The 248,749-nt window shown below is 42.1% G+C and overlaps 1 protein-coding gene and 1 long non-coding RNA gene across 5 annotated transcripts; one reads left to right on the forward strand and one right to left on the reverse strand.

The window, feature by feature from the left end:
* Window positions 1–23,246: 23,246 nt before the first annotated feature.
* On the reverse strand, window positions 23,247–28,815 carry LOC115339067. Of its 3 annotated transcripts, none has more exons than XR_003922627.1 (3): window positions 28,574–28,815; window positions 27,049–27,215; window positions 23,247–23,701 (listed from the first exon to the last, which is right to left on the reverse strand). It is a non-coding gene; the product is annotated as an uncharacterized LOC115339067 (long non-coding RNA). The 3 variants fall into 3 exon arrangements; XR_003922628.1 differs by having other exon boundaries at window positions 23,247–23,715; window positions 28,574–28,688; XR_003922626.1 differs by lacking the exon at window positions 27,049–27,215 and having other exon boundaries at window positions 28,574–28,808.
* Window positions 28,816–28,817: 2 nt separating this feature from the next.
* On the forward strand, window positions 28,818–194,877 carry RAPGEF5 (Rap guanine nucleotide exchange factor 5). 2 transcript variants are annotated; one of them, XM_030008401.2, is made up of 26 exons: window positions 28,818–29,117; window positions 58,499–58,549; window positions 59,693–59,799; window positions 60,805–60,926; window positions 62,283–62,451; window positions 68,066–68,132; window positions 76,195–76,243; window positions 92,496–92,572; window positions 98,085–98,210; window positions 126,788–126,897; window positions 127,252–127,340; window positions 156,821–156,899; window positions 158,960–159,104; window positions 161,049–161,146; window positions 161,961–161,991; window positions 162,938–163,016; window positions 166,047–166,196; window positions 168,902–168,999; window positions 170,773–170,895; window positions 172,106–172,284; window positions 175,611–175,701; window positions 178,367–178,417; window positions 179,526–179,613; window positions 182,994–183,058; window positions 187,652–187,706; window positions 191,106–194,877. In XM_030008401.2, exons 1-26 carry the CDS (start codon window positions 28,920–28,922, stop codon window positions 191,222–191,224), a joined length of 2,616 nt encoding a protein of 871 aa, XP_029864261.1. In that variant the 5' UTR covers window positions 28,818–28,919; the 3' UTR covers window positions 191,225–194,877. The 2 variants fall into 2 exon arrangements, with proteins under 2 accessions (XP_029864261.1, XP_029864262.1); XM_030008402.2 differs by lacking the exons at window positions 28,818–29,117; window positions 58,499–58,549; window positions 59,693–59,799; ... (4 more) ...; window positions 92,496–92,572; window positions 98,085–98,210 and adding an exon at window positions 109,269–109,273.
* The last annotated feature ends 53,872 nt before the right edge of the window (window positions 194,878–248,749 follow it).

Below are 248,749 nucleotides of genomic sequence, written 5' to 3' on the forward strand. Positions count from 1 at the left end.
AGGAGGAGGCAGCAGATAGTAAAAGCAGCTTTTTTAATGTTTAAAGGCCAAATTCTGTCCTGATCTTGTACCCTGTCTTCAGATCTCATGGTTGAAGCCAAAGGGGATTGTACTGGCACAGTCAAATACAGAATATGCCCCACTACCCCTGCAATAAATAACAGCTGACACTGATAAACACAATACCGTATTTCTTCAAAGGGCTTACCAGACATTAACTAATTAATCCGATAGTGCTTTTATTTAATGAGGTCTGAGTACCAGCATGCTCACGGAAGAAGCCTATTCTCTAAGCACTGCTTTCTGAAGAATACCACCTTTTGTTTTAAGCGGCACACGCAATAGTATTTTATTGATTACTGTTTTTCTCCTACAGTGCCGCAGGGTTTTCGCGTAGCAACATGCTGGAGAACCAGCTTTACCTTGCATTGTGTTAGGTGCCGTGACGCGGTTTGCTAGTACTTGACATTTCCATTTAAATCGTGTTTAAAACTCCACGAATTCTCACAGAAATAGAGAAAAGAAAGAAGTAACTAAGAAAACCATCAGTCTTAGGAAAAGGTATCCTGTCTCTTGTCTCAGGGTGGCTCAGTTTGCTGCAGTGTGTTGAGTATTTTAGCATAGTAGCTTGGACGCTTGAAATACAGCTAGATTTAGCTGAGCTTTGGCTCCAGGCTGAATCTTTTGTCCTTCCTGGGCGCTGCCTAGGCCTGCGAGGTTTGCTCTCTCCCTGGCACACAGCCCTTGCCTGACACCGAAAGCAACCCCCCGAGGCTGCCTGCAGCCCTTTGGGGCTCAGCAACCTCGTCACCCCGCCGACTGCCGCCGTCTGAACAATCCTCGGCCCTGGTGAGAGCGATGCAGCTGCCTGGGGTGGGAAACGGCCACGGCCCATGGTGGGGTGCCAGCCGGCGTCTGTCCGACCGCGGGGCCGGCTTCACATCCTGCTCCAGGCGATGGTTTCGCAGCCGGGCGAGGGGCGGACGCGCTGCACGCAGCAGGAAAGGCGGCTCGGTAAGCATCCGTTTTTACAGATCGCTCAGAGTCACGTTTTTATCTGTGCACGCAGAGCTGCGGTTATCGGCCGTCGCCTCCAAATAACTTGGGAACAAGACAGATTGGAGGCTTTCACCAGACGAGTTAAATCACGCGTCAGATCTGTTGGGATTCTGCTCATTTAACAGCCAAGGTTTGGTTTATGGGGTTGCAGTGCCACTGACACACCTCGTGATTTATAGTTACAAAAGACCACTGAACTGCTAAGCTTTTTAAAAGCTTTGTAAATGTGTAATATGGGGAAGATTGATTAAGAATATGGTTTTGGATGCAAGCGGCATCACATACTCTGATTGTATATTAGCCAATTACAGGTTATCCTTATTTCTCCTAGCCCCTCATATCATGAATTCTCTAGCAGGCTTCTTTCTGGTATGTCAAATGTGTTGTCAGGTCTTGTTTTGGCTTGAGCAGTTATATTTTCATATGATGGTTTTAGTGTTTGTCCCAAGTGCCTTAGCAGGATGCAACAGGTCCTACTTCTTCTCCCTAATCCCTACTCCTTTTTGCTTCCTTTACACTGAATTTGTACTGACTAAAGGTGGCTGGTTAACAGTCACATATACCAGAAATTTCTGTTTACCTATATCATACTTACTGCCCCTGAACTGCACCACTGTCAGGTTCCCCAAACTGCCCTTTATATGTTCTCAAGGCCATAACTCAAAGCAAAGACAAGGAGAGAAAGGGATTTCTGTCCATTTTCCTCTTTTCTGAATTGTCCAGTTTGGCGTGTGTGTGATAGGAGTGGACCCATGGATCGCAGGTGTCAGTGCTGGGGCCCCTGCACCTCCACTGTATGAAATTTGCCCCTTTACTCCAAAGCAGGGTTAGTCTGGTTCTTCAGATGAATGCCCCCAGTCATTGATTTGGGCTTTTGCATTCCCAGCAAGGCTTGAAGTACATTTTCCTCTCTGTGCACCTGGATCACAGCACCTGGTTAAGTTTCCTCTGAAAGCAAATTATTCCATGCCCAACAAAGCCCCCACCCCCTGCCAACCACCACTGAAATGTGCCCCGCAAGGATGAATGTGGGGCCGTGCAGCTGCTCTGTGCTACAACCACAGCCCGAAACACAGACATGCAGATCCAGCCAAGGGAGCCTAAACAATATTGGGTTTATGCTAAATACAAGCAGCAGATTTTGTCAGGCTGAGGATAAAGCTGGCCTGAAATCACCAACCTATTTCTGCTGGACTAACCTCCACATCTCACAGCTAGCCAGGCTGCCATTTCCCTTCTCGTAAAGGCTTCCTTATTAAGTGTGAAGCACATGTGTTAGGAATATGGGATTTCCAAGTGAATATTTGAAGAGAAACCAAGGGAACTAGAGCAAACACCGAGCTGCCTTCTTGCATGTACTGGAGAGCTGTGTCTCCTGCTTCTTCAAGCCATGGGGACAGCCCCTGACCACAGGGCAGTGTTTCCCTTGTGAACACGCCTTTCCCCTTTCCTCTTTTGCAGGATGGTGTTTTGGGCGCAAAAATTGCCTAAGCTGCTTAGCAGAAGCGCAGCAGCTCCTCCGCCACCGGGGACTGCAGGTCCTTCATCATCTCTGTGTTGGTGGCCTTGAAAAGTCTTAAGACAGCCCCAGTCTTGCACTCCGTGACAGAGACCTGACCTGCCTTGGGAAGGAAATAATCACAAGGTCTGCTCTGCCCTTGTCCGGTTTGGAGCCAAAGATGTCACTTCACCACAAAAGCGGAGAGGAAGAGGAAGGGGGAATGACCTCACCCAGCCGCAGCAGAGAGCACAAAGGGGATGAAACTGTGGGGACAAGCTCAGCTGCTCTGGGAACTTCCCTTCCCCGGCCTTTCTGAAGGCGTCATTGCTATCTCCAACCAACCAAGCAATCTTCTGTCTGACGCCTCCTGTCCGTGTCCGGTCACCCGCCCAGTCTGGCCCAGTCCCCGCTCTGCCGGCGCAGCCTTCCCTCGGCAGAGGGACACCTGGACCTGTGCAATGTACCTCCCTGGCTCCCTCCCAACCGCTCCTCTTCCATGTCCTGGCACCGGCCGCCTTCCCTGGCACGTGCCAGCCTTTGCTGCACCTGCCAATGTTCTGCCCGGGTACAGTTCAGGGGCTCTCCTTGGGTAGCAGTCTTGGATATGACTGAGTCTTGGGCTAGTCGTGAGTCCGTCCACCTGTTTTTCACTGGAAGGTGGAAGATATCTTGGGGAAGGGCTGGTATAACACAGTCTGTATCACACATACGTTACTGGAGGTAAGACAACTCCCAAAGAATCCAGATGTTCTGTGCCTTTTTAAAATTGACTGCTACGTAATGAATGAAAACTAGGCTTATTCAGTTTTTACAAACTTCCAATTTCCTTTGATGTAGGCAAAAAAAAAAAAAAGTAAAGGCTTGGTATTGGCAAAACTAATATCAGAATAATGCATTCTACATCCAAAGGAATTAGAAACAGCTAATAGGTGAGCTACAGACACATGCACGTGCTTTAGTTGTGAAGGAGACCATCCCTTTGGATATTTGCTGCCTATTTTATGCCCGTGGATTTCCTTGTTTCCTTGATTCTGTTAACCTCCCAAGGTGTGTGAATGTTGGCAGCTATCAGGTGTGTAAATACCAGGAGATGAGATCAGTTTTAACTCGGGAAACTAGGAGTGGGAAGTGAAATTACTTCCCTCCCTCAATAGTGAAAAGGTTTGGGTCTTATTTTTACTGGAACTAATTAGCTTAGCTAATTAGAGACTGGTTTTGGTTTGTCTTGCTTGTGCATTAGTCATCTAATGGGAATAAGAGCAGAGAGCCCAGGGAGCAGAAAGACTTATCAAATTCTTTTATAATATCTCAATTGGCTTGTCTTTAACACACGGTGTGCAAAAAGGTATGACAGCAAAAGTATGATGAAGTATGATCAGTGATCTAAGACTCAGCAGTCATTTGCAAATTGCAGTTACTAAATCTTTGGTAGTAGAGGGTTTGGCTTTGGTAAATACTAAGATAAATTCAGGTACAGTTTCCAAGGTATTTTCATACTGTGAGGTCAGCTACCATAACTTGCAATGTTACAACTGTTTTTTTTCTCTTCCTCCATCCCTTCCCTACTGCAGAGGAAAATTCTTTTTGAAGTCTTAGGACAGAGCGCTTCAAAGCAAAATTATAACTTTAAACGTAAAGTTCCTGCAACCTGAATATCCCTGTGTCTTCTGAAGGTGAAGAATTCTAATGCTATCATCACTAAGAAGATGATAAAAAATAATAATGAGGGTGTCAGTCTCATTAGCTTTTTTAGAAGACTGATGAGAGAAATTGCAGAGTGAAGCAGTTAAAAGTTGGAATAAAAATACATTTATTACCTTTTTGAAATCAATGCATGTTCCAGAAATGTTCAGCAATAGGCAGCGTGCTTTGAACAGAGCACTCTGCTGATAGATTTCTAAACCTACTGAACTGGAATTTAAATGTGAATATGCATGTGTCAAGCTCCAATAGGTGCCTCTAATAGCTAGAAAGGAATTGATAAAGTTCATCCTCAAACATCACAAAAACCCCTAATCTGTATTTTCCCAAACACTGATCCGGACCCTCTGTGTAGTTTGATCCAGCATCAGGTGAGGTTTCATCCTCTCCTAAGAGGCAGTGGAGGAAGTTGAAACAAGTATTGTAATGTATTCATTCATCAGCAAAGTGCCTACAAAAATATTTGGAGCATAAGAATCCTTTTCTAAGCTAAGCCTATTGCTATCAATAAGTGCTTTGAGGCTGCCGTTTCACTCTTGCTTTCCATTCCAGCTTCTCCATTTAGATTGTGTCAAAAGATAAAATTTTATGTGGCCTTTCTCCTGGCCACTTCTATCTCTCCTTCACCTCACCTAACCTTCATGTAAGAATAGATATATTAGATACTAGAAAACTCGTATTTTGCTTCCAATTTCATTTAATCCTATGCTTAATGATGTTGAAAATTCACAGAACCTCTAGAGATCTCTTGGGTTCCAGGCTCTACGTTTACAGTTTGCATGAAGGTAAAATCACATGGGAAATACTCAGGAAAATGGGGTATTTTCTCTGCCATAGAAAACACCTTCCTCTGATAGCTGCAGAATCCTTGATTAGTCTTTGTCTCTCACATCCTCTTTTAGGGATGTTATCTGTGTCTGGGTGGTGTATTTGCAGCAGGCTCCAGCCAGTGATTTATTTCTTACTGACTGTCAAAGAGGAAGGATTATATCAAGATGCTGATTGCTGAACTGTCCTGATTGCTTCATTACTGGCATTTTGGAGAGAGCTGGGAGAGGAAGCCTGGGTACTGGTAGTCTCAGGATTGACACTCTCTAAACACGCTGAAAAAGATAGAGGGGAGAGAGAGGGATTTTCCTGCAGTGCAATAGGAATTTGGCAGTTCCTCTGGCAACAAACTGCTGTTGAAGGGGTTTGCATCATCTGAAGGATCTGTGTCCTTGAGACCGGGAGGCCAGAAGTCGCTCCCAGCTCTGTCCTCAGTCCAAGCTGTGCGATGCTAGTGAAAGGCTTGGAGGGCATGCAAAGCAGAAAGCCTCCTCACAAGTTCTGCTCTTTCCAGCCAAGTGCATCCATACCTATTTTTTGCCAGCCGGGTGACTGTGGGCATGGTATTCTAACTCAGGAGACCACAGTTCAGGTTGCAGGTTCAGGTTGCAATTGCCTCCCTGGAGGTGTTTAGCGCTACTGAGCCTTTGGGTGCTGCAAAATATCTCTAGAGGTCTAAGTGTCCCTGTTACCCAGAAAAAGGCTGTCACCTGTGTAAAAGGCATGGCTAGACCCCCGCTGCAACACTGCAGGTGCGGAGAGGGAATGGTTTTGTGGGGCCTCAGGACTGTGGCAACACAAGTTGTGCCCACTGAAGGATGAGGAGAGCTTCCCTGTTTATCGCCATCAGATGAGTGCATGGGGTTTTTCACCTGCCATCTGCTGAATGTGGGAATCTTCATGCCATCAGCTCTGTGCTCACATGCTGGTGGCTTAAAATCTGCTTCCCCATGTAGGGCCGAGTTTCTCCTCAGCATGCACGCCTAGAAATAAAAAAACAGCCATATAGCAATTTTATTCTATACTTCTATGCAAATTAATGACACGATTTATCAGACACTCTCCAGGGCTAAATTCTCCAGCTAAACCCAGCCAGTTTGGGGGACCAGGGAATGTGTGGGCAGGACTAAGAATGGGTTCAGAAGGTAAGGTCTCCTTCTCAGGCCTGGGAAGGTGGGAGAAGAGCTGTCGAACAAGTGTAATGATGGTGGAACTGTTCCCACGATGTGGGCAGCAGTGGAAGGAAGAGGAGCCTGCTGGGCTTTTGACATCTATTTTTGGAACTGGCTGTAATTTTAACTGCCTTCAGCACAGCTCAGGCTCCTGTCTTGAACGATCTGTTCCTTCACAACAGGAGGAAAGGATTGCTCTGCCCACTATAACATATCTAGTGCAAAATTTTTTGGAGGTAGCGTTTTGATTAGAGACAACCACAATGGATGAATTATTTCTCCCTTTTCTTTGATGTGAAGATATTTAAATGTACATCTTGTCCAACTAGAACTGACCTGGGGTCATTCAGATGAGGGTTACTAATGTAATGCCGTCACTTTTAAGTCTAGCAATACCCGTAGTGACACAGCCATGGCTCAGCATCAGCATTCCCTCTCTAAACACGCCTGTTTTCAAGTATTTATGTAACTGCTGCTGGAATTTCCTCCTAACTGGTTGACACTTGTCAGATCTATTGAAACCATTTCAGCAAATCAGGAGAAAAAAAAATTTCTGTTGCCTAGAATGGAAAAATCTTTTTTTAAGGTTTTGGTTTTGTTTTTGTTTTTTAAGAGAAAACTGAAAATGGTTATGGCTGAAGAGGTTGCCCAGAGAAGCTGGGGACCCAACTGGGCAAAGCCATAAGAAACCTCTGCAGGAGGCTGTGTAGGTGCCTCCCAAGGTCCCTTTCAGCCTCAGTGGTTCTGTGATTGTACGAACTCTGAATGTTGGCAATGTGATGGTTATGTGCTCTCGAAAAATTGTTTTAGATATACAGCACTGGGGATAACGATGCCTGCTCAAGATTGGCAGTATGTCAAATGCTTGAGGTGAGACAGGATATTTATTTGCAACCTCCACACCATGCTGGAAGGAGCTAGTTTTTGATGGTAGTGCTGTACATCTGTCAAATCCTACCACGTTGTTTACTGTGAGTATGTAGTGCATGTGTACATTGCAGTACACGTCTACAATATATATTCATAAAGTATGCAGCATGCTCTTAATAGAGTAATGTTCCTGTAGGCATTATCTGAACTCATACGGATGTGACAAGCTGCTCATGATGCTGTGGATCTCCCTCTCCCCATCCCTCCAGCAGAGCCTGCAGGGTGCCACAGAAATGGCCAGGAAATATTGTCAGTGGACAAAGTTCTACTTTTTCAGAGGAATTGTGCCCATGTTTGCCAGGATTCAGTTTGTCAAAAGGTGTAGTAAACACTAAATATCATGGTGGCTATTTACTAGGTAGTATGCAGAGGGAGATAGTAAAAGCCATGCACACCAAGTGAGAAGGCTGTTGTGCAAGCCAGTAAACAGCAGCATATATACCAAGCATTGATGCTAGGTTAGTGGTTTGGCTCGGTGGACCTTCAGATTTGAGCTACCTCATCTCCCTCTCAAACACCTTCCTCCTGGAGTGATGTTTGACTGTCCACTTGGAATGAGTTGTATGGAGGAAAAGCCTGTGTTTCTCTATGCTCATGCTCCCATTGCAAGGTATCCCATTGGCTTCTTGGCTCCAGCTTCTTTGGAAAGGTGTCATCTTTCTAGTGGTGGCTGCTACTTGCTAGTGATTGCTGCTGGAACAGCTGCTCTCCAAGCACCCCTGCAACCACCATTTCGTTTTCATGCATGTTCCTGCCATGTCTGCCTAAAATGAATGCTGAGCAGCCAGTTAGAGCATCAGCAAAAGTCTGTGAATGTCAGTGCTGCAATATTCAGTTGCCTGCATGAAATGAAACAATAATTTTGAATACGTGAACCTTCTTCTGTGGTTTACTTGACACAGCATCAGTATTGGCTCGGTTCTGCTGTTGTTGCCTTCTAACGTGATTCTGTGCCGTGTGAAATTATGAAGTCAGGTCCACAGAGTATAACCTCAGCAGCAATTTGCAAGACCGGGTCCCAACTAAACCATAAAAATTCCCTTCCATTTCTTCGCTTCCTCTTTCACATGCCTTTCCAACCACAACTTCTTCTCGTGTGTACCTTCACTAAGACAGGCAATGTGCTGTTCTAATAATTCTTTATTCTAGTCTGGTTCTTATGCTGCCCACATCAGTATGGTGTCTAACTATCACATACAGATTTGAGGGGAGAAGACTGAAAAAAATGAGAAAAACAGCCCTGCTAATTAACATTCCTCTAGTGATGGAAGGGAGAGAAATTGTTCTGTTGGCATTTAATTTTTTAAAAGCACTCAGTGTAAAGGTTTTGGGAGGAACTTTCTAAATACTTTGCTTAATAAAGCAGCAATTATGTTAAAATGAGAATAGACAATGATTGTGGAGACAATGGAGTGTGATTTCTGGAAAAAAAATAAAAACACTGTGCAAACTCAAGTCTGCTAATGTCAAAGAGAGAATGGCATCGATGCAGGATTGATAAACTACACTCAAGGAAAGTAAAATGCCAGGTAATGGCCATCTGCCAGTCACTGTAGATTAAAAGATACTGTTTTCTTGTCTTTTGAAGTTGGAACAGAATGAAAGATGTTTTACTGAGCAAGATTATAGGAAAGGACATTCCAGATAGCGAGCCCTTAATCTGGTAGATACGGAAATCAAAAGGGGGGGGGGGGGGGTATCCATCTATCTGCCTGTATGTATGGTAGTCATTCCTCAGCTGTGCAGTCCAAATTTGGGGTGAATTAGCATGAGAAGATGAGAATGGAGGATGACTGTGGGAAGTAGCTATGGCATGTAGCTTCCCAACACTGTGGTGGTTCTTTGTTGTTAATTTTCAGAGAAGGAAATGAGATTTCAGTGATTGGGCAGAAACTATGTAGACAAGATTAAAACAAATTGTGATTCAACATATTCAGTGCTATTTTTAACAGCTTTTCTTGTGTCTTATTGTAATATTCCAAATAAACACAAACCGAGAAAGAGAGAGAAAACATCTTTTCTCTTATTACAAACTTCTACAATTACCAGTAGCAAAACAAAGACTTCATTTCAGTAGCACCTAGAAATCATGAATGAACTTTGATCCTAGCTCTGTTCTTCAGTACAAGCCTTCACAGGAACATCCAGTACTGATACACGTTACCAATTTCTTCTGAACACAGAGAAACAGGCTGAAATAAAATAGGATACAGAATGTACAAAGACAGCACAGGAAGAAGTGTAGCATACTGCAACATGATGTTGGAAATATTTTTATCATAGCTGTACATCTAGTTCTCAAAAAAAAAAAAACCTCTAGTGCATTTTTCCCTTAAATTTGTATTTAAAAACCTGATTAGATTCAATGACTTCTGGTTCAGACAAAAGAACTGGAAGAGAAAAACCAGCATACATAAGAGAATATGGGGTATTACCTTTTCAGTTTTAATAAAGTCACTGGCAGCTTCAAGAAGCAATGATAAAAAATTATTCTAAGCACAATTTAAATCTCATATCTGATGCCAGGTAAAAACAAAGCAACAACGGAGACACTAAAATATGCTAGGTTAAAGTATAAGGAAATGAGGGCTTTTCCCTGCTCTACCCATGAGTCTATAATTGGAGTTTATACCTAAATAATACAATGAAGGGTGCTTAGAGGTAGCATTGGTATTTATAAAACTCAAAAATGTGTAGGGAAGGATTCCACACTGGAAGAGTATAGGACAGCAAGATCTGACTGAACAGAGCCAGGCTTGCCTGCACAGAGATAAAAACAAATATTTGGACGATGGTACTGCAGCTTTTGTATTATTAAACATACCTACCATTTAGAAAAAAACCCTCTCTTCCATGTTGGAGGAGTCTGTTCTTCCTAGGGAATCCAGCTGAGTTTACTTCAATGTCTTCCCTGAATCTTGTCAGGGCAGATTTTTCTGTTACTATTGTTTGCAGCGAGCATGGGACGTTATGTTGTGGAGGGGGTAGACGTATCCTTTGAAGCCTCCTTTTTTGTTGTTTTTGGGCTTGAGGGGGTTGCTTTGAAGGCTGGTGCTAATATGTCTGTGAGCACGCACCCTTGTGAGCTGCATTGATCTGAGTTAGTCTTGCTTGGGCTATATGAATATCAACAACTTAAGAAAAGAATGAAGCAATTCTTTCAACCCTCAGATGTCTGCATGAGGGTGAGGAACTGCAGAGATGCCTCCTATGGTGTAGGGGATACTGTGCAAGAGGGAGGATTTGGGGAAACAAGGTAGTACTCGTATATCCTCTGCCTAGCGGTTAGTGGGGGGGACTTGTGCAGGTGACAAAATGGCTGGAGAGAAGCAAGAGAGCCGAGTAAGAAAGGAGCATGACTGACACCAGAGAATCCACTTCTCCGTGGCTGGGCAAACTGGTGCATGTCCATGAACCATCTCATGTCAAAGTCCCTGTGTGTCCTCAAGCCATGAGACGAGTACGCTGAAGGGCTGAAGGAACACCAGGAGGCATTCATCTGAGGAAGGCGGTCGTACCTTCCCAGGGGTACTTCCATGTGCTGCCTGTGAGAGAGTGCTGGCATGCAGCTGTGTCCCTGGGCGACACAGCAATGTTGACCTTGGCCACCCTGGCTGGCTTGCTTCCCACCTTGGCTTGAGATTTGGGTTGCTTAACTATCCCCATGCTACCACCTGCCTGCTGCAGGACGGGTGATGTTGCAGAGCAGACAATGTAGTGTGGGCATAAGAGCTGTGCAGGGGCTATGTATAGAGGCCTTAGTGATCTCAAGAGCTACGTGTTTTCTACCCTTACAGGACTGTAGGGACCTTCATGTCTTGTGGTCCACTAGGAGACAGCATAAAGGCACCAACATCAATTCTCTTTCCCTTCTGTAGTTCGTCTGCACCATATCCAGCCCAAATACCAGGTGCAGCAAGGAGCACTGTGCCCTAACTGCAGAATTATTTCCTTCTGCCATTAAAAGAAATTTTAATGCATAGCAAGTTCCATTGAAGTGCAAGTGAAGGGCCTGTTTCATAAAAGATTTAGGCACCGTCTCGGTGCATACTTTTGATTTGTACAGCAGGGAGCTTGCACTTGGGAAGAAAAAGGGGTGGGGGGAGGACTTTGCTGTAAATGACAGCCTTTTTTTCTTATTCATTTTGCATTCAAAAGCCCAAATATATTTTCGCTCTCTCTAGCCTTGATTTATGACCTTATAAAAATGAGATAGAATCAGCCCAGAAAGAAACAAAGGTTAGGTCTTCCCAGAGCCTCAAGCCTTTGTGTAAGTCCCTGAAGAACAGCTGTGCAAATTACATTTGTGGCTCTTAGATAAAGTGGAGACAGAAAGCAGTTTTTTCTAGCAGGATCTGGACAAGATTCCATTTTATTTTGTCATTTTGAATGCAGCTTTGATATTGTTTGCTGGTAATCACAGCCTTTAATGTTACCTTGCTAAAAATGGCTATTGCAGAACTCGCATCAATATGATATCAGTACAGGCAGAAAGAGAAACATCCTGTTTATGTGAATGTCCCTAACAAAAGAGTCAAGATCTAAACAGATAGAAGAGAATGCCAGTAACCATGAAACAAACTATGTGCCAGATGTTAGTCATGTTGCTTAGAGCACTACAAGAAGTTGATCAGATATTATGCTGATGAGCACCGCTTACGAACCTGTAGAGAAGGGAAGCAATCGTTGTCATTTGCATGATTAAAGGTTTGTGTAGTACTTCTACATCAAATCGTAAATAATTTCATTTCACCTGATTGTATGAATTAAAAGGTTATATTTTAAGGCATTCACTTTCCTTTCTTTACAAATTCATATAAAGCATTTTAAAGTAGAAATTAGTTTTATTTTATAGATGAAAAGAGTCACAGAATCACAAAAAAATTTACGTTGAAAGGGATTTGTGAAGGTCATCTGGTCTGAGGCCCTGCTCAGAGCAGGACCAGGTTCAAAGTTCCATCAGGTTGCTCAGAGCCTTGTCTAGTTAATTTTGAATGTATCTATGGAGATCAGACATTTTTTCTGGACAACCTCTTCCGTTGCTTAACCACGCTCACAGTGAGATTGTTTTCCTTCCATCCTGTCAGAATTTCCCTTGATGAAACTTGTGTCTGTTTCCTCTCATCCCTTCACTGTGCACCTCTGAAAAGAGTCTGGCCCCATCTTCTCTGCAATCCCCCAGAGGCCGTGCCAGGCTGCTGTCATCTCCCTTCCAGGCTGAGCAAGCCCAGTTCCCTCAACCTTGCCTCACTGGGCAAGTGCTCCAGCCCCAACCATCTCAGTGGCCCTCCACTGACCTCAATCCAGTTTTTTGATCTCATTTCTGTTCTGGGGGATGTAAAACTGGACACAGTGGCTTCACAAACACCAAGGAGAAAAACTGTTTCCTTCCACATGCTGACTGTACTGGTTTGATCTGTGCGTTTGCTGGGCGTGCACTCCATCCCACCATGTGGGCTGCTGATGAAGATGTTTAACAGTGGCAGCATTGGTATCGCCATTCATAACCAGATGCTAATTATACTGACTGTTGAACGCTGCCTTTTGAACCCAGTAGTCCAGCTTCTCATCAATCTTGTATAAGTTATTTCTGAACTATGCATAAATTCTGCTACTGCTTCTCTCTCCTGTGATGGAGATAACTTGGAGCAGAATATTCAGGGCCTGCAGAATTTAACCAGCTGTCTGAATAAAATAAAATTCTGACTATTCAGCCTACTTTCCATTTTGAGACTTTTTTTAGAAAGTAGCTGTGTTTTCTCAAAGACTAATAGGAGTTTATTTTTCTTGTTTAAATCTCCTTTGGGTTTCCAGGAATCTTTGAGGAAGCAGAGTGTGGGAAAGACTAAGGCCTAAAGTGAAGGGGCTGAAGCCAAGACCAGAAAAGTATGGACTTGTACAGGGGTAAGAGCTGTATTGTCACAAATGTATTTGTAGCTAGGAGACACTATGAGCACTCTTGCTACTCACTTTATACAGTTTCACTGTTTGACTAAGGAAGGAAACATTTCCCCTGCAGCAGTACATCCTTTTATTCAAATCAGAAATTTACGCAGAAGCCTTTGGATTTTGCCAAAACTTTTGATCAGGTTGAAAAGAATCACCTGACTTTGCTTGTTTTATCAATATTAGGCAGATTTTTCAATAGTATCAAATAACCTGCCTCACTAAATGAGTAAGTAAGCATTGTTTTGGATTGTATTAAAGGATGCTAGGAACAGTAGCAGCATTATTGTAATATAAAATCACAGCATATCTGTTTGATAAACAGGTTGCGTAGTCAAAATGAAATGGTTTTGTACTGCGAACCCAAAATTAAAAAAAACAGCATTTCATGGGAGCTTTTGAAATGTCAGCTTTCTGTTGCAGGTAGCTTCATAACTTTCTGAAACTGCGGAGAGCTGAGGTGGACCACATGCTTCCAAGATTCACAGTTCATGACATGGTGAGATTTCACTGGTTTGACCAGCCCAAGTTGGTGGAGATGTCTTATGCCTCATTGCTCAAAGAGGCATTGGTGGGTAGTTCTTGATCCCTGGTTTTTTCTGTACTGTAATCTGATAATAATGAATGACTCTTCTGGCTCTTTATTGCCTGGCATGTAACAGTGGAAGCTTCCAAGTTATGCCAAGGTCACAGTTAAGCCTGTTCTAAGATGTGGTGCAGACTGTAAGTTGTAATAGCCACATTGCATCCTATTGACTGTTTGAGGGTGCGGGCACCTTCATGGTGGTTTAAACTAATACATTTTGCTTTGCAATTGGGGCATGCTAAGAACATGCACATGGTCAATTATTGTGATTCCACTGACGGACTGCCTGTGCCACGGGTACTCAGCTGTTTTTAACCTAGTGCCTCTGTTCACACCATTTTTTATATAAAGCTTTGCACTGGACAGCCTTTAAAAAAAATGCTTATAATGGAGCTTAATTGATGGCAATGACATAATCCAGGTTGATGCATATATAAAAGGCAGGGTTTTTATGTATTCTGTAGACAGTTTATAGGGGCAGTAATGGGTAGACTGCTCAATGATTTAGAGATACAACTACAAAAGATACTTTCTCAATACCATTGCAAACATGTATAGAGATGCACATAGGGAGTTTACATAAAGGGACATGCCAAAAAAAGCCAAGTAAGAGTAAATGCAATTTAACACACTTTCAAGGTGCTTATGTTGTGTGAGTACATCTGTGTATTATCAGTATGTTCATTGCACATTTTTCTCAGAAAATTCAGCCTCAAGAGCAAAGGTGACATTGTAGTATGACACGCTTTTCTAAATGCCTGTCAATGGGGAGTCAGATTTTAACTCTTCTCCTTATTGAGACTCTCTTGAATACCAAACAGTTTCTGGCTGGGCTGTTTAAAAGATGTATAAGGAGAGTCAGATTCCTGTTGGTGATTCATTTGTAAAACTTCAGGTGAGGGCAACAACAACCCGTAAAGAATTTCCAGCAGGGAAGTGTATGTGAAGGGGTTAGAAAAATATTTCCTATATTGACCAAAGCTGCCTGCATGGGTGAGTGTAAAAACTGCAGCAGTCACCCTGCACTGACTCCCATGCTGGCATTTTACTACTGCCCCTATATTCGTTAGAGCAAGCAAATGCAGAACACTGTGAACTGTGTTTTTGAAAGCCAGGATGTAGAATTCAATCTTTCAGAAAGCAAAACACCATCAACAAATGACAGTGATTGTGCTTTATGCCACCTGGGAGCAGAGACAGAACACATGCTCAATCATTCAGAAAGCCAAGCCAGCCCCACATTGTTCTGATCCTGATTTTGCTGGTGAGATGTGAAACTGAAACAGTTGTGTTGTCCTTGATACAGAGGAAAAGTAAGTAGTCTACACGTGATGACCTTGAGGGTCTGCTCTGCTCCTGAGATAATTCTGTCCAGCCTGTTTCTTCTCCTGAGCCTCATGCTGGGATAAAACAGGAGAATGACGAGGGTGGGGGATGAGTGGACACAGCCATTGCCAGAAGTGTGGGAATCTCAGCAGCTTTTGAACACCTCCTGGCCCCCTGCCTACACCAGCACAAGCCAGTGTTGCGCTGCTGTGAGAAGAGAGCAGCACTGCAATCTGGAGACCAGCCTGTAGAGTTGCCCCAGAGTTGTACAGCACTGAATATGCTGGAAAATGGCTACTAAGAACACAGACCAAGTTTTATGACTGAAGGAGTAGCCACTGAAGTCAGAAGATGGTGAACATGAGGCAAATCTTTTGTAACACTAAGTTTTGCCATCGGACACTAGACAAGAAATGAAGCATAGGTGGGGGTTGTTTGTTTTTATTCAGCGTGCCTGGTTATTTGTTTACACCTTTTCAGAAATAAAAGAGAAAATCCTGTAAAAGCAAACCAAATGAAGCCACTTGAACCCTTTGCCCAGGAGGACAGGTTGGCAGAGAAATGGGGAAGACAGTTGTGGTGCTTCCAAATGTTCCAGGAAACAAGCAATACTCAGGAAATCGGAGAAGCTGGAATCCCTCACACGGATGTGTGCCAGAGACAAAAGCATTGATTGTTATAACAGCTGAAATCTGTTTCTACAGGCCCCATTGAGCAGGGCATAAGTACGTACTTAAGCCTATCCCAAGCCAGCAAGGCGCAGAAGTGTGGGCTGAAGTTCCAGCTGTGCTGCTGATTGCATGTTGCAGTAGTATGATTCTCACTACATCCACAAACACATTTTCTCTGCTTCAATGTTTCTTTGCTATATCAAAAGTAATTATGTGAAGGTGGCAAACCTGAACTGGAACATGGCTTTAGGTTATTTTAAACTAACGAAGGCAAAGATAGATATTTACACTGTCTGATTCTATGCATCTATTTAGGTGCTCTGAGTCATGTGCTAGTATCCATATTTTTCCCTTTGGACATGCAGGGAAGTTGGACTCTCAGGCTTACGTGTTCTGAATCACATTTTAATTGGATGACTAAAATGCTTGTTATAAATATCTTTCTGAAAAGCAAAGCTTTAACTGTGAGCATAATTAAGTGTTGGAATCAATTTCAAAAGTAATTTCAATTTGTCATCACTTGCAGTCTTTCAGCTGAGCGTGGATATATATGTTCATAAATATCTATGTTCTCCCCTGCTTGTGCAGGGTCTTAACGCTGCAACTCTGTTGCAAGTTCTGGCAATGTGCTGAGGAAATTGAGTCAAGTCCACGGTGTGCTTCACCATGTGTTCCTCCTGCAGGAAGAACTGTGTACAACAGGATGGCTTCTTGTGGTAGCAAAGTTTGACATGCTTGTGATAGCCTGCGTTTCTGTGAAGATACCTGGCAGTATTTTACAGTACTTGCAGTTTCCTGCCAACATGTAGTGCATGCTATAGTCAGTTGATGGGTGATCAAAACATGACTTACTAAAACCAGATTATAATCTACCAGGCACAAGTTTCCTAGCCAGCCAGGAATGACTGTTAGATGATACTATGCAAGGTTGTGATTTCAGAAGGTGATACAAGTGACTTTCCAGGTGACAATTTGGAACATAAGTCCTGGTTTTCCAACTGCTGTATCTAGTGATTGCTTGTAGATGTTGAAGAAGAGCTGTGTGAAAGTTTGTGATAAAGCTGCAGTTTTCTCTCATTACTTTTTGAGTGCTCTGCTGCAGAAAGAGCTCAGACCATTTCAGACTGTTACCCTGGACCTTGCCCTTTTTTCTCAGGAAAAGGAACTGAGTCTCTGAGGCAGCATCAAATGCTTCAGGCAGTTCCAGGAGTGTGAGAAAGGATGTTTACTGTCTAGCCACTGATTAGAGGAGATTTTGCATCTACTAAAATGGTTTCACATCCAAGTCCTGGATCTGAATATAGACATTAAGCTTCAGTTATACAAGGCTATGCTTAATCTTTGGTTATTCTATTTGTGAGCTTGCTTAGGAATAGAGTGGAGAAGTGCTGACCATAGTCAGTAGCAGCTGTTACCCATGCACCCGGGACACTTTGTATGCCAAATTTTGTCTCTGAAGAAGAGAGCCTTCTCCTGCGGGATCCATGTCAGCTGTTTTTGTCAAGCGGCACCTGCTTACCATGATGGGGGAAATGCAACTGTTCTATTCAAAGTTCTTGGTTCTTGCCCTCTTCTCAGCATGTAAAACTTTGTGCTGGTTGAAGGTAATGGGCACTGGGAGCCTTGATGGACTGCTGGGTATGGTGGTGTTATTTATGGTCCCTTGCATTTCTGATGCTTGTTTGATCACAAGATCTATCTGTTCAGAACCAATTAAATAATCTGTGAATCACAGGAAGGCTTGGGGTGAGATTTGGCAGCATCAGTGGAGGGAGGTGGGCAGGAAGGTTTTGTGGGAGTGTGGGACAGCCTCAGCTTTTATTCTCTGCCACTTGGCACTCAAGTTTCATGCCTCTGAAAGGGGAGCACATGCGGTGCCAGAAAGCTAGGAAGGAGTATGTAGATGGTAAGAAGACAGAGCCATATGGTAGTCAGTGTGCCGATTGTCAGTAGTGTCGGTGGTAATGCCCCACAAGCTCCTCTCGTTTTCCTCCGGGGAAGAAGACATTTGCATTTTAGCAAACCTCAGTGGTTGTTGAAGTCTTTGTGGCCAAGTCAGAGGCTCTGGACTTACGGCTGGTGTCGTAATGAAATGATGGTTGTGATGTCGATAATCTTGATAGCTAGGCTGGCGAGCAGTATCTGACTAGCTACTTGGACAGAGATTATTGTGACAGTCCTAAAGAAGAAAGAGGGAAGAATTTGGTGGTTTTACTCAAGCAGTCTCACCACAGTGTTGTTGAAACTGGATGAACTGTCTGAATTATTTCACTACCTTCAAAATATCAATGACTTCTTTTAGGCATGCTGGAGTCTGTGGCAGTGTGCAAACATGTGATTTTACTCCCCCATCCTTCGCTGCTCCTCTCCTCCCTTGTGCCTACCAGCTGGAAAACGCAGTGAGTCTGCATGGTGTCCTCAGACTAAATGCTGTTTATTCATCTGTAGCAACACAGACTCCAGAGAACAGGTTAAACAACAAATGGCCTGTTTATATATGGCTTACCTTAAAGTCAGTGTTTTCCCTAAAACTTAGGTAGGACAAAGGTTTCAGACATGGAGTCTGTCTTGTGGATCCTACCAAAGAGTTTTACGGGCATGATTTTCTTGTGATGTAACAAAAGATAAACCCTGTTTATTTAACTAAGGCATGTAGTTGATATCCAAGACAGTGAACATGTAGGGCATGTATGGTATACATTTACCTGAGAGGTTTGTTAACATTGGCTGAATTTATTCAAACACTTTTTTTTTTTTGGCATAAACAAGCTGACAACTGATATACTGATAAACTGCCAGTCATAGGTACCGTAAATATATATGAAATCAATACAACCGTTGTTAGACATAACAAAATTATTCATGTATGGATTTGTATTATGGAGCACTCAGTGACAGGCAATTAGTGGCAGGGGATTTTGGACTTTGCAAAGAAAAAAATATAAATAAATCAGTAATATAGCTGGGTTTTGCTCTTAACAAAAATCTGTGCAGCTTTTGGCAAGAATTGAAGGACTGTGTAGCAGGTCTACAAAGTCCACTTTTAAAACTCCTAGTACTGCGTGTGATCAATCTGCATTGCCAAGGATAATGTAAATGTTCTCTCTTGGCTTAGTTATATTTTACAGAAGTGTGAATGAAAGCCCAGTGCAAAATTTAGGTGTCTGCAGTGCTGCTGCCTAGATTTGAGCTGCTTGCCTTAATTCACTTTATAGTCAGTGGAGATAAAATGTCGTTTGTAAGAAATGCTTCATCCAAAACACAGTGGCTGAATCCAAACCTACAAACTCCTGTTTCTCTCCATTGACAGGAAAGGGGGCCTGATTGATGGGTTCACGTGTAGATACACTGTAAATAAAAAAAAAACCAAAGGTGAAGAATCAATATGAAGTACTACTTCCATTCCATTTTTCTCCATTTTGAAATGCATTTATTTGGTCTTTAATGAGATCTGATGTGCTTTGAAGTTCTCAAACAGAATAAGAATTTCTCAGCCATTCTCCAAGTTGGCTCAGTTTTGTCAGTGGAGCTCACAGGACAAATTTTTTGATTTTACATGACCCATTTAGTTTTAATAACTTCCCATTCAGACAGCATTCTTGCTTGCCAAAATGGAATTTTTCATGAATTACTTAATCAGTAATCAGTACTTACTAACTGGCAGCTTCAGTGAAGGCTGATAGGAAGACGTTCTTCGTTTGTAATACAGGCCTAACATAAGCTTGGAGGGACTCACTATATTTCATCCTATTTTTATCAGCCTTCTCCAGCCACTTACATTCCTTTTTTCCCAGGTGCCTTTTATTAGCTTGTTGAAAAACTGTGGGAAGTGAGACACTTGAACCTTTGAAAGATTCACAACAGGTATTTGCTCTCTCCTTTTCTAACAAGTCAGAAGAACCAAACAATACTAGAAAATGAGTCACTGCAAGCCAGTAAGAGTAGTTTACTAGTCCATTAGTTTATTGCTACCAGAAAGCTACCTAGGTCTTAATTAAACAGCAAGTCAGCCTCCGTGAGACAAACGCAGTTTGGCAAGAATTGGGAAGCAGAAACTCAAACATATAATTAAATATTTTTCTGTTTCCTTCTTTAATGTCTGTTAGGGTATTTTAGAATCACTGCTGAGGACAATGTTTAGAAATAAGTGTCTAGCTGTAAACATCTGACTGTTGAGGCAGTCACATAAAAGGTTGGGGCAATAATGTATGTCTTCATTATTATCTTAAAGGTTTGACTGTTAATTGCGATGTGGGATGCTGGGCTGGCTTTCAAGTTATAGTCTTCACAAATTGTGTTTCAAATGAATAAAAATACTGGAAGAAAAGGGAAGAATTGCTATTGTCTAACCACAACAGTCTAGGCAGGCTGCCATGAGAGTATTATTGAAGCTCTAATTCAAAAATTAGTCTCAGCTACAAATGTATTAGTTTAGCCAAGTCCTCTAGTTGGCAGAATGTCTTAAATTTCCTTTGATACATGCTGTTGTTTGGGCTGTTAGCTTAATACATCATTAGATAGTTTAGAAATTGCTTGTCCGTAAGTTAGTATGTTCAATATCAACTTGTTAATTAGATTAATTTGGTTTGGTATTTTGTTAGAAATAGCTTAACCTTTATATGACTTTATAATTTTATGTCATTACAGTTACAGATATAACATTGTTTACAATGGTAGTGTATCCAAGTCTCAGAAAACACTGTAAATGTCTTGCAAGCAAAGTCCAAAAAAGGTCTTTTTCCAGGGCTTCAGTGAGTGGGAACAGTTTTTTTCTGATGGGCAAGGAAAATTCATCTTACATCTTTCTCAAGCATAGGTCCAGAAAAATGCTGTGCGTTTACTGTGACTTTCCTCCGGCAGGTTTTACATGGCCGCTGATGTGGCTTGTCAGGGGACTGGACCATAGGTGCCTTGTTTTACAGTTCTGGGTGCTCCGAGGTAATCTAAAAATTTCAGACAGCTAAATGCATGCACAGCCCAGAGCTAGTACTGTTCTCGCGTAGAAGTACACCTAGCAAGATCAAAAATCATAAACATTTTCAGCCTCTGTAGCTGAGGTTCTCACTGAAACCCACCCTTCTTTACAAGTCAACATCCATAATCTTCCATGGATGGTCTTAACTGGACCTACCAGTTTACGTCCTAGGGCAAACTGGTTTGCTCTCCCAATTTCTTTAATGCCCCAACTCCTGTTGCCTTTCAGAAGTCTCCAGAGGTGTCTGTAAGCAGTTAGAGGAGGCTGAAGGGGGAAGACGCTGGGGTAGGTAGGACACGGCCAATTTCTTCTTTTCTCCAGGTGTGCTGGATATCTCAGCACAGGGAGAGCTGTTCTCGTCAGCCACCTCTCCTTTCCCGCCCCTGCCCCTGCTGTCTACTACTTTCTTGAATAGGTCATTACAAAAATAATGACAAGGTTGCTTTGATCATGTTTTCCCACAGTTCCCTTTGAACAGTTGTCCCACAGGACAACTGAACAGTCAGGAGTCCCACAAGGGCTGTTGGAGCGAGACTTGAGGGCTCATCAAGCCATAACTCTGGACACAGAGTTGAAAATGCCCTCGTGTATGTCCATTTAAAAGCCATTTACTAGACCATAGGCACATGCTTGCTGCAAGAGCGCTTGGCCTTCCTGCACTGGCAGGTCTGGAAGACAATATCTCTCCCTGGCCTTTGGCTTATCCCAGCAGACTTGCTGGAGTGAGCCCTCCCTGCCCTACTACTGCCCAAATGGGAAGGACAAAGCCACCTGGATTTGCCCGCAGCTTTATTATATTACCTCTGCTGGTGCTAGTCTGGCTGTACTTGACTGCCTCTACCAGGAGGAAATGTTACCCTTAACAAAACCAGAGAAACCTATCTAGTCATTGAGCAAACCTACACCATCCCTTGTACAGTGGGGACTCTCTTCTGAACCCCTGATGGGACACAATTTTCTCTTCCAGTCGGCTGCCTCGCTGTTTCTGTTCAACAGCTGTGGTGCTCTTATTCAGCGGGAAAAATCAGGCACATTTAAAACAAAACAAAAACCAGAACACAACACAAACAAACCAAATTAAAGAAAATGTTTTAAAGCATTTCGTTACTCACAAGATGTTGTGAGATGTTTCATGTTTAAAATGGTAATATTATTTCTGGCAATCGATCTCATGCTATTCTTTTGTTGATTTTTCCAACCTCTCAAGAAATTGGAATGAAAATATTTTACTGATGTTACTATCCCTGGGAAAAGCTCATCGACATGGATCCAGGTTTACGCTGAAAACTCAAAATATTTGGCATGTGGTTTTGTATTTTCCCTTCGTCAAAGAGATTATGCAGGGCTAAGTGTTCACGTGGAGGCAGTGAGAGACACTGACACTGTACTTAAAACAAAAGGCGACCTTGCATATATGTGTGCACATACATGCAAATATCTCTTTTTGCAAATGATAATATAATCATACGAGAAAGTCATTACTGTTACATTATCGTAGTTCACTCATATGAAAGCTGAGTGGACACTGTAGGGATGTGTACACTATAGAAACATGTATGTATCTCTCTCACACTTCTGTAGTGGTTCTGTGAGCAGGGGGATCAATAAAGCCTGATTTTCTATGGATTTGTGTCTTGAGGTTGAGACCCTATCTGGATTTTCTAAGGTCTCATATGAAACGCTGCACTTTTTACCTCAGTGAAGCATTAACTGCAGCTCTTAACTGGCTGCCTATTTTCAGAATACTTTTAAGGACTTAATAGTTTTTGGATTTCAATACCTCTGTCAAATGTGCTTGACGAGCTTAAGCGTTTGAAGATTCAGAGAGAGGTCTCAGATGTACAATGAGGCAGCACAGTGTCTGAAACCCAGTTTCCACAAAATCAGGCTAAAACATCCTCACGCTTATACATATGGAGAAGAAACATAAAATATGAATTTAAGCAGAAAACATGAATTTAAACATAAATACAGAATTTAACAGCTAAGGAAGAAAAGATAAATATGTAGATTAACCACCAATCACACAGGGGAGATTTTCCATTGACTTTCAGTGAGCATTTAGCACCTAATTGCAATTTGTCTCTTTCAATATCTCCTAGACAATATTTTCTGTAAATGTATGTATAGCTTCTCACACTGGACATTAAAAAAAAAAAAAAAAGGAACTTGAATTTTGGTTGCATCTGTCAGAAAAACTTCCTGATTCCAGGGGTCCATTTATGTGTTTCTTTTTAAATTTTTAATTAAAAGATATTGATTTGTCATTTTGAGATGTTTGTTTAGTTAAAAAAAACCAAACAACTGAACAAACTCCATTGAGGATCTTACTGGTTTTTGAGTTTAATTTTGGCCTGTAAGAGAAACAGCAATAGCTCAATGACAATATTGCTTTGACAGAAAAGGCCAGACATGAGAGCTTTAAGAGTTTTAATTTCTCTGAGGGGTCATAAGGTCCTCTGCTTCCAAGCATGTTAAAAAGACAAATCAAACTGAAGAGTTGAGTCAGGTTCATTAGCTCTGGCAAATCACAATTACCACAGCGAAGCCATTCTTCTTTGGGTTTTTATTAAAGCAAAAGTTTTGCAACGCACCAAACAATGCTTTTGGCTGTATTTACATTAGTTTTGCTCTTGTCATCATGGCTCACTGATTCTTAAATGGGACCAAAGGACTAAAAGAAATGCAAAAAGAGTTCCATTTAGGGTTACAAACGCCACCCTGCACACCCCCTTCCACCCGTCCTCTGACCAGTGTCATAATTCTTGTTCAAACAACAGCAGCAAAAAACCCAGCAGCTCAGGATGCTCCTGAGCTCTCTCATCTTTGAGTGATGAAGAGTCAATAGCAGGCACCCTGTCTCGATTCCCCGGGTGAATCATGGACAGGACACGGGCTGCGCAGCCATTTGAAGATGCCTCGAGTTTTGAAGCCTTGAAGAGGTGCTGGGGGCAGGGGGGCAGGCGGGCGAAATGGGTCAGACGCTGAAGTGTAGAGCTTCACAGGCTGTCAAGAGAAAACTGGGAGTTGAATTAATAGAGGCAGCTTCAGCCTTTCCAGCTATGAGTCACACAAATCATGAAACTACTTGAAATATTTCACCTACTCATAAATCTCCTTTATCTTTCACCTCTTCCCTCTTTTTTGTAGTTATTTTCCTGTTCTGCTGTCTTTCAAGTCACACCCTGCGCTGATCTCCTGCTTCATCGTCCCCTATTCCCATTTTGGTATCCTTCCGTCGCTGAGCATACCTTACATTTTGCAGGCCTTTCACATCTTGGAAATGCTGCAAGCAGTGCTTCTGAGCTTAAGTCACTGAATATATGGTCTATGTGATGACACGGTACTAAACCAGCTGGAAATTTTTCTTTAAAAAAAAAAAAACAGGTTTGAGAAACTAAATCAATGATTTAAAAGTATGCATGACCCACATACATGCCCCTGATGTACATGGCTCTGATAATCGATTTATGCTATTTATATCCACAGTAAGTTGGCGATATCCAACATTTAAAATGCAACTGAGATCCCACTCTTTGATCAGGTGGAAGGGAGCTAACAACTCAAAAGCCTGAAACAACTGATTCAGCCAAAAAGCGGATCCTTAGCAGCTTATAGGGTGAGCAGGTTGGTTTTGTTTTGAAGTTGGATGAACCAATGAAGAATTGCCAAAGCAGAAGGTGAAAGGTGCCCAAACTTCTGCAGTGTATCTCTAGCCTGCACTGTGGTGCCTGAATGGTCACCTGCCACACTTGCGCTGTGGGTGAAGTGATGAGGGGCACACATGCCCCTTCTTGGGACTGGGAAATGCACCCTGAAACTCGTGTGAGGTACTGAAGTGGCAGGATGGTGTAAAGCCTTCTTCAGCCCTTCTCTTTTACAGGGTCATTGCACACAGTGTGTTTAAAGCCAGAAATAAAAGTCTGCCAGGCCAGGCTACCCCACGTCAGGAGCCTGAGAGCCGGCAGGGTCTCAGAGCATGACAGAGGCAGTCTGTGATTCACATGCATTGGGCCTGGAGTAACATTGGCAAATTAAAGTTTGTAGGATACAATTCTCGTGAGAGCACAGGATGAGTCCCACAGAAGGGGACTCATCCGGATGTGGTACAGGGAGGTGGGCAGCGCACAGCTCACCTCCTCCTGCATGGGAGAAGAGGTGTTACGACGAAAAACCTACTTGCTTGCTTCTGAAGAGATGGGAAGGAGAAAATCGACTCCATTTCTGAAAGGGTAGAAAAGCATCACCCCTCCTCGTCCCCACTCCAGCAGGACCGCCTGGGAAAGGGGAAGTGATGTTTGGCTGGTTGTACAGCGGGTGTTGTTGCTTTGGAAAAAACTTGCTTTCTTTTGAACGCCTCCTGCCAGGTCAGGGAGAGCAAATATTGAAAAGGGACTGCTGCAAACAGCTGGCTTGGGATTGCTGCCTGTTGATGGCTTCCTCATACCTGGTTCCTGCACCCCCTGTACTCCGCAGTTATCCCTGCACTACCTGTCTTCACTTCATGCAGGGAAACCAAAGTGGCATCTATCGATTATTCCGACAGAGTCAAGAACTCCTAATACTTTAAGTCCAAAATGAGAGTTTATTATGCTCTGTCAGGAAATGTCTGATGCCAGATAATTCTTTTTTTTGCAATGATCTACTTAAAAACTGATATGAAAAGCATACAGGCATGAAACAACTTGTATTGTTTTTACTGCATCTCTTTTGATTGTGCTACACCATGAAAGAAAAACAAACGCATTCAAAAAAAGCAGACACTCCCAGGCCCCACATCTGTAAAGTTGCAGTAGAGTTGCTTAGGTCTCCAGACTCCATCCTGTATCCATTTAAACATAAATGTTCCTATATTTATATGAAGTCTCTTGCAAGTGAGAGAACAAAACCTTGTCCAGACTCTACTCTGGGAGGTATATTTAAACCTAGATTTCTTGCTAGAAGCACTGGAGAGAGTGTCTCCTTGATTTTGCTTTATATCCAACCAAATTAAAAGTGTTTTATCTGGAGAACTGGAAGTTCCCCAGTGCCTGCATGCGGTCCGTGGATCTGATATCTTTTTGTTACTGCCGGTGCCTGCGAGGGGCAGGAAATCCGCAGTCAGTCAGGGGCCAAACCTGCTGAGAATAGGGAGCCTGTTCCTGCAGAGCCCTGCACTCCCTTCAGTGACAGTTCACTGAAAGTAAGATGCTCTGAACACAACATTTTGGGTGCCACACACAGTTGGTTTTTGTTTTTTTTTTTTTTTTTTATAATTAAACTGTTTTGCCAAATTCTTCCTGACCAGACCTAGTTTTTCTCCCCCCGCCCTCTTCTGTGAGGAAAAAGAACAGGTATCAGACTCCCTCACCAAGCTAACCTTTCTGCGACTTAACAAAAAAAAGCAATGTAAGACGTAATTTTAAACAATTCCTATCATGATCTTCCCCAAAACTGGAATGATCCAAACTAGAAAGACCTAACTACTATCTAATCTGCTTTCCTGGCAATTGATAGTCCAAATTATGTTATCTGGCAGCTGATTATTTTTAAACGCACTGCAGAGCATATTTATTTCTCTTTTGACACCGTTCACAAGTTATACTTATCTTGCTTAGTTAAAAAACAAACAAGAAATTCTGATTTCTGGCATAATTTTACCCTTTCTTAACATAATCAAATTACTTCTGGTTATACCCCAGTCTGTCACATTAAGTCACACTTTATTGAGTTGTCTTACTGCTGTTTGTATTGTAGCAGCGCCTAAAGACCCAGACAAAGAACATGGTCCTTTTGTGAAGCCTGTACACTAAGGATCCATTATTCTTTTGGGTGCAGATACACCTCTCCTCATAATTACATCCTGAGCTGTGACAAAGTGGCTGCCAGGCAACACAGCTGTCAAAACCACATTGCAGGGCAGTTGGAGAGCACAAATCAAGTGAAATAATAGAAATGTTTGGGACACGAGGCATTGCACAGAACAGCCAGGGCCCTTCATGTTTCTCATGCCTGATTATGCAGCGTGGCCTTGGCTAAAGCATCTTTGTGGCATAATCCCACTGGCCCTTGCAAAAGGGCTGGTGTTGATGTTGCCAGTTGGGGCTCACAGGTCTCCCTGGTGTTTTGGGATTGAGGGGCCTGCAGCACACTTTTCATCTAAGTTAGGGCTGTCACATTCCTGTCCCTTTTCTGTCTTTTGTGTCAGCAATAGGCATCATAACGGGCTGTATCACTCCACTAAAATAGCTCATTTTTTTTTACACTTAACCTTTCAGATTTGGCTCATAGAATGGGCAATGATTGTTGGTACCAGCAGGAAGGAGGTGGTGGCAGAATGTGGCTGGAGCAAACCCTGTCCTTTTCATGAGTACCTGGGTTGGCCTGGTTTGCGTGGTTCATGAAGTCATGCGCACAGGATGCAGTTAAGCTGATTTAATGACAGACAGCTGCTGAAAGGAGCAGTTCTGCTTTCCCTCACTTCCAGGTTTCTGCCTTCCTTGATCCTGTGGCTGTGTGGTCACAAGGTGGATCAATTCAGCTGTCTGGCCAATGGAAAATTTATTATTTTCTGAGGTGTTATTTTTCCACCAGACCAATCAGCTGACTAGAGTCAGACGGTTACCGGATCCCACGTAAGGGATGTGAAGGGAGTACACATCCGTGGGTTGCAGGCAGGATCACCTTTTCACAGCAGTCTGCTGTCAGGTCAGCGCAGCCAAAAGGCCAGGCTACTGCTGCTGCATTCAGGTGACAGATCACCCAATGCCACACTGATGCTGGAAGGGGCCATTCTGTGTCTTGGCACCCTGACACAGGCTGGGCACATCTGCCATCTTCTTTCCCCTATGGGTACCTGTGTGATCCCAGTGGAGCTGGTTTAAGGAGCACATCAGTGAGGAAAAAAACTATTCCTTTTTCTGCAAGCTTAGTTTCATGGTTAAGCCAGTTCCCTGTGGGGCTGGATGAGTACTAGGGTCAGTCCCTGAAACCAATGGGACCTCATGGCTGGGACAGGGTGACAGCTTTCTGTAACATGTCTGTGAGATTGGCTTGACTACAACATCATTTACCAGGACATTTAGGCACTGGTGAATTCAACCTGGAAGAGCAGGTCAGCCCTATTTGTAGCTCTGAAGCAGAAGATATATGTAAGGGGAGCCCCACCTTACTTTCAGTTCTCCGATCTGAATCGACGAGAATAGAGTCTGGCAGAAAGGAAGCAACACCTGCATCACTGAGGTAGAAAAGGCGGACTCCAGAGATTAAATAAAGCCCCTATAATTCAAGGTATTGAATTCTAGACAAGTGCCTTGAATTTATCTTTCTTCCTTATAGAATGAAAAAAGGAATTGGTTTCTGGCATCGAGGATTCCCTTCCAGGGATTACCGGAATGACTGGAAGCAAGTCATTCACCTGGGACGAACTGCTCAGTTTCTGCAGCATCAGTGCTGGCTGACATGGAGGACAAGACACCACACTGAGTCAAGAATCCCCTGGGAAGGGAGCAGGGAAGACCTTCAGCCTTTGCAGCTACAAATAAGCCCCGGGGACCATAGGGAGACTCGGGCAGGTGGGGACCCTGGGAGGTCTCCAGCCCAGGCAGGCTCTGCTCCGGCTCAACTCGGGGCTTCCTCCAGCCCGGCCTCGACAGCCCCCGGCAGCGCCCAGCCCCTGGAGGAGCCCGGACTCCCCTCGCCTCAGCTCGGGCCCGCCGCCTCTGAGCGGGCTGGCCACTCTCCCCCGCGTCCGCCCCGTGGGTACGGGGTCAGTGCTGGCCGCAGGCCACCGGGAGGGCGAGCTGGGGACGCGGGCCCGGGCGGCGGTGCCCGAGCGCAAAGGAGTTAACAGGACTTTCTGCCTCCTCCCGCCCGCGCCTCCTCCACCCTCCTCGTTACCTGCACTTTATCACTGCCGGAGCCGCGGGGCGGGAGCGGTGGAGGGGCCGGCAGGGCTTCCTGCGCCGCCCGGGGCTGCCCGCGGCGGCGGGGCCCTTCCTGCCCGCCCGGCGGGGCCGCGGCGTGCGGGGGCCGCGCTCGGCGCGGCCGGGGGAAGGTGTGCGAGCGCTGCGCGGTGCGCGCGAGTGCCTGCCTGCCTGCCTCCTGCCTGCCTCCTGCCCGCCTGCCTGCCTCCTGCCCGCCCGCCCGCCTGCCTGCCTGTGGGTGGGAGCGGGGCTGGGGCCACGCGAGGGGAAGGCGGGCGGGCAGAGCGGGTCTGCGCGCCGCAGCCCGGCAGGGATGCGGCATGGCCGTGGGCTCCGTGAAGATGCCGTCGCCGTGTGAGGGCGCGGAGCTGGCCCGCAGCTGGAGCCCCGGCGGCGGAGCCCACGAGCCGCCGCCGCCGCCGCCGGTGCAGCTGCGGCAGAAGCTGCGGGAGCTGCCGGCGCTGCTGCGGAGCGGGCTGACGCTGCGGAGGAAGAGCGCCGTCGCCGCCGCCGGCCGGGTGAGTGAGTGAGCGAGCGAGCGAGCGAGCGATCCAGCGGGCGGCCCGGGGCAGCGCCCCCGCCGGGGACGCCCCCCCGCCCTGCCCGCCGGGCGGCGGTGCCCGGGGCGGCGCCCGCAGCGCCCCCGGCCGGGCCGCCGCGGTGGGGGGCGGGCCGCGGGCTCCCGGCGCTGGCCCCCCGCGGGGGGCGGCGGGGAGGGCGATCGGGCGGCTCCGCGGCAGCCCCCGGGTGGGGGTGCCCGCGGGCCAGCCCCGGGCTCGGCCCCCACCTCGGCCAGCTCCGGCGAAAAACGCAACGTGGGTGAGGGTGAGTGCGCGCCCCCGTCCCCACCGCCGGGATCCTCCCGTGGCTCGGCTCTTCCCTCCTTTTTCCCCAACATGTGGCAGAACTTGCGTGGGCCGGTGCAGGCTCTCGTCTGGCAGGAGGTGCTGCGCAGGTGTGCTCGGACACTTGCGCAAACGCGCGTTAATGCAGCGGGCATCAACGTGCCCTGGAGCTTTTGAAGCGGGAATGCCCTTCTGGGGACACTCGGCCCCCAGCCTCGCGTGCCTCCAGAGGCTGAGGCCGTGGGGTCAGGTGGGCATGGCGGAAATCCCTAGCCAAGTTTCGCTCAAGTTCACTCGTTTTTAAAAAGGCTGATGGTACGTCTTTACAGGGCAGGCAGTGCCCCGGTGAAGCGCAGCGCGGCACCGCCGCAGCTGGGAACCGGGTGGTGACCCGCTGCTCATGCCTGTGAAATCTCCCAGTTGTGACTGGAGCCGTATCACAGGCGTGGGATTGCCATCGGGTCACAGCAAACCTTCCTTGCGTGCCAAAGCTGGACTGAGACCCGCCATCTGAGTAGTCGAAATGAAGAGGTTGGGTTTACCTGCGTGGGGTTGAGTTTCTCATGTGGGGCTTCAAGCGAACTGCTGTGTGGTTTTGGTGCGCTGATAAATGCCTGTGCAGAGAGTTAGTGGGGAGAAGTCAGCATGGTGTATATTTGTACCCTCATCAACTTTGCAGTGCTTTACCCATGTAAACAAATGCTTTCTCTGCATGGGGAAGTTGTTGTGAAATATAGTCGGGTGTGAATTTAAAACCAAACTTCCTGGGTGAATGCTTTGTTCTAACTTAGAAGATATGCACGCAAGGAAGATAAATCGGATTAAGGTAGTATACAAATTTACAGCAGAATAGCTATTTCTGAGGAAGATTTTGATTCAAATTCCTGTTCTAGATTAATTTCTTTCCTCGGGTGAGTTTAACAAGCTAGTAAAGACTAGTCTGTATGGAGATGCCTAATGATTTTTATTGTTCGGGTGAAATGGTAATCCACTTGACAAGTATCCATACGAACACAGAGCTAAGGGGATTCAGTTAATTTTAAATAGCCAAGTCTTGCTCTGCCCTAACAGGATGTATATGACAGATATCTTTCTTCCAACGAAGATGAGACCTTTTCTGAATTGAGTTTAAGTTGTTCCACTTTAAAAGTGTACTACCAGAGAAGTGGAGTAAGTGTCCAGTGAGGAGGTAAGAAGCAGTGCAGAACCACTGCTCATAACTGTGTTCATTTGCAGGCGGGTCTGAAATACTGTTTTAGCACAACAAACTCACGACTCTATGGGGAGATGCCATGCAGAGCAGGCTCAGGTTTATCCTCATGGTTATTCCTCACTGCTGCTGAAAGAATTTAACAAGCGAGTGGTACAGCAGTTACTCTGTAAATATTTGGAGTGGGTGAGTTAACACCCCGGTGAGAAGCTTGGGTAGCTCCTGGGTTGTGCAGCTCCTCAGATGTGCTTGCTGAAGCCTTGGTCCCATCTTGCTTTACACAGTCGCGGCTGAGGCTCTGCCTGTCTTTGCTGACGTACTGTGTTACAGACCAGCAAACACAGAGTGACAGATTTAGTGGTGGTGTCATCTGTGCCTTCATCTCCCAGCACCCTGTGGGTCATCTTGCAAACTTTTTCTTGAACCGTTTACCCTGGTAGGAAGAAGGCTGGAGGGAGGATGGTGAGTTTGTAAGGCAGACTGGAGTCAGCTCAGCAGATCTTGGATCAGTGGGTGATGCTGTGTGGAGATGCCATATGGCTCCAGCAGGACCTTCTGGCCGGTGTCTTGGTCCTGTGTGGAGAATGGGACTGCTGTGCTCTGCTGTCTCTGGGTTTGCAGGGCTTCTCCTGCAGCTGGAATTATTCAGCAATGCAGGTGCCTAGTGGAGTGTTCTGAGGCGCAGGTAGTGCTAGGGGTCCAGTAGTGATGTTGATGTCACTTGTTCCCTTTGGAAACAAAGTGGACATCTGGGGTGCATGAGGGTCTCTCCCACACGTGCGATTCTCCAGGGAGCAGTCTGGCTCTGCTGGTAGTGCCCTGTGTTGATTCCTGTCCACTCCATGCGTGTGTTTCCCCCCTGCGCCCCCCGAAATGGAATTTTAGGGGCACGACACTTTTCACATATTTCTATTTAATGTGGAGAATAACTTCAACCCTGAAAATGACAGTATTTGGGAGCGGGAAGGGATATGTTAGAATAATAAAATGCAGCATTTTTTAATACTTCCCCTTTTAAACATGACTCTTAAATTAAAAAAGTCTTTAAAAAGTTGGAGAAAGGTTGAGTAACACAAATATGAAACAAAGATTCCTTTTTTTTCACCTCAACAAAATATTTCAAGTTAATCCAATGTTAATTTTTGGAGGGTTTTGTTTGCTCATGAAATCTCTATTCCCCCTATCCCTTTGAAAAAAAAAAAAAAAAATTTAGTCTGATCTTCCTCTCCAGTGACTTTTTCTTTGTGCTTTTTTGTTTGTTCAAATGCCAAGCTGAGAGTCTTATTTGTCCAGCTGGTTTCATCAGGAATGTTGCTCACTTAGGTGAGCTGTTTTCAAGTAAATGCTGACCAGCTCAAATTCTGGCTTGTTTAATTTCCTAGAAAAAATATTATGACCCCCTGAGCAGGGGGTCTGCCTCTGATGCTGTCTTGCTGAGGGACCGCCTGCAGTGCAGTTTGCTTCCTCATCTATAAAGCAGGGATAATCTGCATATGTGCATGCTTGGGGAATATGGATAATAAAATATAATGGAAGTGTTAAGGGTGCTATAATTGTTTTAAGAATGTACTTCACTGCATGCTGTTCAAACTCTTCCTGTGGTGCTCGGAGTGTGTGTGGGGGGGCGGGAAGGGAGGAGGAGGAAAGCATTGCATAGTAGAGGATAGTGTATATATATATATATATATATATAAATTGAATACATTTTGCAAAAATCTGTTTGGGCCTCTCAGTCCTTGGCCCGTGGCACTAGACTATCTGAAAATTGTGATCAGAGATGGGGATAATTGAAAATGTAGTGTAACAAAATAAGCATTTCCCTCTCAGTTCGGTGAACCCAAAAACTGGAGTACAAGTGCATTTTTTTGGCTTTCTGTGTCGGGATATGTCCAATTTTAATACATGTGAAGAACTTAGAGGTGAAAAAACACCTTGTAGAAAAGCTGCAGTAACTGTCCTGCTTGCATGTTTGTGTGCTGTGGAGCCAGGTGAATACCAATACACTCTACTGCTTCAGTCATTTAGATAAAACTAACCTCCAGTTCCTTGGCTAGGGAAGCCCAATGTTTTTTTTTAAAGCTCCTGAACTTTGAACTGGATGTTGGCCTTGTCCCTGATGGTGTTTTTTCTTAAATTCAGTCTGAGGGCAGGTGCAGCACAGATGTCCGAGACGGCACTGGGGGTTAGGCTGCAGTTGCACAGTGAGCTGCAAGGTGAGGGTTTTACTTCTCATCCTCTGCTTGGTGCTTCTTTGTTTCTGCTGGATAAACCAGCAGAAAATAACCTAATCTTTGACTGTGGTAGTTGTGTCTGTGTCTGTGTGTGTGTGTCAGAGCTTGTGCAGAGGCAGAGGAAGGATCTGTTGCGGTAGGTCACTGTGCCCTGTGGAACCGTTCCCCTCTGCCATGTGCTTTCTAAAAGTCTTTGGAAAGTAGGACCCTTCTGTTTCCCAGTTTGCCTCCTTGAGGTATGTGTTAAGCGTACAGGTAGTAAGCAGGAGTATTTTGGTCATGAACTGTCTTTGCTGTTCTTCCTGGTGTTTGCTAAAGATGTCTTCCTTTCCTCACCTTTTTCTTGTAATAAGTGATGAAATACAGGTCCCTGCCCCCGGAAACACCAGGAATGCCAGCGGCGAGGTCCTGCAGGCAGATCAGTGCAGCAGTCACTCCATCATGACCAAAATCCTTTTCATCACACTCAGTTGCACTCTTAAGGGAGCTAAGGCTGCTCCTGAGTGCCTCCTGAGAGAGCAGGGAAGTGCTCAGAAGTTGGAGCACACACACACACAGACACACACACACATTTTTAATGACCTCTTCAGCTTTCTGGGATCACATTTACACACAAGCAAAATACTGTTGTTATATGTGAGCATGGATGTTGCTCTTTGTCACAGTAGTGGAGCTGGAAATCCTTTTGGATGTCATGGTGTCAAACCCCATTACTCTGATATTGTGCAAGATCTTGCTGGCCTGTACAAAGCTTCACCATGGGACATGCCTTTTGGCTTGCTGGAAGTTGAAGAGATACCGTGACTGTTTTCCCTTCTGAGACCCTGTAATGACTTTTGTGAGGTTCCTATAGGTCTTCGGCCAGGCAAATATTCTCAGACTGTCTTGACCTTGGCTCTGTTTTGAGTGACAACTTTGCTGTATGTGTACGTCAGGATGTAAACTGACTGTAGGGTTACAGGTTGAAAATAAACCACAGGAGTTAGGGTAAGGATGCTAAAAGTTTACATGGGTTCTGGGTGAGACTGGAGAAGTTCATGGAGGGGAAATGTACTGAACATACATAATCCTCATCAGGCACAGAAGGTTCCTGAGCTGAAAATAGCTGGAGGGTTGGAGCGTATTAGAGATATCTATCATATATTCTGGCACTGGCAGTTGTCATGCTGTTGGAGACAACTCTTCTTTGGCAGGGTAAAAAAATCAAATTATATGCAATCTGTTATAATTAAATGAAGTATCCGAACCTCTCAACCTACATTTTGCTAAACTTTTATTCATCTCTTGTAAGAAGCTTTCAGTTGCTTATGTCATTCAGCTTACTTTCCTCTAATCAATTCATCCTGCGATTGGGGAAACCATAGTGTTGTAGATGAGGTTTTGCCAGGACATTAGAAATTTCCTGCTGGAAATACTCAGAATTTCCAGTCCTCCTTTCCATGGCTACATTATGATGGTAGTTGACAGTTACATTTTGATTGAGCCAAGCATATAGATCTGCCTTGTACTCAGGTAATCTTCCCACCAACAACTGACATTTATACCAGGCCATGTCCTTGTTGGCAGCTCCTCATCTTAGTAGTGCCTGAGTGACCACGTATTTCATGCTGCTGAATTACGCTCTTTTCCTAATATTCCAGTTCTCAAAGTCACCTAATCTTCCTGTACGCCATTCTGTTTACATTTGTTTTGACAATGCCTCCACTTTTATGCCATCAACATATTTCGTTAACACCTTTATGCTTGTTTGACCAGTGTTGTTAATGAGAAGAGGAGAAAAAAAAAATGGGGAGAATGATTGCCCTGGTACCCACGTTTATGTATACTATAGAGGCTTTAATTTTGGAGTTTCTCCTGCATTAAAAAGATGCGGTGTTGTGGTGTGTAGATGCTGTACTGGCTGAAATCAGCTTACAAAAATACTGGATTGGTTCAGTGAATCAAAAGTTTTACTGTCAGGAGTATTATCAAAGTAGTTTGATTGATATTAGTGACATTTTGCTTTAAAGCCTGCCATAGAGGTTCTACTCAGTAACTTAATACCCCCATCACTCTGGCAGTTATTATGTGACTAAAAATAGTCGTGGTAAGTAGTCTTGAATTTTTCCTATTGTAATCAGGCTTATTATGTATTCCTGCTAAACGTATTTGATTAAGACAATCGTCTTTCACGGTATCCTTTAACTTGTCAGGTCTGTGACTGGTGACACATGAAGAGTTGAGGAATGAGTAAAATAGCTTAGCGACAGTGACCACAGTAGCTGATGGGGAATTTCAGTGTCTCTTGTGTTTATTTGCATAATAATTCGTTTCATAGTCAGTGTTCAGTGAATTACTAAATTGAGAACACTTCTTAATTAGCCCATGTGTTATGACATCTGAGAAATTGTGCCTGGGTTTGATTAACTACAGGCAAATGAAATGGAAGGCAAACCCACTCTAATGGCCTAGTATGTAACCTAGTAAGTTTTGCAGAATGCAAAGTTATTTTTCTCCCTGAGGCTGGGGATTAGTCTGTTTGACAGAATGATGCCCGCTGCCTGTGGCCTTACACTGGCACTGGGTGTGAGGCTGGCAGCGCACTGATATCTCGGCTGCTTTCTAGCATCTCTGGGAAGGTCCAGGTGCAGCACTAGCAGGTGCCGCTGCCAGCGCATGGGGAAGAGGTGCCATCATGTGGCTCATGCTCATGGAAGGTGCGTAAGATTGACATCGACACCTTGACACAGAAAAAATGCAGCAGCTTGCTCTAAGCTATGGCACAGGTTCTGTTCCCTTTCTCTGTTTTGGCCAGAGCATATCCTGGTAAGTCCCTCTTTGACCTGCAGTCAGCCGCTATACAACACAGTCTTGGCTTTAACCCCTTGCCCACACTGCAAACTGTGCTCAGGCTGAAAATACCTTGAGTTAATTTTGCCCATGCTCAGTCTTTAAGTGCTGCTTCTCTTGTTAGTAATAACGCCTTCAGTTAGGGGCTCCGAAAGAAAATATCGATCAGCCCCGCATGTTTTTGTAATTCTGGTTGAACAAGGATCTCGCTGCTTTCACTTTTGGTTTTGCTCCTGTTTCTAAGGGATGTAGCCTGCAGATCCTCAGACGTAGTGCTGCCATGTGTGGCTGGGAAACCTATCAAGGAAATCTGTGTAGGAAATAATATCAACTCTATTGGAATTAAAAGGAATGTATTTGAGTATTTGCAAAATTTCTGCTAGTGTTACTTCTTGATGAAAGGCTTGATTTAAATGTGAGCTGATTGTCCCCTTAGTTATAGATTTAAAGGGAAATAAATAAAATTCACTTTGTGGCATTATATACTTTAATTTGGTTCGTTGCAAAACTGCATTATTGGTTAATTCATGCTAGATTTCCCAGCCGCCAGGATGAATGAACAACGCCGCACTGTACAATTATGACAAACTCTGTTAAGGTTTGTATTCAGCTGTTGTTACTCGTACGGCCCCAGTGGTTTGAATTCCATTTGCGCCGTGAGGAAATTGCAAAGCAAGCTGTGCATTTTTATGCTGATGAAAATGCTGAAAATAGGTGGCAATAGCTCTTAAAAGGGGAAAAGAAAAAAAAAAAGAGGAAAGCAGAATATGCTGTCTTTTCAACCTAACTCCCAGAAAGCGATTGTAATGAAACAGATTTGTCCTTAATATATAATAATTAATGTTTTGCATATGGGAAAGGAAGGTGCTTGTTCTTTATACATATACTATGTAACTTTACACTTATACTATATAACTTTATAGTATAACTATGTAACTTGCTTATCCAGGTATAGCTGAAATGCTCCTGTCCACGGATGGTTTCTGACCTTGCCCCAGGAGGGTGCTGGGTGTAGCAGCCAGTGTATGAAGAGATCGGGTTCAGTATGCAGAATTTTGGTCTGGCTCTGCTGAATTACTCAAGACCCTAGATGGCTCTTACCGCATTTCTGTGCCTGATCACAACCAGGCGCCCAGATGCTGTAGGTCTGGTCACACAGCCATCTCCTTGGGATGTGAGCCACCTTCTATTAGGAGTTCATATTAATGCTTACAAAAAGAGCCTTAGTGTTGGTTGGCGCTCAGTATGGTGCTGTAGGACTGAAAACAAAATGGGACACCTTGTAACTCTGGGCAAAGAGAGAATGCCCTGTTCTGCTGTAGTCCCTCAGGGCTGGCTTAGCTGGGCCATCCATACAGTGCTCTGCTCTTTGTGCACAAATTCCTAAACCTCTTTTACCCCAAATCAGGCTACCTTGCAGATCCCATAGGGTTCATATGCGTGAATCCATTTCAGTGGAATATTTTAGGTTGTATTTTAGTATCTTCTGTATAAACTTTATCCATGACACCTTTTGATTTAAACATTTTTCGTTGTATCTGTGCTTTTGGCAAAAGTTTAAGGGTAAAAATGAAGTCATTTGGGCTCTGAAGTTAAAAGCCATGGAAGCAGGATCTGAATATTTTCAAGTTCCAGGTGTAAAAGGCAGTAGCTATTCATAATTGTCACTATGTCTTTTATCTCAGTTAACTTATTGTTTGGCTTGGGTTAATCTGACCTTGTAAAATGATCTACTTATGATTGTTGTCTTAAGCTAGGGTCAATTATTAATATTTAAATCCTACAATATACAGTTTTCTCTGATGAATTCCTTTTTCACAAGATATTTGCCTGGAGAGCACACAGCAGGCTAACTGATTAAAAGTCATTATACTTATTATAGTGCAAAAAGAAAATATTCTGCTGATCCAGGTGGAAAAAACTCTTCAGTCTATATAAATACCAGTAGAGCTGTATTCATAGCATCAGTAAGGATTTTTTGCCTTCAGTTTTAGAACTGAATTAACCCATTTAAGCTTAAAATGCTGGATGATTTCTAGTTTGCCTTTTTAAAAAGATTGATTTTGAGGAATGCAACTTTCTTTTTTTCCCCTTGATTTAGGGGAGCTGCCTTTCTTTCCTTGCTTCCTGAACCTCATACCTAAGTCTTTATATGACTGAGACACATGTGGGCTACCTGAGTTAGAGCAGTAAGGAAAGAAATTGTTCAGAGCCTCTCCAGCAGTCTTGTTGCTTAATTATGGAGTGGGTTTTAGATGGGTGTGCTTTATTGTGATCTACTGGTAGCTTCTCCTGCAGTGGCCCTTCTGAGCATCTCTGGAGGTCGTGTGGTGTGTCAGCAGCATCACTGGGACTGCGAAACATGCAGCACTAAGCGAGGGGCAGTGGCTGCTTGCAATGATACCACTGACAAAAGAAATATATATCAAACCACACCCTTTGTGATGCAGTAGATGGTATGCTGTCTGCAGGTCAGTTTTGAGGAGCAGTGAACCAGAGGAAGTACAGCATTTGGGATTAAAAAAAACCTTAAAAACCCCAATAAAAAAATCCCCAACAGAAAATTGAGGTCCAGAGAACTCGTGAGCATCAAGAATTTACGATGTGGCTTGGGGGAGGGAGAGGGAGGGAGAGCAGGTGTTTGGGTTTTGTTTATTTTTTTTTTTTTTAAGATCATATGCATTTAATTGTGGTTTTCTGGCCAAGTTCTGGCTGAGACAGTTAGACCCATTGATCCTAAAACACTTTGTAATTTCAGATGGATGTGGTAATCATTTGCTGTCATAGACTGCTACTGCACACTGTTAAGCAGATGCTCCATTTCATCCCATAGGTGAATGCACTGCAGTGATGCATAAATTGATTTTTAAAATATGGAAAGAAGGGGAGAAAAACAATGCACACGCATGGTTAGCTCTGAAAGTCACAAAGCTGTTGTTTACTGGATGGCTGAAGGAATGAGCTAAAAGAATCCCTTAGATCTGGTCTGGGTCCCAGCTCGTGTACAATCCAGTGCTTTGTTGCAGTTTGCCATTTCTGCAGTGCCTGAAGCCTCTTGGCAGTGAAAGCAAATCTGGGGGTGTGGGCTGTGAGTCTGCTGCTGAATCTGTGTTGCAGGACGAACCGAGATTTGTGGTGTTTGTTAAGGAAGGCCAAACTCATGGGAGATGCAAGTCCTAAAGGAACAAAAGCAGAATCTAGTAGATAGCTGCCAAAGAAGAAAGGTGAGGACGCAGTGTATCCCAAGCTTAAGTGTGTTTCGGCTTAAGAAGGATCAATGGTAACATCTGTCCATGCTAGCACTGATTTGTGCATAGGAATTCTTTGAAGTAGTCTTCCTCAGCTTCTTGCTGGAAAAAAATTAGTTAAGAAACGAAATATAATAATCCTGCTAGATTTGTTATAAACATTTCTGAAAACTTAACCAGAATTTAACTTCTGTTCACAAAGAATGGCATAATCATGTCCAAAAATGGAACTTTGATACTCTAAAAACTTATGCCATGTATACCATCTTAAGGCTATACTCTGTCAGCTCAAAGAGTGTTTAGAAATGATTAAAAGACCTGTTCTCTTTATTCCTCAGTATCCACATGTATGAAAGAGATTGATAAAACTGGTCAGCCTGTTAGAGCATAGTCATTCATAAATAGTGTCTTTGTGGTTGTCTTTGACAGCAATTGCTGGAACAAAATTCATAATATGCAAAAAATAATAATGGTAGTAAAATGAATACCTCTTTATTTATATTTTTATTATTGTGTTGAAGGATACAAAGAGGAACATTCAGCAGATATTTAATTTCTTGTTTTATCTCATTAAACAGACAGTCCCAAAACAAATGAGTTTCAGATTAGTTTTACCAAAGCTATTTATCTAATTATGGCTTTCACTGCACTTGAATGAATGGCTGCAAATCAATAGGTCTCTTAGGTTGCCAGGACATGCATTAAAACTGGTGAGTCTCCAGGCTGAATAGCAGGAGTGATGTCTCTTGTTTTTTTCCATTGAGATGTCTGTCCTCAGTTCATACGGTGTATGCATAAACTGAGGATTTATCTGAAGACCTGCTTAAAAAGTCCCATTTTTTAGTTGATCATTTGCAATTCAATGTGGCAATAAATATTTATATTATACTGGTAGAGGTTTTATTAAAAAAAACCAACCAATTAAACAATGATTTCAGAGGAAGTTAGCGTAGATAAAAAACATGTTGTAGTGGGTCAAGATGATGGTTCATCTAGTCCTATATCCATAAGTTTTAAGGTTAATCTAACAGGTAACAGTTTTAGCCACAAATGCAAAGTTTCTTGTGCTTTCAAGAGTGTGTGGGCAAATGTTGTATAGTCTGCTTTCCACTTTGGTTTTTTTTCTGGTTTCAAATAGCCAGAGATACCTTATACTCTGATGCTTGGGGGTTGTTAACATTAATCATTCTAGGTACAGCTTTTCATGTAACGCATATACAAATCCAGCCTTTTAATGAATCTGGGTAGTATTTTGGCTTCAGACTCATCTTGCAACTCGCGTTTACAGAGCTTGTGTGTGGGGATTGGTGATAATGACTTTACAGGGGAAGGAAGAATAAGTTTTGTTTTATACTGTTGTTAAGGAAAGCATTTCTTTTTGATCAGTTTTGAATATCCCACCTTTAATTTCAGTGACCCTTCTGTTGTTCCTGTGAGGCAGGGAACTTCCAACTTCTGTACAGTTAGTTTTTATATATTCTTTTTTACAGCTGTTTTTTTAAAGCAAGCAATCCCAGTCTCTCTAGATGACTCTTCCCATGCTGTAATCATTTTTGTTACCTTGTTTTGAACTCTATCTGGTTCTGCAATGTCCCTTTGAACTTGTGATGGCTTGTGCTGAATGTAATAGTCAAGATGAGACTGCACCACTGATTTATATAAATCATGCAATTTCCTCCCTCTCTCCATCATGTAGGCTTTTCATCCTAACAATTTGCTATCTTTTTAGAGTTCCTGGTGGCACAGATTAGTTCTTCACTGAAATGTCTTCACAGCCATTCAGGTTGCTTTCTCTAAGCTGATATAGTTAACTTAAAACCATGTAAGTTGTCAACATTTTTTTCCTTCTATGGGCATTACTTTGCATTTAATGTGGATAAACATAATTTAACATGGAGTTGTCCACTCACCTACCTTGGCTAGGTCCATCTGAAGTTGTTCATAGACTTCTGATTGTAACTAACCAAAATCCTATAGGTAAAATTTGCTTGATGCTGACATCACAAATATGTTTTATTAAGCAGCGTTCAGCCTAGGATGTAACTTTGGGGCATCTTTGCATTTTCTTTTTCTTAATGAAAACAGCCTGTTTAATTCTGTTCTTGTCCTTCATTACTTGGCTATTGCTTGATCAACTACAATATTTTCTCTCTCCAGGAAAGACTGCTTGAAGTTGGAGGTACAACTGTAGAGTATGACTGTGTAGATGGTCTCTGAACATACAAGAAAATCAGCTAATATCACGTCAGTCCTGACCTTGTTACATCATGCTGTGTCAAAGGCTTTCCTGTTCTTTTAAGGAATGTAAGAATATTCATGACTGGTGAAGGTCCTGCTTAGTGCGTGGACAACTGTTTGGAAGGCTCTACGCAGACTAGAAACCAACAACTTTGTCAAATAATCTCTGAGCAGGGCTCTGCAAGAGTATCTCTTGGCTCTGCTACTATCAGTATTTTCTTTAAAAACTGCAGTGGTGGAGTAGAGAATATGCTCTTAAGAAGTAGCTACCTCTCCAATATGTCAAAGCAGAAAGAGCAGAGAGGGGAAGAGTGTGGTTTTTTGTTGGGTTTTGTTTTTTTGTTGTTGTGGGTTTGTTTTTTTTTTTAATTTTTTAAATTTTTCTGCTTAGGCAACTTTATGGCAAAACTGCTACTAGGAAGAAGACTACCTAACAGTAAATTTTGGTAAATCACCAAAGATTTTTGAAGAATGTCACATTACAGACATCTGCTCTCGAATCTTGTAAAGCTCTTCATTAAAAATAGAGACACAAAATGTCTTAGTAGTGGACTTCTGCATTTAAGCACAAAGTGTAGCTGACAGAGCAACACTGCTATTAAATCAAAGTTGTGGTCTTATTAAAAACAATGCAAACTTATGCTCTTTGAGAATCCATTTATTACGGCTGTAGAAAAGGGCCTACTTCAGTTGCTTATTAATAGCAAAACATGTTACAGGAAAGTTTATGGCAGGATGGTGGGAGTGGATAAGGAACCATGGCATTCTTCCATTCTGTAAATAAAAATAATTCCAAAGAAGCTATCCAGAGACAATAATAATTTCTTTTTATAAACTTGAGTTAAAAACTGTCCCTTGTCACTGAAGAGCTAATGGTAAATTTTGTGAGACTTCCAAAACTGGAAACCTGATTTTTTTCTTTTTCTTTTTTTTTTTTTTTTTTGTTTTATTTGAGTTAAGCAAGAAAACACACTGAATCTTCATTCCTTGCTTTAGCAGTTCTTGGTGTTATCTGACTTTTAGAAACAAAGCTAAATACTGTGCGTCTGTGAGTCATCTTCTTTTCTGCCTGAGCCAACTCCAGCTTCAGTATGTGTATACTTGTTTCTTTATACCGTGACTTTTTCCCTCCTAAGTTAGTCATTGTTATCTCTTGGCACAAGTGGAGAAGTTAAAAACGTCAACAAGCATGAGGCACGCTAAAAACATGCAAACAAACCTCCCGTGTAATCTTCCAAGCCCCAAAGCGTTCCAGTTCCCATTACTTTGTTGTTCATGAACCCATCTGATCTTTTGATCATATCCTGGTGGAGGGAGCAGGGAGGTGAATTCCAAGGCAAGGGTTTACCGATCAGGAATGGTATGTATCCTAGAGGCCCTCTCCAGTTAAATTCTGCTGGTGTGTCCAGTGCCCACAAAAGATGTTATGGCATTGCATAGAGAAAAGGCAGCAAATGGATTAGAGGTGAAAAAACTTTTTTTAGTCTTTTTGCAAGCTTTGTTTTCTGAAGAAGTCTCTGTGCATGTGTCTATGTACCAAGAAGGTGCTGAAACTCTGTTTAATTTTGCTTCAGTTATTTTTGGCACTTGAGAGGTGACCAAATTGATATGTTACCCCATAGGCTCAGGCTGGCTTAGGTGAAATTGGTGAAGCCCATATGGTTTGTGGTGGTGGTTCCACTGAGACAAGGACTGGTTTGAAGTCATCTCAGAAAAGCTGGTATGGGAAAGGATAGAGCAGTGAGCAAGTTGATCGGGGCTCTTCATGATTCTTGAAGACAGTGTATGTCAAAATGAAGGTCTCTTACAGTAAATGGTGATTTGCCATCCATCTGCTCTAGTGCCAGAGTTTAACCAATGGCTTGGGTGTCCTTGCTGCAGAATGAGCTATCGAGCTGGATGGCCTTTTGAGATTGTCATGGCAGAAGGGCTGGAAGAGTCTGAACAAGTATTACCTACTTTGGTAGGGCATCCAGGCTGGCCCAGGCTTCCTTGGTGAATTGATGAGGGCAGACTGTTAGGATGTCACTGACATCTTGCTTTTTATTAGTGTTTATAGAAACACAGGTAGAGCATCTCTGCTAGTCTCTGACAGATCAGTCACTGCGGTGGGGAATACTGCAGTATGTTAATATTTTGGATCATTTTGCTTCCCTGATTTCAGTCTAAATTCTCTAGCAAATTAGTATCTTCCATGGACATATTGCTTGAACCAATTTTTAAAGACAGCAGTGCCCCATCTCTCCCCGCTCTCCTCTCTCTCTCTCCCGCCTCCTGCTTCGCATAGGTCAGAAAACATTTTCTGACTTAAAATGATATTTATTGCTGACTTTTAAATCTGGGTGGGCTGGTAACCAGGATACAGTGGGCAAGTGGAAGGAGGATAACAGCATATTGAAGGGATCAATGTTGCACGCATTGGCTATGATGCAGAATATTAAAGAGGTAGAAAGTTAGTTCTCTTTGCCCCTAGACCTGAAAAAATGTGGTCAATCTTTGCCTCTGGTGCATTTATTTTCATGGGACAATGCACCCTTTCAAGGACTTGGGGTGAACACTCAATCTGTTGAAGCAGAAGAAGGTGGCCCAGTTCTGTGTTGCTGCTTTATATAGATATGTAAAGGAGGATCCTGGAAGAGCCCTGGACAGTGGTGTGTGTGGTAGGGCAAGGAGGACGCAGCTCCAAGTAGCACAGGGAATGCGTGAGCTGCTACTTAGTCTGGTGATCAGAAGCCCCTCAAATGCACTTCTTAGCACTGGCTGCCAGGCCTGACTGTCCTCAGGTGGTGGAAATGTGACGCCATAGAAAGGCAGCGATGTGAGTCCTTTCCTCTGATTGTACTATGGCATCAGCAGACTGTTCTGCTGGCTCTTTGAGGTTGCTTTGTTCAGGATATGCTCAGCTATACTTTGGCTGTGAGTAATGCAGAGGCTATTCTCCTTTTCTTTTATATGCCCTGGTTCACACAACTGATAAGCATGCTTATGTTCACATTGTGTCCTTCTGCTTCTCTCTTACGTGTTCTAATGAGTCTTTCTTTAAAAATAGTTATAGTGCTACCACTTCTGTCTTCAGTGAGGGATGAGGTACTCTTCTGGGTTGTTACTTCAGATTCTGCAGGTGCAGGCTGTGCTTACTGCCTCATGTACGTTTTGAAACAGCCTTAAAAAGGTCATCCACAGCTTTCAAGCCAAAGGACTTATGTTTTAAAACAAAAACTTATAAGCAGTTGAGTAGGAACGCTGCTTAATATAGTTTCACTGGACTGTGCCAACTACAGTTAAACCCTTAGCATGATCTTCTGATACATATTTTCTGGACTATCCCCTTATCTGGTGGATGTCTGGCCTGTTCCATGGTGAGATAAGTAACCCCCCAACAGTTCCTCTGGAGGAGTAATCTTCCTTATAGCACCTAATGTACAGAGATCTTGTTGAAATCATAGAGAATTCAATCTCTTTGTCAAGAGGCACATCTTAGACAGGCACAGATGTTCAACTTCATAACATACAATTCACCTTAGATCCCTGCACTACTGTAGTATTATGGACTTCTCTTCTTTTTTCCACTGCACACATGTTTTTCATGCTAATTTAGACTCCAGCAGTCTTTTTTTTTTTTTTTTTTTTTTTTTTTTGCACATGCCTTTGAATATGGGAATAAGATTGACTAGGATATAGACATCATATGGTGGGACTTCTGTTGGGATGCAAAACTAGATAATAGTTGCAAATGCAATTAAAGGTTAATTAATTCAGATAATTTAATCAAATGTAAAAATAGAAAAATCTTCTAATCCTTTGACTCTTAGATTGTGAAGGTTTTTTTTCTGTTTAAGGATTTGTACTGTCTTGTAAAGGAAAAAAATAAAAACTGTACCTTTTAAATTGTTTAAAGGCCTCCTAGTGCATATAAGTAATGAAACAAAGGGATAGGAACTTCATGCTTTAAACACCACGTCTAGTTTTGCTGGAGGTTTTTTTTCTGAGGGCTGGAAAATTACCAGTATTAATGACCTCATGTGGGACAAAAGACTGATGCAGGACAAATTGAAGAAAGATTTATTTATTTGTTAGTTAGTTAGTTAGGCTCCCTTAAATAGTTTTTATATACACTTTCCCCACAAAAAGTTTAGTGCAACACAGTTTAATACTTCTTTTTTCTATAAATTTCAATGGGGTATTATCACAGAGGGCATTAATCTCACAAGAGTAGCTTGTCAAATTCTGTGGCTTTTTCCTTAAACTGAGTTTGGTTGAATATCTGTATTCTAAGCCTGAGGAGAGGTGCTGGGATCACCTGTGCAGGCCTTGTCTTATCTTGCCCATGCTGTCTTAAAAATAAATGATGAATGCAGAGAACCCTTATAAGGACCAGTTCTATTCATGACACTTTCAAATGTTGGAGCAAGGTCCTACCCTTTGAAACTGTAGATCAAAATAAGAAAGCTCCTTGACACCGGCTGGAAAATCTCAAGAGATAAAGAAACCCCCAGCCCTCACACAGAGGGATCAAACTTCCACAGCAGTAGGAAGAAGAACTTGTAGACTTAATTGAGTTTAGAGTGATTAATTTTACAGCGTGTAAATTCAGAATAATGCAGCATAGACATGATGTGACATATCCATGTGCTTTAGTAATACCAAATGTGTGCAAACAATTGTTATATGAATAAAGAATTAAAATAAAGATATATATCAGAAGAAGGGCAGGTAATTAAAATTAAGGATAAAGAATATCAGTAAGGAAATCTGCCTCTTTAGGGTGGAAGTCTTGTCTAACTTCAAAGACTGTGTTCTTCTTTTCTTGAACCTATGTTCATGAAGGAGGTTCCTACCTAAAGATGCCTGAACTGTTTCTGTGACTTGTGGGGGTGCTGAGTACATCTTTTACTTTCTTAATAGCTTAGTCTGCATAAGATATGTCATTTATATGATTTGGTTGTGATCTTATCATACTAAGTAAAACTTGTATCTGTTAGATACTTGGCACTTGAGCTGTTTTTCCATGTCCAAAAATTTACAAGACTCATCTGTGTCTTGCATCTGTGATATATTCTGATTCTATAACTTCTCAGTCTAGTGAAAGCTAAATTTACCTAAGCTGCTTTTAGTGGTTGTTTGTATATGCTAAACTCCTGTTCATGTTCTAATCCTATTCCATATCTAATGGTTATTGCACACTACTTCCCGCGTTACATTATGTGTTAAGTAATCAGGATTGAATGATAGGTGTGCAGTGGTTTCTGACACACTGGCAGAGACTTTTGAACTGCGTTGTTTTTCAAGTCCCTCCCCATCTCAGAGGTAACAAACCTCCCTTTGGAGATGGAGTGCACTTGAGTTTTCATTTGTTCCTGCTTCAACAGCCAGACCAAAGGTTTTCAAGCACAAAAAAGATGCTAGCAGGGTTAGTGTGATCCCATTCTGCAGACTGCTTGAAGGTGCTGGTAGTGCAGCTTCAAGTAATGCTGAGGCTCTGCCAAGAGCAGGTGAGGAGTTCCTGGATCTACTTTGCCAAGGAATTGCTTGTGTGATCCAAGGGAACAATTTTTTTCTTTCCTTGCATATTGAGTGCTTTTTAAGCTCTTCATACAGTGAGGCCTTGACTGCTTCATGAAACTAAAATAGTTAAACTTTAATAGTTTTTCTACAAAAAAGTAAATTACAACTGTTCTTCTGGAAGTGGTTAAGAACTCCTACTATCCAGTCCATAGCAGGTTGGCACCGGCATGTGCCAAGAGCTACTGTCAGTGAAATTAATATTGTTCCCAAGAGGTCGCATAATGGAGTGCTGCCAATACAAACAATGGTGCTGCAGATTCTCAAACTGTTAAGGCTGTAATACAAGCTTCTTTAACCAGAGCTTGTTCACCCAGCTTGGAGGCCACTCCTGCTCTCTGAAAACCTCAGAAGCAAGAAAAGGAAGAGTCAGCAGTTTTATTCATGATTTGTTGTGTTTTAAATGTCCCGTAGGTATTTGAACTTAGAGTGGGGCTACCCTGGCTACATGGCAGAGAGCTTGGGTGCTTCTAGCCCTTAGCTGATAGCTGATCTTTACCAGTAGGTCTCAAAGTGCTTTGCAGAGCAGAGCGACCATGGTGGTTCCCATTGCAGGGGAAGGGAAATGACTTGCTGGAGGTTGCGACCACACGAGGTTCAGGAATAAAACTGAGGTATGCTGAACAGTCAGGTGCTTTGTCCAGTAAGTCAGTTGGTCTCTGCAAAATCAGAAAATCATTTTCTTGGAAACAAAGAGTAAAAAATTTCGATGTCTTGTACCTGAAAGGAATAACTGCTCTACTTCTAGGAATAAGGTTTGGGAAATTACAGAGTGACCTACCTTTTGTACAAGCAGTTGTAAAAGTGGAGCTCTCTGAGACCAGGGACATTAAACAAAAGGGGCATTAAAAACATACCTTTGCACACTTGTAAAGCAATTCATGGACTATTTGTGTGCAGCTCGTGCAAAAAAAAAACCCCAAACCAATGTTGCCAGAAATATAGGCATTTTTCAAATAGTAAACTAAACTGATGCAATTTACTGTGAGGTATTTACATAAATCATAATCAAAGCACTGAATTTTAACTTTGTCTTTTTGTACTTGAAACATTAAATATACTGTAGTTATTGAAATCTGTAAAACTGGTTCTTTATTTGCAAATTGCTTCCGAATAAATTAAGATTTTAATATACTTTGTATTGACATTTTTAGCTATTTATTGTCAGCATCGTTCACCGCTGATTTGCTGAATATTTGCTAATATTTGAAGTTTTGTTCCTGCATCTGTGTTCACTGAAATAGCTGCAGCAATATTGGTTATTTTTTCCCTTCTGCTGCTTGCTACAGTTCTTGCTTCAGAGGTGAACATCCTTGCAGCAGGGTCGTGGGGGCAGTTCACAAGAAGGCTCCTCAGCCTGTGCTGGGGAAAATCAAGTACCTAACCATGCTGATTTTGCCTGATACCAGAGAGTGGGCATTTGAACTTACATCTACGTGATGGGTGGCTGGTAGCGACGGGTGAGATGAATCACTTGCTTAATTGATTGCCTGCTTTAAAATTTTTATTATATTTAATCTCTGATAAATGTGGGCTGCTGAAGGCCAAGTTCTGGCACCAGTATTATCTGCAATAATGTTCACAGCAGAGGTACGTTGGCTTCTTGGCAGCTAAGACCTGGCACGTTGGGTAATGTGATGGGGAGAAGTTTTGGTAAAAGGCTATCATGAAAATATGTGATTTTAAGAGCCTTTTTTAAACACAAGGTGCATCTAGAAAAGTGTTACTGGTTGCTCTGTGGCTCCACAGACTTTCTCTCCCATGCCTGATGCAACTGGTTGGAGAAGCAGAATTAAGTTGTGTCTGGGATTGATGGAGCAGGATAGAATTACAGAATAATTTGGGTTTGAAGGGACGTCCTGGAGGTTGTCTGCTCCAGCCCCTGGTCCGAGCAGGGCTAACTTGAAAGCTAGAGTAGTTGTGCAGGGCCTTGTCTGGTCAGGTTATGAAAACTCCAGGAAGGAGATTGCACAGCCTGGGCATTAGTTCTTGTGTTTGACACACAATTTTCCCGTGAAATTTCTTTTTACTAATGCATGCTTGTGAGTCAGGCTGCCTGGCTTGCAGCATGTCTTTGCCATGTTGATGTGCTATCCTGCTTTCTTTTTTTTATTTGGAAATGTGTTGTGAGAAGGTATTTTGCTGGCAACACAAGAAATGTGCCAACAGAGGTACTTTGAAAAGCTTTTAAGTATGCAGACAATCCACATTTTCCTACTCCTGATCTCTCTTTTCACTGTTTTGTTGATGTCTTCATTTAGATCTATCTGAAAAGATATGGTAACCTGTCACTGGGAATATCTTTTTAATCATAGCATTATATAGCATATCATGGCGCATTCTTTTGAAAGCTCCAAATAATGTATTATTAAATTATAACTTGCATCAATAGAAATATTAATTGTTGCATAAAATTTTAATAATCACTAAAAAACTCCACCCACCTGCCTTTGTGTGCTACCCTCCAGATCAAAACCAAACCAGATGCTGAAGGCTAGAAGCATGATGGCAGATTACAAAGACTATCTACTGTGTTTATTAGGTGCTGAGTTTTAAAGAGAAATAAATGCAGCAATATTGCTAAATTTTTACAGTGACAGTCTGTACAGTGCCTATTTTGTACTGAAAAAAAGGGAGGATGCTGCTTTCCTGTGAAATGTTGCTGACAGCCAGGAAGAGTGAAATGCACTGGGAAGCTTTTAAGGTAGCATTAGGAAAGGTATGGCTGAAATGGCAAACTAGAACACAAATGCTGTAATAAAGTTAGGTTAATGAAGGAACACAAATAGTCAATTAAGTGTACTCTGCATATTTTAATGTTATATAAAGCATGGTAAAAACCAGTAAAATTCTGATTCTTTCTTTATTTCATATTTAATGAACTCTCACTGCAAACATTGTATTAGCATATGACTTGAAAATGTCCATAAGGTTTTTATGAGAAAGAGAAGAGAAAACTTGTTTAAACTCTGTTTCTATATTGTAAACTACGGCTGTAGCCCATGCAGTCTACAACTGATCTATGGAATGAAATGAAATGGGATTTCTGTTTTACTTAAACTGACGCACTTCTGTGAACATGGAGGTGGGAGGTGAAGTTCCCCATTACTGGCACCTTTGAACTTTGTCTTGTCTTTTTTGTGGGTATAGTTAACTTACTTTTTATGTTGACAGAGCAGAGACACTGGGGATTTATTAGGCGTGTTTTATGCCATCATTCCTTGGATAGTTTTAATTCAGCATAAACAAGTGCTTCCTCTGAGCACAGCTGTCCCTTCCTGCCTCCCTCCGCGTCCCGCTGCTTTCGCCTGTGCCCCTGCCACCCGCCTTGCTAGTGATCGTGTTTGTATGGCTCCCCAGTGACCTGGCAGGGGGAAATAATCTGGGTTAAAATGAATCGTTATTTAATGAGCCGGTTCGAAGCTATCGGTCCTTCAGCTTTGTTCAGGACATGGCTTCACAGATGTCAGTAGAAGCACGAAGCAGAAGAGCGGTGGGGATGGGAAGGTGAAGCAGGAGGTGAAAGGAGGACACAACCTGCTTGTCAGCAGCCTCGTTTTATGGTACTTTAATCTGGTCATGGAAATGCATCATTAGCAGGCGAGTGGCCATCTCCTTTTTTTAAGGAATGTAAAGTTTCTCTAACCCAGACATTCCCCTCTGCCAGTTCACCACTCCTCCCTTCCTCTCAAACTGAGTTGGCTTCCACGTCAGGATGCCACAGCTTTACTTGAGGCACAGGATAATGGACAGAGGAGGTTTGGCCTGTGTTCGTGCCTTCCTGAAGCTGGATTTATCCAGGGTTTTTCTCCCATGGTAGGACTGGGGAAGAGGGAGGAGAGCAACCAGCCAGTCCTGCTGTATTGTCTTCTGTGATATTCTTTTCTATTCTTAACTTCTTTTGGGTAAAGAAAAGGGCATTGCAAACAAAATTTGCTCTTGCGTGCTAAATTACACTCCTTGCTAGGCTGTGGAGACTTTAAAAGTGGCTGCCTTATGCCAGATTAACTAAAAAAGAGTTTTGTTTGAAGCATAAACCCATTTATCTGTATTTAGTTTGGTACATACTGGAAAATACAGAAATGCTTCTAAATGCATTGCTTTCCTGACTGTCGTCATCTCAGAAATAAGTCTTTAAACCTAAAAAGCACTGCTTGCCTTTATAAAGAGCAGCCATTTTCTTTGCAGATCCCTTTCCGTTTTGTGGGACGTGAGAATGAACCATGAGTTGTGGATTTCCCTTTTGTGAAATAACTTATTTAGATTCATTGCAGGTTCTTTTTATACAGAAAACAGGTGAGAATACACTCTTTGGTTTCCTTTCACTAATGACCCACTTGGGTTTCTCCAGAGAGCTTTGCAGTCTCACCTGGGAATCCTGCATTGCAAGCTCTGCTGAATACAGATTTATCTTTTTACAGCTTTTTGACCTTTTTATGCTACACCTAAGAATATTAAGTTTAAGATGATCAGGGGAAGATCTTTTCTTTATATAGAAGATCCTTTATAAAGAGTTTTATATTTAATCTTAAATAAATATTAATGGAGAGAACTGTTCCATTGGTTATTCTTCGTTATCGATGAATTCTGACAGGGGGTTTCAAGAGGAGCAGTGAGGGAAGGTTGTTTGTGACAAATATTATTTGGCAGAAAGTCAGGCATATTCAATGGGTTCATACGAAACATATCTGCTGAAAGTCAGCTAGCTTCCTAACCAACTCTGCTTGCTGTGCCTTAGCAACCACGAGGAAAAATCTGCTGCCACATGGAAACGGATTGGGATTCATGACAACACTCCCTATATCCAGCTACCCTCAAACAACGGTAGCACTTCATCTGCGAAACACAGCACCCATGTCTTACTTCTGCTTAAAACCCCTATAATTTAGGCAGTAGCAAGTGATGTCAAATGCAAAAATTTGAAGGTGGCAAAGTGATAAGCCAAATTGTTCAGTAATTTGCTCTCCCTTCCCCCACTCCTTGCCTGGCATGAGTAAGCACTGGGAATAAATGAGCATTTACTCCTGCAGAAATTGCTGCCTTCTTGTGTTGCAGATTGAGGAGGGTGTGTCGGGCAGGTACAGCCCAGCTTTGTTCCAGGATTCGTGTTCAGATCAGGGCTGGAGTGGAAACTCTCTAATTATTATAGCTGCTTGCTTTTAGCAACTCCAGCAAATCTTTTTGAAGAAAAAAAGCCCACAGGGTTCCATCAGTTCTAACAGTTGCAGTAGTTTCTATCGCTGTTATGGCACTATCATTGTCATGGTTCGTAATGAGAGAAAGAAATCTGTCTAGGAAAAAAATAATTACTTTTTGATTTGTGCATGGAGTGGGAGAGAAGCCTGAGGGAAATTAAGTAAATACCTCTGGTGGATTTTTTTTAATTTTTCCTGAGCCACTGTATTCTTAGAGTTGAATGGTTAGTAAAGAGAGAAAAGCACAAACAGATGATTGTTTCTGGGAATGAATTTGGATTCAGATTTATTTGTGATCCTTTTCCGTACGCTGTCTCTCACGTTTGGAACGTGAGAAGTTTCCAGCATGAATACTTGTGAAAGTGTATTTTAGGCTTGGATGCTTAAATGCTTGTTGGAAATCTGTCTGAGTATATAATTTCCTTTGTGGTCACATTAGCCAATTTAGGATTCAGGTGTTGAGTAGTTGCAGAAAACCCCCTGTCAGGGAATAGAAATGATCTCATTACCAGGTAGTCTATGCTACACCATGTGCATTTCAAAATGAGATGATTTTTTTTCAGGCTATTTATATTTAGGGAACAAGCCCTGATGGAGCACAACACTGAAGCATTTGCTTAATTTTAAGTATATTGAGTAATCCAATTTGGAACGCACAAGTGCTATACTGAATTCTTCAGGGACATAGTGATAGTGCCCTGAAACTATGAACAATTGTTTTCTTATATATGTACACAAAAATATTCCTAGAACTGCTCAGCAATGTGGAGTTGATCATGGGCATGTTTGCAGATTAAGCCCTGATCAAACAGACAAAAATTGATGAGTGTGTTGTAAACTGACAACAGGTAAAGTTTGATTATGCATTGCAAACTCTTAATGTGGCATTATGCTCAATTTTTGGTAATGCAACCAGGTAAAAATCTAGTTATTTGAAAAACTTGCAGTGGAAGCTTGAACAATTTTTCTGGGGGGAAGAGCCCTAATTCTACCTTTTTTCATTTCTTTTAGTTTTAATATAAATCCCACTGTAAAAGATTTAGAAAAAGGTATAATCTTGATTAATAAAAAAATTTTCTTACTTCCTTTTTTTTGCCAAAGATTTTTTTTCTTGCTAACTGCACAGGAATATCAGAAGCTCTTAGAAGAAAGGCAAAACATTTGTGTCCCATATTTGAAATTATTAGTTTCCTACAATTTCTATGGCCTCTTCTGTAGTTAGTTACAGCATGAATTCTAGTGTAGACAGGTTGCTGGCTGCTACCACTGTACTAAATCCCAGCTGAGGAAAGCACTTGAACTGGAGCTCCAAACACTCTTGCTTTGTTTCTTTCTGAGCATGATGGTGGTTAAATTGCTAGCAGATGTATGGAGCATTGCTGATGCTACCGCGATTGCAGTGCTGGCAATGGCAGAAATATCAGCAGTTGCTGGAACAGCTTGGGCAGGAGGCAAAGCACAAGCAACTTGTAGGCAAGTCATCCTCTGAAGTTGAGATGAGGCCAAAGCAAAATCCCAGACCTAAAAAACAAGGAGAAAATTCAAATGTATCCCCAAAAGCTATGACTGAAAACATGCTCTATAGTATCTTTAGTCCTTGATTAGAGCATTAACCGGGTTGTAGTAAATGCATAGGGAGTTGCTATAGTGGAGTATAGGAAAGAACTGAATAAAAAACGAAGTCAGCACCTCATGATAAGATATAGCTTGATCTTTCCAATGGAGAGCAAAATGTGCCTTCATTAGTACACTTTGCTTGTTGTGTAGTATGTCATGGGGGAATTTCTTTCCAAAAGTTTCAAAAAATCAGTTTGAGCTCGTATATTAAAAATATTATCAATATCTTTGCATGCTTAGCTTTAAATAATGGCAGAGATTCTCAACTTGTTTAAAAATAGTTGTCCAGTTGAAGCAATACTAATTTAAACCCAGATACAGACCTTGCATAGTAGTATTAGTCATTGAATTAGCTACTGCTTTTAAAAATCCAGCTGGAGTATTTGATTCTTTGGCCAATAATTCCATGAGCTGGTCATATGGATTGTAAAGAAGTATTTCCTTCTGGTTGTTTAAATTACTTGCTGGTCACTTTATTCTAATCCTCCCATTCTTTTGACACCATTGCTCTACTCCCTGCATTTCTAGTGGTTTTAAATACCACAGTAAACACCCTTATAATTTTTCCCAATTTCAGACTAAATTATCTGTGGTGTATTCAGATTTGGATCCTAGCAGTCCTATTCCAAAACTTTCTCCTGGGCCACCTGTCCCAACTGTCCTCTCCTGTCACATGCAAGTTGTGTCCCCAAGCTAGAATGCCATCCCTGTGCCACGTTCGTACTTCATGCTCCTGATCGCCCAGCCCAAGGCATCAGCTCCCTGCCTCTTTATTCCTGCATGCCCACCAGGGAAGCTGAAGCCATCTATGCACACCTATTCATGTACGATGGGAGAGTCCTCCTGGAGGACGCCCAGTGCTCTGGATCTGCTCCACATACGGTGTCCCATCCCAGGACCATACATGCTGCCATGTCCCCATCTCCTCCCTAACATGTGGTTTGGCAAAGCTTCTCCTCAACCTGGTGAAAAGGCACAGAGGGATGCCAGGGTGGTAGTGCCTGGAAAGCAGCACTTAGTGTGGGTATAGCTGTTCCAAGGTAGTTTTCATGAGAGATGAGTTGTTTGCTTGATGGCTAAGGAATTTGCCTTAAAAGCACGTTTTGGCTCATTCTAAGAGTTATTTGCAAATGTAATTTGAATTGGGGTGTGTGTGTCAAAATCATTTGGGAGGAGCAGCCTATATTTACCAAATACCTTCAAGGAGGAGTGGTGTTTCCCCCACAAAGCAGCCTGAAGGTTGAGGTTTTCAACAAAGCCTGGACCCCCGATCCGCTCCCTCTTCTTCCTCTCTCTGGAAGGGGACTGCCCAGTTTGTACCTAACAGCCAAAGTAGAGTCTGCTGAACAGAGCTGTGCTCACCAATGCAAAACGAAGGGTTTGTGTGCTAGCTAAATATTTATTGAGGCAGGTTTTTTAAAAAAAAAACAAAAACAAAACAACAAAGGAAAAGAAAAGAAAAGGGGATCTAGCTTAGTAGCTAGGACATAAACTCCTAAAATTTGACATGAATTTCAGTCTAACTGCAGTGAGTGTGTCAACATTACACAGGCTACACTAGCATCAACAGCAAAGATAAATTCTTCTATTCCAGAATGCCACTTCTACTTTTGTTTTATTTTCTCCTATGCAATTTCCATTTTCTTACATTTGTAGAAATTATATGTGTATAGATTCCTGCACGGCAGGCTAAATGTACTCTCCTGGGCTCTCCAATGTTTCATGCTTGCTCCAAGCTGGTATGGGTTCAGGCTGCCACTGACAGAAACTGTTGACCTGTCTTCCCTTCTCCCATTTTAGGGCTGCAAATTCTTTCTCTACCTGCTGCACCAGAGCTAGCACTGTGTGCTTTGAAGGATAAACTGGATTTTTATATTTTTTTATCTACTAGTTTGCAGCCTCAGTCACCTTTTGCAGACTCCCTGGAATTTCTTCCTCATATCTAATCAAAACCTACCCTCTTTCAGTTTAAAACCATTACCCCTTGTCCTACCACTACACTCCCTGATAAAGAGTCCCCCATCCTTCCTGTAGGCCCCCTTTAAGTACTGGAAGGCTGCTATAAGGTCTGCCTGGAGCCGCCTTTTCTCCAGGCTAAACAAACCCCAACTCTCTTAGCATGTCCTCATAAGGGAGGAGCTCCAGCCCTCTGATCATCTTTGTGGCCCTCCTCAGGACCCACTCGAGCAGGTCCATGTTTTTCTTATGCTGGGGCCCACAGAGCTGGACTCAGTACTCCAGGTTGGATCTCACGAGAGTGGAGTAGAGAGGGAGAAACACCTCCCTCGACCTGCTGGTCACACTTCTTTCGATGCAGCCCAGGCTTTCTGGGCTGTGAGCGCACATTGCTGGCTCATATTCAGGTTTTCATCCACCAATACCCTCAAGTCCTTCTCTGCAGGACTGCTCTCAATCCACTTATTGATCAGCCTGTATTTGTACTTGGGATTGCCCCGACCCATGTGCAGGACCTTGCACTTGGCCTAGTTGAACTTCATGAGGTTCCCATAGGCCTATCTCTCAAGCCTCTCAAGGTCCCTCTGGATGCCATCCCTTCCCTCTAGGGTATCAATCACACCGCACAGCTTGGTGTCGTCAGTAAACTTGCTGAGGGTGCGCTCAATCCCACTGTCCATGTCGCCAACAAAGGTGTTAAAATAATACTGGTCCTCGACCCCTGAGGGACACCACTTATCACTGGTCTCCACCCAGACATCAAGCCATTGACTGCAATTCTTTGAGTGCGACCATCCAGCCAATTCCTTATCCACTGAGCGGTTCGCTTGCCAAATCCTTGTCTCTCCAGACAAGGTTGTGTGTGGGACAGTGTGAAATGCTTTGCACAAGTCCAGGTAGATGATGTCAGTCGCTCTTCCCTTATCCACCAATGCTGTAACACCATTGTAGAAGGCCACAAAATTTGGCCTTTTTGCTGAGTTTGGTCTTATGCTGTTGTGTAACTGCACCCTGCAGTAGCAGCATTTTGCCTGGCTGAGGCTCAGCTGTCTTCTGAATGCCGCAGACCAGGCCAGTCCAATGCTAGGGGCTGTAGTTCCCACCGGCATTGCTGGAATTAGCTTGCTGATGATAACGTTGTTAGCACCAGCCTGGGAATGGAGCGGGGAGGGAGGAAATCGATGTGTAAGCTTCGACCACGCTGCTGCAGTGAGTGAGGCTTGCTGAATGGAAGACTTGGACAGAAACCAAGTGAAGTGGTGGTATGTAGGGCTGCTGCAGAACCAAGGTGTTAATGATGTGCCGGCTAGGAACAGTAAGTGGGATCCGAGGCAATGTTGCACTCTTACTGCATCTTTGTTGGGCATGGGAGAGGGGGATTAAGCTTTTATGTTACAGTATTTCCATATAGAGCTACTGTTACACATGGAACTACACTAACATTTGTGATGAGCGTGGAAGAGTAAATGGCGTTAGATGCTTCTGTGGGTTCCTTGTCACTTCCCTTCCCTTTCTAAAAATACAGTAACAAGAACATAGGGGGAAAAAAAGCAGGTGGCATTACTGAAATATGGATTCTGTAATTCTTACAGGGTGTGAAGGACAATTTTTTTTAATGATTACAATATACCAAGTGTGAATTGGATCCTTCTCAAAGCGAGGAATTAATTATGCTGCCTACAAGTAGGAATAATGTGAGAGAGCACCACACAGTCCTCCCATTGTGCTGCCTGTGCACCTGCACAACATCTTCTATTCCACTTCCAGACTCCTTTTAGGCAATGTTTATTTGTGTCTTGTGTGGCTTGTAGTAAGATAGAAGTTGCCAGTAAGCATCTGAGTAGACAATATCTTGTCTTTTAACACTGACAAGATATGGAAGTATCATGGTGAGTAACAGTGGGGTAACCTGTCTCTCATGGAGATGTTTATCCTGTCTCTGCTTTCCAGAGTTCTGGTTCACTGTTAATTTTGTAACTTTAAATCCCCAATCTTTATTGATCAGTGGTAAGGTTTTGGTATTTGCATTTCCCTGCTGTGAAGAGTTATGTATCATTTTCCTTTCTATCTCCTCAAATATGAATCCTCTCTAATTTCATTGAGTGATCGGTTATTCTCATGTTGCATGAAACAGAGTACAGAAAGTCTGTCTTTTTGCTGTGCCATTTAATTATTTTATATAATTGCATTATGTCTCCTGTAATCTCTCCTCTGTAAGGTAAATAGTCACAATCTTTCCTGCCTCTTCTCATATTAAAATTTACCCAAATCCTTTATTATTCCTACTGCTATTATTGTCTGAATCCCTTCTAACAGTGGAGTGTCCGTATTTTGAGATGCTGTTACCAGTGCAGCGTGTGTCACAGCAGAGATAATGCTGATCTACACTAGAGCAATGTTACCTCCCTGCTGGTCACCATTTTATTCATCATTTTTCCTAATATATATATTTTTTCTAACTATAGTTAAGAATTTCATTTAGAAGAGTGGTCTTCTGTGACCCTGAGGTGTCTTTACTGAATTTATAAAGTTTGCTTTAAGAAGTATTAGAGCACGTGTAATTACATTTTCTCCCTCTAGTACATGCTGCTTTTAATGTTGAGCTCATCATGACACTGTCTTTTCACCTAGCTTTTTTTTTAGGTTTGTCTTGAAATTCCTCACTGTCATTTCTGGTCTTTCCTGACCCAAATAATTCTGTGTTGTCTACAGACTTTGCGCTCTCATTGCTCATCTTTTTTTCCAGATTAAGAATAACTGTAGTAAACAACACAGAATTGAGTTTACCAAACCTTTTTCCTGGTGTGAAAAAAAAAAAAAATTATTTGGAGATTTTGGTTAGACTACTCAGATGATTTGATAAATTCTTTTTATTTAGGTTTCAATAGGGAAAAGACCTAGATTGCTGCTACTTTTTTTCCATACAAAAATGAGAACAAAACTAAAGCTCTACCAAATTGCCTTACAGACCCTGTCCAGAAGAATTTCAAATCCCTATTTGGAAACTCCTTCAAACAAGGTACTTTTAAATTCCATTTCTTCAAACAACTTATTAGGAATCTTTTTTGCGTTGGTTCAACCTTTTAATCATAGCTTTGAAGAAACTTGTGAATGGGGCCTGCAGTTCAATCCAGTTAACAAGTTAGAATTTGTGTGTGTTAGAAACTGTCTACTTCTATTACTGAATTTGCAAACTAATTGTTGTGAATTCTGATGTACACTCACTTCACAGCCATTTAAATGTTTGCCACCCTTGTTTGGCTTACTTTTGCAATATTTGAGAGCTCTGTTCTTGCATCTCACAAGACTTTACTGTCTCAGGGTTATTTTATATTCCTTGAAAGATTCCTAAACATAGGAAACAAACAAACAAAAGAAAAAAGGTGAAACTGCAAAATTGTTTTTTCTTTCAAGTTAGTAATTTGTGTTACTGATGTGTTTTGCTGGGATGGTGAGAAAACATCACAACAGAAGCATGAGTTAAATTCATCAGTAAGGAGTAGTATACAGAGTCCAGTTGGAACATGGTTTTATGGAAGATGGAGTTGGGTCCTGTTTTGATAGACACATCTGCAGCCTTGAGGTAGTAAGGTAGAAATCAGGTGTAAGGGAAGTCAGAGGTGTGTCCATTCTGAAAGACCACATCCTGCTGGCAAGGTACAGATGAAATGCCCTGTAGCTATCATAGGATACCTCCAAAGTTTCTGAACAAAAAGAAAAAACTGTGAAAAGGTGTTACACTGTGTATTAGGCTTGTATTAAAATATTTAACTCAAATACATATGGAATAATGCTTAATTTTAACTGTATTTTTGTGGTTTTGCAATGGTTAATATAGTCTTTTCGCTTTGCTAGAATAACACTTTTTTTCATTTGAACTTGTCTGTTGTTCAAAGGTAGAGCTGACAGATAGTAAAACCTCTGCTTTTCTGAAGCAGCAAATGTAAAAGTAGTCTAGCTCGTGGGGGCATCTGCAACCCGTGATACAACTGGGTATGACAGAAGCTGGGGTGCATTTCCTATGAGGCTTTGACTGCTTGCTTGTCATTTAGCTGGGGAGAAGGCAATGCTGAGAGGGAGGGAGCGGACAGTGGCAAGGCAATTTACCACAGCAGGAATAAATCCCTGTTTGTCATAGTTTTCAATTTCTCTTTTCATTCAGATTTATGGAGAAAGTTCTTCCTGTGCTGGGAGAGCTCTCAGGAATATTTTTACTCTACAAGCGTCTGACCTGATTAAAGACAGGGTGTACCTTACTGGCATTTGCAGGTAACCTGAGATCATTCATTTTAAGCAACTGGATGGGTTTTATTTGCATTTGTCTATGCCCTGATTTGACAAGAGAGTAAATTCTGAGAGTGAAATGTTGTGTGTGTTACTAAGAATTGAAAATATTTTCTAAAAAATTCTTTAAAATCTCATGTGTTTTAATATCTTTTCTAATGTTACTTTGTTAATTGTCAGAAAGCAGCAGTGGCCCAATTGTATGTCCATTAATTTAATTGCTTATGATTTCATATACATTTGTGTTTGTCTGTTATTTTGTTGAAAAGAAAAAGTATTAAATTCAACCCTGGTCTGGAGTTAGAAAAGAGATTAATTGGATTCCTGAGATTTAGTTACACGTGATTTTTGCACATAATTTATAGAAAATTTCTGTAATTAAGTGATTTTCCACTTATGTTGCATTACAGCATAAAAGCTTCCTCCTATTTTCGGTTATGCCAAATGCAGGTCTCTATTATAGCACCATTCATTCATATCTGTATTTAAGAAAAAGCCACAACTTGTGATTTAAAAAAAATAAGTTTACCAATAATTTGAAAGATGAAGTACATCCTAGAGCAATACGCAAGGTCTTAAACATATATTGCGTAGCTGTATTGCTTATGCCTATCCTCAGAAAGGAAATAGAATCCTGAGGCTAAAAGCTGGATTTTATTTAGCTCTTATACATCTTTGGATGACTGTCTGTATGCAGCACAAATTGATAAAAATATTATGTATTGTAAAGTGTGCCACATGAATTAGGTACGTAAGGGAACTTATATAACATGAGTTCCCTCATTGTAACTAGGGGCATCCCCTGAGACTTGCCAGAATAATTTCTTCCCTTGAAATGAATAGGATTACAAAAATTAGTAATTGAGGCAAAGGGTTTGTCCTGCTGAACAAAAGGATTCACTTTTAATAGCTTTAAAAAATAGCTCTTTATTATATAAGAACATTTTAACATTACTGTAGTGTAAGAAGTTATGTTTTGCTTACTTTCAGGAGAAGCTGTATTGGATCGGAACTGGTAGACTGGCTTTTGGAGCAGTGCCCTTTTGTTAAGTGCAGATCTACAGCAGCTGGAGTGTGGCAGCTCCTCCTGGATATGGGCATTATATTATCAGGTCAGTCTTGATAGTACTTATAGCGTGAAGAAGGCTGTCAGGTTTTCCTGCATAGGATAAGACTCACATTTTTGATGGGAGAGGAAGGAGGGAAAGAAAAAAATTGCAGATTGATCCATTTTTCTTGACAGTTGTTTATTTTACTCTTTGGTAGGCTCACCTCTGTGACCTTTCATTTCATAAATACCAAAGATGAATCTCTTTTTTTAGGCAATTTTCTTCCTTTTCCTTTTGCAAATGTAATTACGTGTTACCAAGTTGCAGACAGCATGTGTGTATTTTCCAGCCTATTTTTTTTACCTCCTCAAGCTCTTTTAGGTTTTTCATAAGACAGCAGCTGTTTAGCCACTGCAGATCATGGCTTTGCCAAATGACTTCTCTGGCTATTAGTGATTTTCCCTTCCTCTCTCTGTTTTTCATAGTTTTAGATATGGATTGAGAGAGGATTCAGCTCCTTGAGATGGTGGTGATGCCAGGTTCTACCCATCTGTCCCCACCTTCCCCACCAAATTTAGGGGTTTGGTCCAGCTAATATGGTTGGCAATAATTACACTGGTGACTAACCTCCGGAAATCTGATGGACTTTACTTTGTAGCTGGGACTACTTAGGTAGCTCAACTGAGAGCATACCCTGCCCTGGGGTACCTGTCCTAGACACTTAACTTTCCTCCTCATGAAAAGGTGAGGTGTTATGGAAGATTTCTGCTTATGTACACTGACAGTATACTTAAAGGTTTTCTTCTGCTCCAACTACACTGACAGTATGCCTGACTATGCAGCCGCCACAACAAGGGCTGCTGTCCCAGCAGGAGCTTGTGCTTGTGGCCTCGAACCCCATCCTTTGAACCCAGTTTAATCCCAGTTATGCCAGGGAAGATGACAGTTGTACTAGCGCATCATCTTACCCAGGTCTAGTCTACAAATCCAGTAGCCTTGAATTTGAGGAGAAGCTGGGATAATGATGGGCTGCATCCCCATTATTGAACTTTGTTTACTAGTGCATGGCCATTAGTGAGAACAGATTAGATGCCAATGGCAACTGAGGCTCAGAAATCTGACAAGTGGAAGGTTCTTAGCTCCTAATTCTGAACTGATTCCAAAATTGATTAAATACTCAGCAGTCTTAACGCCTGAATTTCAGGAGCCTGGAGATATTCAAATTGAGGTTTTGGCATTGTCCTGTTTGGATGCACTGAGTTTATACGAGAGGGTGGGATCGCTTCTATGCTGAGTTTGCGATCCTTTTGCCCTGTGTGGTGGTGCATTAAATTCAAGTGTAATACAGAATGTGGTGGGGACACAGAACCTTTACATGGTAAAGGTTTAAAGGCTATCTAATGTTATTTTTTCTAACAGTGGACAGACAACTCTATTTTCAAGACACTCATGCTTTCTACCAGTTCTCAGCGGATGAATGTACCTACCTTTTCTGTGAATTTGAGAAAGAGGAAGAATGGAAGAATGGAGTAAAGCTCCTACTTCAACTACTGCCGTTGTCTCCTCCCAGGATTGACATGTGTAATCTGTAAGTGTGTGTATACAACTGTTTGCAACTTTTGCTGACTGTTTTGTAAGTGGCTGGTTTATAATGACACTGTTTACCCCCAAACCACTGTGCAGAGGAGCCAGCTTTCTTTTCAGGGTTGACAGGCTTTGTAGAGATGGGCTTTCCTGTGATCTGCATTAGGATTAGCATCTAAGAAAGTCAGTGTGACTAGATAAATGAGGACACTCGACTTGGGGTTCTTGGCATATTGGTGTTCTTATACAATAGCTTGCTGACTCTAGCTTGCTTTATTACCTGGGCAAGTGGCTTTATTTTTTTTTGGTCCATTATTACATTTGGAGGTTTGGCACAAATTTGGCAGTAGGCATGCTGTGGAGCTGATTGACTAGCAGATCAGATGCCCTTGTCCTGGGTTAGGATCAGCTATCAAATGGATAGAGAGGATGGGTAGGAGTGGGGTAGCTTCAGTCGTCTGATTTTAGTTTGCTACTGCATGTTCGTCTGCATGTACAGAGCTCTCTACTCTCCCATTATTATTCCTTTTCCAGAATATGCCATTTAAGAGTTTTGCTTCCTATACATCTCCTCTTCCACCTATCTATTGGATGTTAACACACCCTCTGTGCTGATACAGCTGCACTCTGAATGTTGTCTATGTAGAGCAGCTAGAAGGAAACCGTAGTTATCTGTGCCACAGTGAGAGGCTGAAATATAGGAAAAAGGTGTCAGTGAGAGGTCTGGAGGCTCGTAACCCCTCATGCCTTGGTAAATCTGCAGGAGCTGGCCTGGATAGACAAGTTGGGTTAAATTCTTTCATTGTCCCTAGCATGAGGAAGCCTCAAACTTGATACTTATAATGTGGAGAACTATTACTCTGGCAGTAGTTGGATTTATTCTCTTTGATGTCAAAGACAAAACTTTATTCTGTAAGTACTTTGCTTCTCTACATATTAGATTTTAAAAACGCATTCTCTCAGATAAATGTCCAATGGAAATATTTTAAAGGAGCACAAAGCCCAAAGTCCCTGTAAGTTGTTGCAAGCCCAATTTCTTAAATTCATGTGTTCAGTCTGATTCTTAAATGTGTTGAGCTGGTAGAAAGAATCTCAGTAATTTCTATGCCTGGCTTGAGGCAGAAACTTGTTTCCCTCCCCTGCTACTGACTGCCCTCACCAACCAGAAATTGGCAGTTCTGGAGTGGAGATTCCCTTGAAAACACAATTATTTGGTCAGCTTGAGTGAGTGTAGCCACGTGAAGAGGACCCCAAATGGGCTAAAGCAGGGGACAATGTGATCTTCTCAGCAGATGTCTCATATGGGAGAAAACCTTTGAATATTTTTGCAAATAGAAATTGTCTTCCAGCCTACTCTGGTGCTAAGCAGTTTGCCTGTCCCTTAAATATCAGGGTGATTTCATCTTGATTTTGGTGGGAATTGGGATTTTCCTCATTATCACTGCAAATCAGGCCACTTTTCATGGTTCGTGACTACTCTTACAAAGGCTTTGAATCAAAAAGACAGAACAGATAGGTCATATTGATGTGTTACGTGAAGGATGCTGGGTAGGAAAATGGATTGAAGACTTTTTAGGTTTGAGTTGAAAATATGTCCTGCATGCTGATCTTGGCTGGAGAGTACCACTATTTTACAGTCTGCTTTGCTGTTTTATCGTTCCAGTGCAACTGTCATTTCTAGTGGAGGATGATCCCTGTCATATGAATTGAACAATTATTCATTAACGTACATTTCCAGCTACTTCCTGCTCACATTATTCAAATTTTAGTTGAAGTTGGATTCCTTTTGGGAACATTGTCACTGAAGAATTATTTTCTGGAGGTTTTGCCTGTCAGACTGTGAGGGTGCTTTTTAAAACAATATATATTGAAGGAATCGAATTTTACATAATGGTATACTCTCGAGGGAGTGTGATATAAAAGGGAAAGGAGGCTTTTCCAGGTTCAAAATTCTCCATGCTTGATGCAAATAATACACTGCTAAAACACAATCTGAAAGGGAATAGATGTGATGAGGTGTTTGTTAAAGTTATCTGACCAGGTTAAATAAACCCATATACTCTTTTTCATGAAGAAAGAGGGCAATTCTAAAAACTCTTCCTTGCAGTGAGTGTTTGTCTTTTCTCAAATATACAAGCTGTTTTGCATACCATTAGAAGCATAGTCCTTTTTGTAATTTAATATTTTTGTATTAATTTTTCTTAGTTTTTTCTCATAGTCTGTATTGACAGCGTTAATTAGTTTTTTCTCATAGTCTGTATTGACAGCGTTAATACTGTTATGTAGATAGAGATAAAGAAATTCTTACCTTATTAATTAGATTCCCTGCTTTTGATGAAATCAAAAGTGACTGCCTGCTTGTGCACCAGAAGGCAATGTCAGACATCTCCTGGTGGTCCCGGGAGCCAGACAAACTCTGTCTCCTCCGCAGCTGCTGGGCAGCAGCCTTGCACTTGCCTGGACTGCTGGGTGAATCAGTGGGTCTCTGTGGAGCACTATGGATCTGCTCTCCCAGAAGGAGTCTGCAGACCTGACTAGGCAGTAGCAGCTCTGGGGGAACCCTATTAAATAAACGTGGCCTGGTCTCAACTTGCTGTACAGATTTTTGATGGATTTGTATTTGTTTCTGGTCAGTATTAGCAGCGTTACCAAATAATACTATAGTAACTTCTACAATGAAAATAACGTTCTGAAGCCTGAGACTTGCTTACGGTTCCTGAATAAGCGCTCCCTGTTGTGTTTTGACCTTGGCAAATTCCCTACATTAAACTTAACATTGGTGGGAATCTACTGTGAAAAACAAGACTGGACATAGCAGATTTTTAGCAGCTCACATTAAACTGAAGGCTAATGTTGTTACGTGTATTCTACAGAACTGAGCCCCTATTAATGTCAAATGAGATGGGACTGATGAAGAGGCCTCTTGGGGTCGTTAAACACCCTATGTTAATCACAGCCAATTCTACTTGAATAGAAAAGAAGTGAATGTTGCAATAGTCTGGGAACAAAAGATCTGTATTAAAAGCTGTGCCGTGGACTTCCTTACCACCTTGAGCAATTGCTTAGGCTCTCATCCAATGCCTCCTGACTTATTTTCCAGTGACTGCAATGGCTTTGTATCAGGTGTTTAATCTTTGTGTACTTCTATTTCCTTCTTTGTAAATGGGGGTGTTTATAACAACACCTAATTCCCAGAACAACTGGTAGACTTAATGAAGATTTCAAGAATGCATTGGGTACCTCAGACTATTGTAATGTATCCCATAATATTTTTTAAAAATGATTTGAAGAGAAGTTAACAGGGGAATTTTTCTTTATCTTATATTGCTTGTTATTTTCTTTTCAGAAGTGTTACACTATATTCTGTGTCTTCTGTCCTGAAATAATTTACATTTTATTAATTTCAGAAAAGTAACCATTCTAAGTAATTTGTTTTTAATGCAAGTAGCTAGGATGGGATATTCTTTTAGTTACTGCCTTATGGAGTTCCTGGAAAGATTTTGCTGAACACAAACAGCTTTCAGGTATCCATGGATCTTTTATTGGCATTGTAGGTGGATTGTAAAGCCAGCGTAGAGGCATATGTAGTGGCTCTGCATTAGACAATTGAGGTCCAGGCCCAGGACCATGGGTGTATCCATATTGCTTCCTCCATCAGCTGGTTGGGAAGCACTGTAGTTGCTTTCACATGGTGTACAGTAATAATTGTGCTGGACCTGACTTGTCTGCATGCAAATCTAGGGCAAGCATCCCTGCATCTCGCTCTGCTTAACACACTACCGAGCCCAAGGACCACTGAGTTGTGTAAGCATCAGGCTTGTTTGCCTGGGCTTTGTAGCTCCTGTTTGGTACCAGCCCTACTAGGTCTTAGCTGGCCCCTTTTGAAAAAAATAGTGGTATCTGTCCTGATTCTTTTCCTTAGTATCCATCCCGTCTTACTTTTTTCCATTAGCCTGGGTATCATAATACAGTCTTCCTCTCTGATTCTGGAAAGCTGACTATAATTTTTAGTATATTAATGGTTTCAGCAGTATTTGATGCTTATATGCAGATGAATACTGGGAGTATTTTTAAATAGAAGATGAAGTGATAAAGGCCCAAGACAGAAATAGCTATGCTATATGCTGTTCTGGGTTTATGGACTGCATCTGTGGCTGTGTCTACTGAGCTGCTATCTTTTGCCTCCAATTTAGAAGAATCAGGTCCTAGCCTGGTTCTGAGAGATCAGAAGAGACCAGATGTGTAGGGAAACATAGGCATCTAAAGAGGTCAGTTATTTTAATCTCATTCCAAGTTATAAAGAGAAAGACTGAATAAATCAGTCTTTGTAAATGAAACTGCATTCATTTATTTCTTTTGGGCTGTCTATAACAGTTAAAATATTAAATCACATTTTTCTTTGAATAGGAAAGGCAGGTGTGAAAATAATTGTGATTTCTAATCTGAATTACCATTTTGGTCTGAATATCCTTGCCCCAAAATGAATGCATGTGTCATTCTTGTGCTTTCTGACCTTAATTTTTTAATCAGGGAAAGAAATTTTTGGACATGGGATGTAAGAACCACAATATACCAGCAACATATGACACGTTGTCAGCTCTGTCCCTAAACATATCAAGGCATATGAGCAATTAAATAATTTAGTCAAAGATAGAAGCTTCTGCTAATACCTGGGATTTATGTTTATTACAGCAGCTGCAGTTTTGCATATCTGCTCAGTTTGCTGGCATGCCACACTTCTTGAATACCACGAAAAGTAAAGATCTCAAGGGCATTTTCTTTTTCTTCTTCCCATAGTAATAACCCTATCATATTGGTATCTTTCTTCTGATGGTCGTCAATAAACCTTCCAGAAGGCTTGCAGATGTTTTAGTGATGGAAATGAGACTGTTTTAAAGAAAAACACAGTCCTAACCTGTGCTGTCCACAGCAGCTTTTGTGAGGCTTTTTCCGTGTGGGCCAGACTTCTGTGACAGTTTCTAGAAGGGTTCTTCCTGCACAGCCCCACTTTTGCAAAGTGTCTCTGTCTTGTGAGTAACTGTCAAGACAATCTAATAGTGGTCTTAGCCGTTGCTTTAGTTTGCTAATTTAGGCTTCTTACATGTATTCTTTTCATTTTCACATGTTTTTTTTAAAATATCAAACTTCATGTGTCACATAATGATTTTGGTCTTGTCTGCTTTTATCTATGTGAGCTTGCATTCCATAAGTGTTGCTCCACACCTTAGCAAAGCTGGATGGTGGACAGATGGAGAACTCTTTGCTCTGTTGATGGAGTATGCTTTTAGCAGAGCAAAATATGTATTCAAATAAGAAACTCTGAGCTAAGGGTGTCCTGCATTCTTCAGTTCTTCATCATATTTTTATAACTGAAGAATACTCTTACTGTTTTACGTGAGTCCAATCAAAAGAGTTCTTGACAGCAAGGGACAAAGGGTATACTCTGTCGTTACTGACACAATTAATTATTGTCATGTTGCAGTCATCATTTTGATGTGGAATCTCAAAAGCCCTTTTACATTAGTGCCTGTGGCTACACAGTTCCTTGCTTTCCAGGAATCAAAAGATGTTGAAACAGAATGAAAGAAATAATGAAATCTTATTTTTATTTTTTTAAGGCCTGATCAAAAAATAGAGGATACGGCAGAAACCAATGCTGAAATTCTTGCTCGTCTCACTTCTGCGGTAAGGTCACTGCATCAAATGTTGTACTGATAATGTTTGAAATATTGTTGTGTTTTGGATCATTTCAAATGAAAGACTTAGTCTTAGCAAGCAGGTGTTTGTAATGCAAACTACTTTTTTGTACTGAGGTCTTAGCGTGCAATTCCAAAGCTATTAAAACCAGTCCAAGCAAGGACTGCTGCAGCCTGCTCTCTTGTAATCCATGCTATTCATGGCCCAAGAGGTAGCAATCTGGAGGATCATGGTGACTTTTCTGCCAGGTAGCTTACATTCAGATCCTCTTGGTCAAATGGACATCAATGTGAAGACAATGATGATGTGGGGGACAAAGGGAGAGAAAGGGCCTCAGCAGCCCTGGTGTAGATTATCATAAGCTTTTGAGGAGACCCACCTGGGAATCCTGGGTATCTGGCTTCCCAACTATATTTAGCCTCAGTAAACTCCATCATAATAAACAACAGCTTATCCTGTCTGTGCTAGAATTTGGTGCATCTTATTTATCTTGTTGTAAGATCATTGTTCTAAGAAGCAGACAGACAGGACTTCAGAAGGTTAAGCTAGATTCACTCAATCTAATGTAATCTGTACAGTGGTGCAGAGTGCACCTTCGGCAAGTTTGCAGGTGATGCAAAACTGGGAGGAAAGGTTGATACACCAGATGGGTGTGCTGCCATTCAGAGGGACCTTGACAGGCTGGAGAGATGGGCCAACAGGAATCTCATGAAGTTCAACAAAGGGCAATGCGATGCCCTGCATCTGGGAGAAATAACCTCATGCTCCTGTACAGGCTGGGAGCTGACTGTCTGAAAAGCAGCTTTGCAGAAAAGGACCTGGGGCTACTGGTGGATAGCAGGTTGAACATGAGCCAGAAATGTGCCTGTGGGGCAAAGCAAGCCACCTGCCTCCTGGGCTGCATTAGTAAGAGCGTTACCCTCAGGCTAAGGGAGGTGATCATTCCTCTCTACTCAGCACTGGTGTGACACATCTGGAGTGTTGGGTCCAGTTCTGAACTGCCAGTACAAGAGATATGTGGACATACTGCAGTGTATGCAAATGACCATGAAGATGATCAGGGGAGCAGAGTAACTGACTTACAAGAAGAGGCTGAGAGAACTGAGAGTTGAGCTTGGAGAACAGAAGGCTATGGGAGGATCTTACCAATGTGTATAAATAGCTGATGGAAGGGAATAAAGAAGATAGAGCCAGGCTCTTCTTGGTGACATCTTGTGACAGGACAATAAGCAGTGGTACAAACTGAAATTCAAGAAATTCTACTTAAATATAAGAAAAAAACTATTTACTGTGATGGTGATCAAACAGGAGAACAGGTTACCCAGAGAGGTAGTGGAGACTGCATCCTTGGAGATGTTCAGAACTTAACTGGACATGGTCCTGAGCAACCTGCTCTAGCTGACCCTGCTTTTGAGCAGGGGTTTGGATCAGATGACCTCCAGAGGTGCCTTCCTACCTCAACCACTGTGTGATTGCATGGTTCTGCGAACGTCACACCTAAATCATGGTATCAGCAAAACATGGAATTACTGCTAGTTCTCTTTTGGGTACGTGAGAAAGTATAGACATGAAAGTGAACCAAGCAGTGTGAAGTTGTCATGAAAAAGGCATGAGGATAAGAGCTATTTTAAGTAAAACAAATAAAGTACTATCTTGAAATTACTGAAAAATGGAAAGGAAGGAGAATTTGTGCTATATTTTGTAAAGATAAATGTCTTTACAAAAGACATTTTGTAATGTGTTTGGAAAGCCAGTGGCTCTGTATGCTTAACCTTATGCAACAATAATTTAAAATGTATGACATTAGAAAATCTTGTGGTTTTTTTTTTTTTTATTTTTTATTTTCTCTATATTCAAATTCCTTGTTTTCTCTACCTTTTTTTCCTAACCAAAAAGGAAAGAACTCAGAAACTCAAAATCCTCCATTTTTAGTTCCACAGAGAGAAAAAATAGAAAAACATAAAATATCTTTTGCAAAGTTATATCTTTTTAAAAACCCACAAAACTACCAAGTCTATAAAACATAGCCAGTATCCCTCAAAAGCTTCACCTCTCAAAAATAGAAGAATAATAGTTTTTCATCAGTTAAAAAAAGGAAAGCACTCAACAAAACAAAGTGACTTTCTGAGTTTAAGAACAGGATCTAACTGTTGCTGGATACACTTGAGTAAAATGCATATCCTTAAACACGTGAGTAATTGACAGTGAGTTCAGAGTGCTTCACATCTAGCTTGCAAGGTCAAACCTTTGAGCTACGTCCTGAATGATTCCAGCAGCAGGGCACATAGACAGTTTTTTTTTAAAATGAACCATTTTATTGCTGTAGCTAACTAGCTAAAGAAAAATTAGGCAGTTGTGTCTCCAGATGGCCTGAGACTGATCTATTGCCACGGTGGTGTCAAAAAGACTGATCTTCTGCATTTTCTGATTTTCCACAAAACTGTGCAAGCTGTCTATAATGATTTTCTAGTCTAACCCTGGAGAAAAGACATAAGACCAGAGCAGAATCCTCCAAATATTAACAACTGTATATGAACTTCTCCCTCTTATCCTTTCAAAATATTGCTTTTCCTCCATACAGTAGACTGGGATCTAAAGTACTCAGTGCGAGTTTATGGAGAGCCTTCATGTATTCCACAGGAATTTGAACCCTCAGCTTGCACCAGTCAGCAGAGGGCTGGACTCACCAGGATACGGGTTCTCAATTTTTTTTTTTTGCTGCCAGCTCCAGAATTTGTATGGCAAAAAAGAGTCCTGTGAGCTGGAGCTGGAAACCAAAATTGAAGGTATTAGCTGTGACTGGAAATGTGTTCACTCTGTCTTGCTTTTTGGCTCACTGAACGTTTACATATTTTGTACAGAATCAAACCAGTCTTCCTTGAAGAATTCGTAATTCAGAATCCTGTTCACAATACTCTTCAGACCAGCATTTCAGAAGTGAAAAAAACAACCCCCAAACCTTACTTCCAGCCCAGCACTAAAGCAGTTAGAGATCAGAGTTGACTTTTTTGTACATTTCTAGGTTTGGAGATTCAAATCCTGTTGGTGTTGATAGTACCACCATCTCTTCTGCTTTTCCTTTTCATTTTCTTGTAATAAAACATTCTGTGTGAGGTCAGAAGGATGCTTCTGTGTCAGCTTTTCTTTTGGGGGGATTAAATTCCCAGATTTTCAAACCTAAACTGATTGTGAAGATCCAGCCCAAGCAACATTGGAGGAATCTGTGTGCTTAAAATACAAATCACTGTTTTAGCACCTGAAAGTGCAGGAAAAACTGTAAGCATGCATGCACATAAGGTCTAATTATATATTTCTGTAACTCTATAAAAGCTATTGCTGTTGCAGAGGGTGGAACTCACCTCACCTAAATATAAGTGGCCATATGGCAGGCATCTACCTCTGAGCTAGCTTCCCCACGTACTCCTTACAGCCAGGGATCAGAAATAGACACTTTTAGGATGCTGAATGTATGATTCATTTTGAAAGTCTACTTAATGGAAAAAACATTCATACCTTAGGCTCTGCTGGTAAGGTATGCACTCTCTGTGAAGGGGTTATAGAGTGACTAGCACAGACATAGGCATCTGTACAAGTTTGGTGAATTCCTCTCTCCACCTCTTTTTCTTTGCTGTAGCCTGACTTTCTTTGTTGGCCTTTCTCTTATTACTTGTTCCCTACTGCTTTTAGTTACCAGGTGTTGTTTCTTTTGTAGAGTTCCACTTTTCCCATTCACTGCATGATTTGTGATTTTTTAAAATTTTTTTTATTTGATGATTCAGCCAGTCTAGAACTGATTAGTTAGGGAAATGCACTCTTGGTTTTAAACAATGGTTATGGAGATTGTAGAAGATAATAGCAATAGCTGCAGTGAATGAAGCCAAGAGAGAAGGGCAGCTGGGAAAAAACTGCAGAGGTTTCTTTATCATCTTAATCTGTGCATAATGTATGGAATACACCTCTTTTAAGAGCAGAGTCAGATACAAAAGATAAGAAACTAACTTGTTGGGGGTCTTACTTTTTCTTTACGCTTTATCTACGATGGAAGAAGCAGAGTCAGTCAGGATTAACTGAATGGAGCCTATCGAATTATATGCTCATATCATATGTTCCATTACAATGAGGCACTGACAACACCATCAAACTTAAATTGTAAAGGCAGCTGACATGCAAGCAGTGCAACGTGCCATTTGAGATATATTTGCATTGGGTAATCTTTTTGGTCATGAATTTTTAGGAAAATGCAATGATTACTCCTAGGTTTAAAGAAGCATTCCAGAGCTGTCATGCATCCCATGTCATGTCCCGATGAGCAGCTTCATGTTCAATATCTTGCCTGCTAAAACCAGAGCACAGCAGGATGACTATGAGTGTTTCCACTGCAAAGTTCTTACCTTACCTTGTGATGGAACAGAAGAGAATATCAGGATGTTAATGCAGTGTATCTGGGAAATACAGTTTTCTGGTACTTTAAGATGTCAGCCAATACTACTTTTATTCAGAGTCCATCAAACTGTCATTACTTGAGATGCAAAAATGTGAACTAGGCTCTTCTCTTTTTCAAAACCCTGCTGTTTAGAGCTTTCTGTTGCAGGATTTCGTTTTCTGTAAGGATTTGTCTCTAGATCTGAGGTCCTATTTGGCACATTGACACCCAGAATACTGTTTCACAAAGGGCTATTATAGGCAGAAAAAAGAGAAGGGTAAAAAAGTAGAGGTGGTATGCACTGTCTACTAGATGCCCAACTATGTCTTCTATGATAAAATTACCAGATTCATGGATAAGAGAAGAACAGTAGTTGTCATTTACTTTTGAAAAATCTCTACAGCTGTCCTTTGAAGATGATAAGATTCAGCATATAAATATGCCATTTGTATTTAATCAAGCAGAAGTATACGTGGGTACCGCTCTGTATGCACGCTCTTGCTCTTTCATATCACAAAACCAAAACTGACTAAGATGTGGTAACATGCCAACAACACACTCAAAAGGTTCTCTTTCAGACTTTAATAATATTTCCGTAAATACTGTGTGGTAAGCTGGCCTTTAAACTGAATCAGTTTTGACATCTGCAATGCTACTCAAAATGGGATACTATTTAGCTAGTGTTAGCTTTGTAATGACAAGCTATGTGTATAAACCAATTTTTTGTATTTAATATCTCAATATGGTAGGCATAGCTCTTGTTTGAATGTGTATTTTACTTTGAGTCCACATTATTATCTTCAATGTGATGTGCAACTATCAATTTTGTCAAACAGGCAGTAACTGAAATCCTTTTAGGAAGAAGTATGATAATGTGTACCATATGTGCAGTGAGGAATGAATGTTGTACACAGATTTCCATCGGTGTAATGATGCATAGGAATTGCATGTCCAGCAGAGATGTCAAGTGCATTTACACTAAAATACACAAAAGCTTATAGATTATGAAATCTAGGGACACCAGGCAAATCCAGAAGGATGCTCAGCATTACCAATTCTTTGTGATGTGAGTGAGTCCTATGAGAAGGAGCTCAGACCGTCAGGATGAAACGTTTGATAAAGGAAAGTTTGCTTAATATTAAGACTAGAGGAACATTTTTTTCTCCTGCTTTAACTGAAGGGTTTTGCTCAGATTAAGTAATATGCCAGCTGCATTCCTGTCACACAGCAAACAATGAGATATTTTGCATAACACAGACAAAATAGAGAAAAACAGCCTTTTTATTGCCTGTGATGTCAGCACTGTATTTCAAACTTGAAAAGTGCCACCTTATAAGCAAAAGTAATACTGCAAATATAACTGCACGATGCCACAATGCTGCTGCTTCTTCTGAGAAGATGGGTTTTTCTTTACACTCATGGAGAGATTTGCATTTTTCAATTGTTTGATTGGGTTAATTGGTATGTTTACAACTGTTCCAGATTGTAGTGTCTCCTAACGCTAATCTTGAGATGTCTTTTAGCATTTAATAAATATGTTAAAGATGAGACATCAGTGCACTCTTTCTTACTGTCAGTAACCTGCAAGAATAGACCAGGATCAGGGCATTGACATTGGTACCTCCTTCTGAGTTTGATGAAGGGAGAGGGTCTGAGCAGTTTAGCCAGGAAAAGCTGTGGAGTTGTTCTTCAGAAACAACTTGGGCTTTTATTGAAAATCCCAATCTAACTCTGGATAGCTTCTATGTATTCTTACTAGTGTATATTAATTGCTGCAAGCAAGCAAGCACACAAGTTGTTTTTCCACAGAACTGTTCTTTCCCATCTTACTTGCAGTTTACGCTTACATTAACCATGCTTAACAGTTCTCTAGACATGGGAATGAGTGTACAGGAAGGAAGGAAAGGAAGGTAATACTGCCAGCTTGCACAATTGTGCTGGAAACAGGACAACATTTAAGAAAATTGTGGCACTGCCCTCATATTTTCCTGCTTGGAGTGGCAGAAAACTCTGTCCCTTTTAGTGGGGCAGCATCAAGGAGTTGAAGAGATCCTTGTACCTTGCAAGAACAGCAAAAAAAGCTCCCTGGTCCATTGCCACAAGGGAAGGAAGGATGCAAGCAGAGGAGGGATGTGGCCTCTAGTATGACTGCCTTCTGCCACATGTAGAGTGTACTGCTGGGTGGCTGCTGAGTATCTCATCAGTGGATGCTGCAGTTACCATTGTACTGAGATGTCCTGGGTAATTTTGTCTGTCTTTCTGCTCAGACCAACATAATGTTAACTATTCTTGTTTCACATTTTCTTCAGAGTCATGAGAGTGGGATGTTGACAGTTGTTAGTCATTGTATTACTTTGGGGATCCTTCATGGTCTTTGTGCTTATGTATTACTTCGGGGATCCTTCATGGTCTTTGTGCTTATTCTGATCATACCACATGTCTGGTGAAGGATGTTTTAAATTTCACATGCTTTCAGAAACTGGGTGTCAAAACTCCCACTGCAGAATAGCCTTGAGCTTTGCATGGGTTTGTTAGACAAGTTGGCCAGTATGCACCGCAGGATACTTTGTATAGGGAGGTGAGACAATCCCTAGAAAAATAGTTGGAATGTCCCTTAATTTTTTCAATACTAAAGGCAGGCTGTCTTGGGAAAATGAGGGAAATTGGAAGAAGCTGGGAGGTGTACAGAAGAGTCTGAGAGTGTGGATGGGGCAGAGGAAGGGAAGAACTCTGGTGTATGCAGGAGAGAGTGTCTGGGGTGCTGTAGGTGAAGTGCAGGGCACTTGAAGCAGCTGCAATGGGACAGACGATGGCAGTGAGGAAGTATGAAGCATAAAAATAATGCATAATACAGAAATTTGCTGATAGAAAAAGGAACAGACCTATTGAGAGAAGTGGATGTAGAGCTGAGCTGGCTAAAAGGACAGTAGCTGGTCGTGTAGAGATTATAGGGAAAATATGAAGAATGCAGAGACAAGAGGCTGAGGAAGGGAGCTGGCTAGCATGGTAGGGCTGTTTCATCACAGGCTGGTGAGATAGCCTGTAAATCTGGAAATCAGATAGCTATAACTTCTGCCTGTTCATCTCAAGCTAAATTTTGGTCCTGAAATGCTCAGCCATACTATTAGGAGAGGTTGTTTCCTCCTGAAAGCTCCAAAAAGCAAATGTCAATTATATATGTGAACGTCAGCCAAACCTCAGCGTGGAGAACTCGCTTATCCTGGAGTCACACAATAAATCCAGCATTACAGTGTGCTCAGCAGAGGCAAAACAAACATTTAACAAGGAAAGGAAGAAGCTTCAAGTGTGTGCTTGTGAAAGAGATATGCTGTGCAAATAAATTGTGTGTCGGGCTACTGAATTGCCCACTCCCTAAGGAATGTGCAGTACTTACAGGAAATTAAAGTAAAAAAAAAAAAAAAAAAAAAAGTTGTCACAGAATTCCCAGCTGAAAAGGAAATAGATTTGCTAGGAAAAGTGACTGTAGTTTCAAAACCAATACCTGCATAATTTTACATGCAGTTGACTGCTCCAAAGGATTGATAGCCAGTATCTTACCAGTGTTGCATTTTGTTTTGTTTGACTGGCTAGTAACTATAACCGTCCTTTCCTTTCCTGATATTTTAGGTACAGAGAGAATTGGCTGCTGTCATTGCCTTGAAAGCACGGAAATCAGGTAAGTCAGGCTGGACTTTAGAAGAGTTTTGTAACGCTGTTCCTTTTTGTCATTTATTGAAGTATTTGAATTGTCATTGCTGTTTTATTAACATGGGGAAGCAAAGATAGTGGACCTCATTCCTCTCTCGTTGGAGAATCCTTGTATATAGCACAATGCAATTACTGTCAAGCTTCGCTTCTCCTAGCTCGTCACATCTAATGACCTAGCTGATAAAACCGGAGTGTTACAGTTGAATGTGAACTTGGGTCACTTTCTGGCCAAAATCACTATTTTCTCTGGGCTTGCACTTTATAAAAGAAGCTTATGTCTTTGTTTGACTTGCATTTAAGACAAATAAGTTGATAATTTTCCTATGTTTTCTTCTGTGGCCCAGTATCTCATGCCATCTTTGTTGTGTTTTACCTGCCCTGTCAGGTGTATTTCTTTATGCTAAAGCAAAAGGACAACTTCATGCATGAAAGCATTCTTTCCTGAAGACTTGTCTATATATCTGTATGGCTGTAGAGGCAAGTCTGTTATCAGGGCAGTAGAAGGGGAAAGGCAAGTGGATAATTGAAAGTCTGTGACAGTATGAGCATTTACAGCAAATGCTGGTGATACAGTGCAAAGGCACTGAAATATGTGGTCATCTCAGCTCTGTCAGGGTTTGGTAGCACAGCCACTTTCAGAAGGTATCTGCATCGTTGAGCTGGAGTGGAAACAAGGGAGCTGTGTTTTCCGGCACTGCACGGGAACTAACAAAACCTACTTGGCCAGACCTGACCCTATACAGGGTTAACTCTCTGGTGTCTTCATGTATAGTGCAGTTAATCTGCAGCAAGGGCAAACTGCATATGGTGAAGTGAGAATTGAATGTATTTCTAGGGTAAAACAGAGGTTGACTTGCCTTAAATTATTGGCGTGTTCCCAAAACTATTGAGGTCTTTGGGAGCATTTTCACAAGCAGCTCTTGTGATCTTCAGTGATTTTGCTAGAAATTGAGATCATGGATCTTGCACTTTTTGAGCTATTTTCTGACTTGTTAATAATATTGCATCATAATATCTGTATCTGTCTATCTGTGGCTTACAAGTACAGCACAAAAGTTATTACACACAGCACATGCACTACATGCAACATGGTATCTTAAACTGGAGGCACCAAGAAGATGTAGCTGGCATATCTGCAAATATTTCCTTGTGAAAATGTAAGTATTATAAAAATATTCTAGCCACAGTTTGATGCATTTTTGTCTGGAAATAGAAGTACTCATAGGTTACATCCATAGTCATGTGTAAATGTAAATCTGCAGAATGTTAACAGAAATCTAAGTGTGAATTCAGACCTAAACTGCTTCTGTGCAATAGCTTTGCTTCTGAAACTGCTGTAGTCGTTTATGATGTTAACACCCCCCAGCTCCTTGCCCTTACCTGGTGTCACCCCAGTCCCACATGAATTATAATGGCTGAACATGGAAATGCTTCTGCTCTGGTTCAGTACAGAGAAAAACAGGCTATTTTAAGGAAGGGCTCAAGGTAACCTTTTGTTTTGCTGTAAAGTGGGCTAAGAGTATGGTGCCATGTACTTAGTGCTTATATAGTTCTAAGAAATCTCCCTGCTTCTCGGCGGTTGTGTTGGAAAATATTACTGCTGCTACTGGCAATAAATAAAAACTCCGTTCCCCAAAAGAGTTGATTTTAGCCTGAATTAGCCTCTCATTTCCTTTCAGTGGATGGCTACATAAACGGTTGTGTCAGTAAAAATGGGATGGGGGTTGGATTAGGAATGAGCTGCAGGAGATGAAAATGGGAAAGGAGGATAGCTCTTGGAGTCCCCTCTGTACTAGTGTAATTGCAACCCACATTGAGCGGGTAGAAATATTTCAATTAAAAATCACAGCCTTAAATAAACAAAGCTCCCTATAAAGCTTTAAAGTGCTGACCAGCCTTTCCTAATACATTAATGTAAACACTTAAAATATCAGTTTAGATCTGTGCAAAAGATACCTGTTTAGTCAGTTTAACTAGTGCATGCTTGTTGTTGAAATTTGCATTTCTTTATGCCTCATCTTGGACGACCGTAAAAAATGGCTACATGATCAGGCATAACTGTAAGGTCTAATTTAAGTTAATGCCTTTACTACAGTAGGAGCAGAGTAAATTAGGGTGGTTGATTATGCTTTTTTATGTTATTGCTGATGGTTAAATTCACAGCATAGCAGTTACTGTTAGCAATCAAGCTATGGTATGCTGTGCCTGGTGAAGTGGAGCATATTTCAGAGAAAGTACTTCTGGACCTAAAAGCCACAGTATCTTTCAAAGATACTGTTCTTCTAACCCTCTCCAAGACTCCATATAATTCCAGGAAATAAACTAAGAAAGATCAGACAAAAGGGTTTATTTTGGCATGAAAAGAGTGGAACATGGCTATTGGGCCAGCTGCCCTGGGTGGCTTCCAGGCTGGTGTGAACGGCGTGGGTACCTGACTCACCCGCCCTGGGATTCATGAGTGAGGAGCACAGGGGATGGGCACGGTGGTAACTTGCTGTCTGGAACCTGCCTGCAGTGGGTAATAATCGGTTCATTAACCGAAAGCTTTCCTAGAGATCAGAAGCCCAAAACCCAAAGCTGTTGTGCAGAAGTTCCTGTACTGTTTTTGATGGTTTGGTGGTTTTTAAATTACAGTGTTTCAAAATATTTCCTCTAGATAGCTGGTTAGCGCTACCAGTAAGAGCAAAAAAAGAATATTTTTACTTAACACAAGGACTGTGTAATTTGTTCCTGAATTACTTTAATTTCTGGATATACCTCTGCCCTTAGAGAGGTACTTCACAGTGATTTAATTGTACTAGAAAAACTGGCTGATTAAAGCTTTCATATTACTTGTCTAGGACTGTTGTAGTAATCACTGGGTTACACTGCATGGAAAGTACTTAGAAGCACACAAACACCACAGCTCCCTCTACAAGAGGTGAAGAGGGTCCAACTAGGAAGGCTTGCTATGCTTGGAGGGGGGGAAACATTGCCTTTGGTTTCCCCAGTGAAACGGTTTATTTTTGTTTAAATAAAGCTTGGGTTTGCTACCTAGTGTATGTATATGAGAAGTAGTAATTGCAACTATTTTAGTTCTTTGGCCGGAATGGCTGTTTCAGAGATTTACACACTGTATCTTCAGACAAAATGCTTTGAAACCCAAGGTAGAGACCTGAGTCTGCTGTGGGGTAGGGCAGAGAATCAAATTCTTGCTAGTACAGGATCTGACTTGATAGAGAATGTCGGCTACCAGAAAATAAAAAGCCAGTATGGTGTGGGGGAAAATGCCTTCCCCCAAGAGGTGTTCTTCTGTTTTTTATTGTGGGGTGGAAGAATAGGAGAAACACATAAAACTGACAGATGGCTGAAGGAAAAATGCAGAACCTGAAAAATGAAAAACTTCTGCGCTGTGGAAAAAAGCTCAGTTTTCATATTTCAGCTGTGTACTGCAAGTATACCACTCCGATAGCAAGGCACAAGCCAATAGAGAGGTACTTGAGAGTCCTCATGCCAAGGGAGCTCAGCATTTTTAGCTTCTTTGCAAATAAAACTAAAAAAAGTGTAAAACTAATGTGTGTAACCCTGAAGCTTTGCTGGACCTCAGTAACACTGTTGACTAGAAAGCACATTCATATTTCATTAGAATAAAGCTCTCATGATAAAGGTGGCCTAAGAGGGGGAAATGAGCTTGTGCACTTCTCTGTGGGTTATAAAAATGCATTAAAATTGTTCTGGCTTAACCTTAGAAATAAATAGATTAAATGCTGTCTTCCTTGGTTTGGTAAAAGGTCTTGGGGAAGCAAGTAATTGGAGCAGAAGAGAACTTTGTTTTTAATTGTAGGCACTTGGCATTAGAATTGTTGTGTTTGTTTATACCTTGCTGGCTTCTGATGGCTTCCGCAAATGCGCTGGAACATAACAGAAATGCAGCCACTCGTCTGAAGGTTTACAAGGGTTGGCATTTATCTCAATTGCTTGTCATGGCTCATGACATGTTTCTTATGTGTTAGAGATGGTAGCTAAAACAAGGATAAAAAGCAACAAATAGCCTAAGGCTAGAGGCTTTAGCCGGTGGCGTAGCTACACAGGTACATCTGAACTGATCAAAATCTGTCAGGTAGATGCTCTGAACTGGTGTTAATCCCATCCACAAACAAGACGCCTTGCATTTCTGTGCATGAACCTAGCTGCACCCTGTGGCATCACCCAGCAAATTCCTCTAGCTTTATATCTAAAGGAAATTCTATGACTTTATTTGTGCAAAGGGCCATTAGTAAGAGCATGGTTCTGGTCCTTGTGTTTCTAAATACAGGGACTAATTAAGAGAACAGCTGACAGAGTATGGAGGAGGTAGGAAGAAGGTGACTGCAGCTTCTCCCCAGGTGTTTTAGGAGCACCAGCAGGGCTATGGGTGCTTGTCCCTCCCACTGTGAAGGGCAGGACAGCCACAAAAGCCCTAGCACTTGTGTGTGGTTTTGCTCCCTCTTAAGAATCATATTGAGGTTTCCATAATACTCCACGGATACTTTCCAAGGATACTTTTTAGTCATGCCATTCTTAAATTGACAAGCTCTATTGATTTTTTTTCGTAAAAATGGGTAATTTACATTTAATTTATAATAATAAGACTTTTGCAATGTATTAACTTTATATTTGAGATCTTCTGGATTACCTCCACCCTATCATGACATATATGTATGCATATCCACCCTTCCCCTTTTCTTTTGTATTGCTTCTGTCAGGACTTAACTGCCTATGTGATTTGCTTGGTATTTTTATTTTAGGGCAGACGATTAAATATGAAGCAGTCACTGGGGCTTGAGCTTTGCCAACATGAATGAAAAGCAAGCTGTGAACAGCTATTCCTTTTCCCAGCCACTGCGCCACCTCTACAGCACTGCTGTCAGAGCTGATTGCGTGACTCGACTCGAACACACTCCAGGCAATGTCAGCCCTGTTGAAAACATGGGAACAGCCAGGCTGGGTCAGGTTAAAAGTCCATCCAGCTCCAATCCTACTGTGAGTGATGAGTAGGGGATGCTTAGAGTAGAGAAACAGAGCAAGTACGAACAGTCCTTCTGATGTGCATAGTCAGCATCTACCAGTCTGTGCTAGAGGGATTTTGCTGCACCCACACTGTTGAGTTAGGTAGCCCTTGGCGGACCTTTTCTCCATTATTTTATCAAATTGTTTTTTGAGCCTGCTTACACTCCTGACCTTCATCATCTCTCGTGGCAGTGAGTCCCACAATTCATGTTTGTCGTATGTGAAAGTGTGTTTTTTGTTTGTTTCAAACACATTCCCTATGACCCTCACTCTGTTGTGATATAGCTCTTTGGTGATGGAAAGTGGTGAATAATCCATTTCCAGTTCATCATCATACTATTCAGGATTTTATGCACCTCTGCCATACTCTTGAAAGTTGTCTTATTTCCAGGCTAAATTCCTAAATTGCCAAATCTATTCCATTAAATCTGATCATCTTTGCCACATCTATTACATTATTTTTGCAATGGGGCAAACAGAGCAGCATGCAGTACTGCAGCAGTATGTGCTGGAGTTGGCACAAAGTGAGGGTGGCAGCTTCTTATCAGGGTGGGGAGGTGGAGGGATGTGGGAAGGAGCCCAGTGAGACCCTTTTGGCAGCAATAAGCTGTTTTATCATAGTGAACTCAGGAAACTGCATCTTTACCATTCAGCCCTTTTCCCAAAGTAGCACAGATCCTTGTGAGACTTCTTGGTAACTTTACTCCACCATAACTAGCAAAAACTTTGTCATTTGATGCTGTATGAATGCTCCATGTTATGTCATTAGTTTTATTTACTTGTAGAACAGAGCTGTTATATAGACAATGGAAATCATCATGAATTTGAATTAGATTTGTACACATACTTGAAAAATGAGGTTACAAATATGTGATCAAAGGTCATTCAAGAATGGAGCAGTCCAATATTGTGTTTAAACCTCAAGCATATTAAGTACCCTTTGAATTTACAGGTTTTGTAAACAAGCAGATATACAATATCTTGTGTAAAGTGTGCACAGTTTATTATCACTTACTTTATGCCACTGAAAAAGGGCATAAAGAAGGATGAAAAAACTTGCTTCTGTTTACAGAATAAAGTGGCGGTCATATGCCAGAGGTGTGCATTTTTCCTTGTTGAAAAACTGAGAAATTTTCTTTCAGCAGTTGTGCAAAAAAAAAGGGTGGGGAAAGGTTAATATCAGTAGGGTCTTACTGCTTTTCTATGTCCCCTCATGTCTCTTTTCAGTGGGTTTATTTACTTCACTTAAGAAAGACCTTATTTCATTACAACTTTCAATTCCTCCAAGCACCCACTTCTTTAAAGCAAGGGTCGAACTTAGCAAAATGTGTGGAATAAGTGTTCTTCTGCAAGTGTCACTAATAGCATTCATCCTGGAGAAATGGCCACTCAAAGTAAAGGTGCAGGGGTGTCATGGTTCTGGTAGGTCTTGGTAACTTTATCTTTACTTTTTCTCTGCCCATTGAAATGTGGTTTAAAATAAAATTTGCACCTGAAAACATAGCTAGGAATATTTTAAAAGTTACATTGTGATTTAAGGATTTCATGCCTTGAAGTAAGGGAGGTAGTCATGTTGGCTTCTTTAAGTGATCCTTCTTAAACATTTTATGCCTTATTGAAGGGAATGCCCACTGCTAGGGACTAATGTCTTGTTGCATCCCATGGGATTCTTCCACTACTCCTGATATCAGGTATACCAAGAAACCTGCAGCACTTGAAAAGGGTAGGATCAGACCCCTTCCAGCCCTGGGGAATGGTGCTCATTGTGTTGGCTAGTCAGGAACACTATGTGTAACACACACACAGCTCTGCTGTGCCGTGGCTGAATCGGTGGCCACCTGCTTTGTGCCCACCCTGGGCAATGCTGGGGGTGGGAAGTGCCCTGGACAACATCAGTGAACGGACTACACAGTTATGCTCACCAGCCTTTGTGTATTCAACAGCTGATGTAAAGCAAAATGGACTCTGAGCCCTGGAAAAAGAAGGAAAAGAGCTCCAAAGAGCTCTCTGGTGGGAATTACGCTGAGAGGGATTTTGGCAGCTTATGGTCTGGTTTTTGCAGTTGTTGCAGAACGTTGGGCATAGTTCTTTCTGGGCGATCTATAAGGCAGTTGCATAGAAGAAATGGGCAGTGAGGAATAGCTGCATAGGTGATAAATGTTTTGTACATACGCAAAAAGGGGTTGCACGGTAAGGTTGGAAAGACAGCAATTGTGCAAACAAACAATTCCCAGGTGAATGTTTTGTTTCCAGTGCTTTGGGAGAGGCATTTACAGAGAGTTCACAGAATTTATTTATTCAGAGGTCTCTTTGTTTCCTGCTCCTTTCCTGGCCTTGCCCAGAGGATGTTTCCATGGAATAGAGTGGCGGTTCGCTTTGCACCAGCCTGTTCAGCAGCTGCCCATACCTCCTTGTCAGATCAGTTCCCAGCAATCATTCTCCCTGTCCCTGCTGATCATGTAATGGCCTCTTCTCCACCCTTCCAACATCTCGTTTCAGGCAACACTGCTATAGATACATTGACTGCCACTTGATTTGTTTTTAATTTTAAATATCACACACCTGAGAATGACTGTCTAAAAGCACTGGGTAAATGTTAAATCTTACTGCATTCAGCCATCGAATGGTTTTCCTTGAGCTGCTGTTGCTACAAAGAACATTGCTTTTGTCTGTTCCTGTAGTAATCCTACAGTGTTCACAACTCGTTTTCCACTGTTTTCTCCTGATAAAAAATGATATGATTTCCTATGTTCACAAGGTGAGTGTAAAATGTGGCTTTTCCTTTGTATGTATCACAAAGTGCCAGGCATTGAAAACCAAACCTCCCCTGGCCACATGAATCAACAGTAGTTGATTATCTATTAAGAAATGCCTCCCTTGTTTAGCCAGAGGTGTTTTACAAATTATGTTCTCCTAATGCACCACCACCTCGGATGAAATATGGCCTTCAAACCCAGATGAAAGGCTTCAGTTCTGATAAATAAAATAAACAGAACTTCCTAACAAAACCAGTTGTATGATAATGTGAAAAGAATGGCAGCAAAAGCTCCTGGCCATAATCTGACTGAGTTGGGAAATATTGGTGGCTTTACTTGGTATGCTCATTTTTTAATTTACAATGGCTATATAATGTGGGCGGGCCTGAGTCTCGTTTAAACTGAGGTTTGTCCTTCCTGTGGTCATTCAGATGCAGTGGAAAGGAACGGCACCTTAATGGTGTGTGGATCAGCAAGACCAAATCTACATCTGTCAGCCTCCTTTCTTACCACACTGGCTTTGCTCTGTTTAGATTGCAGATTCCTACTCTTGCTGTTATCTGTTCCTTTTGATAAACTCTGCAATGAGGGGAATGTTTTTGCATCATTTTCGGGAGTCCTGTTTCCTATTTGAGATCTGAGAAATGGCTTGTAGCACTAAGACCCCTGGGAACTTGTTTTTCTGCATGGAAACTAGACCAGCATAATGAGTACCCTCTGTGCAAATTCAATATTAGTTCTACACCTAAGGTCAAGCAGAAGTTAATGACCATTTTTTATATACAGAAATCAGTTATGAAACCAACATTGCATTTCATGCTTTTGTCATTTTAAAACAAAGTAAAATGCTGGAGTAATTTATACTAAATTGATTTAAACTACAAAGCATAAATATCAGGAATCCCAGATTTGAGTGAAAATGGCATCACTGTCACTTGTGCGATAGTACATTCCCCAATTTACAAGCACCTTTATTCCATCCCATGCTTGCTGTGCTTTTTTAGATACAGAGGTGCTGAACAATGCTGTAAGCGGGAGTCTGTCTTTAATAATTTTTACATTTTCTTTGTTTCTTTAATTAGCTGATTTACTCAGCTGATTGCACAGCTGTCTGGGCAACACCCCCCCAGGGGCCTGCCAACTGTTTCAGAGATATGTAGTGTACTCAGTGAAGGGAAATCTGTATAATAATTTGCATATATATATATGCAGAAATAGTGGGAAGGAATGAGAAAGCTCAAAGGCAATTTTTTTATTGCTAATAAAAGGAAACATGTTAAGGATGAGCTTAAAAAGCTTTCTCTTTTCAGTAATTTCTGGGAAAAGATTACAGTTTCATGGTAAATAAGGAACCAATTCTCAGTTGGAGGGTTTTATTCCTGGGATTATCACTGTCTCTTATATGCAGCTTTTGGGTATTTCAGACGTATTCAGTGCTCGTTGGTTTTCCCCTTTTAATTTGGAAGTACGACTTGGAAAATACAGGAGTATGCCCGAGGACCTGGTCTCGCTTAAAATGGTCCCCAAATCTAAGGTGTGTAAAGCATTTACTTGCTGCTCATTTTCCTTTCCACTGCTCAGCGCTAGTGCCTTACGTAACCTAGACGATCTGGCTTTTAGTTTCCCCAGTGGTATCAGTATGAGCTATTAATTTTTTTCCACTCTGATAAATTAATAAACATCAGCAAACATTATAACACTGTCAAACAGCTCAGAGCTACCATAGTAACCAGCCTCTCTAGAGCTCGCTGTATACCCTCCACAAAGAATAACAAGGGATACCACAAGTTCCATTGTTCAAAATAACAATAAAGTTTTCAAAAATCATGAAATTAGCTTAGAATGATGTGATGTAAAAAAAATGCTTTTTTGCTGTTTGTTTCTGAAAAGCTTCATGCTAGCAACTTCCTTTGGCAAAAAACAGAAAAGAAACATGCCTCTCAAAAAATTTGGGATATAAGAAGAATGCTAGAAGTTGTGAGCTTCCCAGCAGCTGACGATAAATCAACTGGTGCAGGCTGTTGGCAATTCGGAGCACTGGAGCCTTCCTCCGGGGAATATTCTTGCAGATTCCTGAGGTCTTTTCAACAGTGATAGTTTGACAGGGACAGAAAAACAGGCTATAACCATCCAGCAGGGATGAGACAGTGAAAATCTGTTGGCTTGTCAAATAAACAAAGTTCTTCTGTTCAGAAGTAGGCTCTTTGCCACTTCCAAGGTGGTGTGTGTCTCCTATCTGTAGAGGGCACGTAGGTGCCTTTTGCTTACTGGCTAGAAAAAGGAGATGCATGTATGAATTTTGATCACACAGTACTGAAAGGATTGAAATCTTACAAAGGGCAGAGTGGTTTGATGTTCTAGGATGTTAGCAGGTTAAAGAACAACACTAAATAATAAATGAACATCTTCATTTGAAACGAAGGAGCGTCACTGAAAACGTGAGGGACATAGCCTAAGGGGTGGCCCAGCTTTGTATGGCGAGCAGAGCTGCCTCTGAAGCAGCTGTGGGGACAGCGAACTCCTCATCCAGCCCGGGCACAGGCTGGGCAGGGTGAGCCTGGCAGCCTTAGCGCAGCTCGGGCTGCTCCCAAGGCTGTGCCTGAGGGTTTGCAACATGGGAAGCAAGTTCAGTCTTGGGAGCAGCCTAGGGCAGTGCAGAGGTAAACTGCACATCTGCCAAGGGTGACGTTTATGGGCTGCCTGCCCCCAAAAGGCAGGTAATCCTGGTCCTGCAGTTGGACTTCACAGCAAGCTCAAGGGCTGCAGCTGGAGTTGTGTGGCACAAGGGGTCTGGCAGCAACACCAGCTTGCAAGGTGCCCTGTCCCCTGCCCTGCCTGCTGCCTGGGGTTTCTGTTCTCAACCAGGTCATCAAACCGAGCCAGGTTAAAAGTAAGCCTTTGCCAATCCCCAAACCCCAAATGCTTTACGGTAGTACAGAGAGGGAATACGGTACGTAAGTACTGTATGGTACTGTACAGGAGGTGTGGGACAGCCAGCAGTGATGGGGAGCTAAGCTGGCTTTCTGTCCTGGAATGGCCATGTGGGTGCCACCCAGAGTGAGTTGCTTACGGATGGACAGCTGTTCCTGCCTGCTGTTCAGCAGCAAAATGGTTAACTGTGATGGCAGTCCTCTCTTAAGCAATTAAATAATTAGCTTTCAGAGTTAACACCCTATTAAGCCAAAGGGAGGAAGTTCACACCTCTCCTGGTGTTATTGTTCCAGTCTGGCTGGCTGCAGCAGCAGAATGACGCTAGTGCCTTGGTTTGTGTTGTGAAGGTTATCTTTGCAGCCAGAAGGGGTAGAAAGAAGAAACTTCATTTACAGAAAAGGAAGAAAGGACAATACAGCAAAGCCTCTGGGAAGACTGCAGTGCTGTGGGTTCCAGGAGTTGGTTTATGTGTGGATTTTTTTTGTTTGTTTTTAGCTGTCATTTCCACTTTCAGTTGGGTAAAAGATTCTGCTATGTTGAATAAGAAAAAGTATTAAAATGAAATAATGTGCATTGTATTATGTGACTTTTTATAATCTTGCACATCAAATGTAATTAATTTACCTTCAAGTTTGGGGGCATACAGAACAGCATATCATGAAGGCACTGCTCTGTGGGTAACCTTGGCACCCTTGGTAGGATTCTTCCATAGGCAGGAGAAGGTCTATAGTGCTGCAGGTGGCTGTTGTGACCCTCACTGCATGCCAGTCTGTCTAGCTAAGGTGAGGCCTTTAGCATGCCTGTAATGTTCCATGCTGGAGGAGGACAAATCCCTTCCAGTGTCTTAAATCTACAATAAACTTTGTAGCGTGGCAGTAAAAGTGGGGGAGCACTGTCAGTTGGTAATTGTGACATAAAGGATGTGCTCGGTTCCAGTGTGAGCGATGGTTACGTTCCCTTTCCATTCACACCCCCGTGCGATGGCTGATTCTGCTGAGGTAGCTAGTACAAAATTATTTACTTTTGTTTCTTGTTTCTTTGTTATTTTTTCTGCTGTTTTAATGAGCTGAAATGGGATTACTAAAGGACAAGGCTCTCCCCTGCAAGAATTCTCCCCCACAAGAATCTGCTAGCAAAATCTCAGTTCTGGTCTGTGGGGGCACAAGGAACTCAGATCAGATGATGGCCCTTGTGATCCTTAAGTGACCATAAAAAATCAACATCCTGAATTCCCTAGGCTAATTTGCAAATGGACACATTTGAACTGCACATTAGCAAGCTAATGCTCATTTAACATCTTTTCCTTTCATTCATGGTGACCTCTCCTCCAAAGGAGGAGGGCTGCTCCCAAGGCTATGGGAGCATAGCCCAAAGGAGTAGAAATGCTGCAGGTAGAAAAGGGAATTGGTCACTCTAAGTTTTTTTTTTTTTTTTTTTTCATTTTCATTTTTTTCTTGTCTCTGGTCTCAAGCCTGAACCCAAACCTAACGTTAGGTACGTATAGATCAGGGTAAACCACCTTTGCCTCTCCCTGGTGTTGCTGCTTTGTAAGATGTGCCGGGGTATTCTTATCAGGGAGCAAAGCTGGGTTTACACTGGCAGAGAAGTAAGGGTCTGGCCCAGCTCCAAAGTTCACAACTTTTTTGTATGTACATGTTACAGTTTTAGGGAATTGTCCCAGAAATAACACTCGCCTGGGAAATACTTTCCCATCCCACTCTAACCTTCCACTCACTTTTCCTATGGTTGAATTTGCAACATCAAGCCTTTTTATTAAAAAATAAATAGCCAACTGACAGTAAGTGGGAAATTACCCTTGAATTCTTATATTTTGTGACAGAACTTCTACTGCGTGCGCAAGAGCCCATGAGGGCAGCGCCTGAGCCAATTCAAGGGGTGTCTGTGAGTTGTTATGGGGTTAGAAGGCAGACCGTGTAGAAATACAGCAACTGATTTCTTATGTGTGATGATCCCCAGTAACATAAATTTCTGAATACACTGGAATATTTTAAGAAATTTGTGTTTTTTCTGTATTTTATAGACAAAACATGTAGTAACCTTTTCATACAGAAACCAAGAAAATATAATTACAGGTTGTTATTTGTCTGTGTGGCCACTTCAGCCTTCAAGGGACTACATTCTTGTGATGGAAAAAAAATGTATGAGATGGTGCGATTCCTTGAGTACCGCTCCCTGGGTGTAGTTAAACAGTTCAATTTTGTCTGGTTCTTATGGGTTTGGATAAGAGGCAGAGAGGACACAAAAATCAAGTTTGTGATGGAAATTTCATGAAAAAGAGCCTGACTGCTTCCTCTCTCCCAAGAGGGCTGCAAGAACATCAGTGTGAGGTCTGGGATTTTTTTTTTTTTTCCTTTAAGAAAATATTTACTGGTTCTTTTCTACATTCCTTACACAGTCTAAACAACATTGAAGCCAAGGAGAGCTGGGTTTGGATTATGAACTTTTCCAGCTTTTTTAGAGCTGAGCAGTGAAATTGCTGATAAAACCAGCTTTTTTTCTTTTTTTTAAGCTGTTCACTTAGGGTACATCTAAACCGAGGTCATTTTCTCATCATCTTTAAAATTGCTCATGCTAAAATTGTTCAACACCCAAGGATACCTGTATCTGTTGGGGTCGTGGTACCCTCTTTCTCTTTCCCTTTGAGCTAGGTAAAAGATACTGCTGCCCTCAGCCGCAGGTGTTTGCTGCTTGTCACTAGCTCCCCTGCCAGATACCATCCCCTCGCTAATCTGCCAGCCCAGCCAAGTTAGCAACAGCATGCTGCTCCTCGAAGGTCTGCCTGTTTGCTTTGGTTGAAGATGCTCTGAGGTTCTTGCCCTGGCACTGGGCAGAGAAGGGGACGCTTGTAACAGAGGCCAGTGACAAGACGCCGGTTAGCAGCCATAACCTTTTCCCCTGGTACAGCTGTTTGCGGAGCTCCCGTCTGTCGAGGCTTGTCAGAAAAGCTGGCTGGATCAATGTAAATCACTTAAACCTGGACCCGTGGTCTTGTTACTAGCAAGGTGCCACTCCTTTAAATGCCATGATTAATAGCTAGCGTCTGTGGGGATATTCTGCCCATCAGTGGCTACAGCAAATTGATTTCAGGAGAAATCAGAAAATTGAAAGGAGAGTTGGGGAAATGTTGTGTTTCTGCTAACACAGCCACAGACTTAAGCGATTTGCAATTGCTCAAACAACCATTTTTTAGCATCTTTAATGCATGCTGGCATTAGAACGTTCCCATCTCATGCTGATTGCTCTGACTAACGTTCGGCAAATGGATGTTCTGAATCCTTTGTGTCTCCTGCAGTGGGTGGAACGGGGTTGTGCACGTGTGGGAGTGTGCAAGAGGATGAGGCAGCTCTTGGGGAGGAAGGCTGGGAGGTGGGTTACAAGGGAAGGGACTGCACAGAGCCCCCAGCCTGGTTGGATGGAGTAGGTTGCCTCGGGAAACGCTGACCTGCACTAGGAAAGAAGGGGCCACATGGGGCTGTTGAGGCAATCGCTCCAGTTACTGCTTCATTGGGTTGTTGCTTTTCCAACCTGGGGGAGAGGTATGCCGCAATGTCCCAGGCACGTTTTGATTTTGCCTAGCTTTAAATGCTGCCGGGATATAACCCCCCGTTACATATGCTTTCTGTTATAGCTATAGATTGATCCTGTGTTTTCAGCATTCACCTTGAATTTCAGAGGTTGGCTGGTAAAGTGATGTCAGCAAACCCACCAGTGAAGATTTATACCAGACCTCTGTTTTCCTTTGATAATGGATTAGAAAAGATCCCTGAATGGAATAAACTGTATTGACAAAATGACTTTTTTGTCCCCTTTTATAATTACATTTTTATTACTTTTTTTTTTCTGATAGCATAACTGTGGGGAAGAAAGAATTACACCCTATATGGCATAACAGTATCAGCAGAAATCGTGCAGTAAAAAGAAAATAAATCCATATGCTTTATTTTAGAGGTCAAGAACAGTCTAAAGTTACTTTTCTTTTAAGTTGCTGGATGCTGCCTAAAGGTTCGGCTGCTTTTTGTCTGCGGCAGACCCAGAGCACCCACTAAGACACACCAAGCTAGATCTCATGGCTCACGTTACATGTATTAGCTCAGCCATGGTAACCTGGTTGTATGTCTAAAGATTCAGGCTGAGGGTTGAGGACAGCTTAGGTGAAGGTGGCTGATGAAGGTAGTACTGCTACCTGTACAGCTCATCTGTTCATCAGTCAAATCCTGGGCTGCGTCAGCTCACAGACATAGTTTTAAGGCAAAACAGCACTGGTGATACTTGTCTTAAAACACAGTGTTGTGAGCTATGGCAGTTCAGGTGCAGCCTGATGAAGAGCTCAGGTACCTAGGGGTGAAGGAGAGAGGAGGTGGACAGGAGGAAGCACACAAGCTAAATGCTCCTGCCCACCCATCAAAGCCATGAGCCTGGCATTGTTCGGGAAATGGATTTGCCAGCTCTATCGCTTCAAGGACGCTCTTGTTGTCACAGCTGCTATGGCTACACTGGCAAGTCATTCGATGTATACACAAGATTGACAATATTTGAGTATGGTGCTTGTAAGTAAATGAGTACAGCTTAAGGTAAAGTCACTTCTCGTGTTTCATTGGGTCTGACCCTCCTAACCTGCCATGTATCGCATTTCAGAATGGCTGAGGGCTTAATGTCCCACTAAAATACAGCAGGTGGGCATGTTGACTGGAAGGGTATCTTGGGCTATAGCTAGTAAAACTACCTATAGGTATAGCTGTTTCCAATACGGAAGTCTGATGTGTGTCTTCAAAAGTGGTCCGTGTTTCTTTAGCTAGGTAAACTGATAACTCTGGTTTCTGCCCACCCAAAGCTTACATGTTTGATCCAAACTTTTTTTCTTTAAAGTCTGACAAAACTCGCTGGTGTTAAGCAATGTTAATTGAGCTAAGTTACTGTTTTCTTTTATTGTGCCAGCAGCAAATAACCTTCAATAGATCATCTCCTGCTACCATTTATTCCAGAGATGACTTTCATGGATAGTGGTGGTGTTTGTTAAGATTGAGATCACTTTGCTAACAAAGAATTTTCCAAGGCTGAGATGAGGGATAAATCTGCTTGTTTTGTTTAGTCTGAATGACCTTCTGCAATATAATGGAAATAAAGGGATGTCTGATTTCTTTATTCTTTATGAGTCATCAAGCCTTGTTATAATGTATGGAAAAGTGGAGTTTCCTTAAATGCCACTGTTTTGTCAGGACTAACAGTAGCAGGAATATAACTATTTAGTACTGCATTTTACTGCCCAGGAAAAATAAAGTATACCTTATTTAGGATTTGTCCAAACCCAATAAGGTATACCTTATAGGATTTGTCCAAAACCACTCAAGGAGTTAACTAGAAAGCTAAACTTGGAATGAGGTTTCTTGAATGGTCATCCTATTTGACCTAAACTAGGCCATGCTGCTTTGGTGCTTGTGATTTGAACCTGCCAGCTTCCAATACATTCCCTCTTTCTTATTTTAGCAATTCATCAAAATGAAGAAAACAGCAGTCAAGAAATAAGAAGACTAGAAGAGCTCAAGGATACCTCTGATGCTCAGGTAAATGTGTAAGATTAATGGCATCTTGGGGACTTTTTCAGATCTACGAGTTGAAGGATCTGCTTTCAATAGCTCTGGGAAATGGGTTTTCTCGATGTTCTGTGCAGAGAGCCCGTAGGAAGGAGAAAGTCTGCTGGATCTTGTCTTATGTGACTATTTAGAATAAGATTGATGATTACTCTGGGAATTAATCCCATGATGTTGCAATTGGACAGCATTCTTCAACTATCTCTCTGCTCTTTTTAGATAATACACACAGCATATACCAGATGTGAAAATAAAATGAGATGTGTTTTAGGAGGCAAGGGCATGTGACATTTTGATTGAATTTTAATCATTGTAAGTAGACATGCAGTGAAATGAGGATACTTAGTAGTCACTCAAGTGTAAGCAACAACCTTTTTCTTTCCTTCCCTAACTGCCCTCATTTACAACCAAAGCACACTTTCAGATATTTCTCAGAAGAAACTTAACTGCCTTTTAGAGTATTTTATTGTGGAATTGCTTACCCTTTTTAATTCTGTGAATCTTTCTTTATTAATCTCCAGTTCATTCAATCATTCAGTTCATGCATTCAAACTGTGCAAGCGTAACTATATTGCTCATTGTTTTGGTACTGATTATTGCTTTTAATTTAAAATTGATTTCTCCCAGTCTTGACTGGTTTTTTATCTGCTGTTCCTCTTGAAAACCGTATGTTTCCCACCAGTTGCCACCTTTTCTCTTTCCTATATATGCAACTTGAAGTTCCTGTCTCTGATTTATCTCCTAACACCTTGCTGGCTAAAAAGCTGCATGCAAGAAAGACAGGACTTGCACTGATGTCTGTGAGCAAGCCTAGCTGAAGGGGTATTAGCCATGTAGCCAAGTTAGCAGCACCTACGTCTTTCTAAAGGTAGGGGCTGCCTCGATGACGGTGAGCCCAGGAGGGGCTGCAGGCAGGCCTGGGCCATGGCAGACACCTGGAGAGTGCAGGCAGAAGGGTTGGGGACCGTGCAGATATGCCTACTGGGTCAGTGTGTAACTGGGCTTTTCCAGCATACTCTTCAGAGTCATGCTCAAGCAAGAGGTTCAGAAATGGCCCTTTCTTAATTGCACACAATTTCAAATATATTAAAAAAAAAAAGTGTAGTAGGAGCCCTGACGTGTAAAAATTTTGTTACCTGACTTTGATTCCTAATTCATGTCAGTGTGGGGTTGATTGCAGAGCTATAGAAAACACCCAGGGGGAAATAATGACCTCACTGAATAAAAAATCTGGCTTTCTGTTTTCTTTTTTGGGTTTCATATATGGTCAGTTCTATTTGATTGTTGTAGTTGTTCCTATTTTTTGAAAATGTTTATTCACATTTATGTCAGAGATGTAAAAAGAAAGACTACAACATGTGTTCTCAAAGCTCCTAAGTAGCCAGCTAATAAGATTGCATGGGCAATAAAAACCTGTAAGAATTTATTATTGGGATATTGATCTGCTCAGCTTATATTCGGCTGGAAACCAGCTTCTAAGATTTGAAAAAATTTGAAACACATTTAAAATTAAACAATTATTAAGTAAGCAGTTAGCAAGTGTTCAAGTGCCCAACTGGGAGGAGAGCAGGAGTATTATCAAAGCACCTGTTGCTTCAATTTGTTTGTCAGTGCCATAAAAATGACATCCTGCAAACACCGAATATGGTTTGGTTTAAGGGTATGAATAATCTTTTTTCACTTTAGCGAGATTTTGCATGTGACTGGAGCAAAGCAAATGATCTTTTGAGGCAGTGGCATATGGGTTTAAGTCTTCAGGTTTATCAAAGGTGAAGCCTGTAATAATTATATTGTTTTCACCAGACACAGGAGACAGAGGTGCAGTGGGAAAAAAACAAACCACCACAAACCTCTTCTGTTAGCAGAGTTGAAGGGTGTGGTGCCTGCTCTAAACACTGCTCTGCGGGATGTAGGCTTGACTTACATTGGAGTTAGCTGACAAAACTGGTAGAAATGTGGAAAAAATTCAGTACAGAGATTTTTAAAAGCAAGCATGCTGTAAGCAATGTAAATAATGTAAAAAAAATCCCATCCTGTCTGCTTAGGGCTGTCTTACTTCACCTCCATGTCACTGCTAGCATATTCATTTATGGCCTTTGCAGAGGAAATATTTTCCAATGGATGTGCTGAAACAGAAAATGTGTTGTCAGCATCTTTGTTTTTCCAACCTCAGTAGTGACTAATTTACTTTCCTTCCCATTAAACATTTTTATTTCATTTCAAATATTGCATAAACACCTTTAATTATAGTAATTTTGTGCTGTGAATGGTAGTAAAGCCTTACTATAAAGCTCCTACGTTCTTTTATCATTCATTAAATTAAAGCCAGTTAAAATATGCAACTTCACATAAGTTAGTACTTGTATGTCTGTTGGTGTACATGAATTAGAGGACTAAGCACCAACATTTGGGCATGCGGGATTTTAGAGGGTGTGTGCCCGCGCAAAATACAAATCGAAATTGCACTTTGCAAGTAGGACAGCTTGCCTTTACCTTTTCATCTAACAAACAGTTTCAAAGGTATTGCTTGAAAATTAAATTTATATTGACAAGTGAAAATGACCAGTGATAGGAGACTCGTATCAACATCTTCCCAACCAGCTTTTAGAAGCTGTCATCAATTAATTAATTAGTTGACCTGGATGCTTTCTTACAAGTATTTAGCAGAAAGATTTACAGTGGAAAGTCAACATAATTGAGGAAATCAGAATTAAAAGTGAGGGTTTCATATTTTTTTTTCTTAATTATGAAAAAGCATGTTTAGCCTTTTGTATTTCAAGTGCATTCTTTACTCCCAAAACCAAGCATATTTTTCATGTTCTCTGCAATTCTTTAAATTAAAGAATAGTTGGGGGAGGAGGGGACGTGTTAAAATGTAAGATTTCTTCTTGGTGGTTATTTGAAACAGGACAATATGATTCTTTAATGAAATTGCCAGTTTGAATACAGACCATACTCGTGGCAGGGCTGATGGGCTTGTATCTGGAGTTACTTCTTCCCTGGAGTGCTCATCCATGCAGAAAGCAATAATATGCTCTGTGTGAACACAGGTAGAGGGCAAGGGCTGAAAAAGAACGAGGCCCATGTGTTCAAAAAGTTGTCTTTCTCCAGGATGTTTCTTCCACTTGAACATACTGAAGCCAACTGTTACCTTAAAACTGAAGTCCCCCTTCCTCATCTTAACAGAAGTGGTTTTAACCATTGGGCTTTGCTTCATACACTGACGATCAATAAGCATTTGTTCAGCAGAGTGAACACTGCATTTCTGTCAATGTCCATCTGACATTTGACGTACAGGGACTCGTAACCACCTATGCCACTCATAGGTCATGGTCTGACTTGTCTGGGTGCAACACGAAGGTATGAGAAGTGCCTCCGCAGTACTAAGATCCCAGATCCAGAGAGACTGTAAATCTTTATAGTCCTGAAGACCTAATAGGCCATAACACTTAGAGTTGTCCTTAGCCTGGGGGGATTGCAGCGCGCAGATGTTACACTCTCTGCTAGAAGCATCCTGAAGCCATGAAATAAGCAGGTTTGTCTCTAGCTGATGTCCCCCAGCCATCAAAGTGTTGTGAAGTGCAGACATCAGACCTCAGCCAAGTCTGTGACAATTGCCTAGGTTCCCTGTGTAAATTACTGGAGAAAAAGGAGAATTTTAGGAAACAACACATCTGACCATTTTTAAATGTCTACTATAGAGTAAAAAAATTTCTCTTCTTAAGTACCTCTTTTTCTCTATTGATTAAACGAGTCTGGACAACTAATTCAATATATTCTTCCACATTTGATAAAGTCAGTCTCACTCCTGATCTGCAGGTGATAACGGTGTGTCAGAACTGGTTTATAAATCCATGTCCTCGATTTAGAATATAAGGAGCTAATCTCATAGAAAATGTAAGGACCTTCAGGTTAGGTGCTGCAATTCCTTATTTTGTCAGTGGATTTCTGACCTTTGAACCAGTGCGTAGGTTCCTTATGTGGGAAAGCTGGGTTCTCAGGAGGGTGGGGACTAAGCATAGGACATGCAAAGCACAGGCTGCATCTGAATTACTTTCCTTCTCCAGAGCACAAGTGCCTGATGCAGGCTTGTGAGGAGATGCCTTCATCCAGACTGGAGGAATGTAGGCATGTAAAATTTCTTTCATATAATTTGGTAAGGATGACTCTTTGGACTTGGTCTTGGAACCTACTTTTTTCCATCAGCGTTAAAGCACTTACTCAGAAAGTGAATTTGTTTTCCTCCTCAGCTGAAGAAACCTTAGCCCACATTTTCCTCTTCCTTGGAGAAACCAGTGGACTGTAGAATGGTTTGGGTGGGCACTCTCACACCTCCAGCTGTCATGGGCAGGAATTTCTCAAGGCCAAAGGCTGGAGCCTGCATGGCACTATGGGTTAGCGGTCAGGGCACCCCTGGCTTTTGGTCCTGACTCACAAGATGTATTGTGAATTTTGGAGTAGATACTGATTCAGTTAAACTCAGGATGAACAGCAGAAAGAAAAGGGTGGAGGAAGTGGGGAAAAAGGTTTATCTGCAGATTGCCTTTAAAGTCATATAGCAATACCATAGCCATGCCACATGCCTGGCCCTCCCAAGGCATATGCTGTTCCCATCAGGAAACATCTGGGCTAATAAAAGCCATGCGGTATCATGGAGCCAGGTCTCAATTACGCAGAGGCTATATCCGTGAAAAAATCGTGGACAGTGATATTAGCCACTGACTTTGCAGGAAGCAATTTAGCCCTCATCAGCTAACTCTGTGATGGGTCTGGTATGCCTGTGTGCAAGCGTGAATCTGTCTTTATATATACATGGCATTTTTATAAAACGACAAGTGCTGAATGTTTTGACGGAACACTATTGGCATAACTGGAATAACTGGCAGAATATTAGCCAAAAAAATAGTTCTAACATAGTTTTTAAAGCAAATCTCATTTTCTTCCCTAAACAAAATCAGGAGATATTGATTTGTTATTTACAGAATAAATAAATGTGGTGCAACTGCCTTTTAACTCTTGAGGCTGGCATACGTGAAAAATGGTTGAAGTGGGAGCAGAGGGAGTTATAGCCTGTTATTTTTAGGAGTGCCTTGTGTTGCGCTTCATTCTTTTTCCAGGGCTGTTCCTGGCTAACTTTCCCATGAGTTTTTAACCTCTTGCTCCTGTTCTCTTATGTAACAGGAAACAGGCTGACAGGAACAAATAAAACACAGCGTATCTGATAGTCACACTCAGAGGAGCGGTTGATTTAGTTAGCCCTGCTTTCATTCCTCCAAAGTAGATACATTTGGAGACTCAGATGTGCCTCAGCTCCTCTCCAGTTGTTTCCCACGAAGCAGCGACTTGTTTGTGTTCAGCAAGCGGCATTGAAGTACCGCAAATATGAGAAAACTGATACATTTCTTTTAAGGTTGAAATTTGTGGCAGTGTCATGTCCTGGGATTGTGGATTTAAGTATCTGTTCGCTCTTTCTCCCACCCTTAAGGCAGGGGTTTTGTGCAAGCTTCAGGGAAGAGATGACATCGGACGGATTGAGCTGGTCCAGAAGCTGGCGAGAGAAAACTGCCAGTTTTTGCAGGCGGATAGAAAACCACCGGAGAAGGCAGAACAAGTAAGACATTTCTTGTTTGGGGTTTTTGTTTCTTTCTGGTAGGGGAGGGAGATTTAGGTCACAAAACTGAAATAGCAAAGCTGATGGTCAGAATCCAGGGCACACATTAGTCATGGAGCTGCTGTAGCTGGCTCTCCTCTGGCATTTACATTTCTCTGAAGTGCGTTCAGTTCAATAATTGTCAACACACTTAAATTATTATGTTGTCATTAACTGTCAGTTACTGTTATTAATATCTTATACACATAGGAAATAGCAGGTGATTTCAGGATGCTTTCTACCAAATTGTTGTTAGTGATTATGAAATATTTGGGGTTTAGGGTGTGTTTAAATAATGTATAAGGTATATGAGTGCTTCAAGTGCTTACTTTAAATTGTCTTAAAATTACTTTGCTGCTGGTATATTTGGATGCAAGTATTGGCTGGAGCTTTTCAGTGTGAATTAAAAAGAATGGTTTGGATAGGGAATTCAGCAGTTTCTTTAAAAAAATGTGTTTTCAACCAAAAGTTACACTGAAGAAAGCAGCATTCTGTTTAATGATTCTGAAAGCACTTATTCAGATGTTAATAACTGGATTGAAAATGCACTAAAACTTGACTGCTCTGCTTATAGCACAATGTATCCTAATTTTGTTCTCCTAGTAAAGATTTCTGTTCTGATTGCATATTCATCTAAAGGTGCCCAGGATAATAACTGCAAGAAACAACAAAAATGCCACCTAGTTCTCATGTGTCTTGCTATTATGTATATGTAGTTTATTCCATTTTCTGCTCACTGGACAGTAGGAAAAAAGCATGTGCTTTAGAAAAAAAATACTTTTCAGCTCATCTGCAAGCTCATTCCTATTGAAGTAAGGCTGCACAAAGGAAAAGAGAGAGATGAAATCTTATTCCAGAGCTTCATGCTGTTCTGTTCGGGAGCGTATAAGGTCTAGTCTGGTGTAGTTAAATATGTAATTGTATCAGTAGGTGTGCACGAGGGAGGAGGGTAATTAGCCAGGCTCAAATCCCTGAGATTGAATTCTTCCTCAGCTGATCCACTAGCCATCGACATCTGGCAGAATTTCCATATATCTTTAAACCGTATCAGCAAAGCGCAATTAAAAGTTTAGGTGCTTAAGTAAAGAAGATTTTAAGCCAGGGAAGGTTTCTAATTGTGTTTCAGGATTTGGAAGCAAGATTACAGATGCTGTGGGCATAGGGGAGAGGGGAATATCAGGACTGATACTCCAAAAATCAGTGGATATTTTTGCTGCTTACTCTGGTCATTGCAGAGGGTCCTGTGGTGTCAGCTGCAGCTCTGTACCTGCACAAATTACAGTACAGTTCCAAAAATGGAAAGGAAAGAAGTGCTCAGCTTTTCTTCTCCTTTGAAAAGCATGGTACTTAGCAATTGCTGCTATTTAGGAGATGAGTGACTTCAGTTTAGCTGGAGCTAGAGCAAGCGGCTCATATCCTTACTGAGTGGCATAATGCAGCAGTTACTGCTCTTGGGCAAGGATGTGCCTTTAGACCTAGGAGGTGGCAGAAAAGAAGAAAAGTCGCTTGAGAGACAGCAGCAGGACAGGTTGTTCCTCATGTGCCCTTTAGTTCTGGGTGGGGAGTGTCTTACAGCTAGTGCTGGCAGTAACAAGTTATGGTGCGCTGCTCCCCCCGATGTTCTGCAGGTTGCCGGTTGTTGTAGGGTGGGGGGTGACGTGGCTCTTCCCTGCGGCCCAGGCGGGCCATGCCCAGATGTGAGAGAGACTTGCAGTCCTCGGTGTGGGTGTATTTGCTAAGCCCCCAACCAGTCTATTGATTCCATTAGGAATAGTCACCAAGAAGGCATTACCGAACGCGGGCAAGGTCTGTCGTAGGGTTCTCAGTTTAGCTGACTCAGGTAATTTACTTTCGCTGGAAAAATCCCACACTTTGCTGTGGTGGGGGCAGTGGGTCGCATGCGTTCAGGAAGCTGTGAGCTTCCATCCCTTCCTCTCCCTCCCTTCCTCCCTTGTGGTCTGAGAGCTGCTCTGGCGCATGTCCAGGTGGCAGGATTTGGCTGGCTGGGCAGTTTGCTGCTCTGGGCAGCTGTTGCCTCTCTTCTCCAAGGAGAAAAGCAGCAGGCTGGATTGTACTGAGTGCCACTCGGATGCGGGCTTTCAGACCTTCCCGTCTCATCCTGCTGCTACAGAAGTGATGGCAGATTCACTGGCATCAGCTTCCTGCCCAGTCCCCTTGTGCTCACTGTAAATGTTAGAGGAACAACATGTTCAGGGTGTGGTGTCCTTACAAAATGATGTGTGGCATGCCCATCTTTCTTTTTTTTTTTAAATTTTTAAAAGCATAGCTTAATCTTACGTTACTTTCTTAGAAACACAGGGTAGTGGGCACTCGATGTAGGTACTGAAATGGAGCGGCTCTGCACGTTCTACGCAGTACTCTCACTTCTCAGCAAGTATCCCTGCACTAAAGCTTTCACCAGCTTTCCCTCCCGGGGAGCTCAAACTGTGCTTTCACGGATGATCTGCCTTCCTCTGAGGGATGACGTTCGGTCTGTAAATGAGACGCCTGAACACCCTGCCAGGCTCCTCTCCCTGCACTTGGAGAGCCGGCTAACCAGGCTGGCCTCCTGGCAGCCCATCGTGAAGCAGAAACGCTGCTGTTTTGCAGGGCTGTGTGTTTCACTAGGCCCAGGGCAATGTTGCAGTTTGAGGCTGGGGGCTTTGTAACCCACCTGGAAGTAAAGCTGCTCTTTCCAGGATGGCCAGGATGGGAATTTTTGCCTGAAGCAGAGTTCTGGTTTGTTCTCCTCTAGGAATATTGAAAAATAAACCCAATTTGAACGCAGGGTTAGAATTGTGCATGTGCACAATTCCGCTCTACGTGTACTGCGTCCCACGCACGTAATGGGAAATGGAGTTGGGGCTCCTCTGGTGCCATCCACTGTGTTTCTAAAGCAGGTCTCTTCAGATTAGCACAACCTCACACAGTTTTCCAGCATTAACAGCAAACACAAATGTAGTATGATTGGGCTTTGCTGATTCTTGTACTTTCCTTTGAAGAAGGAAGAGCTGTCAGCCTAATTGAAGAATTTTGTACCCAATGACCCCAATAGCTTTTTTCCTGTACAGTCAATGAGGTGTGGAGCTGCCTGGAGAAATGACCCTCTTTGTGTTCCTAGCATTCTGAGTGTGATGGGGAACTGGGCTGTGAGGAGGACTGGTGAACCCTCCTATCATTCAAATAGCTAACGACCATCTTTATCTGAGCTTGAGGACAGAACTTCCTGACTCATGCAGGAAAGGTAGATGATGTGGATGCACAACAGTCTGGTCTTCCAGAGGTTTTGGGGCAGATAAAATACCTAATCGTATTCTTCAAGGTGTGGTGTTGGAGTCTGTGGTCCGTGGCCCACAGTAGGCAGGTGCAGCTTGGATTGGTTTGGGTCGCTGGTTCAGAAAGAGATGAAATCTAATTATTTTTTCTCAGAAAAAGCAGATGGTCTGGAAGAGGGAAAATATGGGACAGCTGGGTGGTTCACTGGAGGAAACAGCTCAGTTTGGAGCTATGGTGGCAGAGGGAAGGGATTCCTTCAGTTTAGATGTGTTCTGGAGAGTGTAAATTGGGGGATGTATGTGATGATTTTGTACATGCATACATTTTTACTTTATACTTTTAAGCACCCAAGTCAGAAAGTCCGTACTGCTTTTGTTTCAGGTTTCTGGTATGCTATCATTTCTCTTCAGATTTGTGGTCTGGATAAAAAAGTGTTGTGAAAAGGTCCTATAATTTAAAAAGTTTTGTGCACAAGCTCTAGTACATGTGAGCTGCTTATTTGTTTCCAGCACTGCAAACGTGCTGTGACCAGGTTAGACTGGTCTATTGGAACTCCAGATTGTTCTTCTGTAGCACACAATGCCAGGTTCTTCTCTGGTGAATATAACGCTTGCAAAGTGCTCTAACTGCATAGATGCTCACAGACTTGTAGAGGAAAACAAAAAGTAAATTATAGTGATTTTTTTTCCCATTCCCACTTGCTAATGTGTTAGAATAAGGTTCTTAATTAAGGCACTGAACCTACCATATGTGTTAGGTTTCCTAAAACTTCAGTTTTGCTAATGAACAGAAAGTAAGTAGTAGTAAATAAGCTTCTAAATAGGCAGACAAGCTTTTTCTCTGTGCTGTTGCATTCCTACAATGAGATTCAATGTATTGATAAATAAATAAAATGAAATGGCTGTCTAAAATGCACAGAAATTATTTAAATATCAAATGTGGGCTAGAGTAAAAACAACTATGCAAGCTTGCAGTTCTAATTTTATCATTACATGCAAATCACACTCATAAGCCTAGGGAAATGTAAACCTGGATATTTGTATTTTTATGTTATTTAAATATTTCTTTTGATTAAAACAATTGCTTTGACAGAAAATAGACAAAAAATCTGTATTTAAATATTCAGCTATAGAATGAGCCTGCTTTTTTGAGGTTTGCTTACTGTTAGTATTAATTATAATATGGAAAGCAAGCTCTGTATGTAAAACCATTTGAAGTAATTTGTCATAGCTTTTTTTTACTCAAGCATACATTTGAGATGCATTTGAGGCATAGTTGCACTAAACCATATTTTTTGGCACTCCTTTTAAGCAACTACAGGCTCAATTAAATAATGCCTTTGTAATAGATGTGATACTGTTTGTACAGTATTTCCAGTTATTATTTCAATGAAGCATTGTACTGATTAAGAACACCATTGTCTTAGTGAAATCGTAAAAGTACTTTTCACCTCAGCAACAGGGGGAAAATATTCTTTAGATTATAGTACCGTTTTCACAGTCAGGTCAACTGAATAAGCTTTCTACAAATTGACACTAATGTTCAAAGGAGATTTAAGATCCTCTAATGTGTTCAGTAGAGAACTAAAGAATATGAATTCCTTTATTCAACTATATAAATTATATTCTAGGCTGGGGCTCTTCCAGTACTTGTGCATCAATGGGGAGGGGAGTGTTTCCTAAATCCACCTTCTAATCCCTTTACAGATTAATGTATGTATTAGAGTTACATATTGTTTAAAAGTATGTAAGTACATACAGCTTGAATGTATTGATTCTGTGACTTAGCCAGTTCAAGATGAAAGAGTTATATCATAGGGGGGCAGGTATGTTTTCAGAAGGACAACAGGTACTAGATAGTGAAGAACAGTTTTGTTAATTTACTGGGTACTAACTTTTGCAATCAGTGGTCTCATTAAGAAGACAGATGATTTGCTCATTGAAGCAGGTTAGTGGTTGGGCTGAAGCTGTTAAAAGGCTTACAAAAAAGATTAACGATTTAGAGCCTTAGGTTGTATAGATTACTCATGACCGAGGAATTTCTTAAGGAAATTTCAGCCATGACACATCAAGGTTATTTTAGGGTGCACGTACCTGTCCAGCTGGACACCTGCAAGGAGACGAGAATGAATGTTAGGATGTGTCCAGAGCTGCAGTTTTTGTTAGTTTGACAAAGCTGTGACCATGCGCTGATGTACTGTTGAACTGATCATCAGTAATCAAGGCTCTGATGGAAAAATATTCCTTAAAATGGTGACATCAAATTATGTCTGACTGAAACCTGTGCTTACTTTTTAAAAAAATCATCGCTGCTTTTGGTTTTCTGCTCTGCTTGGGGCAGATCTATTGGGTAGCTTGAGTGCAGATTTACTGCTTTTGGAGGCTATTCTGCATCTCTTGCAGAACTGTGGATCAAGTGGACATAGCTATTATAGCACAGTAAAAGTTTTTGCAGAAACTTTCGTGGCTTGAATAGCTATGAGGTAGTATAGATCTCTGAAGTCATTGAAACAGAATGGATTTAGCGCGTCAGCACAGGAGTTTGCTACTTCCCTTCGCACCTCTTTGATCCACCAGTGTTAGCAGAGCGAACTGTACGGGGGTAAGATGACAGTTTGTAATTTTGACTTAGTCTTCAACTACAAGCCAAGAAAAAAATGGGTCTATCAATAAGGTTGTCAGTTTATAGCTCTGTGTTGAGTAAGAGTAAGTAATTAAGAGGTAGGTACATGCTTGCTGTGGAGGTAACCTGAAGTTCAAGTCTCTGGTCTGAATCAGGAGGAACAGAGACTTGAATCTAGTTCTGTCACATTCTGGAGAGAGTGTCCTATTCCAGACAGTCAATTTTTCATCTGCTGGAATGAATGCATAGCCCCAGGTCATCACCTGTTCTTCATAAGCCAACCTCTTTATCTTCTGAGAAGAAAAGACTTCTGCAGGTCCTAGGATTTTTTTTTCAGTGCAGAACAGGCACAGGCATCTTTCTGAAATAGAAGAAGTTTGCCAGAGATAAGGATCCTCCAGCTCAGGTGTAGGACTGGGATCATTTGGCTGCTAGGAAAAGCTTTGTTTCAGTCTCTTGCAACAATTCTGTTAAAATAATAAGAAAAGTATTTTTATTTGCTATATACTTTCAAGAGGACTTACTATTCCTTTTGTTAAGTCTATTTAATGTGGCCAGAGTTTTAGAGGAGAATGCCCTCTTGCAAGGAGTGCAAAATAGTGGTGAGATGATATGGTCCTTCTTCCTGTAAAAATAAAGCACTTGAGAGGAGTCGTGCTTGTGCTTACATGATGTGTTGTGAGCAGAGTATAGGAACACGTGAAGTGGTAAGTTCACTCTTTTCCTTTGAGTCAAGTTACATATTCCCATAACACTTTCTTTCCTCCAGATGCTCGGCCTAATGTTTAAAAGAAAAGAAAGCCTAATTTGCTCCTCTTTGATTTATTCTGTAACATTAAACTACTTTGTATAGAAGGAAATTCCACATGCACATTTTGCATGCTGGGCCTTCTTTGGTGTGGAACAGTGACTCATACTTGTATGGGACAATACCTTAGCTACTAGGCTGAAAGGGGTAAAAAGGGCATGTGGTATTTGGCAGGCTAAAACCTGGGAGCCAGAACGCTGAATTTTTATTTCTGACTCCATCGGTTATTTAATATATAACCTTCTTCAAATCATGTCACTTCTCTGCACCTTTGTTTACCCATATATAAAATGGGGTCCTAAACATGTAGGACCTTGAAGGGGTGCTATAAAACCTTCAGTGGTTAATGAATGTTGATGAATTGCTTTGAGATCCTTGAGAGGTAGTCTGGGGATCCCAGCAAGCTGGAAGCAGGTTGGACTTTGAGCTGCTTAGGGCCAGGGGGATATTTTTTAAAAACCTGAGCATAGCTGAGGCAAGTCCAAGCAGCTGCAGTCACTTCGTAGTCTCTTGGTCCTTGGGCATCGCTTCCGTGGCTGTGCCATCGGCAGCATCGCTGCCCTGACTGCTTGTCCCCAGCCCTGGGCCGCCCCGTGTTGTGCTGCTCTGTGAAGAGACACAGGGAATAATGCAGCTGTAAAATACACCTTCCTTGTGGGGTTATTTTCCAACTGGATCAATTTCCCTTGTGGTATGGGGATATGGATACGAGAATGAGATGTGGTGTCAGGGATGACCGTTGCTGGCGAGAGCTACTCTGCTGCTCATGGTGAAATATGGCCTTCCTCCTTCATTCCTCAAAGCCTGGTCACTTACCAAATCCAGAAACTGAGCTGTGTCAAATTAAATGTCCTTGGCTTTTTTTGGCTAACTTTTTTTGGTTTGGTTTAATCTAGATCCTGTGCTTCACCATGCGGCTTCATGAAGGCTTACATGCACAAAGAAGGGGGTGAATGACAAGTGAGGGTCAGCATCCAGGAGCAGGGAGAGGACAGGAATGCTGTTTTTCACGGGCAGCGGGACTACACAGTTCCTGGTAGTACCAACACTGAAAACATGGTTCCATGGTTCTGCTCCATTTATCAATGTGAAAAAGCAGAGAAACTCTCTGAAAGTGGTTATCTGCAGGTTGTCACTGTTCTCTGCTTCTGTGTTTCTCTCCAGATTCTGAACCACTTGCCTGCTTATGTTTCTAGACTGTCCAAAGGCTTACATAAAATTATAATTTTCTCCCTTTAGAGAAGTAGAAGCACCTGCTTTAATGTTTTCCGGTTTAAAATTTACTGTTCTGTCCCCCTGTGTGTGATCAATACATTTGATGACGTTCTGAATGTTCTTTTCTCAATTTTTCTGGCTTATGACATCGATAAACTCCCAGTTATGCTGGTAATACAGTGGATGTATCCTGCCATCTACTCCGTACGGTTACTTCTACACTTGTCCTGCGAACTGTGAATAACAGAAGTGCCTGGATCTCTCTGTCAAATTAGGGAATTTGTTATCTAAATTTGGGAAGTTTAAAAAGAAAAGTTGATAATGCTTTGAATATGTACCATGCAAACTTAAGTCAGAAATTCCAAGCAGTTTCTGAAATTCAGGAGAAGTAATTTTGTCCTTCATCTTTCAGTGGTGCAGATGTTGTTTTACTAGACTTTTCTCTTGGAATTCAAACCAAACAAGGACATCTGGCTTTGGCCCATAGTGTGGACCTGGCTGAGAAGAAACAGCCAAGATAACTGGAGAACTTGTTGATAAGCCAGAAGCTGATGGCTGTCCACCACATCATCCTCTTTGAAAGTTGTCTGAGATTTGGTAGCCTGCCCAGAGATCAGTCTCACGTAAAAAGGATTTGGTGCCTCAGGTCTCCTTTTTTTTTCTCTTTTTTTTCCTTCTAGCCTTCCAGATAAGTTCAGGAAAAATCTTCAGTTTCACTGAAATGGAGATTTGGGCCAGTAATCCAGAAGATATGTGCCTAGTGTCATTAAACAGGGGAACATGTTTCTGTATGTCAAAGTTTGCTCCTGTTTGGAGTAGAAACTGCACCAGAGCAAATTCTGTAGTAAGATCTGCAGTCTATGCTAAGGTCAGTGTGGTTCCAGCAGCAGGATGCTCTGGAGTCAGCGAGGCCTCCTTTGATTTCGGGGGCTGCTGTGCTGGCACCACAACTCTCCCCAGCTGCCACAGCAGCTTAGCTTTCTGCAGACAACCTGTGTCAGGACCTCGCTGGAATAAATGCTACCGGCATTTGTTGGCATTTGTTCCTGCAGGCAGGCACTGGAGACCACCTGGAGCATGTCGGTGCAAAGACTCAGCCTTTTCCTTACATTCAGCTGCCTCCCCTGTACCAGAATCGGCTATCTGCACTGAGGGCTTTTTGGAAAACGGGCAGCTGTAACGTGTCTATCTCGCCTCCTTTGCTGAGGCCTCCTTCACAGCAAGAAAGTAAGGGCAACTTGAGCTTGTACTTTTTGCAGGCTTCTTTTTTTCCAGGATTTATTTATTTTACTCATGAGACATCCCTAAAATCTCCAAACCGTGTCCTTTTGCTATGGCCATTCTGTCACTCACTGTGCCTGCATTTTAAAGCTTAATTCAGCTCCTGCTGATGTTAATAGGTATTTTTTGGTGAGAGCAGGGTATAGCCCTTAGGGTCTAATGCTTTCATCGTGCAGTAGCCTTGGAAGGTGGTGGCATTTTGCAAGATGTGCTTGACACATGGTCACCTGTGGAGACTGCTGATTTGGTAGCAGTTAATACAGCACTTGCATTCATTTTTCTTGGTTGTATGTGGCAGCTCAAAGAGCAAAGGAATGAAAACCCAGGCGATTAGTGGTATTTTTGCTGACTGTCTTCCTCCAAATCAAAGCAGGTATTCCCCTCTCCTTCCTCGATTAGTGTTCCTACCGCTGTGTGCAGCACCTCCTATATTCTAATTCACAGCATAAGAAAATGAGGTCTCAAGTGCATATGCATGCATTTCATTTTAACTACCCAGTGAAAAGTTTTAATTAGATGTTTCATGTGGAAACATGAAACAGGGTTTGAAATTAGCAATGACCTTGTGGCCTTCCTCGAATATATTTTCTGATACCATGTGGCAGGCAGTTCCTGGCTTTTTTTGTCACTGGCTGGAACGTGCACATCTGAGTGGGGAAGGCTGTGACGTGTGGGAGCTGCAGCAGTTGCTGGTTACAGGAAAAAGTACTTTAGCCTCATTTGGTGACTTGGAAAATAATGGAATGACCTAACTCAGGAAGAGCATGAATAGCAACTGGTATTTCCTTTAACAGCTTGCTGGAGATCAAACCTTAGATGGATTTCCAAGCTCTGAACTTGGGTAAGCCCTGAACAGGGGGTGATGCTGAACTACACAGCCCTTTTTGATCAAGGGAAAGGCGTACAGGTCACATCCCTTTGTTGGCCATGCTGTGCATCAGCTCTGTCCCCTGCCAGCCTGGCTGATGCTGCTGTCTCACCTGGAGAGGCTGGACTGAGAGCACCATCCCTTAATTCATCTCCATTTTCTCTGGGCGGTGAGGGGAGTAGGCCTGTGCGTGCTCTATCAGGAGCAGCGTTTCTGCTTAGCCCAGTGCTGGGAAGAGCAAAGGAGAACCTGCTCTTTTGCTGGAGACAAGTACAGAATGAGAATATGCATCACCTTTTCGGTTTGGTTGCAATATCACAGTGTCTCTTCCCTTTTTAGAGGCACTAATATTTATCAAATTAATACAATATCAGTTTAGGCCTTTTTGCTAAATATTTTTGATATTGCAAGTAGGGCATTATTCACCACAGGAACCTTTAAAACATATATGTGGATACAACTACAGCAGTTACATCGATTTATTATTTGCAAAATATGCTGTTTGGCCATATTTAGCAGGTTAATAGAGAGTATTGATGTGGTCAGTGTCAGGGAAGAAGACACTAATCAGAGCTGGCTGGAGTGAAGAGGGCAGAATTTCAGTTCTTACATGCAAAGCCTGGTTGTTCAGGTTTCAAGCTAAAAACCAGACACGTTCAGGCTTGGATTGCCTTGTGTGGACGGTACATGGCTGGAAAGTGTACTGACGCTCTGGCTTTGTCTCCTCATGTGTGAAACCTGAATCTTTTCAGTGGCATCAACACATTGATTCAGTCTGTCTAAATAATCTGTCAGTCTGTACACAGTACCTATAGCGAGCTAATCATTGGGCTACATTGATTCCTTTTTGGTTTCCTAGATTTTATGAACTTGTATAAAAGAAACATGTGGCTTCTAAACAAAACGCCCTTTGCAGTGAGTTCTTTACTCCTATTCCCCACAGAGGCAGAAGAAGTAAATTAAGCCTGGGTGGAGAATTGTCCTACCTGCTTTATCATTGGAATCTGTCGTGGTTTAAGCCCAGCCAGCAACTAAGCACTATGCAGCTGCTCACTCACTCCCCCCTGCCCCCCTGGTGGGATGGGGAGGAGAATCAAAAACAAGTAAAACTTGTGGGTTGAGATAAGAACAGTTTAATAATTGAAATAAAAATTAAAATATAATAATAATAATAAGTAATGAAAAGGAAAATAACAAAAAGAGAGTGAAATATAACCCAAGAAAGACAAGTGATGCACAAGGCAATTGCTCACCACCTGCTGACTGATGCTCAGCCAGTCCTCAAGCAGCAATCTGCCCCTCCCAGCCAACTCCCCCCAGTTTATATACTGGACATGACAACATATGGTATGGAATATGCCTTTGGCCAGTTTGGGTCAGCTGTTGTGGCTGTGTCCCCTCCCAGCTTCATGTGCCCCTCCAGCCTTCTTGATGGCTGGGCATGAGAAGCTGAAAAATCCTTGACTTAGTATAAAGACTACTTAGCAACAACTAAAAATATCAGCGCGTTATCAACATTATTCTCATACTAAATCCAAACCACAACATTATACCAGCTACTAGGAAGAAAATTAACTCTATCCCAGCCAGAACCAGGACAGCATCACAAGATTTTCCAGAGGAGTTTGAACAGTGCCCAATGCCCCACTGGGAACCCATCAAATCCTGCACATGGCAGGTGATGACATCCTGCATCTGGGGCCCTTCTCAGGATTTCACCAAGGCTATGGCAGAATCCTCCTCCACCAAGGAACTTGGGGTGATCATGGTCCCCCAGTTCCTCTTCTGTAGAGATACAAGCCTATGTGTGCATGTGCTGTATGTATTTATTCATTAAACAGACTGCAAACCTTGCTAAAAGCCAAACTAATCGCTTACAACGACTACTTATGGAACTCTTTTTCACATTGTAGAAATAACCAGTCATTTACACACAGTCTTAGTTGGTAACATAAAGAAGCTGCTTTCGCCTGGTGACCCATCTGTTCTGACACTCCTCTCCTCCTCCTCTCTTCAGATTGCATCATGTTTTCATCTAGCAGTTTCTGAAAAGTTTCTATCTCTTTTTCAGTTCTTCAGATCAAAACCTGAATCTCGGGCATCACATTTGAGACCCATACAGACTTCTGTGTCCCTGCCTCGGGGATGTCAGGACTGTGAATGTCACCTTTCCCTGCTCTCCATCCAGTGACTGCTGGTGGAAAAAGTGATAGATGCAGGCTGTCTCTTCACTGGGTTATCTTGCAGATAACTCACTGTAGGTACACGTTACCATAGCTGCCTCCCTGAAGGGGAAGGGTGGGTGGTGGAGTTGGGGTGTCAGACAGGGACTTGGGAGCTCCCCAACCTGCACAGACTTCCTCCAAGACCTTGGGCTAATGACCGAACGTCTCTGTGTCTCAGATCCACATGGAACTGCTGCTTCCCTGCTTTCAAGAGCATTGTGAACGCAGGCTCTCAGGATGCGCTCCCACACTGATGTGGTGTTTGAGTAGTTAGGGTGTACTGGCTGGCTGAAGGATGCTATAGGTAGGTTGAAGCAGCTTCCCTTTTAAAGTCTGAACAGATTGCTTCAGGTGACAGATTTTTAATGTGGGACCCCAAATCAAGTACTTTCTTAAAGGTGGCCCTTATTAATTTTTTTTTTTTTCAGAGGAGCAGCTATAGCCTTCATTTCAGGAGACCCACAAAAATCTGCCTCTCTTATTTCGTTTTAGACATTTCCTTTTAGGAACCTATGCAGGAACTGAAGGAACATGCTCCAATTTTACAACAGAGCTGTGGGTATCTGTGCTGATTTGTGTGGGATCCGTAGCCATCCGTAGAACAAAGTTGCTCTGTTCTTGCACTGGGTGGCCGTATGCTCCCTGTAATTCGCGTGTTCTCACTCTCCCACCCTCAGCTGTTACACAGGCAACATATGTATACATACAGCTATGACTATCTCTTCCCTGGTGCAAAACTTAGTTTCGTACTATGTAGAGAAAAAGGCTACTATTCCACTACACCATTTTCCTTTCGGGCTGCTGTAGCAATGCACTTAAATTCTGTCTAGTATTTACTGGTTAATCAATTGACACATACTGTTTTCATTGCAGTGACATGTAAATAGTAAATATCTGTATTAGACAAAGGCTACACAGTAAATCATGCATATAACTGTTGTTTTGAAATGCTATTAGTTTTTAATTTGCGTGCTGTTCAATATGTATTAAGGATACCCTAAGAATAGAAACAGTAAAAAAAAAAAAGCAATTTACTCATTTAATTACGGTAGAAATTCATATCTTACCTGCTGTAAGAAGAAATAAAGGTTTAGGATTCCAGCAGAAATATCAGCAAGCTGTAAAAGTTGCTTGACCATTATAATGTGAAAATTAACTATAAAATCATAAGCATTTGCATTTTTCCTTGTCATTCGTTTATGCTGCATTTTCCTGTATTCCAGTGCTCTTGTGCATGGAAAAGTTCTGCATCAAATGGTTGGGTGCCCAGCCTGCTTGAAAAAAATCCTATTGATTAAGATCTAATGATACTTCCCATTCTGGGGATTCTTCATTTGGGCAATTTTGCTAATGCAGCACAACATGTAATATCAATGTGCCTATATCACTTTTGCTTTTATAACAAATAATTTGTTCCAATCCTTTTTACTTTTTTTTTACTTCTGATTTGCCATGCACACTTTAAGTGCTTGCTACAGCAAAACTTCTTCACTTTCCTACCTTAAACAATATATTTAATGAACTTTATCTGTATTGCATTGTTAAGGGCAAGGAGCTAGGAGCTAGCTCTAAATAAACTATGGCTTTTACGAAAATGAAAGCCCCGAAGAGTTGCTTCATCATGGGAAATCACTGCCAAATGTCGTGTGAGCTCTTGCTTTCCTGGCACACACAATGTAGAGAAACATTTTCATTTTTAGCATCCTGACATTCAGCTTTTTGACTTCTATTGGTTTACCACTTTTTAGTAGATGAATATTTTCCATTAAAATGTATTGTTATGAATTTGCTTATATTGAAATAACAATTGAGATAATACAGAGATATAGATAATCAGAGGCTTAGATCATGTTGTACAGAAACATCTTAATCAGATCAAATAAACTGCATTTTATTTTTACCATAGTCTAATTTTTAATAAGCTAAAGCTTAAAATCTGATTAATTGGCAATGATTTTGTGATTTGATATTCAGAAAGAATGTGTCCTGAATACCAAATGAATGAAAGTTACTGTGGACTATCATTGCTGCGTTTTTTATTTTGACCTTGAAAACTGGGTTAGTTTAGTATTTTCCACATTGCTAACCTTGAAACACAGTAAACAGAAAAACAGTGCTGAAGGTTAGAAATGCTTTTACTTCAGTTATTATGGGGGGAACAGTTTGAAGTTTATGGGGGTGGAGGGGAAGTGTCTTCAAGATCTTCAAATAGCCTGAAAATTCTGGTGACGACAGCACTTTAAATTATCATTATCCTAAAAATGTCCTTCTGTGCCAGTGAAGCCTCCCATAGCTAAAAGGAAAGGTGACTGGGGAACAGAGTTTAAGGAATGTCAGGAGGATGGGGATGCCTGAGAAGCTACTAATCAAACCCTTTTGTTGCTATGCAAACATAACCTCCTGCATCATGGATGTCTGTCCTTACAAAATATCCTTTGGCACATTTGGTAGGTCAGGTGAGTAACTACATGTAAATGTTATACCTCTTACGGCAAATAAATGCTCATAAGCCTAAGGTCTCGTCTCCCCTTTGCTGGTTATTAACAGGCAGCCACTGCACCAGTACAAACTAAGGATAGATGAAGAAACACGCTTTGCGCAGGGAGAGTTTGCTCTGGAATAGATAGAGGTATAAGATATTTGTCTTTACTGGGTGGGTAGTTACACTGTTAACTGTACATTTATTTCTTACACTGGAAAAAAAATCCTAACAGAGATCTTCAGGAACATTAGATTGTGATGACTTGCATTTTAAGGGAGCAGAGGAAAATGTAAGCAACTTCTGCTTAGGATCACCTGAAAATATAATTAATTTTATTAAAAATCTAACAGAAACGTAATGTTTTGGATACCTAGGATTTTAAAGACTCTGTCTTCCCTCCGCCCCAGTCAAATCGTTGTGGTCTCTGTGTTTCTGATTGCAATCTCCTAATCCTCCAGTATCTGTGTTAAAATTCAAGGCATCCATAAGGCACAAGTCCTCCTGACCTAGTGCTGTAGTTATGATGATGCATAAAATAAATCATTGCAATTACTGAGGCAGTCTCAAGCACTTAGTAACTCAGGCGATTGCTTCTTGAAACATGACTGAACTGGAGAAAGGATCATTAGTTATTTCCCTGGAGTACTTGGATATTGTAACCCTCTCCACAGGGTTCTGTTAGGGAGTTAAGACCCGGCCATTTGTTCACACATCTCATGTTATCTCTCCTTTACTCAGATGCTCCATGACAGCTGATGAATACCAGAGCGCGTCTCTTCTTCACCCACGGCATCTCCTTACCTGTCAAAGTTCAGGTCAAATAGCAAATGACCAACCGGGTGGGAAGGAAGAGCCCAGCAATGACAAAGTAAACAGGTCTAAGAAGTCATTACTGGAAGGACTGATGAGATAGGGTGACTTTCTGAGACATATGACATAAAAAGAATTTCCTGAGACATATGACATAAAAAGAATTTCCTGAGTACAGAGGAAGAAGTTGGTTAGATGAGATCTCCAGCTTCTACACAAAAAGAGTGTAAACCTGTATAAAGCTATATAATTTGTATAAAGCTATGAAGGTCTGGAAGGAATTGAAGCCAGAAATGGGGGGAGGCAGGTCAGGATCAGAGATAAACAGGAGTTTTGGTTTTTCTTGGGTAGCATCATAGGTGTTGGCAGGGTCAGGGTGGTCTGTGCTATGCTGTCTGATGGTGACAGGATGTGGTGAGAGGAAGGGAATGGGATCAGGAGAAGATACGTGTCAGCAGACATTTGCATCCCCAAGTGGAGCCCTTGCTGGCTGAAGAAACCACTGTGCATGCAGTGTGATATTGGGAGCTGGCGAGTGGCATCGCAGTGTTGCGCTCTCTCTCTTCCTATGGGTAACATCACTTCAGGTTGCTCAGGAGGTCAAGAAGGAGGAGGTATTTTGAGAGGAGGAAGGGAGTGATCCAAAGGAGATTACTTACTCAGGAATCTGGTGTTGATGCTGCTCCTTGTGGTGAATGAAAAGGATGGGGAAGAGAGCCTTGTGTGGCCATGATAGTAGCTTGAGAAAAAGAGCTAGGGAAGGGCAGCAGGGAAGTACAGTCAAAGCCCAGTGACTGATGGATATTTGACACTTTGTGGATGGGACTGGCAGTAGAGCAATACGGTTTTGTTGTTGTTCTGGGCAGAGTTGTCTTCATTAAGAGTGGGGAGGAGGGGAGGCCCTCTCAGGGAGAGGTTGTATGTTAGCTGCTGATAATATCTGAGCCCAGCAAGACATGCAGCAGCGTGGATCAGGGCTGATTCAAGGGTAGATCAGATGTCCTTGTTTTGGGGGTGGCAACATCCATCAGAAGGGTGGGGCAGATGGCCGGAGGCAGTAACAGCTCCAGCTGCCCCACTGCGATGTGCTGCTGCACGTCTGGCAGCTCTTCACGCTGTCAGGAAGACTTTTTTTCTAGTGCTGTTGTGAACGGTCTTCTGATGCCAAGGTACAAAGTGAGTTTGGGAGGTTCACTCCGTCATTTGTAAGGTTTCATGGTCTTGATTGAGGCAAATCCTAGCAAAACTTTCCATGTTTAATCTTTTTTTCAATATTTGTTCCAATTCTGATGATAGATCTGGTTAAATTATCCCATGCAAAAATAACATTTTGTGTTACTTCTATCAACTTTTTGTAGAAGAGAGTAGAATTGTGCATGTTCCTCCACAAAGGAACCATTCTGTGCGGAGGAGGACACACAAGCGCACAGATGAGTGTTTACTCAAGATGCCGTGCATCTCATTGCAGATACCATGTGATTTACCAGTTGCCATGGTGACGATGCATTTTTTTTTCATTCCATAACTTGAATAAATGTTGAGATTGCCCTTGATATAACTAACTTACCTCCCTCCTAAAGTTGGGCATGATTGTATTATCTAAAGAAAGCAGAGAGGAAACTCCCAATGTTTATACTGAAATAAATTTTTAGAGCATGTAACTAGTTAAGAAGCAGGTACGTGATTCCACCTGGAACAAAATAAAAGTAACTTAACATGATTATTTAAAATCATGAAATGGGAGAAATATAAAATGTTACTTCATAATGTGGTGACTGGCATTGTATATTTTTCTGTAATTTTTATTGTTTGTGATGCTTTAGTTTTGTTCAATACATGAAAATTTAATTACATTTATCATTTTATAGTATTATTCTTTACATAGGCATGCAAGAAAGCACTTTTCTTCTTTTCCTTATTGTAATCTTGCAATAAAATTTCATTTTTTTTCTTTTTTCTATAACCTCCACTTTTGAATTAATTATTGCTGACAACAGCTGGTTAATTGTTAACCCGCTCTTTCCCACCTCCCTTATTCTTTATTTTTTACTCTTGCTAAATGTGGACAACAAACCTGGTACGAAAGTAAAAAAAAAAAAGGAGCCTTTAATTTGCTCCTGTGCATGTAACGTTAGAAAAAAGCATCATATACAGAAGCAGCCCTATTTTTCTCATTTCTATAGTAGACTATTTGTTGACATCGGTGAGCATTTTATCCTACATAATAAATGCAGAATCAAATCTCCTGCTATTAAGTGGAAGGAGTGAGCTTTATTTTTCCTTCTAACTCCTTTTTCCTTTCTTTTTGGCAGCCTTATTACATCCTCTACGCATTGCTGTCTACTTAGGATACGTTATCAAGTCTGTGAGTGATTAGTGGCTTATCTATTTTTGAATGATTTAGATGCATGAATTAATTAGCAAGAAAAGAACCATTAGAAAGCATTAGTAAAAAGGCTGGTCATTTCAGGCTATTTTGGAGAGAGTTAAAACCATCATCCAAACCCAAGAAAATTATATTCACAGTGATTCATGCTTTTCTCAAAAGAAACCACCGCATTATATCTAACTTAGTTGAAAACAACCACCAAAACACAGGATATAAACTCTACTTTGTGATGTCTACTGTTGGGCTAGAAGTTAAATAAATTGGTTTTATTTTTAACATTAGCTTTGGATTTTTTTTAGTCCCTTACTCAGTGCTTTTTCACACTTGCTGTAAGAAGCCCGTGTTAAATGTCAGTGCATTTGAGAGAGTTTGGTTCTGTAGTTCCCGAGAATGAGCTGGAGCTTTATATAGTATTCTCGGTTTTAGAGTTTATCTTAAGCATTTTGCGGGGCCCGAACCAGCTCCTGGCCTTTGCTGAGTATTCTCTTGTGAAAAATCAGCTGTGTCCTTCTGTGAGCATAATGCTTCAACAAAAAGATATATGCTTTATGGTCATAAATGTAATGAGCAGTGCCTCAGTTTAATAGACAAGTTTTAGTCTTCCAAGTTTGGAATTGGCGCTTATAATGTGGATAGTGTATATATAATTTTTTTTTTTTTTTTTTTTTTAATTAGAGTAATAGCATTGTCAGCATTGAGAGGTGCTATGGACATAAGGCAAGTGTCAAAGGTTTCTCTGGCAGACAGTAAGTGGATAAGTTGTTTTTTTTAAATAATATTTTACTTCACACCAAGTATGAATTGGAGTGAAAGGCAAAGAAAGGGATCAGCAATCTTGTTCATTTGACTTGGAAGTTTTATGTGTCCAACACTGGTAATTAGAGCAATATAAGGCTGACAGTGTCATATATTTCCTGCCATCTCTCTTCCATTCCTTCAGAAGACCTTATTTATCACTATGTCCATTGTAAAGGTTGTAAGGCCTTTGTACACATGTCCTTACCAAGGTGAATATTAGTCTACGTTAATAAATTAAATCAACTAATGTTAGTGAGCTATCTTCTGCAGTTTTCATTCTTGTGTGAAAGCTGTATGAGGGCTGCTGTAGAAGCCAAATTCAAGCCCCGTTGGATGTTAATCAAGTTGTTATCTAGTTCCCCTTATATCCCAGTGATTTCTTGAATTTCACCCTTCTGATGTTAAGATTATTCTCAAGTATAATTTCTGTATATCTAGTCAATTGTCTTCCATTCTTCTTTCCCTGAGGCATATGGCAATAGTAGTATGTGTTATCAGTCCTGGGGTATCTGGGTTAAGTCTGCAGTCCTCAAATCCTCAGCAGTCCTTCCTGCTCCCTGGCCAAGACATAAACCCTGCAGTTTTTACATCATTTCCCTCATGCTTGTCACCGCAGCTAAGGTTTGATCCACTGCCAGTGATGTCACTGGAAAACACTCTTCGATAGCTGGGGGATTGAACTGTTGCTTCATCTACATAGGCAAGGGAGATGTGTCTGGTGCTTGAATTTTGTCCTATAAAAAACCTTACATTCTTGGGGGGCGGAAAGTTTCTATTCTGATTCTGGTGAAAATAATACAGTTGCAAAACTCTCTTAGGGCAGAAGTATAGATATCATTTTCCTGCCACTTACTGTGGAAACCTTGGGACCTGGACCTCCAGGCTGTAGCTCCAGGCCCAATGGGCTCTGGGAGGGCAGGGGGATGCAGAAGCCCTGCCAGCCTGTGGCGGGCAGTATATGCAGATGGTGGGGGGAACCCGGCAGGCTGCTTTCCATTCAAACCAACATGTTCTGGCACTGTTTCAGTTATAGTGAATCCACATTTTTTCAGTAGAAAAAAAAGTTTTATTGGAATATTTCCAACCAGCTCCACACCCCACCACACAGACTGCAGGCCCACTGGAAGGGATGGTTGGCACCTGCCCCTTCTGTTCTACAGTCATGTTAATTTGCCCTGGTGTGGTGCAGGTTTTTCTACAAATAGGCTTGCAATTCTTCCATATCCCAGTATTTTTGAAGTAAGTGCTGCCCTGCCAGCTGTGAGAGAATTATAACAATATTAATACTGTCCTCATGTCTTTTGTCTTTCTCTCCCCACTCCCTCCTCCTTTCTTTTTCCCCTCCGCTTTTGTACAGTTACAGAGAGAAGGTCTCCTAAGTTGTCCTTGCCAAGGTACTAGCTCTCTGTCAGGCTGTCAAACTTATCTACTAATAGCTATGAGGAGCATGTGCTCCAAGAAGGGGAAAACTGAAAAACACAGCCTTCAATTTTCTTAAAAAGACATTTTTCATTATCCAACAAAGCGTTGTGGAGTGTTAAGGTTATATCATTACTTTGGTGGTTGTGACACCAGTAACGGGTTATTTCATGTTATTTTAGAAAGTCTGCCCTTCTCCCTATTTTAGATGTATTGCTTCCTTTCATTAAAGCCTGATCCATAAAAGTGCTCTCTGCTGGTTTTGGCTGGGGCAGAGATAATTTTCTTTTCAGTGGCTGGTATTGGGTTATGTTTTGGATTTGTGCTGGAAACAGTGTTGATAACACAGGGATGTTTTAGTTACTGCTGAGCAGTGCTTACACAGAGCTTCTCACCCCACCCCACCAGCGAGGAGGCTGGGGGGGCACAAGAAGTTGGGAGGGGACACAGCCAGGACAGCTGACCCCAGCTGACCACAGGGATATCCCAGACCATATGGTGTCATGCTCAGCACATAAAGCTGGGGGAAGAAGGAGGAAGGGGGGGACATTTGGAGTTACGGCATTTTGTCTCCCCAAGTAATTGTTATGCGTGATGGAGCCCTGCTTTCCTGGAGATGGCTGAACACCTGCCTGACATTGGGAAGCAGTGAATGAATTCCTTGTTTTGCTTTGCTTGTGTGCGTGGCTTTTGCTTTAACTATTAAACTGTCTTTATCTCAACCCACGAGTTTTCTCACTTTTACTCTTCCCGTTCTCTCTACCATCCCACTGTGGGGGAAGTGAGCAAGCGGCTGCGTGGTGCTTAGTTGCCAGCTGGGGTTAAACCATGACATGCTCCCACCTTAAATGATGATATTTGGAGGTAAGTGGGGGCCAGGCAGGGGTACAGACAATTTGGTCTCGATTTAGGGCATTTCTTGCTACTAACCAGCTATGAAATGCCGCATGAGGCTCCTCTTCTCTTGCTCCTTTTGTCTTTCTTGAACTACACAGATTTTTTCATGTTTTTTAAGTGGCCTGCGCAATGAAACCCCAACTTCACTTGCGGTGGGACCACTGCTTGGAAACATCACGCAACTGAGCTTTTTTTTTTTGCCCTAGGACCTAACCGCAGCCTTTCTGCTCACATAAGGACTTGCATTTACCAGTGCCCTATTCCCATGAGCTGTTTCTTTCTTCTTGTAGTAATAGGGAAAGCAGAAATAATCCTACTCTCAGCAGTTTTGGGATTACAGGCAAAAATTGAGTTCCTTGATGTATGACTGTGTAGGGATATTAATCTTTTCCCTGATGCCTGTTGTCTGTCATCTCTGTCTTACCAGCACTGTCCTTTTGACCCCTCTACAAGGGTAACTTGTTATTAATGTTGCCTTTGCTGCAGATACTCGGTATGCAGATGACAGCACCAACAGTTTTTCTGAAAGGGCTTGTTCTGTGTATTATCGGATGCAATATTCAAAATTGGCTTCAGCAACAAAGGATTTTGATTTTTTTTCCGTGATGCGGCTCGTGCTCAGTTTACCACCATTTGTGAAGTTGATAAATTCAGAGGAGGCTGTGTTGAGCCGAATGTCGGCTCTTTGTTGTGCATCTCTGAGGCAGATACCTCAGTGTGAGACCACTGGGAGGTTTTGGTACGATCCTTGGTTGCCCTTTGCTGGGAGAGGTGGTGGTTGAATCATTTAAAGTGTTTTATAGTTCTATAGACTGGTCAGAAGTTGCCGAGAGCCAAAACAAAATCACTGTGTAAGGCATTTTAATGTCATTAGTGGATTTCTGTTTCTCTCAGTATACTGTGAATTAGTGCATGTTTATGAAAGTAGATTTAACAACTACAGAGGGAAACAAAAATATTAGAGTACAAAGAAGAACCGCAGAAAAGGTCATGAGATGAGAAAAACAATAAAATGTAATATGAATATGCTATGAGCTATATTTTAGAGTGAAATAAAGTAACACAGCCTTATGTAAGATGTATTTTGCTTCTTAAGAATTGACATATGAAAAGCTGTTGCTGATGTTCCTGCAGTCCTATAAGGTAATTTTTCTCTTGAAATTTGGAAAAAGTGGGGATCATGCAACTGGCTACAAAATAGGCAGTCCCGTTGACGATGTTTTGTGCTGTGATATTTTAGGTAGAGATAGAACAGTAGCTATTTTTTATTTTCATCTTTCTAGAATAAAGAGAGGGTAACCACAGCAGAAGAAATACCAGTCTCCTCATACAGCATGGATAAGCTGTGCTGATGACTTTGAAATGCTTTTCTCCTGCTGTAGTTGAACGTGAATCAAGCCTGTTAATGCAGATTTTGGTCTGTCTCAAAACTGAAACACAGCAACATATTCTGAGATGGATTATCCACAGAGATCAGAGATATTGTCGTCCATCTCCACTTTAATTGTGATGTGTTCATTTCCATTTTCTTGTCAAATAAAGAGGAATAGCCTGTAAAGAATAGGGTCATTTTTGTACATCTATTTGTACTTTGGTGACTTTAAATCTAATTCTGCAGTCTCCACAATAACTGATTCCAGGAAAAAACATAGTGAGGTGTAAGCAGGCAATCATCTTTAGTCTTTGATAGATGTTGTCTCAAAGACTGTCTCTTACAGGAGAAGGTGTTAATAGAATGGTTGAAGATTCTTTTTTTTTTAACCTTCTTTCATGTTTGTAATATAAACATGTTTGTATTTTATAGTTAGGACTTATCTCATTGTCCATTACTAGCATTGGCAAATGCCTCACATTTCAAGACTTCATTTTCAATTGCTTTGAGAGTTGTTGCATCTTATCTACTTATTCTGAAAGGTGTCTGCCTCAGCCTATTTAATTTTTTAATGAAAAATGCAGCCAATGTGGTTCAGAAGCTGCTACGGGTAAGGTTAGGGGTGAATACTGTTTTGCTATGTTAAAAGAAATTCTGGCAGTAGTTGTCTGAAAAGCCCTTATGCCCTTTTACTTCTGAAGTGGGATCTGAAATCGCTTTGGGGAAGAGTCTTTGGGTTTTTTGCCATCTTCATGAATATCCACCCAAATCTGGCCCAAGTTAGAGGCCAAAAAAATGCAGTTTGTACATGCTCTGTAAAGAGTTTTTAGAGCTTTGCAGGTTAATATTTGAAGGCTCGTAAGCTCTGAGCATGCTTCAGCCTGAGCTGCAAAGGGTTTTCTTTCCAGCTGTAGCTCTTGGCTGTTAGAGCCAGGATCTGCTTGTAGGATGTAATGAGCTGGACGGAGCTCTGAGCTACAGCAACTGTAACTCTGCAACTTTCGCTGTGTCCAAGGTAGTTCTCAGAGGGCAGGTTTCGGGACCTCTGTGTCACACTGCAGAGGCAGGCACTTCTAGCCTTTGCAGTGGGTAAAGCAGGGTGCCAACAGACAAGGACGTTTTGTCTCAGCTTTGACACAGTCCCACAGCAAGTCCTCAATATATGCTGCACAAGGCAGAGCCGTAGCGAAGGAGCAGGACGTAGTAATAAAAAAAAAAGTCTTATTCAAAGATGCTAAATTAAAGAATACCAGCCAGTGTTTCCCAGTTTTCAGACCTGACCTTTCTGTCTTTATCATGTTCTTGTAATTCTTCTTTTGCATAGGTAATATGTGCCAGAATTTGATGATAACATCCAAGCAAAAAGATACCTGCCCAGGAAAACAGTCAGTCTTCTGAAATGAGGATCTTGTTATTTTGTGGCTTTTGTCCTGCTCTGTCACCTATTTGAGCACCTTCCCCACACTGCAGTGGAAGCCTGTTTACACCCATGCTTCTGAGTCCCTTTCCAGCCTCCCCTTTTGTATTTCACACCTCTTACCTGGAAATATTCCCATGTGTGTGCAGGGAAGTTCCATGGATTCATTAGGGGAGGACAGTCTCCTCTTCAGAACATGAACAGCCCCAGGAATTCTTTGTGTATGCCTTTTCCCGTACCTCTCAAGGGCATGCCCTGGCACCAGCATCAAAAGATGTAGAGGCAGAAGTGATCAGCATTATCTGATTGTGTTGAGTCAGTTTTACCAAATTATGCTATGGAAACAAAATGTTCCTGCCCTCTGTAACTCCTAGAGGAGGCAACTTCTTTGTTATTTAATGCGATTTTGAAGCAGATAGCCTATGTAAAGTTTGCTTTCTTGCGTGTTGCCCGAAGAAGATTCACTTTGCCTTTGCTCAGTTGTTTGGCAGCAGGAAAATCTGTCTGCAGACTGGATTTTCTATGCTCTATTAAGTTTAGTCAGGTTATCTCTTAATTGCTGTGTCACTTCTTTACCCATTGGAACCAACAATGTGGGAGTCTCTCTGGATCTGGGGTTTGCTGGGGTAGCTCTGGGTCTGGTCCCTTTTTTAAAAAAGCAGATGGAGAGGTGTTGAAGAAAAATTCTGTCATTGGGAAGTGCCTATTTTGCATTACTAGTTAGGGATGTTTCAACCCAATAGGCACTTCAGTGATGGGTAGGATAAAGAAATAAATCTTTGCACAGGTGTCCTGTCCCGTGGAGGAATGACGTGAAAATGCAATTTCTTTTCAGTGAAGGAGGCTTCTGAATATACTGTGTCTGCTGTAGAGCATACTGGTTTTTTTCTGTTAGAAAGGTGTTAGAAAGTAGAACAGCTTTTCAACGTTATTTCTAGCAATGGATGTTACTTGTAGGAAGAGGGGAGGCAGCACATTCTGGGTGTTAGTTCCTCTTTTAATTAATTAAAAGGCCAAACTCAGGAATTCAAGGGACACGGAAATATCCCTGATTGATACCAAAGTTATCGGTTGCTTTGGCCAGAGATCGAATTCTTCCTGGCCAATTGCAAGTATCCCAGAAACCTAATGTCTTCCATAAGGAAGCCAGCACACCGTGGCTGTTTTCAACACCACTGTACATACCTCTGCTTTCTTCTGCCCCAGTGGTAATTCAGAGGGTCATATTCCTACTTATGCAAAGCATAACCTGCACAAGTTAAGGCCTGCTAAGCAAGGACTTTCAGCTGCTTCATTTCTATAAGCATATAAATATTTATACCACCCCAGGGTTCCTTTCATGCTGAAAATGAAGGTAGCACTTGTCTGCTGTTAAAATATATTACCCAGGAGATAAATGGCTTATCTCAGTATTAGGAAGATGGATGAGAGGAGTGGAAAATTGACCACAATATTGGTCGGAAGATCCACCGTGTCCAGAGGGCCTTACTATTTACTTGAAACTCCTGCTGGGAAGTGGCATAGAGGTTGATAGTGCTGTGTTTAGCAATCAAGAGACAATTAATTAAAAGCTGTAATAAATGTGAAATACAATGGTTGGCACACACAGAACTTCATGGGCAGTAGCTAAATTGCCTAGTGATGGGTAATGTGCACCAGGGATTGATTATAACATCTGAGCAGGATGCGAATGGTGCTTTTGAAGGGACAGCTGAGACAGGGATAGTCTGCGCAAGTGACTTGCTGAAGGCCACGTGCAAAGTGAGACAGCGATTCACCTCTGCAGCATCTCTGGTGCTCTACCCCCCCCCCGCCCCGTCCCACCTCTGCAAAAGCACGAGTCCAAACATATTTTGACCCAAGCTGCTGGGAGTCATTTCCCACCCTCTGCACTGGAGGGAAGTAAGCAGTGTGGGGGGCTTAGAGCCGAGGTGCCAGTGTAGTGTCACCCGAGTGAACTGCGATTCTGCTCTTGATCGGCAGCACGACCCTGTGGTAGCCTCTCTGCCCCAGTTCATCTGCCCGGCCATAAAAAGAGAGAGATGGTAACGCTGAGCCGCTGGGCTCCTGCGTGGCGGGTGCAAGTTGCTTAAGCGAGGCCTGCGTAAAGGTTTGAAAAAGTGCCGGGAGGCTTCATTGTTCCTTGGCGTTATGATGAGAATGTCTCCTGAGTCAGTCTGCTGACTTTTAGAGGCTCAGCTACCGTGCTATCTTGCTCTTCAGTACACGCTGCTGTCACTTGGGGGCCCCTTCCATCCTCCTCCTCATCCGCCATTGGATTTAGATGGAGCATGCTGAGAGCAGCCCAGTTTTCTTCCAGCGAGAATTAATTATTTCACGGACCATTCAAGATTCCGATAAATGAAGCGTGCCTTGATGTCATTTTAGTGTAATATCTGTAGTGAAATAGGAACTTGTAACAATTGGGAAAATACATAGGACTCGTCTTTGTGTTTTGCTTTGTTCAGGTTAATTGTTGTTACTTGTGGTATGATTAAAGGGTCTGACTGAACACAAAAATACATCATGCGTAAGTGGGATTTTAATGAAATAATAATTCTTCCCTTGAAGTGAAATTATTTTTAACAGAAGATAGCAAAATGAAGAAGTTCTCTATCCCTCTCCTTTTTTTGGAAATAATTATTATAGGTAATGAAAATCCAAACTGAACCTGATTGGCCTTGGTTTTTGCAAAATTTTTGTCTTTCCTGATAAAATACATAGATTTTTCTCTGCCTTGAAATTGATAAAAGAGGTAGGGACAAGAGGAAGAGCCTTAAGAAAATCTCACCATTGGGGCACTTCATGCAGTTACTTTGCGTACAATTACCCAAAAGGTTTTTTGAAAATGTTTCTGCTTGGTGAGATGCTGAAGGGGGAAGACCGTCTTCCAGGACAACCATTGTTAATGTCCTTTCAGTGTGAGAGAGCTTTCATCCTCCCAGTGCTCCCTGTTGACTTGCTGCCAGCTGCTCATGTATGTAATGTATATGAGTATGCTTAAAATGCATTCCCATGTATGTGGAAATAGATGATTTGTACAAATACAGCACCATACATCACATATATGCCCCATATGTGCTTCAGTTTGGAATGTCAGTGAGCACAGGGAAATGAGGATTGGGGCTATTTTAGAGGATGCCAGAGAAAAGACAGAGAAATGGAGAGATTTATTTGTTTGGATAAACATCCCTGTTACTGCATTGCTTTAATGCTGCACCTGTTTCTTGTTCTTCCTCTCTTTCTCTTTTGCTGCTTCTTTCATTGCAGCTTTTCAAATATGTAGGCAACAAAAACCCACGGCCGGTGAAATGGAAGATTACAATTATGCATCAGTATTCCTGTAACACGGCTGCTCAGTAATGTCCCCTGGGAGTGTTACAATGAATATCTGACATTAATTGGCTCAGTACCTGTATGTCTGACCTTGCAGAAATTTAATAGATCAATTCTACGTGTTGTTTACCGATAAAGAAAACTTCTTCAGGGCAGGGGCTGCATCTTTGGACATGCCTGCACCACAGGGACAACCAGAAGCAGCAATCAGACTCACTGGGTCTTGGAATAAGAAATAAAATAATAGAAAGAGAGAGCATAAAGTGGTTTCTCTCCCTTATTTTGCCAAGATCTGTTCCTCGGCAATTTTTACCCAAAGACTTGAAGTCTTTGTCACTGCCGGATACTGTACACTTGATGCACAAATGCCGTTTTTTCCTCCTTGGAGTAGCACCTGTATTGCCTTCATACACGTGTGTTTGACATACTGAACGATACTACTAAACCAGGTCAGAATTAGAGGAACAGCAACTACTGGACGTGCTCGCGTTGAAACGGCTGCCTCTTTTGTGTCGCTCACCCTCCAGTGACGGAATCTGCCAGGAGGATCGCGCCGTGTTTCCATGCGCCCTGCTCAGTCAGCAGCAAGCCCTCATCTCCTGCGCTGCTCAGTCAGCTGGCTTTAGCTGCTCGGGGGGTGCGGGCTGCGTCTGCACAAACGGATGATTGTTCAGCTCCCTTCCGTTTCGGGGCGCCGAGAGGGAGAAAGTCAGCGCCCAGACCGCAGCTCGGCCGAGATTCACGCGCGGGGCGGTCACTGGGCTTAACTTGCTCTGGGGGTGTTTGTTTCCCAAGTTAAAAAGTTGCTGGAAAGGAGGGAGGTCCGTACAGGGAGTGTTGTAAGAGATGCTCAGAGACACAGACTGCGTGCCCGTCCCACTGGTTTTATTGCCTTTGTGGAAGTGGAGGAGAGAAGCTTTCCAGGAGGTGTATTCCCGGAGTGCTCGGGAGCGCTTTCTGACTATTGTTACCTGTCCCCTGCTTTATTTGACCGGCTGGGAATTAAACAAGCCGTCACCTCGGGGCCGGGGAAACCCGCATCCCCCCCCCCCCCCCCGCCCCGCTCCGCTCCTGCGAATTACCATCCAACAGACGGTGCCGAGTGCCGCTGACAAAGGGGAGCCCGCTCCCCCTCTCTGCCCCGCGGTGCAGCGAGCCCCCTCTTCCCGATTTACACCTCCGGCAGCGAGACCGGCCCGGGCAGAGCCGGCGGCGGGGCAGTAGCCCCCGGCCGGCGGCGGGCACTGACCGCGCTCTCTCTCTCTCCCCCTCTCCCCTCCCCTCCCCTCCCCTCCCCTCCCCTCCCCTCCCCGCGCACGGAAGGCGGACGATGGAGGCGGCGGCGGCGGCGAGCGGGCGCGGGAGGAGGCCGGCGCAGCGCTGGTGCTGCGGAAGGTGTGGTCACGCAGCCCGGCCCCCGAGCGGCGCGGGAGGTAAGGCTTCCGCGGCTCCGGGAGCGCGGGGCTGGGCCGGCCGGGCCGGGCTCCGCGGCGGCAGCGGGCGGGCGGGGCGGCGGCGGCCGGCGGCCCCCGGCAGGGCGATGGCCCCCGGGGGGCGCGCCTAAGGGGGGGCGGCGGTGGGGGGGCGCGGCGGGAGCGGGGCGCCATGGGGAGCGGCAGGGTGCGGGTGCCCGAGGCGCTGGCGGGCCGCGGCGGGGAGCGGCCGCTGCCCACCTTCGACGTGCCTTACTTCAAGTACATCGACGAGGAGGACGAGGAGGACGAGTGGAGCAGCCGCTCGCAGTCCTCCACCGAGGATGACTCCGGGGACTCTCTGCTTTCCGACAGATACGTGGTGGTGTCGGGGACGCCGGAGAAGATTTTGGAGCATCTCCTCAGCGACCTGCACCTGGAAGCCGCCCAGGACAAAGAGACGGGTAAGGAGCGAGCCCGGCGGGGAGGCGGCGGCGGCGACCGGGGAAGCGCCTGTGCCCTGTCCTGGGCGGGAATGGGGGGGAGGTGCCGGTCCCGGTGCCGGTGCCGGTGCCGGTGCCGGTCCCGGTGCCTGCGGAGCGGGGCGGCGCGGCGCGGGGGTCGCTCCCGGGCACCCCCGGCCGAAAGCCGGCTGCCAGCCCGGTGGTGTTCAACCCGGGGGCAACGTGGGGAGGAAACCGGGAGCGTGCGGCAGCCGGGAGGTGGCAAAGCGGGGCGCCCGGCCTCGGGGCAGGAACGCCAGCCATTAGCGGAGCCGCTCCGGAGCCGCATGCTTAGCGGCAACTTCAGCCTTTTTTTTTTTTATATTCGGCTTTCGCGGCTGTCTGGGCAGCGCAGGCTGCGGCGTGCGTCGTACGGCACCGTGCCTCTTCAGGCAGAGGCTGCCATTCCCCGTAGCCTGCAGCTATTATTATATTGATCAGAATACTTGCTGTGCACTTCAGCCTCCCGGCTAACTACTCGTTTTGCCACCACCCCAGTACTTTGGCACATCCTCTGTTTCATAAGCACGGCTTATAAATTTCCTCATAACCCGTGGCACAGCGTATAGCCTGATGCTGTGCTTGTGTGTCTTCAACCAGAGATTGTAGTTTGGTCCAGCCTAGAGCAATTATTACATTGATCGGGCTACTTGACGTGCGGTTTAATTTTCAGCTGGATCTCTTGGCTATATGCACAGCTTGCTGTCACCAAGACCTCCTGGGGTAGTTTACCAGAAGTGCCTGCAACCTGCAATTCACAGATAGTTTTAATGAAAGCGGCCAGGCTGGTGAGACTTTGGGAGGTCCCGAATACTGAAGAGCTGAGGAAGGCAGCTGGCTGCAAATGGAGCTGTGCATTTATTTGATCGTTCCCAATAGGGTTAAAACGCATACTCCTGCTGCCTGTATATATCTCTCTTCACAAATGAGATTACTGAGAATAAACACACTTTAATCCTTTTAAGTGACTGAAAATATAAATAACATCTGCGATTCCCAGAGGAACGTCAGGATTGGGTTCTCGGAACAAGTCATTAGTTTAATGTGGGACAATAGGCGTATTCCTAGTGCTAATGTGTGAATGCCCCGAAGAAACATACAGAGTGTCTGCTGGTCATATTGTTACAGTATTCCTAGTGCTGCTTTTGTCTGCCTAGACATTAATATTTAGTGCAGAGAGAGGCTGTGATTGTTTTCCTTCCACAGATCAGACCAGTTCTGGGTGTAATTTGATTGAGCCAGCTCTTAGGCAGTGCAGTGAGGGTCCTTCCTTGGCCCTTTAAGGTCAAATGTTGGATCCAGAATAAGTTTCCCCATTGATGTTTATTGTATGTGGATTGAGGGACATTAGCTGCCTGTCTTTATAGTCTGCTTCATCTTTTTTTATGCGCTCGCAATCTTGCTGGAAAACAATGAGATTTTCGCTAGTGATATGCATTATATTTCAGTGCTCGTAAATAGAAAGCACTCCTTACATAAAGCACTAGATGCTGTATACATCCTCACGTGTACTACCTTTTCTTTCTTTTCTCTTTGCTCTCTCTCCCTCCCATCAAGGGGAGGCTGTTCATAAGCCTGTTCTTATTGTTATAGAGAGGGACTGTTAAACTGCTCTCAAAACAAATGCTAAACCACTACTTGTCTGGTCGTTAGCAGATGGTAATGTATTTAAAGGTTGATTGGCTTCCCCTCACCTCTTCTGCCTTATCCTAACTCCTTTTAGAAAGAAACAATTAGCTGTGTCCTGTAGCCAGGGTTAACTGGATCCCAGGGACAAAACAAAGTAGCTGTGGCTTCAGTTTTTTGCCATCACAAAGAAGTGTGCTAAACCTTGCCCAGCAGCCCTCCGCTTCCTCAAGGGTGTTCATCATACACTGTTTTCTTCTAACTTTATTGATCTGGTAATACAGAACTTCATCAAAATAAAAGACTTTGGGAGTTATGTTTCCCAATGTTTTATGTGGCGGGTGCCCCTGTAATGGATTTACTGGTCTGTTTTGCAGACTCAGTGGCACATGGCATGAGAAAGTGTGGGACCTTGACTGTACATATGTACATCTTTGTGTGTGCACCTGAAGATATCCTTCTGCTGTTTGTGTGCTTGGATTTGCTGTTCTTTGTATTTTTTGTAGTTCCAGTCTGGCCCATCTCAGAGGACGGTCGAGTTGCAGAGTCCCGCAGGCTTGTGTTTTAGCAGGCGTAGCTTTGCGGAACATAAAAGGACAATGTTGTTGTACCCAGCTGCTGCTCCTGCTGTCGGTTTGCCAGTTCCAGGATGAATTCCTTGGCCTCCTGCTTTCCCTGCAGCCCCCAACCCGGTTTGCTTATTTGTGTCTGTAAAGAACATGAGAAAGAGCTGTTCTTACATACGCTGGTGCACAGGGGGCTGTTGTTCTGTTTGACCCTTTGCACTGCTTCCCAAGGAGGGATGCTCTACATGTTTTCGTTCCCACCCTTTGTATAACAACTCAGAACTGCAACCCTTTATGGTCATTAAACCCCCCCCCCCCCCCAGTCTCCTGGGGCTGGCGTGGTCATGGAGCACCGCTTTTTATAAACACTGACATGGCCGAATGATGCGCCATGTATTGCTCCCAGCCATCCTCCATCTTCTAACCCAAGTCAGCAGGTACCGCTTGCAGCTGGGAGAGTAAAGGGAAGCTTTGGGACTGGTCTGGAGTAAATTTAACTGGGGTCCAGCCCAGGCCTTAAGGCTCAGCCACCTCTAAACCTGTAGCAAGATACCTTAAGCACTCTGCTGTGGCATCCTCTGCTATAATAAACAGGTGGGGACCTGACCTGAAGAGTCGTCCCATTGTCTGTGATGTGGCTGAACACTGTTATAGCAACTGGGGGCGCTGAAAAGGACACTGCAATGTGCACAGCTAGACTAGTCTATTGCTCAGATGACTTCTGTAGGCAAGGATGTCTCAAAAGCCTCAGGTTTGCAAGACTCTTTAAGCTTAACGTACTTAATAACTGTTTAATGACTGAGGGTTTTTTCGTGATGACTATGTCAGGGAGTATATGCAAGTTCTTGTGGCTTCATCTTAAATTTGGGCTTGCCAGTAACAAAGGCTTGCCAGCCTTCCATCTCAAAGGGAGAAAGATTTCATCTCGCTGAGTTGTTATAACCTGTAATGTACCAGCTCCCAAGTACCAACTCCCAAGAAGACTGTTCTTGTTTCCTACCATGAGATGGATGGAAATTTTCAATTTCTGTAATGAACAACTTTTCTGACTCATCGCTAAGGTTGCTGGAATCACTGGGGTGTGTTCAGCTGAGTGTGTACTTTAGAGGGCAGTTTGAAGTTTTAAGGATTGAACAGAGTGAGACACTTCAAATATGTCAATATCCAGGCAGAAGATGCAAGGCATACCTCCTGGTCTAATCCTCGTCGAGGATGGGAATTTGAACAAGTAATCTCCAAGAGACCAAATCTTAGCATCTCAGGATCTCTAATCCCTTCCCATTGCCTACAACATTTCTTTCAGAATTGTTGTCCTTTTCTGCAAAAGCTTTTATTTCTTGGGCATTAGCCACATTTCCTTCTCTGGATATTAATCTGATCTAGTCTTTGGAGTATCCTCTGACTGGTCTCTATTCAAACATACCGTCTTGCCTCGCGGTGGTTGCATTCAACATTTGGCAGCCTCTGGAAGGACACAGTGATCATCACATCTACTGTTACTTCTCCAGGCCTGCCTGGATCCCTTAGACCATTTCCTTCAGGCCACTGGGCCACCTCTCTTGGGCAGCTGAAGCAGAACATTGCCAAAGCAGAACATAATCTCCCTCATCACATCTGATGACACTACCCATCTTTTAAATCCCCACTGTGGGATTCATTTTAGGGAATGAGTAGGGAGAAGAAGAGATTGACTTGTGAAGGTCTTTCAGAGCAAGAAGCAGTGGGAAATGGAGATCTGGAGAAAGGATGTAAATGGGGAACAGTATGACTGGAGCAACGTGATGGTGTCAGTCTTAACTGATGTATCTTTTCAGTGGAGTGGGTGAAAGGGATTGTGGCGAGGGGGGAGGCATGATACTTTTGTTAGGCTATCATGGAAGTTAGGATGGCAAATGATGAATGGCCTGGAGAAGGGTTAATGGGACAGAAAGAGGATGAATCCTCATGATGTAGCTAAAACAGATGCAGAAAGGTGTAAGTATGGTCTGGATTTCTTAGGAATAGGAAAAGCAAGGAGTAATGACCTTTGCACCGTGCTGTGTCACCTTATCTGGGACTGCATGATCCTTGGATTAGTGGGAACTCTCCCCTGTCACACAGAAGCAGTTTTAGCTTTTAGGATCATAACATAACATCCAGGAGGGGCCTTCAGACCATGTCTATTTGTCCTAGAAGTGCTGTGTAGTAAGGGTTACTTTCGTTTAACCCATTCTGTTTCTATGCTTGCACCAATGACACTGCTTTGATGTTGGGTAATGGCACCCTCTGCGGAACTGTATGTGACCTTTTAGGAGAATGGTGCTGTCTTGCATAAGCTGGTGATAGTCAGCTGCTAAATGGTGTTGTAAAAAAAGGGTTACAACTCTGCCTTTTCTAGGTGTTGTCTTTTGTTTAATAATCCAAGAAAAAAAAATCTGATTGCTTTTTGATATTTTTTGTTTGTTTGTGTCTTAGCTATAAAGGATGTTCTTAGGACTTCTGCTCATTGCGCTTTATTACTGATGAGTAAAAGGTGTTAAAAAACATACTCCTGTGACTGCCACACAAACAACATAAGTGTATCTGATGCATGTGGACTGATGTCAAGGAGAATAAGTATTTGCCCAACACTTTGTGATCCTATCTTCCAGCTTTTAGGATGGAGAGAATAAATGCCTGCCAGCCCTTCCTCTTAGCAGTCCTTTATAATGAAATGTAGTCTGTCATAATTTTGAGGGATTTTGTAAACTTTTCCCCAAAGTCTTAGGAAAACTTGGTGAACTAAGTGGGCTAAATGCATATTACTGCCATGCCCATATGAGAGGAATAAGAGTTTAGCAGAGTGCATGGAGCAACTTCAGTGTAAGAATAACAGAAAAGCTAAAATAATAATTTATTTCAGTGTGAGAGAACCTGGGGAGGTTCTTGCACAGGACCATTGCTTCATGCAGCATAAGTTTAAGCTGTCTCACATTGGAGTGTCGGTGGAAGTAGGTTTAGAATAAATCAATAAAATGAATAGTAACAAATCACCAGGATCAGATGTTACTCCCAAAAGACTTCTAAAGGAACTCAGATATGAAATTGCTGAACTCCTAACAGTGGTGTGTAATCTATCATATAAATCAGCTTCAGTGGCAGAGGAAGGTAGAAAATGTGATGCCAATTAAAAGAAATGGTTCTATTTGGGGAACATCTAAGCAATAAGGCTGTCATTTTACCAATACATTATTCCAGCATAAACTGGCGCTGTAGTCAAAAGAAGCAGCTCAGCCTTCCCCCACCACTCATTTCTGCCACTGCACTGGTCCCTCTGTGCCTCTACAGCCCGTCATGTGATTCTGTAGCAGACCCAAGTACCAAGCTGGTCCTAGCTGATGCTAACCTAGGAAATACTAAATTATTAGTTTTAAGACAGATCAGTCTCCTGATCCACTTGATCTATCAGTGGCACAAAATTTGCCCCTGACACAGGGAGAGGGTGGCAGGGAGTGGGAGATGTGCAGGTGACAGCAGGAGAGAAGGACTGGTGCCTTTAGCAGCTGGACTTGCTTGCAGGAGTTTGATTAGCTGCAAAACTGCAGCATAAAGTTATGACTTTGTGCTGGGAAATTGGGTGGCAGTACAATAAAAGTAGAAGGAAGAAATGCATGCAGAAATATTGTGCTGAGGGAATGGAAGCGTTCTTTTTCCAGAGGTAAGTCAGATCTTATGTATCCTGCTAAAGATTTGAAGGAGTATGAGGGTATATATGGTCCAGTCTGCCTATATCTTAGATTTGTATTTCCAGAATGCTTTTGATAAAGTCCTTTGCCAAAAGTCCTTAAAGAAATTTAAAGATCCTTTTGATAAGGAAGAAGGTGCTTTTCAGGGCTGATGATGACTTAAAAGGAGAAAATGAAAGGTAAGAGTAAATTGTCAGTGTTTAAAATGGAGAGAAGTCACCATTGAAGACTGGCTGCTGCTGAGTGTGAGATGAAAACTAAGGTAACAGCATGTGCTGATAATATTAAATGGTTGAGGGTCTCATGATAAATGAAGCCATGGTTTCATTTTTGATGGCCATGCAAGGTTATGTTCTCGTATACCCTATTATCCCAACCTCTGACTGCTTGTTTGAGCTGTCTTGTTGTCCTGTCATCATGCTGACAAACTTTGCTTAGGTGTCTCTGTGAAGTAAGTTAGATCAGAAAGCTGATCCAGCTATAAAATAGCCTCATGAAAGTAGTAAGAATGGGACAGTGTAGGACTGGGAAAATAAGTTGGGAGTGGGCCCCCTCAAACCAGCCCTGTGGCTGAAGGAAGATGAAAGGAATAAAAATCTGTGTGACTGCATGATAAAATCGCAGATGAGATCCAAGTTTGAAAAATGTGAAGTAATGCATTTTCTAACATGGAGAAAAGGAAATCTTTATTATACATATTCAGCAGAGGTGCTGAATTGGCTAATATCATGCAGAAAATAGGTCTTTGGAGATAGTGTGGATAGTTCTTGGAAATTTTTGATCAGCATTGATCAAAAAGGCAAACTGTATTTGGGACAATTAGGAAAGAAGACAAGCAAGAACCACAGTTATACCATTGTATAACTGTGTAATATGGTATGTATAATATGGTTCCTTCTTCTCCCCCAGCTCAGAAAGCTTGTAAATGAACTAAAAAAAAGCTTGGAAAGGTCAGCAAAGGTGATTAGAAGTATAAATTAAATACATGTAAGAATAAATAGTCTAGGTCTGGTCATCATAGAAAAGGAATTTCTGTAAAGGAGGCATATGGTGATCTATGAGACTGAATTGTGTCTGGAAGGTGAGTATGGAAACATTATTCATTGTTTCTCATAATGTGGGAAGTGTTTTATAACAGCAAAATTATGGGGTTTATAACTAATAAAGAGAAGTTCTTTCCTGGTAATGATGCACAGCTAAACTGTGAAACTCGTTGTGAGGATTTTGTGGAACCCAAAGTTTGGAAGGGTTTAAAAACAAATTAGGCAAAATCCTGGCAAAAACTCTATCACTGCAGTGATGTTGATACAACTTCCAGTTTGGAAAGTCTACACTGCTGGTTGCTGGAAGCTGGGAGAGTGTAACAGAGAAAGATAACTCTGGATTTGTCTTTTTCTTAGTTTTTTTTCTTCCCCAGGGCATCCTCTGTCGGCCCCTGTCAAAGACCCAGTTCTATTTTATGGGTGTCTTTGATATGACCCAGTGTATCACATGCAGCACATTGCAGTTTGGAAGCAACTAATCAGAATCTAAGGTTATAATATGATACAAGTTCCTTCAGGTAGGACAACTGAGCAAATTAGCAGTTCAGTTGGCAGCAGAGAATGAACAGTTTTCTGCTGAATGGCTTTGCAAATGGCATGGTGGGGCCTGGAGTTGGGACAAGAGAAGCAGGAGCCCTGGGGATAGCATGAGATTGGGACCAAGGCTGCCAGCAGTGACACTGGCTTCTGCTCAAATGAGAAGATCCAATGTCCTCCAGTTGTCCTCCTGTTCATTGCCATGTAGCCCCTTCTCCTCTGCTATACTTGGTTTGACCTTCTGCCAAGTAGCTCTAAGTATCTTAGCAGGAAACTTTTTTTTTTTTTTTCCTTTAGTAGGATTATTTTCTGTCACATTAGTGAGCTGAATCAGCTTGCAGAAGGAGCACCATGTCTGGGATCCACTACAGACAGCATGTCACACGCTGTGGTGCTTAAGCTAATAGGAAATGCCAGCGAGGGGAATATGTCTAAGATGCTGTCTCCTGGCAGGAGCTCAGACAGTTATTTCTGGGAAATGAGGACTTGGAGCCTGAAAAAGGTTTCTTTTGCACTTGGGCATGAAAGCTTGTTTAGGGCAAACTTTTGGAAAGGCAGAGCTGGGAATGCTGCTCCTGGATTGTCTCACCATTACATCCAATGACTGGGAAACTAGAGGCAGCATGGGGAATGATGAACATCCTTAGTGATCAGGACTCTTGTCTTTATGATCAGGACTTTCACTGTAGATACTGATGGTATTTTTTCAGTTTATCACAACAAATACTTTTCATGGTGTAAGTACCCCTCCCAAAGTAGACCCTTTCAAGGAGGAAAAGGAACTGAGGTAGCCATCAGACAAACACATGGTTTCAGTGTGCCCAGGAGCACCTAGGCACCTTTGGGCACCTTGGGCACCTAAATAAATTTTTTTGTATGCTGTGCAAGAATAACTTGGGGCAATGGTAGGGCCCCAAGTGTTTAATGTGTTTTGTGTTTGAGTCAAATTTGCAGAAGAAAAAGCTACCCATTATATATGATAGTCAATTAGATCATAGTATTCTTAGTTCCTCAGTCTCTTCTCTGTAATTCTGTGTTCATTATAGCTAGTTGTCACCTTTTGCTATGTGAGAAAGTGATAAGGAGCTGTCATGAAAGCCTAGTGTGAAACCATTTATTATGAAGATGTGCATTGTAGACAATATGAGGGGTTTTGATGATCTTAATGGTTTAAGCAGAAAGGAATCGGGAAGTGCAGGTCTAGCAGGAGAACTTCTTTAGGGGTGGAGATAAATAATTTTCTTTAGACAGTGAAAAAGGCTTTTCATATTTTTTTTTTTTTAAAGTCATAAAAAGCAGAATGTGTTAATTTGTTATACTGCAAAATAGACTTGGGTGATATAAGCATTTTGATGAGGTACCTGGAAGACAAGTTGTTTTGACACTGGGAATTTGGTAAGGCTTCTGGAAAGCTAATGTGACCCTAAAGAGTTTTAATCAGTTATTTGTAAAACCACTTTTGCCCTAATGACATTGGAAGTCTAGGTGATACAAATTATCAAACCAATGGAGTAATTATTTCCAATATATGAAAGGATATATGGTCATATATATCTCTAAATTAACAGATGCATTAAGTAGCTGAGATTATAGAGAGACATGTTTGTGTATTTGAGAAATAATTCTGTAGAACTCTTTTCAGAATGGTGCTTTTGATAATTCCTAATTGTCTGGTGGTGTTAAGCCAAGAAGTGAGTATGGAAGGGATAAAAAATACTTGCAAGGTTTTATTTTATAAAAATGCTTGTATTTTAGTGTTAAAGAGTAGCAGAGGTTGCCTCTTAGTTTCCACTTTAGTCTGAATCCTTTTCTAATCGCTTGAGTGTGGCTGGTCAGCATCAAATCTAGCAGAAATAACTAGTGTTCCCAGGTCAGAAGGCTGGCACTGAAGGCCATAAAAGCAAAAAAGAAAACTGAGTCACTGCACAGTGGTGATGCCAAGGAGATCTCTCTCGGCAAGGGAGATGTCATCTTAGAAGTACGCCAACCACTTGGGTTGATGCCCTGTCTGGCTTAAACGCTACACTGGAGGTTGGGTCAGTTCCACGGCTGCAGGTCTGGAGATGAAGCAGGCCAGCTCCCTTCTGTTGCAGCTGATGTCATACTGGTTCTAGTGAGCTGTAAGAATGTCAAAGGCTTAGCAAAAAGTTATAGCCAAATTCTGAAATGAGTCTAAACTGTGGTAACTCTTACTGACTTCTGTCCACTGGAGACCCATTCCCCTGCAGCAGTGGGATCAAACCACCAAGTGTGAAATGTACGAAGGGAGAGGACAACCCCTACTGTGAAGATGACACAACTTTCTAGATCCTCTCAGCCCCCAGATACAGCCCTGTCTTCATGTTTTCCCAGAATGTGGCTCATTGAAACTGACTAATTATAAAACATATACAGTTATCTCAAAGCTGCTGTTTCTAGTAGAGGAAAAGTGAGACCTGATTTGTGAGTGAGTAGCGTGAGAGGAATAGCAACAGATGGTGTGTGGGTTGGCAGGTCAGTTAACTGTGATAATAGGAACTGGAAATCCAAAACTGAAATACCAGCATTGCTGCTTCTTATGAAGTGTCCGCACATCCTATTCCTTCAGCAGGAGCCACAGACCATGCAGTCCTTCAGGAACCCCAACCATGGGGCCCTTCACCACAGATCTCCCATCTTCCCTGGGTATTTACTCATTCTCACCACTTAGCGTTGCTCTCCTTTTCTTCCTTCTTAATGCTTTTTGCTATCAAACCCTGACCTGCAGACTGTAGAAAAACTGGACACTGTCTTCAATGCTCTCTTTTTGTGTTCCTCTTCCACAACACAGAGCTTCACCACCTGCTGGCATAAGTAGGGGTGTTTGTCCATTAATGACTCCTGTGTTGCTATTAGCACTTAGTGCGATGGCTGATGAGTCGGAAGCTTGTGCTCAGAATACAGCAAAGCACTCCTTCCCAAGAGCAGACTCTTTGTAATGTTATAAAACTCGGAGATGGTGCTCTGAAATTCAGATGTGTTTGGAAGTAAGCTTTCACGGACTGGGGGAGTCTTTATGTAAGAATGCTGAAAACATAAAACTGTATCCTGACATACTTGCTGCATCTTGGAGTCCAAGAATACAGTTCATGCACTGTCTTCAGGGTTTGAATTCCAGTGTTTCCAGTGCTCAGAGTTGCTATAATACAATGATTTTCTTGTGAGATTAACATTTTCTGAGGAGTATAAAGAGCGTGTTCATTCCCCACCCACAGGGTGGAAGGATGGATTCACTGAAGACCTGTGCTTTGAGGTTGTGTATTAAGAATCTGAAAGAAATCTGTTCTTCAAAGCTGCTTTTTTCCCCTTGTGAACTAAATTTACTCTCATGCTGTTAATTCCTCCTTCCCCCGCAATCCTTCTTAACATGCCCTGAGTTCAAACGGTTTCACGGTATTATGGAAGTAGCAACCTCGGTCTTTTTGTGAGCAAGAGCGGGACTGGTTTTGGCTATAGCCAAACTACAATTATCATTACTTTACTAAACTCCCTGTCATGCTGCCTGTTAATACCGTTAGGTGATACTTTGTTGTATAGTGTGCTGATGCAGTCGTTTTCTTTCCTACCTTACCATTTTCTGTAAATCCCTGTGCTCAGAGGACACCCAGGGAAATTAAGAACAAAAAGCCACAACCCAAGACCTATTTGTGAACCATTAATTGGAATAGATTTCTGCCTATTTCCCGATGCATAGTGCCTGATGAGGCTTTCTGCGGGCTCTTAAGACCTCCCTTAATAGCTGCGAACCCTGAGCTGCATTACAGCACTGAATGCCTCTGCTTGCTGTTTAGTTGAATAAACGCAACTGCTTGAGAAAGCCTGTCTGTGGCATTGGCAAACTGCTGCCAACACACCCCGGTTTATCAAGTGCAGCGGAGCTTGGCTCTGCCTTGCCCCAACGCTGGCTGCTGCCTTCTCTATCATGTCCAAGGGAAAAAGAGGGGAAAGAGCAGCTGTGGCAGCAGCTACTGAAGGCCAGATTTGCTGTGTGCTGGATGAGGTTGGCAAGGGATTCTGCTGTGGTTTGTGTTACGTTGCTAGGTTTTGATTTTAGTGGGCAAGTCAGAAGATCGGCTGTTGGATGTGGGAATAGATAGTTGTAGTAAGAATACTTTTGTGAGAGTAGAGGGGCCTGTCTAAAAAGGACATGATGGAACAGAATGCGCTTGGCATAAATTCAGAAGCTTCTTGCATTAACTGCAGTTGGTAAACTCATAATGCAGGCTTTAAATTGGTGTTGCTTTTTTAGAAGGAAAGGCTTGATCCAGTATATCAGTTGGGGTACATAACACCTTTTAGGAGAGTCTATGTGGTTCGCACTGGAGACAAACCGGCTTGTTTTTTTAAAGTCAATCTTGATCCTTTCAGAGATTGAAATAGGAGTAGAATTACAGCACTTTGACAGCCAAACGTTTCTTGTGAGATGTCAGTTACCCTCCTGGAGTATAGCTGGTTCTGGCAGAAAGAGCTTTTCGCAATAGCATCAGTTACTGCAATAAAGTAAATTGCTTGTCCCATCTTTTAGACAAGGTGAAAAATACCGATGTGAGTTGTAGCTGTGGGATGTGCAGCTCACAACGCCATCTCCTGAGCCAGGCTGAGATCATGAGATGACCTTGTCTCAGTTCAGAAACGCCTGTGAGATCCTTCCGAAACCAAATCAGTACTGTTTCTCTGAAGTGAAAATGTGATGGCTTGTTTTCAAGGACACTGAGCGCAGAAACATTCTGGGGTGGGAGGACGAGGAAAACAGATCAATGTAAATAAAGTGACAGCATTGATGGATCTAATTTTGATGGAAGCTAATAATAAAAAACTTAGGCTTTCTTGTGACAGCATTTGGGATGAATTGTGATTTTATTCCTTTGCTTGAACTTGGGTTTTGATGGAGATATAAATTGCCAGAATCAGGGATGTAATCATGGAGAAATCATGCTGTCTGACCTGGGACTGCTAGAGGCTTTTATACCTCACTTTCTATTGCTTTTCAATTGCTTTCCTTTTTTTTCTGCAACCTGCATCCCCCTCCTGCCATTATCCCTCCTCTTCCTCCTGCCCACAAGGCTCTACTGACTCCCCAAGCAGCCTTTCTTTAACCCTCCCCACCCCCATTTCTTAGGATTTAGGGCTGGTTGACCTCTCTCTAGGAACCACTGCAGCTAAAACCAGAAAGCCAGATAGGGGTTTTGTTCTTTCCCAGTCATGAATTCAGAGCCCCGGCATCAATAAAATAATGAAACCCTTGTTGGTTTTCATGCCCTGCCATGATAGGAGCCTTGTCCATGGGATTTTGTTTGTTGTTACTGTTAGTACATCATGGGGGATGCACAGCCACAAGCTGGAAGCAAACAAACAACAGCGAAAAACAACCACAAACAAATAGCATTTGTCAGATCCCTGTTGTCAAGGGGTTTTCATTCAAAGTCTTAAAGCAGCAGTGAGCGTGCAGCGTTGCCCCAAAACATGGAAACCTCCAACCACAGGCAAATGCAAACATTTCGCCTATTAAGATGACTACAGCTTCTCCTCTTACTGTTGCGTTGCTGCCTGTAGAGACAACTCTGTAACGGGCAGGTGGAAAATTTCCATCCTGGTATGTGCCAGCAAGCCGTTTCAGGGAGGCAAAAAACTGGGTGATTTAGAAATTCAGCACACGCACCCCACTTCCCGGCAGGTGAAACGCCTCCTCACCTCCACCTTCAGCGGCACGGGCACGAACAAGGAGGCTGCATAGGGGCGGCTGAGTAATTCTTAGGACGGGCAAACAGACGCAGACCTCTGGCCTGCTCGAGCCCAGCCTGACTGCAAGAAAGCAGCCCTGGCCGTGCTGCAGGCTCCTCACTGTCCTCTCCTTGTGACAGCAGCGTAGGGCTCTTGGGCCACACACAGCTTGCAAACGCTTTGAAGATGGCATCTGTGCTGGGGCTTCGTGCTCTGCCCAGTGAGGCTGCTGGGTGGGAGGGAGCCCTTCCCCAGGGCGGTGAGAGAGCCTGGGGAGCCATTGCCATTGTGGGGCCCCCCGGACCCCTGAGGTTTGCTGTGGGCAGAAGCCCCAAAGCACACACGTGGAGATTTTGGGATGTGGTCCGTTGGGAAACCTGGGCGTGTTGGGCAAGCTAAGTCTAAACCTGCAGGCAGGGGAGGGTGTCTGCCAGCTGAAGCTGGGCTTCTCCCATGTGTTCCCCAGACGTTCAGTACTCTCCTGAATATTTCTCTTCCATTGCAAAGCAGCAAGAAAGCTTTTTCCTGAGGTCTATCCTGGTGCGGTATGTTGTGGTTTAACCCCAGCCAGCAACTAAGCACCACGCAGCCGCTTGCTCGCTTTCCCCCCACCCAGTGGGATGGGGGACAGAATCCGGAAGAGGAGTAAAACTTGTGGGTTGAGATAAGAACAGTTTAATAGAACAGAAAGGAAGAAACTAATAATGATAATTATAACAATATTAAAATGACAATAGTAATAATAAAAGGATAGGAATATACAAGTGATGCACAATGCAATTGCTCACCACCTGCTGACCGATGCCCAGTTAGTTCCCGAGCAGCGATCCCCCCCAGCCCCGCTCCCCCCCCATTTATGTACTGGACATGACATCACATGGTATGGAATACCCCTTTGGCCAGTTTGGGTCAGCTGCCCTGGCTGTGTCCCCTCCCAACTTCTTGTGCCCCTCCAGCATTTCTGCTGGCTGGGCATGAGAAGCTGAAAAATCCTTGACTTAGTCTAAACATTACTTAGCAACAACTGAAAACATCAGTGTGTTATCAACATTCTTCTCATACAGAACCCAAAACATAGAATTATACCAGCTACTAAGAAGACAATTAACTCTATCCCAGCCGAAACCAGGACAGGTGTCACTGGGTTGAGGCAAATTTTGTTACAGGCTCCAGTGTGATGGCCCTTCTCTCTAGGCAAAAGTTTTGGCACATCTTACGGGTTGCTTGTGCCACTTATGTAAATATTTTGAACAGTTTTTTTTCTTTGATGTGTGTATATAGGTTGTGTTAGTATAAACGAGAATCTGATGAGAATCTGATCTCCCTGCTCGGGTGAGGGTTTTGACATGCAGATGGGCCATAGGGTATTTGATTTAACATCTCAGTTTAAAGGATTGGAAATTTGTTCAGGGAATCAAGGTTAACAAGATGCAATTTGGGAAATTGCAACTATGTTCTTGATTACAAAGAATGATAAATCTTTAATAACAGTTTGATAAAAGTGTCTGAAAAACAAGAAAATGCCATCAGCTTTGAAAGAAACTGATGTATTGGGTTTTCTTGACAAATGGAGAGCATTCAGATCCTCCTAGAGGGTATGGTCATGTACGTCTGGGATGAGGGAGTTTACAGCAAAAGGCAGGAGCAGTTGCCCAAAGTGCTGCTATTTGTAGTGTTAGCAAGAAGGCCAGCTCCTCTTCTGAACCCCTGTGACTTAGGGGAGTCCTGGGTATGAACTGGGGCAGAGAGACTAGGAAAGTCTGTCATTAGACCATATACAAGCTCCACTGAGGTCACTGTTTGTCAGGATTTTGTGTTCCCTGCTGCAGAGGATGGCAGCTCTGTATGATCAAGCTCCAAACTGAACAAAAAAAAGGCAGCCTTTGTATGTATTTTAAAATAATTAGATGTTGTTAATAGTTTTTGGATACTCTCATTTCAAATGGGAAGTGAATGCACCACTTCCCCTGCTAATCTGTGAATCCAGAGATTCACAACATTTCGCTTGACTATTCATGATTTATTTACTTTTTAAAATTCAGACATAGGCATGTGTGTGATGATTTATTCCTCCTTGTAATTGGATACAGTGATTAAATGAGCTTGCATATTATACTTCATTGTCCTTCTGGGATGTGGGCTGCTGTGTCTTTAAAACAGCCGCTCCTAACGGAATTGATTCCAGCTCCTATATATTTACTGTAATCGGTGATGTGTTTCTAAAAACTGATTTGGAAAATTGCTTTTAAATATATGTTCTTATATAGGAAGTATTTAGCTAGCTGAAGAGTGGTACATAATCCTCAGAGTCTTTCTCTGAGATGCTTTGCTACCTCCTCTGACAGGCACTCTTTAGTAAAAATAAATACGTGCTCACTATTTTGTAACCTGCAAGAAGTTATAGGTAGAGTTACATCTAGCAGAAGTGTCTACCGGACTGCAGCCATGGACAAGTGATTGCAGCCTGAGACTGTCATCACATTATTTGAAGATTTTCCATAGACTAGCCAGGGATGATATAGAAAGGATACTGCTTCTTAGTAAGAAAAAATTTTAAAATGAGTTTTTATAATTGGCCTTAATGACTAACTGAATAAGCAAAGCTGTTTAATGAAAAAAACCCATGTTATTTGCAGAAACAAATGCGGAAAGATAATGAGTTACCATTTTGCATATATACAGGCATTCAGAAGCCACAATGTCTGTGACTGGTGCTATGCAAACACAAAGTAAGACACAGTGGTCTGCCCTGGCAATTTATAGGGTTCACCAAGAGAAGACCCAGTAACCTGGTGCAGCAGAGAGATGGGAACAGCAGTGATAGGAAGCCTTGTTAGAGAAACTGGGTATGGACACAGTTTGCAGAATTTTAAATACAGAGGGTATCTCAGTGATGCTAGTAGTCCCAGTGTTTGAGATTGTATCTTTTAATCAAAAAAAACCCAGTCCTACCAGCAGCAGCTTGAGATGCTATCACTACATCTCCTTTAGCAGAGTTATTTTATGTCTACAGACATAGCTGTGCTTAATGGCAGCCTTTACTTCAGCGAGACAATAATTTGTCTCTCTCTTCTACAGATGCACTTACTCCCATTACTTATAGGAACATAGTGTCTTTGAGAATTTGCTGCGCTGTCTCAAATTCCATTGAAATTTGTCGACAGATTCAAAGGTTACAGGGATAAGGGAGAGTAAGACTGACAGACAGTTCAGTTGCAAAAGCCGTTTTCCTTTGGGGAGCAAGAAAGAAAAAGAAGAAATGCTGAAGGGAAGTAGAAAGTATGCAGTTGTCAGCCTATTTAATTTGAAGAGGGTTTGGAAATTTGATAGGGAAAGGTGATTTGCAGTGTGATAACCATCTGAATCTCACATTTGGTGGTGTTGGCCTCACTGGCAGGAGGCCAAATGCACTGGTATTGTCTGTCTACGTTGCGGAGGGATGAGCAGAATGGGAGCGAGAACACTGGGTTTGTACTCTCAGCCTTGGCAGGTACCTCCTGCCTCTGCTGAGCCCGTGTCTGCCTCCCTTTCTCTGTACACTGGAAAAATAAAGCTCATTTTATAAAAACTGTGCTGGCACTTATGGCCAAAAAGAGCTATAGAAATGAAAGATGGCAGCAAGCGCTAGTCATGGCCAGATGTTGTTATGCGTAGTAGTGAAACATGGTCATGGAGCAGATGAGCCAAGAGGCTCAGTTTATTGCAGTATCGTATCTGTTACTGCAGTTCATGATTTTTACCTTTATCCTAAACACTGCATCGGATTCATGTACGCTTGTGCAGAAAGGTAGGGTTTACGTCTCAGCCAAGGAGATTCCTCTGTGCCCTGTCGAAGTCCAAGGAACAGCTGGCAGTGTTGATGAAGGGGTAAAACCTGAACGAACAATTTCTACAATATACAGAATGCATCTCTTGGATTAGATGCTTTCCAGTGTGTGCATGAAACATACAGTATCTCATAGGACTTGGAAAAGAAAGATACAAAAGAAGAAAGCTGGACTATACAAGTCCCAAGTTATGCCTATCCGAGAGTCATATTCTGCATATATTTTTTGTGACTAAATCAGTAAATAGTGCTAAAAATCTGAAATAATGGCAAAAATGAATATACACCTTTAGAAAATTACCCCACTGGGCTTTTATCCAGTAATTGCTTAATAGCTCCGCTTTATGTAACTGAAATAAGTGAGGCCGCCAGATAGATAAAATCCCTGAGTAATTATGGTGCAGCTGAACCAAGGATGTAACGCTGAGCTTCCCGATGAGTGAAAATAGGTTGAAAATTGTCAAAATAAAGGTGTTCTTTCACAAAAGTGTAACATTGAACTACTGTGTATTGCATGCACCAGAAGGTGCTTGCATAAGAACACAGTTCTGCTGCCACAGGGATATATGCCCATGCAGGTATTTTAATACTCACAAGCAGCTGAACTCCGGATAATGTCTGTTCTCCTGTATGATCTTTAAACTGTGCAAGCAAGAGCCTTTGTTATGCCTTTCATTCTGCTGTCAGTACAGGGTTGTACTGACAAACCTGATAGTTTGAAGTTGTTAGATGTTCTTAATACATACATGGACTATATACAAGGCATTTTTTATTGCTGTCTTCCATTAAGTTGTAATAATGAGGAGAAAAGCTGTCTTTAATTACACGTTAACCTGTCATTGGAATGATTTGGTGTCTCAGCATAGCAAGTACCATTTCAGGTTCATAATTTAAGGACATATATAACGTAAATAAGTCTACAATTAATGTAACATTGTGTTTTAACACCACCATCATGAAACTCATCAGGTTTTTTTGGAGCCCATTCACCACATGGGGAAAGCAAAATGCAGCTGCCTTACAAGTGCTCTGACACTTGTTGTTCTGGTTTTATGCTGTGAAGCCATGCTTCCCTTCTCCAGGGAGCAGGGAGGAAGGCAGGTGTGGAAATGCAAGATGCAAGTATGGCCCTGTTTGGTTTTTGGGTTCTTTTCGGTGTCGTGTCCCTCCTGCTGTCCCCCTCCCAGTATAAGGACGTCTCTGCTGTGCGTTGTAGGTATTTAGATATTGCATAAGTTATTTCAGAGGTATCTATCTGAGGTGTCCATCAGCCTGAAGTATGGTACACCCTGGGGCAAAATGCTGGAAGTGGCATCCTTCAGTGCTGCAGTGACATTGCAGCTTGCTAATGCCTGCCTGGGTCTCCTATGGGGTTTGCAAGATGTGTTCCCTCCTCCTCCTTGCCCCCTGCCCAGCAGAGCCTGTAACACATCACAGCCACGCAGCACCTTTGCTGGGCCTTTTGTCTCCATTTGTCAGGTGTTGGCAAGTGAGTTGCTGCTTTTGAGGTTGCATGACAGCGGGCCAGAGCTGCATGTGCAAGACCCTAACCTAATCTGTGCAACCCATTATACCAAAAATGTCCCACTACTTGACCCAATGCATTGCTCTTTCATGTGCTGGAAGAAGCGCATGGTCTGTACATTAGTCTAGTGCATGTTATTGCCATCTTATGCAGAGATTTGGACCAAATCCAACAGCACTTGCTTGGATGAAAATGCCATCATTCCCTTTGTAGGCAGTTCTGCCAAATCTACAGAAGCCAGGAGCGTTTTGCCAGTGGGGGCTTTGTCGTGCTAGGCTTCCCTGAAGAGACACTGTGATGTTTACTGCACATGCTCCAGTGCCACATGTTGGGGAGCTTGCACTGCTTAGCATATTTATGGTAATTTGGTTCCCAGGGGCAAACAAGATTCTTCTTATATCTCCTTCCCCAGGCCAAAGCACAAAGAAATTTCTCCTTGCTGCTTTGTAGGAGGAAAATAATAGATCAAAGCTTCTTGCTAAACACTTCTAAAAATACACAGTGCGGATCGTACATTTCTGTTCCCTTAAGGGACCTATCCCTCTGGTTGGTATGGAAAGCAGTTAGCAGCAGATGATGGCGATAACACTACACACTGAAGTCTAGGCATTGCACCTGACCTGCAGAGCTTTAGATGTGGCATTGCCATTGTAGTTTGACCTGTCCTTTATCCATATTATGTACCAGTATGGAAAGTATTCTGGTCACTGTACTGTAGTCATCGTAATCTGCTGGACTATATATTGTCCAAATACAGTGGATTTTGGAGCCTGTCATTAGTACTGAAGTTAAAACTTTTTGGGCTAATACTTACTTGAAAATAATTCCAATCAAGATTTTTTTATATATTTATATTTATATTTTTTATATTTTTATATTATATATATATATATATGTTATTTTTGGGTTGTACACAGAAAATTTGGGTTCATGTTCTCAGAAATGTCACTGAAAAGTAGGCTCTTTTAAAGTATTGCAAGTTGAAGACCAAGAAACGAAGAGCTCACAATGTTTTTTTTGAAGATGCAATGATATTTTTATATTTATATATAATATTAGATTTGAAGATTACAGTTTCCTCAGAGTAGATTTTTCCAATTCAGCGATGAGAAAGACACGCTGAACTTGAAACTTGGTTCTCCTTCAATGCCACACAAGTGTTGGACAGCAAAGATGAAAAGAATGAAGATTAAGTACATCTTCCTTTATATTAACTTTCTGAAAGTCGAATATCTAGTCTAGTTTTAAAGTTCCCTTTAGCCTCAAGTGTCTGCTGAGCTGGTGGACCTGGGAGAAGGCTTGAGCAGCCATGAGCGCCTCAAAACACCCACTTGGTGGGACCAGGCTTGCGGTGGCGGGGGGGCAGGTGATGCAGCCCCTTTTTGTGCGCCGCTGTCTGTCGCTGGAGGCTGGCTGTGTGCCACAGCTGTGCTGCCACCAGGCAACAAAAGGTCATACCAGCCTTGCTGAGGCAGTGACAGCTCTCCGTGGCACCTGGAAGTCCTGTCATTGAGGGGTCCGAGCTGGAGGGCATTGCATCTCTTTGGGTGCCTGGAGAAGAGGGTGATGGCGGGGATGCAAAGAAGTCCAGGTGCAAGACAGAAGCAGAAGAGTAGAAACTTGCCTTGCACTTGCTCGTACAGCTTCCACAGAGAGACGCCTGACTGGGGTGCCAGGCAGGGTGCGTGCTGGAGGTGAAACCCGTGAGGGCAGACCAGCGGCACGCTGCCCTGTTACTGCTGTGTGCCCATCTCTTCTGCCCCCTGAGCCAGCTGGACCCCGGGCAGAAAGATGAAAGAGAACCATTAAATCTTTTATCCTCCATCCTGCTGCTCCAGGCAATCCTGGCCTGGCTGGCTTATTTTAAACAATTGATGGAAAGAGAGGATGGGTTTTTCTCCTAAAGTACTTTGGGAGATGCCTGATGGGAACAAGGATTGGCTGCCTTCCCCAGCGAGGCTTGTGTGAGGACTTCGCATGTGCGTTAAAACACCTCAGCTTACTGTCAAGTGAAGTTTCACTGCAGGGAAAGCTTGAGTGTTTTAGTTGCAGTAGTCAAGGCTTTTTTTAACAAAAAGTAGCAGTGTCTTAGGGTGACTGCTATAGGCAATATTTCTGATACTTCGAAATGTATAAGGCGTAGTGGATTTGTCTAATAATTTCAAATAACCCCGACCATTATAGCTGCACATTCATCACCAGGGCTCCCTCCTACCTGGGGGGAAAAAAAAAGAGCTTCAGATTTCTGTGTGGAAAAATTAGTGCCTCATTAAAGCTAGACAAGTTTGACATTTGCTCTCTGCCTGTGGTTTCAGGGCTTTTCGTCCCTCAAACAAAATATGAAACTGCTCCAATACATGTGATAGCAGCAACTGGAATGCAACTTTAGGAGGATCTTTGACCTTACCAGACAGAATGTGTTTGATTCATTCTGCAGATGTTAAAATACTGCCAGAAATTTCTGGGAGATGACCTTAGAAATTATTCCTAGTTCTGACTTCTGTGCTCTAATAAAAAATCTGGTTGTACAGGTTAAATATATTGCCCTTATGTATTTTCTTTTTCTAACCTAATGCCAGAAATAAATGGCTTGCTCTTTATTCCTTTGTGCATTGATTTCTTGGTGCTTCAGTGGTTAGATGACATAACTACTATAATTGTTTTAATACATTAGCAGCAAATTATATATTGATGTTCTTTTTTCCATTGACCTTTCTTTCTCAACATAATTTTCATTTTTTGCTTCATGCTGTGTCTATGGTGGCATAGCATTATTAGAGGATTTGATTTTGAATTAAGGGCTAATCCTGCAAGGTCCTGAGTGCCATTGCCATCTGCTGAATGCAAGGGAGATCTGGGACCACTCACCACCCTCTCAGACACCAGCAGTATCTTGCTAGATCAGATAGTAATGAAAGTGATTTGCATTTACTGTTTGTACTTGGAGACATCTTGACATTTTTAGTGAATTGCTGTGGAATTACAGATTATTGAGAAAACTCCTATCTTTGAAAAGAGTTGCCCTCAAATCGTTTTTCAGTTTCTGCAGAACAAGCAATTTTCTGATTACAACTACAACTCTCTGGACATGCATTTGTATTGCTGAAAGGTTTCAGGGCATTGCATAGTATTATGTGAACCAAAACATGCAAAAAATTTACATGTAGCTGTGTCTGCCTTGAGGTGTGATTATAATTTTTCACATTTTACAGAAAGGAGTAAAAGGGGTGACAAGAATTTATCAAGCTTAAGAGCTTTCAGCACCGAGAGGCTGAAAAACTTGAAAATGCTTTGCTGTAGCCCTCATTTAGTTTAATTTGAACTCAGCCAGTGAATATTTAAAATAGCAAAAAATGTCTATTCCCTATAGAATAGGAAGTAATCAGCATCCATTTTACTCCGGCACACAGAGCTCATCTGTCTGTTTGCCCAGCTGTAGCCCTATCTCATAGGGCTGCTTTTTCTGATGATTGTGGGAAAGGCAAGTTTTATTTCTGAGCAGCTATGGTGTTGCTAACCCCATCAGTGAATATTTTCTTTAAAAAAAATATTTCCAGTATGTGCTTTGAAGTCACAAGGTGCATTAGCATTATTGAGCCCAGTTTTTCAGTCATACACAGGAAGATAAAAACCCCAAAGGATTCAGTTGGTTTTGTTGTTTGTTTTTTTTCCCCCAAATATACTCTGGAGGATGAGCCTCACTAAATGTTAGAGAGAAGTGGCTGGTCCTGCAAGGTAGGGATGATGCAGTGAATGTAAATGAGAGCAAATTTTGAAGTTGTTGGTGATTTTTAAATTTGGAATGCTGGCTGATACTGGTAAGTGTATTAGCATAAGGGGATGTCAGGAGCTGACCATATGGTCATCCCATCATCTTTGCCATAATCACAAATGGGAAATAGCATAGCTAAGGAGTTTTAGAATTTGTTGTATGTTGTCTAAAATACATTTATTTCTCTCTCGGGTCTTTGTCTTTCTCAAAAAATGCCCCCCCCCCCACCAGAGAGGTGTCATTACCGCAGAAACTCAGAGTTTGCATTGATGTTTGAAAAATGCGTGTGTAGCCCCCATTCACATTTCATGCTGCTGGAGTTCCTACGTGCTGCCCACAAGTACATTTTACTCAGGTTCTAACATGCTTCAGGATGAAGAAGATCTTATGATGTCTTTCTGTTTGGTATGTTTCTGAAAGATAAATTAGGCAGTAAGGGCATTTAGCCATTTCCTCGGCTTGGAAAGCAGAGAGTTTAGAGAGTAATATTTTTAACTCAGTACATGAGTTTTCATCCTTTTACTCCATTTAATTCTCTCATACTCATAGTGAAAACCACAACCTATGAGTTAACTGTGAATTCCAGTGGCTTGTTCATTCAGGCAATCTTTTTTTCCCTTTTTTTTTCCTTTTTTTTTTTTTTTTTTTTTTTTTTTTCCAATCTCCATACAGGTTTGGCCTCCTCCAGCAAATCCTTGGAGAAAGCTGAATAGCTACTTTGCATAAAGTGGAAAAAGACTTGCATTCCAGTACTTTATCTATATTTTCTTATAATCCGATTTAGTGTGGAATACAAGCCTGAAAAACCCTTAAATCTTTCTGTAATTCTTGCACAGCCATTCACAATGGATTTGTACAGTGGAAAGTGGAAGAGATTTGGGTTCAGAATGGTGATAAGTTTAAAAAACAACAGATTACTTGTTTTTCTTTGCAGTTTAACAGATTTCACTCTCAGTACACTCTCCCCAACTAACAGGACGTGACATAGATGGTCTGCAGATAAAGGAATATATAATCTATATGTGCAGAGTCTATGTGTTTATACTCGTCTGTATAGAGGAAGTTACCTTTTGTAAACCATGTAATTATAAGAAAAAAGATTGATGCACTGCATATTTAAAATCCTGTTGGTCGCCTTGTTTTGCATAGCTTTATTTTTTCTTAATATTTAAATAAGCATATAATGGAAAGGAAGGAACATGGAAACAGAAATGCTATAGAGTGGGAAGAATAGGGTCTGAAAAGTTGCTCTGTAAAGTCTAATATGAAAAAGAGAATGGCTCTTGTCATCTCAGCAGTCACAGTTTGTCACTGAAAGTGGGAGGACTTGTTTGGCTTATTTTTCACCCTTTTTTTTTTTTTTTTTTTTTTTGTTGTCCTTGGTAGCCATTGAGAAGCAGCAAAACAAAAACTATTCAGGATGTAACAGGGTGATCAGAATACCAGGACAAACTGGAATTTGTCTTCAAGCTACCTCTTCTTGTGGTATAAAGGGATTAATGACTCGGCTGGCATTAAGAATAATTATATCTGGCTTAGCTGGACAAGGTGTCTAATATTAGCAATAGAGTAATAGGTATATTCTGAATACAGTTTGAGCTATTGAACATGTTTGTAATGTAAATGTGTATACAGTATTGTTTTAGCTGTGGTGGTCTAAAGACACTGGTTGGTGCACATGCATACTAGTAAATAATATGTGGACATACAAATTGCTAGGTGTGTAGTTAGAGAGGTGTATCTATCTGTAACACTGGAATATTTCCCTACTTTTCCTTCTTTACTCATTCTATGTGATAGCTAAACTGAAATATTTGCTTTTAAAAAACTGTCCTCAAATATATTTAATTTAATAAAAAGAATTTAACTTTTACTCCATCTGACAAAGACATTTCCTTTTAGATTAAGTCTCTTTTCATGTTTATGTAACAAGTTATTAATGTGAGACTGCTCCACTGATGCCTTGTACCACTGTGGTAGTTTAAGAAAATGCTCAAGTTTGAGAAGAGCTTACAGGTATTAGACGTGGCAACACCATGAACTGTACTGCCTGTCCTGATTTGTTAAACCTGCGTCATGATTTTTCACTACAGATCTTTATTCATTTTTGGCCTAAGGCTTAGTAATTGATAACCTGGCTGGAGAAGAGGGTGGAGAAGGAGGAAAAGCAACCATTGAAAAATCAAATTTGGTGTGTAAACCCATGTGAGAAACCCATTCTACTCTCCTGTCATTTACAATTGTGCCATCGTATTGAGTTAATATCTGTAGAGTTGCCCTCTCGGAGAGAAAGGGTATGATCTGGTTAGAGAGGTAGGTGGGCACATGGAAAGCAGCAGGGAATCCTCTGGCTTTTAAGTACATGGGAATATATGATGTGTTGTTTATCCAAATATATGACCATTTACTGTCTCTGGGACTCTAGATCCCTCTTCCCCACCAAATACACCATTGTTGCTGTTGGCTGTCATCACCTTATTACATGCAATACAGTTGCAACTTCTCATCTAGACGTATTGCTGGGTCCTTTAATGACCAGCTGAAAGCAAATATTCCCTGCGTAATTCACATGCGTGAGAACATCCCGTGTCTATATGCTGCTCTTTCCATTCCTCAGCCACCCTGAATGTATCTTGCAGAAGGACTTGTACATCGCAGAAAGGTGGGAAGAGCAGTACTAACTGCTCCCAGTAAAGCTGGTGTCCACGCTGCCTTATTTCACCTGGGGAAAGGAGGGGACACGCACAGCCTATGAGAAACTGTCTCAGCAGAAGCTGGGGTGAATTGATTATTTAATAACAAGCAAGCACAGGGCCTGCTTTTTTATTATTTTTATGCCTATGGTGCTCACACACATTTGGTGTGGTGAGATTACTGCCTAAGGCTACCCCCAAAGAGCTGCAAGAACAGGAGCCCATTGAACTCGTGCTGGTTCTGTTGCATGTCTTAATGAAGCTTTAAAATGCTTGAAATTGTCTTTGAAATGAAATATTCCATAGCTGCAAGCTAACTGCATACTTTGTAATAATTGCTTAGCCAAATAAAGGAAAATTGTAAGGAACAAAGAAAAATTAGATTGATGGCTAGAAGAAAATGATTAAATAAAAAATTCATGAAGAAGAGAAATTTAAAAAAATAGCATAGCATCACAGGCTTTTGCACAAAGACTTCCCTTCCAATGGGAGCTTTTCTTTTCCAACTATTACTGTGCATTTTATTCTCCCCGTTTGCTCCAAATACTAGAAAAACTTTTTCTGTGGGAATAATGGAGAAGATGGTCACAAATTTATGCAGAAACTGGGACACAGAGTAAAATTTAAAAGCAGAGGTATGCATTTCACTGCCATTCTGAGTGGGGGTATGGTGCACTGTAAATAATTAATGATGTGACTGGAATTGCCTTTTTTTTTTAACTCTTAAATCAACTGTGACTCAACAGAAAAAAACCGGAAAGACTTCTGTTCATAATTATCAGCCCAACTTGTACACTTAGAGCCCTTCCTCATGCAAATTTACTGCTCTTAGTGGCCATTAGTAACAGAATGAATAATTTGCTGTGAATAAATTCTCTCATGGTTAGCCTTTCTTTCTGCTTGCAGGCTAAGACCAGCAAATCATTACTTGTGGACATGTATTAATGTCCAAAAGTATCTGAGAAATGTGCAATTGTTTGTTTTGAACAAATTCTTTTTGACGAATCAGTACACCCTCAGGTTTTGTGTCCTTGCTATGGCATGAAAAACCATTGTGGAATGATTTTAAATTAGAGTGCATTTAGGAAGAAAATACAGAAGATAGTTACAGTGAACAGTAGGACTTCAGGGAAATACCTACAAGCTAGTGCAGGCATTTTAAAATATGAATATTATTGTGAAGTCTTTAGGTGACGTCTGGTAATAGATATTTAATCTAGAAAAAGCACTTTCATAGCTTACTTGTTAAAGTAATTTAATGGATGAGTGATGCTATTAATGGACCACATGTAGAATCCAGACTTTTTTTGTTCAAAACATTCCTTTAGGGTTTAAATTTCTAAACAAGCTCAGAGGCCGTTTGAAGAGGTCTAGCTTATATACAAGCTACGGGAATCATAATTTATGAACTTTTCTTCTTCTTAGCATTTCCTCTGCTTTTAGAAGAAAAAGAAATCACTTTGTATACATACGTGCTACTTTAAGTTGGCTGAGTGATATACTTGTTTTGATAAGGTGGTTAGAAGCAAGAGACTGTGAATAGATGGATGTATGATTGAACATGCAGAGGGAGATGAACAGAGGGCTTAAAAAAGTTGTAAACTATCTGAACAAACATACAATTTTAATCTTCCCCTCACTAATTTTTTTTAAGAGAATTGTATTACTAATACCTGTAGCATAGCTCCTGCAAAAAAATTAAGCAAAAAAGCAAAAAACCTCAAATTTTAGCAAAACCAGCCTTTCTTCCCACCCCAACACTTTGGGATGCTGAAATAATTGAAGATAGACATCTGGAAAACAGATGGTCAGGTAATAAAAATAAACTTTTAAGTTGGTATTTTAACACCAGTTAGTATGATAAAGTCATGCTATTTTGAACAATTGCAGAAGTTCATTGATAAGCACTGCAGTTTTGCTTCAGTTAGTACTTTATTTCTTTTCTGAACACATGGCTATGTATTGCTGAAACTCAGATATCACCTGTACAGAGTAGAAAGGTGGGGAAATAATCTGTTGTAAATGTCTCTGACTTCTTGAGGATCACTGCACAGTCACATAGTTTAGTGAAGAACTAAAATGTGGTGCTTGACTCCAAGATCAGCTGTTTCCAACTAAATGTTTGTGAAACCTCCAACTTTAATAGCTGCATTGTATCATCCAAAAGATGTGCAACAGAATGAATAGATGACCTTTCAGATAGAGAACAAGCTGTTCACAATGTCTTTTCATTTACTGAGACAAAATATTCTTTTTATGGAAAGATAATACTTTCCACCGTTTTTAACAATGTTGGTGAAATATAAAGAATTTAATTGTTTTGTTTCTGAATGCAAGGGTTTTTAGCTATGCATCTTTAGATCAGGACTATTTCTAGACCAGCTGTGTTAAATGCATTGATCTAGCTAGATTTTTATTTTTTTTTAAAGACAATGGAGGTATTTTGAATCCCATGCTCACAGGGTGGGATGTCATTAGCTATCCATCCATGTGATATCCACATGATATTGGGCTTTGAATGATATATGGATGAATTCTTATTGCCATCCTGCACTGCAGCTATGAGATCAATAACTTACTGACAAGGTGGTCCAAGGCAGCTGTAACTGAAATTGGTCCAAATTATTGTGAAATTGCAGCCTTGGCCTGAAAAGCTGCTGGGATGCTGTCAGTTTGCACACTTGTACACAAGCACTAGCTTGGACTGGAACAGATCGCAAACAAATAGTGAGAAAGCCAGGATACGGAAATCGGGGCTCAGCCTTATCTTTCTCACGTGGGGTTTGGTTTGGCCCTTAGTCTTTGCAGTTGTAAATCCACCACTTAAATCACAACTGAATAATTCGTACTAACTAGTAACAACTAGTTATACTGGTAAAGCATTTTTTCTCTGCAATACAACCAGAATTGCTTCTGTTATTGTTCAGCCCCTGTCCATTCCTGTTCTTATCTGATAAATCAAGTGGTGCAAACCTGTTTTCTTGTTAAAGGGAACACAGTATATCTGCTGGAATTCAAAGAAATACGGTGAACAGGAGCTCCTCAAAACCTGAGGAAAATCTTTCCATTTGGGGAAGAAAAAACAAAACAAAAAACCCACAAATGTTTGTCTTTGGGGGTTAAAAAGACCAATATAGTTCTCTTGTCTGTTTGCAGAAGACTAAAGATTTTGTTGTTTGTGAACCAAATACAAATTCATTCCTAGATCACACATCATATATGAGTAGTTTACTAAAGTTGGAAGCAAATTTGTTTAAGAATTGTAGAATAATTTCAGTTGGAAGGGATCTGTGAAGGCATCTGGTCCAACCCCTGCTCGAGGCAGGTCCAGTAAGACAAGGATGCTCAGAGCTTTGCCCAGGCAAGCCCTGAATATACCTGATGTTGGAGATTCTGCAGTCTGTCTAGGCAACCTGTCCCAGTGGTTAACCATCCTCACAAGAGGAAAAAAAAAAAAATCCCTTGCACCTCGACAGATTTTCCTTTGTTGCAATCTCTGATGGTTGCCCCATATAATTTTGCTGCACACCTCCAGGAAAAGTCTGGCTCAGTCTTATCTCTGCTCTGCCATTGGGTTATTGAAGACCACCATAAGATTACACCTAAGCCCTTTCATCCTAGAGCAAACCCAGTCCTTTCAGCACACTGCTGTGTGCAGTAAAAGTTTGGAAAAATCCTAAAACTAGTGTGGCTTGGGAATGAGGAATGAGAAAGTTACACTAAGATCCAAACTAGCAGTGCCATTTGTCCTGACAACCTGAGGTGCTACAACTGCAGTGGGTAGAAATGGTCTGTTAGCAAGTACCTGCAGCCCATTTTTGTAACACTGATAGAAACCAGGTGGGGTGGAGAAAAAAGCCTTCCATAATGTAATTAAGTAAACCTTAGAGAAAACTTCTCAGCACTTACAGTGATGCCAACAAGACTAACCAGCTAAAGATTTGAATATATTTATTTAATCGTTCTCAACTAGTGTGCATAGATATTAATCACAGTACACGGCAATCGCAGTTTTCTCTCTCCTATTACTAAAATCTTTTCTTCTGAATTTTCAGAACGACTTAGCTGGTGGAAAGGTTGGTTTGCATGCAGCAGAGCCAACCAGGGAGGTGGTGTTTGTGATAAGGTCTCTTTCTTACTCATCCCCAAACTGTGGCTTATTTTGTGCATATTTGTGCTTGTTGGTTCTTTGAGAGCTGAGGATGTGCTTGTTAAATAAAGGGCCAGATGCCTGCAGTGGCAACATATTATTAACTGTTTGAAACTTAAAGTTAGATGTATTCTGTATTCTTTGGAATTTTTGGGGGGGAGGGGGTCCTACTCCTGCCATGCACACTAACAGGAGTAGTTACTCTCTTCCTCCTCTCACTAATGTATTGTACCTTGGGCTTTTTTTGTCTTCCTCTGCAGAAACTCTCCTGGATGACTTCCTTCTCACGTACACAGTCTTCATGACGACTGATGACTTGTGCCAGGCACTTCTGAGGCAATATCCTTTTATTAAGTGTTGTATTAACAGGGGTCACACACTTACACCTAGGTTTATCTATTGTCAAGCCTTATATCAAATGTAGCAAGTTGCACTCCTGGGATAATTAGTTTTGCTCTTTGCATAATGATATTATTGAAATGCAGCCCCGGGTGATTATTTTGATGTTGCTTGTAAAAATGGTGAGAAAAGAGAACAATTGTCTAATATTTACTATGGCATGCTTAGAAGGTGGACTGCACCTGAGATTTTAGCATCACATCCCAAGAAATGCATGAACAAATAGGGGAAACTTCAGAAGAGAGCAGTGGGAATTACCAGTATTCTAGAAAAAAAGGCCTACAAAGAAGGATTGAAAGAATTGGGCTTGTTTTACTGAAAAAAAGGGAAACTATAAATGAGACAATCTTTCAGGTACCTAAAGAGGAAGGGAAGAATCTTTTCCCATATCGATGCCAGATGGGACAAAAGGCAGTGAGATTAAGTTGCTGTAAGACAGTTTCATGTTAGATACTAGGAATTTTTTATTTTTTTTTTACATTAAGAAAAGAAACACTGGAGTGGAAAATGTGTGAGACAGTAAAATCTTTGATATTGGAGAATATTAAGAAGAAGAAACTAGAAAATACGTTCCAAGGGTAACATAGGGTATACTTGAGCGTGTCTTAGGGTGGACTAGTTAGGGTGGACTTAGATGGACTAGCTTAGCTGATCTTTCAAGGTCTCTTCTTCTTCAGTCCAATTTTCATAAGGTTTTATGATACTTGGAATTCGATTCAAATCTGTAGCTTCTCAAAGTTCAGGTTATATTGTTTTCTTAACTCAAATGGGTTGTGGAGGAAAAGATTCAAACTGGAAACATTAAATCCAAATTTGGATATGAGTGCCCCTAATTGGCACATGCCTGTAAATAGAGATAGAGAAATATATATACACATTCACCTATTAAAGCATTTAGAATTTGCATAGCTGAGGAACCAATAAACAGAAAATTCCTAGTCTGAAGTTGAATGTACAAAGCTAAAGCTGCCTCTGAATAAACTTGTATCTAAAACATACGTATTTGTGTATGTGCATACTTACTTCAGAAGAATGCTTGAAAGATGTATTGAAACAGATGCCTAACTCATAAGAGCAATGCAATCTTATGGCTGCTGGTTTTGTTTAAAGACAAATAAACCTTTATAACTGTTACAAAATAACATTTAAAGTGGGGTTCAAACCAATCCAGACCTCTATGTTAATTCTTAGAATACCTATATCTGTGTAATACATTTCAGAATACGTGAAGAGAAAAAATGAAGAATAAGTATTATAAAAGAATTTTTTCCTTTTATTTCCAATTACTTCCATAAGCGAAGGAGCATTGTTTGAATAAACTTGTAGCTATAAAATGAACTTGCTTTTCTTTTTTTTTTTTCTTTTCTTTTTTTCCTCTACCTTTTGTGGTGAAAACATCATCTTTTTACCTAATAAAAGAAAGAATAGTGAAGGAACAATGTACAAAGCGGGTATCTTCTGTCATTTGGTGTTTCTGCTTTGTGAAAAGAGAACAATAGTGGGAATAGATTCTTTCACCATTTTTTATTTTAATAGTGTTATTTCTGCAGATAGTGTAATCTGTGCAGGGAAAAAGAAACTGACTTCCTCTGCCTCGTTTTTTTGTTGTTGTTAATGATGCATTGTCCTCCTTCCTACAGACATTCACATTGGCATCAGTGTGCAGGACAAAGGTTCATTCCCAGTTCTGCAGAAAAGATATGACTCAACATTGTATAATTCCTTTTGAATTGATTTTACTTTTATAGACTCGCCTCTCTAATCTATAAAGGAAAAAAATCCTGTTGGCACAGAGGATGAACTGACATTTCTATTACTGAGAATTTAATTCCAAAAAGTTGATGAAACTCGTAAAGCTCCAGATGGGATAAAACATTTAAAACTGAGCAATGTAGTGAAAAAATCTTTCATTAGCAGATAAGATGATTGCAAAGTCTTTTCCATCACTTAATTTTTAAGTTTCAGTGAGACCTTATTATTTGTTCCTTAATCTACTGTACCTATTGTGCTAAGAACCACCAAGGGAAAGAAGATGACTCTGATGTGTCCTGTAGGAAAAGAAAAGTCTTGCATTTGGTGTCTCAGTGGACTTCTCTCTACAAAGACTGGTTACATGAAGATGAGCATTTAAAACAATTTTTAAAGGTATTGAAACACTTTCTGATGCATTTCAGCATTGTTTAATTAACATACTGTGTCTAAAAAGCCCTAACAGCAAAATATATAAAGCATAATTTTTCATACTTAAATTTTCTCCATGAAATCTATAATATAACATGATTTACATGTGTCTTCCCTGAATGCCTTAGAGATAGTCAGTTTGAACAGAAAACCTGTAATGTCAGTACATTCAATATCAAAAACATTACTTTAAGATATGAAACTCATAGAACTCCATGCTCTCTTGAAAATGGGAAAAGTTAGGAAGGTAAAAAGTAAAAGTACAAAGATATGGAGGTTTTGGACACACTAGTCGTTTCTGCCAGAACAGGGTCTACGGTTGGTATCCAGAGGATCACGGACAAAGAGAGAGGTTTGAGGTCCTTGTAAGAGATGCTACTTTGACTGAGGAGTGAAATGCTATTCCACGGTGCTTGTCAGGTGCACATGGAGAGTAGCACAGCTTTATGTATTTTTAATAAATAAAATCATGTCCTAACTTATTAGCAAGGATCTTATGATCTTTCTGAATGAGTTCCAAAAGCTTTTGTAATTCCCTTGTAAATTTGCAAATAGCCATGTCGTCACTGACCCAAGATCCATCTGGTTGTTGATTCCAGTCCGTGTGTGTCCCGTCCCCCCTCCGTCCCAGCCCTGGTTGAAAGATGAAACTATTTTAGGAGACTTTGCAGGATCTTCCATCTTTCCTGATGAGACTCTGTCTCTGCAACTGGAGATCTTAAGGGCCTTTTAGTTCTCTTCAGTCATTTGCCTAAGACAAAGGGATGAAACATTGAACTAAATTTGGAGAAAGTCTTAAGCTGCCTTTTTGGGGGGTTTGTTTTGTTTTTTGCAGTAGGACACACTGCATAAGGAAGCAGAGACCTTAGGATTTTTGCTGTTTGGTACTAGATGCATGTACTGGAAAGGGGCATTATCCCAGCCATCAGTTAGATTTCACTGCGTTGCACCTATCTTGATGCAGGGCTTGTCTTTCTGGCCATGGAGGTGTGTGACTGTGTACTGTCACACAGTTTCTCTGCTTGAGGCTTCTGTGCAATATTAAACAGCAGTAATGTTAATGATGGTTGAAGTTATACGTGCAAAAACAATATATAGGATTGTAGGCCAGAATCATTCATGCTGAAATTTAGAAATGTAAGTGTGTTAATTGGGCTAAAGCAAACCTGATGACTCAGCTCATACATATGATCCTAATTTTCTTGGAAGGGAAAGAGAAGGATCTATGTTCAGATTTTGAGAAAGTATAGAGAAAATATTTCCAGCAATTTCAATCATGAAAGCCAATTCAGTTTGTTTACCTCTTATCTGAGGTAGTGTCTTTTACATTTAACTGAAGTTCGTGATTGATAATATTCAGACAATGCCTCCCCCCAAAATAAGAAGTAGGGTTTATTTATTTATTTATTGGTTTACAACTAGGAGTATGTTGTTATTTGTTTGTGAGAGACATCAACTCAATTTAAAATGCATGCAAACGTTAGGAAAAGTGAAGGAGAACATTCTTCTTTTTTAAAAAGTCTTAATCAAATGAACCTGTTTGTTATCGTTTTGGATAAGTGATGATGGTGTGGTGTGTTCTCTTGCTTTAGAATGTGTTCTTCTGACCTAACGCAGATTTCATGTAACAGCCAGAAGTGTTTTTTAAATCTTCCCATTAGTAGACAAAAGTGTGTCAACATTTTGCCCTCTCACTCGGTGATGATACAGAGTGTTTCTCCAAAGGCGAGCTGAATATTGACCAGTCTGGAAATTTAAACAGGAACATTCTCTCCTTATGGGTCTTGTAAAAATATGATGAAATTTGTTTTAGTACACTAGTGCCTGAATAGATTTAGACCACTGATGTGATGCCTTAGATTTATGTTTGAGTTATCAGGTGTTTGCTGATACTGTTTTATTTTGTAGACGATATACAGGAATGTGTTAGATGATGTGTACGAATATCCCATTCTTGAGAAGGACCTGAAAGAATTTCAGAAGATACTTGGGATGCATCGTCGTCAGTAAGTATTGATTATATTTGTGATCAAGTCTCCTTTAATTTAGAGTGTAATTTATTTTTGTTGTCATCTTGCTGTAACGTGATGAGTGATACAAGTACTATAATTATTTTTACAAATCATGTCTTCTTTAAACTAAAGCTAGATTATTCAGTCTTCCCTGATTCTGTTGGGTGGTGTGTGTGGTTCAGCAGTCACTCCCATCAATTTTGGTTGGGATGACTTACAAGTAGAGTGATACTTTGTGGAAAAGCTGGCAAAATTTCCCTCAGAAGCTGCAGTCTGTGACTTCAGATGGTACCTTCATACTCATTCTCTCTCTGCAATCTGCAGTACTGAGAATCAAATCTCTTGCAGTAGTCATCGCAGGGTTATTATTTTACTAATAATTATGGTATTTGTAAAAGATATTTCCTTGGCATGTTTATAATTATGGTATTTATAAAAGATATTTCCTTGGCATGTTTTTCCAACAAATGGAGTTTGTTTCTGTGGTTTAGCTGTTGGGGAAGTGGAAAGAGCTGTGTCCCCAAGGGTGACCCTGACTGCTTACCCCTGGGGCCTAAGCTGTGTCCGTGTTCTCTGGCAGCTCACGGGCTGGGAGCATTGCTTTTCACTACATCGATTGTGCAAGTTACAGAAAAGTTTTCTGGCTGAGCCAGACACCCTTAGCTTTCCCTGAAGTAGCTCTGCAGCCATTCTGTGGTGACCATTTAATGTTAAAAACTTTCCGATGTTGTAAACTTTGTAAAAGCTAAAACTTCCTTTTCCTAAGCTTTGGCTGGAAGGAAAAATTGGATTTTCCTTTTTGTTTCAGCACTGTAGATGAGTATTCACCTCACCGAAAGGTAATGTAAACCTATTTGTTGCTGGTTGCTAAATAACTTACAATCTCACTTTCTTCCCCTCTGCCCACTTCCCTCTCTTTTCTTGGCTTCTCAGCTGAAAGTGACTGGTGGCCAAAAACATGACAGGATACATCAGTGAGGTTAGATCTGCAATGTTGCTTAAGGAATTTTTATTTTCCTGCCAGTGCAGCCTGGATATATCAGCTGTGTGAGCTAACCTGCAGTGGCTGTGACAGTATTAGCATCTTAACAAGATGCTCTGAGATGTCAGAATTCAGGAGAAAGGCCTGGGAGCGTGTCCCCACCGGGCTGGAGAGATGTAGCAACCTGGGCAAACCAGGCTGAGCACCGGCATTGACATGGATGTCAAGTAGACAGAGCAAAGGGGGGATTTGTTGTGACAGGGACAGAGAAAGGAAGTGAGGAACATGAATCTGTCTATTTAACCGGAGGGAGAAGACGCAGCCGGAGAAAGTTGGCATACAAACTGCACAGAGGTGAACTGCTGTGCTCGTCAAATTTACTGGGCTGAAGCTGAAGTGTGTAATAAGCTTAAAATGTTACTGTGGAAACGTGGAAGGCAGAACATGAGATTGTAGTGAAATTGCTAAATAGGCTGATAGGTACATAGGAAATGTATATAAGAATAAGTGTATAAGAAATGGGCTCTGAACATGACTACAGAGAACCTTGAATTGTGCAGGCTGCTTAGCCTTGGGATGTCCCGCTTCCTACAAAATCCCCACCTTGGCCATTAATTAGTAAGGCAACTCCCAGTTTACTGGCCCAAGAAAGGGTGGGTGGATTTCCTATACAGAAACCTTTTTGGCCAGACATATGGGCTGAATGCTGTGTTCTGTGAATTACTGCTTTGTAAAGGGCAGGGATGCAAAGAATCACTGTTGTCTTTTTTTTTTTTTTTTCTCCTCCTCCCACTCCCTCACAGAATAAAACTTTTTTCCATCAGTTCAGTCTAAAGGAGAACTGGCTGCAGCACAGAGGAACCATGAATGAAACAGAAGAAAGTAAGTATGATTGAAAGAGTGGAAGAAAAACTTCCAAACTGCAAAATTGTTTCTCGAGGGCTGCCCATAATGTAAATTTTTTTTAACTGACATACAGCTTCTGAACAGGACCTTAGGGCTACGAAAGAAGAAAGATATGACTGTGTAAGGTTACCTTCCTACCTCCGACTTTGCAGGGGTTCAACAGTGACATGGTATCTCAAGGGGTTTTTGCCCTGTCCAGTTCCTCCAGTAGCCCTGTAGCAGAGCTGTGTGCCTCCCAGGAGTGCTGGTAGCCCATCCACCAGACGTAATTCCTGCTCCATTTCATGCTCTCCGTTTTTTGACCTAGATCTTGGTTGTGAAAGGTGAATGAATAAGCCTGTCACATGAAATGGGCCAGGATCTGCTAGCTCTGGGAACCTGCCTTAGTTCCTTCTCTCCTTGAAAATGTCTCCGCGTGGAGTGCAAGGTGCCACTTCACTTTAATTTCAACCGTTTCAAAATGCAATTTCCCTTCATAGCTGCTAATGCAGTAACACAGTGATGCTGTCACCCTCCTGTAATGCCTGCACGAGGAAGGAGGCAGAGAGGAGGATAACACCATACACACAAGCAGCGAACAGGCAGAAGGTCCTCCTACCTGGAAGTCTCGCCCTTTGATGATATCTTTGTTTCTCACTGGGAACAAAACTCCGGAAGTTCACTTGGAGTCAGTATATTTTTAGTGCTCATTTGTGACAGAATAAAAACTAAGCTCCTTCAATGCCAAGTCTTTCTGCATTGATAGATATCCTCTTTCCATGCTTCAAGTATAAGTTTATTTGAGGTTTATGTTATCAAGGCTGCTTCTAAAAATATTATTTCTGGATGAGAACCCTCACACTCATTCTTCTTCTTAAAAAGTTGGACACAGCTCATAGATAAGTGGGGAGGGAAGTGTGCTGGCACAAGAGAGGGGACAGACAGTGTGGCTGTGGGGACAGGAAGGGCAGTACCCAGCAAGGCCAGCCCCGACTGCGTTAAATTGCTTTTATCTCACTCCTTGAGAGCATGAACCACAGAAGATTATGGGATTGAGGAAATGAAATAACAAAAGTGGAGTTGGGGAGAGGAGAGACGGATGATGAGGGTGGACGTCTAAGTTGGTGTGGTGGAGTGCTGCTGACCAATGGTGCTTGTGGAGGATGGGTCTGTCCAAGCCACACCACGCCACTTGGCTGGAGGCATTTTATTTCCTAATGTAAGCATTACGAGGGCAACTTGCAGCCCATGGCCGCTTCCTCCCACTGGCATTCCCTCCTGCACCTCACAGAGGAGCAGCACGGGCTGCTGAAGAGGTAGCATTGTCCATGCCAATAGATGCCGCAGATACAACGTTGGAAAGGTGCATGGGGAACAGGCTTTGGGAGAGTCAGAATGATGGTTGTGCTTGAGGACCTGACCTGTGGGTTGGTTTAGTTCAATGTTAAACAAAGAATATGTCAATAGCCCAGTTATAAATTAGCATTGCTGTCATTGTCCCCTCCCAAATGACAGAGAGGAGGAGATTTCAAACAAATTCGCTGTAAGCAAGTTGTGTCGCACTCTGCATATGGAGTCCAAATATTCCTGTCAGATTTTTTAAAATTTATTTTTCTACCTAGTAATTTAGCGTGCAATTTGATGTCTCTATCTTTTCATGAGTTATATCCATTCTGAAGAGAGATTCTGCCATAGGATGAGCATCTGATTTACTGTCTGTCAGCAGAGACAGGTTAAGAAAAAATTATAAAATCAAATCACTTTTCTTCCCCAAGGCTAAATGTTAAGTTCCTCCTTCCTTCTCATCTTCATTTTTTCTTTACTACAACACACGAAAAAGATATTCTTGAGGACAGAGTTCTTAACTGCTTCTGGCATGGTCTTAGTTAATGAGAGTGCCCTGAAGCCATGAAGATTTGTAGGACAAGCAAAGAGCTATTGCTACATACATCTGTCAATAAAATTAATTAAAAAAATACAGCATTTCTGGAGAATAAAAGTTTTGTCTTGTGGTAGCAGCCTGTCTACAATAAGAAGTGCTAGACTAGAAGGAAAGGGAAAGTTTAATTAAGCACTGAAGTGAGTATGAAGCCAAGAGTTGTGGCAATTCTTATTAGCAGATGTTGTAATTTTTGAAATATTTATGCAAGTCTGCAGCTCTGTTTCTTCCCTTTTAAGGATGGCAGCTGTATTTCAAAGAACTGGCTACGGCAAACTTGGCAAAAGATGTAAACCTAAAATTCTGGCAGGCTGAGAAGAGCATACATCCCTTTTTGTACCAGAAACAAAGTACTAGCTGAGCTGAGCACGTTACTGCTGGGGATCTCCCTCCCAGAGCCGAACCCACTCATGGGCTACAGTGGAAGTGATGAGCCCGGGGAATTTCTCCAAACCAGTCCCTTTTATGTGTGCTGCAAGTGATTCAGGGAAAGAGTTGTCAGAACTAATTGCATTGCTCTTTGGGCAGCTTCTACTGGTGCTAAAATACTCTGGCAATGCAAGTAGTTTAGATGTCTAGACAGATAAGCTATAGCTGGAGTGGATGAAGACTGGAGAGCGCTGTTTTTGCAAAGCCTCCTGTTCCACGTGGAAGTGGAGGTCCAAAATAATTTCTGCAGTGGATATGAAATATACTGAAAGGACGGTGATTTATCTGAACCTAAAAGGAAGGGAGAAAAGATGGCAACAGCTGAGTTTGCAAAGAAGATAGGCAGTAGAGGAGGTTGTCTGTGACAAATCCTCACAGTAGGAAGTCTTAAGTAGGTATTGCTGTGGGGTTCTCTGTTTCCATTTGCTTGCCCCTCTCATTTCTCAGGGAGAGGAGGTGAGAAGGGGGAAAACGGTGACATTTATGCTTAGTTTCATGTCCCTGTGGGTCAGGGTGCAGCAGCCGCCCTTCCTGCAGCCGCAGCCAGCCGCAGCAGCGAGGCAGCCGAGGCATTGCCATGGTCGGGTCTGCAAGATTCTCTCCTGCTCTGTTCAGGTGTCTCTGCCTACCGCTGAGCGTGTCTTTCTTCCTTTGTGCAGTTTTCTGCCGTGTGTATATAACAGAGCACTCCTATGTCAGTGTGAAAGCTCAAGTATCCACTTCAGCTCAGGAGATACTGAAGATTGTAGCAGAAAAGATCCAGTACCCGGAGGAGGAGTTGGCACTGGTGGCTGTCACGTTCTCTGGTGGTAAATAACTTCCTTTCATCTGATTACTTACCTTTTAGTACATCACGTAAGGGAGGGCTGACATTTTCTGGTGTGAGGATACAGCTGTTCTTGTGCAAGCCCACAGCTGGATGACCATGGGAACAATGAGGAGCTGCTTCCCAGAGAGTCGTTTCCATGGCAACAGCTCATTCTTGGGTACCATCGGATAGGGCATCTCCTCGCTAGGAAGGGATTGTAAAGGACTCTGTCTCCAGCAGCACTGCAAGATTTTATTTTTTCCCCACAGATGAATCTCCTACTTCCGTGTTTAAATTAATTTGGAAGGCGATGAGGCATGGTTTGCTTTAAAAATATAAAAGGGAATAACTAATACTATATGCGTGGCTGTTTCCTTGTTTATGGCATGGGTAATGAATATTCTCCAGCAGAAAGAGAGAGACATATATTTGCACAGTTGAAATACTGTGAGCAATCTAAGCAGTACTTTGTAAGGAGTCTTGCTTACAACTGACATTTTTTGCCTATTATTTTAGTGTTTCTCATTGAACAGAAAGGCTTATTGTCTCTTTTTAAGGAAGACCAGACTGATCATGGGCTGATAGTAGGGACCAGCCAAACCCCCAAGATTTTCTTTGGTGTCTGGCAGGTCTCAAGCTCTTTGGTCAGATTGTGTTGCTCATTGTGGAGTCTTTTGGCTCTTAGGGAATATAAAGGAAGCAATTTTAACTAGGTGCACAGAAATGCAAAGCTGGCTCTACAAAAAGGTGCTAAGAGTGTAGAATATCTTGGTCGTATCCTCAGATAACATTAGTTGGTGTTGATCCCCTGGGACAAAGGATGCAGTCTCAGATATATAGCACTCATTGCTACTTCTTTCTCAGTCTAGTTAAATTAAATGTACGCAAATGCTGGATTGTTCTGTTTATTTGATTCAGAATTGGAAGGTCACATTTTTTCCCCCACACCAAGCTCAAGTAAATAACCATTTTTTTGCAGGGCACTGGTGTGGGTGGCAGGGAGATGGTGTCCTGCTCTGGCTATTGAGAGCCTGGGCGCAGAGCGGCCACATGTAGGGAGCATTACAAGTAGGTGTCCTGGCCAGCTGGGCTACATCATTTGCAGGCATACTCTTTTTACCCTTGTGTGTGCCCAAACTCGCCTCCAGTGCATTTTACAGCACTGCAAAATCACTGTGCTGCTGTTGTATTTCAGATCTTTCGCTGCTGTTCAAGAGCAGGGCAAGTTTTGCTCTGATAGCAATAAATCTGGTGCTAACTGCCTACTTAGCTAAAGAAAACCAACAATTCATAAATAATGAAACACACTATTATCTTTAGACCACATTGGTTCCCAAGAAAGCCACAGAATAGAAGTGGTTGCCACTTGGCTGTTCAATAATAAACAACAATTAAAATGCAGGTACAATAGGACTGTCATTTGTACATGACCATTGTAACCCCTAAAATGTTATTTAGTCACGTTGCCTGAATTAATTGGAGATACCACAATTTCAGTATCTTTGTTCTTATGCATTGTCACTCCTGTGCCGCAAGCAATAAAGACCAGCCTGCCACCCTCTTTTCTTTTTTTCTTGTTTTTTTGCTATTTGCATGACTCAGAACTGTCATCTGCCCTCCACTTGGAGGGCAGCAGTGTAACCATTGGAGAAATCATTTTTATTGTACTTCTGAAATGAACAAGCAAGCTCTTTTTATTCAAAATTACCTTGAAAAAAACATACTGGTAGTTCAACATAAATGTTTCTGGTGTCAGCGTGAGCATGGATAAGAGGGAAAACAGTCTGAAATGATGTTTGGCTCTCAGACTCCTCCTGGTCCTACTCCTCCCTCATGGGCAATGAAAAGTCCAAGGTAGCTGTCAACATGCTTGGAGTGCTTTTGGGTCAACATTAATACAGTCACTGTAATCAGATCTCATGTGTCAGGTCACCAGAAGATTACCTGGAGCCCACAGGAAGAGACAGTTTTCCCAGGGCTGTGTTCTGGGTTTTACTTTATTTTTCCCCACACCTTTCTCTGCAGCATCCAAGGTTGCCCAGAGCTGAACCAGTACTCTGGAGTGGAGCCAAAAAACGTCCTTTCTCTTTGTTACCAGTTTAGTGTGTCTTGCTCTTTTACTCAGATTTTTCCTAAATGAAATACTCTAGGTCTACAGGGATTTCTGTAAATACTGTACTATAAAGGACTCTTCAGCTCTGCTCCACGGGGTGAATTTTGTGGCACTGGGATCCTTTAAACTTCTTTACCTGTCGAATGGCCGTAGCTACTGATGACATCTCCACCCCTGCTCTTGTCTGTCAGTGACATGCAGCAGCTCAGTCTCTGGAGGCTGAGACACTTTGCTCTAACAAAAGTCACTACATTTACAGTAGATGCGCTGGGTTGAAGTGAAATGTTCTATAATGCATAGGAGGTTAGACTAGATGATTCAAGGGTTTCTTTCCATTCTATCCTATGTGAAGTCCAGGTTGGAAGCAGATGCTGGAAGTTTTTGTGCTCTAGTCCAGCATCAGAGACATCTCGCCTTTATTGTGCCTGAATAGTGTGGAGGTGATGGTCCCAATAGGGACTGGATTTGATGCTTAGTTCCATTCTAAGAGGCTGATGTGGCTTTACAAATATATTTTTAATGTTTTTCTCATATTTATATACAGCTTTTACTCCTTTTCTGAAGCTTTTGTGTTTTGTTTTCTGTTTTTACAGAAAAACATGAACTACAACCAAATGATTTGGCTATCTCAAAATCTTTTGAGTCCTCCAGTCGTATGTTTGTCTATCGAAAAGATCTGACTGATTCTTTGGTAAGGATCTGTATTGTATACTTCCCATTTTTTATTTGTCTGACTCCAGATCAAGAACTTAATATTCCTTTCAGAGGGCTTTTTCAATACAGAATTTATTTTTTGCTTACTTAGTAAAGCTTACTGAGCGGCTCTATACCTGAAAAAAAAGTATCTTGCATTAAGAGCAGTTATTTGACTGAACAGTAACGGAATTTGTTCATCAATTTCAAATGGACCAAACCTTCTGTACAGCTTAAATCTTTCAATCTACATCAGCCTGACTTGTGCAGGACTGGGTGGGATAAGGATTATTCTTCAGGGCCTGTGTGATTCTTCCTCCCCGCTCCCGCCCCTTGTGCCTCTGTAACACTTAAAGTGGCTGGTGCATAATCATATGAGGTGATGGACACACTCCGTGGAATTACTACATGTAGAAATAGATGTTGTGTGAATTCTACCAGAATTACTGGGTATCAATGTGACCCCAGTGTTGTGGCAGCCCCATGGTCAGTCTGTGGCTGGCATATATCGCTGGTAGTGTGTCCTCTTCCCTTCCTTCAGTCTGTCTCTCCATCCTCTCGCTGGTGCTGGAGAGGGGAGCAAGTTGAAGGGCAGCAGGTCTCCCTCATTCCCTCTGTCCTCAGAAACCAGGACTGCAAACTCTCTCCCCCTATGATTTCCCAAAACCTCAGTGAGGTAGGAACAGTCAGGCGCTCAAAGAATTACTCTTTCAATAGTTTTCTGCTAATTATGCAGATGTTTCAAGGAAAGCACAGGGACAGTATCGCAGCTGACTTTTACATGTTGTCAGTACTGCTAGGATCTGTGCATTTATCCTAGGGATGAGAAATGTCTATTTACATTTTGTTGGATCAATGTGCCCCGAAGAGCTGACATGCTGCTATCATTGTAATCTGTTATCCCCATTATCTCCGGTGTTCTAGCCACCTCTAAAAATGCGAATATTAAGGGAAGGTTTCCAGTGCAGACAGGTGACAGCCAATCTAGTTTCATTAGTTACATAATAAAAATTGTGAAACTTGCTGTAACTGTCAGAAATATAGCACCAAAGTAATGGCTTAACTGATAAGAATAATCTTTCATCTTGGCAGATGGTTCATGTGCCAAGTTTCAGCCTGATGAGGTAAAAAAAACCCAAGAGAAATGCAAACCTTTGAAAATCTGAGCTAATAATGGAAATGTCAAATGACCCTTAACACCAACAGTACCAGTACACTCCACAGTAATATGCTAAGTAACTTCTATGAATCAGGACCCACAGTGGTTTACTGTTTGTTGGTGATTACATTTGGAGTAGATTAATCATAAAATGTATGGATTTATGTTATTTGTAAAGGTGGATTGGAGGGCAAGTAGTGTGTATTTATTCTAAATCCGCTATGTTTGCAGAATGATTCCTTTGTCTTATAATACAAAAATTTCCCGTGTCCTAATTCAGATTTTGTTTTCTGATGGTTTCAGGGATTTTATTTTCATTATGCCGCCTGCTTGGTGATTGTTTTATATTCAAGGTTTAGAGAAAGAGAGAGAGAGGGAGAAGGCCTAATCCAATAGCAAATCAATGATCCTATTGACCCATTTCCTGTTTCAAACTATTTATTAAATAGGCTATAACTCCTTGATTTTGATTAGTGGGGGGGAAAAATCCTCGGAGTGCACTTAGAGAAGATTACTTACTCAGGTCTGTTTGGTACCTTGGTCCTGTAGCTGTTTCACTGCAGAACTTTTGGCATTTGCTGAGGATTTTTTTGCTCTTGGCTATTGATTTAGAACCCTTTTGCTGAAAATGAGGAATTGCAGCAAAGGTCTGTGAGAATTTTGGGAATCAACACCTGGGATCTTGCCTTAGAACTAACAAACTTTGACTGGAGCCTCTTCAATGCAATTCATGAGGTAAGTAGCACCGTATCCACTTCCAGGTATATTACTCTCATGCAGCGTTGTGCCACTATGATGCATTTTAGAGCATCAGTATTCCTTGATGCTCAGTTCACCGTCATGACAGCATGATTTGGCCGCTCTTAGTAGTGGTGGCATAGAGTCGGGTCCAAGAGATGTGTCGCAATCCTTGATACTGAAAAAATTTGTCAAAGGTTTGTAACTTCCCTGTGCTGGGCCATCTCATATGTTCCCTGTATACCTGGTGGGTTTTATTGAGATTTGCCTCGAGAGAGTAGAAGAGCATGATTATTCTCTAAAAACTGTCTGTGTGAGTATGTTATATATGCAAATTGTCCTTTGCATTCAATAATGTTCTGTAAATATAGGACTCCACAAATAGGCGTCCTTGATATCACTTTAACCACAAAAGAATTCACAGTTTCAGCAATTTAGATGGTCGCATTACTGTTCTTGCTATGCTTCAGTGAGATAAAAAATAGTGGGCAGGCTTTACAAAATGGGATAATGGCCCACTTCAGTGCCCACTGGGTTGTTTCAGTGACTTTGATAGGTTCTGGTGTTTGCTGCTGAGTAAAATACACAGTTAACAGTACAAAATGTCACTTGAAAATATTATTCACTGAAAAGCATGTTGGCTTTCTGAGAAGAATGAATGGGAAATTCCCTTGCTTCTCATCAGATGCTTTCCTTGATCTTTCATTTCAGGTACTTTTATTCAGATTAGAGACTTTAAATCTAGAGCTGGTCAAGTGGGTTTTTGTTTTTTTTTCACAGAAATCGAGACCCACACCTCTGTTGATGAAAATTTGCCTATTTTTAGGAAGAAGTTTGAATGGAAATTTTTCAGATTCTGCAATGGTCTGATATGGTTGCTTTTTCATACTGGAACAGAATTGATGAGATACAGAGAGACAGATTGTTTATGTCCTATACCTGGCTGTAGCCAGAACAGGAACTGCAGGAAATCCCACAATAAAAGCATGTCTTGCAGGACTTCCAGTCCACCTGCCTACTGTTATAAGCCTCTAGCCTTTCCTAAGCCAAACCTGGACCCTGAATCATTTGTGGTTGGCTCATGGAGAATGAAAAAATAACCATTTGTAACCAGGTCTTGTTTCAAAAACATACTTCTAAATAATTTATAATTAATTTACATTTAAATTGTTTTTATATCCCTAATAATATTGTGATTGTCTTCTAGCAAGAACTGATATACTTCACGTTCAGCAGACAGGGCAGTGCTGAAAACACTGAGAATCTTAGTCTTCTGCTTCAAAGATGCAACGAGGTCCAGCTTTGGGTTGCCACCGAGATACTCCTCTGCAGCCAGCTCTGCAAACGTGTACAGCTAGTCAAAAAGTTCATCAAGATTGCTGCCCAGTAAGTTACTAAAGTTGCAACAAAAATCCTTGAATTCGCATGCTTTATTTGGTGAGAAGTAGGTGCAAAAGCAAAGAAAGAAAACCAGTTTGTCATCCTGTGTTTTAATAGTGTAGTAAGCATACCTAGATAAAACAGTCCATAAATAACAACAGCAAACACTGGCCAAAACTAGACATGGTAGAGTATATACTGCTCAAATGTTTCCCAGCAGCTTAGCTGCTGTATCTGCAGCATCAGCTGCAAAATCCCTGATGGTACAGATACCTCCTTTCTTAGCAGAAATAACCTGAGGATGGTATTAGAAAACTATTTGAGCAGCAGCACAGTTATTCACCAAAGACTACACGGAAACGAAAAAACTGTTATAATCTTAAAGTCCTACATCTAGAGAGGAAACTAGCTGCAGTAAGCTGTTGCCCCATGTAATCCTCTCTGGAGTACTTTTTTTTTATTTATTGGAGGGGGGGTCTTCATTAATTAGATTTGACGGTCTATTCTTGCACTATTACTAAATAGTGCTGGCATTTACTTGATGCCTTGGAACAGAACACAAATATATACTATACACAGAGAGTTCTTTTCTCCATAATCACCCTTATTTTAGTAACCAAGGAAAAGGAGCAATTTAAATATGTGCAACCATTCTTCTCGCCTCTCTCCACTTGTTGGTTTCTGCAATATTTGAATATGCGTGTTCATGGAAAATGTGTAATTTGTTCCCTTCATCGACTGGGTTGATTTAATTTGCAAGGCACTTACATAGAAAGGACTATTCTCTGCTGAAGCAGTGCCTTTGGTGAAATGAATTCTTCTAATCTAATCTAGTGTAACTCATAAACGTGATTTGACTTAGTTTGCAAGTTGTATGGTATCCAGTAATACGTTCATTTTCTGCCATATCAATGGCCAAGTTTGGTCCAATTACGTCAAAACCGGTTGATCTGTGTGCCTTGCTTGTACCACAGTAGCATTAATTTGCATTCCAGGGAAAGTTGCATCTCTGTCCCACATGAATAGGGATATATTTGTCACCAGACTAAAATGTTGCTCTATTTGAATTAATTCCATCTCTGTTAAGTGAAAAGCCAAAGTTGTGGAGACTAAATAGTTGTCAGTAAACAGTAGACAGGCTCTCCCAGTGCACTGCGGAAGCACCCATCATCATATTACGTAGATGGTGAAATAATGGATACACAAATAAGAGAGTGTGTAGTTTGCTTGGGATCTTTTTTTAATCAGAAAAGCAGCTTTCTGAAAGAAGACATTATCATATCTCATAAATTCTGGAAAAGCTGATTAAAGAGGAATAATTAGGGTGGAAGGATGGTGTGCTAAGCACAGGACTCTCATAAGGAGGCACAAGCCAAGCAGCCCTGATACTTTGTTTATGACTAAGGCAGAGAGGTAGGGAGTGTGAGCAGCTCTGGCTGCTCCCCATTCGCTGCTCCCAGATTTGGCCAGGAATCTGTGTCTCTTGAATTCCAGCTTGTCGGCAAAGCACCAGGACTCAGATCTCATGTTCAGCATTTGTGTGCCTCACTGTTGAGGAACACCTGATGAAGATGGAAGGCTTTTATACGAGGGTGTCAATACATAAAAGGGACACAGTTTCTGAAACAGTTATCTACGCTTCTGTTGATGAGCTAGTCTAAAATAGAAAGCAAGTAATTTGGCAGAGAAAATGAATTAGCATGTTGTTAGAAATTAACATGTTGAGGAGTTAGAGAAACAGGACAGCATAGGGTTAGAATAAATGGATTACAATAGCAGCCTTCTTGCTTCCCAAGCAGTGGCTGACTGGAAAAGATGTACCTTCTCTCCACAGTTCTGTGTGAGAAATGGGCCCATCCGGTAGACTGCTTATCCAGGCTGTGCTGGACACCTTTCTTGTTTTGGAATGAATTAGCTTTGGGAGCTGCCTGACTTTAATGATAAAAGCAGTCTAAGCAACAAAGTTAGGATAAAAGTTAAAGGCAGCTGAAGTGAAGTGAGAAATACACCGTCTCAAGATAGTACACAGCAATGAGTGCAAGCTTTATAAAACTTGTAACAAGTGCTGGCAAGTTTCTGGTCTAAGTCCTTGGCATGTACTTTTCCCTGATGATAAATCCCAGTGAAGGCAGTGTATTAATTCATACTTAAAATTGTCTTAAAAGAGGATTCTCACTCTCACACACATGTGCACATGTAGTTTATAGTGGTCTTCAAGAATCTGCACGAGAAAGGGGAATCCTTTTGTTTGAGAAGGACTTGATATTTCAGGATTTCAAGTTTCCTAACGGACTAGAAATAAGCAGGGTCTGATTGTATATAGTAAAATGTCAAAGAATAGAGGTATCAAACAAATTCCGTAGGGACCTGTATTGGAACCAGTGCTAACTGCAACTAATTTATAGGGATATGTACATTGAACATTAATCAGATTTTCAGACAATAAAAATGATGAGGTATTGCAAATGCATTGGAGGATAGAAAAAAAAAGAATTATCTAAGGAGTCTAGTGGCATGTGCAAACAACAGTAGGATAAGATTTAATTTAGATAGATGCAAAGTAATTCAGCTAGGGAATGCTAATACTGAGCTGAAGAAATGAATGCGTGCTTGTAAAGAACAGTACTGTGACACAGGTCCTTGGGTGATAATAGATGACAAATTAAAGGCAAAGACAAAGTGTGATGTGTTCCAAATAAATAATTTGATATTTGTTTTATATTTGCATAGGAAAAAGGTGTAAGAACTTAGAGCCAAAACAGTAATTATGTTTCTCCTTCCCTCCCCACTGTCTCACTACATCTCCTTGGTAAGAAGGAAACATGAGAGAAAAGTTAAAATAAATTACGGAGAATTCAATGAAGGATAATAACAATATGGAAAAGTAGATTGCATGCCATGACCACAAAGAGAAACTGAAGGAACCAATGATGTACAATTTACAGAAAAGATGAAAAAGGGGATGAAAATATTTATAATATAACAGAATAGAGGTCAAGGAATTATTCTGTGTGGTAAAGGACAGCTGAGAGTAACTTGGACATTGAAAAGGGAAAACTACTTTTGACAGCAAAGGGAAAAGAATAACCTGCCAACAACAGGGTTGATGAGACAGTGGAACATTTGTTAAAAAACTTCTTAGAGACCTCATCACGTAGACTGCAGGTGGTCATGAGAGGACATTTAATGAGTTCATTATGTGGAAGATGATTGTATGTTAGTGCTGAGGGTTGAAATGGGACTCAGTAACCTAGGATACCTGTGCATTCCATTTATCTCTGATTCTGAGTACAAAAAAATCAGAATACAGTGTTCATATTTTTATTCCACAGCTGTAAAGCCCAAAGAAATCTGAATTCATTCTTTGCTATTGTTATGGGTCTCAACACTGCATCTGTCAGCCGGCTGTCTCAGACCTGGGAGGTAAGATGCATCTTTGTATCTTTTAGACCCTGTCAAAACCATTTCTCACAAAGGTTGTATACTGGTGAATTACCTTTTCTTTCTAATTATTGGTTTTTCATGCTGAAATCAAACACGGAGTGAGTGTTGGTAGAGGAAACTTCTCTGTGACCTGAAACCTTATATACACAGCTATTCAAATAAAACTAAATGTGTCCTTCCAGAGCTTTTAAATAAGAACAAAGCAAGGGGATCTTACCCTCTTAAAAAAAAAAAACAGATAAATTATCCTAGCATTTTAAGTAGATGTCAGAACAGAAAGTCTTATAAAGGTGGCTCCAAACAAGCAATACCTTATTATGGAATAATTTCATTTTTAAAAAAATACAAAGTAGAAATAAACCCTCATTAATTCTCATTTATCAGCTCTTTTGCAGCTGCTTATCTTGAAAAACAAAGTTAGGAAATGGGCCATGAGTAAGAAACATGCTGGAGAACAGAGATTATCTGCTAAAGAAGCTATTGGTTGCTAGACAGAGCATGGGATGTTTAGAGGGGGGTCCCACTGCAATCTCTGTTTATATTGTGGCATTTTTTTTCCATCCAAGTAAATTATTGAGTGGTAGTATCTGCAAGCTTACTATATCCGTTGATGAACCAAAAATTGGGGAAGGAGTAATTCAGTGTGATGGGGTGAAGCCTTATCCCTCCCCCATGCCACCAACACCACAAGTGGTCAGTACTCAAAAAATATCAATCTGTAATACAAACTGACAGAGTACAGCTGTGATCTCCTGCCTTGGAGATACTCTTGAGCACCAACAGCTGAAACCAAACGGCCATCAGAGACTTACAAACCTATCTAACACTGTTCAGAGAGAGCAAAGTCTTCCCCGTTAGCTGAAATCATGCATATGGAAACATCAGTGCATATGTCAGAGAAGCAAGGGCAGTGACTGCTTCTGCAGGGAGGAGTTTACAGAGACTCAGATAGGCAAGGAGGAGCTAACTTTAAATAACAAGTCAAGCAAAAATTTTAGAGAAAAATACATACCTGAGGATGACGATACAGAAACCCCTTGACTCTCCTATTTCTAAAATGCCCCTCTAGGGAACATTAGCCCTTGCCTGCTCTTACAGGTTGCCTTCATCCCCTTTCTCTGGGCTTTGGTAGGAGAGTGGAAGGGACTAAGCATTGTATCAAAGGCACCTGGTGGCAATGGTGTAGACCTCTCCTGCACAGAAACATGCAGAAGTCTGCTGTGTGGTGAGACCTCTAGAGATCATGCACTGCTGGTGGACTTCCCTCAGGAGGAGCAGAATATATTGCTTGTCAGAACAAGGAGTTCATCTGCATATGTATCATTGTAAATATGTCACGTTTCTGTGTGTAAAATATTTATGAAGTCATATGCATTTTTTTTTTTATTTGTAAAACTTTACTGCACTGGAAATTTCAAAAGCAGAAGGTTATTTGCATTAGTAATGTGACTTCTAGAAAGTAGAGCAATGTTTATAAATTAATTATAATTACTTACACATGTAAATGAAGCCACCTAAATTTAAGCAACCATTTAGACGCTAAATTATATTGGCTCTGCACTTGAATTCTTAAACAAGTAGTATGCTCCCAAGCATATTCTACTTTTTTCTACAGTATGCAGTGTTTTAATGAGCCTAACTTTCCCTGATTGAAGATATTAAAAATGTACAATTGCAATTCCATGTTCAGTTATTTTAGCATTTTAATCATACAGCACATCCACTTAATCTTAATTGTTCTAAATCTCTTTTTTCTTGGTACTGTCATTGTGGCTGTCAGGGTCTAAGGACAAGGACAAGACAAGACAGGATTTGTACTAAGAGGGGATATCTTTTACTAGACGAACTGGTATGGTTTGAAAAGATAGACAGGCTTTAAGGTCCACACACCATTCTTCAAGTCTGAAATACCAGCAGCAAAATTCAAACTGTAGAAGTATTGCTTTGAGTATTATGAGGTGAATCCATTAAAGCATCTTAGAGGTAAAGGAAGCGGATGCTTGTGGAGCAGAGCAGGTATAGCATGTGGAGCAAGAAGGTAGTTTGTGCTTGGGCTCCCTTCTAAGGTGCTTTGTGCACCTCCCTGTGGGATTAGGATGAGATACCAGAGATGGAATAATCGTTTGTTAAAGAAAGATATCTTTCTCTGCCACCAGTATGTGCCAGTAGTAACACTGGTCAGCACTGGGGGTGGTGTATCAAACAGCACTGAGCCTGATGCCTATTAATTTCTCGAACCCATGCTTTAGGGGAAAATTGATTACAACAAATGATTAAACCTGGATGTGATCACAGTATCTGAATTCTCAGCCTGTGTTACTGCTTCTGACTTGATATGGATATTAACATAAATGCGGCAGGCATGGAAGCTAGGGAAGAAAATAGAAACACCTGCTAACAAGCAGTTTCCATAAAAGAAGGATGCAGGTCCCCGAGGCAAGGCTGCAGGGTCTGGTGCCTCACTGGCATTGCACTGAACAAGGTCTGTAATTAGGGCTCTTGGAGCTGAGGAGTGGAGGTTAACTGCCTGTTGGTACTTCCAGCAGGCGCTTCACCCACGGCAGTCTCATAGGAAAAAATGCCTCAACATTTTTCTGCCTAAATCAACTTTCCTGTTTTTTTCTCCTCTGTTTTCCCAATTCAGAAAATTCCTGGGAAGTTCAAGAAGCTTTTCACTGAACTTGAAAGTTTGACAGTAAGTATGGTGTTGACAGCAAAACAGCATTGCTTGTCGTTACCTGCCTTCCTTCTTCCTAATTTATTTGGAGGCTGCCTGTTATTGTCTGGAGCTGGAACTTGTCATGTCAGATCTGTGATTTGCCAAAGGCCACGCACCTCTCCAGAGCTCAGAGGTGGTCTCCAAACACAAAAAGGAAAAACGCTGTATTCCTGACAGCTGGAGGAAGGGCAGAGAGAGGTGAATGTAGTGTCCGTTCCCCAGCATCAATTTAGAAACTGTTCTTTTGCTCTGGTGGTTAATCAGCCTTTATCCGAAGCAACATGCTGCGGATCAAGAGAAAAGGAGGACAGCAGAAGTTTAAAAAAAAAAAACCACCAACAAAATCTGAGGCTAAGGGTCTTTGTCACCATTATCAAAGCTGAATAAACAAGTGTTTCCTCTGGCTGTCATGGAAGTGGGTGCGTGGTGAGATCACTGCCTGGCGCAGGGAACATGAGATCCAGCCTTTAATGGCTGTCATGCTTCTGTACTTAGAGTCCTTTATAAATTAATGTGTTTTCAAGATTGTGTGTGAGCTGGTGTACAAAAATGTTCATTTATATGGGAAATTGAGGTGACTTTTTTAATTACTTACATAACACCACTGAAACATACTCTCTTATTTTCTTTGAAAATGTCCAATATGCTCCATTGATCTGGGAGCAGTTTTTGTTAGGATTTTTTATTGTTGTTTGGTGTGGTGGTGTTTGGGGTTTTTTTAAGAAGAAATTAATCAGCAATACATTCTGAGATACATTTTGTGCTAGACAGTAAGCCGAAGAGATTTTGCTAATAGAAATTTGTGGGGAAATCACAGAGCAGTCCCAGTGAATCTATTCTGCAGCAGAGTCCCATTTTAGCACCGCCTCATCTAGAGGAACGTAATTGCTTTTGTTCCTTTCACTGTTTATGTTTCCTATTCAGTTTAGTAAGTCACCTAGCTTAGAAAACCTTTATCTGCCTTGTTTCCCGAAGAAACCTTTTATATCTAAATCATGTTCAGATCATAAGCCCGTAATGGATTTAGAATTGCTCTTTTTATAGCCTATTGATTTTTCTCTCTATTACCCAAATGGTTTTGTAGGACCCTTCTCTGAATCACAAAGCTTACAGAGATGCATTCAAGAAAATGAAATCTCCGAAAATCCCCTTCATGCCCTTACTTCTGAAAGGTAACGTTAAAGCTTGGCTGCTCTTCTTCGTTGTGGTTAATTAAAATAAGTGTAAGGTGATTTTTCCTTCAGGTGGCCTTATGATATGTACGTGGCAGATGTAGTGGTATCTACAAGGTAGCACTTGGTCTGGATAATGAACAGCTGCCTTTTAAGACAGGAGCAGACGGCAATTTTCACGCAGGTTTTCAAACTTCAGTACCTTCCCATCAGGCGCCGGTAGAGCAGTGTACCGTTGCTTTGGCCACCTCCTCTTTGGTGAAGAAACGAGACCTTGCAAGCCCCCGAACGGGTCCGCCCGGCTGCACTGGGTGCACCCGCACCTGCAGCCTCGGTCACGCTGCTGGTCTGAGATGCCTGTTCTGAGATGCTTGCCCTGCCTCGCCGGGGTGAACCTACCTGGTGTCACCCTGAAGGCAGAACCTGCCTGTCTGTCCTGGGAGGAGGGGATTTGCAAGTCTCTTACGGGTCTGAAGGAGAGAAATAAAATCTTACTATTAAAATAACTATTTTAAAAAAAACTATTAAAATAAAATACAACTACTTGCTTAACGCAGTGACCTGGGCAGCTAATTAAGTGGCAGGTATTTCAAATATTCCATTGTCTTGGAGTCCTTAATTATTAATTGCCTTGTGTTTGAACATGGCAAATTCATTTGATTAGTCCTGTATTCCAAAAGTGTTCTTTTCAGGCTGTTTATTCCAACCTGCTGCTGCTGCAAGTTTAAAATGTTTGAAGGCAGTCCTCCAGATCAGTCAGTGACAGTTCAGGAGCCATCAGGCACTTCCCTTCTTTGCACACATCAAAGGAGTTTGCATTAATTCAGATGGATACAATTATCAAGGCTTCAAAATCAATATTTTTTAAGTGTTCTTGAGTATGTCTTGCCTGCAAACAAAGGCAGCAAACATAAACAAGTAACTTGTAGCAATGATGTTGAAGCAGCACTACAATATGGTTATATAAGAACATGCACGTAAGCAGCATTCATGTCTCAAATGCATTGGAGATAGCAAGGAGACTTTGCAAATTAATACAGTAATTTTCTTCAATATCATGATCCGTAAGGAGATGTTGCCAAGGCTGGTAATTCCCAAAGTATTGCACAGTACGTAGGACTTTATTCCATGTCAAGCATGTTTGTATTAACGTTATTTCCAACACCAATAAAATAAGCATGGATAGCATAGAAATCGTTAGTAACTCGACAAATTACTGCATTTCAACACGAGGAAAAGAAGTAGTTGCAAGTAAAAAATTAAATTCATTAATAACCTTTCTTTAGCTAAGAAAAATAACTTGAGTGTCCTTTTAAAGTTAATTAAATTTAAATGCGGAGCTCTCTTACAGCATACAGACACAGCTTTTGAAAATCAGGCAGATTTTTCAAATATGTAATAAAATACTGTGATGTACCCTTACAACCTAGCTCAGATGCAATTTTCTGCTCCACTGAACTTATCTGGACTCTTAGTTGTTGGCTGCAAAGCAAATTTCTGTTCCTTCCACCCTCAGAGATATACACGTTGCTGTCATTGACTTAAAAAGCTGTGTGGAAATTGCTGCTTCCGGTATAAGTTTTTTCTTTAGAAGTGACAGGCGGTTTTTAACTGCACTGATACAGAGACAAGTAATGCCTGTGTCCTGAAGCCCTGTCCTTTCCTTGTCCCTTTCCCTGGGTCTGCCAAAGCAGCCCAGCAGAGGAGGTGTAGAGGGCCCGCTCCCAACTTTCCCCCTGATTTTTAGGATCTTGCCCAGGGGCAGAGAGGTGCCAGAGGCATCCCCAGCATATGCCGTGCTTGCCCCACTTGCTCACGGTGGGTGAGTGGGGCTCACTCCTGAGTGAGCTGGCTGGACTCGGTGTAGCCGGGTTGGCATCCTGCCCGCCCGCCCGAGGCAGACCCCAGCCCAGCCGCCCCGGGGGGCACGGGAGCTCTCCGTCACCCTTCCTGCAGAGCTCTGCCTCGTCAGTCCCAGCCCTGGGTTTCCACCAGCATATGAAGCCATTAACATTTCCATTCTAAGCAACTACAAAATGCCCCCCGGGCACAGAGTGAGTCTTTGAAACAAAAGGAAATAAATCAGGTTGGCTCTTTTGGGGGTTGGGATGAAGGTGGGGCTGTGTGTGCGACAAAGCATCCCCCAGCATCAGCTGCAGGCTCCCAGTCCTAAAATCCCCCAAAACGAGGGGGACCAAGTGGGCATCAGCGGGAGCCCTAGAGATGAGCACAGGAGAATTGCCGAGATGCGCAGTTAGACTGGTGCGTTGGAGCTTGGCACCTCTGCTGAGAGGGAGACGTTGCCCGTTCACTGTGTGCCATTTGCCTGCTGGCAGACGCAGCTGTGACTTTTAAGAAGCAAGGGTATTGGAGTGCCATCTCATTACAATATAGCGCTGTCTCCTGGTACTCCTGGGTACCCACACATTCAGGAGAGAGCTAATAAGGGGTATGGTGGTGGTGCTCCTGCTAGTATTTTCAGTAACGTGGAGGATGCACTATCGGAGTCAGACCTTCAGTCCCCACAGGGAATCTATACATGTCCTTGGTACTTCGTGTCCGAGATAGGTCTCACTTTGTGTACTAATATGAATTAGAAAAATTAACTGAGGAACATTTGTTTTGCCTGATATTCCCCACCCTTCAGTTCATTACACTGTGTTCAGTTCCCTTCCTGGAGCCAAGTATAGACCTCTTCCTTTTCACCTCACTGACCTTTTCGTTGCCTTTGCAAATTCTCTCCAACAGCACTGCGTAAGTGTTTTTTTTCCCTAGCCATAATGCTTATTTCAAGGCTTTGAACTTCAGTTTGGTGGCTTGTGTTTAACCTCCCCGGCTGGCCACTGCTGTAGCCCATGTCTCTGGGAAGGACTTCAGAGTCATCGTGCCCCACAGAGAGAGACGAAAGGGTGTCAGAGCCGACTCCGGCATCTGGTAGCTCTGCCCCGGGGAGCTCTGGGCTCAGGGACCAGCCAGCCCCAGCCCAGGCACAGCTATGGGCAGCGTGGCTGGATCGGTGCTGCAGGGTGTGGAGAGCAAGCACGCCATGCATGGCCATCCCTCTGGATGCCCCCGCCTGCTCCCAGCCATCCTCTCTATGATACGCACCCCAGAAATAACACAGACCAGGTTTAATAAGAAATGCGCGCTCCCACTTGAAAATTCTCTTGTTACAATGTGTACATAGTGTTGTTATCTAATAATCTCTGCATGTCATCATTATATCAGGCTTTTGTTCCACTTTTATAAGGTATTGTGTCAATCCTTAATGGAATATTTTCGTCTTTTTTTTTTCGTTTTGTTGCTGTTTGGTAATTTTATTTCTTTCTATTAAACAACAAAGCCATGAAAAATAATTCTTTTTCCTTTATTTTTTTCAGATGTAACATTCATCCATGAAGGAAATAAAACTTTTCTGGATAACCTTGTTAATTTTGAAAAGCTGGTAAGCTAATTTTGTCCTTCCTGTTTTTCAAAGAGATTCATGTTCTCTTCTTTCCTTTCCCTTCCTTATCTTGTAAGACTAAAAGGTTTTCTTCTGACTGAATCAGGAAGAAATAAACAGGGGTAAAAAAGAGCAAGCAGGATAAAAGAGTCATCCAACAATCTATCTCCCCTGCCCCTTTCCTCTGCTCCTCTCTCTTCTCATTCCTTCCTCCCTCACTTCTGTGTAAAATGGCTAAGCCAGTAATGGCCAGCATCATTGTCACACAGTCCACTCTTTTTTTTTTTTTTCCTGGTGAGAACTATTACTTTGGACCACCTCGCGGACTATTTCTCCTCAGTCAAGTTCTCCTGCTTCAGCTTTCTCTGAATTATATTTCCTTTTTTTTATCAAGGCACTAAACAAAAAGGTTTCTCTAGTTTACCATTTGCTACTGGTATGCTAATTCCATGGATCTTAAATGAAAGTAAAATTTTTGATCTAGGTTAGATGATGAAGAAAATAATGCCTGAAATATGAATTAAACTGACTGTAAATACCACTATACTAACTTTTATGTAGAAGGGCACTTACTGACATTGTATCTTCGGTCACATATACTCTAGACATCACATGACATCTACACTGGCATAATATTACTGATAGAGGTTTGATTTCTCTAATTTGCATATTTCATTTCTTTGTTGATAACATTTTTGTAGCACTGAAAGCCACAGTTCATATATCTGAACAGTGGTGGAATGGAGAAACTTTGATTTTTTTTTTTTTTTTTTTTTTGGATTGGAGTATTTGATGAAGAAACCAAAATATTCTTCCCAATTGCTCTAGATGTGCCATGGGACTGTTAGTCCAGATGGCTGTGCCTGGTGAATTGTTCCCAACTATTTTCTCCACGTGTTTACACTTGTTTGAGAATGAACATGCAACCATGGGGTTATTCATGAACCAGATGTTGAACTTATTTCACATCGTATCATAATGTACATTGTCTTTCAACTTGCAAGCAGATGTAGACTGACTTTTGAACCTGAGCTCCTCTTTTTGTTTTCTGTTTGATTTCTGTACCTTTTCTTGTTGCAGAGTTTACAAGAACACTGATTTGCATTTAATGAAAGGTTTTCTTGTCCCAAGTCCATTAACTGTTTGACCTTTAGGTGTTTGCATAAAACTCATTACCATGTTCTTCTTCATTGCCTTTTGGAAGTACATCCAATTAACATGTAAATTAAACTAGCCCTTGATGCACAATAATTGTTACTAAAATCCCCCCACTGGCCCATATATTTATCTAGTGAATACGTAGGATCTGATTTTTGTTCCAGTCTTAGCCAGACCTTGTTTGTTTGTTTGTTGTTTAATCATGTATATATTTAATGTATGCTGGGCTTGCTGGGTAAGATTTCCTATCCTTTCTGTCACCATTGTGTCTCCAGAGGCAATGGGAGCTTTGCTAATTGACTTCAGTGAGCCAGGATTTCACCTTTTCTATGCAAATGGATAATGGGCATCTTAAATGGCAGGGGGGAGAGTCTGAGGTGATGGTGGTGGGGTGAGGGTTGTTCAAACTGACACTTCCTCCAAATTATTAGTCAGATCACGCCCTCAGAAACATGCTGTCTCATGGAGCCCTGTGTACATATGAATGCAGGCAATAGTGCAAGCTTAGGAAGTGGGGGCTTAGAAGAGATTTAAATATGCTTGTAGTGGAAAGCCAGGCAGTACACATATTACGCTGGTTCATTTGGATGCTAAGGTATTTAGTCAATGGGCATGAACTTACCAACAAGATGTATCACACATGATCATGTATACATGAGTTCATGTTTCTTTTCTAATTACAAGGGCTTTGTCCCAAGGAAGAACGTCTTCCTTAGTGTTCTGTTCTGTGCTGAGCACATTCTGGCCTCTGCTGAGAAAAATTAGGAGTGACATTGACTCCTGCTTGGTTTGGATCAAGCCACTGACCCTCACCTGCAAATTTGCTGTTGCAGAAAAAGAAGAAAAGAATTATTCTACCATAGCAGATTACTGCTTTGGGGAAGGAACTTACTTACTGTCATAAATGCATTGAGTTTCTACTTACAAATTTCAAAGCAAAGATGGTTTCTCTTGTCTCCATTTGGATCAGTATTTTGAAATATTTCATTTCTGCATTAGACATCTCACATGAAGGATGACTTGTCAGTCTGAACCATTGTTTTTTCCAACTATATTAGTTGGTTTAATAACAGATATTCTCTTTCCCTACAATCCCTGCTTCTTTTATACTCTTAAACCATCATGGCCTCAACAATCCTACCGTGACTGAACTTGATTTGACATGACATGATTGCAGTGAAGACAAAGTTAATTCAAAATATAAAGAAGGGAATTTGCAAAGCGAAAAAAATGAAACAATCTTTTGTCTCAGGAATGTTACCTAATTTTAGCAAAAGTTGAAGGGATTGCAGTGGTTTATTTAACTCCATGTTGGGTAAACTCTAGTCTAGAATATTGTTAGATCGATATTTAGTACCATACCCACTTCCTCAACTAAACCTGAAGGAATATATGAAAATATGATCTTATACTGTTGCATCTCAAGGTATTTTCATGGTATTTACTGAGCTGCTTCACTGAAATGTGGCTTCTTCAGTTTTTTTTTCTCCAGTCAGCCATCACTCATATCTTAGCAATGACATCTCAGCCACACTCCAGCGAACTCTTAATACAGGTCAATGGCCATTACTGTTTTAAATAACACCTCGTTACCTAGTGCCTTCAGCTGTAAGGACTGTGTACATGGCAGCCGAAGGCTCTCAACCCCCAAATATCTGTGCAACTCCCAAGCCTGAGTTTTTGCTATCCTCAGTTAAAGGAGTGCTAATGATCCTAGGTAGCTGATAGGCTGAAAGGCCACAAGAAATGTGTGTTACTTATCGCACTAATGGTATGCAAGCACCTGTTTACAGAGTCAGAAAACAGCATTTGCTTTGCAGATGAATTGGCTGATTTTCTGTGTTACAATTGGATTCAAGAGAGTTGAAAATAGACAGAGGGAAATGTCTAATTAGGCTACTAAAGCCAGGAGATTTGGGATTCTGCTTTAAGAGGGTGTTACATGAAGAGGTTCTTCTGTTACCAGAGCATCATCTTCAGATGTCAGTCTTGGGGTGGACCCCCACACTGACTGACTACAAAGGAGAAACAGCAAAGAACGACAGCATGTGTGATAGTGCAGTCTCTCTTCTAAAAGCCAAATGCAAAGGGTATCAGCTGGAAAACATCACAGCAGCAGCACTGATGGAAGCTGTAGCTCTCCCAGTACTCACACTATTGATCATGAAGTCTAGATCACCTCATTAGAACTTCATTATAATCAGTGCAAGGACATCAGCACAAGAGATTGCATCATTTCATGGCAAATGAAACACAGCGGGTAACAAGAAAAATTATTTTGATTCACTGATGAAAGGAATATGAAGTTTCCATTAAACCTGCTCTTCTGATAAGCTTTTCTATGGAGGAGCCTTGTAAGCCACTGCCAGGGTGTTAAGAGATGAGCTGTTCTGCATCGTTCTGGTCTTAAACATACTCTGCTCAAGACAGTTAATCCTTTCTGCCTCTGATTATTTTTGAGGGAGATGTGAGAAGAGCATCAGCTGTTTGTATGAGCTATTATATCATTCCTGCTAACTGCAATCTGCTTAAATTAGTTCCTAGGTTTGGTGAAGAGATGCCACAGAAGCAGTCAAATAAAGAAAAAAAAGTAATGCCTTGAGAACTTTATGGGTGACATCTAGTGAAAATGAGCACACTCTACTGATTTATAGTGAACAATTCCAGTTTTCATAAGTTGAAGACCCGAGCCTGAATGAGAAACCAAACTTAAACCTTTTATTTCCTCTGCTTAATCTAAGTGAACATCCAATATCCCTCTTAGCACCAGCTTTTCTTAAAGTGGTATACCTACAGCATAGTCTTATTTGGTACATGTCTGCAGAGATGTCAGGGTGCTTGCTCTGCAGCATTTAGGCTACGGGCTGGGTTTTTTTGTGTTGGTTATCATTCTGCAGAAAACTGCCTAGCTGATACTGGTGCCTGATTGTGCTAGGCATTATACAAGTATAGGTTAACGTGTAGTCTGTACCACAAAGGGGCATATAGTCTAATTAGACAACACACAGAGACAGAAGGAGAGGTTGCAGACTACCAAATGTACTGGATAATGCACTAGAACTGGGGGTTGAACCCAGAAGCACCACCCAGTCCACAGGACTTCCCTACTGTAGGCTTTCAGTTTAATAAAAGTCACAGGAACAAAAATAAGCAACTGTTTGGCTATTTTTCATTAGCACTTCCCGTGGGCTCTTAAGGAGTTGTCCTCATTTAATCTGTGTGATATCAGTAAGGACCTTCTAGATTAACCCTGTTTTGTCATATATTATCACTAAGACAAAGAGCACAGTCTCTCTCCTGCTGTCTTCATTTCATACCTTACTACAGTTGCTTTTTGCTGTACAGTGTAGGGCAAGGAGATTTTTTTTCAGGCTTTTCTAATGACAGAATCCATCTCAGATTTTTGCACTGATGTTTTATATCTTGTCTTTGCAGCACATGATTGCAGATACTGTTCGGTCATTGAGACATTGCAGAAATAACCAGTTTGGTGAGTAGCCAAAATTTGCCACTTATTTTGCCTTTGTACAGCCTTGAGGGTTTGGGATTTTTTTCTGCTTTCTTTCCACTTGCTCAGGTTTACTACGGCAGCAAAACGTGGTTGACAATTATTTAACCAATTGGCAAGAAGGGGCATCATTGTTGGAAGGTCAACCCAGCAAAAACCACAGTTGGATGAAGTTTTACTTCACAAAATATTTGTAGAAACAGCTTCCAAATTTTTTGTAAATTATTTTCCTGCAAAAAATATCACCCCTTCAAAATACTGTGTAAGATCTGTGCCAGCTGCGCTTAATAATGGAGGCCCCTGAGGTACACTGCTGTTTCTCACTTTCCCAGCTACAACTGAGTTACCTCAGTCTCCTGCTAGTCTGTGTGTTTTGGTAACGGATTCACAGCTGTCTTGGCTTCCAGTAGCTGTAAGATGGTATTCATCACCACAGCTTTTCAGTTGGCTTTTCACCAAGAGCAATTGTTTGCTTAGCTTGGGTTCCTAAGGACATTTCACAAAATGGTGGAAGTCTTGAAGATAATAAGATCCTTTGGGTTTCATGAAAGTAGTTGACTAGGTAGAAAAGAGGGGGTTGTATTAGTACCTCAGTTAGGGGAAGTCTGCAAATAGAGCTCTGCCTGATTTAGGCACTGGAGGATCTACGCTGATGGGAACGGTCATGAGTGCCTCAGCTGCACAAAAGACTTCTTTTTTTTTTTTTTTGTTTCCACCTTATTAGCCACCAGAGAATCCAACCCTAAGGGACTGTGCCAGAAGACCCCAGCTCTCTTTGTTCTGTTGCTCACAGAGGAGAAACCTTGTTTTTCTCCTTCTCAGCATTTCTCATTTTCAGCAGAGAGGTTAAACACAGGAAAGGGACAAACACAACACTACTTTAGGAAGTGGTTAGTTTTTAAGCCAAACCCACTAAACATGTCATTTATTGAGGCCACTAAAACCTCTTTTCCAAAGAGAAGTTCAGAATTGTGCTGCAGCCTTTGGGAAAAAAGAGTTTGAATCTTTTTTTTTTTTTTTTTTTTTTTTCCAGCTGAATATTCAGCAGCTGTCAGCATGGACTCCTACAAAAAGAATAATAGTAATAATTTGATGTATAAATACATGTACCTTGGAGAATGATAGGTAGTGTTAAGAGCTTTGCTGAACATTTATTCTATAGAATTACCATGTGTATGTACAGCCTTTTTTTTACACAAAGGCTGCTCAGTATTATGGTTCTTGTGTTATTCTGAGAAAGTTATACGTAAGAGAGGGAGAGGGGAAGAGGGAGAAGGACATGCCTTTTGTTTTTATTCTGTTAAACCAGATACTGAAGGAAATATTGATTAATCCAAACCATGCTTCTGTAAATTAGAATGGCTCTTACTTGGTATTACAAAATGTAGCATTGGTTCCTTTGAATGATGTGAAATTTTTTTGCAGCTTCTCTGCAAATCTTTCATCTTGTTTTTGCCTTTTTTTTTTTTCCAAGTGGTTTTGTAAGTGTTGCAACATAAATCCAAGGTTAATACCTGAGATTTATCATATAATCTGGTAGTTTGAAGTACGTGATTGTTATTTTATTTTACCACAGACTTGATTTATTGTGAAGCTGGCATTTAAAAAGCAGCTTATACAGACATCCCTGTAGGCACTTTTTTTTTTTTCTTAAATTCGTTTAGGCATGAAATGAATTCACTGAATATTTATTGAGACTTTATGGACAGTTTCCTTTTCTAGTGGGCTTATTTTGCTCTCAGGAATGTGAATCTTTCTACTGTATCAATTCCCAGATTGGCCTAAGAGCAGCAGGCATCTCACTGTAGGAAAGAATTCAAACAAAACTAAGCAAGGAATATTATTACTGTTTATGAACTGTATCATGTATATTAAGCTTGCAGGCCAAAGTCTTTCTGGGTTAGAAACTGGTTAGGTTCCAAGCAAGACTGAAATGCCTTTTTAATGGAAATAATACTTTTATATCCTAAATCCTGAAGACAAATCCTGGAAACAAACATTTCCAAAACCAGGCAAAGCAGCCTGAAAAAATAACATAATTCAAGCTTTTGTCATTTCAGGTGTTAATGAGAAATACAAATGTTTTTCAGTACGCTCAGCACAGCTGCTGGGATCCTATTCCCTCAGAACAAAAAGGTCATCTCTGTATCCCGACACAAATTTACCACGTTGTCCTGTTCTCTCCCACATTTCTCAAGTTAGATAGCTGCTCAGAAATAGCTCCTAAAAATAGCTGCCCGGGAACCCTGTTAGCAGCTGCATGCAGAACTGGCTGCACTGACATCCCACGTTACCTACACAGCATCATACAGCGCTCTTTAGAAACAAGTGGGATGGTCGGTTCCTGGAAAGCTTCTCATGTAGCTGGAGAGCGTGGAGAAAAGGATGATAATGAAACAAAGGAGAGGGAGGGAGCATGCGAGTTAAGCTGATTGGTTTGGGGAATTTTGAGGGGTATTCTTTTTTAATTTATGGTAATGTTATTAAAAATTCCTTGAGGACATGGACTAGAACGGAGCTCTCCAACCTTTGCTCGTTTGTCAGCAGTCAGCAGCGTGTGGGAAACATATCTCGTTGCTTTCTCTGCCTGTCTTGATGGGTCTTGTGGCTGTGGGCTTAGCTTTTCCTTTTCCACTTCTGCTGGTCACCAGCCATGCTGGAGGGTTTCAGAGGCGGCAAGTTCCCACAAGCCAATGTCAGGCGTAAAGCTTGTAACAGAAAACATCTGCTATTCAAGCCACCCTTCAATTTGTCTTTTACACAGCTAATTTCTCTTGCCGTATGAACTCCCATGAAATGACAGCATGACTCTTGTCTCTGTTACTAGATCAGAAATCAAAAGCATAACAGATCAAAACGTGGGGGCCTGTCAGAGCAGCTTTGAAGAGCTTTTGTATCTGTCTGCTGCGCCGTCACCTTTCACCTGCTCTGAAGGAAATTATCTGGGGCCTGCTGTCTTGTGTACTTGTGTTAAGGTTGTTTAAAAGTTACAGGCTCAGTCGCCCACCCCCACTTAAGGTCCCAATGTACTGCCAGAGCGGCACAAAGGGAACTTTGAACCACCCTTGCAGGGGACGGACTGCCTGAACTGCCAGCAGGAGTAAATCTTCCACTTGGGAAGAGCCAGCTTCTTGCTGACACTTGTCCCTCTGTGCACACTGGCTGCCCAGCATTGCCTACATCTTTCTTTCTTCTCCCCTTTTCTGTATCTAGCTGTTACCTCATGCATTGCACTTAAACAGCAAGTCCTTCGGATCACTGGCCGTCTTCCTTGTGACTGTCTAGCACCTGACAGGTTGGCATGCCAGGGACTTTGTAACGCACAGGACAGGGAAGCAGGCAAGGCATGGCTTTCTGATCATCCCGTTTCTTGTCTTGCAGGCAATGAAGTTCCTTCGAAAGAGCATCATGAGCTGAAGCCATATGTCCATCACCTGCATGTCATCGACAACCAGCAAGCTCTGTTTGAGCTTTCTCACAGGATAGAGCCGCGAGTGTGAGCGTACACAGCTTCATATAACCTTGTAACTGCAGCACTTTGAATTAAGTGAATGTTTATGCCAAGCATGTTGCTTCCATATATAAGAACAGTTTACTGAGTTTTATCAGTAGCTCACACAACATGCGCAGGAAAATCAGGCAAGGGCCAGCAAAGGAGCTGCTCGCAGAGTTGCAGGGCAAGCTTGGTGCCATCCCCACTGGTCACCAGGACGGGAGGGAGCGGAGCAGCGTCCTTTGAGCTCAGGAGCTTGGTTTCTGTGAAAATATTGTTTGGTCCAGTGTAGCTTTCAATGCAGATTCTGGCAGTATTAGAATGAAAGAAATGGTCATGTCGCAGCAGCAAAACATTTCAGCAAGCAACGTGCCGCAAGGGGCTTGATTCTCAGCTCACCACAGTACGTACCTCACTGATTCAAGGCTGCCAAAGTATTGTTGCCAAAAAATACTGTGCAATCTGTGCAGCTCCCCTGAGTCCTCTGGAGCATCTTATTTGAGATAAGTGCGGACAACCAAGAATGGAACATAAAGAGACAGCGCACCAGATGAAACTCAAGAGTGCATCATGATGTGGAGGTCAGCAGCAAACAATGTTATGGCCCCTTAAGAATCTGCTTTCTAAAACACACTGTAAGAGCCAATCCACTTTGGTTGCAGTTTATGGACACAATTGTTTGTACACTGAAAACATGTTAATTTCTTCCTTTTCAGTTATCTCGATACAGTACCAGCTCCTGCAGTTAACATGTTATAAATTATTATAGCAGGAGCCTTGTTTTCTGCTTGGATTACAACCTCCTTGGTGTCTGTTCAGAGGCAATGCCTAGATCACCTACATTCCTAACTCGCCTCCTGCAACTACTCTTTTCGGCAGGTAAAATTCCACCTAACTTGCACACATTTCTAGTTTTTAAAGAACAAAAGGGTACACCTTACAGGGTACCAGTGTAATTACCTGCATACGCACCGGGCTCTCAGTATCAGAGTCCCTTTACTGCTTCTGCCCCTCTCACACCCCTCCCCTAGCCATTTTTCGTGTAGCTAAAAGTACTACTTCTGGGCACGTACTGAGGCAGCATTTCTAAAGTCTTGTCTACAGTTGACCTACACCTAAGCACCACCGTCACCATAGCTCTGGTTTTCAGTGCTAAGAACTTGCCCTGAAATAATCTAGTGAATGCCACAGGCAATGTGCAGTGTGCTACTCTGTCTGCCATGTGTTTGTACACTGACTCACAGTTACAGTCCCTTTACAGAGCAGGGAGGATACATTGCATTGCTCGCCCATCTCTATTGTATGTTTTCCACATGAGGAAGACTTCCAAGAAAATGCTCCTTTACTGAAATGTGGGAATACTGAAGTAGCATGCTCTTCATCATTGTGTTATCTCTGGTTTAAAGGGATTAAAAAAAGCAGCTTTAACAAGTAGTCTGTGGGGGAATCTGTAGAATGCATTTGGTTTTCCCATCTGTGAAATATTGTATAGATCTATTGTAAAGGAAACAGATGTTTCAGAAATGTATTTGCTTGTACTTTGTTATTATCAAATACTATATGTTTTTGGTTTGTTTTTTTTTTTTTAGAAAAAAAATCTTTTTACCCAGTAAAAAGAAAAAAAAATAAACTCTTGCTGGCCATGGAGTAAAAATTTCCTATGTTCTTCTGTAGATGTGACTGCACATATTGTAAATAACTCTTTTGTGCAAACAGACCAAAACTGTTCAGATGAGGATACTGGCTGTGGCGGGCTCCTTTCTGCAGTGTAAGAACACAAACCAGATACAATTTGCTGCTTGTGTTATTGCAGTTCTTTGCCTGGCTACAGCACTCCCTGAATTCCCACCCTAGCTGCACTACCTGGGTGGTTTGCTGGGTTTTGAGCTCCCCCTTGTGAAATCTTTTTTTACTGTGGCATTATTTTTAGGAGCCTGTATGTAGACCAGCCTGCATGCTTTAGCTCATGTGGTGTAACACTCTAGTCCACAAGTTGTTCTGTTGAAATCTGTGGGAGAGGGAGCATTAGAAGGTATTCAGGGTGAGAAAGTAGGGCTGTTTCTCAGCTCACTGCATTTGGCTCTGTGATAGTTTGGTAGTTACTGCTGATGAAGCAGCAATGGCGCCAGAGAAGAATAAAAGATAAGGAAATGAAAGAAGGGGAAAAAAGAAAGAAAAAGAAAGAAAGAAAGAAAGAAAAGAAGAAAGATGACTCTGTGCTCAGGCTTTGATTTGAAAGCATGCTAGAGCCACCTTGAAGGCTCCTCACTCTGCCAATTCAAAATGGTTGAAGGTAATGGATGGGTTAACTTGTACCAGTAGGCTTCAAGCCAGCTGAGGTATTGGCTATCTGCACCGCTGTAACTTTATACTAAATGAGGTGTTGCCTACCCTTTGTAGCTGGCTTAAAATCAGTTTGAAGGCACATAGCCAGCATTAACCTCACTATCTGTGTTGTGGTTAATTAGACTACTGTTTAAAACTTTGCAAACTAGTTTTCATAGTGGTCTGCATAACTTGGATATAAATTTCTGGTCTGAGGGGCCAAGGTGGGTGCATCAATTTCACATTGAAAATATGGACCTTATAACTGTTACCATAAAGGAAAGGCAAATAACCCAAATTTGTAGCTAGTAAGTCTAATTAAAAAAAGGCCCTTCAGAGTCTTCGTTCAACAGGTGAAGTATTGCAGAGCTAGGCTGCACACTGGAAAGCAGTTTGAAGGTGTGGTGGTTGGGAGGAGAACTAGAAGTAAACTCTGTGAAAAGGAAAGCGGGACACTATACAGCCTCTACCAGGGTCCAGCACTGCTGATATTGTGTGGGTTTTTTTTTTTTAAATCCTTCAATAGTGCAATTATGTTACATAGGATAAAATCCATGAATCTTGTAAGTTCAGTTTATCACAATTGCACCTGGGTTTAAATACTCTGCATATTTTCTTTAGTAGCTAGGAGAAGTAATTAGAACAAAGGAAAAAAGCTGGGTCACTTTATACCTCTGATGTGGGATTTTTGTTGCATCAAATTTAGATGTTTCTATGACACAGCTTTTTGATTCTAGCCCCATCTCAGATAGAAGTAAATTGCATTTGCATGACAGTGGCAAAAAAAAAGGTGTTATCAGAAATAATACGATGTGCTGCTGTAAAATTACAAAGAATGATGTAAATACTAAACATTTTTGCAGAGTAATATTTATTTGCATAGCCTATTTATTGTCATCTTACACACTGTTAAATACTGGGATGAAGTCAATGAGCTGAGGTAAGAACACCTGCCTGTTCATTCTCTCTGAGTGCCATAATGCTGTCAGCTTGCATTAAAAGTAATAAAATAGAAAAACCCAAATCGAGGTATTTACCTAACTTCTCAGGGACTACAGCTAGTAGTTATCCACCGTTATGAGACCTGGTATGTATGAAATAATCAGATTTACCAGAATCAATGTTGCCAATGTTTTCCTTTTCATATTTCATGCTTGTCTGCCTCTGTACATATTATGTGTCGTGTATTTATGAGAGCTAGTAAGCAATAATTTATATGTCAAAATGGCCAAGCAATACAAGGTTAAAACTTGTAGAAGCAACTGTTACATTTATCTTGCATTTTCCAGTGTTTTTTAATATTGCTTTTAAAAATATAAAAACTACCTTAATGAAGTCTGGGTTCTGTGCCTTCATGCCTATCACACATACTTATTGTTCCTAACTGGAATATTTTACTTCCAGTCATTCAGTTCCACAAACCCTCACTGCGCTTGCGATGTGGATGCAGACCCACGTAGAGGGTCAGGAGCCTGACCCTGTTCAGAGCTGCTCGTCCATCTCTGGTTGGTGGGACTTGCTGGTACCAGCGTTTCAGAAGCAGGGATGAGGTTAATGGGGCCTCAGCTGTGCCTTATCATCACAGCACAGTCTAAGAGGAGCCTGGAGCAACCATGAGAAGTCCCTGTGGGAGAGGGGAGGAGTAAATCTATCTTTATATCCTCTGGAGTCTGCTTATCAGCACTTGATCCTCTTACTGAGGACAGCAAATGCTTTTCCCTGTCATCGGGCATCTCTGCTGGTGCAGTTTCCTCTCCCTCCTCTCAGCTGGTCTGCAGCGGGGAAGGCAGAACCCATGATGGGCTGCGAGCGATCTGTAATGCCACTGAGGCTTGTCCTGTCTTTCCACTTGCAAACCCTGGGAACCACTAAGCCAAACCTGGCTATTTCACACAGAAATAGCACTTGGTACTTACAGCGTGATGTCTGTTGAATGTGCTTTACAAATAGGCAGTACTTAACCCTCTAAGTGCCTGCACCTTAAGTAGTCTTAAGCCTGACCTACGAAGTGTTTGTGGCAGTATTAATATACAGGTAGGGAGAATTTTAACTGGAATAATTAAAACAGTACAAGCCCAAATTGTTGACACAGCTCTATAATGATGTTGAAAGATACTTTACAGCCAGACATCCTTTTCCAGATCCAGCTGTACAAGCTGAAGAATTTATGTTCCCAGCTGTTCATCACTGGCCCTTCATTAGAGATCATTGCTCCCCACAGTGTAGCCCGGAAGGAGACCTGGGGAATATCTCCTAACCTGTTCCAGTTAGCTGGATTACTTCAAGCCACATATTGCTCCATACAAGCAGCTAACTTTGCACTGAAAGGCTCTCCTTCCATTCATCAGCCCTGCTGGGAGGCTGTCATAAGAGGCTAGAGTGATGATACCTTTAAGATGATTTGCAAATGGGAAGGTATAGAGCTAAGGATAGCTGCCTTACAGCTAGAAGAGCCACAAGAAGAGGCTGCTGCACTCCCAATGTCATCCCTTCAGACCATCTTGCTGAACTACTCAGACAAGGGCTCCTCCATTCCTGTCAATCAAAAGAAGCTTTACTGGCAAAGACCTGCAATTTAAGCTGCTCAATGGGCTCTGTAGATTTTAACTGAAGTGGTTAGAGAGGCCTGTGATGAGCCGTTCCTGTGGGAGCTGGGTGAAGGTGAGAGGCAGCAGGTGGGAGCAGTTTGCTCTGGGGCCAGCACAGCCCTTTGTGCAGCATGGGACTAACCATGGGGACAACTGCTCTACCCTATGTAGGGGTGATTCCCTCTTCTTGGTGGATAAAACCAGCTCAGCCTGGAAAACAAACCTCCTGAATATTTGCTGTGTTTCACATCCCAGCGGGCTTTCATGCCACACAGAGCATCTGCCCTGGAGTCCTACTTTCTTCTGCCATGGGGGTGGCAGCCGAGTTACACAGCACAAACCCAAAGAAGGTAAGTCTTCCTCTGGTTCTAAGAGCTGTCTACTTCTGCACTTACAATGACCACCATATCACACTGGAGAGTTGTATGACGGCACACTATGTGCACGGTTACAATAATACCGTGAAATACTTGTAGTTGTATCAGAGTTAAAAGAATTGTGCAGCGTAATTAAAAAGTCTGTAGAACTGAGGAGGTCTGCAAAGGTGGGCCAAATGAACAATTTTTGAAGCAAGGAGAGAAACGTTCTCCTCTGTTTTCCCTCTCATCTGGAAGAAGGTCAGTGGATTTCGTAAGACCCTTGTAAAGGTCCAGAAAGCCTAGCAAAAGTGAGCTTGAGCAGCAGCCCAATCTCAGAGCCTTTAAGAGGTCAAAGAATGGCAATGATACAGTCTGCACGATTTTAATTTTCACTGCCCATTGCAGTGGTAAGCAGTTGCAGCTCGTTGTCATCCCAGGAGGTCTGTACTGGTACTTGCTTGCAGAGGCACCAAGATCTTTGCAAATCCGTGCATTTGGGGAACTAGCTGGGCTGCAGCATGTTTTTTTCCATTCCTTTCACATCCCAGGCAGACCATGGGAGGAAGGAAAGGGGCATAAACTTGAAAGCTTTGGAAAGCTTCCTTTGCTCTGAAGGGTGCTGCTGACCCTTTCCAGGTCCCACTTCCCCAGGGGGAATCCTCAGGGTAGAGGCAATCCTTGTCCTTACCTCCCCATTAGAGAAAATCACAACAATCCTAGAGAAACCAGGCAGTTAAAACCCAGGGAAAAGCCTCATTTTGGGGTCAGGAAAGAGAAGAGCCATTCAGGAGGTCACATAAACCCAGCAGGTGAGAGAGAAGCTCTTCCTTTGTGTTCTCTCCATTGGTCTGATTGATTACACCTGGCTATTTGGCTGTTTAAGTTGTTACTTTGCAGGGAGAGGTGGAGAGTGCTGGGTTTGTGTGTAAGTAGGGCTGTTTCCTAACAAGAGATCTTTGTGGACTGGCTTTAGTGCTCTTTATGGTGCCAGTGCCATTAGTTCCTCTCCATAAGGTTTCAGCTCTCATCTCTGTAGTAAGGAGTCAGAGCAGTCCTGGGGATGCTAAGAAATAGTGAATCAGCATAGTTCAGAAAAAAATTTGGTTAGAAAACCAAACTTCCTTTACCCTTTTTGGCATGAAAATGTGGATTCAATGGTGTAAGTTTAGAGAAGCACATGAGCAAGGTGTGAAGATGTCTTTAAGCAGAACCAGGTGAGCTAAACCACACTGAAGGACAGTCACTGGGGTAGCCTGCCTTGAATAGATGGGTCTTAAATGATGGTTTGTGCAAGGAGATGGGTTATAGTTTGCCTGGTCTTTCGAACAGATTTTCTTGCAAAAAGTTGTCAGGGCTTCTAAAACTTGCAGCTTTTTGTCTTGGTCTCCTGCTGTTGCTGTCACCAGCGCAAGTCCTTTCCCGTCCGCAGCGGCAGGAAGGGCTGGTTCAGAGTGGCTGCTAGTGCTCCAGGTAAGGTTATAAAGAAAAAACGGTTAGTGACGGCAAACAGCTTCTTTGCTAAGCTGCAATAATTAGACATGAGGTAAATGGTACTGCAACAACAACAAAACAAAAACCCAAACAAAACTAAAAAAAAGCAGGGGGGGGGAGGAAAAGTCCTGCCATTGACCCTGCTGAGTACGGAGCTGCCTCTGCAGGGAAATGGGTCAGACAGGAGCGTTACTTACTAGGGAGAAGTGGCACTGGCAGAACTTGCCCATTTAACTTAAGTGGTGAAGTGCCCCTTGCGAGACGTACTGCCAGCTGTGACAGATAGCTTGAAAGTGCAGAGCTGTGCTTTGCTGGAGGGGAATTTACCAGTAAATGTAAATAGCGATGATTCAGACCTATAAATGGCAAAGGGTGGTGAGGATCAAACCCTGGATCAAGCACCTCTCTGGTAAGTTACATCAGCTTTTGACAAATGCTTGTGAGAGTTCTCCGTAATGCTAGGCAAAGGTTTGTGTTGCTTCATAAGCAAGAAAGCTGTTACTGAGGCTGAGTGGGTCTGATTCCTGTGTGGACTTGCCCCCAGCTGAGTGTGCCTGTCGGTGGGGGTGACTGCAGTGCAGGCAAGCGCCTGCTGAGGAATTCGGCTCAGCAGCTCCAGGTGACGGTCCTTCAGCCATAAATCCCTCAAAAGTTTGAAGTCTTCAAGTTACGTCAAGCAGCTTGGAAAAACTTCCATCAGAACAAGGCCAGCTGCTGTCATAAGGATGTCTGTCCCTTTCATTCAGAAAGACTGTGTGAAGTCAAGTTGACCTTCTGTTGAGTTCTGTTGGGTTTTAAAAACTCTGGATGCTCAAATGTCTGCTGTCAGGGTGAGTCCCTGGCTATGCTACAAAACTGAATGTACCCTCTGAATCCAATTTGAAACACTTCAAAGCAGCAAATAACTGCAAACTGCTTTATCTGCTACTGATGTTGGGCTTCATAAAAGGCCAGCACCTCTTGTCATGGTGCAGTGCCAGAAGAGAACCAGGCAGAGCTGCTGGGTGTTGGGTGCCCTGTCACACTCACAGGGATGAAAACTGTTGTGGCTGATGCCAACATTGACCTTGGCTCGAGGCTACAGCTGTGTACTCCAGCTTCAGGGCACGTTGTTGGTTGGAGGCCACTTTTTAAGTCCAAGTAGATGATGATGTGATAGTAGGAGCTATCAGAGAGGCATAAAACAGGACTGGGAATGAATTGAACAAGTGCAACATAGCAGAGGCAGAACAGGGGAGGACTGTTAGGGGAAAATAACATGCAAATCTGAAGAAAATTCACATGTGTCTGACATGCGTTTAGACACCCTTGTTTAGTGCCTATTTGATGAGGTTTACTTCATTTTAAGTGAGGTAATTCACTTTTAAATAAGAGTTTCTGCTGAAAAGTATAATGTAGTTTAGCCAACCAAATTTAATTTTGTGCTTTTTGCTAACTTGATTTATTCCTCGGAGCAATTTGAGTGGCTCCAGGGAACTTGGTCTGGCTTTGTATAAGTGCAAATGAGGAAAGACTTAGGCTAAACATTAAGGTTTTCAGAGGACATTGACAGATAGTAACATGGCAAAGGTAGGTGTCATCTCCCAGAAATAATTAGCCAAGAAACTGCTGGAGACATGTTATTAAAAGACAGGCAGGGTTCTTATGTGGAGTGTCTCTGCAAAGAGCACATCACCGTTTTGACCAAGCAAAGGGCTTGGCTGACTGTTGTTGGTTGCAGCAAGAGCTGCTGCCAGCTAGAACAAACTTTTCCAGCAGCTAACGTGCTCTTAGCAGTATCTTCCCTTTTGAAAGCTCAGATACCATTGACATCTAGTGGCGAAATCCTGTGCCCGGAGAGCCAGTTTATTGCATCAAAACTGCCTGTGCGACCCCCAGGGACTGCAGGACATAATGCAGCAGTGAGAGGCTCCTTTGTCAACTGCGTGGTCCACTGACCCCAGTTTATTAGATTTGTTGACTCGGATTCCCGTTTAAGTGGACTGATGGGATTATCTGTTCAGCCTTTTTGTGCACGTTTCCCCATGGATTCAGTTTTCAGGCTTTATGATGATAGTGCACATTCACTTAGGACAGATGCTAATGGGAATAAAGACTGCTGCCTTCCAATCTGTCAGGAGCCCTCAGAGTCAGCGTCTCATCCAAAGCTGTTGGCTGCAGTGTGAGCATTTGGTCTGCGGCAGCTTCTCCAAACATGCTGCAGAGTCATCTGGGTGCATGTGGCAAAAGCAAGCAAATCCCCTGCCCTGCTGGGTTAATGGCGTGAGGCTGTTTAATCAAAGGAGAGGTTTTGTGAGCCCAAGGAGTGGGTTTTCTCCGGAAGGTGCTGTTGTACATGTGCTCCTGGCAGTCTTGGTGATAGTTTGTGGCTATGTTCACCCAGCCTTTCATAAGGAGAGCTGAGCAACTTAGACTGCTTTGTGTAGCAACGCCGGGCTTTGATCCCAAATACCATGCACTGCAAATGAATTGCACTATGAAAGGAAAACAGGTTGCTTCTGAAATGAGCAGATAGAGCTCTTAAGTGCCGCTGTCGCCAGGGCGTGAGACAAGGCTGTAGTGATGTGCTGGCTTGTGTACCCTGGAGCAGGCACAGGGCACTGTGCCGCATGTGGGGAAGGTGTTTTGGGGCTGGTCTGCTCTCCTTATGCAATCATGGGTCACGTCCTCTTTACCCTGGTCAAACCACCCTGAATTTCCCATATCTGCAGCACCCCCATGAGCACAGCTGGGGCCAGCCAGCTGGAGCTGCCATGTGCTGTCACAGGGAAGCTGCAAATAGAGAAGACAGGGGAGCATTTGGGAGTCTGTTGTGCTATAAGCTGCTGGCTGACAAGCCAGGGACTGCCAAAAGGAACAAAATTCAGAAAGGCTGAACATGTTTGCTGCTGGTCAGGGACAGCTGCAGGCTGTAGGGACTCTGGGAAAAGTCAAGACTAATCAGATTTTGGTGTGACTTGGCGAGTAGGAGGACTGCAAATTTGTCACATATGTATCATACAGTTGTGAAGAAGCATCCAAAAGACACAAATATTTGTTTAAGCTGTAGCTGTTTGCTAAATTGTGCATACTCAGCAAAAGTCTCCAAACAACTAATCAACTGACATCTTTCTCAATGGCCTGTTGGTAGCAGTAGTTTATTCCCTGGGTCTCTTACTCTGTCAGAATACCAATCAGCTCTTAATGCTTTGGACCTTATCAGTATTTAATTTATTGGTTTTATTTTTTCTACAAATCCCTTCATTGAAAGAAGGGGGGCTACTTTTGTATTTCTAGCTTGCAGTTATCTGAGGCTGAATGCCAGCAAGAGCATACTGTGACCAAAAACCAGATAACTCAACCTAGAAAATTATGTCCCATCTTGAGCACAGTATTGCACCATCAGTTGACTGACAGATGAGGGAACTATGAGACTAAATTCTGCTTTTGAGCTTTGTTCTCCTTTATCCAGCAGTCACTTCTGGAGTAACGGGCAGCACTTGTGGGAGCAAGAATTTGCTGCTGATACAATTCAGGGGAAAGAAGAAGCAGTTTTAACCTAGTTTCTAAAGAAAAATGTCTCATTTGCTGCCCTGTCTTATCCCTTGTTAGCTTTCTAGGTACTTGAGACATTTTCCACAAATCTGGAAGAGTCATGAAAGGCTCAGAAATAATTATATGCCTGTGAGGGAACTGAGAGGACAGTTGGGGGAGATGAGGGGTAATCAAACAGGAGGATGCAGCACTGCTCCTCATCCCCAGGGTGCTCTGTGGTCAGCAGGAAGCCAGTTCTTGCCTGAGGCATGTTAGCTCTTGCCTGGCGGAAATTTTGCTGGTCATAGGAATCAGTGTGTGGGCACATTTGAGCAAGGTACCGTTGGTACACCTTGCTTTTCATCCTGGAGTTTTTTTGTCTGGTGGTGCTAGCAAGGCATTGATCCAGGGTCATAATCTAGTTCCTGCTTTTACCACCCTAGGCAAGTAATTGCTGCTGAAGTTCCTTTGTTCCACATCATAGTCCTTTCCTCCTGCCTTTTTCCAGTCCTGCCTTTTCTTTACATGTTGCAGAGTGAATTGTCTCTTAGTGTCTCAGGCAGGAGATACTGACCATCTGTGAGCTCTGTACATGACACTGATATCCTAGTGTTACTGCTGTCCCATTCCTAACTGATTACTACCAGGAAAACAGCAGCGCCATTTTAGCTATTTAACTGGGAGGTTGTGGTGTAATTTTTGTTTGCTTCCTTGCTGTTCAGGTCTTCAGCTCTAGTATGGAGAAGAGAGCAGCTCAGGGGGATGGAAGTTGCAAAATACCCAGGGTAGAAATAGGACTGATGTTCAATGTAAAGACCAGTGCTTGACTACCTTACAGCATCTTTTCTGAAGCTCGCTTAAGGAGTATAAGCAAAGTGCTTTAGGACTCCCAAAGGGAAGGAGCCACTGAGGTCATGACTCTTGTTTGGCCAACCAAGACAATTTGAATATATCAGGATGGCACCAATCTGAGGCAGAACTGCTGTTACACAAAGCAGGTAATAGTACAAGTGTATTTTACAACAAACACATAAAGGCTTGGCTTTTAATCGATAAGAGATGTTTCTGGCTGGAGCAGGTTGGGAAGGAATCACAACAAGTTTCCTGTCTTGATTTCTGATACGTAACATGGAAGTGAGCTGAAGTAATGCGAACTGACGTTTGGATAGTAGTTTTGGTCTGCGGGTTTTTTTTGTTGTTGTTTTGGTTTGGTGTTTTTATTTGTTTGGGTGTCTCGGGGGGGGGGGGGTGTACAAGAAGGAAACAAAGGCAGAAAAATTCCCATCTCGGGTAGTGCTCTGTGTTGGCACGTGGAAGAGGAGTTCTGCAGTGTCATCTAGGGGCTCCTGTGTGTGAGAGAGGACTATGTACACTGAAGTTCCTACTAGCTGGGAGCTGGCAATGCATTTTAGCTGCAAGAGCAGTCCCAAAAATGGATGATACTTGTTCATTACTCAGCACTCTATCATATGGGAGAGAGTCATACAATATTATAGAGACATGCTATCAAAATGTATAGATGCATGTGTCTGATCCCTGGAAGATCTCAGGCAAGTTCCACATCTGAAAACCATGTGGCTCAGTATTTACTATTCCCTTAATCTGGCTGCAAGAAAGTTAAGAGTAATTTCAGTTCTGGCAGGGAACTGGGTCAGACTTTTGTCTTTCTCCACTCAGTAGCCTCAGTATTGAACGGCCCATTTCTCTCCAGGAAAGGTGGTCCTCACCTCATTCTGCTCTTGTTTCTGTGGCTTGGCTTCACATTTGCTTTGCTGAAATCACATGGAGAGTCAAAAATCATTTCTGAGTGAGGTGAGTGTCTATGGCAGAATTTGATTTGGGGAAGTGGCATCATCATGATCTTAGTTCATTTGAAGCAAAAGAGCTGGAACAAAAGTATCATGCCAAATGTAACTATAGCAACGCTAGTGGCAGGGGTGACTCTGGGTTGTGATGATTAAACTAGAAGTGTATAACATCACAGTAAGACACGGACATTTGGCATCCTGGGCCATTCCTCAGCAACCACAGCAGAAGCTATTTTAGGGTCTCGTTATTTTTATACATTAATGATTTTCCCTGCTCTAATTCTGTGAGCAAGAAGTAGGGCATTCTTCAGAGAGGCTTGGTATTTGGGATATTTGTGATAACCAGTGTGATGTCTCTGAACAGAGTTAGCCAGCAGGTTCCTGATGGCTGCTAGACATGTTCCTGGGACCATGTTTGTTCTCAGGAGCCTCTGTACTCCAAGTGCCTGTGTCATGATCAAAGCATTCCTGAGCACAGGCATGCTGGACATGGCAAAAGAGTGCAGGTAACATGCTGTAATGATGGTCATACTCTTTCCAACATGCTCTTTATTGGCATCTGGTTAAAGCAGAGATTTCCTCTTACTACCAGAAATTTAAGGTTAGATTCTGTGAGATTGCACACACTTGATTAATCTTCTTTACAAGGAAATGAGGTGGGGAAGTAGCCTGTGATATTTGTCTATATGTGTAGTTAAATTCTGTGGGAGGAAATATTTAATCTTGAGCTTAATACAGGATAGGCTGTAGCTGAATGAGAAAGAAAAAAGATTAATTTTCTGATGTGACTCGCAGTGTGCTGAGCACTGGTGAGGAATTTGTCAAGCAGAACAGTGCAACAATGACACCTTCTGTAAAACACTAGAAATGTCATGCCTTATCATTTCGGATTCTGCCCCTCAAAATTTCTGACCTATAAGCTGGCAGAGAGCTGCTCATGCAGCTTCTGAATCGGGCATCTCTACGGAGAAGTGACTTCCCTACCAGGCTGTGCAGACACATCCCAGGCTGATAGGCCGCAAGTTGAAGGTTGACAGTAATGGGAAGTCTTCTGCAAAAAGATCAGAAATGTGAAAACCCTTTTTGTCGTTCCTATTACACTTCTTTTCTATCCAAAAGCATGCTTAACCCAAACAGGTGGGAAGCTGAGTTCCTTACCCAAATGGCTTCAAGTTCACAGCAGCGTGCATGAGGGCTCCCAGCCCTACGTTAGAGGCGCTTTTAGACTGCCTGTTAAAAATGTTCCGCTGCATCATATTTCCTAAATTAATTTGTTAAAAGGAGAGAGCACAAGAGGGAGCCAGACTCTGCATCCTGGTAATGCTCTTGGCTGTGTGTTGGGAGGGGGCAAGGGGAGCCTGGGTCTTGGTCCCTGTGCTCCGAGCTCTTTCCGTACTTATTCAGTGATTGCAGCCTGAGGTGCACAAAGCCCTGTGGACACCAGGCCAAGCCTCCAGGACTCCCCAGCCCCCAGTGGTGCCCAAGGACTTGGGCCGCAAAGTCAAAGCTCACGTCTTTCCCTCTGACATCAAGAGAAGTGGCAGAGGAGCATCCCACTTGGGCCAGGCAAGCTGCAAGGAGGTGGCAGATACGGCTTGGATCTCCTTCCTGCTAAGGAGGAAACAGAACCCAAATCTCCTGTTTCATCCCTCCGGCCACTATATTCTCATGGTGCAGGTGCAAGCTGGAGAGCAATGACACTGCTGGATCCGGTTTATTCATTTGAAAAAAGGAGTACAGGTGCTGTGGGGGATTTGAGGTGGCAGTGACGCTTGTCTTTAGCAGGGTGCCTGAGAGCTGCTGGTGTGCAGGCACAGGAGGCTCACGTCTGAGCCCTCTGCCTCCTGGTCTGCATGTGGTCAGCATCCGCATTGCTCTGGAGCTGCCCTTCCCAGCACCTGGACCTCCCGACACCCTGCCTAGGCAGCCAGGGCAACAGCCAGCACTGATTTGGGAGGCAAACCCTAACTTTTAAGCGTGTGGGATTTTTACTGGCACTAGTTTTCTCTGACATGCCTCAAATCACTCTTGCAGTGTATGACAGAGTCGGGAGTTGAACTTATGCACCCTGAGCCTCAGAGCAATATCTTTACCACAGGTCAGCCCTTCGGCTGCAGTGTTGCAACCTGAAATAATCCTTTGTGGCCTCTGCTTTCTGGTAAGGCATCCTGCAAGTCCTTATCTGCCACTTAGCCACTTTGCTGGGTTACTGAGAAGAACATGAAGAGCTCAGTTTAAGAGTGGAAAATCAACCAGATTCCTTCACATTTTGTGCAGTAGTTATCAGATATCATGAGGTTAAATCAAGGGTTTAATACTTTCACAGTTACCTACAGAATGTTACAAGGTGAATACACCCCAGGGTACAATATGGGATGGCTGTATAATGGAACTGCAGGGTGTATAATTCTGTGTACGCAACCCTTACCATGCAGCTCTTCCACCACCCAGGCTGGGTAGGTGTCAGAGCAGCAGGGGCAGCTCTCCTCTGTTATCACCATTTCTTCCATCTGAAACTTGTCAGAAGGTTTAGACCAGAGTCTCTAAAACTTCTTACAAGGCAGATAGTGCTTCCTTATTTTTAAGAAAGCAAAAGTAAGAACTCAAGCTCTGCTCCACATCGTATATCCTGAGGCATTTTTTTTGTTGTAAATAGACTAACTACAGCAGTGCTAGTTCAGATTTTTTTTTCTGTTTACTTTCCAGGTAATCCTCCTGCAAGTGGCAGGCTTGTGCAATTAAAATGTAGATTATTTAATGATTTTATTCATATGTATTGTAATTTTTAAAGACTCTCCTCCATCGTGCCCCACGGAAACAAGTGTAAATTTACACATCAGGTGTCATTAGTCAGATTTTACCTCTGTCTCCGTGACCTGCCCTCCCTTGAGTGCACCAGGTACAATAAGGATTAAGCTAAAAGAAAACTGAGAAGAAAGCATTATTTGAATGGTATGTTATGTTTGGCATATCAGATGCAGTGTCAGGAGAAAGTTACTGTGGTGGCTGCTATCTGAAATTTAATACGGTGTTAGCTTTAAGTACCAATCCATTTTAACATGTGTAGGTGAGTTAAGCTGCTGGCCAAGTCTCTGCTGACATCAGTGACGCATTTGTATTTCAGTGCCTTTTGGATTTTACCCTTTCACTGCAGAAGTTTAGTTTTTGAAACTTAGCCCCTTCCCACCTCCTGGCTACACAGCCCCCATGCTGCTGGCCCATTGCCTCCGAGGTTCTTGACTTCCCAGGGCTGGAGGTGGATGCCAGGCCAGCCCTGAGGGCAGGCAAGATCCTGGGCAGCACACCTTCTTGGCCTCGGGCAGCAGCCTGAAGGCTTTTCCAGCACCTTCTGTTTGTTTCGTTTTGGTCTGGTGGTGGTCCTCGTTGAGAAACATTGGTGACATTGCACGCCACCTTGCAGACAAGAATAAAATCCTGTTTGGCGCTAAGCAACATCTGTCATGTTCTGAAATTTCCTTGAGACGCACTATATTTACACCTAGATGTATATCTCCTCCTTCTCCTAATCTGGCACATGTAGGCACTTGCACATCTCTTATCTTAGTAAAGAAAGGGGCGAGCTATTCATAGGAACCCAGCCAGGGTCAGACACTGGGGCTTTTTGTTGGTGCTCCGCAGGGTGCCTCATCGCTCGGCAGGGGCAGGCATCCGCTCAGCCATGCAACCTATAGTGTGCAGTGTCACCTAAAAAAGAGCATTAATTAAAGGGTGTCAGGAGAGGAAAAAAAAAGGGAGGGTATTTTTTAGGGGAGGGGGAAGGCAAGGAAAATATATTTTGTTGAGGAGGAGGAAATATCTCTTTATTTTGCTGCCACCTCTGATTTTTGGAGGGAATTTTCCTTTTAGAATTGCATGTCAAACCTTCTGCCCATTTCCACACAATTTGGCAGGGCAATGTTTGCAGACAACACTGAAAATTGAACTGATTCTTCTGGTTTATTTTCCATACTTAATACAGCACAAATCCTGTTACATGCTTTCAAATCCAACCTGCTGCTCTCTACAAATGTCACAGCAGTAGGAAGATGCTGCGGTATTTAGGTAAAATTATGGCTGTTTTCAGTAGAGATGGTTGATTTTTGTTAATTAGATGCTATAATGTGAAAACCTGAATTTCATATAAATGCATATATATATATGTGCAATATATACACATGTATACATCTTCAAGGGAAAAAGAATCAAATTAAACAAATGCCTGGGGTTTTTTTTTTTTTTTTGAAGTGCCAGGAACTGGTTTGTTACACAGCGCAGCAAGTTTGCTAAAGAACAGTATTGATTCTACAGATTAGATTATCTAGTAGTAACCCAGAAAGTCAATATTCCTGGGATCAACTACCCCTTTGAGCAGTGACAAATGCGAGTGCTCTCTGCACCAAATTACTTGGTGGGGTTGCGCTCATCTCATCCAACCGAGCTGTAAGGGCAGCCCTCCAGATGCCCTTCCCCTGCCTTTGGGGAAGGAGGGCAACAGGGCAAGAGTTGTTTGTTTTCCTCTTACTGGTTTTTCTTTTCCTTCCCCATCTGTGTGGCAGTGCTTCTCTCGCTTCCCTGAAACAGCAGGTTTTCGCAAAGTGATTTCAAGATGTTCTGTGAGAGTGCATCAGGATCACAACCAGTTCTGCGGTTTTTTTCAAAACTTTTCAGGTTATTTTCTTGTTCCTGCTTCCAAGAGTTTCATTTTAACAAAATACTGACAGTACTGACTATTGGGGTTAAAGCTAGGCAGCAGCGCTACCTTTTACCTGTGGTTACTGCATGAGGACATAGTTTCCTTAATAAATGTGGCTGCAAATTTCAGTGCTGCCAACAAGGCTGAAGTCAGGTTGGCATTAGCAAAATACAGTTTTGGGGGGTAAAATTAACTTCTTTCCGTTTCCTCTCAACCCACCATTATAAAACCACTGAGATGTTGAATACTAATATCTTTGTTAAACACGTTGTTCTGTGAACAGTGAAATTAATGAAACCTGCTTTTCAGTTAATTAAATTGGCAATTTCTATGTTAATTTCTATACTTTCAATCCCTTCACATCCACTGCAACAGAGCCTGCTTCTTCCCCCCATGTCCCATTTTATTCTCAGCCTCCCTCCCCTCTGCCCTTGGCCTCAATTCTCGCCCCTCCAGCCTCCCCCGGGGCTCAGCACCCTCCGCTCTTTGCCGATGGCCATCAGGCGATGTCCATCATGACTCATCCCTAGGTGGGCACATGCTGGCCAGGCTGCCTGGCTGGACTCTGGCTAGGACAAACGTGATGGACAACAGGGTGGACCTCGCTCAACAGTTTTTCAGGAGAAGAGGGAAGATGCTAACTTGGTTTCTTCCTTCTCTCTAGCTGCAACTTTTCAGAAAATGTATGATAAATTTAAATGCCAAGTTCAGTTGCAGTTGGCTGAAGAATTCGTGAGTTAAAATTAGGGGGATTGAGCAGGAAATGAACGATATGACTGCATCAGTCTCCTTTCTTTAGAAAATGAGGCTAAAATGGCTGGGGAAGCCCAAGCCCTGTGGATACATGAGCATGTGAAGAGCATTTGGAGAAGTGCTGGTAGCATACTGACTGAAGAAAATAGATGAGTAAATTGGGGGGTTGACAATGTGAGACATTGGTAATGTAAGGAAAGCTTAAGGGTAACAGCTGTCCTGAAAAAAAACCTGATGAGAGAGAAAAGTCGTGGCATAAGGCATGGGGGAGGAACTCAGTCTTCCTCCAAACAGCCATTGAGAAGCTTACATTTTTGTACATGCATTTGAAGTTGTCTTTAAGACTGAAATGACCCCACACGCATTTTAAGTTTCGGTGCCTTCCCAATGGAAGTGCAAACCAGGAGGCAGTTTCTAGGACAGATATTAAATACACATGTATTTATGAATTAATTTTTATTAATTTCTAAAAGCATGTTTGGAGCCTTTCAAATTTCATGTAGTGCTGCACAAGGCAACTGTGAAATGATAAAGTTCCACATAACCCTCCTGGAAGTGCATTTATGGAGCCATTCCTTTTTTCTCCTCAAATGGCAGCCCTGGTGAAAGACTCTCTCTTGGGTATAGCACTGAGCATTTTATTAGTGGTTTAGAAATATGACAGTGAGACATCTGGCACGGCGAGGGAGTGGAAGAAATGAGCTGTACATCAGACAGTGGCAGGGTGCTCATGGGATTTGGGTCTGTGCTAAAATATTTCTGCTGTTCCCTTTTGTTGCCTCCTCTGTGAGGTACCTGGGCTCAGGGGGCTGCTTGGGCAGGAATTTGGGCTGTGACGGCTGGCTGAGCTGTATTCACACAAACAGCTGGCCCTTCTGAACTCTGGTATAAAAAAAAAGCATCTTTTCAGTGTATTTTTGGTGAAATAGCCCCAAATCAGAATGTGAGCAGAACAGAATACATGGTGCTTTCATGGTGGGAAAAGTAAATGAAGATGGGCTGTGTTGGATAGTGACAGACTCACACCCAAGCACTGCTGGCCTCGAAACCCTTTGTTTCCTTTGTAGGGACCCAGGTTGTCTTCTACACAGCCTGTGATCAAAGTGGGCAATAAGGTAGGAATAACGGAGGTTTTCATCTCCATTGCCACCGACAATTTAGGGACATTTTTGTAAAATCCTTCCTAGCATTGCTAAACATTTACAATGATTTTGGGGAAGACGCCTTTTCATCCAAGCACTTTTTTGGCTGAGTGGAGGAGGCATATGCCAAGTTCCCTGTTGAACTCACCGTGAGAGGTGGATGTCTTCTGTGTTGACCAGGCTAACTTTCATCCTCGAACCACCTCGTGTAGATAGACAGCGTACATTAAGAGAGGTGAATGAAATAACCTGTGACTTCCCCTCTTAGCTGTTTGCAGGAGGATTAGTGTATTAGTAATTCTATGACAAACTGTACCATGGCAGCTCTGCATTCAAATCCTCCTAAAAACCTCTGTGGGGACAGAAGGGCTTTAAAACAGTTAGGAACAAGCAGCATGACATTCCCAGTCCCAGGTGTAGAGCCTGTTTTGTTCCTTTTTCAACCTTCTTGCTTATAACCTCAGTTTTGTACAGCATACTCCAGGGATGCTCCTACAAAACCAGCCATAAGATAGCTATATGTTTCACTAAAGTAGGTGGAAGGGCTGAAGGCATAGTGCCAAATGGACAGGAGCGGTGGGACTGGAAAGGCTGAAAGCTTTTCTGCTAAAATGGCAAATTATTACTTACTTATACAACTTGATGTTGGTAGGGCTTTCCCAGAAAATATTTCTTTAAACCCTAAAACCCCCAAATGCTTCATATTATGTCTGTTTGTTAGTAATAAAAAATCAACAAAGTGTGGCAGACCTCTTTATGCACTTAATTATGTAGCTGATGCAAGTTTCCTTAATTTCCAAATCTAATCTGCATAGATACAAAGATCACGGAACAATCTGGAGACTTGTTCTTTAACCAAGGGGAAAAAACCCAACAAAAGGAGTAATTAAACCACAAAAAGTATATACAAATAAGATAGTATCTGACAGAAAGCCATGGGGGGCATCTTCCTTTGTAATTTTTTTTTAATCGCAGTATTTAAAAAAGAAAAAGAAACAGAAGTCACTAGGAAATAAATGAGCATTGATTTTTAGTTTGCAATAGCTAGGAAGGTTTTTGAAATTATTTTTACCTTATGTTGTCCCATTTTACCATTGTCTGTTCTTTAGCTCTACTCTATAAAAGATTAAAAATATTCTTCAGAGCTGCAAGATACGGAAAAGGTACATCATCAATGTGTCCTGCAACTTCCTGGCATACTCTGTAAACCTGTACTAGGTATCAATAAATGCCTGGATAAACATGTACTCAGATAAGCACTAAATTATACCGAATGGCATGTGGCCCCCTATGAAACCCTATATTTTTTGCAATTGGCATATTCCTGCCTTTATTTTCTCTGAAGAAAAAGGACCTCAGTGAGACATCCTGTGCCAGAAGCTTCTAGGTTATGGCATGATAAGGAAAAAATGCAGTAGAAACAGGCAATATATTTTTTCCTCCCTGTTGCAATGACTTAAATAATGAACAGCAATCCTGGGGGAAAAAAAAAACAACCTGTTGCAGAAACGTTTGATTCCTGAAAGGCATCTTTGCAAACTGTAGCACTAGCTAGATACCATGTGGAAATTGTAGTACTAGAGTGACATTAATAAACAGGACCAAATCAGTATGTCTTTAGCTCATGTGGAGACTACTGAGGTTATAATAATGCAGTAAACCACAATATGATATAAACAAAGAAGTCCTTTCCTACTCTTAGGCATGCAATAATTTATGCCACTGAAAGCATAGTGTTTTAAATTTCTGTAGAAGAATAGTAACAAGGTATCTCACAACTGTAACATTAATCGATAAAAAGGTTGTTGGCTGGATTTTGTGTTGATTTTATCTGACATTTTGAACAGTACACGGCATATTGGTTGCCTGAACAGCCCTTTGAACTAGAGTAAGTTTTTGCAGAAATTGATTAGTCAAATTGATGTAAGATTTGTTTGTGGTCCACAATCATCATTACATCACTCCAATTGTTAGTTACCCAAACTGCAAAATCTGTATTCTAAATGTGTTGAGCTTCCACTTCCAGCTTTTAGATATTATTATCTTTGATTGCTAGTTTATTACCACTGTTCTACAGGGCATTGGACTTGTTTGCGAAAGCAAAGTCCATGGATGATTGTTAAATGCATAGAAACAACATTAGGACCAGAAAAGTCTCTGAACTAAAAATGTTTTGGAGTAGGGGACTTCAGAGAGAAGTATCATAAATTTGCTCTGTCCTTATACCCTCTTTTCTAGGCATCTGTGTCTGGTGCTCTTGGAGAGATGATGTTTAACTGAACTGACGTTTGTTTTGATCCTTTCTGGCTGTTCTTGTAGTTCCTATAGGTATTTACACGTTTTGTTAAGTAACACATTAGGCTTTTATCAGTTTTGCTCTTTGAATATATAGATGGTGGTCTCTGGCAGATTTGACTGCAGGGTACTTGTTTGACCATTATGAATGCATCAATGTGGATCTTGAATTGTAGAAGAACTGTAGGTAGTGTTTCGGGAAGAAAAACAGAATATAACTTCTCTAAGGCTATGTGACAGCCCTTTCTTGGTATACACACAGGTCACATTAGCTTTTTGCCAACGGTAGTATTCAGAGAAGACATGTACATTTTCACTGTCCACCAGGACTCCAAGCTTTTACCCTAAGTTAGTGTTTGCCGAAGCAGATCCCCATTCAGTAAAGACATGCTGCATATTTTGTTTCCAGATTTATATATACAAATACATATTCCTTGCTTGTGCCTGTTTAGCAAACCACACAAAAACTGCTCTGTCTCCATGAGCACAACTTAGTACTACCTTTGCCACAGAAGGATAATGTGGAAGGTGATCATCCACTATGATATGCAAAAAGTACCACCTGCTCCTGCTTTGTGGTTTTATCTGTTAGATGATTGATCCATAAGTATTTATGATCCTCCCCTTCTGAATTGTCGATGACTCAGAAACCCGTAAAGCTAATTTGACATAGAAGGTCAAAAGAGGGTCCCCTTTGTGTGATTCTTGTTAAGAATTGGTTTTCACATTCTAATTATGCAAATATTTCCATGAGGTTTGAGAAATACCCATGGGGTGACATTTATGCTGGGAGATGAATGAGTCCAGTTCTTTCTTGTCTAGGCTCCTAACATTGGTGCCTGACCAACTGAAGAAATTCTTCTTGTGTCTCCTCATTAACTACGATCGTAACTTCTCAAAATCTCAATTTGGGTTAAGTGAATGCATCTATGTTCTGCCTTTTACCATGCATTTGGATTTTCTTCCTTTATTTACCTTAAAAAAATTAGATTGGTTTGAGATCTTTTTATTCTTGTGGGTGTGTTCAGCTCCGAAATATAGTTTTGAGTAAAGGACTGAAAGAACATCTTCTTTTAGGACAGATCGTCCTTCATGCCTATGCTGAAGAAGTTAATATAATAAGCTCAGAAGTCTTTTTTTTGTTAGCGTCTCAATGACATACGAACAGCATGTAACTGAGCTAGCCTATAACTCCGACAAAAGTAAAACAGTTCAAGTAGCCAGTTAGGAAATGGCTTTACCTACTCAGGGTCTTTATTTAATATTAGCAAAATTTTAGTGATAGCAGATGAAATTATTTTTTTACTTTTGACTTTACTGGGGTTAAGAAGCTAGTTTTTATACGATTTTTTTAATGCTTTAAATATTAAATATTATAATGCTAGTATTGCTGAGAAAAATATCTCATTAAAATCAGTGAAAGACATTTTGGGCACAGAGAAAAGAAAGATTTAATTTCTACTTTTGCATATGTATGTCTTCCCACTATAGCTATCAGAGATAATTTTGCTTAGATCTGCATACAATATGCATCTTTGGGGAACTTTAGTTAAAGAGCTGTGTATTCTGTCTTGATAAGCATTGTGTATGTTATGTATGTTTTGGGCTTGGTAATCCAGTAGTCATTTCTGTGATCCATACAAACAAAATACCCAAACCAATAAGGTAACTAAACCTTTAATTACTCTAATGTATGTACCGAGCATTTCTCCTCCTCCCTACTTCCCTTCGCCCAAACCATCCTTAGTTCCCCTGGGTATCGTCTACTAGCTAAAGCATCAAATCCGTCACAGCGCACTTAAACGGCTGCAGGAAATTTGTTTTACAAGGCTGGTTTTAACTGAACTACCTGCTGTGCACCACATTGCTACTGTTTGTGAAATGAATGATGGGAAAAGCAAGTCTGTGATTTCATTTGTTCAGACCGATTAGTCACACGTTGCATATGGTATCATTTGCTTGTCACTTAATGACTGACCAGCCTGCCTGAATCATTAGTGCGGCAGTGCAATGAAAGGAAGACATAAACATAATGATGAGCTCAAGGAAGTGGAGTGCTGTTTTACCTAAAAGAAATGGTGCGCAGAAATCCAGCACAGCTGCAGGTGCTCCGACGACAATGTGGGAAGCAGTTAGCTTCCAATTTAGCAGAAAATTAAGAGCGAAAAAACTGTTATTTGTGAGAGAAGATACTCATGGCAAGCAATCATCCATGCTCTATATCCACAAGATGAGCATTCAGCTGTCTTTGTCGTGACTTAAAACAATTGGTATCTTGGGCTGCATTCAACACCAGATTGGTGCTTATTATCTGCAGTTTATTCTTTCTTCGGATATTTTGTAAACCCCCCCCTTTATTTTATGGTTAATTTGCTTGCTTGAATGTAAAGCCATTTAAGCTGAAAAATCTGGATTGTGGTTCATCATTGTGCCAGTGCTCTGAGCTGTGTGATGCAACATAATTGGCAATTTTCAAATTCATAATCCATTTTGTTTCATGCATACACACACACCCTGCCACCCCATCTCTTCAAATTGGTAAAAAAGCAAGATTTGAGCATGCGGATTCCTTCAGTCAAATAACAGGAATCAACAAGAGGCATGTTTTTATAAAGTTAAATAATGGAATCCCACAAGCCAAGAGAATATAATTCCCAAAGAAGAACTAGTTTTCTCTTCCAAAAACTTGGAAGAATTCACAAATCTGAAGTATCCTCATTCTTAGCCAGGCAAGGCTTCTGCCAGCTTCAGCAGAGCTTCACATTGCTCAAAAATACTGGAAAATCTGAAGTTTTTGATTATGTCAATTTTAGTGATTTTGGTAGCAGGCTACTGAGAAAAAACATGTTGGAGGGAGGGACTGGAACTTTGCGTTGAAAAGGAAAATGCAATCATTTCTTAAATGCATGGCTGTTTATGCGGATGCACATTGCTATTTGTTCAGCAGAACTTGAAATTCACTTTCTGTAACGGATGATAAAATGCAAACCAGGGAAAATTCAGGCCCAGAGTCCTTCTGTAAAAGCATTTTGTTCTTCCTCTCCTGTTTCATGTCTGCCCTTTGCTCCTGGAGAAGCTTTCATTTCTCTGCACTTGCTTACAGGACTTGGAGGCCAAGGGAATTTCTGTGTCTCACCATCTTACCATAATGTATGGCGCTGGCAGGGTTGGTTATTATTTTTTTTAAGGTTTATTGCTTCAAGAGTAACTTGGGTTTCTGCAGCAAACTCTGTCCTGCCTGAGCTTGTGATTTTACTACTTCCTTGTGCTCCCTTTCTGTTCTTACCAGCTGGCCACAGCCAGCACTCAGCTCCACTCTATTTCCCCTAGCTAATGGCCAGCCGCCTCGCCTGCCAACTCTGCCTGTGATCCGCCGATTCCTCTCCACCCGTTTCCAACACTCCTGTCAGCTTGTGGCCTCTACTTCATTAAACATATCCTCTGGTTTGTCAGCAGTGAGGGATTCTTTACGACACTGGGACAGAAATGGTCTTAGTCCCCCAACCTTTTGCCCGCCAGTGCAGTAGATGCCAGATCTCCAGGATTTGCCAAGTTGCACCAACTTGGGAAAAGATCACGCTGAACTGTTTTACTACTGGACCTCTGTTCACCCCAGCATGCAAACCTTTATATCTGAGGAGGTTAATTTCACCTAAAATTGAAATGGTATTATAAACTTTGAGTCAAAATTTTCCAGTGGGTATTGTAGATCCATACTTCCTGCGTTTGAAGACTTACAGAATTTCCGTGTTCTGCTTAGTTCAAATTCATTAGGCCTATGTACTCTGAATTGCTCTGTTTTCTGGCAATCTGCCAATCTGTTCCTCAATGTGAAGGTGCTGCAACCTTTAAACAAGTGATCGCATGTGAAAGATGACTACAGTGACTAGTTCACATCTTTTAACAGCTGAGCACTCAGAAGGCAAATGGAAAGTTAGCAATTACTGGGAAAGGAACTGAGAACAAGACAAAAGCCATCATTTTGCTGCTCTGCAAACTACAGATGTGCTTGTACCTTGGGCACCGTTTGGCTACCTAGTTGGTCCACCATAGACAGGGCGATAGAAGGTATAGAGAAGGGCAGCAGAAATCCCAGTCTTAAGAGGAAGACTGGGAAGACTTAAGAGCAGAGTCTCTGGGAAAAGAGACACCAGGATGGAAAACAAGAGACCCATATGATCATAAACAGTGCAGATTACTCTGGTTTTCTCACCACACAGGAGCAATGTCAGACAGGACTTTTAAAACGAATAAAAGGCAGTACACGTTCACCTGGCATAGGGAGCTATTTGCCAGTAGTTGCTGTGGAAGTCAAAGCAGGACTATTAATGAAGAAGGAAAGTCTTTATTCTCGTATGTTCATTTTTATTTGGACAACATGAGGGATGTGTGTAATCATGGTCTTCCTAGCAAATTTCCCCTGCTCACTTTAAGAAGTTTCACATAACCTTTCACATATGCTTGCAACTGGTTGTGTCTCTAACTGGCAATGGAGCAGCATCTCACCAGCATGGCGTTGAGAGAGGAAAAGAAATGCAGCATTGCATTCAGAAACAGTTCCTAAAACTGTTCAGTCATACAAATTTAATGAAAAAATTACTTTACAACAATGTTGCAAGTCTGTCTTAGAGACCGGCATTTGTAAGTACTGCAAGGTGAATTCTATAAAATCTGGCTAACTGAACAGTTGTTTAACCCAAATGTTATAACTGTAAAAGTTGTAAAATATTTAATAGAAGCTGGCTCGTGTTGAGTTTGTGAGTTTCATATATTCAGATGGTGAGGTGCAGTCTCTGCATCGTAATTGACGGCAACAAACTCACACTGACAGCTGCCTGTGTATAATGACTCATATTTAAGAAATGTTTTTACAGTTGATTTATTTACTCATTGAATTGAGAATATCTCTGGTGGCAGAGTTCCTTATAAAAAAAACCCAGTTTCTTTAAAAAAGCAGTGGAGTAAGCAAAAGAAACATTGCAGGATTTACAGAGCAGCTTCAAAATCCTCATGAGAGACCCTTCTGATCTCCTCCACCACTTTTTATGGTCACCAAAATTCAGGTAGGAAGCAACCAAAGCTATCTGCAAACTCCACACAAAAAAAATGATGTGGAGTCAGAGAGACAAAAAAAAGTTCAAGGGAAAATATTTTGATGTTCTTGTTTCAAACTTTATTCAGAAATTAATCTGAATTTAATTCAAAATTAAATGCAGTGCACCGTCCCCATCTTTCAAGTCTAATGGTACAAAGCACTCAACAGATCTCACAATATTTCTGGTTTGTTCTTAGTTCAGTTGAAACCATCCACTATTCAAATCAGGATTTTTTTTCTGAATATTTCTGTGTTAGTCTCTGGTTCAGCCTTCAAAGTCCACATCGATATCATCATTAAAATTGTTTATGACGAGTAAGTGAGAAACTATTTGCTTATCTCTGGTGCTCAAGCCCTGGATTTCTGGGAATAACAGACTCAAAATCAAACACCTGGCATGCCATACAGCTCCACATGGACACAAAAAATAGCCAGAAGTCAATGATGAACATTTCTTGATCAAATCCTTTTCATATGACAGTCAGGCAAATAGCCACCGCTGTTTCATTTTCCATAAACCAAGAGAACTTACAAATTAATTTCTTTCCCTGATCCCTATCTCCATCCTCATGAGTGTGGCACTGGGACAGCCAGCAAAATAAAGGGGCCACATATAGGATGGTTTTACAACTGATGTTCTAGAAAATGTTGCAGTCACCTTTTTTCTGTAAGGGCTTGCTATTTTAATTACCTTTAATTCTTCTGCTTTCAAAAGAAAGTCATTAAGACTTGTCAACAATTTAATGTTCAGAGTGTGTGTCAAGGGAAATTGTTGGTGTTAGAAATATGACTTACTGGTTAATAGGCTAGCCACCATGTAAGCTGTAAAGTTTGGACAAGTATTTCTGGAGTTTGTTTACAGAGCTTAGCCTCTGGAATTGGGGCATAGTAATGTAGACACAGCCACACTGGAACTAACTGACTAGTTTTCAGCTCAGTTTCTCAGGAATTTTAAAGAGAAAAACTGTGTGAATATGAAAATTAAACTGATAAAAATGAGCTAATTAGGTTTTGAAGTTCATGAAAATAGAACAGAAAAAGGGGCTTTGAAAAAAAGATTGGGGGTGAAGAAATGGAAAGCAAGAGATGTGTAAAGGAAAAAATGGACTTACCTCAGTAACAAACCAAATAGTGAAACATTACAATTTCTCTTAATTTCAATCACTGTGACTAAAACAATGAAAATCCATACTCTGTTTATCAAAATGAAAATGATGTTAGCATTTGGCAAAATTTGGGCTATCTGGTGGAAAAGAAAGTTTTCGTTTAATATGGCTTTTAACTTGTTTTTACTTTCCTAAACAAGGAACTGTGAATGACATTCTTTTTCCCTACCAGCAAGTTGTAGCAAAATAGCTTCAGATCAACTTTCAGTATATTACATATCCTTCCATAACCCATCCTCCTCTTGCATTTAGACAAAGAAACAAGTAAAACCAGTGTGTATATCCAGTGCCTTGTTTTTCTTTTATTTACTTGAATTCAGAGAAAAGTCATATGGAGATTAACACTGTGAGCCAGCATGGGTACCAAACAAAAACTGGAAAAACAATTATACTGCTGCTGCTGGCACTCCTGTACAATGCTCAAATTGCATGGTTGTCAGTGCTTCCTGCCACATTTTGTTTTTTATAAGCCACTTTTGTCTTCAGCTAAAAGCATTAGTGTATTTTGCATCTATTCCATATTCTGTACCCTTGTAATTGAAATCCTTAGGGGAAAAAAAAAGAAAAAAGGAATTTGAATAAAGCTTTTAAGCAGTGAAAGTACTATACAATAGGAAGTCATTACACACGTTATTTCTGTATCCAGTCCAATTCTATAGCTACATGGATATATCCTACTGCGTAGCTCAGGGAAGTCCGAGTCTACCAGACAGTGGGTAAAATGTCAGCATCGCTGAAGCTATTCACTGCATAACTCCACAAGGTTGCCCAGAGAGGCTGTGGATGCCCCATCCCTGGAAGTGTTCAAGGCCAGGTTGGATGGGGCTTTGAGCAACCTGGTCTAGTGGAAGGTGTCCCTGCCCATAGCAGGGCGGTTGGAACTAGGTGATCTTTAAGGTTCCTTCCAACCCAAACCATTCTATGACTGTATGATTCTATGATAGCATAGTAAAGTCCTTAATAATTGTGCAGTCTGATCAGTAAGTGGTCCACTAGACCAAACTGTGCAGCACAAACTGTTTATGACCAAGATGTTGGGAGGTAACTGAGCCACCCTGCTCTTGGAGTGAGGATGTTCATACAGTACTATCTGGAGGACCGAGGTAGGCAACGCAGCCATAGTGGTCATTAATTGTGTCTCTTATTAGTTCAGAAATCTAAATGAACAATTAGAAAAAGTTAGGAGATGAAGAAGGAACTTCTAGCAGAGTGTGGTTGTCAATCCGTATGACTGGAACCAGAACAAGAAGAAATGCCAGATTTGTCTGGGACACTGGAATACTCTGTTAGATACCCAAAGAGAGTTCTGCAAGTCTGATAAAATACTCCTTGTTGATATTCTTTCTTTGCCCACACCAGTGTAAAGGTTGAAGCTGCTCACTCATTTCCCAGGCTTGTCTTTACCAAGTGGGTTACTGCTACAGAGCCACATGAGCAGGACTGCCATGCTCTCTCCCTCCTGAGCTGTTGTGCTTTGTGCAAACCAGTCATGAAACAAGAGAGGTGTGTAGTGCTCTGCCCCGGTATCCTTTCCTGGGTGATGGGACAACTGTATTTCAGTGCCTGCGCTCCAGCAGGTAGGTGGCAAGAAAGACTGACTATACATCTGTAGCAGGTCACACTAACGCATGCCTTAATGTTCCTGGTAATAACACGAAACAACCACAACCTCCAGAAAAAAACCCCAAACCACAAAAACCCTGCTCCTCCAAACTACAGGGCCTTAGGCAACAGGTAATGGAGCTGGAAGCCAAATCAACAGTTGTCATTGTTTTACTCATATAAAAGTTTTTCAATTAATTTTTTAAAATTAAAAATATGAATGTATTTTTGCAAAGTGGTACAAAATGTAATGAAGTTTGCACACTTCAAGAATACCTTACAGCGTAGTGGTTGAAGCATGAGGATGAGAGAGGAGGGGGAAAATCCCAGAGAGATGAGAAGGAGTTTAAACCCGAGTTTCCTTTATTCTGGGGTTAGTGCACCAGTGACTGAGCTCCTGAGAAAACAGGAGATACTGTTTCCTCCTCTTTTGTGAATCCAGCCCTTCTTTCCTTTCAGGAGCACCCAAGGTGTTTCATTAAGTGCTGAAAGGAATGTTTGCAGCCAGGTGAATTTTTGGTTTGTTTGTTTCAGTGAGAGGAAAATAAGAAAGTTTGATCCACGCAGAAATAATCTATTTGCACAGTCCCAATCCTGCATCTGTTCAGCTGAATTAGTTTACCTTTTTTCCCTCTTCAGCGTCTCCAGGAGTCAGCCTATACATCCACCGTGGTGAAAACTAAATTGGTGTAAAGGCAGAAAAGAAAGTTCAATCAGCGCATGAAACCCTTTCTGTGCTGCAGAGCGATAGCATCCATGGCCTCCTCTGCAGCCACATTCTCTCCAATTTCACAGGCAGAGTTTCAGCAAAGGAATTGAGAGGAAAAAATGTTGCCCCTGCTGCGGCAATGAAAAGTCAAACAAGGCTCTGGGAAAGAATATTAGTTCCAAGAGGGGGATTTTCCCACAGAGTAAATTGTTTGTAGGAATCCCATGGTTTCATTGCAATGGTCCCCGAGGCGGCACTCTTCCTGGTGGATTGCTGTTGTGAGTCAGCCTAGCAGGAAAGCGAGCCTTGCAAGGAGCTAAGCAGTCATTAAACTCCTTAACTCTTGTTCGTTAGTCAGAGCTATGCTGATTTAACAAGACCTTCTTCTGTAGCTGTCTAATTTCTCACCTTTAAGAATATGTTGAAAGAAAAATCTCCCTCCCTCCTCCTCCTTAAGATGGTTTTAAAGTCACCAAATATCAGAGAAAAAGTCTTTCTTCTGCTCTAATGTAGCTGCGTTCTGTGGTGTCAATACTGATTTTGATACCAGAGTGTCTTCATCTCCTGCTCAGGCCCTGCAGGAGTCAGCAAGAGTTTGATTCTACCTGCACTCGCGAAAGCATAAATTCAAGTTAGCTTTTACATTCGTGAAGCTACTCCAGATTTAAAGTAGGGCCTTTTGAGAGAAGACCATAATGACAGATCTTTTATTCCCTGCTGCAGATCCTAAGGGATGAGCTGCAGGCTTTGTGGAGGGCAAGGTGTCCCAGTGGGTATGGCTGGGGCTCGAGAAACCTCACTTCTGCACAAAGCTCTGCCATCAGCCTTCCAGGGGTCCAGTCAGTGCACTCTCATGTGGCATCGCTTGTCGAAGTAACAACAGTACTCATCTCTTCTCTGAGGAGTTTTGAGGTCTAAATGCAAAAAGCATATTATGCAGGTGTTGCTAAAAGTATGTGAAGTTAGGTGGATAATGTGAATTTTGTTAGTGAGAACTTCAGTGTAAATCCTGGTTTTCTCTCTGTTTTTAACCTTCATGTCAGATGCCAAAGGAGAAGAAGAAAAGCAAATTAACTAATCTGTTACATGAACTAAATTTAGTTTACCTATGTATTTAGTTATAGTTACATATCTATCTATCATGTAGTTATATATCTATCACGTAGCTATATATCCACCATTACACTACCTCAGTGGTGGTGGTCTGCAGTAGCAACAATAGTGTTTCAGGGTGCAATCAACTGGCACACTGCGTGGCTTTCTATGGAAAACCGTATCTGATAGCAATTACATAAAAGAAACAATGTGTTTTGTGCAAAGTCCTTACCTGGAGACTTTGATTACAAAAATAAAATTAGATAATGTGTCAAATATATGTTATGCAGCAGGAATATAAAGAATTAGACATGATTGATGAATTAAAAATTACCTATGAAATAATTTAAAAGTGAGTTGTCTTCTATTTGACTAGATGAAAATATCTAAAGGTTGCACTGAACTGAAAGAAGAATTCGTAAAGTTGCTAAAACTTTTGAGGACAGCAAAGGGTGAGGATGCCTGTGAAGCAATAGTGCAAATGATCATTTGAAATAGATATAGATACATCAAACATTATATGTGTTGTAACAGATGGCACACCAAATGTATTTGATGTGAATGTAGTGTTAATTACAGTATTTGAAAAAGCATTTGGACACCCATTTTTGGCATTTCATTACAATGGGCATCAACAAGCACTGGGGATGAAAATGACTGAGCAAAGCTTGAAGAAGTGAGAAAATTGCAACAAAAATAGTAAACCTCAGTATCTCTCGTGCAATGAGCAATCACCATTTCCAAATACAGTGGAAATAATCAATTTACTGTATTCCGGATTGGTGAAGCATAACAGTATATGGTGGTTTAGCTACTGGTGTTCAGCTTGATATGCCATTTATTGTTTGGAGAAAGAGAAATTGCACATGGCCTCCAAAGATCAGAATAATCCACAACTACCTCATCAGCAAAGGCTCATGACCTAATGGTTTTGTTTATTTTGATTTGCATTTGAAACACATTCTAAACTTCTCAAGTAAATATGGATTTCTGGGTACTGATATACTTTCCAATACCCAAGCTGCATTTAGGAAGCACAGAGTATTTCAGGACAGTGTTAACACTAACAGAACATTTTAAAGGATAATAGATTCTTTACTTCAGGCTCTTATAAGAGATTTAATTAGTTTTGAAAGCAAATAATCTAGTTTGCTACAAGTCTAAACACAATTGATTCAAAACATTTCAGAGCTCCTTTCTACTGAACACCTACAAGAAAAAGGTGTCTTCAATTTTAAGTCAAATTCAGTTTGGAAAATAAAAGAATCAAATTCAGTAAACAAAAATTAATTATCTGAGAACTTGGTTAGGAAGTCTCAAATGTGAAACACCAGTGGTTAACAGGGTCAATCTTCAAAATAAAATTCAGGGCCCGAAAATACTTGACTACTTGCTCAAAGACAGTAAGACGTTTATAACTACATATGTCATTATTTGTGGAGCAACATATCCCAGAGATCTTTCCACCTATGCAGTACATGAAATTTGACACAAGAAACTTACACCTGAAATGTATGTGGTATATGCTGTACCGAAACCAGTCAAGATCAAACCAACAATAACAATGCTTCCCACACAAATGTGAAATGGAAAAATATTCTCAGCCGGGGGGGACTATTGGTCTTAAAGCATCTCTGGATGCATGCACAAACTGCAAGAGCGAAAGAGTCGCCATTTGTCAGGAGCAAAACTAGTTGCACCAGTAGTATCTGTAGGTGAACCTGAACTCCTAAGGGACACCCTGAGCAGTGACATGTGGTTTACGGACGTACAAGTGCCATATGTTCTCCTGCCACATGCTCTCCCTGTCGGCCAGGCTGGGTTGTTCTCCCAGCTGGCTGGTCGCTGGCACCAGCCCATCGCCCAACTCCCACCCAGTACAGTCATCAGGGAGAAAGACCTTTCAACTGGAGCTACGTTCACTGAAGTCCCCTGAAACAATCCACCCATCTCGGGAAGGGTTTCCAGATCCTACAGTGCAGCAGAGAAAGCAGGGATGCTGCAGAGAACAGGCGTGGGGAAGACAAAGCCAATTCACCTACGCTATACAGCTGAGCACAGTAATTACAGACGTGGTGTGCAGCATGCTTGTTTATTTGCTGCTTTATATCACACGCTGTATAATAGCCTGCAGGAATCCGTTCTGCCCCTAATTTGGTCTTAATTAAGATTATGCCTTTACCTGGGTAAACAGCCAAAAAAAGTTGAGAAGGGCGGGTGGAATAAATAAATAATGCAGTACATTAAGCCATTGCCTCAATTGGTATCAGTCAAACTCCTCATACATCTAAAACTTTTGAATAGCAATGAAAGAAAATTTAATTTAGTAGGATTTTGCTCTGGGTATGGTGTTGAATCAGTCTGACTCTCAACCCAATTAAACCGATGCTCATACCAACAGAATATAGGTAGGCGAAGGTATGTGTGCATGGACCTCTAGGTGCCTTATGACCAAGCTTGGCTCCAAGCAATTGTCTGTTTCTTAAAAGTGCTGTTACTTATCTTTTAGATCATACAGAAAATGGATTTACAGCAAAAATCACGTAGCAAAGAATAATTCCCAGATGTTGAACACACCTGCTGGTCTCTTCCTGGTAGGTGGTGATGAATAAATCTGGTAAGGCAGCCCAGATTCAGACTCACAAGCTGGAGCAATCTCAAACATCATGTTCATTTATGGGCCTGAAGTCATCCAAGGCTTTATCTTTGATGGTATTTCTGTTCTTAGATGACAAAAGGTATCAAAATGATGTAATTGCTTAAAAAAATAAAGAGGATAGGTCTTTTTTAGCCACAGCAATGGCTCTTCCACTTAAAGGAAGAAAAAAAAAACAGTGAAAAAAACCCAGTACATGTTGATGCAAATGTGTTTATATAATTCATTGTGCAGCATAGGGTACTTTGTATCTGAGGGGGTGGATTGGCTTCCAGGCAACCAAACAGAGTATGCCAACACTCATTTCAGCTTGGTTGGGCAATGAGGAAGAGATGTTTCAGACACATTTGATTTTCTTTCTGGAAAAGTGAATGACTATAAAATTTTTTTTTATCCCAAAGTCCCTACTTTGTTTGGGATGGTAATAATGATATGTCAGCTTGTAATTATGGATAGAAGAAGGTATTGTATCATGGAAAGAGCATCATGTCATGCACTGCTCCACTCTCTTCTGCAGCTCTTGGGACTACATTTGGAGTCCCAGTCATAGCTATGGAAAAACGCATCTTTGCTGTGACTGGTGGCCATGTGGTTACTACATGTGGCTTTGTGACTCTAGCTAATGCTGGGGACAGGCATAGCGCTGGCCAATGGAAAGCTGCATGAAGCAAGAGCTCTTGGAAAATGTCTATCTCCAAGTATTTTGCTTTTCCAGTGGTCTTTGTCTTATTTCCTTTACATCACTGTTTCCTTTCCACAGTGAGAGTCAGAGGCACATAACCTGTCATTATGTTTTGAGGCCATTAAAGCATTTTCAGCAGTATTAGGCAAATCTACCTATGAACAGTGACTTTATTTACCAGAAAAGTGGTTTCTAGGGAAACCTTGTCTCTGTTCAAAAGAGAGAGAAGAAAAACATGCTGTTCATTAGAATGGCTTGCAGCAGACCTGCCACAGGTGAGGGTCTCCTGGGTCTCCTGTGCATTTTCCCTTACCAACTTCCTTCACTGGGAGGGGAAAATGGAGCCTTTCCAAAGACAGTGCATGGTTTGAAGGTCTAACCCTCACCCGAGGCGTGCTTCATGATCGATGTTTAAAGAGGTGCCACCCTGAACATAATTCTCTGAAAGTTTTTTTAATACAAGTCTTTTCAACAGTGATGGAAGAGAGGAAAAAAAGAAAAACAGATAGCAGCATACACCCCATTTACAAAGGATTTGACAGTGGATTCAGTAACTACCTTCAGGCTTTTTAAATAGTTCCTATTTGGATGGCTAAGCAACATTTCAAACCAATAGGATAACATATTAGGATAACACATTCTCCCTCCTGCTTCCTTCCCAGGTTCCTTGCCAGCCTTTTCCCCAGTGAAACAACTTTCACTGCATATCGCTGTGTCCACAAAGGAAGGCACAGGGGGATGAGGAGTGCTTTGTGCCCAAGCCTCCCTAGGACTTGGGCACGCAGCTGATGCCTTGTGAGTGCTTCTGGATATGCCTAATGCTCTCTGCTGCTGGGTGTATGCCAGTATTGTAGACTCCATGAGATTTCCTTAGTGCTATGCCTTTGCAGAGAGTCTAGCATGGTGGCACTGGCCTTAGTAGTCCTCGCTGCCATCCAGATGGCAGCAATTCCTAACTGCAAGCTCCACACAAGGTCCATCGCCTGGGTGGTCCTGCAAGCCCCCGTCTCTCCTGTGGAATGTGCAGATCATGGCAGTGAGCACAAAACATCTTTGCTTTTCAGCCATTGGACACGATGAGCAAAACCACACTCCTTTTATTTTTCTAGCCGCTCGCGGCAGCAGGAGTCTGTCCAAAACTCTGCTGGCTACAAGTAAGCAGAGCATTGTCTTCCCTCTGCAATCAACTTTCTGTACCAGGGACAAAATACACATACGTGGGGAAACATACAGCCCCTGTGTTCTTAATATCTCCTCCTGCCCACGTAGTACCAGCAGCCTTCCCCAGGAGCTTTTGCTACTGAATGGAAACAACAGCTGAGGATGGACCTGTGGATGAGGACATGGAGTCTACCGAGAAGCTGAGGTCAATCCCTAGCACTGCCACTGCTATTCTGATTAGTTTTCACAAGTCCCAGTCCAAGGGCTCAGCTTGGCCAAGTGGGATGGGTGTTGCAGCAAGCCCTGGGCTGCAGCATGGGGCTCTCCCCAGACCCACTTCTCCAGAGATGTAGAGGCAGCCTCTCCAGGCAGAGGCATGACCATAACACCTCCTAACTTCTGGATTTGAAGGCCAAGGAGACCTTCAGCTGTGTGAGCAGGGAGGCTCTGGGACAGCCCCTGGAGGGGGCCGTGGAGGTGCACAGCCAGGCCTGGGTAAGGGCAGAGCTTGAGCCCACCAAAAGCAAGAAAGGCTGCAGGTTTTCTAGAAGATGGCACAAATCAGTGACCCACAAAGTCCTTCCCAGCCCCACAGTGTCCCCCCCGTCCCAGAAACCTGAAAGCCCTGGGGCTCTCCAGCCAGGTTTAGATGGGTGAGTTAAGGACTGCTAAGCAATCCCCGCTCTTTTTAGCTTGAGAGAGATTAAATTATGTTTCTCACTTTATTTTAATGTATTTAATGTTTATTTCTATATGTGCATGAGTACTTAATTTAGCATAATTATTGAGATGAATTGCAGCTAACATTACAAGAAAATTGTAACTTGTCATAAAACAAGTGGGCCATATTGTAACAGAGCTGTTACCACACAGAAATGCTCTGCTAGAATAGCTTAATAACACAAATAAATCTGCACTCCCCAACATGGTACTTCTTTGGGGATTTGATTAATTATTAGGAAGCAAAATGGCTAACAAAGCAGTGTATATAAAAATATCTTCTCACATCAATAAGATTGTAAATTTTAACTCTATTGCATGACAGCAAGTGTAAGCAAGAATTACACACAATGCAATGAGCTGAATGAATTAATATGCTTAGGGCCTTTGTTGCTAGAAATACTTTGCTCTGTATTATAATCAGCCGTTATAACTCGGCTCAGCTGCAATTTAGGTTTCTTCTCACAGTTTAATAAGTGACAGATGAGCGTTTGTGGCAACAAGACCTTCCAACAATGTGCGTCTTCACAGCTTTCCCCAGGTGTCCGAGGCCTGACCTTCAGGATCCAGCATCCTTTTCATGTGGTAGGCAGTTCTGGATACAATTGCTGCTTTCATCTCTTTTCCAGTTCTGATCCCTGCCTGCTGCAGCCTGGTCCTGGTTGTCCTTAGGCCCTATGGTGCTCCCAAGTACAATTTAGCCACCCAGCTACATCTCCTCATGGAGGCTAAGAAACCAGAAATACTGAGCACGTTGTGGAGATGTAGGGAAGAATTTCCTACACAGATATTCCTGCAGGGATTTGCTCACTGACAGGCAGGACAATCTGAAGCTGATTCTAGAAATTCAGCCCTGATCTCCTCAGTGCCAGCCAACTGCTTGAATCATGAAGCCCATCTTTCTTTCTCTCACCTAGCAGGAATGGAAGATGAAAGGTCACGCTGCTGCTTTGACTCCTTAACCAGCATGTGCTGGAAAATTATGCTGATGTAAAAATTCATGCAGCCACACAGGCTGTGTCTTTCCAGGTGGATTATGATTCAAATCAACCCAGGGCATCAGTGACAAAGATTTATCAAATGGTTGTTTATTCAGAGCTTCAAGTGACTTCATTCACCATAGAATAGACGGGCCTTTGAACATTAAGGAGATAACCAGAGCATCCATGCAGAAGGTTTGCTTGACTGGCTGATAAGAATTACTTTTAGCAATATGATAATTTTTCTTAACACTAAATGTAACTCTGAATACAAGTTTTGTCATCAAATGTTCAAAAAACATTTCTCAGCCACCAAAAATCATGAACTTGGCTTAAAAAACATTAATTTAGAAACAAAATATCTTTTGAGCTTTTGTATTTCCTTTCTGCTTGGAAAATATGTGTTTAATTTAGTCACAGCTTCAATCTTTTCTCGCCAGGAAGGAGGGCTGGAAGTTTACTTTTTTTTTAAATAAGTGGTTTGCAGTGCAATCACATTAAGCTATTGAGTTGCTACATGAAGCAGATTTTTGTTATGGAGTAAACACTGAAATCCCCACAAAGACAAAATAATTAATACAGCAGGCACAAGTCACACAATATAACTAACTTCTTTGCTGTCACCAGTATGACTGTAGGCATACTGCTTCTTTTGGATTTTTTTTTCTTTTGTGGGCTGATTGTCACTGTTAGTGAAATGGGGCAAGCACACAAAACCTGTGCTTTTTGCCAGGACACTTGCAAAAAGTCTCCAGCACTTCTGCCAGAATAATGGTTGGATAATGTACAGTAGCCACCCAAATTTGCCACCCGAGGCTTTGCTGCTGGGTGAAGCTCTCTGTGGGCTGCAATCGTGCCCCTGAAGTTTCTGCAGACAAGGCTGCCATGGAGTCATTAGGCCCAGACATTTGTCCAAGCCGTGGAGGACGCCAGAGCTCTGCTTTGGCACTCTATTGCATGGGCATCTGGTCCTAGTGTTGCTAAGTGGCTGATTTCACCAAGCCACTCATGTGTCTCCACATCATTCATTTAGTCCAGAAGTGGAGAAGGATAAAAAAAGCATTTTATAGCAAAAAAAATTACTATTATGGGAAACACAGTCTCCCCATTCAGAAGCCTTTGTGTTAATGTAGGAAAGCCAGCTATGTGATTAAAAAGATATTTTAAATTAGCTACATTTTATTTCCTGCACCTCTGCTGTTAGGTTTTTTGTCTCCATATGTCTAGGCAGAGTTGCTGGAAATCATATTTTACGAATGCATCTCCAGCTTCATTCTGTGAATGCTTGATTTTGCACCCAAGGTGAAAAACCCACCGAGAGTCATACTGAATTTCACCTTTATGTGGTGGATGCATACACAAGCTTAATGCTGCGTGTGTCAGTCTTCAAACAGGTTTAATGAAATGGCTGCTTAAGCTGACTATTTCTACCACAGCTGTGCTTTCTGCTCCAGCTAGTCTTGGGACACAGCAATGCCCAGTACAACAGTACTTGCCCTAAAGTGTTTTCAAGCTTAATAGGCAAGGCAGGGGAGGAGTAGTATGATCCCTGTTCCCAGTGTCAGGGCTCAGGGCTGATTTTCATTAAGCAGAACTGGAGCTTAAACTCATGTCTCCTACCTCCTAGGCTGGATCTCTGATTTTGTACTACCATACTAACTAGAACTCTAAAAACCTCAATCCATTGCTGCCAGGAAGAAAAGCATGTTGTGTCATAGACGATCAGCTCTGTCAACGCTGGTGGGGATTTGATGCTTTCAAGGCAAACCAAAAGAGACAAAACAGCAACCTAGCTTAGGCAACTCACACTGAAAAGGACTTCTACATTTAGCCTTTTGGGGACTGAGAATGCCTTCGTTATACATTTTACCTACATGTGATAAGAAAAAAAGAAATCACCGGTGACATTGGGGTGAATTTGTTTTTTCTGTATTTTTCAGTATTTTCTGCATTTTGAGGTCCATTGGATATTCAAGGAACTTGTACTGAAACAAAATATGTAGCGTATTGAAAGTCTTCCATTGTAAGACAAGACTTCACTGATACTTGTTTTCAAAGAAGGGCTGATCTTCATAAGAACAAATAAATAGTGACAATTCAGCAAGATTGAAGCCAGATGACCTCATGGAAAAATGCAGTGTTTCATGAATTAGGATAGTTCCTTTAGCGTACACAAGATTAAACTGGCTACTGCAACAGATCCCAAAATATAGACAGCCCTCTGCCACAGTGTTACAACATGAGCAAAAGGTTAAGAAAAGACATTTGAAAAAATAGGTAATTGCCAAGGCAGACAACTTAATGACACTGCCAACTTTGCTGGAGCAGTGAACTGATCCATATGAAATGTTGATCTAACACAAAAGACTACCAGCACCTCCTTGCCAACATCCTAAGTGCTCCCCCAGCCCCCACACTCTGCAGTGCTCTGCCCAAGTCAAATTCAAAGTCTTGGGATTTCATCTTCAAGGCACTTGAAGCTCAAATGTCGCCCCAAATTTCAGGACTGTCTTTGACAACTTCTGAGATCCAAATGACATTTTTTCTATAAGGGTGAAGTCTGCAGTATAGAGATTGGGACAAATTTTTCTCAGCTTCAGGTGTAAAACCACATAAAGACCTCCCAAGGACCATCCCAAAATGTTGCACTGCAAAGTTCTTGAGTGAGGACAAAAAAGAACAAGTAAATAAATGCACATGACAGTCATCTATCGTGTTCCGTCTTCAAACTTCATAGAAATCTGCTTCGGTAAGGTGTTAATGGATCTTTATAAGAATCTCTGAAGCACAGACTTTGGCCACTGTGCATGGGCTGAAGCTTCAGGGACTTCATGTGTCATGTGTCTCAGGTGTAACTCGTGCTCAAAGAAATGGATTATACCTCTTTGGACATTTGTGGACTTGCAGAAGCTGCAGATGAGAATTCGGGTCTGGCAGAATAAGGTAGAGAATGACACAATTTGCTCTGCACCATCAATCATGAAAAAGGAGGACTCAAGTTAAATCCAGACAAATGCACTGTGAGAGCATCCAAAGAAAAATATTTTGGTCATATTCTCTAAGCTAGAAGTATATCAAACCAACTTCTGCTAAAGCAGCAACTTTTTCTACGATAAGGATGCTACAGAACTGTCTTAAGGTAAAAGAAAATATGTGGTAATGTGATATGATTTGAGGAGTTTATGTTACACCTTGCAGAGCATATCATACCTTTAAGCTAGGTTCTTTAAAAAAAAAGAACCAATAACCCAAACCCCCAATGATTTCAGCATCCTGCCAGCAAGATCCTGCCTTGGTAAAAACAAACAACTCATTTCTAATGCAAGAACACCAGTGTATGTACATAAAAATATAGCTGGTAAGATGAGGTAACCAAATCATAGAATCGTAGAATGGTTTGGGTTTGACGCGACTTTAAAGATCACCTAGTTCCAATGCCCTTGCCATGGGCAGGGACACCTTCCACTGGACCAGGTTCCTCAAAGCCCCATCCAACCTGGCCTTGAACACTGCCAGGGATGGGGCATCCACAACCTCTCTGGGCAACCTGTTCCAGTGCCTCACCACCCTCACAGTAAAGAACTTCTTAGATCTAATCTAAATCTACCCTCTTTCAGTTTAAAGCCATCACCCCTTGTCCTATCACTACATGCCCTTGTAAAAACTCCCTCTCTGCCTTTCTTGTAGGCCCCCTTTGGGTACTGGAAGGCTGCTATTAAGGTCTCCCCAGAGCCGCCTCCTCTTCTCCAGGCTGAACAACCCCAACTCTCTCAGCCTGTCTTCATAAGAGAGGTGCTCCAGCCCTCTGATCGTCTTTGTGGCCCTCCTCTGGACTTGCTCCAACAGGTCCGTGTCCTTCTTATGTTGGGGGCCCCAGAGCTGAACGCAGACTCCAGGTGGGGTCTCACAAGAGTGGAGTAGAGGGGCAGAATCCCCTCCATCGACCTGCTGGTCACACTTCTTTTGATGCAGCCCAGGATACGGTTGGCTTTCTGGGCTGCAAATGCACATTGCTGCGTCATGTTGAGCTTCTCGTCAACCAACACCCCCAAGTCCTTCTCCGCAGGGCTGCTCTCAATCCACTTATCACCCAGCCTGTATTTGTGCTTGGGATTGCCCCGACCCATGTGCAGGACCTTGCACTAGGCCTTGCTGAACTTCATGAGGTTCTCACAGGTCCACCTCTCAAGCCTGTCAAGGTCTGCAGCTTTGCTGGTGTGCGGAAGGAGGCAAGCTTCACGTGCCAAAATTACCATCCAAGCAAACAGAGTTTCAATAATACAGAAGTGTGTGCAAGCTAGGCCTGCCTGAACTAACCTCCTACCTACAGATTTTGCTGCTCCAGTAATCTTTCAAGACAAAACCCAAGCCTTAGGCTGGCCTTTTGCCTCTGGCTCTCTGCACTACTGTTTTCTCCCTGCCATTACACTGAGCTGCCTTTCCCTTGTCCCCCAACACCAGTCTGCATCAAAAAGACGAGCTGGTTACCCTTCACTGAGCTTTCACAGCTCCAGGTGTCTGTCAGACACGCTCTGGCTGCAGCTGAGCTGGGTGAAACCCCACGAGTCCTTTGAAGCCCTTTGCTCTTAAAAGCAGTTAGACTGAAACAGGATGTTTGTCTGGTCTTAGGGCACGCCAGCAGTAGCGATCGCTGTCTGGTTTCCAAAGCTTACCCTGAAACTGCTGAGATGAGCTGGGCTGAAGGCAGGAGAAGAATCTGCCCCCAGTAATGAAGAGCTGAATGGGTGGAAGAGCATGAGAGATGATTTGAACATGGTGAGGAAACAAGAGAAAGATGAAAGAAGGCTTCTACCCAGATTTTAAAAGCCCTTTTGACTCCAAATGGGTTTTATTCATGCTAACAAGTGTGTCCTGCCCTACACTTTTAATCCTTTTAGTTGACAATGGCTTACTCATGGGTGCAAAGATGCTCATGATGACTCTAGGGAAACCCAGCCTAGGTCCAACCAGACCCATTAGCTTATGTCTGAGACTGCTGTGCAAATGCCACAGTGCTATTGCTGAAGCCAGCAGCCACCTGCAGTTGCGTGGCATCAAGCCCAAGGTAAGAAGCTTTGCCAGTGCTTGAGCCTGGCAGGGAAGCTCAGTGCAGCCTCAGCACCGGCTGGGCTGGAGCCACGCAGCCATCACCACTCTGCAGCCCTGCTTCTAAGAACAGCCTTTAGCCTGGGGTCAGTGCAGAGAGCATGCAGCGTGGCTGGTCCTAGACCTGTGCTGATGCTGTGCCTCTACCTGAGCCAAAAAAGCATGAGCTGTATGGGAGAGGATGAGGACCATCACCCAAGCTGCCACAGCAGCAGCTCAGGTCTGTTGTATTATCCAGGTTACCTGATATTTCTCACTCCCTCACTTTCCCAGAGATGTAGCAGAAAGTTAACCTGAGCAAGCTGAGATGCAGCTCTCTGGGCTGCTCAGTCTTATTCCTGGTTTGCCCCAGTCCTCCTACCCTTCTTTTTTCCCCTTCTGCCCACTGGTTGCTCAAAGAAAGGAGTCTTTGCTGAAGCCAGCTTTGAAAAGCTAGTGCCAACCTGTTTTTGCTTTGAGCCTAAATGAGCAAATGAATAATATGGTTACACAAGACTGGCTGTGTGCCACCAGTCACACACAGTAGCATGGTTCTCTGGCACCCTGCAGAATTGACAATGGTGACTGGAAAAAATAATAAAGACATTTATATTTTTATTATGGAGACATCAGCTGAATAACATCCTGGTGATGTACCATAATGCCTTGGCTGTCAGAGAAACTCAGAAAGGTCTAGACTGATGAAAGAGTTAAAGCACATTAGTATTCAGCAACCAGGATGATACCAAAGCAAACAAAAAAAAGCTATCTAGACCTTTAAGATATGACTCTTTCTTTCTCTCTTTTTTTCAATATTAATTTCTTCCCTGCTTGTCCCAGCTGTTACCTGCAGCAATAGTGGAGCATTCCTGGTTTTACTTTGGTCACTTACAGTGCTGAATTCTTCATCGCATGCCAATCGCAAACACAGTATATGGCACATAAATCATGAAGTTAAGAACTGTTCTGAGCCATGGTATTCAAACTGGAGATACTTCAGAGCATGACGACATTCAGGCTCAGGTTTTTAAAAACAAATTTCATTTGAGGTAAAATTAATTCAAAAAGGTCCTGAGGCTCCTTGGAGTGGAATGATGTGTAGCCTCAGATGAGCTGCAATTGCCCTCAGCAGGACCAGAAGTCAGATTTATGAATCCCTCATCAGCAAGAGTCCCCTGGCTTTTCCAGGCTGAAGGACCAGGGCTCCAGCTGCTGCTTTCCCCAAAGAGGACAATGCTGTGCACCTGGACCCACGTTAGCTGTTGGCTGCCTCCCCTCTCCCTTCCTAAGGAAGAGAGGGATAGCGGCAGAGGCGCATTCCTCTTTATGCCGCCAGAGCTTCATCCTTTTTCCAACAGTTTGGAAGTGGAGGCAAAACTCCACTCTCCAAAGTATGGACAGAGAGGGGGAGCTGCTTCTTGGCCATCTCTGCCCAAGGAGATGCGTCCTGCATCGCACTTTCCTCCTAAAGACCCCAGTGTTGGTATATACTTCAGTATTCAGAGATCCTATAGTTTGGGTGGTGTGGGTGCTAGAGCATCACCTGCTGAATCCATTATCCCTCTTGGTGAGGTGGTTGTAACGCAACTGGTGACATGTAAGGTCAGGCTGAGGGAATGAAACGAAGGGGGAGGAGGGAATGGTAACCGACAAGCTTTGTGTTTTTATTACGTTGCACAGCTGTTGTTCTTTGTCTTCCTAATGCTGTTGACCTGCCTTTGTCTTTTTAAACTGTAAATTCTTCAAAGCGGGCTTATTCTTCATTCTCTGTGTGTAAAAGGGGTACATATTGTGTCTAAATAGCATGTATGATACAGAGGAATACAAAGAGTCTTTAAGAGTATACAGTTTTCCCTGTCTCAAGATTATCCACATTTCTGTAAAACAGAATGATCTCCATTCCTTGTCCTAAGCTGTAGATTTGTCCTACACATTTTTTCCCAGGACTTACCTTAGACATCACTGCATTTGCACTTACAAACATTTTGCAGATTACAAAATGCCAACTTCTGCCTTTTTTAAATCTCTCATGGGAAGTAAAAGTTCCCTATGCTACCTGGAAGTGCACAGAAATGTCTACCTTGGGCCCCCCAAAGTCGAATTAGGCTTGATATTTAAAAACTGAAAAGTGCATGGGGAAATTTAAATCAGAACAGATAGGAAGAAAGGGTTAATTGCCACAAAGACCAGCATAATCCTGACCACATTGATTGTAGTAAGGTTTTCATTAGCAAACAATTAGCAACACCTACACCAAATAAAATGAATTTCTAAACAACAGGTAGTAATAACAAAATATATTCCTTAGCCAAGAGTCATTAGAAGGTAGAAAAGGATTATCCATAAAAACAGGATTAGAAAAAAAAGAAACCCCTGATGTAGCAAAGGGAGCCCCAGCAGGCCAGCTGGCTAGATTGAGGTAATAATCCTGCATTTCTTGAAAGAAATAATAAAAGTAAAAAGAAAGATCAAAGCCAATAAAAGAACCCCTTCACATGATGCAGCATGCTATAGATAAATGCATGTGCCTTTTTAACAATCGTTTCTAACAGGCAAACAAAGAAGAATCAGCAGTAGGGTTCAGTAATATTTAAAGAGACCCAGGAACTGATAATGCCAGTTCTATACCTGTGTAACTCCACTGGCTTTTTGATTTATACCAATATAAGTAGGAGGAGAATCTGGACCCGTACAGTACCGTACAGTGTGCTATAGGACAAATTGTTGCTCACTGTTTCTCCAACTGCTGGGGGGCAGACAGAACGAACTAATAGGTCTCTTGGTTTTCTGGGATTTTTTTTTTTTTCTTAGGAATGTTTTAGATCCCAGTTATTTTCTTGCCTTAGTACTAATTATTGTTCCCTCTGCTTAGTGCTGGGAAGAGCAGAGTGAAAGTTTACCCAGTTTGACTGTTACTTGAAAGCTTTCCAGCCTTTCCTGAAGCAGTACTGCTATGGCAACAGGTAACTCAGGGAGGGAGGAGCAGCAGTTCAGGGACCGGAGGCCAGGTACGAGGGACCTCTTCTCTCCGTAACCAAAGCTCTCAGGCCCCGCTGGGATGGTTTAGCCAGATTTTCAGTGTGATAAATTAGACTCCAGCGCTCTGCTCTGGGCCTAGCTCACCTCTCACGTTCACAGGACCCATTCTAGCAAAACCCAGGGAGTTACACCAGCGCACGGCAGAGGCTGTGTGGGTTTCTTCAGCTGAGCCCCTCAGATCCAAGGCTTCCTCATAGGAGTGTCAGCCAAGTTTCAGGCTGGTGAACCCCACCTGCTCACCCCTGGCATCTGCCTTGGCTAACATTTTCCGTGTGCCCCCCCTGGTCCTGCACGCTGCCGTTTCTAGCATCACCGAGCCCCGGGACGTGCCCGGCGCTCCCCGGCACGCCCCGCCAGCCCCTCGCAGGCCGGTTCTCCGCACACCGACTGCTGTGGCAGCGATGGCAGAGAGGAACAAGCGCAGGCCCACTCTCCCGAAAACCCGGGCCAGACCCTGCCCTTCGGGTTTCCTCCAGGAGATGGCACCCTTGCAGCACCCAACCGCCCGCGGCCGCAGCCCGTAGGCTGCGGAAAAACCAGAGGCGGGCACCGGGAAATTTTGCCCTGCGTGATGAAGGCAAGTGCACCTGGGTGTACCCGAGAGGGAGGTTTCATGGGGAAAAGGTTAAGGAATGTCTGCGGAAAAAGTAGTTGAACCTTCTGGGTTTTGTACCACACGTCCCACGTGTGGCTTGGACCTAGAAGAGCGGGTTTGCATCCGACACAGGTCACTCCACAAGGTGCGAGGAGGATGACTGGATTATTGCCTGCCCCATGATACCCCCCCAGTAACCCCAGCTTTGTCTGCCTGTGTCTGCTTTCCATAGAGTCTTCAATCACACGGCGTTTTCCGAGACAGCAGAAGCAGTTTAGGACATTATTGTCTCTGCCTGCTTGTTACTGTGTAGCTGCTGGAGGTTGTCATCCTAGCAGCCCCCATTGCAGAGCCGGTGTGTGCTCCTGCCCGGGTCCAGGGCAGAGTCATCCCACAGGCTGCACAGGCTTATGGGAGCTGGAATGGACCGTAGCTATGGCAGCACCTCACCTGTGGGGAAACAACTTCTGGACCAAAGGTGGGAAATGAAGAGCTACCAACAAAGCCTGTCAAAGCACTCACCTGTGAGCAGTGCCACGCTGCACCCTGTGTCTTCTGCATGTGCTCAGAATTAGGAAAACATCTACCAGATTCCTTCAGCTTCTACCGTATTGAAACTGCAGGAGACATGGAGCTTCACCTGCTCTCACAGCTCTAGTTTACAACGAGGGACTAAATTAACAAAAAGTGCTAGTGAGACCAAGTCGCCTAGAAACACTGAGTTGATCAATGGCATAAAATGGATGCACAAAACTGGATCTACAAAACCAGTAGATCCACAAAACTGTGCTCTAGAAACGGGCAAGTTGCTAACACTAAAGTCAAAACAGGATCCCTGTCCCACCACAGAGCTTGGGCCACAGCCCCAGAGCCAAGAGGATGCACTGCACGGCTGTTAAACACCACAACCTCCGTAAAGAACAGACGTTGCTGTAGTAGTGACGCCATGCTTCAAGGTTGTCCTTTCTGCACACCCAGTGAACCACAAGCACAACGGCCGTGCCAAGAAGAGCCCACCTATCCTCTCCTGGCTCGCCGGAGACCCTCACCAAAATCTCATCCAGGTAGAGTGTCTTTTTACACCCCCATTCACAGGCATGGGAGGAGAGGGCAATCTAGGGAATGAGCAACTCCACCCTCAGGCAAAAGCTTAGGCACAGTCTTGACAGGGCAAAACTTCCTGGAGATTTCCTCCCACTCTGCTCCCTCCTATGGTTTCTCATGGAGGAGGGGGCATCCAGGCTCATTATTTATTTAACACCAGATTGCTCAAAAAGAGGTTTGAGCTGACTGTATAAAGAAAAGTAGGTTTCATTACCTATAGCGCTTCACATTTCAGAGGAGCTTGTATTGTTATGCGGTTTGAATTGTTTGACAATATAATTATTATTATTAGTCCATAATGTACACTAACAGGTCTGGTGGTGAAAGGCTGTATATTAATGCACAGTAACTACGTTTCTCTGGAGGGGGTTAAACAAAACTGTAACTAGGGTCAAAGCTATGCCTTTGCCTCCATCTGCTAGAAACCAGACATACTTGCTTAAATTTTAATTACAAATTAATCAAACAAAAATATGGTACATTTTGCACTGGAGGAGTAAATGCTAATTTTGCAGCTAACCAAGAAATATCTAATATGGGAACACTCTAATGCTAAAGGTTACTGTAGTTTGCCTTTGAAAAAACACCTGATAAGATCCTTGAATTGGAACTGAACACTAAAAATCAGGAAAGAATGGCGTAGCCCAGTGAACTAATTTTTACACCTTCTCTCTTTCTGAAGGTTCAGATAATTTCCTGGCAAGGGCTGTTAAACCAATATTTTTTTCTTAGTAAAGACTGACAAATTTCTGGAGCTCTTCTATAGCTGCACTAGTTTCTGGGAAGGAGAGATAAGCCCTTTCCTATTTGCCAAACAATGATGGCAAACAAAGCGGTATTCCACAGGAAGCAAAAGGCTTTTTAAAAAATGTGTTTTATCTGTTTGGCTTAAGGTAGTTGCCTGCTAGACCGAACAAGCAAATACATTTTGCTCACATTTCTCTATAACCCATGTTCCAGTGCAAAGTACAGGCATTAAAGTACAGGTACAGAACTGGTTTCAGGGTGCCTGGTCTGTTTTTTCATAGGAAAAGATTTGTGTGGTAATAATGGAGATACAGCATGCTCGTAAGAGCCTTGAAGCTAATCCTCATACCGAGCCCCCTGCCAGGGGAGAAGCTGACAAAACGGTCATCACTTAAGAGATGCAACGACAGCTGTTGGTGACTGCGATGCACCACCCTTTCTTCTGGGTTATCAAAAGCACATAAAACATGATGCTTTCTGAAAAGAAGTGGTACCCTTCAATAAACTAGTGAAACTCACCCAGAAATGGGCAGGAGGCAGAAGATGGAGATGGTGCCTAGAATATGTAAGTCCAAGAGATGGCCAGTCAGATAGACTCTTGAAGGATCTCTGTCAAAATACTAGTTTATGTTTAGGCCAATACAAATCTTCATGCCTCCCAATCTATTCAATATCCTGCTAAATGTACCTTTTCGTTCCCTACATTCAGCCGGTTGTGCTCACACAATCTGGTTCTTTTGCTCCAGCAGAGCTGGAACTTGTGTTTCTTTGGACTGTGCCAGATGTCTTAGGCAACCATGACAGAGCTCTTCTATTGAGGACCACTTTGTGCTCTCACTGCTCAACAAGCTTTGCTGTAAATGCACCTTAGCACTGCAATAACCAGAGGGAAAATGTAGGCACTAATGATGGTTGCCTCATCACCCGGTTATCTTGAAGGAATCTTCCCTCCTGATGGGCTCTCGTGTAAACAGAGACAGTAAACAACCAGTAAACAAATTTGAAAAATGTGAGTTTCCTCAAATCATGGTTTTGCTGGTGCCGAGCCATTTTGAGGAGATGTGTTACTTCTGCTGTGGCTGCCACTACCACCTGTTTGCTGGGATGTGGGAACTCAGCTTCTTCTCAGTCTGCCAAAGTCCCACTTTCCCAGTCCAGCTGTATCAGTTACCCTCCTGATGATGAAAGGAGAATTGCCAACAAGAGTCCACGAGAGAAGAAAGGGAAGGGGCACTGGGCTGCATTTCTGCAGAGGGGGAGGCGATCAGTGGAGAGAGGAAGGAAAAACCAGCTAGGCTAGGCCAGCCCCCACTTTCTTCACATCCTATCAAGGGAGAGAGCCAGTGCCCGGCCAGCCACACAGAGGACGGCAAGCCAAGCTGGAATCAGACCAAAGCTGCATAAGGAAAGGAGGGAAAGGCAGAGAGCTAGTGCTCATGCAAACCTGCCCCCTATTCTTGCATTCTCTCTGTTACTACAGGGAAATAGCCATTCTTTCTCTCCTTTGTGTTTCTGCCTCTTTCCAAGGGAGGTAATATTTAAGAATAAATATTTGATGTCAGCCAAGTGTTTGGGTTCCACAAAGACGGTAGAAGTGTTTGTTCCTCAGCCATCATCTGGGTCCTTGCTTTCTTCGAGCAGAGTAGGTGCAGAGCCTGTCCTGGACATCGGCCAAGCCTTTTCATGGCATGCTTCCCCGTGGAAAAATTTCAGGCTCTCATTGCTGTTCGCCGTGGCGTGTTAGCAAAGGGCTTGTCTTCTGTCCTGAGTGATTGAGTGGATTTGGTGACTGATTTCCCACTTTTGTAACAGGAGCTTCCCAAACGAAATCTAAGCACAGTGATCTGTCTCTCCATGGTCTGTCAATCAACCTGGACATATGGTTTTTAACTGTGCTGCCAGTTGCCTTGAGGCCTTATCTTGTTAGGCTCTGTTTAAACACGTAGGAGGTATTGTCCCTGTCATGAGGAGCAATCTAACTAACCTGACATATGTAATGCTGTAACATGTAGGCAAAGCATAAGCCAACCACCAAGGATACATAACCGTTCTCTTTGGATTTCTGCTTGTGTTTTAAATTCCCTCAAACTGTTCTTCTTCCTGTCTGTTCCCCTCTATACTAGACTCAGCCAGTGCCTGCTGCCTTATGAGTTGCTAAAAAATACATTCAGTGTAATATGTGTGCATATGGGAGAGAGGTCACTGAGGACAATTGAGCTTTATTAATGTTGGAAAAAGATTGGCAGTATCAAAAGGCTTCCCCTGTCCTGCACATCCATCCCTTGCTCCTATGGGGGAAAACTTCGTGGTTTGAGAGCATAAGTGAGGTCATGACACCTCCTGAATCTGCAAATCTTTTTTGTTCTTATGGCATCTTTTATTGCATCTCCTCCGGAGAAGGGGATGCATTCTTTTTTCAAACTGTGCGTGACAACTGCTCAACAGAAGACACAAGGAAAAGGGGATGCTACAACAGCACAGGGAGTCCTGGAACCAAGATTTTGTCCCCCAGCAGCACGTAGGAGCTTCTGTCTGTTTGTAGGGGATGTGGCTTTTCCTCATCAATCCTTCGAACTATACTTTTGGTGAGGGCAGGTGAGAGGTGTGTACAATTCACTTAATTACTACCTTACCCTCCTCTGAAGTGTGGAGCAAGCTTTATTTGGAATGAGTTCACTCCTACAAACACTGGGGAAAAAAAAAAAAGAGAAAAAGATCTTAACAAATGACATAAAGACTCTTAAATATAGAGTACTCTCCTAATTGTATGGTAGTACAAACCTATCTCTCTCTAACAGATACACCCATAAGTCTTCGGACTAACGGATTAACTGTTTACATTTACTAAAGATAGGGTTTGATCCAGAGCATCTTTGCACTGATACAATGGAGAGGATAATTCTAGTTATCAACACATAAAAATAAAAAGAAAGGAGAGGGGTTATTCCTATACTAGACTCTATTTTTACTTCTTGACTTTCTTGAGCCACAGTGCTATACTGATTGGGCAGGAAAAGATTTTTAAAACACAACAAATTATGAGGAATTTGGTTTTGTGCTTTATAAGACAAGGTGGAGAGTCCCACAACACTCCCTTGTTTTGGTCAAAGAAAGCACCCACAAATTTTTCCACAGAATCCTGACCACCAGTAAAGTCAGCAGCATGAACAGCAGTTGTGCCCCAGGCTAGGTACCTAGTGCTTGGGATCAAAAGAAAGTCAGATGCAATGCAATAGACGTATCAAAAGATTCCCCTTGCACCATGCATCCTCTCCTTGTCCCAGAAAGGAAATCATGGTGGTTTGGGTGCACAAATACAATCAGGACATGTCTTGAATCTGTGACTCTTCCTCTCTTTCCTACTTATTGATTATTGCATCTACATATTCCTTTTCTTAGACTGTGAGGGACAGAATTACCCCCTAGCACCCAGCACCAGGTACTGACTAGGTACTGTGTAGGCTGTTGCAGGGATTTGGGCTTCTTGCATTCAGTGCTGTTAGTACCTTTCAAAACTTACTCTTAAAAGATTGTTAGAATAACAAAGAACTTTGATGTGTTTTTGTAAGAGCTTTTTGATTTCACTTTAAAGTGATTTGAAGTGATCACTGGAGGCACAGCTCTATGGGCTGGATTTAAGCTGGATTTAAATTAATTTGCATAGTAGACAACATTTTCCAGGTTTTCTGTAGCAGAACATAAATTCTTTTGACCTGTGTAACTTTTAAATGCAAAGGATAAAATTCTCTAACATGCTCCTGGGAGGCAGTTATTCCTTCCCATGAAAACTATGAGATTTTGAAACTATTCTAGGAAGATGGTGTTGAAAATCCTTTTATGGTGGAGTTCAATCAGCATATCAGAAGAGGGAGTATGACATGGTTGACTATAAAAGCAGGGAACTGGACACCTACTTCCCAAACCCTGCATTTCTAATGAAATGCACTGCTTCTTGATAATTTTTCCCATGTGTTCTGAGAAGACTTATATGCTCCTTCAGAAGCTGAAGGGTGGATAAAGGCCAGGAAAAAAGTTCATTCAAACACGCTAATTCCACTGGGGCACTCTCCAGCCCTATGTTTGCAATGTATGCTCCAGCCAATGATGAAACATAGACAGATCCAACACAGGCGGTCGTCTCTACCAGACGCTGAGCACTGGCGCAAGTCTCATTGTCTCCAGTGATAAGGCACAAGAGATGGTGGCAAACACTTTTTCAGGGCTATGGCTCCAGGTAGCTCTTCCTGAGGCATGGTGTATGGTTCCCTGCTGAGCTGGCGACATAGGCAACACTCCTTGCTGACGGGAAAGCCCATCACACCGCAGTCACAGACTGCACCCTCAGCAAGACATGGGATGCCTGGCAATGAGCATAGACATTTTGCATGAGTAGATGGTACTTCTGGACCTGTGTGAGGAGCTTGTTTTGGCCCACACAGTTCTAACAGACTCAGTTGGAAAGGGCCAGAAGTAGAAGATGTCTGGCCAGATTGTTACAGGTCCCTGGCTAATCAATTTGGAAGTGGAGAGTCACCCACTAAACCCATAGTTACAGATGCTTGCTGAGGGGAGTTGTTGCTTTGGTTCATTTGCAGGTGGCCAAAGAAGGGCCAAAGAAGTGTTTCCAAAATAATTGCAGGCTTTTAGTGAGCTGCAGTAGGGATACTGAGGGCACACAGGGGCCTGTTATCTGCTTCCCTCTGGAGTATGCCAGCAGGAAGGGATCTCACTCAGATGCTGTATAGGTGTTGGCAGAGGGTTGAGAGAAGTCAATGGACATGTGCCCATCAGCAGCTTCCAAGTGCCAAGAAATAATACCTGAGACACAGCTTCTTTGTATGCTGGTAGTCTCCTACTGTCTAATTCTTTGGAGCATGATGATCAGCTTGAATTGCAGACATCCAGCTGAAGGTTTTATGATGCCCCGAGCAGATGTGTGGTGCTGGCAGAATGTCACTTGATGATCCTGCCTAACCTATGGGAGGAAAATGGGAAAGTGTTAGTGATGCTGTTTTTCTAGACCAGTGCCAGCAGGTTGTGAATCTACTACATCCAGAACTGGGGAAACAAGGCTGTTCCCACAAGACTGGGCTACGAGGAGAAGGTGCCTTAGCATAAGTACCACTTTTGTGCTCTGTGTAAATTAATTTAGGAGCTATATGAAAAGTTGGGTGAGGGCCAGAGTTTCTTACTACTGAGTATACTCACCTTAGTCCCAGTTGCTAGAATTAAATGTGAACCAGTAATAAAACAATTTCTCTAAGAGACTGTCTCTCACACACAGAGGCATTTATTGAGGCATAGCCCAGCTGCCAGAAAATAAAGCACAGGCAAATGGGCAAAAGCAATGCATTACCTAAGTCATTTGAGACCTGGGACAGTAAAGTGCCGTGGCCCGCGGGGTAGTATTGCAGACTGTCAGTATACTGGTCACCCTTCTCTCCGGCTGGCGGGGGAAGCTGGGGGTCCTGGGAACCTCTCATCTCACGCTGTCCCCTCTGAGACAGGGCAGCGCAGCCTCTAGTGTGAGTTTCCAGCTGGCTGCCATAGCAAGGCAGAAAGGTGGTGGCATGGGCAGGGCTAGGCTTGAATCCTCTTTAGATATCCCAAGGGATGTGTTGCTTTGGCTGCCAGAGAGGAGAGAGGCAAAGGCTGCAGGAGCCTATTCTCTGTTTCTGCACTTCCATCTCCCAGCCCTTCTCACCTCCAGATCCGTGCTGCTGTGGCCTGGTTTTCCAGCTTCAGTTTGTGCTTTGTCCAATCTACTCTGGCATGTTGTCTTGGCTCCTTTTCCTCCTGCTGCAAAGATTTAGTGAACGGCGCACTGTTAGCAACTCCTGGTAATAAGTTAATTCCACTTTCAGTTTAGTGGCCGTGGAAAGCAGTAAGACACAATATAATTTGGATTTTGGGGAGAATCCAGGTGGCACAATGCTCTGTGTCACAGCAAGGCAAAACCTGACACTTCTACCTCATAGTGCTTTACACTTTGTCTTTGCCTCCTCTACCCTTGTGGCTCCAGACATCGATGATATACCTGTTTATTATATATTATTTAATGTGCAGTGCTATTCGTAAGACTACATTGCAGCTTGTGTACTTCAGACACTTTTCCTGTATGAGCTCCCAAAGGGGGTCAGGAGGTGGAAAGGGGCAGATTGCAGGATGCAGACACGGCCTCCTTCACCTGAAATTTAAACTACCTGGACAGCAAAAAATTTCTTCCTTTCTCCTTTCACTATATTCTCAGCACTAGTGTAGAGATGGGATATTCATAGGCAAACCCACATAGCAAGTGACACCATATGTGATGCTGAAACTTACTGTTAGCTGCTAATAAGTGTGTCTAATACGGGTTGAAGCTGATGGGTCCACTAGCCGGATTCTAGGCATGCTATGTAAAAGAAGTGATTAAGCCTTTTATGGATTAAATGAGCTAACACAATGGACGCCACCTGCCAAAATGTTGGCCATATGAAATGCCAGTGCAAAAATTATCTCAGAGGAAAGAAGGAAAGCTTTCCCAGGAATTTGAATACATACACAGGACTGAGATGTCGAGTGGTTTCAGAAGTAGAAAGCAGTGAGGACACATGGCCTGAAGAGAAGCTAAAAGATAGAAAGTGAACTCTAGTTTTGGGCAGACAACTGGATGGGATGGATGGACTGGAACGGTGCAGAATAAAATAGTCTACTTTTTTTTTCTGTTTTATTGCAGAAAAGGGTCTTTAAGCACATTGCAAGTAAACTGGAATGCACCAAAGAAATACCTAGTGCATATCTTCATTTTCTTCTTCCAAATTGTCGTGGTTTAACCCCAGCCAGCAACTAAGCACCACGCAGCTGCTCACTCACTCCCCCCCCACCCAGTGGGATGGGGGAGAAAATCGGGAAAAAGCAGCAAAACCCACAGGTTGAGATAAGAACAGTTTAATAGAACAGAAAAGAAGAAACGAATAATGATAATGATAACACTAATAAAATGACAACAGCAATAATAAAAGGATTGGAATGTACAAATGATGCGCAGTGCAATTGCTCACCACCCGCCGACCGGCACCCAGCTAGTCCCCGAGCGGCAATTCCCCGCCCCCACCTCCCAGTTCCTATACTAGATGGGACGTCCCATGGTATGGAATACCCTGTTGGCCAGTTTGGGTCAGCTGCCCTGGCTGTGTCCTGTGCCAACTTCTTGTGCCCCTCCAGCTTTCTCGCTGGCTGGGCATGAGAAGCTGAAAAATCCTTGACATTAGTCTAAACACTACTAGCAGCAACCGAAAACATCAGTGCGTTATCAACATTCTTCACATACTGAACTCAAAACATAGCACCGTACCAGCTACTAGGAAGACAGTTAACTCTATCCCAGCTGAAACTAGGACACAAATGAAAGAAGCTGTGATTCCCTGTGCTTTCAACTCATCGCTTAAATCATGCAGGTGATTTCTAAGGGAGATCCAGAAGCCCAGGAGAAAAACTCATTGAGTCAAGATGTAATTGAGTTGAAGAAACTCTTACATCAGGTGGTAGAAGTACTTGCAAAACTCAAATATTGACTAATATATTTAAAATTGAAACTGAACTTGCCAAAAGCAATGAAAATAGCAGCCTGAAGCATCCCAAGAAGTCATGAAGAGTGACCTTTCATACAAGAGCAGAGCTCTGATGAAAAGACTTTGTTGGGTACGAGAAGTCAGAGCAGATTGCTCTCCCAGCTTCAGATGTCAAAGTGGACTGGCAATTGGTAGGGACATAGCAGATTTTTTGAGAAAATTTATGCCAGGCAAACTTTGGTGACTCTGGAGTTTGCTACCGATGACGATCTTCAGCAGGATTTACAGAACTGACAAATCAGCCTCAGAAAGAAATTAAAAGGATGACATAGGAGAAAGAATTTGGAAGTGAACCACCTAGAGAGTGCAGATGAAATGGGGCCTTGTTGTATGTTCCCAGCCTTTTTTAAATCCATGGAAAGCAGGAGGAGAAAGGTCAGATGATCCTAGCTCACAGGATACAAAACAAAAAAAACAGTTCCTCTGAGGGGAAAATCCAAAGCTCATTTCTCTGAAACAGTAAGACTCATTTGTCCCAGATGAATGGCTGGAAAGGTAGGGAAGAGAAGGGCATTTCCCATATCCAAATGAAATGGTCCAGCTCTGCTGGTGCTGCAGAATTTACCCAAGGAGGAATTAGCTAAAACTAACACAGCCCCCTCATGGGCAGTTTGGAAGCAGCCATCCATCGGAGTGGGCTGAAATACAGCTGAGAATTAATAAAAACACATGACACCTCCAATTATCAACAAGGAATTTTAGGATGAATTAGCAAGGCTGTTCACCTTGACCTGAGACTTGCAGAATTAGATCAAGAAAAGGATGCTAAGGATCCTTTCATAAATTTGGAGTCTGGATTTTTTGCTGCAGCAGTAGTGTACTGGAAAGGAAAATACCTCCTGTGAGGAAGCTGGAAACTAGCGTTCATCTACCTAGTAAGTATAGCTTGCTGTCTAATAAGTGTAATGGAAAGGGTGAGGGGACACTAATCCTGGTTCATCTACTTTATGGATGACTGGAAACAAAATATTGGTTTGCAATATGAAACAAGGAAATGAAATTTTCAGCAATGCAAGCTTTATTGGTAACCACCCCCCTGACTGCAGCTCTTTTAAGGGAACTATGAGAGAACATGGGGAAGCGTCTTTTAGAATTCAGGCTACTATTGCAAGAGAATAACCTGAGGCTTGATTTTCAGTTGGTGCCTTAAGTTTACCCAAACTTTGCCCTCAGCCTCACCCACAAGCCAATTTCTTGCAACAACCACCACGTGGGAGGAAAGGTTGTGAGATGGGTTGGTGGAAATCAAGGTAGCAGGAACATTTGTGCTTTTGTTGTTGTGTTGGGTACCACTGACACCACACCCTCGAAGCACACACCTCCACCACCACCAGCATCTTTGGTGTTGGCTTTTGAAAATACTCTCCAAACTGACCTTAGGCAATTTGAAAAACCACTAGGTTTTGTATATAAATTAAAAGTATGTTTCTGGGGTTTGTTAACAGAATACATTAATATTAAAAATTGGGTTCAAGTTAAGGCAATTCAGTATCCGTATTTCTTTGAGAGAAATGTTTTGTCCTGAGCACCATTCGCGTAGCCATTGTGCATGTATTCATACAGCTATTAGAAACTAAAACAGAAAATATCAAAGCACCAAAAATAGTGATGGAAGATGCCAATGAGTTAATAGTCAGGGACACAGCTCCTGGACAAGCGTGACCACAAGTAAATCTTAGATTTGTTGTTTTCTTCTATACCTTGTGAGATGGTGATTTGCCCTGCACAGCAGAACAGATCTTGGCCTTTCTTTTTCACTTACTAGAGGATTTGAAGAGCAGGAAAAGAGGATTACAATTCCTCTCAGCAGAAAGTAATCCTTTTAAGTTAGGTATGTCAGCATTCATTGAGAAGTGTGGGAAAGTGCGTGCTGCTTGAAATGCTTGACAGGTCTCAGAGAAACGTGGTGGCAGGAAGATGGGAGCGAAGCCCCGGTTGTGATTACAATGGCCCCCAAATCAGAGACTGTTGGAGGGAGTAGTGAAAACAGTGCTCAGGAGTGAGGACTGATTTTAATGTTTATCCAGCTCAGTAAATTGACAGCATTAATGTCCAGAATTATAACCTAGAGTGGTATTTATTCATTTGAAACTAATGGCAAACAAATTTTGCATTTACAAGGCCACTTCAGAGAGATGGTAGTCCCATCCTGTAATTTTACTGTGTATCAGCATGTTAGTGAGGTGGTCCCCATAAACCGATGGACCTGCTATACCTGATACATATTGTAAGCAGCTCATAATTCCTTCAGTACACATTTGTTCTGTTCAGAAAGTTATAGCCTGATTATAATGGTCACACCGAGCCCAAGACAGAACTTATTGTTGTGAGTTCCATTATATAGTTTAGGACACCTGGACTGAGACATTATATCAGCAATGCTCTCAAGGGATGATGAGTGACGCCAGAAACTATTCTGGACCAGGTCACCGCAAAATAATTCAGGCTTAATATATAAGGCTGAAGTTGAAGAGTACCTGGAATCCAACTGAACCTCATCTGAGCAGCTGATGAGA

This window comes from Aquila chrysaetos, chromosome 3, assembly GCF_900496995.4.
Source record: "Aquila chrysaetos chrysaetos chromosome 3, bAquChr1.4, whole genome shotgun sequence".
Lineage (NCBI taxonomy): Eukaryota > Metazoa > Chordata > Aves > Accipitriformes > Accipitridae > Aquila > Aquila chrysaetos.

What these genes read in the sequence shown, in the direction of transcription:
- RAPGEF5 (XM_030008401.2), top strand. Translation starts at nt 28,920, where the DNA reads ATGGCCGTGGGCTCCGTGAAGATGCCGTCGCCGTGTGAGGGCGCGGAG. An exon ending in TATGGGCATTATATTATCAG is followed by an intron (nt 60,927 to 62,282) that starts GTCAGTCTTGAT and finishes TTTTTCTAACAG; the next exon opens with TGGACAGACAACTCTATTTT. An exon ending in CTTGAAAGCACGGAAATCAG is followed by an intron (nt 76,244 to 92,495) that starts GTAAGTCAGGCT and finishes TTCTTATTTTAG; the next exon opens with CAATTCATCAAAATGAAGAA.